The 239,559-nt window shown below is 42.3% G+C and overlaps 13 protein-coding genes across 27 annotated transcripts; 8 read left to right on the forward strand and 5 right to left on the reverse strand.

Annotated features, from left to right (window-relative positions):
• Positions 1 to 385: 385 nt before the first annotated feature.
• IPMK (inositol polyphosphate multikinase) lies at positions 386 to 32,806 on the reverse strand. Its single transcript, XM_031602514.2, has 6 exons — positions 32,539 to 32,806; positions 28,541 to 28,626; positions 13,666 to 13,762; positions 7,969 to 8,141; positions 4,342 to 4,423; positions 386 to 3,406 (listed from the first exon to the last, which is right to left on the reverse strand). The coding sequence occupies exons 1-6, from the start codon at positions 32,789 to 32,791 to the stop codon at positions 2,772 to 2,774; spliced, it is 1,326 nt and encodes a 441-aa protein (XP_031458374.1). The 5' UTR covers positions 32,792 to 32,806; the 3' UTR covers positions 386 to 2,771.
• A 7,903-nt stretch (positions 32,807 to 40,709) lies between these two features.
• On the reverse strand, positions 40,710 to 47,611 carry CISD1 (CDGSH iron sulfur domain 1). 2 transcript variants are annotated; one of them, XM_031602519.2, is made up of 3 exons: positions 47,431 to 47,611; positions 45,442 to 45,647; positions 40,710 to 40,965 (listed from the first exon to the last, which is right to left on the reverse strand). In XM_031602519.2, the coding sequence occupies exons 1-3, from the start codon at positions 47,459 to 47,461 to the stop codon at positions 40,876 to 40,878; spliced, it is 327 nt and encodes a 108-aa protein (XP_031458379.1). In that variant the 5' UTR covers positions 47,462 to 47,611; the 3' UTR covers positions 40,710 to 40,875. The 2 variants fall into 2 exon arrangements, with proteins under 2 accessions (XP_031458379.1, XP_031458380.2); XM_031602520.2 differs by lacking the exon at positions 47,431 to 47,611 and adding an exon at positions 47,229 to 47,368.
• Positions 47,612 to 47,677: 66 nt separating this feature from the next.
• UBE2D1 (ubiquitin conjugating enzyme E2 D1) lies at positions 47,678 to 62,375 on the forward strand. 4 transcript variants are annotated; one of them, XM_031602517.2, is made up of 8 exons: positions 47,807 to 47,847; positions 54,518 to 54,581; positions 54,676 to 54,707; positions 56,838 to 56,955; positions 57,433 to 57,510; positions 57,808 to 57,913; positions 59,197 to 59,290; positions 61,486 to 62,375. In XM_031602517.2, exons 4-8 carry the CDS (start codon positions 56,905 to 56,907, stop codon positions 61,529 to 61,531), a joined length of 375 nt encoding a protein of 124 aa, XP_031458377.1. In that variant the 5' UTR covers positions 47,807 to 47,847; positions 54,518 to 54,581; positions 54,676 to 54,707; positions 56,838 to 56,904; the 3' UTR covers positions 61,532 to 62,375. The 4 variants fall into 4 exon arrangements, with proteins under 4 accessions (XP_031458376.1, XP_031458378.1, XP_031458377.1 ...); XM_031602516.2 differs by lacking the exon at positions 56,838 to 56,955 and having other exon boundaries at positions 47,678 to 47,847; XM_090144729.1 differs by lacking the exons at positions 47,807 to 47,847; positions 56,838 to 56,955 and adding an exon at positions 47,920 to 48,071.
• Positions 62,376 to 63,661: 1,286 nt separating this feature from the next.
• TFAM (transcription factor A, mitochondrial) lies at positions 63,662 to 68,515 on the forward strand. Its single transcript, XM_031602512.2, has 7 exons — positions 63,662 to 63,789; positions 63,861 to 63,997; positions 64,118 to 64,188; positions 64,980 to 65,129; positions 65,609 to 65,704; positions 66,681 to 66,737; positions 67,778 to 68,515. The coding sequence occupies exons 1-7, from the start codon at positions 63,716 to 63,718 to the stop codon at positions 67,985 to 67,987; spliced, it is 795 nt and encodes a 264-aa protein (XP_031458372.2). The 5' UTR covers positions 63,662 to 63,715; the 3' UTR covers positions 67,988 to 68,515.
• A 397-nt stretch (positions 68,516 to 68,912) lies between these two features.
• DNAJC9 (DnaJ heat shock protein family (Hsp40) member C9) lies at positions 68,913 to 71,924 on the forward strand. The gene is made up of 5 exons (XM_031602513.2): positions 68,913 to 69,146; positions 69,217 to 69,357; positions 69,478 to 69,732; positions 70,491 to 70,577; positions 71,289 to 71,924. The coding sequence occupies exons 1-5, from the start codon at positions 68,967 to 68,969 to the stop codon at positions 71,406 to 71,408; spliced, it is 783 nt and encodes a 260-aa protein (XP_031458373.1). The 5' UTR covers positions 68,913 to 68,966; the 3' UTR covers positions 71,409 to 71,924.
• A 185-nt stretch (positions 71,925 to 72,109) lies between these two features.
• Positions 72,110 to 87,014, reverse strand: FAM149B1 (family with sequence similarity 149 member B1). Of its 3 annotated transcripts, XM_090144731.1 has the most exons (15): positions 86,886 to 87,014; positions 86,286 to 86,363; positions 85,780 to 85,912; positions 84,702 to 84,844; positions 82,908 to 83,027; positions 82,267 to 82,437; positions 80,751 to 80,938; positions 80,377 to 80,507; positions 79,756 to 79,809; positions 79,189 to 79,295; positions 78,018 to 78,227; positions 76,364 to 76,490; positions 75,913 to 76,038; positions 75,399 to 75,480; positions 72,110 to 74,628 (listed from the first exon to the last, which is right to left on the reverse strand). In XM_090144731.1, exons 1-15 carry the CDS (start codon positions 86,933 to 86,935, stop codon positions 74,555 to 74,557), a joined length of 1,794 nt encoding a protein of 597 aa, XP_090000857.1. In that variant the 5' UTR covers positions 86,936 to 87,014; the 3' UTR covers positions 72,110 to 74,554. The 3 variants fall into 3 exon arrangements, with proteins under 3 accessions (XP_090000857.1, XP_031458370.2, XP_090000858.1); XM_031602510.2 differs by lacking the exon at positions 79,756 to 79,809; XM_090144732.1 differs by lacking the exon at positions 86,286 to 86,363 and having other exon boundaries at positions 86,886 to 86,998.
• Positions 87,015 to 87,036: 22 nt separating this feature from the next.
• On the forward strand, positions 87,037 to 98,288 carry ECD (ecdysoneless cell cycle regulator). Its single transcript, XM_031602509.2, has 13 exons — positions 87,037 to 87,226; positions 90,478 to 90,595; positions 90,698 to 90,785; positions 91,523 to 91,704; positions 92,054 to 92,246; positions 92,777 to 92,905; positions 93,714 to 93,839; positions 94,150 to 94,235; positions 95,235 to 95,341; positions 96,002 to 96,179; positions 96,502 to 96,569; positions 96,685 to 96,905; positions 97,449 to 98,288. The coding sequence occupies exons 1-13, from the start codon at positions 87,037 to 87,039 to the stop codon at positions 97,677 to 97,679; spliced, it is 1,917 nt and encodes a 638-aa protein (XP_031458369.2). The 3' UTR covers positions 97,680 to 98,288.
• A 2,629-nt stretch (positions 98,289 to 100,917) lies between these two features.
• Positions 100,918 to 132,881, forward strand: ANXA11 (annexin A11). Of its 4 annotated transcripts, XM_031602502.2 has the most exons (17): positions 100,918 to 101,027; positions 107,563 to 107,643; positions 107,985 to 108,072; positions 120,459 to 120,519; positions 120,741 to 120,853; positions 121,947 to 122,279; positions 122,733 to 122,820; positions 123,034 to 123,128; positions 124,308 to 124,421; positions 125,112 to 125,202; positions 125,302 to 125,381; positions 125,514 to 125,570; positions 126,338 to 126,431; positions 127,087 to 127,182; positions 129,492 to 129,550; positions 130,063 to 130,185; positions 131,863 to 132,881. In XM_031602502.2, exons 3-17 carry the CDS (start codon positions 108,055 to 108,057, stop codon positions 131,920 to 131,922), a joined length of 1,482 nt encoding a protein of 493 aa, XP_031458362.2. In that variant the 5' UTR covers positions 100,918 to 101,027; positions 107,563 to 107,643; positions 107,985 to 108,054; the 3' UTR covers positions 131,923 to 132,881. The 4 variants fall into 4 exon arrangements, with proteins under 4 accessions (XP_031458362.2, XP_031458363.2, XP_090000859.1 ...); XM_090144733.1 differs by lacking the exons at positions 100,918 to 101,027; positions 107,563 to 107,643; positions 107,985 to 108,072 and adding exons at positions 113,244 to 113,283; positions 117,184 to 117,221; XM_031602503.2 differs by lacking the exons at positions 100,918 to 101,027; positions 107,563 to 107,643; positions 107,985 to 108,072 and adding an exon at positions 113,207 to 113,283.
• Positions 132,882 to 133,512: 631 nt separating this feature from the next.
• PLAC9 (placenta associated 9) lies at positions 133,513 to 143,944 on the reverse strand. Of its 2 annotated transcripts, XM_031602508.2 has the most exons (4): positions 143,733 to 143,937; positions 135,229 to 135,323; positions 134,820 to 134,940; positions 133,513 to 133,704 (listed from the first exon to the last, which is right to left on the reverse strand). In XM_031602508.2, the coding sequence occupies exons 1-4, from the start codon at positions 143,788 to 143,790 to the stop codon at positions 133,694 to 133,696; spliced, it is 285 nt and encodes a 94-aa protein (XP_031458368.1). In that variant the 5' UTR covers positions 143,791 to 143,937; the 3' UTR covers positions 133,513 to 133,693. The 2 variants fall into 2 exon arrangements, with proteins under 2 accessions (XP_031458368.1, XP_090000860.1); XM_090144734.1 differs by lacking the exon at positions 133,513 to 133,704 and having other exon boundaries at positions 134,232 to 134,940; positions 143,733 to 143,944.
• Positions 143,945 to 155,850: 11,906 nt separating this feature from the next.
• On the forward strand, positions 155,851 to 184,093 carry LOC116234791 (uncharacterized). Of its 4 annotated transcripts, none has more exons than XM_090144735.1 (12): positions 155,851 to 156,078; positions 159,636 to 159,662; positions 162,343 to 162,685; positions 165,029 to 165,145; positions 165,892 to 166,133; positions 170,418 to 170,583; positions 171,875 to 171,971; positions 172,810 to 172,885; positions 173,697 to 173,822; positions 174,962 to 175,129; positions 175,422 to 175,479; positions 183,471 to 184,092. In XM_090144735.1, the coding sequence occupies exons 1-12, from the start codon at positions 155,978 to 155,980 to the stop codon at positions 183,567 to 183,569; spliced, it is 1,620 nt and encodes a 539-aa protein (XP_090000861.1). In that variant the 5' UTR covers positions 155,851 to 155,977; the 3' UTR covers positions 183,570 to 184,092. The 4 variants fall into 4 exon arrangements, with proteins under 4 accessions (XP_090000861.1, XP_090000863.1, XP_090000862.1 ...); XM_090144736.1 differs by having other exon boundaries at positions 155,931 to 156,269; positions 183,471 to 184,093; XM_090144737.1 differs by lacking the exon at positions 159,636 to 159,662 and having other exon boundaries at positions 183,471 to 184,091.
• A 5,058-nt stretch (positions 184,094 to 189,151) lies between these two features.
• Positions 189,152 to 194,692, reverse strand: TMEM254 (transmembrane protein 254). The gene is made up of 4 exons (XM_031602501.2): positions 194,529 to 194,692; positions 194,232 to 194,335; positions 193,204 to 193,263; positions 189,152 to 190,769 (listed from the first exon to the last, which is right to left on the reverse strand). Exons 1-4 carry the CDS (start codon positions 194,625 to 194,627, stop codon positions 190,649 to 190,651), a joined length of 384 nt encoding a protein of 127 aa, XP_031458361.1. The 5' UTR covers positions 194,628 to 194,692; the 3' UTR covers positions 189,152 to 190,648.
• Positions 194,693 to 204,818: 10,126 nt separating this feature from the next.
• LOC149916979 (uncharacterized) lies at positions 204,819 to 207,728 on the forward strand. Its single transcript, XM_090144609.1, has 2 exons — positions 204,819 to 205,814; positions 205,942 to 207,728. The coding sequence occupies exons 1-2, from the start codon at positions 205,479 to 205,481 to the stop codon at positions 206,812 to 206,814; spliced, it is 1,209 nt and encodes a 402-aa protein (XP_090000735.1). The 5' UTR covers positions 204,819 to 205,478; the 3' UTR covers positions 206,815 to 207,728.
• A 348-nt stretch (positions 207,729 to 208,076) lies between these two features.
• Positions 208,077 to 230,561, forward strand: BMS1 (BMS1 ribosome biogenesis factor). Of its 2 annotated transcripts, XM_031602500.2 has the most exons (23): positions 208,077 to 208,126; positions 208,239 to 208,469; positions 209,256 to 209,446; positions 210,520 to 210,599; positions 212,164 to 212,352; positions 212,808 to 212,950; positions 214,445 to 214,566; positions 215,218 to 215,414; positions 215,836 to 215,972; positions 216,573 to 217,387; positions 218,135 to 218,236; positions 219,209 to 219,366; positions 219,890 to 219,971; positions 221,040 to 221,116; positions 222,057 to 222,236; positions 223,804 to 223,992; positions 224,595 to 224,775; positions 225,313 to 225,371; positions 226,172 to 226,294; positions 227,610 to 227,757; positions 228,650 to 228,825; positions 229,209 to 229,370; positions 230,042 to 230,561. In XM_031602500.2, exons 2-23 carry the CDS (start codon positions 208,294 to 208,296, stop codon positions 230,276 to 230,278), a joined length of 3,924 nt encoding a protein of 1,307 aa, XP_031458360.2. In that variant the 5' UTR covers positions 208,077 to 208,126; positions 208,239 to 208,293; the 3' UTR covers positions 230,279 to 230,561. The 2 variants fall into 2 exon arrangements, with proteins under 2 accessions (XP_031458360.2, XP_090000865.1); XM_090144739.1 differs by having other exon boundaries at positions 208,084 to 208,469.
• Positions 230,562 to 239,559: the final 8,998 nt, after the last annotated feature.

Below are 239,559 nucleotides of genomic sequence, written 5' to 3' on the forward strand. Positions count from 1 at the left end.
ACCACAGATGTGTCACCAGCCCTGTCCGTGTCGCAGGGACAGCAACCAAGAGGTGTCACTGGCAGGGAGAGAGCACTGTGTTTAGTGCTAAGGTTGCATTTTCCTGTTACATCTGTGAATACAGCTCCAACTGTAACTGAAAACAATCCGATCTGAGCAGATACAAGACACTACATAGACCAAATCTAAAGTGTGCAAGGACAAAGTGAATAGAACGCCGCCGTGGGCTTAAACTCACATCTGGTGCTATGCCAAAACACCTCCACAGCAAGCTTTATTTATACAACTTCCAATTAAAAATACTGTTATCTCTCAAGCTACGTTTTAAATTAACAGAAATACATCCATAATAACTAAAAAAAAAAAAAAAAAAACCCTGATAAAATTATTTTTACTTTTTTTATTCAAAATAATCTGACAGTTTAACAATATTCCAGGTGCATTACAAACACTGCCATAGTCAACACAACAATCAATACTTAAAGAGCATTCAAACACTGAAGACATTTATCTTTAACGCAGAGACAGGAGAACACGCTTACACTGAGAGCATTTAGATCACTTTCAATAACTGGCTCCTTTGAGGCAGATGTCCGATTTCTCTGGCACAAAAATGGATTCAAATCCAGTAGAGATGAATTATGGAGGAAAAAGAAAAAAAAAAATCAGGAGTAGAAATGTTTTTCCCTGTATTTTCTATTAAAGCATTGTGAGATTGCAGTTACACAGCCACTATCAGCCTGGACTGCCCTAGTGTTGACTGTTGATGGGATAAAACAACTAAACCATAATGCAGAAAGCAGCATTAAAGCCAACAAAACCACAGATTCTTTCTAGAATATGGCTAAATCAGTTCACAGAGAGTTGGGAACACATCAGATACAAGGTGCAGTGGAAATACCGTCTGGAAGAAACATTTGATCTTCCCCATATTTTCCCCTCTGCCATCACCAGAATGCACAGGAAAATGTTAACACAATCCTACTGCCCCTCCTGCAAGCATCTTCCCTGTGCTTCAAAATCATCACCTTGCTGACTGTCTTGATTCTTCCATGTATTGGCCTCTAACATTTAAAAAAATGTTACGAGTCACATTAGTTCTACACAATACCCTGTTTCTTTCCAATTAACCCAGGATCTAAAATGGAGCTTCAGCTTCAACTTCATTTAAAGCAGCGCATTTTGTTCCAAAAAAAAGAAAGAAAGAAAGAAAACAAGATGTCAAAACAAGAACTTGTAAGGACACACACACAGATGAGTGCATAGTGCAGAACATCATACAGAGAGAGCAGCAAGGCCACATGTCATGTCGAGTCCACATTTAAAAGATGCGTGTTTCCAAGGACTAAATCCATTCTAGAAAGTTTGACTTGTGGGGCTTGCTCAAAGCATTAAAATCTGTCTTTATATATGGCGTCACTTCTCCATCATCACTTTGGTACAGCTGCCTGTATGTGCACATGAGGACAGCCGTGTGCAAAGTGCAGAAAGGAGGCACGCCACCATCCCAATCTCATTCTACACAACAGCCTTAATTCTTACTTTTTCCCCGTGGGGAGGAAAAAAAAAAAAAATCAAGAAGGAAGTGGGACAGTTTTCTAATCATACAACTTGTCTGTCCGCCAACTGTGGGGAAAAAAAATAAAATGAATAAATAAATAAATGAAGATGGCTTGAGCTCAGGGCTTGTTGGGCTGCTCCAGGCTGTGCTGGCTCTTGGCAGCACACGGCCCCTCGCGGCGTTGCTCCCAGCTGGTGCTCCATGGCAGTGGAAATCTGAATTGTTTCTTGCACAAACACAAGTGGCAAACAGCTTGAGGACATCTCTGTACGCTTAGCCAAATGCTTCGTTTCTCCATTCAGTTAGTTTGCTTCTAGAAGCAATGTTTTTGGAAAAGGGCCATCAGAACAAAGGAGCATTTCCCTTAGTCGCAACATCACACACTCCATTAACAGACAGACTTTCTCTCCTAAATCAAATTAGCTCCTGGAATATCTCACATTCATTTTTTTTTTTTTCCTTCACTCTTTCTCAAAACAAAGTTTCTCTAGCAGTTGTGCAGCTTAAGCCTGTTACCACAGTTTAGTCCAGCATTTTCTTAGCACCTCACACAAATAACTCTGCAGCTTGTCTGCAATGACCATCAGCTACAAACAGCCACCAGGAGGGGAAGCAACCACAGCAGTGCTAAAAGCACAGCATTACTACCCTGCTACATCCAGAAATGCTTTCGGATACGCTGGTTCCCGGGTCAGACAACTGAATCTAAATGGCATTTCTCTCCAAGTGAAGTTAACTCCAGTTATTCCAATGTAGTAAACACAAGAGGGCAGTACTGAGGATGCCAGTCCTGTACTGTACAGTTTTCAGTCCGTTTTTTTTAAAGACCTGTTAATGGAGATATGGCTCAGTGTCAAGGCTAAGTGGGCAAACGTTATCTAAGCTCCAGTCCATATGGGAACTAACACAACCCCTGCTTATTGTACAATAGTACTGCTTGGATTTAAGCCAACCACACACACTTCACTCTGCTAATTTCCCTATCCTGCTTAATCTCAAGTATCTTCACCCTTTCACACTCCCCAGTTCACTATCATTTATTTTCCTGAGTGAGATTATAAAAAGTTAAACCCTTCTACCAAAAGTACAAAGACAAATTAGATATAGTAGAACAATACAAACCCAGTTATACAGCATTACAAGTGCAGAAATTCTTCATGTTGTTGCTCTTCTTTATCGTTGGCCCCCAGTAAAAACCATAACAAAGAATCTAGTTATCCAAAATATTTTTAAGTACTGTGATTAAATTTTTCAGACCATAAACGTAGCCCTCATCCTTTGTGTTGCTGGGAAACACGTGAGCAAAATCTATCATTCGGACTTCTACGTTTGCACTTTCCTTGATCTCTGCTGGCATGTGACAGAAAACTTTTTCCAGTTGTGGTATAACGTTCCCATTCAGATGCTCCTGTGCAAGGCAAGTGCTGCTTTTCCACACGTTGTCTTGCTCCAAGCTTTCAACTTTTAGAGAGAGCTGGCTGTGGTGCCTCTTTGAGTACGCCTTTTTGTGAAGTGCATAAAATTTGGACAAGCCTTTACTGACAGAGGCCTCAATTTTTCCATTCTCTGTAGAACTTATGACATGAATATTGTTATTATACTCCAGTATGTCTCCACCTGATAACAGTCCTTTGGGCACTCCTCTCTTCTCTGCCAACGTGACGTCGCTCAGCCGCACGCCTGGGGCCTGACTTGAGCCCTCGTAAACAAACAGCAACGAGCTTGCATAAAAGTTGAGCTGCTTTTGGCCCTCAAACCACTTCAAAATCTTTTCAATCTTCTGAATGCTGGCGGCGATCGCATCTTTTCTCAAGCAGTACCCGTTGTGGAAGAACTTTGAGATGCCTACAAGAAAACAGACGTTTTTGAGGATTATTTTCACCTCTGGAAAAGAAATCAAATGCTGTTCAACATTGTTGATGATGAAATGCTGTTGAACTCTCACTATGAAAAAAAGGCAGTGTTCAGTTTCGAGCACAATTACTAAACAAATCAGAACCAGACCAAGGAACTCAGGTACCTTCAGTACCACCTTACAGAAATACATGTGGGTGTTGGATTGTACAGGAATCCAGTGAATCAATGTACCAAACTGCAGATAAACAAGGTTCCTGCTCCCCACATCATTTGAAGCAAGCATCCCAGTCGTGTTGGGCTGGGACCTGCTGAACTCTCCAGGCATAAACAAGCTCAAGCAGCTCATTTATCATGAGCGGCAGAACTGACAAGCCAGTACCAGCTCTAAGGGCTTGTCTATCTGTCCTTCTGTCCCAGAGGCCAGTTAACGACTAGCTGGAAATATTTATCACTAAACAGCCATATGAGGGCAGCATTTTTATTTCTTCTTAGTCTTGAGCAAAGTAAGGATAGATTTCGACTGAGGAGGTCAGAGAAAAATGTATGTTTAATATTAAAGACAGCATTTATTCACAGAATGCAATCAGAGATAATACTAAGCAGATTAAAAACATAAATGCCTCTAAGGGATTTCTACCTCATGACACTATCAAACCTCAAACCTGCAAGGAAATTCTATTCTACCACAACTACTCCCTTATCAGTAATAAAAGAGATGCGATGATGAAATCTTTTTAAGACACAGCTGTTACAGCCACTGCCAACTCAACTTCGGATCAACAGGTAGTTCAAGGGATAGAGGTGACAGCCTTAGAGCCATCTAGGAGAGGAGAGAGCAGGATTTTTACCATGGGGGTATAAAACTATACTTTTACAGCAATAATAGTCAAGAGCACTACATTCTGGTACACACACTCCCTTACCATCCTTCACTGTTTCCTTCGTCAAGCTCCTCCCGTAGTGCTGGTTTTGTGTCTCATAGCTGTCAGAAGAGACATGGTAAACCTGCAGGGAACAAAAAGGCAAGTCTGTACTTCAGAGCAACCATGGTTTTCTGCAGAGCTAGGTGACACCTCTCACACAGGTGACGCTTTCTGGCCCCATCCATCCCCCTGGTAGCTGTACAGCTACTTAGTTAAGTCAGCACTGCCCTCTAGTGCTCTGCACGACACTGCTGCACATCTTGGGGTTTTAAGGTACAACTCTTAGATTTTCTGGCATCAGAAAGACACCATTATATCGGCTAAAAACAGACCTGTTTATAGCAGGAAGCATTTTGCACAGCACATGCCTTGCAAATCAGTGCTAAGACCTGAAACCATCACGTTCCTAGCAGTGTTACTACAAGCATCACATCAATCAGACTGAGCACACTCAGGAACTCACTGCTAGTGTTTTTCAGTTCTTGAAACTATAGAAACATATACTGCAACAGTAAAACAGCAAGCAATGTTGTGATGTGCCCAGGAGGGCACAGCAACACGAGGCATATCCAAAATGAGGGCCCAGGGTATGAGTGAGGTCACACGAAGTGAAGCATGGCAGCACCCAGTGCTTGCCACTCGCCTGGCAGGGAGGCAGCTCACACGGGCACAGCTTTGTCCATATCAGGAACTGCTCAAGCTTAACAACTTAATTCAAAAGTGCTTTCTGCAGAGACAAGTCTTCTCTCTACCCAAAATAATTTCCACTGGAGAGGCGTGCCAGCCAGCCACGCTGCAGTCGAAGTTGTTTATGAGAGAGCAGACAATTCCTATTGGCAGCAATAACTCTGGCAGAAGCTTTCTGCCTGGCTCTCACTCAGACCACCCAGCCCTACACAGCCCCAGTATCAAAACGCAGGCCCCAACTCCTGCTCTGCACAAACTACCAACCCCACATCGCACACATTTAACTATCTCATGAATAAGCAAGCAGTCAAGACACCCCCGGTTACCCAGGGGCCTGGCTGCAGTTCTTAAGCAGTTTTTTTCTTCACGACAACAGCACTGAAGGACAGCATATTTAAGTAATGATGAAAGTATTCCCCACATTAAGCAAAGAGCTGTCTCCTCATTCCCCTCAAAGCCTTTTCTCAGCAGCACAGAAGAAGCTGCCTGAGCCATTCCTGGAAGACCACGCAGAAACATCAATACATTCATCCCTGTGCTGAAAGCAGAGAACAGGAACCCAAGTTCAGGGTGCAGCCCCTGCTGGATCCTCACCTACCCCCCAGAAATAGGAGGAGAGAAGGCTGAGCAGCTCACAGTGTGCTAAGCTTCTTGCTGCACCGTGCTTCACTCATACCTTCACTGCTGCTCATCTGCTGCTCACCCTTCCCAAAGGGATACTTGCCTTTGAAACATTTTTTTTTTCTGTATCCCTGTTGTTGCAACTGCCTGCACTAGCCCATTTCTGTCAAAACGATGACAAGTCAAGTAACTCAAATCTGTAACCTCAGCAGCAGCCAAGAAACTATTAGACAGGAAAATCTCATTTCTTGTCCACCTGCCACAGCTCATTACGTGTTTGCTCTGCATTCATACAAGTTTCACTGCACAGCACGAGACAAAGAAAACTCTTTATGTGACCCACCAAGCAACACCTTCAAGAAAACTCCTGCATGACCCTGAACATCCTCACCAGGAGAGAACAGGGCAGCGTATGGGCTCCTCCATGTGCCTACAAGCACTCCTCTGAGTTCTCTGCATAAACTCAACTGGAATCCAGCATGTTACCATGTTCATTTTTTCTACCTGTTAGTCGTAGTGACTCTGTGTCGAGCAATCCTGGTAATTAACTAGCAAGGGAGATTCTTTTTGGACTTTCTCAATCTGCACTTGGCTTGTTTCCCCACGTGGTGTTTCTTATAACAAAAAACTAACACATTCTTGCTTGTATCTTTCTTCATCACAGTTTTTACGAGTCATGCATTAAAAAACGAAGATAACTGCATTTCTTTTCTACATTTTATTTTTGCTGGCTCTCTTTCTAGCTTTTCTGAAATAGAAACATAACAAGTAACCCCACGTATTCAAAATAATCGAGAGACTACAACTAAGATCTCTACATTCATGACTGTGCTACACCATATTGTGTCCAGCAAACACCAGCATCCCCTTACCTAGCACATGCACTGTGATGGGCAGACAGCACCTGGACAGGAAGGTTTTCACGTTACAGCCTGAATCTTGCAAAAAGAAAGCAAGCAGACAGGCAGAGAGCACCCAACAGCCAGGAGGAGGCAAGCTGAGCAAAGAAAAAGGCCTTGTTTGTCAGCACAGCCTTTGCTAAGTGCTGTGTGAGGGGAGGAGGAAACTTCTGAAATGTTTTTGGAAACTGACTTGAGCTCACAATTTGGTTCTAAATTCACATGACAAATCTCATCTAGTTAAACACGGAATGGGAAACTGCAGTGCATGGGAGAACTATCATTATAAAGAGGGCTTTAATTAGGGAATCAAATGAATTTGCTGCAAAGGGACAGACATACCAATAAATGAGCACGTTGCAAACGACAGTTACAAGCACAAACAATGTAGATGCAAGCATTTATTTTATGTGAAGACACAGAGAATGTGAAATACGCTGTTGTACAGATGTGATAAGGAAGGTTATGTAATGATATAAGCCAAATCCAAAGCTGTAATCTTCAGCCTTTACTCTCGATCTAAACTGTTGGACTGGTTTTTGACTTGACTCCCACGTTCTCTCTCATAGGCTTACATAATTACTACTCATGACCACTATAATTTATAGCTGTAAAAGCTTATCTCAAGACAGAGTTACGGCTGGGAGCCTAGGCAATTAGCTGCAAAACATTACAGAGATATTAGAATTATTTCAGACAATGGTGCAATCTGGGTGCTGTTGCTATCTGAGCGATGCAGAGCCTTATCTAAGACTTCAGCCATTTCTGTTTGCTGGTGCAGAGCTCGAGAAGCCCTGGCTGCAACTATGTGAGAACAGCAACAAACCTCATGTCACAGAATCACAGAATGGCCTGGTTGAAAAGCACCACAATGATCATCTTTCAGTGTCAAAACCGAAGTCATCCTGCATCAGTTGAGGCAGAAAAAAAATACTTCAAATGCACTGCATCAGAAATTAATTACTGACATTAACACATCCGTGTTATCGATCCATAAACATTTTGTACAGCTTTTATGTTTAAGCTTTAGAGTAGCCAAGACACAAACACTGAATCTTCATCATACTTCACATCTAAAACATGAGGAAACGTAACAGAGGTACTGTGGGCCTCTCAGGGTCCTCATCCACCTCCCAGTAACCTCATGCTGACATTTGTTCCTGAAGCATACCTGCGTCCAAGGTGTTTTCTTAGGATGCAAAGCTTTGCTCAGTGCAGAATGTAAGCAGCTATTTACAACAAAGGAGAGCAGTGTTTTCAAACTTGACAGGATGCTGGATACCACTCCCACCAACACACTCAGATAACACTTCATTTACACAGAACTCCAGGTATTGTCACAGGTAAACTAGCTGCTGTATCTGGTATTGGACAACAGGCCAGAGCACAAGCTGAATTTGAAACCAAAGCAAGTTCTCACCCTCATGCCGAGTACCAGGAAGCCAATCTCTTCCATCAGTGGGTACTTGCTGACCTGCTGCTGGATCTTCTCTGCTGAAGCATACGGATCGTAACTTTTCTGCCCTATTTTTACATCCATTATGCACGGCTTATTAAATTTACGGGTCACGTCTTCCAGTTTCAGATACATATCTGTTGGAAAAACAAAACCTTAGGTTAGCGGTGGGTCAAAGCAAAAGAAGCAGCAAAACAGCTTCTGCTGAGTTTCTGTGCAGCAGGGAGAACAGTTAAAGGAGTCGTGTGATGTCAGGGCTTGCCTCTGAACACAGCCTAAGCCACGGCCGCTGGCAGCCACAGACTCTGTTAGCATTAAATCCTAAATGCCTTCTGGTTTAGAAAATATCATTAATTAAAGTGTGCTAGCCTAGCACTCAAATTCAAATTATTGCCCGGATGAAACTCATGAGTACCTTTTATTAAGCTATTAGCATATTTTAAATCACATTAACAAGCACATACAAACAGTCGCTGCATGGCTGTTTTTGCAGTAGAGATGATGATTTCTTTTCACATGTGAGAAGGCTAGAATTCAACCCCCTGGTTGTAGGTAGCTTATTTTGTTTGTTTTATCATTTTAAAGAGAACTAACGTTTCACAGTGCCTCTCTGGAAAGGCAGAAATGCACTCATTTTTCTTCTTTCCTCCCCCATCAGAGCACACCTATTGATGAGAATGCTCCTCACACCCTAGCTGCCTCTCAACCATTTCCCCACGTCCCTTAGGTGGCTGGGGGGGCAGAATCAAAAATCCCCAATCCCTTGGAGCACCTGAAGACTTAAATCAGTGCTGAAGACCTGGTCAAACAGGTTTATGGTTTTTCTCCAACATTGGTAAGGGGTTTTCCAACATGATTTACAGTACTGATTGTCAAAGTAAAGCAGGAAAGCCAGATCCTCCAGTGACTGCATTCAATTCACAGGCAAAAAGCTTGCCAGGGCACCTCACGTGCTAAGAGAAGACAGAGCATCAACACCCTTCTTCATATCAGCTTCTGAAAGCCAGCTTTTATCACCCACAAACTTTACGGAAGCATCCATTTTTCTTTTGAGTGCTACCTATCCCATAAGCTTTTTGTTGTTGTTGTTGGGGGTTTTCTGCATTAATGAGATCTGAATACACATGAACACTATCTTCTTCTCCATTCCTTTAGAATAATCTAAAATGGGATTACAAAGAAAGCCAGAAACACTGCTGTTAAAACGTAAAGAGGGACAAAGCGCATTGATTTCACAGCTGTACAGACAGGTAACAAACCAGATGGAGTCCAGAAAAAGGGAACCAACAACGTTCCATTCCCACTCAGTAGGCAGAGGCTCCTTCTTAAGGATAATAAATGAAATTGGTGTTTATTACTTTAATAAGTTCTATTTAGAGTTTCAATTTTTACGCCATTATCATCATGATGAAACGATCCAATTCCCCAAAGCACACAAGCATCAATCTGAGAAATAAATTCCATTTAATTCCTAGATACTTCTCTGTCTATAAATGGGACTAAGCATGTTTTTAAATGTATAACCATGCTCAAAAAACTCTGTTAAATCAATATGCTATTATAAAAACCCAGCCTTGTACTAACTCACTGCCTGAGCTTACATTACTTTTCCACATCCTTAGGGCTACAGAATCAATGTATCTACAGCAAATAGCTTAGTTACAGACCAGCTCATCCATGTAACAGGTCTGTTAACTGTTACCACAGGGATACAGAGGCCAAAACAACACAGGCTTAACTTGCAGAAGCCACAGGTTGCAAACAAACACAACATTTGCTCATTAGATGCTCCTAAGGGGCCAGGAGACCAAGACCTGCCAGGGACTGCACTGTATCACCTGGACACTTCTTCTATTCCAAGTTCTAATGTGCAGGTCATGTTCAGCCAGATAGCAAAAAAGCTTTTTTCAGGCTTTGGGGAACCACTGCTGAAATGCAGGAGCGTCCATACAACCCTCTCACCTCTTCATTATTACAAGTAGAACTGTACATCATTGGTAAGCATCATCCTTCACACCTGCCCTTTTCGCTTATTGCTTGCTTTCCTGGATCCAATATACCTGTGCCATTGCTCTAAATCAATTCAGGAAACAGCAACAAAATGTAATGCAAGGTTTTCAAAACTCAGCTCTCCAAAGCACAGAGCCAGAGATACAGCATGGGATAGGGGCAGGGGATACAAAAACACCTCAAACTGGCTGCAGTCCTTCTGTTCTGACTCCAAACGTTATGCTGGGAGCTGCTCTAGACTCAAACTAAGCAAACTATAAGAAGTGGAGGTTACCACAAACGACACAAATCATCTCCATGCTGTTTCATCAATCCTCAAGTCTGTGTAAAATCCTCAGGTAGTGCAAAAACATGTTTCCATTGAGCTCCTTCCACCAAAGGCACGTGGGAAATCTTACGGGTGTTTGCTGTCAGCTCCACTTATCCAAATTCCTCTTTTTAAGTACATGGCACCAAAATTCAGCATCTCTCAAGATATTTAACTTTTTATTCCTCCTTCCATTTCAGAGCTGTTAAGCTAGAGTGTCCCCCTAAGAGCTGCTAAAAACATAATGACTATTTTTAAAAAATTAAGCACTAAAATAGCTTTGGAGCTAACACTAACCCTGGGAAATACTAATCACTTGCAAAAGCCTGGGTATTATTCAGAAATGACTTCTCTCACACATTTGTTGGGATTATAATTCAAGTGCTCATCTTTAGCTAGCTGCTAGCTCAGTTAGGATTCAGCTACATCTGCTCAGCGCACACCCCCATGCTTAAGAAGCTTTTTGTCCTGTGGGAAGGGCTTTATGAGGCCCTTGTTTGGGTTGCATTCAATATCTACAGTCAACTGACCCCAAATCTACAAGACTGTGGTACACCACAGCTTTGGACACAGTCCTACAGTACCTTGTGGAGTACTAAGGCTGAGCTAACATAAGGACAGATAGACACAGATTCAGACAGACATGGGTACTGTTGCTTCACCTCTTGTAAAGGAAGCTCACTGCTCACCTGCTCTTCAAGAATTTAAGCCCAGCTGTCCTTCCCAAGGTCTACAGCAAGCGTGCAGCTGAGCAGAGTTAACCAAAGAGCTCTTCTTCCTCACTTGTTAAAAAGAAAACTGCCTATTTTTCACGCACTTCTGTTCTTTTACATCATTATGTAGAATGCTACTAACCCAAAGAGCTTCTGAGACTCATGTATTCACCAAGAAAAATAACATTCTACTGCACAAGTGGATAAAACCCTCTGATGCAGATATGCTTTGTACCAATGAATTAAATTTCAAGCTATCCAAAAATAAGTTAAATTAAAATCCCCAGCAGAGAAAAGAATTCATAAGGATTTTGGCTTTGGGAGAAAATCCTGAAGACATATTTCAAGCATTTAAACATATCATTCCTCAGAGCTTCTCTTCCCCTCTTTCTAATTTTGCAGTGCAGAGAGGCAGGAAGATGTGGTCTGACATATTATTTACATAATTTATTACAGCCCCAAAGGAGACGAAGCAAGAGACCACCAGAATTCAGCAAGTATGCATGGCACGAAGCACTGCAGACGTCAGTACGTACGTGCAGGAGCATTCAGTCATTGCTGGAGTCAGAAGTGACAAAATAACTCCAGGCATCTGCCTTCGTTTCATAATTTACAAGGCACCTCTCAAAACATACGAATAAGCAGGAAAAAGCCTCAGCTGCTCTCAGCAACGAGAGAAAAGAAAGGTTTGATGTTGCCTGTTCTCAGCTTCGGCTGGGCAAACTACAGCCCAGCACGCAATGAGTCACAGTGAAGCTGCTTTACAAAGAATACACAGGAGCAACAAGTACACAGCAATAGCAGAATTCTCAGCAGGAGATATAAGAAGCTTAACATGCTCCTACGTATCTTTATAACAACTTCTCAACTCTTCCACTTGTTGATAAATAAATTCCAGACACCGACAGCGCCACCGAACCCAAAGCTGAAATCCAATTGCCTCTCTTCAGTTTTAGATTCACTTCAGGAAAGAGAGTATCATCCATCTCTCACTGCCTCCCATGCAGTAGCACCAGCTACATAGTCCCTCTGTAACAGCACAGTGCTTTTACAAGCTTTTATAGATACAGTATTTTGAATCACTCCTCCTTTTCTGCAGGCAGGACTGAAGTTCAGCAGAAGTAAAATAAGCAGCAATACCCTCTTGCACATTTGGGTACGTGCTCTTGCTCTGTGCCAGACAGGAAATCCTAAATGAATCTCACGAAGGCTTGATGTGACCCTTCCTAGTTTCTGATTTGCACTTAACCCCATTCAGATGGCAATTCCATCCACTCACATACATTTTCAAGCAGAACTTCCTCACATTTTCTCCTAAATGTCACTCTAAGAAAATAAATCCACCTCGCCCACAGCAGCTCCCTGCTTCATGGAATCACAGAATGGCCAGGGTTGGAAGGGTCCTCAAGGATCATGAATCTCCAACCCCCCTGCCACATGCAGGGCCACCAACCTCCACATTTAATGCTAGACCAGGCTGCCCAGGGCCCCATCCAGTCTGGCCCTGAACACCTCCAGGGATGCTTAGCCCCATGGTGCACAGTGCTAGTTAATCCCAGTGGTGACAGGTGGACGGTTGGAATAGATGATCTTAGAGGTCTTTTCCAACCTTAATGCGTCTATGATTCCCAGTGTAAACCAGGGATGTGTTGAATTGCCATATCTCAGCTAGACCACACATTTTAATATTTTCAGATCATGCCATGAGTAGAAAAACACAATTTGCAACTTGGAGGGAACACTAAGTGAGCTCCACAGCACATATAAAATTAGGATAGCTCTGGTAAGGCTATTTGAGTTCATGCCAAATATGAAATTTGTGAAGGCAAATTTGAGCCAAGAACACGTTAGGTACTAACACAGTCCTCACTGCACTTCTTTTTGCAGTATTCAGACAGTGCCTTAGGATGCCACCTTACTGCTGTCTTTGGGTAACAAGTCTATCAGGGACAGCATAAGCAAGAGAAGATAGAATTATACTGTAAAGGAGCACAGCTTCTAATTTTGGTGTGTTTGCATTTAAATAGACTTGCTGGCATCTTTTATTTCTGTATGTTCCTGAAGCTCCACTTTCCCAGTACAAGTAAGAAAGAACAGCAGAAAAAAATGTTGCTATTTTAAATACACATTGAGAATATCCATCTTTCCTTGAAGAATACCAGATACCAGGACTTTGTTCCACTCCAAGCCGCAACACAGCACGACCAGAAGCACTCTTAAGCAATCTACCTACCGAAAAAAATGTTTTTCTGTTACATGGCAAGACAATGAGAGATGCCTTATGAGATACGGCAGCAGATCCCAGTTTGAATGCTTGCCTTGGACCATCCTTTTTCTTCCCCACAGAGTCAGATTCTGGCTCTGGTGAACTGACCAGACACAAACAAGCACCAGCCCACTGTTCCAGCATGGTCCAGACCAAAGCAGCAGCTCTGGGGCCACAGTGAACAGCCGTGCCCCATCACTCTCAGCCCATAGGGACGATCCCAGAGACCAAATCCAGCCAGAGGACTGCAAACTGGAACGTGGTGTCAGAAGGAAAGAGCCTACAGAGCTTGTAACTGCCAAAAAATCAGGCTCCAAAGGATTTTTCCAGGAGGTTTAGATTAACAGATAAAATTAGAACAGTACCATTTGGTGCAGTAGGTGGTGACCAGACACCGAAGTATTTTGGCAGATGCTCTCGCAGCTCCAGAAGAACGCTGTCGCAACAGTCAGAGTCATAAACCTGAAATAAATTAGAGAAGGGGGGGCAGATAATGAGTTTATAAAGTTCGTTTTATACTTCCTGTTGTCCCATAATTACCATTTCTTACAGCCTTTGTTTCCAAAACTTCTAGGGTTTCTCTTTTGCCTTTAAGAAACAAACAAGATGAGAGTTATAGCGAGCGGAATCCTTTCTTTCAGTTTTTTAAGAGGAAAAGATGCATCAACTCTAAGAACAACTCCAATGTGCTTGCTTTCATTTGCTGTAACTTTTTATTTATTTGTTTGTTTACAATTACTGCAAGAAAAACAAGAACACGTTGGGCTTAGCAGCTGCCTTCCTGAAAGAACCGTTTTGTCACCATTCAAATGCAGCTCTGGACACTCTGTTACAGAACTACATGACTGTCACCAGCTCTCAGTGCTGTTGTTTGGAGGGTTTCAAACTCCTTCCCTGGACATTATTTTTACCCCACAGAAGGTGAGGTAACAGACACTGGGGATAGCCCACAGCAGCTCTGACTAATGTGGTTTCCAGTTGAATAGATCCGTACCCACACAAGTGCAAGCTGCAATATTATTATGGCACATAGGAGCCAACCCTTATGCTGCTCCCTCACCTCTGATGCTATCAGACCGGCGTCCCACCCTGCAGCAGTTGCACACAGCAGCCCCCAGTTCTGCTCCCACTTCAGCATTCAATGCTGAAGGGCAGTTCTAACCACTGGAAGTGTGGTTAGAACACGCTGCAAAGTCAAAAGCAATGCAAAACCAACACGAGTGCCTGAACAGAGTGCTGCAGCACTGGCTTAGCTCACTGCTTCGCAACCAAAAGTTAGTCATGGTGGGGGAATACCAGGCGGCGGAAGCTACAAGCAGTGCACATATCAATATCAGAAATCTAAGGGTTTGCATTTTGACACTTTAGGAGAGGGAAAGCCCCAAAGCTGCACTCCTGTTACCATTTTATCCCACACAGCCCCAGCCACCAGCACTGCTGCAGCGTAACTACAGGCAGAGGCTCACACAGCAGCAGAATGCTAAAATTAGGCAGTGCAGGTTAGTGCTAAAATTAGTTTTCAGCACAGAAACCTCACGCAGGGCCAATTCCAACCAGCACTGTGCTACAAACACAAGCTGCTGCAGTAAGGATGCCTCCAGGCTTTGCTGGCCCAGTGACCAGCCCCAGTCGGGGTGCTGCCATACCACCAGCACCACACAATGACCAGGCTGGCACAACCACACGTGCACTGACTTATATTGAATCATCCAACAAGACCCAACGCTTGGATTGGAGGCTCAGGGGAGACCTTATTGCTCTCTATAACTACCTGAAGGGAGGTTGTGGTGAGCTGGGGGTCAACCTCTTTGCTCGTGTAACTGGTGATAGGACTAGAGGGAATGGTTTCGAGCTGCACCAGGGGAGATTCAGGCTGGACATTAGGAAATACTGCTTTTCTGATAGAGTGGTCAGGCACTGGAATGGGCTGCACAGAGAGGTGGTGGAGTCACTGACCCTGGAGGTGTTCAAGGAATGTTTGGATGTTGTGCTGAGGGACATGGGTTAGTGAGAACTATTGGTGATAGGTGGATGGTTGGACTGGATGATCTCGGAGGTCTTTTCCAACCTTGGTGATTCTGTGACAGCCTCCTGGTGTCAGGCCCATCTCAGAGAACCTACAGAGCAGGCAAAACCTCCACAGCACACCAACACACACATTATGACACAGCACAGGCACACTATCACCACACCCTCTGACAGCCACTATCTCAAGCGCACAGGCTGTGGGTTAACACAAGCTGGTACACCGATATTCCTGCACATTAAGGCAGAAAACTTTGCTTGCCTCTGAGCTCAGCACTGCTGCTTCTTCTCAATGACATGGCACACCTTTGATAAGCCTCAGGTGCTGCCAGCAGAAGACAGTGCTGTCCCCAGGAGACCACAGTATAGCTCGCTCTTACCAGCTTGAAGAGGCAAATGAAGAAAACAATTGAGGTGAAGGGGAACAACCCCAGCCAATACCACCTTCCACAACAGCCACACTGATCCCATTTCTGGGTCAGGACTCCCAGCACAGAACCCAAAAGCAACTTCACACCGTGCTTATTTTCAGACAACATCACAAGCCCCACTTCTGCCTGCTGCTGGAGCTCAGCGTGGCAGCAGCTCAGCCAGCTGATGGGGACTGCAATGCACCCAGCACAAGTGCTCTTCCCCAAGGTGAGTTCAGATACCACCAAGACACAGCCCTGACAGGGAAACTGCACACAGATTTCAGACAGGACAAGAAAGAGGAAAGACTCCTGCTCTGAATTCCTTTTTAATTCCCTCCCCAGCAGCAGGGTTCAGTTACTAAAGACTGAGCAGACAACCAACAGTATGCTGTTGGGCGCTTCAAGCAGTAGGATATGATAAAGGATGCCAGACAACTGGGTGTAACAGCCCAAAGTCAAGGTCAAACGGGGGAAATGAGCTGCCTAAGTGCTATCTTCTAAATAACCCACCCTTAATACACCGATAGCAAGCATTTTTAAAGGAGGAAAACTCACAGTAATTATTCCTTCAGCATCATCACTTCGGCATAACAGAATGAAGTACATTACCTCTGCCTCTCAAGGAGTTATCTTGCCCCCTGAAGCACTAATAAACTCTCTTTATATGTTTGACGTAACGTACACAAAGCACTTACTTGACCTTAATATAGACCTCAATCTCAGCCAGCAATACATTTACATGTCAAACAGGAATAAGCACTCAGTTAATAAAGATCAGAGCAAGTCATTTAGCGTGGGCAAAAGCAAGGAAAACAGACCTTTCAGGAATTACAGCTGATCTTGTGCAGCAGAAAAGAACTTCTGCTGATGAGAAAGGGCCTCAGACAGCAACAAGGGGCATTTCTGCTCCCTGTACACAACCCAGCAGCAAGCTGCACATTCACATGTCATTCAGAATGACAAATGTAAGTGGATTTATGATAAAAACATCCTCAAACTACACAAGAAAAGAACCACGCATCCCAGACCCCAGAAGGTATTGCTGCTGGCAAAGCTGAGAAACTCATTGCAGGAGAAAGGCTGTCACCCATCCCAGGACAACCTTTAGAAGTGAACCACTGTACTTGTTTATATCAGCAATACTCCAACGTTACTGGAAAAGCAGCTGCTGTTTTCTGAACGTAAGAAAGCCCGTTTCTTGAGCGTACACTGATAAACATATGCTATTTGTTGCTGTACTGCACGTAACATCTTCATCCAACAGATCCAGAACTGCACAACTCTTCAACGTCAGCTCAGCCAGGGTAGGTATCCCTCCTACACAGGCTACATTCTTTCAATAGCACAAACTGGAGACATAAAATGTAATTGCCTCCGGGCTAAAAAGCAAGTAAACAGGATGCTGACATTTGGAGGGCTCACAACACGACCATTACAAATTGCTGCAGCTAGCACATAGGAAGAACGTGCCCCAGATACGTTCCATGGGGTTCAATAGTCCAATAGACACCATGAAGTCATAATTTCCAGCCACTCAGAATGTTTTAATTCCAAGGCAAATTCACCATCCCTTAACTTTTGATCCAAAGTACATTCTGTTTTGGTAAATCTGATCCAACAGATTCATCTGTTTTTTTAATGCAAGCAGGGGCTGCTTGGGAGAACGCAAATGTTCTTTTCCTTACTTAACAAAGCAGCATGACATGGGCTCTTCTTTGTTTTGCAAAGACTGCTAATCACACAACTGGCTGAGGGAGGGCAGAACCAGTGTTGAAATTCCAACAGGAAACGCCTTCTGGCTGTACAGACCTGGCTCCAAGTGCCCAGGCAGAAAGACACCACCATGACAGAAACGCAGTTTCAGCCCAATTCGCTGAACACCATAAAAGAGTTAATTTAGAAAAGATTTATTTTTAAATGTGCATTTATTTTCAAGCCATTTGAACAGAAACCATGAAACGAAAGCAGGCGTATAGGTGTGATGCAGCACCTTTTCCTCTTGCTCCCTGCCACCAGTTGTCCCAGAGCCTCAGGGTGCACACACAGCTCAGCTTCACATGCATTTTTTGAGGGGCTCCCAGACAGCAGAGCAGAAGGAGTTAATAAGTTACATGCTCAAATTAGCAAGTGTAGGACTTAGAGATGATAGTGCAGCCTTAATTCTGTCTCCCTATGTGTACGCATTAGAACACTAACTTTAATTACCTGAGTGCACGCAGCATTTCCCTTCGGACTCCTGCATCACCCACTTACACCAGGCAAGCATGAGGGCCAGAAAATTGAGGTTGAAACAGCAGCTGTTAATTGAGCAATCCTTAACTGCATGGCTTCACAACTCAAAGCTCCTGCTTATTCAAAGTAGCAGCAGCAGCACACTTTGACTTGCGTCTGCAGGATTTCTTCCCCTGCCTACCACTGGAGTTGAGCCAGCTCTGTTTATGTTCAAAAATCCTGATACCAGAATAATACCAAAAGTAAAGCGTTTACAAATGCTGCTACACTAAATGCTACTATAGTGAGTTGCATATTTTACTATTCAAAACAGAACTGCCCTATCCAATATATTATAATTATTCACAGAAGATGCCTGCAGAAAGAAAATCAGGACACAAAACAAACCAGGACATATTTAAATTTCCACAATCTGACCACGCAAATGAATTTGCAAATAAGAACAGTGTACACCCACAACAATTATATCCTTCTCCTCACATTGAAGAAAAAAAAAAGAGTTACAGACAGCCGTCGGCCACCTTAACTTCCACAAAATGAAGACTGTGAAAATGAGCTTTGAAATCTCCCCCAAAATATAGTTATTTGGTGATGTTTGTCAAGCTGGCCATTTTCTAGCAATGCCAATGAAGAATAAGTCATATTTTACCCACTTCCACATGTTTTATATAGTCAAAACTAGGCTGACCCTAGCAAGATGTGCAGCCTCGGGTACAGAATAATCTTCACAAGAAATGAAGCAAACCCTGACCTGTTTCTGAGGCTGCAGCAGAGCTTCAAACCTTCAGCAGGCAGCAGGAGCTGACAGGCAGCGGACAGGCTCAATGGCAAAGCTGAACAAACCCCACAGCAGAGCCATGATGAACAGCAGTGGATGCCACAAGCAGCAAGGTGCTCCAAATCCAGGGGAGGTGAATTGGCTGCAGACAGACTGCCTGCTCCCTTTTTCTTTCCAGTGAGCACTTCTTAGAGGCAAGGCAAGAAAGGTTACTTCCCTCTTCACCAGACAGCAAACTTGCATTTTGTCTTTCAACCCACAAGATTCCCAGGCAACAAAAGGTTAAATTAACAATAAAGCAAAATTAAATTATTTACTTTACCCCCTCACACCCTTTGCATCTGCTGCAAGCCACCAACTGAGCACAGAACTGGGCAGTGGGCATCAGGACCTTTGCAATGAGAACTGCAAAATTAGAGGCTGTGTTTCCTCACAGACCTCTTGCAACAGAACTGAGCTTCCTCCTGCCCTCCCAGGTTCAAAACTCCTTAACACAACTAGATGTTAAGTTCACCGCCTCTTGGGGAGGAGTTGCAGTCAATGAACTCGAGAGCTCTCTGAAGTCAGAGATAATTCTTCTTTCAGGACATGCCACAAAGTTTAATCCCTCAAGCACTGTAACCAGACACAGCTTTTGGTTTTATTTTTTAACATAAGCACACTCTTAAAGAAGATATCCAGAAAAGTAGAGATGGTTGTATTTGCATTAACAGCATGAACATCTGGTAAGCTTTCTAAGTAGGTCAAGAGACTCTTAAATTGAATATAGTCAAAAAATACATAGCAAAATGCATATGAAGTTCACTACTCCAAAACCAGTTCACATACAACAGAGACTGGAGCAGAATTCACACTTGGTACTCCCCACTAGAAGTGGAAATTAATAAACAAACAACAACAACAGCAGCAAACATTGCTTAGCTGATCATCTGATAAGGAAGTTTCAAATCTAACACACTAAATACTCCTCCCTCTGGGGAGGGACTTGTTACAAGGGCACGAAGCAACAGGATGAAGGGAAATGGTTTTAATCTGGAAGAGAGTAGATTTAGACTAGAAGTTAGGAAGAAATCCTTTATGTGAGGGTGGTGAAACACTGGCACAGGTTGCCCTGTGAGGCTGTGGATGTCCCCTACCTGAAAGCACTCAATGCCAGGCTGGATGGGGCTGTGAGCAACCCTGGGCTAGAAGGAGGTGGCCCTGCCTATAGCAGGAGGTTGGAACTAAATGATCTTAAAGGTCCCTTCCAACCCAAACCATTCTATGATTCTACAATCCTACTCAATGTTTGCCATTTGCCCAACAGCAGTGTAGTGATGCTGTCCTGGAGCTACTCACTGCAGCAATTCAAGCCACCAGCGGCCAGAGAAATCCTGTAAATCTTAAGGCCAGCCAGTCCCTTTGCTAATTCAGACTTCCCTTGAAGGAGGCTGGTACAAGCAGTTTCACATCTATCTTTACAGCTATTACAGCTCTGTTACTACAACACATGAAGCAGCACAACATGACTACTGCTTTGTGTATTAAGGGAAGATACTGACCTGGTGAGAAACCAAGACCTTGAGACATCCAAATGCTGCTAGGTGCAAACCAAAGCTGAAACGATGGTAGTGAGAGGGTTTGCTCCAAGATTTTTTTGGAGTAAATCCAACTACTTACTGAGTTTATCACTGGGAGTACTGAAATAAAAGTAAAATGATAGAACAGGACTAAAAGGAAAATAAGCCAGCATCACTGCCCTGTTTCTGTGAACACAACCAGGCATTACCTTTTGTTTCTGAAAAGCAGTCTGATCACACTTGAAGAGCCACGCTAGGCAGTGACAGAGAACTAGGGGTGGGAGGAACCCTAGAGCAGTTATATAGGCAAAAATTCATTTTGCATTTCAAAGAGACAGAAAGGGAAGACAAGTCCTGACAGTCGTAAGTTGGATTTCTCTTTTCTAACACTGCAAGAGGTAGCCCTCGCAAAGAGCTGACAGTAGAACTGGCCTGAAGGTGCAGCTTCACCCGACTCTAACCAAACCAGGCCTGGGCTGCCACAGCCCCAGAATCATTTTCATCCCATCCCTAGAGCATTTGGAGTCCCACACACTTCTGCCCTATGCAAAACTGGAAGTTAGAGAACCAGCCCACGTGTTCCTTTCACTCATCTGGTGGATGAGCTCATCAGCTGCTTCCCCAACCTGCAAACAAACCCCTGCTCACCACTGGCAAGAAAGGAAAGAAGCAGTGCTGCCCCTGGGACAGAACACAGCAGGAAGGGGGAGATAAAACCAAAAAAACCCAGTAATAACAGCATTTAAAAACCCCAGTAAGCCTTCCAGCATTGTCCACTGCAGTAAGGCAAAAGGAAAACAAAATCCAGGTACACGGTGAGCCAAGTAATTCACTTTGCTCTGTCTTCAAGAAGAGGGGCTCATCATAAATATTCACTGAAATATTTCATTAAGTCTGAAAAAGTTACTGCTTGCACAGCCCTCCAGCACAGCAAGAACATCATACTGCAACTTAATCCAATTTAACGTACTGTGGATATGCACATTAAAACCATACTTTGTTGCTTCATTTCCAGCCTTATCTACTCTCAGCAGAAATCTCCCTTAAAATCAGGTTGATGAGAGAACAGGACTTATTTTCCTGCTTGCTCACACTGCATGGACTGTAGACTACTTGGTCTGTTACAAACTCCACCCAGTAGTGCCTTGCTAGCATCAAATTGCAATAATGGCCTCTTACTGTCTCTCCTTATGAGTCTTTCTTAGATTTATTAAAGGGGATTGTAGATTACGGTGTGGCACACAAAGTACAAAGAGTACAGAGAACAGATGCTCAGCAGACTCTCCTAGGTTCATTTTCTACTGCAGAGCATGTCCCTCCCAGACTTGTTTTTGCTTCAGGGTCCAAAACTCACAAAAGTTTGCCACACTTAGTAATTCTTACTGTGCTGGTATAGGAGGCTATAAGCCATTTCACAGTGATCTGAAATAGAAAAAATCTGAGAGCTCATAAGACAGTGGAAGGAACTCAGCAGACTCTCTGTGCTCATCCTTCATTCCCCTTTATTTGTTGTTATCCAGAAAACAAACAAATACAAGCGGCAAGTATTTCATAATTTGGTCAGAAAGTCATTTCCTTCTCATTAGGTCAAGTGTACTGCATGTCCTTCCTCTTACTACAGTACCACTGCCCAGGCTCATGGTTTTGAGTACAGAAGAGATGGACACAGTCAAGACAGTTTCACACACTGGTTGGGAAACCTGAATTTGCTTATATCCCAACAAAACAGAAAGCCTCCAGGACAGCTTCTCAGTTGGAGATGATGCCAAGGGCAGAAAGGGAGCATATCAGAACACGTCCACTATATCTGCAAATAGCTAATTTGTAATACTCCAGTACCATCACCTCTTCTGGAGATGCAGTAGACCCAAAAGAGGCCAAGGATAACATTTCAGGATACTGAGCTTCAGCTCTGAAAGCAGTAATGAAAGGTTTGAGCAAGGCACTGTGTCCCTCAAATGCAACATTAAGAGAACTGTGCATGCTTTCTTGAAGCTTTGTCCATAGAGGACTTGCAACCTTAGCTGGAGACTTGATCACAGGATAAGGATATTTTAGTACACAATAGCTGCACTACAGCCATCATCCACTCCTTTTTCAGTCAAGAGTTATCATTTGAATCAAGACTATAAAACCAGTTAGCTGAGTTTACAAAACAGGGTAATTCATCCTGAAGCAAGGCACAGTTTCCCTCCCCGATCCCCCGTCGTCTTCTGTCACTAGCAGAGAACAGTTTACAGAACACAGGCTGCCTTATCGTGATTTGTGCTAGATAGGCTGGAAGAAGGCTGAGCATTATGAGTCAGTTCTTGCAACTCTGTGCAAAAGCTTCCAGGCCAAAACACATCTTTCAGGCTGCTGGCTTGATTTAATGCCATGGAGGGGGAGGGAAGTAGCTAGAAGTCTTCTGCACTGCCTGAAGCTGCATGAATGCTAATTAAAATTAGGCAATGCAAAAAGGGGGGAAAAAAAAGCATCAAGCTGCAATGAAGAGCTGCAGCAGGTTATTGAGAATTAAATAAAATAAGGATAAGATTATTGACAGTGGTCCGAACGGGCAAACTGCTTGCATGTTTCTCCTTCTCTGTAACCACGGGAGCACAAGGAATATTCAGGCACTTGCTAATTCTCTGACACTCACACGTTATCCTCTGCTCACAGACTCAGACTAACAGTAACAAGAGAGACAGAAAAAGCTGCACAAGCAGTATTAATTCTGCCTTGTGTCTAAGCTGTAAGAATGAGTTACTAAGTTCTTTAGAGGAAAGAGCACACAAAGACAGGTCATCACCCTATTGAAAGTTACACTATAATGCATCCAACAAAAGTTCACAATAACAATTGTGCAGGCAACCATGAAACCATGACTTCCTAGCTTTCAAGCACCCGACTCTAACATAAACCTCTGTTACACGTTGGAGTTATTTGCGTCTCTTACATCCTGGCTTTGTTTTCAAGACATGTAACAAGAGTGAAAAACAATTTCTATTATCTACAGTAGTAACTGCTTCCTTGCATTCACATTATATGACAGCAGGGCTTGAACTATGAACTTCCAGACAACTGCTAGAGCAGTTAGCAGAGTTGTCCTGAACTAGCAATGGGATGAAGATCTGTTCTCCAGAAGGGCCAGATGACTGCTGCAATTACCTCTTCCCAACTCTACATGGGGTCAATCAGCTCTCAGTTCCCAGTCACTCAGGTAGAGGTAAGGAGGCTACCAGATTGGAGTTGGGAAAAGGAGAGCCCAGCCTGCCTTTTACTCCAATCCCCCAAGATCACAGACGTGACCTCTGGGACAAGAGCATGTGAGAATTAGGGTAGGACTTGCCTTACCACAGACTTGGAAACATAGGTAATGTTATATGGAGCCATGATATGGCAACGTCACAAGCACCAGCTATGACAACTCTGACACGCAGCTGCTAGCAAAGAGGAAAAAAAAATGTTAACTGTTGGAAGTTGTCCAAGCTGCAAGAACTTTATCAGATAGGACAGTTTTCAAAAAGCAGAACAAGGGGACGAAGGTGTACATCTTGAACCCCAAGCACCCTGCAGTTATTGCAGGAGAGCAAAAGGGCACTTCAAATAAAAGTTTATGGGCACATTTATTGATCTGTTGACTATAAGATCCTAGTTTATTAGCTAGTCAGTTACCAACCTTTAAAACTTCAGCACACCACGTTCAGAACAGGTACACACGGTAACAGAGGTCTACGGCCCCATGAAGCCAATGTCAGAAATCAGAACTGAAGGAGCTATCACTTTAAATCGCCCAGCAACCTTCCCTTGTCCTGTTGCACGCAAGAAGAGAAGCTCTCCATCTCTTACTGCTAAACACAGAGCTTCTAGGAAAACGTAGCTGGGAAGCTAGCTTCAACAACTGTAAATTCTCTTCCTCAGCTTTAAATATTTGCTGTCCAAGCTCTATCCTTGTGGGCCCACAGAAGCAGCTGCCCTATTTAAAGCACGACATTCCAGCTTCCTCCCCCTCTTCATGGCACCAACAGGACAGCGGATTCTGCAGAGCTACATTCTTGATGTGACAAATGAATAAAAACCCTCTACTGAACATGATAGCTCTTAAATACTAGACGATAGTTATGTTAGCACACACTGCTCTAGGGTACAGCCTTGCACTTTGAAACAAGAGCTGTGTTCCCAGCAGAGCACAAAGGTTTCGCCTCACCCAGGGACTGTGCTGACCTCTCCCAAGCACGCTTGGTTCACAGGTCCCAACTTACCTGCCTGAAGGGATGCAGTCAGAGGGCCAACAGGCTTCTTCCCTTCCCTCTGCTAACACTGCTGAACTAAAAATCAGACTGTTTTAGCACGTACACATGCACTGGCATAAAGCAGGCTGAACTAAAATACTGAAACAGACTGAGAAGTAGCCTGCTTTTATGGATTCCTTGGTACGCACGTGTAGGCAGCCAGCACCATCACACGCTGCCTTGCAGCAATTCACTTTCTTTACTGGAAACAGGTCACCACTACATCATCTATGAGAATGAATTTTCAAGCACCACTGTGTTTCTGCTTCCACATCTGTGTGCTGCAGCCTTCTGAAACTCCTCTAAACGCAGTCCTTTGCAGCACCTTTGCCTACACCTCCTCACCAAGCAGTCTACATTAGATGGAAACAACCCATCATCGGTGCAGACACTCCTTAAAACAACTGCAACCGCTCTCTTACAATTACTTCTTGCTCATATCTACAGAAAACAAAGTATTTGGTGGCTATTCAAGGCTTAAAAAAAAAAAAATATAAAAAAATCAATCAATTCTTTGTTCGGGAAACGGAACTAAAAGACTTGCTAAAACACTTAGTGGCTATGCAGCATACTAAGTTCACACCCTCATGTACAGAAAGGGAGTTTGCAGGAACAAAAACAGATTATTATTCGATTATTATTGATACGTACAGAATTCAACACAAAGTGGACATGACCACTGGAAAAATCATGCTCCAATGATAAGTTAAGCTTACTATATTTATCAAATTATTAGCAACAGCTACAAACAGCTTATTATTCTCATTTTATCACAGGAGCAACTCGTGATAAATTTGTTATAGTCTATTTTTCCGCTCCCTCAGAACACAGAATTAATTACATATTTTTATTATAAGAGTGGCAAAGCACTGACACAGGCTGCCCAGAGAGGTGGTGTCCCTGCAGGCTGGATGAGGCTCCGAGCTCCTGATGGAGCTGTAGGTGTACCTGTTCACTGCAGGGAGTTGGACTGGATGGCCTTTCAGAATCTCTTCCAAATCTAACCATTCTATGATTCTGTGATTTCCCCATTAGCAGACAATGTTCGTATTACTGTAATAGAGGAAAAATCTGGTATATTTGATCAAAGAAGAACAGTATTTAGGTTTGCTTTTTTCTTTTTTTTTTCCCTCCTCCCTTATCTTTTTTTTAACTGCTGAACTGAAAACATACCACCAGGAAAACAGAAGGATAAATTAATGGCAGCCTGAGTAGGGATTATTAGAGATTCTCCAGTTTTCCACTCTGACAGAGACAGATTCTTCCAGTGCCATCCACTTCAGAGCAGCCTGGCATATGCATCATAGTTTCAGATCACTATTAGTATTTTGCACTACTTGCTTAAGTTTCCTGTAGCTCCAAACACTGCAGGTAGCTCATTCTGTTTGGGCTGTACCAGTGAGCACTCTGCTTTGTGCTCAGTAGACAATATCCCTCACGTGCCCAACAGGAACAAACTCCTGGTGTTCTGCTGATGCAGGCAGCATCATGCTACATGCACTGCAATGGTTCTCAATGGTTCCAGATGAGGTGGTTTGCTTTACCCACAAGTGAAGAAGGGCTTCTTTCTTGCCCAGGTAACTGACGATATCAACACAGAGAAAATAGCTAAAAGTGCTTATGAAGCCACAGGTGCAGAAATGAAAAGATAGCGTGATAAACCTGCATACAGCCAGAGGGAACCTTCTAGTGTGATGTTATCAACAGATTCAGTGTCTAGTCCTGGTGAAGTGACAGTCCGGGACTCTTCTGCATTCACATGCTTCATGGTGCAATAGATACAACTGATGAAGGCTCCAGCAGAGAAGACCTGACAAACAACCTTCAGATATACTCCAGCTCTGCCCTCCCAGAACACATTGAATTCCCTGCCCCAGCAGGCTTTAAATAATCTAGAAAGATTTAGCCCTCCAACTTGACACCTGCTTCCAGAAGATAACCTCAAGATAAGTTTACCTAGAAGCACTGTTGTTTCATTTCTGCATTGCTTCTCACTACCTTCTCTACCTGACTGCCTTGTAAACAACTCCTTGTCTCAAAGAGTGGTGAGTTTTTCCTTCCCCCATTCTCTGGAGGCTCATTAGCCTATCCCAAGGTAATAAAGTCTCTTCACAGAGCAGAAGTGCAGTGAGCTAAGTCACCAAAACGGGGCAGTCTTGCTGTTGTTCTCACTGCTTATCAGTTTAACTGATAAAAAACTTCCAACAAGTCAATTGTATTCATCCACATCTGGAAAGCACCAACACAGCGTAAGATAAATGGCTCAATAGGAGGAAAAGCCTTTCCCTCTTGACAGCAATAAGCTATTGTATCAACTCAAGTGGCTGCAGGACTGCATACCTTACATTGAAACCCACAACCTGCAGTAATCTTCATCTTGTGAGAAACATATGGATTGCTTAGGCATCTATACTTGGTTGTGATTCTAGCTTGAGAGCAAACATGAAAGCAGTTAATCACTGAGGAGCTGGAAATCCCCAAGATCTTTCTCCTGTACTTTCACCTATACAGCATATGAGCATTTTCTCCCCTTCTCCCACAGAAAAGCATCCTAGTCCACACACAAGCAATTGTGTACACACCTTTTCCTCTCCCCATCATTTTTCAAGAACTGCCAACCCTCTTTTCCAGATGGCTCACAGACAAAAAACATTCAGTGTCAAAAGTGACATGACAAGGCTCCAGAAGAGAAACTCAGTAGCATTAAGACCCGATTCCTTCCCCTCTGACAGGCTCTAGTAACGATGGTACCCTTACTTCAAGTTTTTGTCAAGGGTGTTGCTCACAGCTTGTCACTTGAGTCTAAGCAACAGGCAAGTGACAAAGCTTGTGCTGAGAGAGGTTAATGTCTAAGTCATGGTCAAGCTTACTGCTCTCACTCTCTGGCTTTAGACAGCAATAGTACTTGAGGATTCCACAGATTAGTAACCAACCTGGCACTCAGAGGCATCTGTTTAAGTCTTCTTCTACTGAAGAGTTGCCATTCAGCCTGGATTGTATAATTCTCAACCTCATCTAAATGAGAGTCACTGGGAAACCTCAGAGAAATATTTACTTTTAGGTTTAACTGGCTCCCGCTGAGCTCCTAACTAACTCAAGAGCTGCTGTTTTGTCTAACAGTCCTATCTAGGGAATTATCAACACTACTATGCAAACACACCGTTAGCTTACAGTATGTAGCTCAGCCAGTTTTATGTGAGATATTTCCACAAAACACATAACATCTTCAGTAGCTTACATCAATAACCTTCCAAAAAAAAAAAGAAAAAAAAAAACAAAACACCACAGAACAAAAAGAGGGTCTCAAGGCTCATCTTTCATCTTGCATGAAGATTTCTGCAGTTATTTGTACCTGGTAAAAAGGGATGACATACCAAGATAATAATAAAAAAACATGATAAACTAAAATGGGCAGATGGCTGGTAAGGAAACAAGACTGTAAAAACAGTTTACCTTAAAGTAAGATAACCAGCAACAGCTTTCCTGGTGTGTGCTATCCAAGATACTGATAAAGCCAACTGGAGATGAGCAACAGGCTTGGTTCACAAGGAAAATACAACAAACTGAAGTTAAAGCAGTTGGAGAATTGCTCTTTTTATTGACATTTTAAAGGAACTGGGTTTTAACACGGTGAACAGGCAATAAAGCATTAAAACCAGACTGGATGGGCAAGTAAAAGACTAGATTTTAGATGCAACCAATTCCAAGACAGTCAGCAACACGAGAAAGAAAACAATGGGATCTCGCACACCACTCCTTATTCACAGATGAAGATCACACGAGGCTTTTCAATCACTTCTTGGATATCAGGAAAACCCTGACATCCCAAGAGCAAATAAACACAGGGATATAGATTAAAGGAGAAAGTTCTAGACAGTGTAGACACTGTGACGAGACTGTCAGTGATGTACCATTCAGATATTCAGATTACACTTTCACAAAAGCAGGTGGACCCTCACCTTGTTGTAGAATTCCTGCTCTCTGGGACCTCGAGGTGGGGGCTGCAGCTGCTTCAGGACAGTCCCATCTGGATGCTGCAGTATACCTAGAAGAGAAGCATTTCCTTTAGGGACAGGTTTTAAGAGAGAGAGCTTTCATTTCTTTCAGAAATGGCAAACGCACATGAGAGACAGCCTATTTGTTCAGTTCTACTGTTTTCAGTAGAGAACAGCACAGCAGAGAAGAAATTGGCAGCTCCCACACTAAGCCCTTAGCAGAGGTTTGCTTGCATTCCTCTTTTTCTAGCCATCAGATGACTTTCCACATCTAACTCTGCTCAAGGCCAACACAGTAACAGGGAACTGACATGAAGAGTTCCACCCAAAAAAAAACATTCAGTTGACTATGGAAGATTATACAGACACTCCCTTTTTAAATAACTGATAAGTTCCTTTTCCAGCAACACTAAGAAGTTAAAGGAGCTGGTACCAAGTTGAACACGTTTCTCACAAGCTTACACTGCGTGGCCCACAGACATATTTCTATACAAGCAGCATTGAAAGAGCACTTCTACCTTAATGGAAGTAACATCCCTGTAGCACTCCACACTAGCTAGATGCTACCATTTCTACCACCCATACTTAGAACACAACATAGAAAGCTTCATCTCAGCCAGACAACCATTTTCATCACGACCCCAAAGAAGCACAACATCCTCCCCAGCCAGCCCTGGCCACTCTGCTGCTTGAGAAACTCAGTATTGGAGCCGATGGACAACACCAAAGAAAAGCAATTGCATCTCTGTGAAACGTGCTCTAAATTTCAGCATCGCCAAGCACAGGGGAAAAGGAAAATCCACTTCTGGAATAGAAATTTCCTCCTTGGATTTAACCATAGCTTTTCATAGAGTAATTTATTTTCTTTAAAAGGAAGATAAAAATACGTCAACCGTATCCAAAATAAGTTTCATCTCCAGCTTACCACTTGAGAGGAGAAGCAGAACAACAAGCCAGGCACTTTGTGCCCCCCAAAACAGTTTGCACTTGTAACAGCAATTGTTTTCACCTTCTGGAAAGCCTAATATCTGAATGGGCTCTGTTGTGCAGTCTTGCAAACAAAACAAAATCTGCAGAGCCCGAGATACTTATTGTAAAACAACCACAACGTACAGAAGTTGTTCATTAGTCGGCTAAGCCAACTGACAGACTGGTTTTAAGAATTTGTATAGAATGACACTCAAGTTGCTTGCCAAAAGCTGAGCATCATACTGTTTTTCTAGTTCTGGAAAGCATACAACACTGTCACATCTTCAAGACACAACAGCTTCACCCTGCACCCTTCCACATGTGCCAGAAAGCACTTAGCAAAGTGCACAAAGTTTCTGCATGACATGACATGTTATGAATGAATGAATTACATTCATAGCACTAAAAAAGGTTTTATAACACACCTCAAAACCTACACATTAGCACTAGTGATAAGACAAGGCAGAAAGAGCAGGCAAACATTTCTAGAAGTAGAACCCCTATACTGCCCCATTGGCAAAGAGAAGCTCGGACTCTGAAGACAAATTACTCTAAGTACTTTCCACCAGAACACTGTGCTTTGGATCCAGGTGGATGACAAGAGATCTATGTAACATGATGTTGACTCAAGTCCCGTGGTACTCTGGATTTCATGACAGGATAGAGATCCTTCCCTGCATCTGCAACAGAGACATGCTGGAAGCCAAAGATTCATGTTTCAGCACCCGCACAACATCCAAAACCTTCTCCTGATCTACAAGAGATACCACCACTTGCAGATCATGCTAACATAAGAACACCGGTTGTGGCTCCACCTGTTTTGCACATACACACTCTAAAAGGTAGCTTAACTCATCAGCTCCTGCCTCTTTCTTCCTGCCTATGGAATAAAGCCACAGCCCAAAGCCCAGTACCTTAGGTACTACAAGATCTGCTCTCTTTGGGGGAAGGCACTATTGAAAGGAAGAGAACAGCTGAGACTTTTTAAGGTGTACTTTAACAAACAAACAAAAAAGTACTGTGGATACCTTCAAGTCCTCCATATATTTGTATGTGGGGACAGTAGGGAAGTCGAGCACAGAGGACAACAGTGACACACAGGAGGAAGCCTGGCAAAAGAAGGAAGGCTCCGAGTTTCACCCAGCAAGCAGTTCAAAGATGAATGACAGGGGTACATCCTTCAAGGCACATTTGCTGTGTTTTGTAGTAACAGAGGTATCCAAATGAAGAGGAGTATTGGTTTTATATTTTTCATTTTTTAAATGCTGAAGTTTTAATGGGGTAGGAAACAGCAGAACAAAAAACTGTAGGAAGAGCAACTACAGCAGGAAAAGACAAAAAAAAAAAGTAACAGAGAAGGTACAATACACACTGGTCTCCTTACACAGACTTTCAATCATTACAGATTCCAGTGCTAACACGGCCCAGATCATTGTGGCCCTGCATGTGGCAGGGAAATTGGACATACATGATCCTTGAGGTCCCTTCCAACCTGGGCCATTCTGTGATCATCTGTGATACTCCTTACCAGTGCTATCAGTAACTACATATATCCACACATCTGGCCACTAGCTTCATAACAAAGACACTATGGGAGCAGCACTGTGGAATCATACATGACTCTGTATCTTTAGCATCTTGACTGCCTGTACTCCTACAAACATCATCTGTGAAGACGCAGAATGAGAAGATTCGGTTACAAAAATAAGAGGGTTGTCATATCACAGAGGAGCTTTGATCTTCATTAAAACATGCAACTCAAGTTCCTAAGGTGAGATCAGTGGGGGCAGTACCCCTGCAAGGAAATGTGAGCCTTGCTCTTAGATACAGGGGCTGTGGCTTTATCTGATCCATTTGAGCTGTGCCCACAGTATAGTTACCGCACCACCCAGGTGACAACAGTGATAAGAAGTGACGTGCCTAAGGTGAGTCCTTTTTGCCCGACCCCACCCCATAATCCAGAATACAATAAGCGAGGCAGATGTACAGGAACCCCTGTACCCCCTTGACATCTATTGCAGCAGAGGCAGGAGATGAGAATTACCCAGCTGTGCAAATTACTGGACATGCCTTGAACATGAGCTGCAGATAAGGGCAGCTCACGGTGCCATCAGCGCTGCAATTCCACCCACTGACAGCAAAGGGCCAGTAAGTTCAGCCCTCGGCCTGCTCAGCTGCTACAGGCAGGGTTCAGAGACAGCGTAACAGCGTGTTCCCCTTACAGCTGTTCTCAAAGGTCACCCTGGAAGCTGAATGGACATGCAGTCCACGTGTATTCCACTCCAGTGTGGCTCAAAGGCAGGAGTTATACCCGACCTGACATCGGGGAAGGGTGAGAGCACCCTTTGGCAGTGCTGGCTCTGCACCCACCGCTGCCTCTGCTGAACAGAACCTTTATCGGAAGGGCCAGCGCCTCTGAAGTCAGAACGAAAATCGAGAGCTGGTGGAAATATGCTTCAGTAAACACTGTATCATCACAGCATCTGTACCACTGTGCTGCCCTGGGTTTGCTCACAGCACCGAGTCGGTAAGCACCTCGCAAGTCGTCCCTCTCCACCTGAACTCACACACGCGTGCACAGCAGCGCTTGGAAGCAGCTCGGCTGCTCCGGACGCGCTCCGGCCCGGAGGCCGCCTGCGGCTCAGCGCCGTTTGGACGCACCTCGCAGGCCCGCAGCACGTCTCCCTTCGCTTCCACCTGTTAAGGCATCAGCTCGACGCGAGCCGAACCACGGCCGCCAGGAGCCCGCCGGCTCCGCGCTCCCGCCGTCACCGCAGAACGACCAGAAGGGCGGGGAACCGCCCCGTCCCGCCCGGATCCCCCCCTCCGGAGGCAGCAGGGCCGGCACCCCGCGGCCCGACCGCCCCGCCGCCGTTACGTAACCGCGCGCAGCACCGACCCCGGCCGCGCCGGGGATGCCGCGCCGCTCCCGGCCGCAGGTAGGCACCGCCGCGAGGAGAACGGCGGCCCGCCGCCCCCCCGGCCGCGCTCACCGCCTTTATCCTTGCCGTACATGTGCCCGGCCACCTGGTGCGACAGCGGCACGCAGCCGTTCAGCCCCCGCCGCCGGCCCCCCGCCGCCGCCGCCGCCGGCAGCACGGCCACCGCGGGGCTCGGGGCGGCGCCTCCCGCCTGCTGGGCCGCGGCCTCCTCCGCCTCGCCGCGCCCGCCGCCCGCGCAGCGCCCGCACCCGCCCTCGGGGTGCCCGGCCGCGGGCGGCGCCGGCCGCGGGGGCTCCGTGGCCATTTCCCGAGGGAGAGGCGAGCGGCTGCGGGGTCGCGGCGGCCGGGGCTCAGCGGGCGCTGCGCGTCGGGGCGCGAGCGGCGACGGCCCGCGGCTCCATCACCCCGCTGCGCTCCGCGCCGGCCGCGCCGAGCCGTGCCGCCCACCCCGGCGCTGAGGCAGCGACTGGCGGCGGCACCGCCCCGCTCCGCCCCGCGCCGCTCCGCCTCCGCCCAGAGGAGCGCCGGGGGCCGCCAGGGGTCGCCGCCGCGAGGGGAAGGCCGCGGCCCGGAGCTGCCGTGCTGCAGCCCCGCCTCAACGGCACGCCGGAGCGCGGCGAGAGCTCTGCCGTCCTGCGGTCTGTGAGCAGGAGCGCGCCGCAAAACCCTCTCTAGATCGCAGTGCTGGCGAGGTTGCCTCTCAAAGCTTGTTTTCTCTTCGCTGGGCCCACGGAGCTCCAGGCAAACCGAAGCTGGCAGATAGCATCGTGCCTCTCAAGTGGATAACGGCCTTTAAAATGGCCTGGAGAGCTCTGGGGGCTCGTCTCAGGCTCGAGGCCTGGATAAGGGTTTAATCTCCATTCTGAACGTTACCCCCGTGGATGGACGCAGCCCTGAGCCCAACGCGTTACTGAATGTCTCTCTTCACTGGGGCTTACATCAGCTCTGTTTGCCACCCTGTCATTCTTGATGTTCCTTTTTGGCGTTTGCGTCCTTTAGAAATGGTATTGAACTTTACAAATATTATGCTTGCGCTTTTGCTCCTGTGTTTAGTATTAGTAGGGCGCAGGAGTGGGAAAACAAGGCCAGAGATACAAAGCAGATACACGTCATTCCTACAGGTCTTATCCAAACTGATGTACAGGGGATCAGCACTGACATTTGAGGAAGGGCGGTGTGCTGAGCTCAGGTAGCACACACCACATCTTTCCATCCCATAGCTGGGAGACGTGGCAGGTGACCGGGAGAGCTTGCTAGGGGCCTGGGGGATCTGCTGAGGAAGTTTGACTACCAGAGGAACAGGAAGGTCAGAGTGGAAGTGAGAGTAATGAAGTAAGCTGACAGAGAGGAAGGAGGATGGAATATCAATGTGTGAAAATCAAGCTTCATCAGCCCCATGGAATGATTTGTTTCACTGTCTTCATTGGCCAAAAAAGCAAGGTCCTTTCTGATGCAACAAGACACAGGAAAGTTATGTTTCTCTCTCTCATCGCTCGGTAGCATCCAGCTTTCAAGATTAGGAGGTAGATGGCTGCAAGGGCAAGCTCCCAGCTTTGTTTCCCCAGCATCAGATTTTCTCAGGGGGATGCAAAACACCTACTGCAGCTTGGTCAGTCCTTGCCCAGAAAGAAACATACTGATGTGAAAAAAAAAGGCACAAGTGGTTTGTGTCTGACAGGAAGAACAGCCCTGGCATTGGCTGCAGCAGCTGCTGTAAAGCTCAGATGTTGACCTGAGCCTCCGGAAAGATCTTTTCCCTTGCAGTACAAGATGCTTTGGCTGATCTGGATCTCAATGCAGAGAGAAAAAACACATCTGCCATTTCACACTTCTGGTGGTGCCCATCTAACTGTGATCTACATGAGCTTCAAGTCTTAACTGGAAAAAAAAAAAAAAAAAAAAGTAGCATTAAAACATTAAAAAATTGGAATTGCAAGGCTCTTCAGAAATCTAGTCCTGAATGAATCCCTTCTGCATATCCTTAGAGCTAATAGAAGTGGACCTGGAGGGGATGAAAGAAATACAAAAGCATGAGTAATTGGAATCAGTAAACACTGACTAGTTCCTTTTTCCTGGTGTTTGCTTTAGTCAGATTTGTGCATATAGAAATCAAGTGACGTGGGACTGAGCTCACTCATTCCACCCTCACGTTTCAGCACATGGAGTTTGCTAATCTAATCTGGAAGCTTATCCTAAAATAAAACAAGTAAAACCAAGAGTACCAGAAAAGGTAAATAATGAACTTGTTCACAAAGCACAATTTGTGTAAGAGCTTGCCCTAAAAGCTGAACCTACCAGCAAGATTCCCAGGGAATCTTCTCAGCTCAAGGCTCTGCAATTGCACTCTAAGAGAAAGCAATTGCAGGAGATTGGGAATCCACCAGCAACCAAATGCATTTGGCATACAGTACGCTTAATTCTGGATTGCTCTCCTCTTTTGCTGAAGAACAGTTTTACCTCACTCGGCTGGATGAAAATGTAAATACCAATAACGTTTAGAAAACATTACACATGTACTGATTTTGCACAAGCTGCTGTGCGCTGCAAGATGGTCTGTCACTGGCAGATTGCAAAGCTCCCCCAAACTGTGTAAGGAGGAGAAGAGAATTGCTTTCTGCTGAAATAAAGTCCTTCGGAACAGCTAGTTAATAACTAACCACAAGATGCATGGTAGGTTAGTACAGGAAATAAGCTCACTCTCCGTGGAAGAGCAGGGGGACGTGAAGTAAACAGATTGGTGTCGTTGGATTTTGGCCCAAATGCTCACGCTCTACAGGCATGCTGACAGCAGGCACCGCTGGGTTTTTCGCTGGCATGGCTCACTGCCACTTGTCCTCTGTTAAGCCCAAACCACCACCCCTCTACCAGGGCCACGTATTCGTGGCGAGGTCTGATCGAGAGAAGCAAATCCTGCTGCCCGCAGAGCCACTTCCTGCAGTACGTGGCTGCAGCTTGCATAGCTTCTGGCGGCCAAAAAGATTGCAACAGAGATGACAAGGACTAAATGAATGTGCGCTCCTGATAAAAAATGTCCATCTGCGAAAGCAACGCTTGCAGACAGATGAGAGCATCTGTGGCAGTGCTTCTGTCAGCAGGAGGGCCCAGCCTGCTCGTACACATTGCTGCAGCAGTGTGGAAGTTGTAGCCATGCTGAATTTCATCTCTCTTTCATAGCAAAGCACGCCCTCCTTAAATATCTTAGGGCTTTTAATCCTTTGGTGAATTCACAGTACTTCTGTCTTTTCTGCTCTGAAATCTCAACCGTCCTTGTCTGTGGTAACTCCAAAACTCATTGCACCAACCCATTTTCTTTCCTCGCTATTGCCTCTTCACTTCGGCATCAAGTCCCACAGTAGAAGCCTCTCTCATAAATATTTTACTTGGTCGTGACTAATGCAACCTCTTAGACATTACTCTCCACCCTAGCAACCAGGTATGCCTGGGGTTTTGCAGTTTGAAAACAGAGCAGTGTTGTCATACAACAGCCTACGCTCTCCAGAGATAATACAGAAACTTCAAAAACTACTTTGACATTAATTTGCTACAGTTGTGCATTTTCTGGATCATCTTCTCTACAACCGAACTACAGCTTTAGATTTTGAGAAGTCTGTTTTGTGCTAGAAATCAACAGGTTTTCTAACATAACCTCAAAGAGTTGCAGACCAGGACTCACAGAGCTCATTTCAATAGTTTCTTTCTTCCTCAAAGTTAGATATTTGTTAGTTGACATTAGTTGTTAGACAACCCAGTGTTGGCAAAAGAACTTCCTTGTGGATCAATGTAAGATAACACACGCATGGGAAAGTAATCCAAACCAAAGCTCCTCGATGCTGAACCTGGAAATAGCTGTCACAGCCCACGAAAGAGATCCTGAAGTCACTGTTGACAGTAGTCTGAGATCATCAGCTGAGCATGGGTCAACAGCCAAAAAAAGCCAACAGAGTGTTGGGCAACATCAGAAAGAGCGCTGAGAAAGACAAAAGGCATCACTTAGCTGCTTTGTATCGCCTTGGCGTGCCACGTACCAAGTCCAACTTGTGGACTTGGTCTCTCACAGGGAATGGGAACACACCCTTGATCAATTAGTGCAGATGTTAGAATTAAACCATGATTTGTGATGAGCCTGAATTGGTGAAACATATTTTTGCTGCCTCCAACCCCAGAAAACAGCAACGACAGAGGTGTAACCTGGACATCCCAGGGCAACAAATTACACTTCCTTCTGAAATAGTGGCATTAACTCATGTCTTTAGCACTATCTCCTGATCTCACGGATTACAGGTAGCTAAAGATTACTCCTTTTGCCTTTCTAAACAAATACTTTACAAGTACAGCCTTGTATATCTATCAGGCTGTTGCGCAGATTTTACAAATGCATGATGGCATTTTACCAGTCGCGTCCTCATTTAGGATAACCTCAGTACTTGATTTAAGATGATTAACATGCCAAGAAGTTTATTTCAACTGCATCTATGTCTTGCCCTAGAGGCTAGTTACACTGCTTCCATCTGCAGTAAAACTGAACACATCTTTATTGACAATGCATTTAAAAAAAAAAAAAAAGGCACTTCTATTAAATAGTATTTTGCTTCTTAGGTTTATCTGCAAATCAACAGATTTCAACCCTTACAAAGTAATTTAACTTGCACAGATGCTGGAGCCAAGAAGGGATTGAAAGATCATGACCACGCTGTTGGAAAAGAGCAAGAGATTTAATCATTACTGAAGTGTAAGCCTGCTCTGGCCATTGTCTAGAGCAGGAGAGCCAGCTGCAATCACAGTGTTTTATCTATGTATGGTTACACTTGCCAACTATAGAAAACTATTTGAGAAAAGTTAAGATTTCACAAACAGTTCAAGAGGAGAAAACACAGTAACTAACAGACATCTGCTGAAGACATGTAACTCCTTGAGCTCCAAGAGCAAGTTCTTGGCTAACAAAACCACTCAGTCACCAAAGCTAAAAAAGAGGCCCTTCTGTAGTTTATGTTTCACTCTAATAAGAGGCATAGTGAAATGCAATACGCTGCTTTCATTTTAATTTATTGTCTATTGCTGCAGGAGTTGAAAGAAAAGCCAAATAAGTTAAGAGATGTGTGTGTTCAGAATGGGAAAAGCAGCCAGCTGACACAGTTTCTTTGCAATGCCAGTGTTTAGTTTCACATCTACGCTGTTATCCTTCCTGCTATTATAAAGTGTTCTGTTATTGGAGCAAGCAGTGGTGATGCAGCACTGATTGACATTTCAACGTCTTTGCTAGCTGTATGACACTGAAGGAAAAATCTATCTCACAGACCCCTACTTCTGCTGCTGGCTGCCCCATCAGCGCCAGAAAGAGGTCCGAATCGCTAAGGTAGCACCCAGGATTTCACCTCCAGAGCAGCGTTGCCAACGCCAAGCCCCACCGATTGAATGGCGTTCGGCTCCTCCTAGCGGAGCGGAGTGTCATTGCAATGGTGGCCTCTGAAATCCACCGAGCTTAATGGTGCTCGAATTACAACGTGCAGGAAGTACCTCATAACCTGTACCTGCCTTCTCTTGAAGAATTCTGATTCTAAAAACACTTCAGTATTTGGCCATCACACTATTTCGATAAGTCAGAATTAACTGATACTAAAATCAGTACTTGAATTTGTTTACCTTCCTAATAAACATGTTGGAAAATAATGATGTGGAGTAGAAATACGCTTTTACGTTTGGACAGAAATTCTTTGCTATTTCTAACTGTGAAAGACTGTTACCATATTTTCAAATAAGAGTTTCCATGGGATGTGAAGATGCATATTTGCAGAGCAATTGCTTGATGGTTTAATCTTGGCAAAGGTGTAACCAATAATATTCTCACGTTTTGTTGAGGAAAGCCCTGAACTGATTTCAGAGAACACTGCATCAGCCAAGCACTCAGACTATCATGAGATTATAACCTACTCTGCTGTGAAGGCAAAAAAAGAAAGTAGTACTTTGTGGTGCTCTTCAAGACTACTGGCAATTTTATTTACTCAAATTCAGGCTTCTCATTATTGTGTTCTAACAGCTCGCATATACAAGTAGCAGAAGTTTTAGGTACAGTACAGAAAACTGTATGTGCATCAAAATAAACCATAAACACTTGATGTCAACATTTTTCAATGTGACGCTTCTCCAAAACAAACTCACCAGGATGTAAATCAGCAAGGATTCTGCTTCTGCATCTTCTCCTTGCAGGAAGAGCTTCTCATGGAGCCCACTTTCCTGATGCTCAAGCACCACAAAGTGTTTTCCTGTCCAACAGCAGGAAACAGTCTTATGACTCAGAAGATCCATTAGAAATTTCAGGACTTTGTATCTTAAAACACAAATGCAGTTTTCAGTGAACTTTGATTCCTTCCAAAGAAGCCAGGCTTTACTGCTAACAGGAAGTCTCAGAAGGAAAATCCAACCCAGAACACAGGTTTATGGTTTCAGCAGCACTGGATTACAGCACTACTTACAGCACAATTTTTCCTCGGAACAAACAGCACACCTATGAGAACTCAAACATTACCTTGAGATCAAGATGAGCTCAAATGTGTGTATATGAAAAAAATACAGAAATATCCAGTGCCACATTCTAGTAATACAGAGAGAACTTGGTTTTGGATAAACCAAATATATTTGATTATTTAAGATTAAAACAATTTTCCATATGCATCAGTACTTGGGCAAGTAAAAAAAAAACACCAAAACAACAGGTACCTTTACAGTCAAGACAGGAAGAGAAAGATGGGACTAAATGTATTTGAGTGCAATTTCTTACAAGTACAGGTCTCTCAGACAGTAGTTGACCCCACTCAAGTACTCTACATGCCAACCCTTCTTCCCTTAGGTCTGTGCTGCCTACCTACTTTGCTTTCTATGCCTTCTGCCAAAGCTCAAAGTGCTCAGCTAAGACCTCAGCCTCAGAAATTCTCACACTGCGGATAAGGATTTTTTTTTTTAGTCTTAACCAGTTGTAGCAAACATAAACTTAAGAAAAATACAATTCCTATTGCCCCAATTATCTGGAAAAATCTTTACGGTTAAAATTTCAACTTCTCGAGAAGACATGTTCTCTAGCTTTGAGGTAGCCTTTCTCTCTTTTTTAAGAGCTCAATCTTACACAAGCTGCAGTTATGCTTGAGGACCAAGTTTAATACAAAACTGTCCTCTGCCATCACACTCTTTGGGTTTTGCTTTGTAGTCATTTATGTGTTGATAAATCAAAAGCTAATTAAGGAGACTTGTGGCTATTAATGCAACTGTTAGATAAGGCAGACAAGTGCCACACAAAAGGAGGACACGAGTCCTCCTTGTCTCATCCTTCCTCTTCTCCATGTTTCTACCTGCCATCAAAGCCTGTCCAAGTTTGTTCTTTTGGGTAAAATCAGCTGATCCACATGAGCAGTGAGCCCAGGAAGGCAGGAGCCATTTAAGACACATAGAGCCTAAGGCCACTTAATGAGGAAAGGTGCGCCTGCTCTCTCTGCAACAGCAGGAAGCATCTTCTGGAACCAGCCAGAGCAATGAAGAAGTGGGTAGGGTTTTACTTATTCTTTCAGCTTTTGGAATAAATCAGCATAGCCTCCCTGTCCTGTGGTCTGGGGAAGTTAGCTCCACTGTCAATGACTGCAAAGGAAACTAAGGCTTTCTAGCAGTAAAAACAACCCTGCAACCCCTCACCCGTCACTCTGAGCACTTCATATCCTTCCACTTGTTTATTGAGAAAGCTCTCACAGAGATGATCTTCCTAATCCTGCTCTCAATACAGGTCTGCAGTTCTGGTAGAACATTCATGATACCACATGGTAATAGGGTCAAGTTTCAACGCTGCTGTAAAATCAAAGGCAAAGTTGCCCGTCAGCCCTATCGTGCTATAAGCATTTTACATTGTCTGTTCCTAGTTAGCAATTTTAAACGTGTTCTTTAACAGAGCCCACACAAAACTGTAGTGTAATAGGCCAAACGTGACATCTGCAGAAAATGCAGCATAATGACAAGTTAAGCTGCATTTTGGCACCATGATTTCTTTCTTGCCACCGCAGAACTCTATCCAGACATATAACTTGCAAACTTATCAGAAACATTAAGATCTACCTTCTGAATATGACTTCTGCTGAATGGCCTCATACATTCTGTGCGTCAGTTTAGCTTCATACTCAATGAGAGGGTGCACACACATTACAGGACAAAAAATTCCAACTATGACTATTCAGTAAATTATGCACTGTAGTGATTAAAACAAGACAAGCCCCAGAAATAATAAACATGCCTGATGCATAAACTACACGGGAAATTCTTCAGTGACACGACAACGAATTTGTGGTTTCTCCCCCAATTACAAGCGAGCAGAGGATTTGTCAGACATTCATTTTGCAACTTGTACTGTCCACTCTACGCCTCCTTCCTCTTGATGATCAGAGGGCCAACATTGTCACCAGTTTCGTCGTTGTGCTGTGTGTGAGAGCCATCACACAGCGGGAACTGAAAGAGAAAGAATAAACACATATTAAGTGCATATAAAGTACACTCACAGTCACAGAATTAGGAACCTACACTGAAAGTTCATGGAACATCTTCTAATTAAATCCACTGTGACCATAGACTTGAACTTTCGCACTGGCATTTCACGTGTCCCTGAATTTTGGCTGAATACTAGTTCTGCCCATGTGAGCTCAGAGTGGACAAGAAGCTTGTTAGAAAAACAAAGCAACTCAACCCCACTGCATTTGGTATTCCAGCCTCAAGTCAGCAGAGTGAAAATGCAGGTTACAGTTGAAGGTTAACTCAGACTATGTGAAGTTACTTGCTCTCAATCTTGCCTGACACTATTTTATTAAGCCACAGCCAGAACTGAGTGCAGTTACATAAGTCAAGTGGGGAGAGGAAGAGCAATAAAATTAGATCCTAAGCTTTTTTCCTCACTCCAGTTTCTCAAGTAAAAGGACAGCTTCCCAGCTCATCTCTTACTTAAGAGAGACACTGACAGATTAGTCCTGCCACCAGACACTTAGAGTGGTGGGCCTTCTTTGCTTCATCTGACATAGCCAGCTTGTCTCACCAACACAGGAGTCCATTTGCAAAAGCTGGATTCTACATCAGGATTTTGACCTGATAATGGAAATAAAACACACTTCCTGCTGACACAGTTATTCAGCAGGGGCTTGTAAGGGTAATACTGAGTAAGTAATTCAAAGAGATGTTTGTTCCATCAACAAAACTGGAACAGCCCGGTCAGAACAAGACCCAGAGGGACTCTTTCAACCAGCTGTAACTGCCCAGGTCCTGGACTGGTCAAAACTGCTCTGCTCCCAGACAGCTCTTTTCAAATGCAGGAGCCAAAGGATATTCTGTGAAGAGAGTTACATCAGATCTCACCACTTCTCAAGGATATGTTTTCAGGGCTGTCCCCTTTCTGCAGAGGAAGCTCTAGAGACAATCACATATACCACACCAGTATTTGTACTCAGTTTCTATTGTGTTTGCTTCGGAATAGTTGGAATTAAACTTGGGCATTATTAAGCTCGTGCCCTTAGAACGTAGTTATTCCCTCACGGTAACCACCAAACCAACTCTGACATTCTGGTGATCCCAAGATTCATTGCCCAGTCATAGTCCTTGGTTAAAACTGACGCCCAATCACCCATGCTTAGCTAGAATAAGAGATTTCCTAGTAACACATAAAAGCAATATCCCTAAGACAACATACTAATGATAAAGAAACGTTCTCAGTACTAAAAATAAATGCGTGTGCCTGCAGGGTAGGGTGGAAGCAGAGGGAGCGGTGAGAGTTGTGTTTTTCCACAGTTACAAAATGTCAAAACCCATGCTATAAATGGCAGGTGAATTTTCTAAATAAAGAACCCCCAGATTTTGGAGAACAGTCACTTAAGCAGATTCACACAGGAACTTCATTGTCAAATCAGTTATTAATGACTCAGTGAGTAGGTACTGACATACACTTGGCAGAAATTAAATCCTACTTCATAGGATATTCATCAGCTTCTCACCCAAATGTTCCTGGGCCAGCTGTTTCTCCATACAACACCACAGTCTACCTGCCTTTGCAGAAGCACCTACTCAGCCTACAGCACACACATCTCACGTGCCCCAGGAAGACAGACCCATAGTCCAGCTGCAGCAACAACATCACTTGAAATTTGCAGGTGACAAATATGGTGGAAATCATCATTGTTAGCTGGCATCAAAGTGTCTTGAACAGCTACCAACTTTGACAGCTTTGCATCCTCTGGGCCAGCTGGTCTATAAGCCACTAGCTCCCAGAGGATGGAACACCAGGCACAAAAAAGCAAGCTGCATACAACACAAAGAACAATGCATTTTTTTTTTTTTTAGGGCATCTACTCGGTCACCTTCAAGTCTGAAGCTGGGCCTGACACAGCATGTTTATCCTTGTTTAAGATACAGCAGGCTAGCAACAGCGGTCAAAGCTCAAGCCCTGAGGGAATTGTGCAGCAGTCTGGACAGCTCAGTTTATTTCCCTTGACACTGAACAAGTTTGTTTCTTCCGATGTTCTGCAGCAGCTCTCAGCCTGCAGCCTGGGGACTAACACTGCTCTGGAAGACACACAGATTGCAGATAATTACAAATAAACCAATTAAGACACCCTTCCCCTCTCCTTCTCAATTAAAAAAAGCAGAAGAAAACAGATGCTCTAACTGTAGACAAATTGCTGTCTGGTTTTAAGACAAAACTCTTGCCTCTACACCGATACTTTTTAACAGAGGGTTTTTGCATCGAAGTGAACAAGCAGTGCTATGAAGCCCCTGCAAAGCACAACACTGAATTGGAAAGGGCCATTTAAAAAAAGCTACCTACCACTCACTTTGATAGGCTTCTACAACCCAAAGCAGACTTATCTGAAGGTACCACGTTTCAAATAAATACATGCTTTCCACAAAGGATCAAGTAAGCATTAGAACTTAGGCCAGCACAAACAACAACAAACTCAAGAAAACCTCCAAAAAAAAACCCACACACCACTCCTTTGAAGTACACTGTTTCAGGAAAACCAAACAAGAAAACCACACAACTGAGGATTAACTTTTTTTTTTTTTAAGCTTCCCAAAAACGCTCTCCTCATGTAGTCCAACTGTTTCTTCCCAGTACAGGAAGAAAACCATACGAAGACAGCTGGAGTGCACACACACCATCAGCACACTGAAATAACCTGTGGTACATAATGCTACAGGTTCCATTAACAGACTCGTGCCTCAGATCAGGCTTAGTCTGCTGAGACAAGTTTACACAGTCAAATAATGCACATTCTAAGAACAGACTCATTATATGATATCCCTCATCTACTTCCTTTTAGCATGAGATTAAAGCAGCCTCAGTAGGGCAGTAAGCTCGTGAACTGACAACATCCTTCAGCGCATGGCAAAATATACTCAGAGTCTGATTTCACACAAAAAAGATATTATCAGACAATAGCTAGAATAATGGCAAGAGCTGCAATGCAAACCCTACATCCAGACATCCCTTCTGTTTTCTAGAGGAGGAGGCAGTTAAGTATAAATACCAAGTGTCAAGTTACAATTTTTTTTGTCACAAGTACTGAAGGAGGTGCATACAGTATTTTGACCTGAATTAAACTTCAGTTCAGATACTACCAACTGCAAATACTTAGCACAGCTTTTTTTCTCCACCTTTCTCTTTTCTGAAGCTGTACCACTCGGAATAGCCTCCAATTCTGGCTCTCAGTTGAGATTTAACCCACACATTAGCACCTCGACTTCAAAACAGCTTTTAATTGTATGCCAGCAGTAAATAGACTACTCACTCCACTTTCTCTCATTACAGAACCCAGAACTAGCACTATCCATGTATTAAGTCGATCTCAATAGCACCAAAGGTCTCTCATCTAACTCAGATTTAAAGCTGATCTTAACAGCATTTCTGAAAGGTTAAGTGTCATGCTTAACACTGAAGTTAAGCAACTGAGGCATCTTCATATGCAACCAAATTGGATAAACCCACGTCTAGGTCAGACACTTCATTTCTCAAAAAAAAGAACCTAAAAGTGTGCCAACATAGTTTCACTGGCTTTTCCGTAGGATTGCCCACAAAACTATGGGTTGCAAGGACAAATGCTTTAAGTCCATCTGTTTAGATTCTTTAAACACTTTTGGCTACCATGACTTGCTTTTGGATTACCTCCATCACCAATGGAAACAAATTTGCTGCTGTACTCATTCATGTGGCAAAAGGCAGCTCTCTATAGCACACAGCAATGCTGCAAAATAAATGCAGGACAGGACCATGTGCACAAGCAAGGCTCTTCCCAAACCAATTTTCTATTCTCCCTGTCCACATGATTTAGTGGTGAGCTCAAGCATGTCAAGTAACTATTTGACACCAGCTCTGGTATACTAAGAGACTTCTTAATGTTTTGGTTTTCCCTACACAAACTAGTAGCAAGAAATCTTCTGACTGACAAAGTAAGCTTTCAGCTCCACAGAATCACACAGAATGGCCCTGATTGGAAGGGACCTCAAGGATCATGAATCTCCAGCCCACCGCCACATGCTGGGCCACCAACCTCCCCATTTAATACTAGACCAGGTTGCCCAGGGCCCCATCCAATCAGGCCCTCAGGCTGGGTTCTCCTTCATCTACCAAAACATCAAGAATTTTGGATAAACTTCAGTGGCAAAATGTTATCTGATACTCAAGACTGATTAGTCTATAGAGTAACTGTACTCTTCAGTGAAGCTGCTTCTTCACAGCCACGGAAACATTGTTTTCACTATTAGTGCTGATCTGAAGGGTTCACTCTGCATAAATCTGCATAGCTTTAAGGACTGAATTATTGCTACATCTCACTGCAGAATAGTCAATACGAAATGAAGCTAGATTCTACTAAATGAAGCAGTAAAGTGGTTTTACTGAAAAATGAATAAGTTTCCCAATGCTGTTGGTGCGCATGTTTCTCTTACCTTCTTAGACCTCCAGCAACGACAGTACACAGCCTTGTCTCCCAGATCTTCCATATCAAATGCATGGACTACCTTGGGGTTATCCTTCTGGATATGGAGATTCACCATTGCCTTGCAGCATTTGTCTTTAGAGAGAAATTTTTTGTAAGCTAGATACCCAACAGCAGCTGCTCCAGCAGCTAAAGAGACTGCAGCAATCCATTCAACTAGAAAAAAAAGAAGAAAAATAGACTCAGTTCGCTGACCACAATATTCTATTAAAACTCCTCCCAAGAGTAAATGTCTCCATGCTCAAGACAACACCTCTAACATTCCAAAAGATCCTTCTGTTCTCTAGGCAAAACGCAGCATTTTAGAACAGTGTTTTTTTTTTATTTTGACACACACTGAGTTAATCTGCTCTCTTCCAGTGACCAGAGCTCTCTCTCACCTCATTCCCTTCTATGTTTAACGGTGAGGATTAAAGTGGCAGGGTAGTTTGTTTGGTTTGTTTTTGGTTGGTTGCTTTTTAACTTTTTCTTAATCAGCCTGTGATATCAACACTGAAAAATACAGTGTTTCCAAGCTCAGCACACTAAGCTATAAGCTAAAAAGCCTGTTTATTGTTTCAGTTCAAAGAAGGTCACTAAAGACAAACACACAGCATCAGCAACCAAACAGATCCCTCCAGGGAACTGGTAGTGAGTAAATTTTTTATATAATGCATGCTGCAACCAGAAGAACTTAAGAGATGTTTGGCAACGGGGAAATTATTTAATTTGCAAGCACTCCACAAGAGTAAGAAAAAATCAGCTTAGATTAAAAGCCTACTGTGGTGGTATGGAAAAGAACATGGATCAAAAAAGGATTATATTTAATGGCACAAATTTAACCATGTTATGTCCTGGCTCTATGAAAGACAATCGCCATTAAAACCACCATTACCTCCCAGCTGCACTATTTTTTCCCCCTCTTATAATCTCTGAGAACTCTGGGGTTTTGCTCAATTGTTATAGTTTCCTTTTCTACAAGGACTTTTCCTATTTTTTGTGTCTCTATTGTTTTCTCTGCCTCATGCTAATATCCTAGACTTTGGCCTAACGGTTCTGGCTGCCCTAACAGCACCTGCTTTTTTTGTTTTTGGTTTTTATTCACCACTTCTGTGCGCATGTGTGTTCCTGACATGTATGAAAAGAGTCCAGTTGACTCCACAGACAAAAACATGAGACAGGACTTTAAGTTTTTGCAGATTTATATAGCTTAAGAAAACTAGAACCATCTTCCGCTGGGAGTTCTTCTTTTACCCTTCAAAACCCGTACTGCATTAGAAAGATACCAACCCAGAAGGTCTCACCGGAGCAAGAGACACCACTGCATTGGATCTAGGATAAGGAATCAAAAGCATTTGTCAGCTCTTGCTGCTTTCCAAGGGCAGCTCACCAAGGGTGTGGATATAACACTAAGTGCAACTAGTCAAACGCCTGCGTTACGATTTGGGAAAGCGGACAGGCAATTTGCTAAGTGCCTCACCAGAACAAAACGAGATACAGAGACGTTTTGAAACTCGTGCTCTCGGTAAGCAGAGCCGAGCAGCAGGGCAGCGCCCCACACGAAGGAGGCACGCAGCGGCGCCGCTCCCCACACGCACCAACCGCCCGCCCTTAGGCGGCAGCCCGCGCCCCAGCCGCCAGGCGGAGCCCCGCCCGCCGCTCCCAGCGCATCCCACAGCACGGACCAGGCCGCCGCTGCCCCACCAACACGCAGAAGCCGCGCTAATTCCCTCAACCTTACCACCTGTTGATACCCACGAGCCCTCAGAACCATGCCCTGCTCCCGCTAACACGGAAATCTTTCACGGAGCCGCCCAGCGCTTCGACCCGCGGACCGCTCTCCTCGCAGTCAACCGCTAAGGGCGCCCCGCCGCCATTTTGTCGGCAGGGTTCCGACGGGCGGGGCGCCGCCCCCTCCTCTCCCACGCAGCCCCTCAGCCCCGCGCGCGCCCGTACCCACCCCGCACGGCGCCATTCTGCCCCAGCCCCATCGCTCCCGCTCCGCAGAGGACACACGCAGTTCCGCAGCGCGCATGCGCCGCGCCCCGCCCCTTTTGAATGCCCTGAAAGGCGCGAGAGGCGGAGCGACAAAGGCTCGCGGTACGCGCGGGCGTCAAGACTGAGGAGCGGGCGGCGGAGGCAGAACGCCTCCACACCGCAAGGGGGCAGCGGTCGCCGCGTTGCCGCTCTGTTCACCGCCCACGCTACCCAGCGTGCCCCGCGGCAGGCGGACACAAAGGGCCCGGCGCCCCTCCCCGCGCTGTTGCTTCCCGTTCCGTCGGTGCGTGCGGATGCCGTTAGCCGCCCGCCCCGCCCCCCGCCGCGCTCCTCGCTGCCGTCGCCTTGCGCTCCCATGGCGCTGAAGCGGATACAGAAAGTGAGCTGGGCCGAGGGAGGCCGCCGAGCTGCCGCTGCTGTCGGGAGGGCGGTCGTGCGGTCGTCGCCGTGTGGAGGGGCGGGCTGGGTTTTGCCGGAGCGCCGCGGTCTGGCAGTAAGGGGGAGGGCGGGGGGATGTTGCAGCCGCAGGGCCCTTGCCGATACGCCATTGTATCGCGACAGATGGCAGCAGGCAGACGTGGAGTCTGTCGGGGGAAGGCGAAGGTGTGTCTCTGAGTTTCTCCGTGCGGGTAAAATGGCACCTATTGGCGGTCAGCGATGCTCGCTGTACTTGCGAGGAGCCCCAGCGGGGCTGTGAGGCTGCGGAGGGGAGCACTGCACGCAGCTGTCTATCGCTGCCACAGATACAAAGCTGGTGGTGGTGAACGAGCTGAAAAAATAGCCTTTTGTAGTCGGGAACGGGCTCTATCAAATAGCGTTGTCGTGCTGCTTGTATCTGTAGTAGTTTCCGTGGAATTAATAGGAGGCGTTACTTTCGGAGCAACCAAGGTGTCAGTGCCTGTTTTTTTTTCCCCCTCACAGTAAGCTCTGTTGTGCCCCGATGTGATGTGGGGTTTTCTTAGCTTTCTATTTTCTCGCTTGGTCTTCAAGAGCTTCTCTAGTTGTGCGTTTGGAGAAGAGGGAGATCGTTCAGAATGCCTGCTTATTTTTGTTGTGTTGGGGACAAAGCAAGTGGGAAGTCTGGGGGTGTTGTGGTGTTTTTTTATAGTAGCTTGTGCTCTTCCAAATGAGACCTTTGTACAGTTTGCTGTATTTTTTTTAACGTTTTGCCTGTTTAAATTTTCTTTCTGCTTTAATGATCTCCTTACGCCTGGAAAGCCACAACTTTCTTTAGTGAAACATATACAAGCTCTGTATTCAATAGATGTGAAATTTATCCTTGAGAGAGAGCTTTTCATATCCTGTTAGTCTTTTTACGTTGCTTTTCTGTTCTTTGAAAGTGAAGAGGTGCTGACTTCAAGGTTGTGTAAGATTTCTTGGTTATGCAATTGCTTTCATCTGAAACATGGATTGGTACTGGAGAAGGAGCTACTGAAAGTGTTGAGGTTAGATCCAAACCTGGCTGCTTCCTGCTTCTAGTTTGCTGCAGGAATGACTACTGCTGGGTTACTTCTTAGTAACTCCTCGTCACTGAGGAGAATTATTTCCAATCAGGAGTTGTAATGAGGAGAAAAAGAAAAGACCAAGTATCTTTGTGTCACTGTTGCACATGGAGCACTCCTTAAAATGCTGGAACTGGGAGAAACTCATGCTAGATTAAATGTATTTCTGTGACAATTAGCTGGTCCCATCTACCTACAGCATGTTTCAGCCTGGCCTTAAAGGTTATGGGTGGGAGGCAATAAGATATGGAGCAGAGGAAATGCTGTAAGGATTTTACAGTTCCTGGGGGAATTCTGTTGAGTTCTAAATGCTGTCAGCACAGTGGTATTGCTTGGGACCTTGTTAGTCTAGACGTATAGTGTTTGGTTAAGGGTGGGTAGTTTGAGGGTGGTTCAGACCTGTGCTTTAACACAGCTTGAGGGGCTTTGGTTGCAAGCCTGAGTGTTGGCAGTTTGGTAGTTTGCCTTGTCAGAATGATAGCGCATATGGAGGAAGCACAAATGCAGTACACGAGTATCAGTGTCCTTTCTTTGTGCACCAGGGACTGATTGGGATTTGGGACTGATATCTAAACAGTACTGCTGCCGTGGCCTGTGTTGTTTTGTGCCTTCTTTCACTGGTCTGCTTTGAGGGACTCCATGAAAGACACCCTGCGGACTTGAGGGCTGTACACTATAATGGAAGGCTGTGAAAGAACAACCCGCTGCTTGGTGGATGTTTATTGTGGATGTTAGCAATTATGTAAAAGAAAACCAATACTGTAGGTTTTAGTTGGGAGGGATATTTTCCAAATGAGTCCTTATGGTTGCTGCCTCTAGAAATGGATACGATGTGATTTTTGTGCCAAGGAGGAGGTCATTCAGGCTGCTGGGTTATGTAAGTTGTATAGGTTGGCTCTGCTTATTGGACCTATATGGAAGCATTTCTCAGAGATTCCTGCTCCGAGTTCTCGCTTTATTTACCTAATTATGAGTTTGTTATCCTGTCAGTTCTGTTACAGCTGGTGGGATGGTTTTCATCCTATGTCCTGTAACTCTGGATGCCCCTCTACTATTAATGAGCAGCTGATGTTTCCTGTGGTTAATCAAATTGTCAACTGCTTACAAAACCTGTATTCACTTGCTCTTGTTACCAGCATTAAAAGGTGGGCTTCTTCACTTAGAGATTTTGAAACCGGCAGCTTCTTCTCTGATGCATTTGAAGACTGGTTTGAAAATAGCTGTTGTTTTTCATCTTGTCAGCACAGTGCTTGATTGTTTTTCTCCTGCCACTCAGTAAGAATGGAGGCATTCCAACGTTCAGATATGCTGTTGAACTAAAAGTCTGTTTGTTTCAGTATGTGTTTCATATGTATAGATGGGCAGGACGTGCCAGCTTATATGCTTATGTTGAAAATAACTTGGCTTCTGCCTATAAACTGTTGAGCTGTGTGCTTTCTTTGGGTGGTAATAAACACACTAAGGAAACCTTTGAATCCTTAATATAAAATGTTTTCATTTGCTTCCAAAACATCACTCATGACATCACAGAATAGATTTTGCCTTACACAGTATATAAAAATAGGTTAACCCCTTTGTTACTTGAGTGAAACTTGAAGGATGTTGTGAAGAAATATTTCTTATACATTCACTTAACTTAGAAAGAAAAGAGGATCCTTCAACTTCAGTACAATCCAGGCTTTAGTTGCTTTTCTTCAGATAATTTCAATCACTATTAATATAGGAGCAGAGGTGGATGTGTGTTGTCAGTAAAAAGTACAGTGCATTTTGTGCAAGAGATGAGGAACACAGCTGAGAAACTGAAAAACCTCTGTTTTAAATAATGGTGCAGGAAAAGGCTCTGGATGTGGTTTCATATATCTTAAAGAATTAAAATAGCTTTTGGTGATGCTGCTCACAGTCTATTTCTGTCTCCTGATAGCCTGCAGGATTGTTTAGCAGTAAAAATGAGGCATATTTTTAGGACTCTTTTATTAGTACTCCTGCTTTCTGAGTATCCATAAGTACTGTGCTTAATATGTCCATCTCCCTGTTGTCAAAGAATCCTTTCCAATCTCATTCCAGTGGCTTCGGAGGAGACAATATCTAACTGTATTTAATGAGGCACATAAGTGCTTGAGCAGCTGCTGTCTCCAGCTTTACAATTCTGAAGTGTATTCTGTAATATACTTCAGCAGTGAGCCCTTGTCTGTACATTCAGACATACTTCCACCTTTTACAGTTTAACATAGTTTTACATCAGTTTAACTTATAATTTTTTGTCTCACCTTGTCTACAGATCTACTACAGTGTGTGTGGTGAGTAAAAGATGTGCATTTGGAGGCTTTGCTGTGTCCCTTTTCAGTAGCTGATGGTTAACATCTCTAACACTGTGCTGCTGTTCCCTCATTAGCAGCCCTGGTGCTGGATCCTGCTTATGTTCAGATTCTGTTACTGTTCTATAGTTTGGAGTAGTTTGTTGCACCTGTTAATTGCAGCCAGTTTGTGGCATAGAATTAGCAATATTTTATTCTAGTCATTAATTTTTTTCAGTGCTTGAGAGGATTAGATGACTTATTCTCAGCAGTGTCCTCAGCTTAGTTTTCTTCTCTATCCGAGTTGATTATGGCTCTATTGGGATAAAGCACGGCGTGCATTGGAGCTCCTGATGGATGGCTTTAAGCCATGACGTTCACTGCTGAAATTGTATTGCTTTTGTGTACTCACACAGAAGATGTTGCTCTCTTGTGTGCTGTAATTCACGGTGTTGAGTTTGCCTTTTAAAAGTAGGATCTGTACAGCTATGAGTTACAACTCCTGTTTTTAGCATGCGTACATCCAAGTCTTGAACTAGCATTTTCTATACCACTGGCTTAAAAAATATGGGTGTAGTTGAAGCCTTGGGGCAACCAGACCTTATGTAAGTCACGAAGCAGCTTTTCTACATCTATTGATTCTAGGAAACCGTCACAGCTGTTCTGGAGTTCAGCTCTGGACGCTGGCAAATTGCTCTGACTTGTAGGGAGGCAGTCAGAATTTCTCCCCCAGCATTTCCAAAAAGTGTAGGAAAGCTTGAAGCCTACCCAAGTTTTACGGCTCTCCAGATGATTTACTTGGAGTTCACAGCTTCAGCAGCATAATTAACAGTACGACACAAAACAGTTCTTAGACTCTTATCTCTACTTGATCTGAGCTGCTTTATGTGAAGTCTCAAACTGTTACACTGTCGAGTTGAACTTACCAAGTTTGATCACATTTGTATTTCTAAAGCACATTAGTGTCAGTATGTCATGTTTTAGGTGGAGAACGTGGCGTGAGTTTGATCTGGTTGTTTTTCCATAGGTATAAAAGCTTTCTTCCTATCTGAACGTGGCTTTTGCTTAACGCATTATGTTGAAGAGAGACTTCTCTTCATCCCAGTTGGGAAATAACATGATTGCATTGATGTAGATCTCATCAAGCTGTGATTAAAAAATGTTTTTGTTGTGGACAATTGTCATTGTCTTCAGCCTGAAGAAGCTGAAGTGTACATCTTTGTAGTTCCTAGCAGTTTGGAAGTACCAGTGTTGATGTGAATGAAGGAACTAGTGTGATTTTTGGGATGTGTGAAGGTCCTGATGAAAGCATCCAAGTGGTGTTGTAGAATTGTGACTCCGAGATGAGGTGCCTGCCTGGCAGCTGTGGTGGTGGGGCATGTGCACGAGGAAATGTGTGCATGTGTTTTAGAGATGTTGAATTGAACCCTTTTTCTCCATTGTTGCCTTAAAGTTAGTAGTCAGATATAATTGCTTTAAGATGGAATTTTTAGCTTGTGAGTTGTCCCTTTTGGCCACCTGTCCTGTGCAGATGACTTCCTTACTCTTGCTTTTTTCATGTAAACTCCATCTTCTCTTGTTGGACCTCGTGTTACAAGTCAGAGCAGTGGCAGGAGCTGCTCATGAAGTCTCGTGATGCCTGGAAATTTGAGACTTGTTGACTCCTTGTGCAGGCAGTGACTTGGTTACCCTTCTCTGTATGCTCCTTCATGACATTTGAATCCACAGATGAAAAAGCAGCTGCACTTGGACAGGATTCTGCTCTTGTCTCTTAGGCTGAGCCTAAGTGTGGTGCTGCTTCTGGTGCAGCTTAGGGTTTCCCCCTAGTAATGAAGCTGGGAGCTGGCAGTTCACTGTAGCTAGCCTGAGCTGTGTTAGTATAGCAAAGAACTCTGTTTTCAATCACGTAGTTGAAGGAGTGACTTAGGGAAGCTGTAACATTGCTACTTGCAGTGAAGAGGCTGAATATGCTGCTGTTCTGTCAATGTGGGGCCAAGAGTTAGCTGTCAGAAGTGTGCCTGAGTTGCAGCACTGGGCACCTGGTCCTTGGTGAATGAGCTGTCTGGAGGAGGGCACAGTGAGTCGTTCACTGGATGTTGTAAGAAGATAAATATATCCCAGCAGTTGGAATCCAGTTTTGACCCTTTACGTTGTGCGAGCTATCTGACCATAGTGCATACACTGACTTTACTTGGGTCACCTTGGTGCCTGTTAAAGCCTTGATTTGTGTTTTTGCAATAGTGTTCTTGACATATGACTTTTTGGGGGATGAAAATGCTTCCTGCTATTCCTTCAAATAAACTTGAGGGGGCATTCTCAGACTTGCTCGTGTTTGTGACTGGTTTAAATATGTATGGTCTTGGTTATTGGTTGGGTGACTAAAGAACAGGAACGTAGCATGCATCTTTTAGCTTACTGCAATGCAAGTATTTAAATAGACTGCTAAACTTACAGCAGAGCAGTTCCTAGCAGTTTGGAGTTGGAGTGAGTATGTAGCTTGTTCGTAGTGTACTAAAACTTCAGATACCAAAAGCAATATATTGAGTTAAACGAGGAAAATGAGCTACATTAATACTTAGATGAAAAACTGAGCTGCTTCTGTATGATTAAATAAAAATTCCAAATTACGTGAGGCAGTGTGAGCTTGTGTGGAAATGAAGTCAGCTGGCATAGCAAAGCTGCTCTGAGCACTTGTCTGAAATTGCAGCTTCCTTCAGGGTTTTCTGTTAGTCACTTGGAAGTAAAGCACGTAGAGAATTGCATTAAGGTACATTAAGGTGTATAGCTTGTATTTCTGTTTTTTCCCTAGTTCACTTAGCATCCTTTCATACTTGATAGGCACTCTACAGTCATTTTGTGAGCTGGTTTAACTCAGTGAATGTGCATGGATTAGGTGAATACATGAATCTTTTGTCAAATCAAAAGCTAAACGAACAGTTGGATTAGCACTTAGTTTCTATATTGAGCACTGAGTTTACAGAGAAATCCATTTCTTTATTTCTTTGTCAGTGTTTCATTAGATCCACACCTATTATGAGCTCGGTTGCAACACTACAATAATTTAAGGTATTAATCTATAATCTTCAGCTGCTAACCTACCTGGAAGAAATCTTTCCTTTATCGGAGGGCACTTCATGTTTTGACTACTTTCAAAATGTTACAGATCTACTGAATAAAAACCTTTGTGTCTTCATTTTGAAATGATGCTGCTGCATGGTGTCTGTGTGTAATTGCCTTTGTTTGTGTGTTACAGGAACTGAGTGACCTGCAGCGAGACCCCCCGGCTCACTGTTCTGCTGGACCTGTTGGAGATGACTGTAAGCTTCTCCTGGGACATTGCCATGGCTCACCTTATTTCACTTAAGAAAAAGCTTAGAAAAGCTCTCATTATTTTATCTTTTTGACTTGCAGTGTTTCATTGGCAAGCCACTATTATGGGACCTGTAAGTATAATAACTCATTCCCCCCCTGAAAAGCAGACTTGCTTTCATTTACATAATGGAAGTTTTCATTTGGGTTTCTGTTAATGTGGCAGTCTAATTCAGCTGTGCTGTGTGCTGGCTAATGATCTGGGGTGTACTTTGTTGGTTTTGGTAGTCTGGTACTAATTTCTTCTTTTAACTGATCAAAAGAAGTCTGTCTTCTGCCTGAAATTAGGGATGCTTAATCAGTCCACTGCAGTGCTTGAATTAGTTGAAAGATCTTTTCAAAGATCATTTCAATTCTGAAAGATATAGGAAGAAATAGAAACAGAAATAGAGAGAGATTCTCTGAAATTAGAAATAGTTAACATAATCCAACTCTGAAGTTGCTTACCTTAAACAAGATTGGTGGTGTTGTTCTGGGGGCTTTTACAATTTAGCAGGCAGTGTGATGTGGCTCTGCCAAAACTGGGTGGCTTTTGGGAACTCGAGGCCAGTGACTGTGAGTATTTCTGGTGTCTGTGTGAGAAAGATGTCGCTCAACCCAAAGAAAACCTCTGAAAGATGTGATTTATGATTCATGACACAAGAAAGGGCAACATAGCTTAAGAACAGAACGTTCTAAAGGAAAATGAGCAAGGGTGTGAGCAAGAAGAATGAATGAAAACATGACCTGAGAGAAGGGGTGCTTACAAATACCGTAGCAAGAAGCTGGTATTCCTGGTGTTTTTTCCTATGGACTTTGGGGTGGAAAAAAGCTTCTGTTCTGATCAAGAGCTGGGAAATTGAGACAGGACTTAAACCAGTGTGATGCAGTGGTGAAGAAAAGTGAAATTGTGACTCATCTGGGACTATTTCTGCATTTTCATCACAGTTGTTCTGAAGCAGTGGAAGATCAGTGGGTGTTTTGTCAGTGGTGGGCTGGAGCCTGTTGTGATGACACAGCAGGAGCTCTGGTGATAATGAAAAGCTTTTCTATAGATAGTAATGCTTTTGCCATAGTTCTTGAACAACCACGCTCCTTCACATACCCAGTCATTCTGCTCTTGACCTTCTGCACTATTGAAAGGTGAATGGCAGAACAGCAAAGAATATCCAAGAACATAAGGTTACAGAAACTTTGTCACTAATATCTGTTTGTCTGTCCCGAATGACCCCATTAAGGGAAATACTAGCATTTAAATTCCACCTTAAAATTATTATTCTTTTTATAATTTTTAGTTCACAATTTACTTTTCATATCTTGTATTGGAAAACATTGTCTTTGCTTCAAGTTCCTCGTGCTTCTGTAGTTTAGAATAAGAGTGAGCAGCCTTTCTCAGCCATAATTATTAGCATGTTATCCTTTGTCTCAGTAATGTAAGGAAAGAGGGGTGCACATCCATCCTGCATGTCTTCTGAGGGGTGGAGAGAAGCGTAGGACTGAAACTTATTTGGGAACTCACGTATGATGTGTGTAAATAGGATAACCTCTTCATCTGTCTGTGGGCATCATCCATTTTATATACTTTACCTACTAAACAGTGTGACCTCACTTTACCTCTGGCACTGAACTTGTCTGATCTTAGCTTATTTTAACTTTGACAAATCAAGTTAGTATGCATGCGGGCAGCCATTTCAAACCTAATTTTAGGTACAGTGAGTCTCTTCTGATGTTACTTAACGCTGGCTTCTTAATGGTACTATATATAGGTTGCCTTACATTATGACAGTCTGCATTTTGAATGCAAAAGGAGACATTTCATGGTGACCATTTGTGGTTTTACATCTTCTATTCATCTCTAGAACTTCAATTTCTGTTGACTTCTAAGGCGTGAACATGATATTTTTTTAATAAAAGCCTGCATTTGTTCCCTTAAGACAACCCACAGACTTCTCCCTCAGCTTTGCTGAGGCTGGATTCCTCTCTTGCTGTTTTGAACTTCTCAAGCAATAAGAGAGACTTTCAGATTTTCTTCTTCCCTTAATTTGAACTTGAAGCACAGCTCTCTGTCATTTAGCATTGCGACTTCTTTTCCCAACTTTTCTAGAAAATAAGAATGAAAAATCTCTTCAACAGATGACTGCAACAAAGTTATTTCTATCTATTAACTGTGTGCAGCCTGGCCGTAAACCTGTGCACATGTTCTCTAACAAAATGCATGTTCACAGATTTGTGCAGGTCACAAAGATGTTGTGTGTTTTAAAACTCCCTGATGTCATCATGATCAACTGAATTATGTTGGAAAATCCTACTCTTTGCATCTGCAAAGAGAAACCACTTCTTGAGGTGAGTATATTTGTAGCTTAATGATGGAGGAAGATCCTGAGTATAGCAGAGCGGCTGTGGCGTTGCACGGAGGCAGCATGTAGAAGACCTGCTGTGATCTTTGTGTTCCCCTCGGTGCCGTGGAGCTGAGCTCCAGCAGCACCTTGCTGCCCAGCTACTGAGGAGGGAGCTGGTTTGGAGCTGATGGACCAGCAGTTTTGTAGCTTCGGCGGTCAAACACTGCTCCCTCCTTTAGCCTCCAAGAAAAGGGCAGCACTCAGTAGCCGCATTGGGCTACTGAAGTAGTAGCCACGGCTGACTCTGCTGTAGCTTTGCTTTCCAATGGGAGCGTTCAGCATCCTCAGTATGGACTGTGTACTGGGGATAAAAAAAAAAGTTGACTGCGATATTCATTGCTTTGGGAGGTTCTCTGCCATCTGAAGAGAAGCTCCAAAATAACTGAAATGTATTAATGGCTGTTCTTTTGTTTTTTTCCAGCCCGATAGCGCGTATCAAGGGGGAGTGTTCTTTCTCACAGTACACTTTCCAACAGACTATCCTTTCAAACCCCCAAAGGTAAGTGCTTTCTCTGCAAACTGAAGCAGTTGTTAGGTCAGAGCTTTGTATCTATATCCTTGCTGTCTGGGGCTCGCTTATCTAAGTAAAAACCAGAAAGGTAAGGATAGAGTGCGTGTACATTGCATGAACAGGTAGGACTGAATCCTGAAACTGAATGGTAAAATGCACGACTTTACCATGGCTTGTGTTGGATATGGAAGATCTAATATGTCTGGAACTGAAAAGAGTGTCAAGGATTCAAAATGTAATAACCATTTTTATGTTAGTTGTAAATTTTACTTTGTTTAATTCCAGATTGCTTTTACAACAAAAATATACCATCCAAATATAAACAGTAATGGGAGTATTTGTCTTGATATCCTGAGGTCACAATGGTCACCAGCTCTGACTGTATCTAAAGGTAAGCTCAGAGATGTGCTAATGGATTTTTGACATGACACAGACTAGAGCTTTTTCCCCTGTGTTGCTGCACTGTCCTGGGGGCCGGTGGGAGCTCATTTATCCTGCGTGTTACAGAAGGGGCTAATTCTGTTGGAATCCTTGTTATGAACTATTATCTTGCACTGCCTATTTGGAGTGTCAGATTGTATCATGTATTACGTACGTAACAAGGAAATGTTCTAAAGCAAGTTGAGTGAGATGAAGTACAGTTAGTCTGAAGTGCAGCTTCTCTATTACAGCTGACTGTGCATGCAGAAGTGAGATCTGTGAACAGAGCTGTAAAACCAAACAAATTTGAATGTAAATGCGCAAAAATAGATACTGCCATGTAGAGGAGCCTCTTTGATTGCTTATTGGGTTTAAGATGGCTTTTCATTGCTTGAGTATACTTGTGTAGGCAGAGATCTTAATCACACCTTATCTTAACAAGAACTAAATTGTTCTGATTTGCATTTTTCTAAGATGAATTTTAAGATGTAGCTGTTCTCTCAGTCATCAGTCAGAGCTATATTCTAATCTTGTAGTTGAATTTTCTCAAGCTGGTACACTAGATATTTTTGGATATTGACATTATAACCTTTTTTGTAGGCTTTTTGTGTCACTTCAAAAGCTGCTTTAAGTGTGGCTGCTGTCACTGTTTTTCTCAGCCGTCTCCAAAATTCTTAGCTGTGCTCTTAATTTCTTTTTTACACTGTATAAAATGATTACCTGACCTGCTTGTGCGGAAAGTATTAGAAAAATCAAGTGTCCCTGGTGCAGTAGCAAGATTTGAAAATGGAACCATGAGTGAATAAGAATACAGTATTTCCCCAAGTGTAAGTCAGGCATATATCAAATAAGTGAAATGTTCATTGAAAGAAAATAATGGTCAGCACAGAAGTGGAGAATGATTTGCATGTTAGCCTAAGATTAATGATAATGTAAATTGCAGCCAGAAGGGCTTTCTTGGAAAAATATCTGTTCCTCAGTTGTCTGTAGTCTGTTCTGTGTTCATAGGCTAAAACATGGGAAAATAATCACTACAGAAAGCACAGGTGTGTAGATTGTGAGTTCTCTGGGCTGTTATCAGATAGTGTTAGACCTAGAGAAATGATGCTGTATAAATATTTCTGAGCAGAAGTGCTGTCTGAAATCTTCATACTCATGCATTCACTTTCTAATCTTCTTTTCTTCACTTTGTGTACTGGAATATAAAAAGGATTACAGAAACCAAGTGAACTAACTTTTGTCTCTTTTATTTAGTTTTATTGTCCATATGCTCCTTACTTTGTGATCCTAATCCAGATGATCCTTTAGTACCGGATATTGCACAGATCTACAAGTCAGACAAGGAAAAGTGAGTATAACATAGATGTATTTGTGGTACTTGCAGATGGTGGTTGGCTATGCAACCTGTCCACTTGACAAATCTCTACATAGATATCAATAGTAGAGTATTGGATATTGAAATATTGAAAAAATCTGTTAGTAAAATGACAAGCAGGAACCTGCAGGCATATGCAACCGTTAGATATTACTTTTGTTCCTATTTGCATAAAACCATCATACTGTTATCTTATGTTTATTTTTCATCACGTGAAAAGAGTATTTTTCCAACTAGGAATCATTTGTTGTTACTGTAATCTTCTGGGTATGAATCCTGTGCATGTAGTATGATGTTCAGGTATGAACGGTCAACTTAAGTTTTTGATACAATTTTATAAATGTGGGGTAGAACAGTACTTGCTTTACTTCGTGTTAAGGGTTGTTGTCACATTTGTTACATTCTACAACACCTTATGGAGAGAGAGAATCTTTACTTACTTTCTGGATCACTGTAGAACTTGAAGTTTTTGATCTTGGGAGGGTAACATGGGCAGCAGGTAACTCAAGTGCTAGATGCTTGTGGACCACAACTGACTTAAAATTGGGATGTTAGGCATCAATGTAAGCATCTGCTCTGGCATCTTCAAGCGCTGAACATTCTGTGTTTTCCACAATTCATTTTTGAGGCTTGCTGACTATTTTACTCCTATGGAGGGTTTTGAAGTGCTGTGATACGGCTAGCTGCCTGCCTGAAACCCCCAAAATCAGATAAATGATGTAAAGGTGGTTTGCAAGTCTAGGACTTTGGCACTTTTGGAGTACTGTTTCAGAGCGCTGTGTTCACTCAAAGTTGGAGTACTTGAAGTGGTGACATCTGTGGATAGCACAGATGTAGAAAAGCACCTTGCGGGAAATGTTTGATACCAATGGGTTACCTTTAGTATTGAGTTACTGAAGATCTCTTGCGGTGTATGCAAGTAGCCTATTGATTATTGCACATCTTCATAAAGATCTCAGTATTTTTCCTGTGAGGACTGGACAGAGAAGGAGTGAGGCAGAAGCTACATGGAAGTCTGTGGTCTGGTATTCTTTTCTAAAAATGAGCACTGTTAAGAGTCTGGTACTATTGAATAATGTGATCTGCTTCAGGAGTGCTTGATTCATGGCTATACTGCAAAGCAGGTTGTCTCAAGTTGAACAAGCTGTACCTCAGCTTTCACTGAACCATTTAATTCAGCCTTGTTTGTAGTACATGTGGATAGTGGGTGTTTCTCTCTGTAACTTGTAATTTTATCATTGTTATTGAAAGTGAGAGAAGGTGAAATTATTGACTGTAACTCTGTCTTTATATGCATCACCCACTAGAAATTTTGAGTATCCTGTAAGATTTGGGAAACCAAAGATAGGACTGGTTACCCTGACCACCTGAATATGGACATGTTAGCATAACTGAAAGTCCAAAGACTTGCATGATAACATTCTTAGGAACAAAAGCAGTTAGTATTAGACTTGGCATACTGATCTGGAGGATTGATTTTAAAAACAAACCACAGCATTTGCTGTAGATCGCTGAGAAAGAAGTGCTTCTAGTCTGAAGATTAGAATGTTACTAAATGCAAGGAGCAGAGGCAGAGTTAGAGACCCTCTAAAGGCACTTGGCTTTGGGAATGCTTGTCAGCTTCATGGCAAAAGGCAGAGACCCAAGACTCACAATGTAGTCCGTAGTGCTTTTCAGGATATTTTCCTTTCAAGTTCTGATATGCACATGGAAGTGCAGAATGGAGAATAATGGTAATAATCACGGAGCCTTCCATCCCCACCCTTTCCAATGCTGGTTAACTATATTGAATTCTACACAAATGTGTGAACTTCGTCAGTCTGCTGATAGCATACACATTTGGGAGTAATTGGCAACTGGTTCCACTTAATGTACAAGCAAGGGAACCAGTTGTGAAATGCAAGTTGAGTATGCACAATGATAGGTTTTTCAGTGCAAACCTGGGAGATTAGTTGTGAGTTTGAGTCTAAGTAGCTTTTATAGCTAGCCTTGAAAACCAAACATACCCGTTGTGTGCTTCTTTGCTCTTAGAAATTTTAACATGGAGTGAATGTTAAGAAGTGAAAAGCTCAGTAGTATCTGCATGAAGTAAAATGGCCATTGAGACTTTGTCCATGTCTCACTAACAGCTCTTCACTCACTGTAATCCCTTCTTTCTGCACATACAGATACAACAGACACGCAAGAGAATGGACTCAGAAATATGCAATGTAAACTTATGAAGACTTTTTCATATACCACAGAGTACTGTAAATTCTAGTTTTTTTCAAACTTAGAAGGAAATGGAGCACAGTTTACTGTTTCAACGTACCATCATGCCCCTTGAGTATTTTATTTTTCCACCCATGTAAGTGTGTTTCTGGAGCAAGGGAAGACTTCCAAAATAACCTTATGACTGTGACGAGAATATTTATCCTCTTTGTATGCTTTGCAGAAGACATATATTATGGTTTTTAAGAGTTGGACATCTGCATCTTCAGACTACAAGATCCTTAATGCAGTTGTAAAGCAGCCAAATTATTTTTGCTGGAGAAAAGTAGCTGTTTTTAAGTGATGAATACTGTATGTGTGTCTTTAAGATATATTGTCTGTTTCATAAGTGTGTTTGGATTTCATTTTGCTAGTTCACTTATATAATTTGTATTTTTAATTGTATAGACTAAATATATTTTATTTACGGTGTAAGTCATTTCATTTTAGACTGACTTTCTCGTGCACAGTATTGACAATATACAACTGCTAGTAATGAAAGTAATTGGGATATCCTGCCCTCTGGGATACTCTAAAGACTGACTGCAGATTTCTTAAAACCTAAAATGATCTTTGCACTGTAATTCTTTGTATGCTGATTATGGAGAAACACTTGGTTTTGATTCTGTTGCATACTTGACTTAATTTTATTGCAATGTGAACTAATTGCACTGCTATGTAGAAAAATATGTAACCTTTTTGTTGCGTTTCACGACTGATTTTTGACATGTGGGCAACATAACACTCAAACCTTTTACAAATCTAAATGTAGCCTTTTCCATATAAATAAAATGAATTTTCTACTATCTGTCCTGGCTGTTGTTTGTCTTTTTCAATCACAGAATCACAGAATGGCCAGGGTTGGAAGGGACCTCAAGGATCATGAATCTCCAACCCCCCTGCCACACGCAGGGCCACCAACCATTCCACCTAATGCTAGACCAGACTGTTCCACACTTGGATGCAGTATTCCAGATGGGGCCTCACAAGAGCAGAGTAGAGGGGAACAATCACCTCCCTGTCCCTGCTGGCCACCCTTCTTTTGATGGAGCCTGGGATACTATTTGCATTTTTTCAATGCATGTTTTTAAAATGCTTTCTCATGTTAGAACATGAAAATTTGAAGTGTGTGTGTTTGTCAATCAAGTTTATTGTCAAGAAGAAATCAAGCCCTGCATCAGATACTCCTTAGATCTGTGTTGCAGTAAGTTTTCATGGCTGGTTCAGCCTAATTTGCTTAGCGTGTTGTACATGCTACTTTATGTAGGATTCCAACAAGTTGACTTGTGTATTATATACATCTTTTTGGAGCAGATAACACAAGTAATTGAAATTCAGTGTGCCAGTTAAGAGGGTGTATTTGCAGTATCTAAATGTTACAGCCTTCTGGTCTTCTCTGCTTGCCTTATTTCCTGTTAGAGGTAGTTAAGCTGCACTAAGAGTGACAGTTAAGTCTCATGCTTAAAGCTTGCTTATCCATTAATTGCTACTTGAATTGCTGCGGATTGCACATGTACAAAAGCAGTGGTGCTGGAGAGGGATGTCTTGGGAAGTAGATGAACGAACAACTCCTTTCCTATCGTAGATTGCTCACAAGTATCAGCTGTAGAAACAGGATTCGTGTTTTCCTCTGTTCCTCGCTGATGAAACTAGGAGCGACTTGAGACAGCTGTCAAAACAAACAGCCTCAGATGGTGGAAGCGTATTTCACTGCGATGAATGCTGGGCGGCAGCTTTCAGGTGGGAGCTGCGGCTCTGCCTGCAGAGTCCCGCTGTCTGCACGCGTGCTGGCTCTCGGCTGTGTCTGCATAAGCAGCTGTCGTGCCGGTGTTACGTCTGCGCTGTACCAACCAACTCCGAAACGAGCTGTGCCGCTTAAAATAGCCCTGTTCACTTCGGATCGCGAACTGATGGAATGTTTCGTGTTGCTACGAAAGCAGCGCTCGCAGTGCGGGCAGACGCCGATTGGCATCGCCTTCTCGCACAGCTCGTTTCTCCCGCGTGCGGCGGCGCGCAGCCCCGAACCCGGAGCGGCTCCCGCCCGCGGGGTCACCTTGGCGCAGCCCCTCCCCTTCCGTAGGCGCTGCTGGGCGGCGCGGCCGCCGCCATCCCGTGGTGCCCCGCGGCGGCGGGCGGGCGGGCTGCGGCATGGCGGCGGCGGCGGCGCTGGCGCTGCTGGGCCGGGCTGCGGGCCTCGCCAACGGAGCGCGGCGGCTGCTCAGGTACGGCGGGACGGGGCGGGGGACGGAGGGCCGGGGCTCCGCTCGGCGCTGATTGTTGGTGTTGCGCGCAGGGGCTGCGGCGTTGGACGCGCGGCGGAGGCGGGCTGCTGGCGGGCCATGAGCTCGGCCGAGCGCCCGAAGCGGCCCCTCAGCGCCTATTTCCGCTTCCTGAGGGACAACCAGCCCGCCTTCCGCCAGCAGAACCCAGGTAGGGCGGCGAGCAGCGGGCGTACGGAGTTGGTACGGGAGAAAGGTGCTCGTGGCAGCTTTTCCTCGAGGAAAGCTGGCTGAAAACTCAGTGTTTTTTCTTCTGCTGTGTGACGTGCAGATCTGAACAGCTTGGAGCTGGTGAAGAAGCTGGCCGGTGTTTGGAGGGAGCTGCCGGCCTCGCAGAAGCAGGTCAGTGCTCGTCGGTGTGTGATGTAGCGCCTGCTGCTTTGGGCTGCTTGTCTGTTAGCACAGACATGGCTTCTCGAAGTCCGGGCTTCTCTGCTTGCCTTATTTCTTGAAAAGTTTCAAATAATGGTATAAAACATCTCCACAGACTCAGCTGTAAGTGCCAACTATAGCAAATTAGTGTTTTGCTTTGATTCCTGTTAGCAGCGAGTTCCTTTGTTGTGAGCAGCTGAATGCTCACGTCCTTTCTGAACTTGAGGCTGTTACTACAAGGTTTGTCTTCTCCTTTGTGTGTCAGAAATGGAGAGAAGGATGGTGCTGTTCCAGAGCTTGGTGCTCTGATAATAAGGCCATGATTTTATGATGCTGCTGTACTCGGTGCTGGTGGTTGTGAGAATGCGTTTGGGGACTGAAGCACTCGTGTGCTGACATGGGTCAGCATAGTGAAAAGCAATTGTTTCAATTGAGCTTCAGCTTTCCCATCATCTGTGGGAGAGTAATATTTCATTGAGCTGCATTTGATTTGCCTGATGTCAGATGCTGTGTCATCACGTTAACTAAGGTGATTAATGGGGTGCACCCAGGTTTTGAATCCATTCTTTTGAATTTGTTCTGCTGCTCAGACCTAAATGTAATATGGCAGTCTGCAAACTTAGGTTGTACAGTAGTCTGTGAACTAAACTAGTAGGCTAGAAGTGTTGGCTTCTGATATTCAAGTGCATGGATTTGAGAATACAAGGCACCGTGCTTAGCTGAATGAAAGTACACTGTTAAGGCTGATAGTTGTATTGTAGGTTTACGAGGAAGCAAGGAAGACAGACTGGCGAAAATACGAAGAGCAGTTGGCTGCATACAAAGCACAGCTAACTCCAGCCCAGGCTGCAGCTTTGAAAGAAGAAAGGAGAAAACGGCTGGCAAAAAGAAGATCCTTCAGGATAAAGAGAGTAAGTGTTTTCAAGGTAACTTGCAGCACCTCAGGCCACCATAAGAACATGTCAGGGATGGAGGAAAAAAAACCAACAGTAAGTGCAATTACATCCATAATCTGTTGTACTTTCTCTGTGACTTCCCTGTATACAAAGCATTCTCATAGCAGAAACTACCTTTTTTCCCCCTGGAAATTTGTTCATTGTGTTCAATCTTGGCTCCCACAAAGTTACCCACCTGCTCTTTGCTCTGCAAGCATACAGTATTTCACACCATAACCAAAACTGTATGAAGATAATTAAAAAAAAAAACCAACATCATTACTTTCTTGCAGAGTTGAATTTAGTAAGAGTCTTTGGTCTTCAGAACCAGACTTAGCTGAAGTAAGAATCAGTCTGTATATACTTTTTGTATGAAATATGAACGCTGATGGGAATTTTGGTTTTGTAGAAAAAGGTGTGTCGGACGGATTGAATAGCTTTTATTGTTTTTGAAGGAATTGACTGTGCTTGGAAAACCTAAAAGACCTCGAAGTGGCTTCAACATTTTTGTATCAGAAAACTTTCAGCAGAGCAAAGGACTTTCACCTACGGTAAGCAAACTAGGAAGGGTTTATTTGAATAGTACTTACCTATAGCAGCAATAGCTGTCTTAAAAAATATGGTGAGTGTAATAACCATTACATTCAGAAAATGTGTCCTGGATTCTGTTGCTTTCAAAGTAATGCTTTGAACTAACATTTCAGTATCTGAATATTCCTATGCTCAAGTGGGTTTTTTGTGTCTGTTTTGTTGGTGCTTTTTCTTTATTATTTTATTTTAACTATGGTGATCTGGCTATTCTGCTCATGGCACATCCTGTATAAACTGCTGTGTGGAGATAGAGGCTTAAAATTCTTCCTGTACTTTGTACACGTCAGAGCTAAACATTTCATGCAGCTCTACTTTGTTTTGAGCTAGAAATACATGAGTTAATCAAGTGCTTACAGTGGTCTGCTACCAATTTTGCCATGAAAAGATGGCATTTGTTTGCAGAAGCACTTTGCTATGTTAATTAATGTTTAATGAGGATGTTGATATGTTTTGCAGCAATTAATTCAGGATGGTGGAAATAGTTGAGTTCCTCAGCTTTCTTTTTACAAGACAGGTATCTCCAGTCAGCTGAGGCCCAGTTTGACAAGCATGTAGCTCGGTACTCTTAAAGTGATGGAAAATTTCCTGTGGATGTGGTTAATTCTTGTGTGGCTTTGTTTTAAATTAAGCCAATAGGAAGGATCAGAGGTAGCCGTGTTAACAAAAGTTACTTAATCTGTTAGGTCTGCCTCCTTTTGCTGTAACCTTACTAACTTTATCTATGCCAGTATCATCTGTAGAAATGTCTATAATGATGCCCAGCAAGCTGTCAAATCATGTCTTCAATTATTTACCTAAGCCAAGAGTCTGGGGTAATAAACCTTTATGACTTGACTTGCTTTTTTACACTGGTTTACACCTGGCTTTCAACTGTAACCCTCTATGATGTCTGGCATTAAAATAATGTTCATGTATTGCGTGCTCAATATTCCGCAGGCAAAGCTGAAGCAGTTATTTGAAACGTGGCAAAATCTATCCAGTTCTCAAAAGCAGGTATGTTTGTGGTTTTTAATGATACACAGTAAAAGCAATTTTGCACATAATTTTTTAACTTGATCTTGGGTACTTTTCTGCCAACTATTAAAAGTGTATTTAAATACGAATTTGCAAGTCATTATTTGAAAATATTTTGATATTAAATCTTCATATTTTTTCAAGTTTTCATAGAATCATAAAGGTTGGAAAAGACTACAGAGACCATCTAGTACAGTTGTCAGCCCACCATGCCCACTATCCTGTGTCCCTCGTGGCCACTTTTACCCTTTTCTTCAAAACTTCCAGGCACAGTGATTCCTCCATCTCCCTGAGCAGCCTGTTCCAATACCTCACCACTCTTTTTCCTAATACCCAACCAGAACTTCTCCTGGCACAACTTGAGGCCATAACTTCATGTCCTACTTTTGTTATTGGGAGCAGACCCGCACCTCATCACCACCTCCTTTCTGGTAGTTGTAGAGAGTGATAAGGTTTCCCCTGTGCCTCCTGTTCTCCAGCCCACCTCCTTTAGCTGCTCCCTGTAAGAAACGTGCTTCAGACCATTCACAGTTTCATTGCCCTTCTCTAGACACGCTCCAGGGCCACTGTCTCTCCCTTGTGAGGACCTTTCTGTCCTTTTTCCTGAATGCCCTTTTTCCACAGGGTTTTGAATGTGTACTGAAAATACGTGTGAAGTTCGTATTCTTTCTGTAGTAATAACCAACTTGTGCAGAAATGCCTATTCGTGTTCTTTACAGAAGCTTGCTCTCTCAGACTAGCACACAAATAAGATGCCTTAGTTGCCTGTAACAATACTGAATTAGCTTCCTCCTTGGGAATGACCATCTGTTGATGTTCCCCATCATTCAGTGTTAGCATTTTGTGTTTTTGTTCAAGTTGGAAGTTTTTTCAGTTTGCTGGAGGTAAAAATGGACACCTGGGATGAGTACTGCACAGTTTTTATAGTTAGTTCCCTTTCTGTCAAAGGGGAGGATGTGGCATGGCAGTTACCCAGATACAGCCCCTTAGATGACTGTAGAGATGTGTTTTTCTTTCAGCCATACCTGCAGCTTGCTCAAGATGATAAGGTTCGGTATCAAAATGAAATGAAATCATGGGAAGCAAAAATGATTGAACTTGGACGTGAAGATTTGATACGTTCCAGAGAACAGCGGCCAAAAAAGAAGACTGACACTGCCCAGGAAAGCTCCAAAGCTTCGCTGCGTGAAAGCCTGGCAAAGCTCAAGTTGAAAAAATCTGAAGAATAAAACAGTTACGTATGTAATGTCTTTATCCTGCTGTGCTAATGCTGCAGTCAGGGTTAGGGCTGAAGGTTGGAAAACTCACGGGGGGGCTGCTGGAGACATTGGAAAGGGAAGTGATGGGGAAAGAGAATTCGGTGTCTCTTGGAACTGACTTAATCATGGCAGGTGTAACCTGAGCTGTGTAACGAGAATTGGTTAATCAAGCTGTGAATGGTGGCAATCACTGACATCAGCAGAGCTCTCCTACAATGGTAGATACCAGCTAGCTTTTGTAAGAGATTTTTTTTTTTTTTTTATGAAAGCGAGAATATTCTACTATGTTACCATTTAATTCTGTAACTAGGAGCTGAAACCTGAAATACGCTGCTGTGTTTTATTCCCTCCATGGTAGTGATAGAGAAGGCGAGCATTTCAAGGCGCAGGAAATGCGACATGCTAACTTCGGGTTTGTTCTTTTTGTATGTATCAGTCTGTGTATACCACTTACATCGTGTTTCATTAAAGACCTTATGAATTTTGTACAAATATAGCTCCATCGGAGTGCTTTTCTCTGCTGGAACACCAACCCTTCTGCTTTCACATCGGTGTGAAAGCGCCCTCAGGGGGAAGGGAATGTGTGCATGTTGGCTTTAGGTGCTGTGAACACCAGTATTGTGAGGGGCTGCTGCTTCGTTTATTTTTTTCTAGGAGAATCGTGGAGAACCTGTCTTTTTAGCAGGAGGGCAACCTTTTCACCGGTTTGGGGGATTTCACGTAGGGAGCTAATTACGAGTTGGCGCGTGTATTTTGTGCACCCAGAGCCGCTCTGGGTTTCCCTCAGGAAGAGGCGGGTGCCGCTCCGGGTTACTCGGCGGGGCGGAGCAGCCGCTGAAGCGGCGCCTTGGTGAGGGAGGGGAGGAGGGAGCGCTTCCCGCCTTCAGAGCCGCCTGCCCCGCCTCGCGCATGCGCCGTGCCGCGGGGCGGTTGGCGGGCAGCGGGCGGGATGGGGCTGCTGCAGGACTGCCAGGCCGCCTTCGGCGCCGCCGACCTGTACGGCGCGCTGGGCGTCCGCCGGGAGGCTTCGCCTGAGGAGATCCGCCGCGCCTATCACCGCGCCTCGCTCCGCGTCCACCCCGACCGGGCCGAGCCCGAAGCTAAGGAGGAGGCGACGCGGCGCTTCCAGGTGAGTGCGGGCGGGCGGCTGACTGACTGACTGACCGACTGACTGACTGACTGACCGACCGGCCCCACAGATCCTGGGCAAAGCCTACGCTGTGCTGAGCGATGCGGAGCAGCGCGCTGTGTACGACGAGCAGGGCACGGTGGATGAGGAGGGCGAGGCGCTGCGGGCCGAGCGGGACTGGCAGGAATACTGGAGGCTGCTCTTCAAGAAGGTGAGCTCCGCTCCGCTGCGGGCTGACACGCTGTGTGCTTTTTGCTGCCCGCTTTTGGCTGCCCTCCCTTCGTCTCGAGAAGGAATGGCCTAACTCAGGCGTGTGCTCTCTTGGCTTCAGATCACCGTCAAAGATATTCAAGACTTTGAGAAGAATTACAAAGATTCAGAGCAGGAGCTGGCGGATATTAAATCGGCCTACGTGGATTTTGAGGGTGACATGGACAGAATAATGGAGTCGGTGCTGTGTGTGGACTATACGGATGAGCCGAGAGTGAGGAAGATCATAGAAAGAGCCATTGATGCTGGAGAACTCCCGTCCTACAAAGCTTTTGTGAAGGAGTCCAAGCAGAAAATGACGGCAAGGAAGAGGCGGGTGGGTACCAACCAGGGACCAAAAGGAAGCAGTGTGTGCTCTATCAGCTTCTCATCTCCCTTGGTGGAAGCTTAGGATGTGCATTTGCCACAGGGTTGCAGATCTGCTCGGTACCTTCCTCTTCCACACTTCATTGCCTTTATTTTCCACTTCCCTCCCCTCTCCGTAACTATTGCTTACACCGATTCCAGTCAAATGGTTGTGAGGCTTCGAGTAGTAACAGGCTACTGCTGCTCGTACCTTCTTTCTTCTATTTCAGTATTATCCACAGTAACTTAAGACAGCTGACAATGTCCCTTCATTCAGTTACAAAGCTCCAGTCAGCGGAGCTAAGAGTACATGGGGGAAATATATAATTTACATGCTTATTGATGACTGTGAAATAACAGCCTGGGCTCAATTCTTTCCAACTTTTGTTTTTGTTTTGTTTTGACGCTTTGTACCCTGCCAATAACAGTCACCTTCAACACATAGAAAATAGAATGGCTGCTAGGACAAAGTGTGGGTACAGGGAACAAGGATGGGAATGGACTTCAGGTGATGCTCAGCACTGCCAAACAGCAAGGAGCTGCCCCACTCTACCAAACTGGCTGTGATTATTCATTGGTGGCCAAACCCAACCCTGGCAATTCTGTGATTCTGTGAAACTGTGTTTCCTTTTGGCTCTTAGTGTATCAATGCAAAAGTTAAGTGTTTAGTAACTATTGTAAGATGTCCAGGTGCAAAATACTTACCTAAAGGCTTGTTTGCTACTTCAGGCTGAAAAAGAAGCTAAGGAAGCAGAAGAGAGCAGAAAAGAACTGGGCCTCGGTGATGGAGAAGATGACTTGAAAGCGCTGATTCAAGTAAGGCCTTAAGCATCCATTGAAGATAATTGTTCCTGACTTCAAATTGTGTTATCCCTGAGCATATTTACATGTAGGATCTTTGCAGCTCTGATGGTAGGGAATGCTGATTGCCTACTTAGTTAACATTCAGAGTATGGATTTTATTACCTGTATCTTTTTTTAAATGAAGTGAGTTGTTATAATATGTTCATTTTTACTTCATACACAATTCAACTCTTTAACTTTTCTAGTTTTAGGCGGTTGGACAGGAAGTGTTAATGCTTATTTCTTTCTGAGAGATTCCATAAGGATGTAAAACTTGATCAGTCTTACTATTCTGCTTTTGTGTTTTAGGCAGTGAGGGAGGAAATAGCCTGTTTAGGTTCTATTTTTCAGTCTTGCCTTTCTTAATGCCCAGTGGGCTTGAAATGGGATGTTGAAATTAAATGATTCCTCAGATTGTGTTAGAGTTTTGGGTCTAAACAAGAAATTGGTTATTTTCCTAGCTGTATTTTGTGAATTTTTCATGTCCCTCTTGACCTCTGTCTCAATACTTCACAGAAGTATAGAACCTGGAGTACAAGGTAGGCTTTGACTCGGCTGAACTCTACCTTCTGTAGCCTGTATTCACTACTGAATATATTCCAGAGTTGGAAGTAGCTATCTAACTTCATTACAATGTTCCATATTGAGCAGTAAGAAACGTTTGTTTTGTTTTTCCTCCCCCAGAGCAGAAATAAAGACCGAAAAAAGCAAATGGATGATTTTTTGGCCCAAATGGAAGCAAAATACGGGAGTAATGCTAAAAAGGGAGGAAAGAAGACTGCAGCCAAGAAAGGAAAGAAATAAAGGACTGTGTATGCTGAAGTGTCAGGTATCATTTCAGCTGGGAACACGTGGATTTAGGAGAGTTTCAGAGTGTGTGTGCATCAACTTGCTGTGACTGAGGAGCATGGTGCAGAACGCATCGCAAACAAGAAAGACAAAGCATTCTAGTGCTACTGTTTAAAATCCTTTGGGTGCTTTTTAATTAAGGTCAAACCAATTGTTGGCTAATAGTTTTGTTACAGTAAGGAAGCGCTGAGATGCCTGGGATGGCTGCCTGTTTATTCAGCCTGTGCTGAATCACGTTCAGGACTGTCAGTATTGCTGATGGTGAAACAACGTGATTCTGCACCTCTTTGCCACTTGTTCCTGTGGCTTTTGAGTTAGAAACCTTATCCTTTTGTTGTTCACACTTTTCTAACCAATCTCGTGCAGTTCTTAGAGATCTCTGCACTACAGCTCCACAGGTGTTTTTCAGAGATTCCCCAGGTTTTATAAATACTTATGAAAATAGAAGATTTAATAAATGATTTTGCAGAACTTTGTGCTATCTTGCTTTCCCCACACCCTCTATGTTATCTAATCATTCAAAACACACTGTTCATGTTGGTACTTATTTTTATTGAAGTAAATACTGCATACTTTTTTAGCAGCTGAAACGACATCTGCACTGGTAAATGTGCTGGTGTTATGGAGTTATAAGAAAGGGCCACTTATTATTTATAAACCAATCTTTCACAGTGGCATGTAAGCAGATGCCTTAAGAAAATGAGACTGCAGGAAGTATGTGAGTGACTTGGCAGTAAATCTAACACCTTCTAACATGCTGATGTGATGCAATAAACTAATAAACCCACAAAATACAGTGGCTTTGTGTGTGTGTCTAGGGCTGATGATGTCCCATGATGAGGACTTCCAAAGCCTAGCAACACACTGTTATCTCAGTGGCATCACACTCCTGCTATAGGATGAGAGGGATTACTTCTGACTCCTGCTTTAGTGTGCTCTGTGTTAGTCATCAGCTCTGTTATTTCACAAGTGCTCTTCTAAGATGTGTAAGTATACGTAACTTGGGTTTTTTTTATTATTATTTCTGCTCTTTTAAAACTGCTTTATGTAATGGTTCAGGGTATGAATTTGAAAGGTTACTTGCTGTAGCTGAAAGAAATGAGGCTGGCTTTATTTATGGATCATTCTTCAAAGGCCACATGACAAACACCTACTTTTGAGTTGAAGGTCCCTACCACTTCAGTGATAGAATTCAGCTACTATTTACTAGAGCTTCCTAAAGGGAAGCCAGAGGTAGAATGGGAAACGAGTTCCCTTTTAGCTGCTTTAAACAGTTATCCTGATTCAGAAAGAGTTCAGTAGGTCACTGTGTTGATTAACACACGGGACTTGAACGTAACTCTTGCTGTACAAAACAGATATCGAACAGTATAGACAAATCTCTCAACCATTGGTATAGAAATCAAAAGTTACCTTATGACCAGATGGCTTTCATTTCTTTAATGCCTTGTTTCCTCCCCTAGGCTACAAAATACTGAGTTATGGTACTAGAAGTCTGTTCAAGTTTGTGTAGCTTTGTACTCTTAAGCACTATGTTGGTCCCTGAGGAATGGCACTGGTTTAAAGAGGATGCTTATCTCCAGAGAGCTTGAGACAACTAAATGATACACTGCACGGCGTTCTGCTAGTCTTAACCATTAGAGAAACTGTGTTTTGAAACAGTTTAGTGATCACTGGCTGCTTTTAGGCATCCACTTACCTCTATTCTACCTTACAGAGATATTGATTGAGCCCAAAGCTGCTTTTTCCTCTGGAAATGCAAAGGAAGGAGTCAACTTTCCATTTGTAGACTTCTGCTTTGCTTTGTTTTCCATTCTTTTTGATCGGAGCATGCTTGAATCGCTGCATGCTTTGATCAAAAGAAGAACTTCAGTCTGGTTCAAAAATCATTAGTTGTTGTGTAGGTACTGCTAACACTTAGTAGATTGCATAGCTTACAGTGGAAAGTAGAGGAGCCACTTCATAAAAAAAAGAACCCTGACAAGTTGTTTCCGTTCTGAACTGTAACTTGGAAAATACTAAGAATAAGGAAACTTAGAAAAAGTGCTTTTAAATTGAATCATAAAGGATCAACTGTTTTCTTGCAGGAAAATGCAGGAATGTTATCTTCAGCTTGTCTTTACACTTGCAAGTCATCTGCTGCTTACTGCCTGGGAGCAAGACCTTCAACTAATCATTTATTTTGAAAAGTCTGTTATTCTGTGTTTTCATTTCTGTGGGAGCCACAAGGGCAGCTAAGCTGATCCCTCCACCATGTCTCTCACATGGTGCGTGTTGGGGACCTTCAGGATAGAGGGCAGAAATACCTACAGAATTGCAGTGCAAGTTTCTTGTGTCTTTGTTTGGTTTTTGGTTTTGGGAAATGGAGACTGACCTATTCTGTGAAACTACATAAAACATCTCGCCAGGAAGACAACATACTTTCTTGGAATGTTCTCTGGAACTGCTTGTAGTAAGAGTCCTTTTTGTCCCTTAAACTTTCTTCAGACACAGAACTAGGTTTATATGTAAGTATATAACACAGGAGGGTTCAGTGGTATGCTACCCTTAAAGCTGTCAGTTCCCTTAGTCTGTTTTGCTACCTTATTTTTACACATCTGTGTTAATATCTGCTGCAACTACTGCAGAATCCATAACTTGTCTACGCTGAGTTGTGGAAGCAGTATCATATACGCAGCTTCCTTCTGATAGTAAAATATTGCTTTAAGTGTATAAATAGAGCTTTATAGGTAACTTTCAAAACTACTGCTATGGAATGCCTGATTAATCTTTCATAGAGCTGATGGAAAAATCAGCAGGTCCTGCAGTAACATGAACCAGTCACAAAATAGTACTAATTAATAGAAAACAGCAGTGATTTAAAGTATTTGCTAGGTTTTCTAGGAGTTGGGTTTCACTGGAGGATAGCTTTTTGTAGTGGTAGAAAATGGAATGTGCAAGTGTATCCCTTCTAATCTTTGGCAGTTGCTTCTTTGACAATATAAAAATAAGGTTGTCCGTAAGGAAGGGTGCTTGAAGACTCTCTGTAAACAGCCCTGACGTTGCTGAGAGGTCACCTGTGACTTTTCTGGAGGTGGATGTACACTTCTTCACATGACATGTTAGAAGCCCTGTTTGTTTTTTGTGACTGATCCACTTCGACTTTGGCCTTTCACAGAACCGTGTGGCTGAAGACCTGATAAAGACATTGCAGACAACATTAAGACTTTTAGAAGTTATTGAAGCTAAGTACTTAAATGCAGCTCCTTTCACTTAATACTAAGATGGTGGGGTTTTCTTGCTTCTTATTCCAGCCATCAGTCAGTTCATTGCTAACTTAAAAACTATTTCATATAATTTGCAAGGTAATTTGCTGCTTCTTTCAGCCTGAGGCCTTAAGAGGAAAGTAATCACTTATCAAACCATGTAATCAACTGGAACCTTAAGTTTTAGATATGACTGTCCTTCCCAAAGGGGTGAAAGGTAGGACCTCTTCATTGCTGGGATCTGCTCTGTTTCTTGATCTCCTGTGATGCACTCATGTCTACAATGCTTTTATAATTTCAATTTTTTTCTGTCAATACAACAGTCATAAAACTCCTGTTTAAATACGTTGGCTGGAGGGGTGAGGGGAGGAGGAACTCCTTTCTTCAATTAAAAAGAAGTTATTTCAATTTAGTACTTTTATTAAATAAAACTCAGGCTGCCTCTCATACCATCCCTATTAGTATTAATGTAGGTCACTCAGCTGTTAAACAAGCTAGAAATCCCCTCCAGTCTCCTAATCAGCACATATGTGCTTGCTACCCCTTATCCTTTGCAGCTGCTGTTATCTTTTGCAGCTTTAATTCCATCTTTTTAAATATACATACTCTTCTTATGTGAGAAATCCTCATAACTCCATTGAGGGCCCCAAAACACAGTGGTGAAAAGCCTACTTTTCCCTTGATTTCCTGATGAGCTTACCTGAACCTGCTGATGCTCTGCTTGTCCAAGCATGATTGCCATAATCAATAACGGTGCAAGAACGACGATGCTGTGGATCTGGCTGAAAAGACAGTTCAAGATCTTTACGTTTGCATGACAAAAAGGCTAACATCAAGATTATAATGCAGCTGAAAACAACTTGATTGTACTTATTGCCTAAGAGAGCCAATTTCAAGATGCTGTGATGTTCCACATAGAGCTTTTACATGTTTAAGGAGGGTTAGATCAATTTCAGGAGAAGAAAATACACTTTTCTTATACCCTTAGACTGACTGTGGAATAATTTAAAAAGGGTTCTTAACACTTCTGAAAATTGTTCTGTTTCAAAATGGGTTTTTAGAAAGCTTTTATGTTGGTAACTGGAGAGCCAAGGATGTTGAAGTTCTACATGGAAACTAACAAACCGGATGGCGCCTATCACCTATCTGTGATAACTGCCAAAGCCCCCTAGTCAGTAATTTAGGATGAGCTATTATCATTTGCTATGCTTTACCAAAAATACGTTGGTTGTTTTAGGCCTGGAGAAATGATCAGGTAAGAAGAGCCTCTCGTGTAGGTGCTGGTGAGTATCTTCGTGCGTTGTTACACTGTGAGCTCGACTTGAGTTTCCTCGAGATTTCTGCATTAAAGAATAACAGCATTATTACTTTTCCTTATTGCAGCAGTACATTGAACTTAAGTACCCTAAGAATTAAAGCTAGTTTTCCAAGGCGAAACGTTCCACACCTACTTTTTGGGAGGAAGAAAATTCTAGCACATATTGGATTTGCAGCATTCAACTCTAGATGATGCTGTTGGTCAAAAATCATGCAACATTTTAGCGCATCTATTTCAGCTGCTGTCAGAAGATAAACAAACTGGAACTCCTGTGCTTGGTAATTTCATCAGCACTAACTACAATTTTAGCATGTCCAGTTGGAAAATCAAAGGGTTCTGCCTGTTACCGTTTGCCTCTGCGATCCTGCGGTGCTCGTGTGTTCTGCCACATCAGTGGTACCGATAGGTGGTAGGAGATGATTTCTGTTTAGCAGCAGTGGGGAGGGTGAGGTCAGCTGCTCGTGTGCACTCAGACTGCAAGGCAAAGGGAAGGATAGGAAAACAGAGTTGGTATGCTTGACAGTTACAGTATTGTAAGTTTGTTTGGCACTGTGTAGGCTAACAATGTTAAAGTAAGAGCAATAGGTGCAGAACATCTGCTGTGAAATGCTGGCTTTAGGGCTAACTGTGGAGACTGACTTTAAAAAGTGAGTTCTGCTGCAGGTGAAGTTTGGCAGAAAACTCTTTAATTTATTACTAAGATTTTCTACTTGTTAGGGTGTTTAATATTCAGCTTGTAGGTAAAAGCAAGTCTCAGAATGAATACTCTGGTGGTGGGAATATACACAGGCCAGGTGATGGATGAATTGCATACATACTGATTGGTTTTAAACTGAGCCAGGGGAGGTTTAGGTTAGATATTAGGAGGAAGTTTTTCACCCAGAGGGTGGTGAGGCACTGTTCACAGGTTGCCCAAGGAGGCTGTGGATGCCCCATCCCTGCAGGCATTCAAGGCCAGGCTGGATGTGGCTCTGGGCAGCCTGGTCTGCTGGTTGGTGACCCTGCACGTAGCAGGGGATTGGAACTGGATGAGCATTGTGGTCCTTTTCAACCCAGGCCATTCTATGGTTCTATGATGGGGAGGCCATAGTTCTATGCACACACTGACTGAAGGAAGGCTGTTCTGTAAAAATGTATTAGAAAAGTTTTGAACCACAATCAGCATTTTAAAAAAGACTTTCCTCATGCTTCCTACGTGCATTTAAACACATTTGCTAGTATGAAGGGGAGATGGTAAGATTTGCTAAATGGATGGAAGCATAAGGAAAAAGGACAGAAACATTTATGACAGACTGGAGGAACGTAGAAGCATAACTCATACTATTTAGACACTTGTTCCTGTCCATTCATGTAACAGACTAGATGAGTTTCTAGCTAAACTGATAAACTAGAAAGAAATGATGTTAGTTTATAAACTAGAAGGAAATGATTTTAGTTTGTAAAACTTGTGTATTCTACAAGTTCTGTAAAGCCTGTGTTATTTTTCTATACCTATAGTCCCTGTAAGAGACTAAACTCAGAGCATTGTGCCAAACGAAAATATATTCTGAACACAAGTGAAGGTTCACCGAGGTCAGTCAGAGTCATTTAGTTCTTTTCATGCTCCTAACAGGTTACCCAAGATGAGCACCCTGTCCATCTAGCCTGAGTAAGAACAGCAAAAGTAAGTTGCCATTAAAAGCTGTGCTTTTTTAAAGTTTATCTTGAAAATAAGCTGTAGAAAAACAAAGCTGTTGTCAAGAGAGAGAGTGGTATCTGCTCTGCTTGGACTGGACAGACTGAAGGATACGATTTTCATTCAAAACTGCATAACAGAATTAATTGAATCACATATTGTAACACAGTAAACTAACAACTTCGCTTGATAAATATAAAAAAAAATAATCAATTTTTTCTTAAATGAAAAAATTCACATTCTTTCAATTTAACTGAATGCTCCTTGTGTAAGATGGGTTCTCTAGTTGTGGTAATTTGCCATGAGAAGCTGGTTTGGAAACATACAATCGGGTTCCCCTGAAGACATCGTCCACAGAGCGCGGGGTCGCAGTGCGGGACTGACTGGTGCTGATGGGATGCAGGGTACGTGGTGGTGGGTTTCTCCTCTTGGAGTTGTGAGACAGAGGCGATGTGCTGAGCTCCAGAGGAGGACGATTTGGCCACGCTTTGTTTGAGAGGACGGAACTGGAGCCTGGGCGTTTGTCATCCAGGTCCCTAATAAAAGAATCGCAGAACAAAAGGAGATAATTTTGCCATGACTGATAACCACTTTGTCACTGCATTATTCATCTGTGTGTGATGTTAGGAATGTAGAGGTGATTTGGGGTCTTTTTCTGGTTCTCAATACCATACAGAACCACTTCTAAATTAGAAAACGATAGTAGGTAAGAAAGAAAAAAGCCTATATATAACGTGTGTATATACATGTAAATACACATACATCTATTTACTGAACTATTAACTTTTTGATTGAACATGTCAGCATGAAAGTTGTAATTCTCCATAGCATATACATAAAAATACTGCAACCAGCAGTTCTCATAGCCATAGCCAAGATGTAACAGAAGTCCATTTCTAGGAAGTGAGCAAATCAGGGTCTGCATCCCACTCTAAGCTTCAGCTTTTTTCACAACATTATAGAATCCTAGAATGGCCTGGGTTGAAAAGGACCACAGTGATATCTAGTTCCAACCCCCTGCTATGTGCAAGTTGCCAACCAGCAGACCAGGCTGCCCAGAGCCACATCCAGCCTGGCTTTGAATGCCTGCAGGGATGGGGCATCCACAACCTCCTTGGGCAGCCTGTTCCAGTGCTTCATCACCCTCTGGGTGAAAAACTTCCTCCTAATATCTAACTTAAACTTCCCCTGTCTCAGTTTAAAACCATTGCCCCTTGTCCTATTACTTTCCATCCTCGTAAACAGCCATTCTCCCTCCTGTTTATAGTTAATGCTACCAATGCCACAGCCATTTACTAGAAGGCATATCAACAGTAATTAGATATAAAGACCATACTTGAAGTATAAAATTTGATAAGGAATAATACATAAAAAAGCAAGAAAATAAATGAGAATTCATTTCACTGGGGTAAAAAATTATCTCATATTGTTTTGGATTGAATCCCTTTCACTGAGAGAGTGCTCTGCTTAAAAACAGACAGAATCTATAGCTCTTACAGAGTTTTCTCCATTACGGGCAGATTCCTTTGCTGTAAGTGGATCCCATGTATCACTATCAAGCCATTTAGGTTACGTTGAGACCCACTATTTGACCCTTGATTTACCTGAAAGATAAATTAAAAAAAAAATTACTGTTTGGCAATAACATACACCCATATTTATACATTTTGTCCTCTGTAATACTTTTGAAGGAAAGAAACCTATTTCATCCAAGAAATCCATATATATATATATATCCTCATTTACACAATTTCCTCCACCTAAGATAGCATTTCATTCTTCTTGCAAATGGTAGTGCTTAGTGTCTCAGATGCTGCTATGTCACCTTTAATAATTCCCAACTGAGCCTCTTGTTTGCACAACATGATCTTCCAACAACAGCTATAATCAGGAGTTGTACACAACTATTTTTTCCAGTGTATGTTGGCATTTATTTTATGTCAAGGACAGACCTGGACATTCCTCTCCTGCAATACAGACTGATCTTGAAAAACATGACATTCTTCCCACCATAACAACAGCAAACAGAAAAGAACAGAGCTTAAATCTCTCCAGCATACATACTTGAGGTGGTTTTCTCCTCTTTTTGCTTTTGCGGCCACATCTGGGTTTTGGGCACTACACATACAGTAACAGGAATGTGAGGAAGATGCAGGGGGTAGAAATAAAGGAGAAGTAAAAAGAAATAAAGAGTTGAATTAAAATGGAATGAACAGAGATAACACTTGGTGCTCACCACTCTAGGAGCATATAATCTAAAGCAGTCAAATTCAGAGTCTGGGGGGAGAAAAAAACAACTGTTGTACAAAGTCACCAAGATTTATTCTCTGTTTCCTCATCAGTTAACAACAGATAGGCTAGGGAGAATGGGATCTCACACTATCCTGCATCTCACAATTTAGTTCCAGCACTGTTAAGTGTAGAAAGAGCTGCATCATTAACGAACAGTCACCACATGGCATCCCAATACACATGTAAAACAGTCAACTTTAATATTAAAGAGAAAAATAAAAAACCTGCAGCTGAGGATTGCACAGAACTTCAGTGGTTAGCAAGGACAGTCAGCATCCATGCACAATCCAAACTAGTCATGCAGCTTAAGAGTTTCTGACACTCTTGAATCTTCACTTCTGTAGTACTGTATTGAGTCAAGCCTACACAAACCAGCTGGCTAGAAGTACTTACCAGATTTGATGTTACAGAGGGCATTTTAGTTTGTGGCACACGAGGTAATAGCACTGGCAGAGGATCAAACTGCTGGGGGCTTCCAGAATCTGCTTGGATTGCTTCAACTTTTATGATATTTTTCTCATCATCTTCACAAAGCAAGAGAGAATCCCTGTCAGTACAGACTACTGACACTCTTATTTGTGCACAGTACTGTGAGAGTCATCTTAAACATTAAGCTCTGTTAAATCTTTTAAAGGCACATCTTACACTTAGGAAATAACCTTTTTCAGCCCTGAAGAGATTATTCCCAAATGCATCTCTCATTGCATCCTTTCAAAAGTCAGTAACTAAAACCCCCTCTGAATCTTCAGTCTAACTGCCATCCTTACCAGAGGCTGACACTTCCCAGTGTCTGCTGATCAGTTCTTCCATGCAGCCTAGCACTTCACTCCACACATCATCAAACACAAATGTGAACACAGAATCCTTCATGCAGGAATATGGAGAGATAGGAGGAAACCCCAATTTTCGTCTACCAGAGGAGAGTCCAATTTTCCCCTCATGCAGCTCCTCCTCCCTGTAAAAACAGTGGCGTTACAAACACACAAACACACATTCTTTGTGTCCTGCATTTTTGTTTCACTTCTGCCCTATTTTCTACTGATCTGAAACAGGTCAAGGCAGCAGTTGCAAGTGACTCTTTAAAAGTCATCTCTTCCAACTCCCCTGCAATGAACAAGGGCACCCACAGCTCCATCAGGAGCTCAGAGCCTCGTCCAAACTGACCTTGAATGTCTCCAGGGATGGGGCATGCACCATCACACAGTATCACAGTTCTGTCTTCCAAGAGCTGACAGTATGATAAATAGCAATATCAAATGATTTAGTCTAACACTGAAAGAAGCAATCTTTTTCCAGTACTCCTGGAACACTTTTATACACCAGGTACATGAATTTGTAGTCCTTCCAGAATTTACTGTTGACTGAAATATGAAATGACTGAGACAATCACCTTCTCAACTACACGCCTTAGTTCCCCCATTCAGAATCACCATAAATTATATATGATAATATTTTATAACAAAGATCAAAGTTGCATTTAAAAATAAATTAGAGTTACAGTAATACTTCTTCATCACACTGTTAGTGGAAGCAATGGGAGATGACTGCTTGAAAAAGTGTACGTTCATCTGCCAAACTACCTTTTGTGAAAGGGAGAAAAAAATACTGATGTGAGCACAGTCGTTAGGGCTTTTGGATCTGTTCCTTGAATTAGTACTTACCATCAAAAAGCTAAAAATGCTGGAAAAAAATAAATATCTTCTATTTTACCAGTATTTCACAGATGCAGCAATATTGTTTGCTGCAACGAGACAAAAGGAATCCTCTTTATGCCACTCTCAATCCCTTCTTCTTAAGATAAAAATAGTGGTTCTATTTATAAGCAAGCACTGATTATTAACTTACCACTAAAAACCTGGGAAGGTACAATTGTATCCAAGATGTTTGTCTGTACACTGCAGTACAAAGCAGAAAAGCACACTGCTAGTGTATAACAAACAAGTATGAATTTGACTTAATGCAACAAATGTATAGCATTTAAATAAGACTTAAATATGCCAATATGTAGCAGGATGTTAGTTATAGCACAATGAACTTGGTATAAACCACAAACAAAAAGAGCTATTGTGAGAAATTATGTGAAATTCAGAAAAATAGAGCAAAATACATTGTTACAGAAGGTGGATAAAGAAAAATTTCCAGTGCCTTACCAAGCCCAGGCTTTTGAAAATTCTATAGAGCAAAAAGCATTTTATAAATCAATCAATAGCAAAACCAAATATATCTGTATCATAAGAAGAAAAATTCTGGGACACTGGTACTATCTTAATGCTCAAGACTTACACATCTCTGCAGTCAAAAGCTAAATATTCCTCCATTATGCCTTCAGAGACAATTACTCCATCTTCATCCTCTTCACTGTCTGGAGAACACAAGGTCGGAGACTTGGAACGGTCGGCCTTCTTGAGAACAGGAGAAACAGAAAGAGGCACCTTCTTGCCAAAAACACTAAATCTGAGCAGGTGACAGTTTTCAGAAAGCAGAAATGAAAAGAAGTTGTTATTCCACTTCCAATAGCAGCATTGAGTGAGCTGAGAAACAACACTGTAAGACCAGGTATTAGGGAGCCAGTGAATTTGTGTCCAGTTAATAAATGACTAACAATAAAACCTGCCACAATATCTGTATGTCCTTTGGAAATCAACAGTGGCAAAGGTATTTCTACTTACTGACTGGCTTGCTGTAGAGAGCAGCAAGGACAGCTGGATGCCCTTGCTATTCTGAATGTAGTTTTCTTCAGTTAAAAATGAAAAAGAAACAAACAACAACAAAAAAAACATGCTATGCTCAAAACCCAGCCTAACCAAAAAGCTAAACCAACACTCCATATATTGCTCACTGTTTAAGAAGCTGAATACTGCAGTCCACTGAAGGAAAAATCACCTTCCCACCTGGTACAGTCTGGATCAACTGCTGGTACTTACTCATTGGAGCCTTCTTCCTGTGATGGACTTACATCTGATGAACCTAAACTTGCAGAAGGTGAACTCGAATACCATTCATACCCTTCATCTTTGGGGATCACTATCTGCTTCCCCACGACCCTGCCAGGGCAAAAGCAGAAGATAAATAAATCAGAAAGTGTTTCAAGTGGGATTTTGGAAGAGTATTAGAACACGCAAAAGCAAATCTCAAAAATTCTATTGGGAAGCTATGCTATTTTCTTAGTAATAGTTAAGCATGGTTTTAGTTGTTTTCCCTACTACAGACTGCTTTGTGTCAGATAAATCTATTAAGAAAAATATCGTTGATTTTTTTCAAGCACTGCTAATAGTAAGGCTTGAATACAGACAGAACTGTTTGTGTACATGTAATGAAGATTTAAAACTTTCAAGACAGCCATAAGGACTGGTGGAGCTAGGGAGGATTTCTTAAATTATTTTTAAGCTGGATTTCAACTCTATTATACAACTTTTCCAAGAAAATTTTGCTATGTTAAGGCTAAGCCAGTTGCAAATAGCACTAAACTTCTGGCAGGGAACCAAAGGTGAGATCATGGAATCATAACCATCAAATGGTTTGGGTTGGAAGGGGACTTGGTGTCGTCTGCAAACATTCTGAGGGTGCATTTGATCCCACTGCCCATGTCACCTACAAAGATGTTAAACAACACCACTCCCAGCACCAATCCCTGAGGAACGCCACTCATCACCGGTCTCCACTTGGATGGTGAGCCATTGATCACTACTCTGTGAGTGTGATCACCCAGACAATTCCTTATCCAGTGAGTGCTCCATCCATCAGATCCATTTTTTTCCAATTTGGCAACCAGGATGTCATGTGGGACTATGTGAAATGCTTTGCACAAGCCCAGGCAGATGATGTCAGTCGCTCTACCTTTACCCACTCACATTGTAACTCCATCACAAAAGGCCACCAAGTGTGTCAGGCATGACTTGCCTTTGGTGAAGCCATGTTGGTTACCACCAATCACCTCATCTTTATTTTCCATGTGCCATAGTAGGGCCTTCAGGAGGATCTGCTCCATGATCTTGCCAGGCACAGAGGTGAGGCTGACTGGCCTGTAGTTCCCTGGATCTTCTTTTTTTCCCTTCTTGAAAATGGGGGCTGTTTCCTCATTTCCGATCAGCGGGAACTTCACCAGACTGCCATGACATTTCAAATATGATGAAGTTCCCTCAGAACGTGTGGATGGATCTCATCAGGTTTGTGCTCCTTCAGGTTCTTTAGACGGTCTTGAGCCTGATCTTCATGTACAGCAGGCAGATCTACCTTCTCCAAGCTCTCACCTTTGCTTTCTGCAGCCTGAGCAACACAGCTAGAGCCCTTGCTGGTTAAGACTGAGGCAAAGAAGTCATAGAGCACTTCAGCTTTCTCCATATCCCTTGTGACCAAGTCTCCAGTTTGCTTCCAGAGGGGGCCCACATACTCCCTGGCCTTCCTTTTATCACTGATACACCTGTAGAACTTCTTGTTCCCCTTTATGACCTTGGCTAGATTTCATTCTGTCTGGGTTTTAGCTTTCCTAACCCGATCCCTGGAACAGCTTCTTTGTAGTCCTCCCAGGTGATGCATTCCTGCTTCCACTCCACCAGCAGCATGTTTTTTAATGACAACAGCAGGCAGCCCAACAGAGCCATCTCTTTATCTGCTATATAATTACATAAAACCACCCTGCTGTTGTTTTAAAAGCAGCTGTTACCATCCCTACCTTTTGTAACTCTGTTGCTATTGACATTAATCTGTTAATGAAATACCTGAGATGAGGAAAGTTGGATGTCCACTGTTGGCATTCCTCCTGCAGTCCCTCAACGTGGACATTTTCTTTTTGTTCATAGAGTAGCTCATCGAGTTGCCTGAACATGTTCTGAACTTGCTGCGTGGCAGCCTTATCAAATTCCTAGAAAGGAAAGCCATCCATCAAAGTCCTAGTAAAAGCATTTAAAGATCATTTAAAACTTAGTTTTTTAAGTTGTAAAAGACCATCTGTTTGTTGAAAGCTTAGCAGGACTGATTTAAACAATCTTTTGTATGGAAAGACATTACATTGAAATAATCTGTCCCCTGGAGATGGTGCAGGCTGCTGTTACAACTCATGGTAGGACTTAGGCTTACGTAGACACAAAAGAAAAGCTATTAAACTGTTTTGAAATGCCTGTATTATTATATCAACTTAAATGACAGTAATTTATGTAAAATAAATCAGAACAGGAATGGTAATTCAAAGCAATATTTTTATGGAATGTATTTTAATGGAACATATCTTGTTTGCAGTGCCCAACACGTGTCTGGTCTAAAAGACTAGGAAAGTGGCATTCTCACAACAAGTTCTCATACAGGCTATTTCTTGGGTAATTTAAATCTAATCAGTTTCCATTTTCACTCCACAGAAAGCAATAACACACTTTGTTTTGGTAAACAGGAAATAAGAAAACAAAAAAGAAGTGATGGAAAAGCTTACTGCATTTTGAGTAACAAACAAATATCCAGAAATTTTCAACAAAGTGTAGTCCAATAAACTCACACCAAGTATCTGAAAGTCATCCACTCCTGTTTTGGACTCCACAACAACAGCATTTACTATGTTGTATGTACATTTACACATTAAGGGATTTGTATTTCCAAAGTTTTAGACCAGAAATGCAATAAGCCTACTGCGTTTTGATTTGAGCAAATGGAAAGATGGGGAAAAGACCAACAGGATGTTTTTTCTATCCCCAACATCACGCTTTGAGCCAGTCCTCAGCTTTATCCTGCAACGTGTTTACAGTGGTATTTCAAACATCTTCTGACTCACAGTGGTAGGTTAGTTTGGGGTGATGATGTTCTACTCACATCATAGCCCCAAGAGAAGATAGAGCTGTCCTCAGTGGAGGTGCCTGCGTAACTCGGACTAGCAGACCATGAATTCCCATCATCAGTTGGAGTAACAGAAGGGTCATCTGACTCCTTTGAGACTCCAGACGCACTGAAATGCACATGTTGGGGTGGGGGGGTGGGGAGGGAAGAAGAAAAAATACAACACGAGCCAACAACAGAGTCACAGAAAAGCAGATACAGAGGCTGCGTTCTGAAATGATACCGTTCTGTGGTGAAGCTGAAGGCTATCAACCACATGACTGCCATCAGTAAGACACAACACAAAGCTGATGGTTTTTCCCATGGTCTCACACAGAACCACAGAATGGCTCAGCTTGGAAGGCACCTCGAGGATCACGAATCTCCAACCCCCCTGCCCACATGCAGGGCCACCAACCTCCTCGTTTAATACCAGAACAGACTGCCCCATCCCACCTGGCCTTGTCTCCAGAGCAAGATCTGCCTTCTGCAGTGCCACGTACCTGGCAGTCCCTGGGCATCTCTCAGAGGCAGCTGTGACAGGGCTGGGTTCTGGCAGCGGGTGGTGCCGCACGGCGTGCCTGCAAGCAACAGCAGAGCCTCACATTGCTCCCAGCTTTACGTGTGCTCTGGTTTTTGAGGAATGCCCCCAGCTTGCATCACTGAGGGTTTTTTTTTCTGAACTCATTTATTCTTGTTTTGTTTTGTTTCTGAAGTCACTTATTCTTGTTTTTTATTCTGAGCTCATTTATTCTTGTGGGGTTTTTTTTTGTTTTTTGGTTTTTTTTGAACTCATTTATTCTTGTTAGCCTCATTCACGTTCGAATTAAGATCCCAGGACAAACTCCAGGCCGGACTCAGCATTAGAGGCCTTGGTTTGGAAACGAGCAGCATCCCGTAAGGCCAAACCCCGCAGTGACGGGCCGAGCCCCGACAGCGGCCGCGACACAGCCCTACACGGCCGCGACACAGCCGTGCCCCGCGGGCCTCGACGGGACGCGAGCGGCCTCCAGCATTTTCCAGCCCCGAGCGCGGCCGCGGCGAGCCGTGAGATCGCCCCCGCCCCGGCCCCCCCCGCGTCCCGAGCGGCGGCGGCCACTCACGGCTGCAGAGCGCCGGCGGGCACCGCTTTCCTGGCGTATCGCGAGATCATCCTCCGCCCTCCCGGGCGCCGCTCAGCGCCGCGCCGAACGGCCCGCCGCCATCACGGCGTCACGGGGAGGCGGAGCGACGCGCGCGGCTCCGCACGGCGCGATGGAGAACCGCGGGAAGGCCGCGCCGGCCGAGGACGCCGTGCGCTACCGCCTGTTCGCCGTGCCGGGGGCGGGAGGCGAGGAGCGGCTGCGGCGCTGCGCCGACGGCATCGCGGTGCGCCTGGCGCCGCTGCTGGCCGCTTACATCTGGCAGCGGCAGCGCTTCCGGCTGAGATACGTGCCGCCCTGCGGTGAGAGGGGCGAGGGGGTGGGGTGGGGTGGGTATGGAATGGGGTCGGGTGGGATGGGATGGCATGGGATGGGGTGGCATAGGATGGGATGGGATGGCATGGCGTGGGATGGGGTGGCATAGGATGGCATGGGATGCAATGACATGGGATTGGATGGGATGGGATGCAATGACATGGGATGGGATGGCATGGGATGCGATTGGATGGCATGGGATGCGATGACATGGGATGGGATGGCATGGGATGGGATGGGATGGCATGGCGTGGGATGGGATGGCATGGCGTGGGATGGGGTGGGATGGCATGGGATGTGATGGGATGGCATGGGATGGGATGGGATGACATGGGATTGGATGGTATGGCATAGGATGGGATGGGATGCAATGACATGGGATGGGATGGGATGCGATTGGATGGTGTGGGATGGCGTGGGATGCGATGACATGGGATGGGATGGGATGCGATGACATGGGATGGGATGGCATGGGATGGGATGGGATGGCACGGCGTGGGATGGGATGGCATGGGATGCGATGGCATGGCATGGCATGGCATGGCATGGCATGGGATGGCATAGGATGGGATGGGATGCAATGACACGGGATGGGATGGGATGCGATGCGATTGGATGGTGTGGGATGGCGTGGGATGCGATGACATGGGATGGGATGGGATGCGATGACATGGGATGGGGTGGGATAGGATGGGATGGGATGTGATGACATGGGGTGGGATGGCATGGCATGGGATTGGATGGCATGGGATGGGATGGTGTGGGATGCGATGACATAGGATGGGGTGGGATGGGATGGCATGGAATGGCATGGGATGGGATGGGATGACATGGGGTGGGATGGGATGAGATGCGATGACGTGCAATGGGATAGCATGGGATGGGATGGGATGACATGAGATGCGATGACCTGGGATGGGATGTGATGGGATGGGATGGTGTGGGATGGTGTGGGATGCGATGACATGGGATGCGTGGGACGGCGTGGGACGGCGTGGGACGGCGTGGGATGTGATGACATGGGATTGGATCGAATGGCATAGGATGGGATGGAATGCAATGACATGGGATGGGATGCAATGACATGGGATGGGATGGCATGGGATGCAATTGGATGGGATGCGATGGGATGCAATGACATGGGATGGGATGGCGTGGGATGCGATGACATGGGATGGGATGGGATGGGATGGGATGGGATGACATGGCATAGGATGGCATGGGATGCGATTGGATAGGTTGGGATGGCGTGTGATGCGATAGGATGGGATGGGATGGCATGCGATGCGATGGGATTGGATGGAATGGAATGGGATGGGATGGGATGACATGGGATGGGATGCAATTACATGGGATGGGATAGCATGGGATGCAATGACATGGGATGGGATGGGATGGTGTGGGATGGGATGGGATGGTGTGGGATGGGATGGGGTGGAATGCGATGGGATGCAATGACATGGGATGGGATGGGATGGGATGGGATGGGATGGGATGGGATGGGATGGGATGGGATGGGATGGGATGGGATGGTGTGGGATGCAATGACATGGGATGGGATGCAATGACATGGGATGGGATGGTGTGGGATGCAATGACGTGATGGGATGGGATGCAATTACATGGGATGGGATGGCATGGGATGCGATTGGATGGCATGGGATGGTGTGGGATGCGATGATATGGGATGGGATGTGATGGCATGGCATGGGATGGCATGGGACAGCATGGGGTGCGATGACATGGGTTGGGATGGGATGGCATAGGATGGCATGGGATGCAGTGACATGGGATGGGATGCAATGACATGGGATGGGATAGCATGGGATCTGATTGGATGGGATGAGATGGCGTGGGATGCGATTGGATGGGATGCAATGACATGGGATGGGATGGAATGGTGTGGGATGCGATGACATGGGATGGGATGGGATGGGATGGGATGGGATGGGATGGGATGGGATGGGATGGGATGGGATGGGATGGTGTGGGATGGCATAGGATGGGATGGGATGGGATGCAATGACATGGGATGGGATGGCGTGGGATGCGATTGGATGGGATGCAATGGGATGCAATGACATGAGATGGGATGGGATGGGATGGGATGGGATGGGATGGGATGGGATGGGATGGGATGGGATGGGATGGGATGGTGTGGGATGGGATGCAATGGGATGCAATGACATGGGATGGGATGGGATGGTGTGGGATGGGATGGGATGGGATGGGATGGGATGGGATGGGATGGGATGGGATGGGATGGGATGGTGTGGGATGGTGTGGGATGGTGTGGGATGGTGTGGGATGGTGTGGGATGCAATGACATGGGATGGGATGGGATGACGCGGGATGGGATGGGATGGTGTGGGATGGTGTGGGATGGGATGGCATGGGATGGGGTGGGATGGGATGGGGTGGGATGAGATGTGATGACATGGGATGCGATGACATGGGTTGGGATGGGATGGGATGCGATGGGATGACATGGGATGGGATGGCATGGGATGCGATTACATGTGATGGCATGGCATGCCATGGGATGACATGGGATGGGGCATGGCATGGCATGGGGTGGGGTGGGATGGGATAAGCTGCAGTGGGATGGGATTGACATGTGGAATCAAACTCTATAACCACAAAGCAGTTATGTTTTAATCAATGCTGCGCAGACACCAGATGCAAGGGGGATCATTCCTCCTCACTTGCAACCGTCTGGAAAAATCGTGCTACAGATATAGGGCAAACTGATCAATAGTTTTCCTGGAATTCGGATACATATTCATTACACCCATGAGAGTTTGTTAGCACACAGACCCTCCTTTCTTGTGCATGTGTAGTGGGTTGTGAGATGAAAATTTGTTGTTTTCCTTGCAAAGACTTCTGACCTTTTGTTGGGGCATCCCCCCAAACTGGTTTCTTCTTGTCCTGTGGACATCTAGTAACCTCCCTGCCAAATGTCCTCGGGCTGTTCTCAAACCCTTATCTTTATGGCCTTCATCCCCCTCACTATCCCAGACCCAGTGGTCTGCCATCTCTTCTTTTTTAACAAGCTCTACATTCTTGCTTCTATAAACTAACTATTCTCCTTCACCCCCCTTTATTCTCAGTCACTGTGAAACCTTCTTGCCTTTTTACTTTCATTTATGGGGCCCTTCTCACCTTTCGGGATGGGATGGGATGGGAGAACTGAGAGGGCTTTCCCCACCAGGAACGGTTGTGCGATTCTGTTTGGCAGGAGACACTCCGGAGCACATCGGTGGCACCACGGTGTTTGGGGACAACGTGGAGGACGAGTGGTTCATCGTGTACCTCATACGGGAGATCAGCCGTGCCTTCCCAGAGCTGGTGGCCAGGTGGGGTCCCACCTTATCCCGCAGCACCGGGCTGCACCCAGTGGGTGCCCACAGCAGCGCCCTGCCTTGTGCTGTGTACAAAACCAGCTTCTCCTTGAGCAGGATCGATGACAATGATGGGGAGTTCCTGCTGATCGAGGCGGCCGATTTCCTCCCGAAGTGGCTGAGTCCTGAGAACAGCGAGAACAGGGTGAGCACGTTGGGCACCGCTTTCCATCCCTCTCACAACTCTGGCTGCTGAAAGTTGCGCTTCTTCCTGCTGCGTCCGTCAGTGCTCACGTGTGGGAGTTTGCAGCCAATGGGTCTGCTGGAGGCTTTTCCTCAGGCACACAGCTGAAGGGAAGCTGGTATGAAGGAAACATTTGGCCAAACATGGAGATTTTCTGGGGAGACCTCACTGTGGTCTTCCAATACTTGAAGGGAGCTGGTAAACAGGAGGGGGAACAGCTGTTTACAAGGGTGGATAGTGATAGGACAATGGAGAATGGTTTTAAACTGAGACAGGGGAGGTTTAGGTTAGATATCAGGAGGAAGTTTTTCACCCAGAGGGTGGTGAGGCACTGGAACAGGTTGCCCAAGGAGGTTGTGGATGCCCCATCCCTGCAGGCATTCAAGGCCAGGCTGGATGTGGCTCTGGGCAGCCTGGTCTGCTGGTTGGTGACCCTGCACATAGCAGGGGTTGGAACTGGATGAGTATTGTGGTCCTTTTCAACCCAGGCCTTTTGTGATTCTGTGCCCAAGGCCATTGATGGGACTCTGGGCAGCCTGAGCTGCTGGAGAGGCAGCCAGCCCACAGCAGGGAGTTGGAACTTCAGGCTTTGAGGTCCTTTCCAACCTAAGCCATTCTGTGGCTCTCTGATGTACAAAACACAACTTCGCGTTGCTTGTATGACCATGCTTTTCCCACCTGATGAAAATGTTTGCCAGGTATTCTTTTACAAGGGAGAGCTGCATATCATTCCACTGTCAGAGACCGAGGAGCAGCAGTGGGAGGAGCTGCCTGCTGAAAGCCTCACCATCTCAGAAGCATTGGCACTGTTATCTGCCCATTCAGAGGAGTTCCTGGCTGCAGAACCCATTCGAAGAGCTGTGTATAAACGCATCAATGGGTAAGTGCATGGTTTCTTTGGTATTCTGTAACAGAGTGCTGATTTTGGGCTGCCTGGGGAACTTCATTGTGTTCAGTCATTTTCTGTTAGCTGCAGTAGAGCTGGTTCCCTTTTAGCTAGAAGTTTTGGTGGGGCATTGAGCAAATGGGGGACCTCTGTCCTGTGAGCTGTTGTGTTGTGTGGAGACTCTGGTGGTGGTTCACTGCTGGGATGCTACACCTACCCACGGCACGAGTCACCTTCCTTCCCATCCTTCTTCAATAATCTAATGAAAATGCCAACAGTAGTTAAAAAGGAGCGTTTGAGGCTTGCAGTGCACTGAACACAGCGTTACAATTGTGTGACACAGATATCCTGAGAAAATCCAGGCCTCTTATCACCGAGCACACTGCTACCTCCCAGCAGGCATCGTGGCAGTGCTAAAGCAGCGCCCATCATTGGTGGCTGCAGCAGTCCAGGCCTTCTACCTGAGGGATCCCACCGATCTGAGGGCATGTCGCTCTTTTCACACTTTCCCTCCAGAGGAGCGTGTGATGACCATGGTAAGTGATGCTTCTAATGTATTATTTGAGTTCCTGGTTATTTAGAGATGCTGGGAACTTAGAATATTCTTTGTAAAATCTGGAAAGTGAACTCATCTTCATCCAGAGGGTGGTGAGGCACTGGAACAGGTTGCCCAAGGAGGCTGTGGATGCCCCATCCCTGCAGGCATTCATGGCCAGGCTGGATGTGGCTCTGGGCAGCCTGGTCTGTTGGTTGGCAACCCTGCACATAGCAGGGGGTTGAAACCAGATGAATATTGTGATCCTTTTCAACCCAGACCATTCTTTGATTCTGTGATCTTAGGCACATATATATATATATCTGAAATACTATCTCAGATAAGGTCAGTGATATTGATGCTTTAAAACCAAATTTGGGTGGAACTACAGGAAAGTTGATGCCCCTACAGAGCACAGTTATATATATCTGTGTGTTATATAAGTTGTATTATTATTATATAACACATTTTATAATAGTGTTATTATATGTTGTATAAGTGAGTGTTTTTCTCTTGCTTTGGCCTTTTCAGGTTACATTCACCAAGTGTTTGTACGCGCAGCTCGTGCAGCAGAAGTTTGCCCCAGACAGGCGCAGTGGATACACGCTGCCCCCTCCATCCCACCCCCAGTACAAAGCCCACGAGCTGGGCATGAAGCTGGTAATTACTTTGTGTGGATTTTGTACTTCGACTATTTTGTTTGGTGTTTGATCCCAGGAGTGACTCTTTGCCTGTAGGTGGCCTGCTTGGACAGAGAAGCGTGAGCAAACCTGCAGTGACTTTTCTGTAAATGCAGTATTGTGGGGGACTACTTACAGAATAGAGTACTCTTGTGCTTCCACCTCTAGAAACCATTCTAATCAGGATTGAAGCCTCAAGGCTGGTACAGCACGTGGCTCTGTCCTGCTCCTCAAATTTGGCATGAGATATGTAGAACTTGCAGCACAGAGCAGACATAGGCAAGAGCTGAGATGGGAACAGGGTGGGATTTGTCTGTTGGAAATGCAGAAGGCTCAGTGTGCCTTCGGGTCTCTGCTCCAAATAGAAATCTGAGAGCAAGTTTTCTCTTCTGAAATTGCCTGTCCTGAGGCTTGTGCCTCGCTGCAGCATTTTTGTCTGAACTGCACAGCTTTGCAGTTCAGCACAGAATATAAATACACTTGAAGTATTGGTGCTTATGTGAGCAGGAGTTGGTGACTTATAGATCTCTCTTACAGTTTGCTTTTCAGCAGCTTTCCCTCTAGACAAACGTTGTATGTCAGATTGCAGTATCTTGCTCTGGAAGTTGCAATCTCTCTTCCTCCAGCAGTAATAAACCATTTTGATCTCACAATCAGCTTTGCTCTCTCCTTCCCAAATGGCAGAATTGAGTGCTCATTGACAGGGAGTTGTTGATGCAGTCATTTAGAGCTGTGCTTAAATTTGTCACATCTTGAGAATATCTTCTTGTTGCATCTCTTATTTACAGGCTCATGGCTTTGAAATTTTGTGCTCCAAATGCAGTAAAGTGTCTTCTGATCTGAAGAGAAATGAGTTCAGGGGTCCCCTGTGGGAGAGGTACCTCCGCAGCCTGAAGGAAAAAGATTATTTTAAGGTGAAGTATTGTGTCTGTGTGTATGTTTTACATGATCCAGAACAAAAAAAGACAGCACATCTTTTAGCTCTTGAACTTGTGTAAGTATTTCTAGCAGGGCACGAAATCTAATGCTTCCATCTATGGAAAATCCATGAATGTCTTCAAAGGAGGCATGTGTGGTTTGTCCCCCTTCAAAATTAATCCAGTTATTTTTGAAAATTAAAATGGCTTTGAGTAATTATTTGAAGTTGTCATTTTGCAACCTGGTTGCAAAAAGCAAGAGGAGGGAGAATTGCTTACATTCCTGCTTGTGTGCTGGATTAAACAGGGAGAAATAGAAGGCTCTGCAAAGTACCTGGAACTGTTGCGGATGGCAGAACATTACTTCCAGCAATCTGTTAATAAGCCAGAAAGGTAAGAGCTGTGTGTATTTGGTGAATACATAGCACCTGCAAGCACTGCAACTAAATTTGTGTGTTTGGTTTGGTTTTTAAGACTTTCTCAAAAAAGTCTGAAGCCGTTTTCCTTTGTGCATTAAATATAGGTGCTATGACTTTGGCATGTGAGTATTAATTCCTCCAGTATGCTCTCAATTAGTAAAAAGTTATTGCTTGAGTAACTATTTCTCTTGGTTTTGTAAAGTATTAAGCTATTCCAAGTGAATTAAGAGGTGGCTGAAAAGTGTTATTCACTTGGTTGGTTGGCTATGGTGATTGTGATAGGACAAGGGGGAATGGTTTTAAACTGAGCCAGGGAAGGTTTAGGTTAGATATTAGGAGGAAGTTTTTCACCCAGAGGGTGGTGAGGCACTGGAACAGGTTGCCCAAGGAGGCTGTGGATGCCCCATCCCTGCAGGCATTCAAGGCCAGGCTGGATGTGGCTCTGGGCAGCCTGGGCTGCTGGTTGGCGACCCTGCACATAGCAGAGGGGTTGAAAATAGATGGTGAATAACAAAAAAAAAGTAATCTGTCTCCTTTACTCAATAGGGCAACTGGCTATGAATATCTCCAAAAGATCCAGTACAAAAAAAACCAAATCATTGCAAAAATATCTGAGGATTTAGCTGTTCAAAATATCTTGGCTGTTAGTTGCTCGAAGTTCCTGTATGCATTGTTTGGGATCTGCCTATCTGAACATTTACAAAGACAAAATAAGCATTAAGAAGAAAGGAAGCAGAAGAGAAATGAGCTTTGGAGACATCAAGAAGGAATGTCACTAATTAACTGTCTTATTTTGGCTAGTACTGTCTGTACAGTATGCTGGTAGTTCCTCACAATTTGCTTATCTTTTTATTTATTTGCATGGTAGGAATAATGTGGAATTTCACTGGAAACGTGTATGGAGTGTCAGATGCCATTGGCATGGCAATGCAAACAAAAATCCAGTTCAGTAAAGTGAATTTTTTCCTTTTAGCTCTGTTGAAATGAGTCCCGGCGATGAAATCTTGACATTGCTACGGACAACAACGTTTGATGTCAAGGAGTTTGAGAGAGAAGCAACTTGTCTTCCTCCAGAGGATGGTGAGCAGGATGATGGGGGGTAGATTAGTTATTTGTGATGAGAAAGGAGCAACTGTATGATCTCTTTGCCTGCTTCTCTTGTGTCCTGTGGCTGTTAGAGTTGTTACTCACGGGCAGTCATTTCAGATTGGCAAAACCAGTTCATTTATATAAGCCACGAAGTCTGAAGTTGTTAATTTGCAAGACATGCAATCCAGTTTCTGATTTGATAGCAGTAGGTCAGGAACACCATACACACATACACCAGGTCAAGTACTTTGTGTCAGCTGTCCACCAGGCAGAAAGTTTTGATTACGTCATGAAACCAATTCCAGTACTGACAATGCAAAGCTGAACCAGTATGTGGTCCATTCTGAAGGCCTCTATGAAACAAGCATAAATTTTGTTCTAATACTTTCTGACTTGTAGCTGTTGCCAGTGTGCAGTATGGGTCACATCTCTATTTCTGCATGATTTTTTAAGCACTAAAACAAAATGTTTTCTGTTTATCTCAGCTCCTCGCCTACTTTGTACCTTGTGTTATCAAGTATCATCTTGAAAACTTAATTGTGCAAATAAAGTGAGCTACAAAATGTTAGCAGTGCTCTCAGCCATCTAAATTGGGACTTGTGGGTTAGCAGGCTGGGGCTCAAATAGAAAATACATCCTAAATTCTTTCAGATGACAGTTGGCTGGAGATTTCTCCTGATGCTCTGGATCAGATGCTGAAGGAGGCAACAGGTGAATCCCACCATTCCTCAAATGAAGAAGAGCAGAAATATGACTTGGAAGCAGTTGCTGAAAGTATGAAGGCTTTTGTGTCCAAAGTCTCAACGCATGAAGGAGCAGAAGTGCCATGGTAATGCTATTTTTTTGGTGTCGAGTGTGGAATGTGATTTCATTCACTTACAGCCCTCTCAGTGATTCTGTAATCTTTCAAATTTGGAAAGTGTCCTCTTTAGCAGAGAAGCAAACATCTGTATTAGTAGTGAATAGCTTCTAAACTGGCTCGGTGACCACTCATGCTCTGGTGTAGATAAAAGTGGTGGAGGATGCTTTATCTTCCAGAACTCCTTTGTGGGTTGTTTTGTTTTATATAGCAGTATGGCACCCAGTCCATGTCTGTGTTAGGCTTGTGCAAGCCTAGGAGCTTTGCTTACTGAAAACATTTTTTATTTCAGGTCATCTGATGAAACCAGTGTTACCTTTGATGTAGATTCTTTCACAAAAGCGTTAGACAGAATTTTAGGTGAGACTTCTTTTGTCAGAATATCTTGTGCTTATTTAGTGTCTCTGGGTTTTCTGATGATCCATGTGCACTATGCTGATTTCCTTGCTGTCTGTGCTTACATGAAAATACACAGGGGCAGATTCAGAAGAGCTGGATTCTGATGATCTGGATGAAGAGGAGGAATTTAACTTCTCAGATGAGGATGATGATGACCTAGATGCTGGAAAACAAAGGGAAGACGAGGAGGTGTCACCTAAGGAACTTATAGGCAGTCTTAAGTCATATATGGATGAAATGGACCGTGAACTGGCACAAACCAATGTTGGGAAAAGTTTTACCACTCAGAAGAAAGGGGTAAGTGTGCCTTGAATACTTGTTTGTGGCATAATCGTTTTGAGAGCTTTGTTATGAAAGAAGAAATATGCTAAAAGAAGTCATCCTGAGCAACGTGAGCAGCAGTGTTTGTCCTCTAGCCATGTGCTGATTACTAAAAACAATAATTATGTGTGCAGGCAAAATGTGCTGCAGTTGCACCACCGTGTTTTTTTGAAACCAAAACTTAACTCAGCTTTGCACGTTGATTCCAAAACTTGGTTTCACGTCCTTGCAAGCTGCAGTTTGACTTCTTGAGTTTCCATTGTGGATCACTCCTGTGGGAAACTGAGCCAAGATTCACTAACCTCTGTGTCTTTCTCTTGGAATGTCATCCGTATAATGGAAAGTTATGATTTTTAACTGGCATGAGTATTTGGTGACCACATTCCTGTCTCTCAAGGCAGATTAGAACATATTGAACTTTGTTGGTGACAGAACTGTTTGCTTTTTTTCTCTCTTTTTATTTTTCCTTTTTTGTATACGATTTGTCTTGATGAATCTTTCTCCTTGTACTTACTACAGGCAAATTCTACTAAAGCAACTACATCTCAAAATGCTGGCCTTGACTCTGAAGAGGAGGATGCTGAGTTGACACCAGTTGATGTGGATATGAACCTAGTAACTAACCTGCTCAAATCTTACAGTGCTCAGGCTGGACTGGCAGGACCCACCTCTAACATTCTACAGAGCATGGGGGTGTATTTACCTGAAAATACAGACCGTATTGGTTCTAGTGAGGATGCAGCAGAATAAGAGACTCTCTTAATTCAGAAGACGTGGCTGATTGGGAAAAGAGACACAGAAAGAGTAGCAGCATTTGGAAAAAGAGATGAGACTTGAATTTAAAGCATTTTATACACGTGCTTTGTATGGCTTTAAAGACATAAAGTGAATTTACCTGGAAATCCTGTCTTTGTCAGGATTAAGATTTCTCCAGTTACGTTTTCAGAGAACTGCAAAATGATGCTGTGACTCGAATGAAGACAAAACGTGTCTTTAAAGCTGACATTCCAATTTGCTGTATTTCTAAAATATCCTTTACCCATAGCAAAGTGCTGTCAATATCTGAGAAGTGCTGCTGCATTTGGGGGAGATAGAGGGATACCATGCTGGAGGGGCAGTGTTCTCTTGTGTGGATTTGGGAGTGCTGATTCGATTTTCATCAGAAATTTGAATGCTTTTCCAAAAGTACAAATGCTGCATTGTAACAACTTTTGATAACTGCTATAAGAATATTTTGTTTTGTTTTTTTTACTAATTAGAAGTATTTGTTGCTGAGTAATCTGATAGAATATGTAAATGGCTATATTTTTTGAATTTATTTAAAATAAAAACGGAAGCACAACTTGATTGCTGGAGCTGCTTTTTTCTTTGAAGGTATGCATAACTTCTGTAGCAAAGTGTTGAAAGTTCTTGGAGTTAAAGCATTTTCACAATGGAGCATGTTTTGGATTCTGTTGTGACTGAGCATTGGTAGTGTGCCATCAGTAGCTGTGCATGAGCTCAGTCTGAATAGTTGGGTTTCGTTGTTTAGGGAAAGTGTGACCTGGAATTGCTTTCACATAGAATGATTAATCAATTCTGGATAAGAAGATTTAGTTTTAACCAGATAAATAGGAAACAAAATAGATAATTCTTGCTTTATAGAGAGTAAGAAGGCAGATCTGCTGGATTCATTGGATTTCTGCACGTCTTTTTTATTCTTCCTTCCACTGAAATTCAAGAGCCTGCCACAATTCACACTGAATGCTAATCTGTACTCATGAATTAATCTGTACTACGGTGGGTTTTGCAATTTGTTTCTATTTGTTGTTGGGCTGGGTTATGGTTCTTTTGTTTGTATTGTAAATGAGGAATCTGTTATAAAATGCTCCAGTACAAATCAAGAACGTGGAGATTGCACACATGAGTGAATAAAATGAGTGTGAACAAGAAATGCTCAAAATGGGAAGACACAGAATCACAGAATCAAATACTTCTGGATTTGGAATCCAAAGAGGGGCTTGCGTTTTGTTCTGATGTGCTGAAGAGGTATTCATTTCTTTAGAGAAGAATCTGTGTGTGCAGGAGAGAGATCCAAAGTAAAACTTGCCAAGAAAATGCATTTTGTAGCCTTGAACTTAGAGGAAAAGAAAAAAAGAACGATTTCTGAGTTACAGGCAGCTGAGTTCAAAGAAATGAATCCCACAAATACGTATTCATATCTTAAAACAAGAAAGGGATTTAAATGTTTGTCTGATCTTGAATCCACAGTGAAATCTCCAGTGTTTCTCCAGCCGTAGGTGCTAAATTCTACTGCTATTATCCTGGAGCTCCAGGCCCAAGGACACGATGTGGAAGTAGCCCTGTGTGAACCAGTCTCAGGCAAGGCTCAGTGGCACTGAAGCAAAAATGCTCTGTGAAATCAGTCAGCAAACCAACATAGTTTCCATCACCACAAGGCTGGTTATTCCTGTTGTCACAGCTTTGATTGAACGACTTGAACTTTTAAACCAAAATAGAAAAATAAGTCAGAAATGTACCAAGATGAGAAACCTTACTGGCGTATTCCAGTTGGGTTTTGATTGTTTTTAATATTTCCCTGTCTCAGTGCATTTCTGCTGGACACCACAATGTATGTAAAAGATCATCTTTTGCTTTAGAGTGCTGATGTCCATGCCTGGTTTTAAATCTAGTAGTTTATTTGTGTTCATTTGTGGGATTTGATTGAATGACCTCACTAAAAAGCAGGGACTTCATTAGGCACGCTCAGAAAGGCACACTCATCTCTAATGATGACAGCTTGAAACATATTTTTTTCCCATTCAGATTGCATTTATATTAAATATTTTACATATTGTTTTCAGTACGTTTATTTTCTCTCTCAGATGGTCACACATGATGACTGGTATTTGTGAAAAAATTAATATAAGGAACAATAAGGGCTGAACTGACCTGGCGTTCCTGTGCGTGCTGCAGGTAATAAGCTGACTACCCTAAAACACAACAGAAAAGCTTTAGTAACTGGAAGTCAGGTGTTTCACACACTGTGTGAACTAATTTTGTGCCTGCAATGTTGGCCAAAAAAAAAAAAAAACAGAGCTTATTGGGGATTCTGGAGGGTCTCCTTTATGTGGTTTGGAGCAAAATTGTACGACAAGTTGCTGGGCTTCACTTGCATACCAGGTAATCAATATACTGCATGCACAATCTCCTCTGAAGAAGTTGCACTGAAAAAAATGTGGTTTGGCCTCAAAATTGGTGTCATTTACCCTTGTTTTTTATTTTTATACATGTACAGCATAACACACATCCTCAGAGCTCACCCCCACGGGCTGCTGTTAGTGAGGAGCTCTCACCTCCTCCGCTGTGTCAGCCAAGCAATGTTTTTAAATGAGCTTCTAACAAACCTAACAGCTTTTTTTTTTTAACAGTTTTCCTTATTTCATTCTTTATGCATTCTTCTATTCAGGTGTAGTGTTTGTTCCTCATCTTAAGCTGTGGAAGATAAAGTTTTCATTGCTCACAGCTACTGCTAATCCTATGGAGTCATAATCCTATGAGTCCATGCGTGCATTTTTCTGGCTTGAGAATGATGTTAAGACATTGAGGTACCTCTCTCCCTTTGTTTACTGACTGCTTTCCTTCAGCATCTGTCATCTTGCTTTCCTAAACTGGCCTCTTGTGTTGCAGTGAGCATTAACGATGCTAGAGGCTTCCATGGTTTCCAAAGCTATCCAAGACATCTTGTAGCACATCTGATATTGATCTAGCATATCATACAGTTAAAATCTTGACATAAAAACTGTATTGGAAATGGTAAGTCAGGGCCTGAAGAAGTGATGGAGCACCTGGTGGGAAGGAAGGACCAAACCCAAAGGAGCCCAGGTGCACGCAATGCAGCTGAGTGGCCAGAAGGGCTGGAGCCAGGATCCACCCCTTACAGACCTCATTTAAGGGCTGACAGGGGGAGGTGAGGGTGTTTTGCTGGTGTTCCCTGCTTATTTTAGGCTTTCTGAAGATAAGCAGGTCTTCTCTTTTGCTTCTGCATGTAAGACTGCTACGTTTGGGTTTGCTCTCATTTGCTGTAGCCGAAGACGTTGCCACCCTGCTATTATTGTGGTACTTTTCATCCTGTTTTAGCATTACAATAACTTAATTGGTTTTCATTTTATTTGCGTATAACTTTATTAGAACTGATAGTCCAGTATTTGCATTCACCTTTGAACTGAATGTCTTAATTCAACTAGTTACTTGATGTATTGCTTTAAGGTTTTCTGTGGTCTTTGTCATATTTTTCATATCACTATGTTAGGTTTCTGTATTGATTTATCTGATCTTCCTCACAATTTTGCCTGCTTGAACTTAAATAAGATCTTGTGCTTGGTGTGAACATCTTAATGGAAGCTGGCCGCTGAGACCATTGCTGGTTGTGTCAGGCAGTTAACAGGGAGTTATAAGAACATGGCAAATAGGCAAGTGTGAAACATGGAGTTAAATCCTGTCATAGAACCATGGAATGGTTTGGGTTGGATGCGAACCCAAAGATCATCAAATTCTCACACCTGCTGCAGGCAGGGCCACCAACCTCCACACCTAATAGTAGACCAGGCTGCCCAGGGCTCCATCCAACCTGGCCTTGAACACCTCCAGGGATGGAGTATCCACAGCCTCTCTGGGCAGCTGTTCCAGCTCCTTGCCACTCTCATTGTAAAGAACTTCTTCCTGACATTTCTTCTAACCTTTCTCTCTTTAAGCTTTAATACATTCCCCCTTGTTTTATAATGGTGTTTTAGAATCTGCCATTCTTCCTCCGTAGTTTGTTGATTTGATTTAAGTTTTAGGTGATCATCCATGCTACTGTTACGTCTGTAATCTGAACTGCATTTTTTTCATTGTATTTAGGCTATTGTATTACCTTTATCATGCTGTTCTCCTGCTGTGCTCTCCAGCCAGTTTATTCCAAGCTTCAGTAACATGCCATTATAGAGCTTTCGTTCTACTTACAGTGAATAAGATGACAAGAAAAAAGAAAGGGGAAAAAAACTCTCAAGCGGTGTTTGGATTTCAGGCCAAGGATGAGCTCTTGAATGAAGGACAGATGAAAGGTTTGATCAGTATGGAAGTCTGTTACTGTCTTGGACTGGGATGTCCAATTGTGAGACAAAAGCTTTGCGAGGAATTAGACATACCTTACATGCAGGATAGTATTTGAACTGCTTCATCCCACCGTGATCAAATGGTTGTGAGTGGAGGGTTAGTAATGAAATCACTGATACAGATTTTGAGTTAACCTTTAGCTTGAAGATACAAAAGGGAGAACACTTCACCACAAGGACAGTGACAGGCTGATGGTTCTTCTTGCCAGCAATTTAATCATATGGCCAAACTTACAAACAGCTCAAGGGGAAAATATCCCTGCTGTGAGGAAATCAACCTATTCTTTAAGCAAAGTTTCTATAGGGAAAAACTGAGATGAGTAATAAGATCTGGGTGTTTATGATCGCTAGGATCCAACTACCATTTCAAGGAATGGTTTGTAACCAGCAGAAATTGAGGTGAGAAGGTTGTTATGAATGTGGTTTACATGGTCATTATAAACATATGCTAACGTGACATTGTATTCAGAATGAGATCTGAGTTGTAAAATTAAAAGCTACTTGGGGAAAAAAAAAAACAACTTTTAAGTATGGAAATATAGTCTGTGTTCATATGTGTTAGCAACATTTTTCATTACATGAAATGGGGAATGGGTGCCTGCGTGCCTATTAGTCTGACCCTGGTATACAAGCCCAAACAGTGAATTTTAATGGTAATAATAATTAGTAACATGAAGGAAGATGAGATAACATGGTGTGGGCTGGACTGAACTTGTCTAAAATTTTGAAAGATTAAAAGGTGACGTCAATATAGTTTTGAGTTCTTAAAGCTGTTTTGCTATGGAGAAGTCTAATGCTGAGTCTGGAAACTTTGTTTCCCATTGAAGTTGAGGGATGTGAATGTTAAATTCACAACTTGGTCTCCATTATTGTAATAAGGACATTTCCACTTGCAGTCTTGAAGTGAAGTACTCAGCATAGACCCAGGTGTGTCTAAAAAATAAATGGTAAAAATACATATGCACAAATCAGTGATATTAATAACTCAAATATTTCATCTAATAAGGGAGGATATGATAAAAGCTATTTGCTTGAGATAATTGCCTGTCAAAAAGCAGGACCTAAATATCACTGAAGGTCTAAGGAGATAGGCAGACTAAATTAAATTGAGCAAAAGGAAACTTAGATGGAGTGTAATCAATTCTTAATGAAGCTTCAGTGGTTTTGTTTCCTAGTCGATTGGTACCATATCGTTCCCTTTGGTAATTCAGACCAAAGAACTCTCATTTGCTGTAGAGAGCAGTTTGACATTTTCAAGGTGTCATACAGTATGATCTAATAAGCTTTTTCTCATCGCTAATTTTATGTTGTGGTATATTCATCTGATGATTTAGAAAATGGAAAATAGAATTGCAAACAAGATTAATACTTGGGTTGAATTTGGGTTTGACATCTGTGGAGCATAGAATCTTAGAATGGACTGGGTTGAAAAGGACCACGATGACCATCTGGTTTCAACCCCCTGCTATGTGCAGGGTCACCAACCAGCAGACCAGGCTGCCCAGAGCCACATCCAGCCTGGCTACAGCATGTTTCCAGTCTTGGCTGGGCTGTCCTGTTGTGTTCACCATGTAGTCTGGATTTGGTGCCTTCTGACTTCAATTTGTTTATGCTGATGATAGATGTGCTGTGTGGTCAACATTTTCCTAGCAACAATGCCATTGTATGTAGCTACTATGAAACACACCTCTGCTGCTGCAGATATTTACAAGGACAGGCTCTTGTTCCTCACTGGCAAAAATGCATAGCTAATGGTGGTGACTGTTTTGGAAAAAATGGTGTTCTGTAGCTGAGAACTTCCTTTATGAAAGAGTGTCATTGTGTTCTTTGTTATTGTTTCTTTGGAAATAAATAGGAAGAAGCCTATGTCAACACATCATTGTATTTACAACTCAGTCAATTTACAGCTCACCTGTTCTCATGTGCTTGTGTACATCCACCTAGGACAGAACATAGATGGCACTATGTGCTCAGAAACAGAGAACTGTGTATGTACATGTATTTATCTAGGATGAGAGCAGAGAAGAAGAGAAAAGCATGTAATAATCAGGGTGTTGTCAAAACATTGCCTGCTAAGTATTTATCAGTTATGATTATTTCCAAGAAGCCATGGGTGTATGCTCCATCCCTGGAGGTGTTGAAGGCTAGGCTGGATGGGGCCCTGGGCAGCCTGGTCTAGTATTACATATGAAGGTTGGTGGCCCTGCCTGTAGAAGGGGGGTTGGAGATTCACGATCCTTGAGGTCCCTTCCAACCCATTCTGTGATTGACAGATGAACAGTGACATCTGAGGGCCAACGGACTTGAGGAGGTACTCTGTTTTCTCCTGGGGTAAAGCAGCATAAATTATCCCCTGGCTTAGAGCAGGACGTGTGCATTACCTGAGTTGAGAAGTGTCATGATTCTTCATGTCAGTTCTTCCAGTGATCAGAATACAAAAGGTGTTTTAATGTGTGAAAGGCAAATACAGGTCTGAAAGATCTGTCTTGAAGGCTAGTTGATAGTTCTGATTGTTTGTGAAGCAATTAAAATCCTGGTAATGTGCTGGAGATTTACATCCACTGGCTACTGAGCTTCCAATTTTAACTGCAGCATATTTTATCCTTGTTCAGAGCTCACAGAAAAATGGCTCAGTTCAGTAGGTGCAATTAGGTAAGGGTTAATTGTCATAATGTGGACTAGCAAGCAAGACTGACGTAATCTATACGAATTCCCTGCTTTAAGTCCTTGTCAAAAATTTCTCAAGCCCTTCAGTGCTGCACAGAAAAGAAGACTGTGTAGATATGCAATATTCTCATTCTACTCCTTCGTATGTTCTTACATGCTTTTAATATGTTAAAAATGCTTTTCTTGACATTCTTGGTGGTGAAGGTAAACCAGCCACCCCTCCTGAAGCTATTAAATACTTAAAGGAATTAAGCCTCTACATTGTATTCTTGTTAAGCTTCTAAATAGCAATACAGTTTCTTAGGTTGTTTTATATTGCCCCTACACCTGCTGATTCATTGTGCTGAACTTCCATCAGTGTGTGTCAATATCTGTCATGGATGTGAAGGGAGCCACAAAAGAGATGCACTTTTAAAAGAATGGTGCTGTCTTCCTGCATTTACAGAGTAGAAAATAAGCTGTCACAATTCTCTTGTTTGAATAATTTGACTCAGGTTTCCAGTTAGATTATATGAATACCACACAATGCTGATGGAGGTCGGTGCAATGAAAATGTGGCAGCAATTATTTTGTCTATAAATTAAAAATCAACTTCTCCTTCCCCTCAAGTATTTGGATATCACTGTCTCAGATGGAACTGAATCATCAGCACAGTGTCGTGTTTCATTTCAATAGAAGGATTAAATGTCTTTTGTGCTATTTCCTATATTTTCAAATGCCAGTAAAACACAAAAGTTCAATGCAGAAATTGTCAGGCAGGTTTACATTGGATTGAAGATAGTCAGCAAGTGGGAAGGTTTGGGAAGAATTTTTTATTCTAGTGTGTATAGTTTTACTTTGATAAACTTGGTAGTGAAGAAATTGCTGTATATTTTCGGTTAAGTTTTGCATAGAACTATTTGTTGTCATACTCAGGTCTGGTGTAATGGTGAAGTTAATGTCCAAGGAAGGCAAAACTGTCAAGAGTAAGTAGATAAAATTAATTATCTTGTATTGATTTCAATGGTTGTGTAAATGGCTTTTTGGGTGCTTGATTCTATGGATTGTAGTTGATTTAAGTATCTCCAGAAAGGTCTTCAATAAAGCCTCTGGGATAGAAAAAATACTCAAAACCACCAACAGTTAATTGTGATTCATTGCAGGTCTACTGAGAAAGTGAGTAAATTCATTTATTTCTCCATCCATTGTGGAAGAGAATATTGTCTTGCCACAGTGTTTTCTGTGCATATATTGTGAGTTTTGTGATGAGGACATATGAACATATGAGGACAGAAATGTTACTACTTATCTTAGTGCACCTTCAGTTACTATGTTTGTAGAATCACAGTTATGTGCATGTCAAATGTATTAGCTATTTAATTTTCCTGACTTATTTGAAAATCCTCTAATTCTTTTTTTTTCCTGTGTAATATATACCAATACACAGTAAATTTCAAGTAGTAGTTTTATGAATTGGACTTCAATGGCTGTCTCTTCAACTAATATTGTCCTGAGCATGACTTAAATGTCATTTGTTTAAATGGGTGAGTTATCTTAAATTGTTTTCTACTTAAAACTTCTTTATAGATTGAGCCACTATAACAATCTGAATAAATACCAGTGGTGAATTCAGTATTCAAATTGGAGATTTAAAAGTTCCTTATCCTGTAGAGTATCACAATGAGAACGTGTTTTGAAATCACAAATATGTCACTTAATGCAGAGCCTTGGGGTTTTCTGTAATGGCACAGTTTTGCTTGATGCCTGGTGGTGTCATTCAGTGAGAGCTTCTATCCGGGTCACTTAGTACTGTGTGCCTAGGAGGCAGTTTCAGTCAAGCAGGGAAGGAACTTGCTGACTGAATCACAGAATGGCCAGGGTTGGAAGGGACCTCAAGGATCATGAAGCTCCAACCCCCCTGCCACATGCAGGGCCACCAACCTCCCCATTTAATACCAGACCAGGCTGCCCATCCAACCTGGCCTTGAACACCTCCAGGGATGGATGGGGCATCCACAGCCTCTCTGGGCAGCTGTTCCAGCACCTCACCACTCTCTCAGTAAAGAACTTCCCCCTGACATCCAACCTCAATCTTCCCTCCTTCAACTTCAAACCATTTCCCCTTGTCCTGCAGTTATCTACCCTTTCAAAGAGTTGATTCCCCTCCTGTTTGTAGGCTCCCTTTAGGTACTGAAATGCTGCAATGAAGTCACCCTGCAGCCTTCTTTTCTCTAGGCTGAACAAGCCCAGCTCCCTCAGCCTGTCTTCATAGGGGAGGTGCTCCATGATAGGAGCATTACCTTAAAAAAAGCTTAGGAAGGTTTGTTTGGTGTATCTTGACTATTTGACACAAATGATGCCTGTGGGCATTAGGTTCAATGGTCAGAGGGTCTGACATGGTGCACAAGTATCACTTTTTGACCACTGTTTGAACTGTGTGCTTTAGTGGTTTGGGGAATGGATGAGAAGAAGGATGGTTCAGTGTGGTGCATCCTAACAATGGGTGAAGAGAGAAGAGCAGAAGATACGAGAGGGAGTTCATGTCTGGAGAACAGCACAGTACAGGCGAAAGGCTGTGGGTGAATGGCCTGACAGGAGGAGCTGTAAGGTGTCAGAGCAAGAAACAGTGCTAAGCAGAATTTCATCCTCTTCAGGATTTTCATCCTAATAGAGGAAGCAAAGAAAATGAGGAGCAGGTAAGCATGGATTGTTGTAAACAGCATGGAAGAATAGGACAGGAGGCAAATGGATATAAGAGTTAATGTTTCCTAAATTTCCTAAACCATGTGGTCAGTTAGGAGGATAAAATGTCTCTGGCATGACTTCATGAAACATCAACTTTCTTCCTGTAGGTTGAAGATACAAATCTTTAAGTCTCTGGAATTCTGGAGCATGGTGTCTGTGAAGATGGTCAAGTTTTTGATGTCACTGGGGTAGGTACTTGTAATAGCTTATAGTCAGTCAAAATGGAAGTCAGAAAAGAAGCCTTTTATTTACTGTTTTAATCTGCATTTTTTTATTATGACAAATCGTGAAGAAATTGGTAGCACATAAGTAACAGAAAAGGCACTGCAAGACTCATCTATTTAAAGTAAATTGAAGATCAGTAGTAAATAGCAAGAGTCTAACACAGCCAAAAGGGAACCATAGCTGTTATAAGCATTGCAGCTAACCTCTGGCAGCTTAGTACAAATTATGAATTGGCCTTATGAAGCCAATAATGGATTACAGGGAGTGCTAGAAAAACTGACTTTGCTCTTGTTTGACCTCTCAGAAATGGTTCTGCCAGGAAAATATCCTTCAACTGAAGATGCAAAAGCAATGTTTTGAAATGTGCTGTTGAAATGTTGTATAACAGTTGGGTGAGTTTTTTCAACTTCCTGTGTATTTACCAGAGAACCTTTCTTCCAAAAGGAGGAAGTCCTCTGCTCAACTACTGACCTTATTTGATTACTCTCGATGTTGCTGAGTGTCAGACTGCTTGAGTTGCTTCATTTTTCATTTCCTATGGACTGTGGGGGAAAAAAAGGTGGGTATCTGTCTTTACATTATAAGAAGTTCCACCCAGAAACTTTGTGGGGCTGGAAAGTCATTTATAATAATCAAGAGTCCAATGTGTGAATGTAACTTGCCTCAGCCTACAGTAGGGGATAAATGGCTGATCTACAACCTGTTTGGATGGGTTTCACAGTCTCCCAGTTGAATTACATTCAGAAGTGCTTAATTATACCAGCAAAAATATATTTGTTTTCCCATACTGGGAGCTTAAGCTGTGCAGATGTAGGTGGGGTGTGCATGCTGGGTGGTGTGAACTCCTCCAGTTATCCAATTCTATTGGATTAATTCTACTTGGAGCTGCTCTGAATTAAATGTTCATTGGAGCTATGACTTGATTTTTGTAGAATATGCAGTCCTAAGGAGAACATATAAATAAACTGCATAAAAAGCAGCAATGGGAGGTTAATGAGCAGCTATCAGGAGAAAAATCTCAACTGCAGATGGCTGAACTACTTAGTGCTATGAAAGTGCATTGCAAGGTATCAGCCCAGCAAAGCAAGCCAGGTTATGTGTACCAAGCTGTAAAACACAGCTATCCAATTTTAATGCTTTACAAGTTTAATGACATGTATATTAATCTGTTACTCCCTGGGGAAACTACTTTTTTCAAGACTTCATTCTGCTTCCTGTGAAATATAATACTTTATGTATAAAAGCACACTTAGAACTCCGTAACTTGCATTGCCTGGATGTTTGATTAGCTTTTATCCTAATGAATTAGGATAGAATTAACTAAGGTATAAGGTGATAGTCCTGGAGATCAAAGCTCAGGGCATGATTATTTTAGGGAAAAGAAAAATATATGCAAGAAAATAGTTTCAGCAACAATTCTGCATGCTGAAGACCTACATGGATCTATGGCAGATGCCCTTTGGTAACTTGGAGTCCAGACACTTGCTTGCCAATTGTGGTTCAGTTTTTGGATGGCTATGATGTTGAATTCCTCACCTTATCTTAAGTCATGCTATATACTAAACCACCTGTATTTCTGACCAGGGTCATTAATGACTCGTTAAACATTGCTGGTGTTAATATGTTGAGCGAATGAAGTTAGACTGTAGAAATGATTTTATTGGAGCTTGGCTCCAAGAAATTGATTTTTAAGCAGTAATTTTTGTTTTAGGAGTATAACAGACTAGAGGTAACAGTGGCTCTTAAACATGATCAAACCTAAGGTGCTAATGCCTAAAAAGCACTTGCAGGAGACTGACCAGGAGAAAAGGAATAAATGCATGTGATGCTGTTTTGTGGAGCTGAGGTTCATCTGAAGGCCCAGCTGTAAGGGAGGAAAACAGTTAAATAAAGAGTTAAAGCTGCATGCTTTAGCAACCGTGTGTAGAAAAGCTAAGTTTAAAACCAAGGAATGCCTAGGAGAAATAATAAAACTGAAGAATAAAAATGATTACTCAATTGTTCAGGTGCATATGTTCCTCTTGTTGGCTAAAATACAGTGGAAGTATCTGATTGACTGTCTTTCCAGAATCTCCATTAGCTAAGAGAACCTTACAGAAGCAAGCTCTGAACACGTGTGAAATATTACTTAAGGTCTAAAATCAATGTAGGCTAAATGTATATTCTTTTTCCAAGGACTTTATCTTCAACAAGCTCACAGAGGAAGCCTGTGGGCAACCTGGTTCTCTCAAGTTCCAAGCTGGCATTCCCCAAATCATACCATAGGCTGGCTGGTTTCAAGTTCCTATGCTGCCTGACATAGACAGTTTAAAAAACAACAACAACAAAAAACTTGCAGGGATCTTATGTTATGTTTTCTGCTTGCTTTTAGTTTGCAATCTGTCTTGTATCTAATCTTAGTATTTTCACCAATGGATTATTCTGGTGATGGAAATACAGTGCTGGGAAATGGAAATAGGAAGGAAGAAGACAGCATCTGTTGGAACCAGGGGTGAGGATGCTGTACAGCTGTTAACATAGCAGTTTCCATCACTCCATCCTGATTTGTGTGCTGGTATGGCACAAATCCACTTGGAAAGATATGAGGTTGCAATTCAAATTTGTTAGAAGTAATTAGAAAATGCAGTGTTTGCAGGAAACGCTGTTGTGATTTTTTTTTTTTGTGGGTTCTCCTTCAATGACTTCCCAATTTTAACTGGTACATACTTAATATCAGCACAATGTCACAATGAAGTATGGCTGTGCTTGAGATAATAGGAAAAACCCCACCTGCCCTGATACCAAGGATTGTAGGCCCCATTTCCTGCTGTCTGACCCTGGTTGTAATGTCATTATCCAAAGACAACTTGTTTGAAATCCTGATAGAGTGTGCCAATATGAGTAAAGGTAAGACTCTGTTCAAGTGGTGTGTGGTATACAAGAGCTCTATCCTATCTAAATACTAGTTTAAAGTTAAGGTTTCCTTCTGAGATGACTGAAATCCAGACTTAAGAGTTACATATGTGCACGTATGCTATTTGGCATGTTTCTGCATACTTTTTTAGTTGCAAACTCTTGGGTAAAACTGCTGCAGTTACTTTCTGCTTCAGATATACAGTCAGTCAAACTATGAAGAAATAATTACTTCACTGGTACGTTTCCTTAATGTGCTTTTGATACAAAAAGAAGTCAGAAATCTAGAGAATTAATAGGAATTTATAATAGGAATTAATAGCACAACTCTCTCAATTGTTTGAGCCAATCACCTATGAAGGGCAAAGTAGAATTTAAAGGAAGAAATAGTGGGCTGAGGAATTAGAGCAATAAGTTACTGGAGCTAGATCTCGATGCTTGCATGCAATACAAGAGAATGATATTAATATTTTATGCCCTTTACAAATTCACAAATGGCTTCCAATATACTAGATAGCTCTAATGTGTGTCATGTAATTGCAACCATCTGGTTTTACAGAAAATGTTCCTTTAAAGATGGTGTTATGCAACTTAGTTTTTTATTGATATAACATGCACTATGGTATCTTTTCCTATTGTTGACAAGTACATTTGCTGCCCATTACAGCTTTGGCAGGAAGAGGAACCCACTCCAGCCAAAGTTCCCAAAGAGCCTGAACTGAGGTTATCATTGCTGTGGAAAAGTTTCCAGAAATGAAACGTTAAGCAAACGCCTCATTCCCTGTCTGAAAATGGCAGCTAAGGAGGTTTCCACACAATGGTTTCCTTGTCAGAAAAAATATTCCATATGCTGCTGCAGCTAACTCAGTTTTCTGTTGACGAATGTAGCATCAAAGATGTGGAACTGAGAGCCACAGAAGCAGGATAAATAGAGGGATTCATAGAAGCGAGCCATAACCTAAACTGTACTTTAAATCTATGGAACATGCAATCAATTTTAACATGAGCACAGCCAGCTCTGGAACAAATACGGGCCTGGTTGCAGTAGTACAAGTTTCCTGATAAATCCTTTCTAGCCTAGGCATGATGCCCGAGGGGCTTTTTACCAACAGAAAATAACAGCACTGAAATTGTAGGAATGTTTTTCCAAATTAATCTTGAAGAAATGACCCTGTGTAGATGTCCTTGTGCCCTCATCTGTTGGGAGTTAGCTACTCCTTGTAATGAATTTCAGTCAAAATGACTCATTAACAAAACTCGTGTTAAAGCTAACCTGTCCCCTTTTGGGTGGGGAGATGAGGTATGAGAGCACGGTTTTGACTGCCATTGTAGTTTATAGACTGGAGAAATGGAGCTATCACAGAACAACTCAGGTAAGGGGTGATTTCTCAAGTCTTCTGTTCAGTCTGCCTTCCATGCTTTGCTATGGAAATGCTTTGACTGCTGTTCCCATCCATAAAACAGGACACAGGCTTAAGAAGACTGAACACATCCATCAAGATAAGTTCTAAATCGAATGGACTTGTATAAAACATGCATCTGAGGGAACCCAGGCTCAAAAAGGAGGTTCTGTGACCCGTGCATAAATATCTGAGATGCAGAGAAGTCTATGCCCTACTGGCGTTGTATAACACTGTGATTCAGAGGAAAGTGTTATCTTGATGAGTATCTTGGCAAAAAAAAGGAAAAAAAAATGCAAAAAGCTAGGTTTTCTATTTATTTTTCCTTTTTACTTTGTTTTGTCTCTCTAAGTGCTTCCATGTGAGTGATTGACTCATGTTTAAAGAATGCATGTAGGAAAAAAACCAAAAACATTTGTGTTGAAGGGTTTATCTGGTACTGCCTGTACCAGTAAACGTCAATGTGGGAAGTCTTCCATCTCAAAACCTCTCATAGGACTTTACCGAAGGAAATGTTCATTATACACAACAAGACAGTTCTGTGTTTTTCTCCCACCTTTCTTGCAAGTGTGTTTGATGGCATTTTCATACAGCTGGGAAACTGTGTTTTGAGTGGGGCTGTTTTGCAGATGTTCTCTGGCAAAAAGCACAGCAGTCTAACCCTACCATGGAGTAGAAGTTGCCATGCTACGTTGGAAATGGGCTGGAAAGCAGCAGTAGGCATGACAGGGTAGCATGGTTAGCTTGTGGTTGGATGTGATCTTAAAGGTTTTTTCCACCCTGTGCAGTTGTACGGTTCTCTTCTGACCTAATATGCTTTCCAAAGCAGGTGAAGGGCTGCTAATAAGAAGGGATTTCGGCAGGTTTAAACTGTGAAGTCTGTGCTGTTTACAAATTTGAGTCAATGCGTGCAGCTTCCTCAGTTGGGTTTGGCAGCCGGGCGGAGCCGTGCGCTGTCTATGAAGCAGACTTTCCACTGGAAACAGCTTTTCGTTACGCCCGTTTGCCGGCTCTCACAACCTTGTTCTTGAGTCAGAAGCTGCTGGGCTTCCCCAGTAAACGTTTCACGTCGTAAACACCCCGTGCTAGCCTTCCTGAAACGCGGAAGGCTGGAAGACGTGCTAGCAGCCCTGAGGCTGCACCCCCACACGGCTTTCGCAGGGCGGTCGGAGCCAGGCGCCGCAGGAATGGCCGCGGCTTGGAACCGAACGAGCCCCGCCCGGCCTCGGCTGCGGGCGGAGCTGTCGCGGTGCCGCCTCCCGCCGTCCTCTGTCACCGCCTCACAGCGCGACCGGGCGGCGGCCGAACGCGGTAGGAGCGGCTCCGGGCCGGGGGGCAGCGGGGCGAACGTCCCTGGGAGGCGGGTGGGGGGTCGGGGGGCTGACGGTGCGCACGGGGCGGTGAGCGCCGGCTGCCGCCTGGCTGCTGGTTTCGCTGTCGCAGTCGCACCTGTGTGCTTGACGTGCGTGTCCTTGGTGCGTATTGAGCTCGTGGTGCGGAGGAAACTAAGGTGGCACTTGTGCGAGAACTCGTTATCTGCTTTATTTTCTTTCCTTTTTTTTTTTTTATTTTTTTTTAACCAGCTTCCTGCAGGCTGCTTGCGACGTACTTCCCTTTTTCTGGCCCTGTACGTTCTTGGAATGTCTTAGAATGGGAGCTGTTATAATTTAATCGTCTGTGAGGCAGAACAGAAGCGTGTCAGTGCTCGAAAAGAAGATACTGGGTAGTGCTGTATTGCCAGCATAGTCAACTTAGTGCCTAAATACATATATATGTATTGAAAACTGTAGCATTACAAAGCTCAAAATACGTGCCATGCTCTGTAAGATAAAGACGAGTTGAGGAGCTGCTCTGCTTCTAGGCCTACAACTGATAGTGCTTGCTAGACCTTCAGCAGAAGGTGAAGCATCCAGAGGGTCTGTGCAGTGACACTGCATTGATCTGAGCTGGTGCCGTGTGATAAGAATAGGGAAGGAAGTTAAAGGCGAGGTGAAAGAGTGGATGCTTCAGTGATGGTGACAGAAATAGCAGGGCTTTGAGTAAATCGATAGTTTCATTTAAGTTTAGCCAAGGGTCTGTGCAGTCACCCATGGAAACGTGTGTGAAACGTGTCTGACGGCTTCAAATCGTAGTTCAAGGCTTACCTTGAGTGAAGTATGCAGCTGGGTACCAGGGTCGATGTTGTTTCTTTGGTGTTTGTTTTTGCTTACACTTATGTTGCCCTTTGTGACACAGATTCTTGTTGGATATCGCTTTTGTTTGTATTATATGAGCTCATGGTGGGGGTGGGAAGGAGGCTGGTTAGCTGGATGTGGAAACTTTTTTTTGGGCTGCTTTTGTAGAAGGCAGCAAAAGAACGTTTTGTAAACATGCAGCCTTCTGGCTTTTTTTACGCTGAAGTCAGAGGATCATTGTTGCTGTGTGGCGAAGCAGAGGTGGTCCCTTTCCTACTGCTACTTATTGGACAGCAGCTTTATTTGAAAGATCCAAATTTAGATGGGGAGAAGATGCAAACTTGATGTCCCCAGGGTGCTCAGAGGCAACTGGGGGCTGTCAGGATAGCAATGTTTTGTCCTCATCCTGAGCAGCACAAGCGTTACTGTGTCTGCAGTTGGTGTGGATGTGAATTTCCTTCAGGCAGTTCCCTGGCTGGTGAGAATGTAATGCAGTTCTTCCTGTGGGTGGTAGATAAGTAAACCAAATATTTTCATTGTACCTGTTCTGTTGTTGCTCGCAGTTAGCTCTTAGATTTTATCAATTCGCTACAAGATCTTGATAGGAAGGTACATCGAGATAAGAATTTGGGGCAAATATTGAGTGGGACAGAGTGGAGATGTGGTGAGATGGTTTCAGAAGTCACTTCTATGAAGTGCCTGTGCTAAGCAGGCAGTCTGTTCTGCCTGTGCTTGTGAGCTGGTTTGTGTGAAGTGTGTGAAGCTGAACCTGTACTGCTCAGCTGTCCCACATGTGAGCCTGGGCCAGTGCTAATCTTTGCATCATAGAAACACAAGGCCTTCCTTTTCAATCTGTTTTCGGAAACAAAAAAATCCCTACTACGTGGCTGACCGTGGCACAGCCTTTGTGCTGTCTAATCATTACCAGCATCTTTTCTAAGAATGAAGAAGCAGGCAGAAGGCCTGCCCAGGCACTGCTTCCTGGTCTTTGTGCATTGGCTATTTGAGCTAGCCTTGTTTCCTCTACTGCACAGTGAACTCTTTTGAGCATGCTTGGAAAATGTCACTGCTCTGTCCCTCTGTTCAGACTTTGTCTTGGCTTTTGGTGGGAGTGAGCTCTGGCCCACGGTGGGAGAAGTGGACCTCTAGAGACTTTAGGATCCCAAAGAGTCTTAAGCATGGCCAACAAAATTAATGCCATGTTAAAAATCCGAACTAACTTGAGATTCTGACAAGGCCTAGGTAGGTGCTAGTTCTTACTGCATGTATGTATATCTGATAAATGGTTCTTTGTATGTTCAGCCAATACCTGCATGAATAGATGTTCACAGTGATAAATTAGGCCTCTAATTTGCATTCCTAAAGGCATCAACGTATGTAGTGATTAAAAAAGGATGCTGGAGATGGAACTTAGCTCTGGCAAGTTCCTTGAACTTGGATGCTTAAGTTGCCTGAAGAAGACAGTGCTAATATCCCTTTTTATTGTTACTGGAGAGAGCAGCTTTACACTTGGGCAATGGGTTACGTTCAATAAACAGGGCACCTGTATTCCCTGCAACTCCTTACTGTTTGCCTTGAGCCGTGGTTTGAAAATAGTTTTCTGTTAGCTGGGATAAATATATGTTATGAAGCTGTAAGTACTAAAGTTTGCTGATTCCACACAGACTTGAAGACCGCAATCTTGCTTTCTTTGACTTCACTTCTACGGTTGTTGTGAAATACTCACCCTTCTGGCTTATTACACTGACGAGTAGTGAATTTCCCAGCATTTCTGGACAGCTGTAAGTCTTGAATGCTTAGAAAGCGTAACAGTGGTCACCTTTAAGAAAAACACGATGCATTTGCCAACTTGTATTTTTCTGCTTTCCCACTGTGGAACCCTACAGCCAGCAGCCTGGGGCAGTGCATGGGCACTTGGTATGCAGCACAGGGCTCCTGTGCAGCTTTAACAAAGCTTCCTGCAGTTCTGATAAGCATCCTTGTCTTCATGGAGTTATCCCCTTTAGAGCTCTGTGGTGTTGTTTGGCTTCTTTTGCAGCCTGGGCAGAGGTGCATGTGGGAAGTGCTGGCAGAAGGCAGAATGGAAAGCTCAAGTTCTGTTGCCTTGAAGGCTGTGAGCATTGGGCAGCAGGCTGCTGTAGCAGGGTCTGTCCCAGCACAGCAGATGGGTGGCAGGAGATGAGCAGCTGGGTGTTTTTTCTGGTAACTATGGTGTACTGAGTGCTGCCCTGTCACTTCAGTTGTGTAGGATTCCCCACAGAGGGTGCTTTGTGAAATGGATTAATTACTGTCTACCTGTTCTGCTTTTCACGGAAGATGCAGAAATTTGTCTTTTGTGGCAGAACTTAAAATAGATTGATATAAATCCTTGAGGCATTAGTCAGCTGAGAACATAATTTGGGCTATTTATAGCCTGGCTGTTCTTGCAACAAGTGATTTTATACAGCAGATTGACTTGTAGTAGAACCTCATTCTTTATTTTGTACATGATTGGACTCACTGCATGGTAAGTCTTGCAGAGAGAGCATTGGAGAGAAGTGCTACAGAATGAAGAACTTGGTTTAGGACAGAGAAGGAGGCCAGAATAAAGCTGATGTCCCGATACAGTCATTGCTGTACCTGGATCTCAAGAGCCCATACAGCTTTGTCAGTTTCTTTGGGCTTTGTTGTCTTGAGTATGTTTGTCAGTGATACGTTTCTCTTCTTTCTATTTTTGCCTTTCCTTGAGTTTTGGCTGATGTGAACTCAGCTACATCGAATGTTGTTGGGAGGGGAACAGATGCTGTTAAGCTCATTTGTTTTAACAGTTTAGGATTGACAGGAAAGCTAGTCAAGAAGTCACATACGCAGAAGGCTTTAAAGAAAACCACATTGCAGAGCTCTTCGTTTCACAGGGTGTGTAATTTTATACCTGGTATTGGAGAGAGTAGCTTCTATGCTGCATTGGGATAAATAAGTCAAAAATAAATCTTGCTTAGCCTGGTACAATAGCAGGTAGCTGATAGGATGCTGACTGCGACTTGTCCTTGTCCTGCAGGAGCACAGCTGACCTGTGATGAAAATCTGCAGCACACTGTAAGGAGACAAATGCTGTTCTGATCTCTGATGGTGAAATCAGCAGTCTTGGAGCAGGCTCTGCTTTCTGCAGAGAGGAGTTGTGTAATGTATAGCTTTAGGCAGCCTTTTATTACTGCATGCTAGCAATTCACCAGGAAGAGGAGTGAAGGCCAAGGAGTTAATTGATTCAGTGTTCCCTGGAAAGCAGTCATAATGAAATACTTTGAACAGACAAAGGTGGTGATATTTTCATAATTTTTGCCTTCACATTGTTGGAACATGGTATTGTTGGAGGCTAAATACTGAACAGCAGCCACTAAACCAAGTGCAGGGTCTTCATTTCAAGTTATTAGGAGTTTACCTCAAGGGTGAGCACGGAGGGTGAGGAGAGGACCTTAGCAGTGTCTGTTCTATATTTAATTCAAGGCACTCCCTGTTTCTGTTTGCTTTTTTTTTCCCCCTCTCACGCACTGCTGTTTTTATGGCTGAGCAAACACAGACCTCAGTGTTCCTGTATCCTCCCACACAGTATTTGTGTATCAGGGTGGTGGACTCCTGTATCCTCTCTTCTATGGCCTTTTATTGTCAGCAAGCAAGCGTCCCTCTTACAGCTTTATGAAGACGTAGCAGAATGAAAGTTGGGGAGGGGGGCTTGGAAGATGAGAAAGAGACAAGGTTGTGGGAGTGGTTGGGGAATTGAATGTAGAAGGGTAAATATTTGAGTTAGAGAAATGCCAGCAGGGCTTGATGAAGTGGTGATGGTGGAGGTTTTTGAGCATGAGAAGTTGCTGTGTTTGTGGATCTGGTTTGCCTGGAATTGAACCGGTGTGGAAGAAATTCCCTGTGAAAAGGCTTGGATGAATACAGCATTCAAAGAAGCAAGTGGAACTTCTTTATATATATAGTAACATTTTTTTCAGATTGCTAATGAAGTTTGCCATTAGTCATCAACCTCAGCTTTAATTGCTAAAAGGCTCTTTTCATTATTATTATTTTTTTAATCAGAAGGGAACATTCCACATAGGATTAAAAGCATGCAAGCAACCCTTCTAGGACAAAAAGCTCCCATTCTTCTCTGCCCTTCACCAAAAAAAAAAAAAGAAAAACAAACCCTTCCTGTGTTTAAATTTTACCTAGAGCTGTATTGAAAAGCATCTTGTTATCATTATTGTATATATACAATAAAAAAAAACAGGCAAGCAATCCCCTCATGATTACTCATGAACTGAGGGGGGGCTTCAATGCTGTATTAATTGGCATGTCCAAGATACAGATTTTGTGACTAATAAGCATTATGCTTTTAGGAATCTGACTTGGCTGTGTGCCTTTTGGTTTGGGGTTGTGGTTTTGTTTTTGGTTTCTTGTTTGGTTTTTGCGTTTTTTTTTTTGAGTGATATGAGTAGTAACTTTTTGCTTATTATTATTTTACTACCACGTCTATGTTTACCCTCTTTTCATTATAGCAAGAGTTATATCACCTTCTAAGCAGTGGAAATGCATTGGACTAGGTGTTAAAGTAGAAAACCTTTGTTAGCTGTTTAGGATTCTTGGTTTTCTTCTTTGTCTTTCTTGGTGTTTGTGTCCTTCAGAGGTATGTGTAGCCAGGAAAGAGGCACCTGCCAGTTCTGCTTCGTTCAGGAGCTGCTGGGGGGAAAAGGCAGCAGAATCTCAGCCTGCTGTGGTCCTTGAATAGGTCAGATTTTGTTACACCAAGTAAATTAATAACATAGCAAGGATGCGGAGCTTTCTGCTAGCCATGGTCTGGCAGCACTGGTGCCCGTGGGTCCCTGTGCTGCATCAGTCTGATCCTGAAGGATGGATCCATGGTATAAAGCCATGTTGGAACGGTGCCTTAATAGCTTTAGCCCATATGGGACAAGCTTAGGGAAGGACCCTATGTGGAGCAGAGGCAGAGTGACCATTGAGGAACAGTGGAGACTGAGCATTAGGGACTGACTGCAGCCCCCATCCCCCTGCACTACTCAGGGGCACAATGTAGAAGAGGATGGATAGGAGGAAGGTGGGTTCAAGTAGATTTTTAGTTTCTTACTGCTCTCATCTGTTAGATATAGGCAGTGAATTATTAAGCTCCCTATGCTGGGTCTTGTTTGCCTGTGATGGTAACTAGTGAGGGATCTTCCTGTCTTTGTCTCTGCCCATGAGCTTTATTCATCACTATTTCCCCCCTGTTCTTTTGAGTGTGAAACCACCATTCATAAGGTAGGATTTCAGGATAGCCTTAATTCAGTGTCTGTTCAACTTTCATGCAGGGTTTTGCTGGGATGATGGTAGTTCTGACAACTGACCCAAGGAGCAAAAATATGTGCTTTAATGTCCAATTCTGTAGCATATTTAATTCCTGATTATACACTTGTGTGGGAGGTATCACAGTCTGCTATTGAAAGCAGATTTAAGTGATTGTACTCAGCATGGTGGGAGGTGTTTGAAATGCAGCTACTTAAATCTAGTGGGAAAGAGAAGGAAAAACCTTTGAATTTGATCAAAATGCTCTCGTAAAGGAAGAGGCTAAGAACTATAAAGGAATAGACAAAACAAGTGATGCACAGTGCAGTTACTCATCACGCACTGACCAATGCAGAGCCAGTCTCCAAGCAGTGGCACTTCTTAACACTCCAAATCTATTTTGGACTGTAGTGGCCTCGTACATTTCTGTACGTTCTGACAGAAGCACTATCAACTTGTAGAGTTCCAATTAGTTGTAATGATCTCCTTTTGGTACACCCTCTATGATGGTGCTATTAGCATGAAGTGTGTCCTTTCAGCTTCGTGCTCTGACCTTGTACTTCTGTAGATGTTTCCATTTCAATCACCTCCTACGCCTCTCATAAAATTAGTCATTCGAAGATGCAACTTGGTTGTCAACTGATGTTTCTACTTTTGATTAACAAAACTGTTCTGTGTAGGTTGCAGACTTGGTGATGCTTCAGTAGTGCAGTAACGTTCGTGAGTGATGCGTCCTTAACAACTTAATAGACAAAATGAGGAGTAAATATTAACTGACATGACTAAGAGGAGTAGTCTGAGGAGAGACTGTATAGCTGGTTAAATATCTGAATACATTCACTGGTCCAAAAAAAGAAGTGGGAAGTGCTTTCCCTAAAAAAGCCTCTGCAACTTGTCTGGTTTTAATCCAGATTTTATCGACTGGCTATTGCAAACATCCTGCCTGTTAATTTCATGTGGTATAATTAGCAAAGTGCTGCAGAAAATGACTGTGTCACATCTGCTTTTCAGGTCTTGGCAATGAGTTACCCAGGCTATCCCCCAGCAGGTGGATATCCACCAGCACCCCCAGGTAAGTCATCAGATGAAGTAACTGTTAAGTGTCTGATGGTCCTAACAAGTGGAAAGGTGGAATAAATGAAGCTTGAGGCTGTAGGGCTTTCTGGACACTGAGGCTTTCTGTGGTTTCTTGCTAAGTTCAGTTGGGAGTTTACACTGTTGTTTTATCTTGGCTGATAAACAGGCTTTAGAAGATGTAGTGTCTCGTTTCAGTACAGTTGTGTTTGCTTGCAGGTGGCAGTCCTTGGGGTGGTGCTGCCTATCCACCTTCAAATCCACCTCCAATTGGTCTAGAAAACGTGGCTGGCTATGCCAATCAGTTCAACCCAGGCTACATGGCTGGAATGGTGAGTCTGCTTTCATTCAATGCATCTTACCTTGACTTCTTTAAGTGCAAAGTTGTGGTTCTGGTACTGTAGACAAATCGTTTACAGCAGGTTTATTTTGTGCCTTTGTCTAACCTTTTGTTTAAATGCTGATCACTCAGTATCATTTGTTGAAGTAAATGGTTACCACAAGCTATTCCTTATGTTAGAAAGGCAGAATCTATAGATCAATTTTGACTGAAGAGCCTAACTTCAAAAGCCAAGGACATAAAACTTGACTTTGCCATGCAGATGAGTGGGGGCACGTGATTAATACTGAGTGTCAATTGTTAAGACATTCATATTGGCAAACACAGCTCAGGTTTAGCTTATTACCTGCCTTTTTTTCCAGTTGAAAAAGGAGCAAGGTTCTGTAATTGAGGCAAGTGATTCATCTCTGAAGAAAGCATAGGATCAGCTCTGCTAATATTTAACAGCTGGCAATAAAAAACCTTTACACTGACTGAAGAAAATGCAGACATTTCCTATGTGACTTTTTTTTTTTGCTTAGGGTGTAAATGAGTTATGTTTCTAACTATTTAGGCTCCAGAAATCTGCTATAAAACATGAGGAGTTCACAGCATGCAAAGACATTTGCATCATTGATAACTTTGGTAGCAGTTAAATGAATTCAGCTGTCAGGACGAGCAACAAAATTACCTAGAGTGCTCATAGCAGTATCCTCAGCTACTGGTTTCTGGGAGCATTGCAATCATCAAATGTCAGTTCTTCTGGTCTTTTTTATAAGGGAAAGATGATGCTGTTTGTGGAGTTAATTAACAACGTGGCAGTTTATGCAGATGTCTTTCCTAATGCAGTCTTAACTCTTGTTACTTAAAACTCTTGTTACTTTAAACTACTAATGCATGCATTTCTCGTGTTAAACACCCAGGGGTTGCTTGCAGTAAATACTTTATGTGAATAATGCTACAGTCGTGTTAGCATAGCCATGCAGAGAAGAATTGGCTTTGTGTTTCTGGGAGGGTGTGGGGAGGTGAACACATTGTGTTAATAATACTATTGAAATGTAGCTAATTGAACACCTTCTTTCTTCGTTTGTTGGCTGTCATTGCAGGCATCCAATATGGCAGGGATGTTTGGAGGGTCAAATGTACCACAAGGCATATATCCTTCAGCACCTGGGGGTTATCCACCAGTACCTCCAGGTGGCTTTGGACAGCCTCCATCAGGACAGCAGCCCTCTTATGGGGGGTATCCTCCACCTGGAGGAAACGTACCAGGCCAGCCCACACTGCCTCCTGGTCAGCAGCCTATGGGATTACCAGGACAACCACCAGCAACTTACCCAGGGCAGCAACCCATGCCGAGTTATCCACCAGTCCCAGCTGTGAATCCATCTGTGCCCTCTTTTCCAGGACCTACAGGGCCTACAGTCTCTCCTGGAGCAGTAAGAGCATTCAGTGCTTTGGTTTTAAAATGTGACTGCATGTGTTTTTCTACCTTTTCTTTCTGTGTCTAAAAATGAAAAGGGAGTCATAAGGAGAATTTTGACTAAAGCAGTAGATAGAAGCAATGTAGGCATTTACGACTTCAAATATATGCTATTATACTGCATTTATCAGAGAAGAAATGGAAGACAAATTCAAATTCAATGAATTTTGTTTTTTCTAACAAAGTATTTACAGCTAGATGTACAGTTTAATCAAACCTTAATTGACTGTGCATTTTATTGTAATACAGTATAGAAACATTTTATCATAATAAGGTATAGAAACAAACAGTTCAGGTTATGTTGTCTGCCTTGATTTTTAAAGAAAAAAACAAGTATTTTTTTCCTAACTAGCAGAATGCAATCTTTTCTGATTAATACTAATATACGGCTCAACTTTTATGATTTTAGTATGGAAACAGAGGCACAATCACTGATGCAGCAGGATTTGACCCTCTGAAGGATGCAGAAGTCTTGAGGAAGGCCATGAAGGGATTGGGTGAGCAGTCTGTGAATTTGATATTTAATTCAAGTAGAATTGCAGCTTTGTTTCAATACTGCCTTTCACCATTGTTAACATACTTACTAAGTAGGCTGGTTCACACATTCTTGTACTTGGTAATCAGAAGAATTATTGAAAGTGAATGTAGATGAAAACGACGTGGTGAATTTGGTATTTGCTAGTTGTTGTGGTGTTTGTGTGCACGTACAGGAACTGATGAGCAGGCTATTATAGATTGCCTTGGAAGTCGTTCAAACAAGCAGCGGCAGCAGATCATCCTCTCCTTCAAGACAGCTTATGGAAAGGTAAATACATCATGAGAGAAGAAAGAAGAATAAGGGCCTACGTAGAAGGGACCTTGGAGATCATGCAGTTCCAACCCTTGGCTCTGTGCGGCAGGCAGGGTTGTCAGCCACTAAATCAGGCACTAGACCAGGTTGCCCAGGTCCCCATCCAGTCTGGGATTGGATGTCTCCAAGGATGGGGCATCCACAGTCTCTCTGGGCAGCATGTTCCAGTGCCTCACCAGCCTCTCAGTGAAAAATTGCTTCCTCACATCTAATCTAAATCTCCCCTTTTTTTATTTTAAAGCATTTCCCTTTGTCTTATCACTATCAGACAGTGTAAAAAGTCAGTCTCCCTCCCTTTTATAAGCTCCCTTCAAGTACTGGAAGACAACAAGGAGTTCTACCTGGAGCTTTCTGTTCTCCAGGCTGAACAGACCCAGCTCCCTCTGCCTTACTTTACTGGAGGAGTACTCCAGCCCTCTGAACATCTTCATGGCCCATATCTGGAGCTATTCAACAGCTGCCTGTCTTTCTTGTACTGGGGGCCCCAGGCCTGGATGCACTGCTCCAAGTGGGGCCTCACAAGGGTGGAGCAGAGGGGGACAATCACCTCCCTCTCCCTGCTGGCCATTCCTCTTTTGATGCAGCCCAGAATACATGTGGCATTCCAGGATGCAAGCACACATTGCTGGCTCACGTCCAGCTTTTTGTCCATCGGGATTCCCAAGTCCTCCTCTGCAAGGCTGCTCTCAATGAATTATTCTCCCAGTCTGTGGACATGTCTTGCACTTGGTCTTGTTGAACTTCCTCATGTGTTAAGTGTGTTAAGGTCCCTTTGGATGGCATCCCTTCCCCTTTTTGTATCAGCTGCATGATGTGATTCTCAATCAGGAGACTGAGAGGTTGCTTAAGGGGAAGATGATTCACAAGTCTTTTGCTTTTTTATTTACTCTGGATTTCAGTGCAGTTTCAGATGAGTTATATAGAGCCGTTTCTCTCTTAAGTAGTTACTTTGGCCCTTCTGTACAGTCTACTTCATTTGACCTTAATTAAATATGTATGTTAGTTATTGCTACTTAATGTTGTTAAGTGGAGGAACTTTACTTTGGAGATATATTATTGATGCTTGCACGTGAAGAATTCTAATTGAAGTCCAGAATTTGTTTATATTCATCACCTCTTTTTAATTCTCTTTAGGATTTGATCAAGGATCTCAAATCTGAACTATCAGGTAACTTTGAGAAGACAATCTTAGCAATGATGAAGACACCCATCATGTTTGATGCTTATGAAATCAAGGAAGCTATAAAGGTTTGTGTAGGATAAACAGCTTTATATTTGGGAACATTTGGGAATATACTGAGGGAATATTTGAGCTGATCAGATTTGTGGCAGAAATTTTAAAGCTCTGTATGTCCTCTCAGTTCAGATATTCAGCTCGCTCCTCACTCCATTTCTTGGAGGTTTAAGATAGTAAAATTGAGAATTTTTATTTACTGTTACATAAATAAAAAATGAAAAGAGCATTTAATAGGCTTGTGTTGTAACAAAGATTTACTAATAAATGGAAAAAATGTCAGAGGCCCAGTTCTGTTGAACTTTGCAGTTAATTTATTGCATAGTCTTTAGTAAGCCCCTGTGGTAACGCTCTTCTCAGCCAGTTACTGCATGGAGCACCTTCGTTTCTTGGTTTTTGCTTTGAGGTGTGGAGCTGACAGCACTTCTCAACTCAGTGACTTTACACTCATCACTCAAAAATAGCTCTAAAACCTGATTTAATTAAGATTTGGAGCAGGGTGTACCTTTTGGTTTTGTTTACTTTCAAACTACATGCTTTGGGTTTTTCTGTGTCAGTGTACTATTCTGAATTGTATTTATTGTCTTCATATGTGTATTCTTCCTTTATTCTTTTCTACATTATTTTGTATTAGCTGGTGCAAGAGTGTGTTTTCTCTTACAGTTGGCTGTTGTGGGTTTTTTGGTGTTTTTTTTTTTTTTTAGGGCATTGGCACAGATGAAAATTGTCTGATTGAAATCTTAGCTTCTCGCAGTAATGAGCATATTCAGGAACTCAACAGGGTCTATAAAGCAGGTTAGATTTGTTACATTTTTTTTCCTTAATCACTGACTGACATAAATTTGGAAAATGAGCAGAGGTGTACGACTGTTCATCATTGTGTGTCCCTTACAGAATTTAAGAAAACTCTGGAGGACGCAATAAGAAGTGACACATCTGGACACTTTCAGAGGCTTTTAATTTCACTTGCTCAGGTACTTCCTTGCAGAGCTTTTGGGGACTTGGGTGCTTGTGTGTGTAATGTCTGTTGTTGTTGTTTGCTCTTTAAAAAAAAAAAAAAAAGAAAAGCCCACCAGAAAAACTTCTGTATCTTCAAATTCTTTCAGGGAAACAGAGATGAAAGTACAAATGTTGACATGTCTCTTGTCCAAAAAGACGTACAGGTCAGTAAGTAATTCTTCATCATTTGTAAGTATGGTCAGTTCAATATACTGACATGTGGTCTCTTTGACTTAGTTTTGGATGTGGGGTGACTCTTTCAGTAGCAGTGCTTTCAGTAGGTGGGAGGGTTATGAAGGGGTGTAACAGCATTAGAGCCTTGAGGCTCCATTTCAGAGAGGAGGCTCTAGGGAATGAAGCCCCACTTCCTGTTGGCTTGGTTGTATTTGCGTTGCTTTTTAAATCTCTTGCTTTTCCAGTTGGTGTGTCACTCCATTGTGCTGCTGCTAGTCATTGAAGGAACTCTGGATTTTTGTATCAAGTAGGGCAGTTGAACCTAATAACTCTTGCACCTGCTACTTTGTGTGTGTTATGTTTCACCACACAGCAAACAGAAAGCCACAGATATTTCAGGAATATACTGTCACACAAATAATAATGCAGTTAGCTTACAATACAGTTTGACAGAAGATATATGAGTGTCTCAAAACATGCCAAGAGGTACAGAAATAAAGGTAGACTCAAGTGCTCCTAGGAAGAAGAATTTCAGCTGCTTTCTAAATGTTTTTCCTTGGCTATTCAGAGCTCACGTGTTTTAAACACCAGTTTTGGGATTAGTTACTGTTTATTGATTGCTTCTGTTTTCCAGTGGTACTTAAACCTTGAAATGACTGTAAAGGAAGAGAAGCTGTAAGGAAAACGATTTGTAACTCATTTTTTCATCCTGATAGCTTTTCTAATTCATAATATGTGCATTCTCTTCTGAGTTTAGGAGCTATATGCAGCTGGTGAGAACCGCCTAGGAACTGATGAATCCAAATTCAATGCAATCCTGTGTGCGAGAAGCAGGGCCCACCTCAGAGCAGGTAATGGTACCCAGACCTCTACATAAACATTACATTGATTCTGTTGTTTGTAATGATAAAAATGTACAACACTGCCCTCTGCCTGTGTTTTGCTGTCGGTAAAATGGGAGTAATGATAACTCAGGGGAAAGCGAGGTGAGTTTTCTGTTGAAGAAAAGGGTACGCAGGAGCTGTGCATCATGATCATCTCTCTTAAATGTCAGAGCTGGTAGAGGTCATATTTGTTCAAATTTTACTCTGATAAAAGGATTGGGATTGAGTTTTCAATTCACCATGCTTTTGTGTATGCAAGACACTTGGCAGTCCTCCTTCTTTCCCTTTTTCTTGCTGGTGTGTTAGCTTAATCTAGAGTGGTGAGGGCAGCTGGGCGTTTTATTGACACACAAGGCTTTCCTAGGAGAATTTCAACTATTCCCCTTACAGGGATTTCTTGCTTTAGCCTTTGGAAAACAAGCACAAGACTAGACAATCTAGGAGGAGCATGGTGAAGTTTAAATGGAACAAAATGTTTAAAATCCTCTTTGAAATTTCAGAACTTCTATGAGCGTGCTTTAGCACCAAGTTGAGAATTGTTTTCAAAATAAAGCACTACACCATGCACCAGTGCCATCTCTTTGTGAGACTGATTCCTGAAGCCTTTCTTCTCTCTTGACAGTTTTCAGTGAGTACCAGAGGATGTGTAACCGGGACATTGAGAAAAGTATCTGTCGTGAAATGTCTGGAGACCTGGAAAAAGGCATGCTGGCAGTAGGTATGTGACATCTGTGAAAAGCAGGCCACTTAATTCACCTCAAAATGGCTGGTGAGGCTTTTGCTTCAGGCAAGCTGCTTCATTTCAATCTCGCGTGCTAAATTTTCATTGTTAAAATGGGGAGAGATAATTAACAGCTTTACTTGGCTTCGTTTTAAGAAGTGATTAAATGTTCTACCAACCACCGTGAGAATGAGAACAGAATATTTGGGACAGCTTTGGAAATAAAGCAGAAAGCATTATGATTGTCTACCTCTAACTTGTTTTTATTAGAGACAAAACTTAAATTTGGTTCCCCTATTTCCTTTGCATGCTTGTTTATAAGAGTTTCTGGTACTTCTGAAGGGCAAAGCTCTACCTCAGATTTCCCTTCTATCCTTTGTAAGGTAGCCAGTCATTGGTTTCCACTAAGGGCTATGACAAGCCCTTGAGTCCTTGTGCAGCAGTTTTATTTAGGGTGGATTATTCTAAACAAAATCACACAGCTCTTTTTCTTTTGTTTTGTCTCTGTCTCTTAGATGAAGTTACTTCTTTACATTTCCATTTATTTTTCTGTGTATTATTTTGTATTTACTGTGATATCTACTTGTGTTTCTTTAAGTTTTCTTTTTTTTGCTTTTTTTTAGTTATGGTAGTGATAAGGAAAGGAATGTACCTAGGGGAAAATGAGAAACAAACAAACTATAACAACAAAACACAGCTTATTCTACTGCTGTTGAAATAAACAAGGGCATATGTCACTGGGAGTAAGATAAGAGAAAACATTGGCTCAGCTGCAACAAAGCTGTGCGTTTTTCATGGCAGTTTCCAACAATCTTGCAAAATAGAGATGATTTTGTACAACTTCCCTCTTTTACTTCTGTGTTAAGCATGTGTGAACTATATAACCATTTATCTCATGCTACTTGACTAAACTGCCCCTTTTTTTTAATGGCACGGTTGTTTTTTATGACCCAGGCTGAGCCTAGCTCTGTTGATGAGTTACATTTGCAGACCTTATCCAAGATTCTGAACCTGTCACCTCAGAAGGTATTAATGTTAGAAAACCAAACTTGAAGTATTGTTTGTTAGCAGAAGACCAGCTCAGTAAAGAAATTTAACTGTAAGAGTTAGTAAGTCATTTGATCTCATGAAGCTTTGCAGTCAGGTGGCAGATCTTCCTTGTGGATGCAGATGGAGATTTGGGACTGTAACTTTCAAAGAAGTCAGTAACCTTTAGAGGATAAACTTTCATTAATATCCACCAAATAACTTTATTGAATGAACTTTTGTTTTATTTAGGGGTGTTTGTATGTATATATAGATGTATATATACATGTATATGTGTATCTGGCATCATTTGTTCTTTTAATCTTGTTTTCCAGAAAAAAAAAAAGGTTTTCTAATTGAAAATATTCCATTTTGCTTTTCTTAAAGCTTTCTGGATTGTACAACTGGTAATTCACAGTGACATCTTCCAACATCTTAGTGTGTTTGTGTTGTTTTAACAACAATCAAGAAACATGCATTTCACTTGTCATTTGTTTCTGAAATGTTGTACATATCTGACAACTGTGTGTGTTAAACTGTTCTCTCTCATCTACATTTTCCTGTTCAGAAAAGTACTTTTTTCCTATATAGAATGTGTATTGCTGTGAAATATGTATTTAGGTTTATCCTTATTGTTCTGTCTTGCTTTGATGCTTTTTGTGCTGTCAAATAGAAGCTGGTTATGGTTTGTTTTTTCTGTACAGTTTGCCACAGATTGCATGATGGTTTACCCAACGTAGGATCAGTGTAGAGATGGTAGTTTTAGTGAGCGATGAATAGATAAATATAAAAATAATTGGGTTCTTTAAGATGTCTAATGAACAAGAAAAATGATCATTTGTAAATAAGCACTTCAAGGATTTCTCAAGAGTCCTTGTGGATTTTGTGGCTAAAGAAATGGATATCTAGCTGTGAGTGAAGGGTGCAGTTCCTATCATTATACGGCTTCCTATCGTAGAGCAACTCACCCCAACTGAGAGTAGGTCTTGAATTTGCCATGCCTTGCAGATGTAAGGCCTGGAACTTGATAAATTCAGGAAAGGCTAGGAACACTTAACTCGGTTCTCCTTCAAGCCTCCTTCACCATTCCCTACTTTGCTTTCAGAGGCAAGAGTCTGGTTGCTAGAGGTAAAAGGGTACAAACTTGTTTCGGTGACTTAATGAAGGCGTGCAAACTGCATCATATTGTCTATGTAAAATTAAAGCATGGGACTGAGCTTGAAAAAAGATGACATTTGGATAGGAATACGTGACTTCAGTAATACTGTTTCTGTTTGCAGTTAAATGCCTCAAGAACACGCCAGCTTTCTTTGCGGAGAGGCTGAGGAATGCTATGAAGGTAAGTGCCTATGACAAGATGTATAAACATAGCAAGTTTTTTTAAATGATTATACTGTTCATTGGAATGCATACTTCAACCACCTTGGAAAGAATTAATAGTAATTAAAAGATAACTATTGAGCTGGAGGTATGAATTTTTTTCAATGAACACAAGGCTTAAGATTTAGTATTATGAAAGGCTGGAAAAACCTACTTTACTTGATCCACTTAGCCAAATGTATATAAGCATGCCACAAATATCTTCTTTTATTATGGAGATTTCTTCCCTTCATAAAGCAACTTATGTGCTTAGGACTTGATTGGTTTAAGTAAGGAGGGCTAGCTGAAGTGCACTACCAGTACACTTGATTTATTAATGTATAAACTAAAATCCAACTAAGCTCATTGATGGCAGTGAGGTTTTCCTAGTAAAGTGCTGGCATTTTATGAGCTGGTTATCTCTTTTGATTCATGCCAAATCATCCACAATTTCCACACATTATTAATGTATGCCATTGTTGTTTATTTCAGGGAGCAGGAACAAAAGACAGAACTCTGATTCGAATCATGGTGTCGCGCAGTGAGGTCGACCTTCTGGACATACGTGCAGAATACAAGAGGATGTACGGCAAATCCCTCTATGCAGACATCACTGTAAGTCTTAGAGCTTTAGTTTGCCCATTTCATTTGCCTGAGGATGCCTATGGGGGCTTAGGAAGCTTCATTCACCATGTAATGAAGGTGTCAAATCTTAAGTCCCTACTTCTACTGGTTTTTTTTGACATGGGGATGCAGCTTAGTGGCGCTCACAAGGAAACCTAGGAAGATAGTGAAGGATCCTGTGTGCACCAGCAAGTCTTGGCTATTCTGTAAGCAGCTATATAGTCTTTTTGGCCATAAGCCACCAAAGTTCAACTAGCAGAAGCTTTTTACAAATCAGTAACTCTCAGATGAAGATGGCACTTGTCACAATATTACATGAAATTTTACACATCAGGAATAGGAACAGATAATTCCCATTTACTTGGCTGAACTTGATCATTTCGCTAAGTGTGGGCGTAGGTGTAAACCCTGCCTCTTCTGTAGAGGCAGTAACTGAAAGTAGAGTTCAAAACAGTTTTAAAGTAACTCCTTAATTCTTCTGTCATTGTCTGTAAGCACGCAGCAGTTCTTTCAGCACGTGCATTAAGTAAAATGCTTCATATTTTGCAGATTGTATTTTGTGTAGGGTTTATTCTGAAGCATCTCTTTCTCACTACAAATTTTTATCCAGAAAAAGGTTTTCAGGGATAATACACTAGCTGAAACTGCCTTGTGGAAAGGGTTGACAAACCTCATCAACCAAGTGTAGTTAATGAGCAGCTCCCAGGAAATGCTTTTTAGTCGTAAAAACACCAGGTGACATTTATCTAGCAGAGCTAGCTGAATGGTGATCATATCATCATAGAATGGCCTGGGTTGAAAAGGACCACAATGCTCATTTGGTTTCAATCCCCTGCAATGTGCAGGGTCGCCAACCAGCAGACCAGGCTGCCCAGAGCCACATCCAGCCTGGCCTTGAATGCCTGCAGGGATGGGGCATCCACAGCCTCCTTGGGCAACCTGTTCCAGTGCCTCACCACCCTCTGGGTGAAAAACTTCCTCCTGATATCTAACCTAACCCTCCCCTGGCTCAGTTTAGAACAACTTCCTTGTGTCCTTTCACTATCCACCCTTGTAAACAGCTGTTCTCCTCCTGTTTGCTGATGTTCATTAGATCTTTTCCACACTTTGCCATGTACCTTCACTGTGGTTTTTGCTGTCTCCAAATCGAACAGGTGTTATTTGACTGAGGTAGGAGATAGATTTCTTTATTCCAGGGCATCACTTTGAACATTCAAACATAACAAAGAGTAAACTTTCCCTTGCTGGTTCTTGGAAAAACCATGCTGAGTCCAGGGAAAAAGGTCTTCAGCAATTTATGTTGCTATTTCTGTCTTTTGGCCAACAGATAAGAAACTACAACTTCTCACTGAAGGTTTTTGCAGAACTTTTCCAGAATGTGCAATTGACCCTGTATACGAAATTCAGTTACCTAAAGAAATATATTCCCTTACTGATGTTTTCCATTCCATAAAGGAAAGAGCATATTTCACTGTTTCATTGTTTTTTCTAATAAGAAGTGAACACCTGCTTTCTTTCTTTCAGCCCTGCCTTCATTTCCTTTAGTTATTAGCTTGGCATTTAAGACATTTAAACTTAATTTTCTTTCTTCCTTCCCCTTCCAACACCCACGTCCCCAAAAAGCAGGATGCAAGCCTTCAACTTTTCTTTTTCTGGGTTTATTTCCAGGGGGATACTTCAGGAGACTACCGGAAAATCCTACTCAAGTTGTGTGGCGGAAATGACTAAATGGAACACTGAGCTTTCACTTAACCAAAAAAACAGAGAGAGGAGAAAAAAAAAAGAAAAAGGCAGCTGCTGTTTTCATGGTTTTGCTTTAAAGCATCTTTTTTCCTAAAAGTAAATATGTTATGGGCTGTCTCTCTTAAAGCAAATTGCTAGATTAAAAAAAAGCAAAAAAAAACGCACACAGAAATCAAGCTTATGTGCCATCTGCTTAAGGTCCTTTATATTACCTTCTACAGTTGAAGAATGAGAGGTTATTTTTCAGCTTGCTTTATTCATCAGAAATAATGATTGTTTTCTGGAGTGAAAATCATAATTGTATGATTTAAGGCTTTATTTTGTACAAATATCACGTGCCACTTTATTGCTGTTTTTATATATATTGTAAACAGAGGTGCTTTCATACTTACACCTCACATTTTTGTGTCCAGCTAAGACTGTTTTAAAGAGGTTTTGTTGAGTTTTGTTTTCTTTACTTGGCTGCATGTTTCTAAGTTGTGTTCCACGTTGCTTTTTCACCAGGGCAGCTGTCACAAGGCAATAGCGATGTTGATATGAGGAGAAGTTCTTCAGTTAATGTCTTTCAGGTTTTGGATTGTGCCTTAAATATCTAAATATATCTAGGACAAGATTATAAAATTAAAGCTGCCTATCTTCTAACTCTTGGAAAACTCTGCTTTTTGTTGTTCGTGTTGATGACATCTTTGCCATTCTCAAAATGGGAATGTAGAAATGTTAAAAAAGAAAAACACCTAAATTGAAGAGGCATAGAGATAGGTTAGTTAAAAGGGATGGCTTATTAATCAACAATGTGCAAAATTCTCTGCTTGCTGCACACATGATATGTAAAGGCCAGATAGGTCTTTTTTACCTAGAAGAAGTTGTGTTGCTGTTTGTCATGGAAGAACTCAGATGTTTTGAATGTATGTTTAAAACCATAAACAGATTTTGAAAAAATGGAACAGTATCATTATTTAGTGGGGAAAAATGCTTGTGTGAGATAAACAGGTAAATAGATAGGGACTTAAAACATTTATCTTCTTTTAAAGTATATGCTTTTTCTTTTTGAAACCTTTTGGTTCCCCTGTCTGTACTCCTTTGCATGTTTCAATGATGCTTTTGTCCTAAGGTATTTCTTTTTCCTCCTCCATTAAATGGGATAGATGTTGGAATGAATTTGAGGTTGCATTGTCACTACAGCAAGGCAGGTAAAGAGTGTAAATCTAGCAGAAAAATCTAGCAGGCTGTGCAACCTATCTACAAGATTTGACATGGATTTGCAACAAGGACTCTTACTGCAGTCAGTGACAGCAATGTGACCAAAGCCAGACCATGCCACATGTCTGTTTTTGTCAGACAATCTAATTATCTCAAGAGGAAATTGCAGCTGAAAGTATCTTCAACTATTTGCACTCACAGGGAGGACTCAGTTCCTTTCCAGGGAAGGAAGGTCTTTGTGAATTATGGGAGGTTTGTTAGCTGCATTTTGCTCTGGCACCCTGTCTGATCTTATTTTCTTACTGAGAATGCTGTACTTGAAATGCACTTTTAAGTATGGCCACTGAAAGATGTAAAATACAAAGCTTTGAAATGGTATCTAAAAGCAAATAACTTTTTATTGAAAAGCAAAAGAACACAGAATGAGAAGTACTTTCAGGATTGTACATCTCTGCTCAAGTTCTGGAAACACCAGGGAACTTTTTAAATGAACAAATTTGCAACTGTTCATAACAGCCATCCTGTTACATTCAGCTGTCTTCAGTCTCTGCTGTGCTCAGCTGGCATCTGTATAAAGAAGATGTGATGTAGTTATTCTTGGTTACGAGGTCGGGATCAATTTTTCTGGATAAGCACGATTTAAAACTTGGTAACTGTTACTTCACAGAGAGGACAATTCTCTATTTGATTCATCAAAGCACAGAAGGAAGGTGCTAGAGCTCTGCAATTCTTGAACTGGGTGGTAGTCAGTGCAACCTAAATTTGAGCAGTACTTACTGTAGGAGTGTTGCAACTAGGCAGAGGTTGACTTGGGATTTCCATTTTAAATTTACTGTTACTCTTCACCAGGATTCTTTCTTAAATGATCATTGCAGGGACATAGGTTAATTCTTATCTGTTAACTGCCCCTTACAGAGGTTTGGACATAGGTTTAAATGTTAGTTTCTCGAGCAGTTATGGTGACTGTTTCTGTACAGCCAACAGCAAGAAGAACTAAAACATACCTTGTACTGCTGTCTGCTTTCAGCTCACATCGTATCACTGAAGTGCACTACAATATGTGAGTATATATACATGCAGCAATAACAAAAACTGACCTCATAACAGTAGCTGGGTGTTGCTCATGCCTTTCCAGCAGAGGTTTACTCTCTGCCAGCAGTGTCTCTTGCCTTTTAAATGAACTATCGATGGGCATAGATTGAAGAGAACAGAGTGCTGTCTAGCATTTCTAGTGCTGGGGAAACTACAGACATCATTGCAGAGGTTCACTGTCCTTGGATCACATATACATTGTCTTTTACTTGAGTCTCTTTTGCTGCACTGGTTCTTGTTTTACCTACTTTTACAGTGGTGAGGAAATGGAGCTTTTGACTTTGCAGCAGCGTTACTCAGATGGGCCATTTCAAACTGAATTGGACAATGCTAATATCCTCAGTTGATCAGCCTTTCTGTGTATCTCCTATATCTAGCTCCATGCCTGGTTTGTTCACTTATTTTGCTCCCCTCTCTTTAGTGATGGTTGTGACATTGTCCAGAACTGAACCCTGTATTTAAACTGATGCCTTCACTGCACTGAACTGAATGAATGAGTTATTTCTCATCTGATGTGGAAAGAAGATGGCATTTGGAATAGCACACGCAACCTTCTTGTTGGTTTAGCTTATATCCCACTAAATACTTACCATCAAAAATGTCTATCAGTGGGGTTCCTCCGGCGATGGGGAGGTCTGATGTTGTCTCACTGATGATATTGAGGAGTGATTTGACTTCTGATTCTAGATGCTCCACAGTTTTTATTACCTTCTAATGGAGAAAAAAAGGATAACAAATGTAGAGGGGGGCAGTCAAGTGGTCAAATGGAAGGAATTGTGTACCACATGTGTTAGTTCAAGAGGTCTTGCTATCCCATACTACTAACAGCTGATTTTGTTCTTCATTGCAATTTAATGTGTTCTTCATGTTACACTGGCCTCTAGTGGCACAAGTATTAGAAATCTGTTTGGCAAGGCTTAAAATACAGCATTTATAATGCAACATTTTTTTTAGTCTAGAGGTTTAGTGTATTCCAGGAACCAGTGCTGCAGCTCTTACCTCTTCAATAATATCTAAGCGTTCGTGCATTGTATCGTGTTCATGGCACCAGCTTCCCAAACTTCCAGGTAACAGACTGGTAGGGTCTGCAGCAGCTGGAAAAAACAGCCACAGTTAAATTAACAGGAGCTTTCTGGTGGTAACGTTTACCTTTCTGACTTCTGAAATTGTATTTGGTGTGCTCAAGAGCATTCTTTATTAAACAGAGCCTGTCTTGTCCTAGGTGGAAATAACTCAGTTACATACAGATATACCCAGCTGTTGTGAATGTTTCCTGGCAGCATACAGATTGTCGAAGTTGTTTGGAGCAAGCTGTTTTCTTCTGATTGTTTGCTATTTATTTACTGTATTTGTGTTTATTTCACAAAGCCTTTTGTTTTCTCTCTATGTAGGGCAACCTTACTGTTTACTCTAGCTCAGATGTGTCTCTACAAGTATAAAACTTAAGTGTTGGAAAGATCTGCCTTAGGTATAATAGAATCTTATCATAGAATGGCCTGGGTTGAAAAGGAACACAATGACCATCTGGTTCCAACCCCCTGCTATGTGCAGGGTTGCCAACCAGCAGACCAGGCTGCCCAGAGCCACATCCAGCCTGGCCTTGAGTGCCTGCAGGGATGGGGCATCCACAGCCTCCTTGGGCAACCTTTATCAGTTCATCTTATCAGTTCATCTTGGACTCTCATCAGAAGCAACTAGCATGGTAAAGCTTTGAAGAGCAGCTGAGTTTGTCTACTTAGACCCTGAATGGATGCAAGCTGGTAATTCCATTGTGCCAGTAATGTGTGTAACCATCTAATTTTGAAATGGGAAGAGAAATGGGGAAAATGTGTCCAGCTAGTGCCATTTGTTGGCCAAGTCACTCATGATGGTATTATATACAAAATCACTCATCTGTTAGTTACCTCTGTTTACCTCTCAGTACACGTGAGCTCTTTGGACATCTCATTCTGCTGGCTGTACTCCATGTAAGAGCAGTATCTGCTGATGTCTGTGCTCGAGTGGAGCCAATTATTTTTCCATGACTTTTGCACAGTAATCTTTGGGTTTTAATACATATATGTAGAGCAGTAACTATTTAAAAACCTGCTACATCGATAGCATATCTGGTTTTATTAATGTTAAGTCTTATTCTTATTTGAGACCTTCAGAGGCTGTAATATTGAGGAAGCAGCAGTAATTTACCACCATTTGATTGTGATGGAGAAAACCAGAGCACCATGTGAGCTTGTGTTATAATGTGTGCTTAAAGGCATAGGAGGAGCAACTATTACTGTTTCCAATAGTGTTGTGTGAGAGCAGTAATTGGAACCTGGTGCAGTGCTTTATATCAAATCTGTGCCATGGATTTAGGTGTTAACGTGGCATAAACTTGTTAGTAAGGGTTGTAGCAGTTTGATGGTATCAGAGATGTGCTGTGAGCTGGAATGGAATCCTTGAGGGCAGGGAGGAGGAGAGGAATAAAACGTGACCTAATGTACTAGATGTGCTGTTATTTAAAAATTGCTTTGGCACAGTTTTAGACTATGTTTGGATGCGTTTGATTTGTAGGCTTTGTTGGGTTGGGTTCTTGTGGTGGGATCCTACCACGAGGTGGTGCTGTGAGGACAGGATCCTACAGATTTACTCGGCCCGTTTAGTGCTTACCAAGACTTGAAATATGGCAGCTATGTAGAAGACAGCTGCTTCACGGTCGTTGTTGGTATTTGGGGAATGTTATTACTTTCTCATTTAGTAGTCAGGTTGAACCATACTCCAAAAAATTCGGCTTATTTACGTGGTTTTTTTCGATCATGTTGCCAGAGCAACGTGGAAATGCTGAATTGTTGTGTCAGAAATGGAGGCTACAAAGCAATGGCCAGTCTTTCTCTACAAACCTTTTCTGCTCCAACAATAGCAACGAGATAAGCTCTATCTTAATGTCAGATATAAATAGAATTTCCACCTTTCCAGTATTCCCAGCTCTCTGTCTGTGTCACGCCTGATTCAGCATCTGCTGAGCTGCTGCCCATCATGTCAGAGGGAAGGCCCTGAGTCACGAGGTGGAGTTGGAAGGCTGTGGGCCTCCCTTGGGTGACAGCCAGCACCTGTTGTAAGTGTTTGTTTGTGGAGTTTTGGCCAGCCATAGGCTACGTGCCAGGCTTGTTGAGTTTTGTGCATTTCCTAGAAATGGGAAATGCAGGAGAGCTAATGCTGGCTAGTTCAAGTCAGCGTTGGCCACTTGTCTTTCTCTGGTTGTGCATCTTGTATCACGCTGGTCCATAGAAGACTCTGAGTTCTGCCTTTGGAACAGCAGAAGTAACTGTTTGTCCTGTCTAAATCAGTCTGATCCAGAGGCTCTGACCTTCCCAACCTGTGTAATGCCACAGTGAACACATCTGCTGGTGCTCTGCAGAGGCTCTTTTCAACTTTTTCCTGACACAGGACCTTAAATTCTCTAAGGATCCCTTCAATCAAACACGATGTGATGAGGTCCTGCTCAGAATGCCACTTCAGTCATTACTTCATCTTATCTCTTCTGTGTTAAATATGTTTCTTCTCTGCACAAACCACATTATTTTGCATGGGCTGACTGCCACTGTGAGTGTGCACAGATAAGTAGGTGAGGCATAAGGATGACTGACTTAATACTGCCTTGTATATGTGTGCACAGCTAAAGGTAGAAGCTGAATTGCAGGTCTCAGTAGCATTCTGTTCTTTGGGATGGTTGGTGCTTTTTTTTGATGCAGAATGAGACAGCTTTCTTGCAGTGCGGATGCATTGCCAATTTATAGACTGCAGTGGGTTCATTGGAGGGGGAGGAAGTGTCTCATCCAGCCTTATAGACCTAGAGCCACAGGGCTGATGCTGTAACTAAAAAAGTTGACAAATGGTCCAGGCTTACGTGTCTCATAATCTGATACCTCTTGTTAGTGAGTGACAAGAGTTAGGAGAGAGTCTGTTTTAAAAGCAAAATGGTTTTAGTTCCCAGGTTTCATGGCCTGGGTTCTGTGACCCAGAAGAAATGCTGTCAGACAGGGCCTGTGCCTCTGTGCCTGGTTAGCAGCTTTCTCACCACAGCAGAAATGCTCTCCTGCTTGTGGTGCCCTTACCACCACACCAGAATGGGACACTGCAGGAAGGGACAATGGGTCAGGCAGACAGTGCTCTGGTCACTGGAATTCCTTGCCTTCTGCTATTTGCAGAGCTTGGGCTTGAGGCTTTGGCTGCTGGAGACCTGGTTATTTTGATAGCCCACAGCCTTTGTCTCTGGGATGGACTGTTCACAGAACACGTCCAGTTCCTTGTGCATAAATATGACATATGTGAGTCATTAGGCTGACCCATACTTTTATTATGGCAAGGATTAAACTCTTAATTTATTTACACTGCCAATCATCTAGAAATTCTGACTTTCTGTTTTGTACGTTTTGTCTTCCATGTCAGGCTGGTAGTACCATAAAAGCAGTGTGGTTCTACTGCCCTGTGCTGTGGTACTGTCAGAAACCAGTAGAAGGAGCAGAGAAACAGAATTGGAGTGAGATTTAAGGATGCCAGCAGACAAAAGAAGTGCTTCTGTGTGAGAAGTTTAAGCAGGACCCTCTCATAAACGAGAAGCTTGCTGTTGGGTTTAAGGATGTACAGTGGTTGTGACATTGCCTTTTCTACATGTGAACTTCTTCACATGATCTTGACATGCCAGTATCTGAATTATATATATATATACATACATCTGCTCTCACACTAAGTATAAAAGTGAATATAAAATTGCTCGATAGCTTTTAAAAAGTATATTAATCAATATAGATATATACCTAGTGTGTGCTCACATATAATATGTAGGCATAAGTAAATGTGCACCTCATAGTGAAGTTGGTGTCAGAAGTCAGAGGGTAATGTTAACTTGCACTTTACCAATAAAAGTTCTACAACATAGCATTTCTGGTCCCAGACCATTAGTTGTACATGTCAGCAAACTCTCTTGTCCACATACCTGTGTCACAAAGGCATCTGATAGGAGAAAAAAGTGTTTTCAATTAAAGCATCACAGAATTGCAAGCTGGAACACACAAATTCAGTTAAAACACGTTTTTAAGACAATGAATTGAAAGTACCATCTGCATTGCTTGTATTCTTTATAAGGATAATTCTCAAAGATACGAGTCAAACAAAAGTTACAGACTAGCTGTAGAAAATACTGGGTTGGGTTCTTTGGGGGTTGGGTTCTTTGGGCTGTGTTACAAAGAAGGTTGAGCTAAGTGACCATAACGTTTAAAATGCTGGTTTTGAATTGATAAAAAAGACCTTTTTGTGCATCGTTCTGTAACCATTGTGGTTTTGAGAATTGACTGAGAGTTCATGTTGTGCTCAGCAGGGATGGTGAGGTAAAGCAAAGCAGACCACGGGCTGAATGAAAGACAAGTGAGACCGAAAAGGAACCAGATGGCTCATAAAGCCTGAAATCATGTGATGAAAGTGAATAAAAAGGAACGTTTTTAGCTATTGAAGGAGACATGCTCCTGTTTATATTACTTTAGGTTTAGCAGTACCATTTTATTCCTGTGGTATATAGCAAGAAGTGATGTGATAGCTCCTACTGAGAAAACAAAACTGGTAGTAATGGATTTGTGTTGCAACAGGAAAAAAAAACATCATCACTTGAGTCCATTTGGTGACCCCTTCCCAGCTCATCTGAGAAGAGCATGATGGATGTCCAAAGGCTTTTGCCAATCGCTGCTTAAATTGCTTATTATCTAAATATACTGTTGGACTTAACGTTAAAGCACAAACGTAAGCTCGAAGTGTTAGCTCAAGAAATTGCACAGTTTGCAAGTTAAATTCAGCTGCTTTTGCAAGTGAGTACAGAAAAGTCTATCAGTATTATCAGTAATAGCAATATTAATGCTTTCAGAACTAGGTCAATCTTAAGCCGAGATTGCTAGTCATGTTTGGTTTGGTGGGGCTGTTCTTGAAAACATCAACCTTAGTTGCCAGTTATGTCAACCCTCCAATCTCCTTTGGATTTACGCACACCTGAGTTTTGTATATGTTTATATAAAGGAAGGAAGATGAGAATAAAATGTTCCTCTCTTGGTTTGAAATGTATTTCCAACATGCTGATCTTGAGCAAGCAGCCAGGGAACCTTGTCTCGTGCTTGCTTTTGCAATGGCAAATGGCTGTGAGAAATCAGAGGGAAAAGAAAGATGGGCTATGTAGCTTGCAGGTAAGTTGCTCTTATTCATTCTGCAAGTTAGGAGAGGATATTCTGATGTTTTGGGCTCCAAACTCATGTTTCCCTTTGTGACATATTTATTTCTAGATGTATATGTATTAGGTTTTGAAACGAAGGCTAAGTCTTAGGATAATTACAGCTAGTAGCTATAAGAGAGATAGTTGTGTATGCAGAAGAAAATGAGCCATTTCAGGAAGAGGAGGAAGCATGTTGTGGCATATCTAAGAATGTAAGTTATGTAGAATGGGTGAGCTTAATCTGGCTTTGAGAATGGAGGAGGTCAGAGAGGTGAGTATTTGATGTCGCCCATAAATTTGGAGATGACCACTGGTATCTGGGGATAAGGAGTTGTGAGGATGTGGCTTTTGGGCTGTGTTTAACTGCAGTCATGGGGAGCAGGGTGTGAGGTGAGTCTGTGACTTATTAGTCAACTCTGTGGCTGTGTAGCTTGCATGTGAGTAAGTTTTGGCTGTAGAAAGAAATATTTTAGTACAGGAAAGACAATCTTTTCAGTATTTTCCTAATAGTGAAAAAATTCTAGGAACTTGACTGAAGATGTGTTTTCCTCTGACAGGCATTTCGTGTGTACTGCAACCACTCAGGAAGTGATGTATGATATATACACACACACACACACTACATCCCATGTATTCATGGAGTGACCCACAACTGCCTCACTCAGAACAGATCAGATGAATTTAGAAGTACAGCTTATGCAAGGGAACAGCAGAGTCCTGTATTTCCAGACCCCTGACTTTCCTGCAGTTTGAGAATAGCCTTTGCTTTACCCACAGAGGTTACAAACTCCAGATAAGTCAATAATAGAACATAGGGGTTTTACAAATGGGTTAAATGTGTTAGGGCTTGCTCCTAAGCAGAATCCTTATTTCAGGTGTCTTGTGTTCATAAGAAACACCCTTACAAACTTCCATTCTTCTTTGTTGAAGTTCAAAGATGAGTGTTTGCAAAGACTTCTCTTGAACTGGGGACAGTAATGACTGTAGGCTTCTGTAAGAGAAGGAAATACCTATTATGTGGGGTGTAGTTGAAACTACTGTTGGCTTATTAGTAGAAAATCATGACTCAGGCTGGTTTCAGATAGTACCTCTCATGAGTTTTACAGTGGATTTAATTAAACCATTTTCAAGTTCAATCTTCTGGGAGCAAAATACTGCTTTATGAGAATGCAAGCAGTTGATTTCATGCAAAAATAGGCAGTTCTGAAGGTTTGGTTGTGTTGTATTTTTCTCTCTTCAGTTTCTAAACAGTACCCTGCCTCTGATTGCTGAATATCACCTTTATAGTTGCCCATTCACTCCAAGACCTCATGAGTCTACCCTGCCTTAGGTGTAGCATGTGGATATCAGAAGATCCTCAGTATTCTGAAAAGTCATTCTGTGTTAGCTTTGAGGGGAAAAAAGCACTCCTTTAAGCATGATTTGCCTTTTCTTGCATTTAAAACCAGATGAACCACAACGTGCAGTATTGAGCAGCAGTGGTTCCACTCAGGCTCTCCTGTTGCTCTGTTCTCAGTAGCATGCTCAGTATTTGGATATGCTCATCTAACTGGAGCACATCACGGGGCCCAGCCTGCTTACCCAATTGCCTGATAATTGTTTACCTGAGGATTCCAGGTCATAAACACATAGGAGACATTGTGCTGTTGGGGTGTCGCACCCTCAGAACAATTTGCCCAGAGCTTTTTGTAGGAATGGCATTGCATTTAAATGGGGCAGGTACTGAATTGGCCCAGTGCACGTGGCTATATTGAATGCTGTTTTAGCAGCAGCACCATCTCACAAACTAACCCAGCAATAGCAGCAAGGAATGAAAAGCTGCAGACATCAGGTGGGAGCCTGTAATGAATCCAACTGGATGCCCACATCAACCTCTCACCTTGAGCTGCTTGAAAGCTGACCCTGTGAACGTGAAATTGTTCCTGTTAATGGCTGAATAAAAACATAAGCTCTACTCTGTCCAACCCCAAACCATTTTTAAGAGGAACTGTTGCTAAACAAAATAGGAAAAAACAATGGATGAATCACGGGGGTGGAGTGGTCAGGGGAAGGATCTGTAAGAAAATGAGGAGTTGTGTTCCTCATCTCAAAGGTAGAAAAGGGAGAGTAGGAATGACTTTTCCAAAGTCCTTCAGCCAGCCAAGATATGTACCTGGCTGTGATAGGCACAAACTCAAACCCTTCCTCAGCTTGACTTGAAGAAATGAGCCAGTATGGACCAGGAATTCTCTCTTTACAAAAAAGTATTTCTTGCTGCCTCCCTGTGGCAAGAGCTGTTCTGAGACTGAGGCTCTTTGTTTCCTTATTCTTTTTCTTATAGATGATATACTTAGAGAGTGAATAAACAAAAACAGTTTTCCTGCAGTACTCGTGGGGTGAAAAGTAGTCAGAGTGCCCTTGCTACAACTGATAATTCATCACAGATAAACATTGTAAAGCCAGTTGTGTGGGAGGGAGATGGCAAGAAAGAGTGTGTGGGATTTGGGGGCAGAGGGGACAAAACAGTTTTTTGGAAAATGTTTTGAATGTAATGGAAACTCACTGCCCTGCCACGAAATACAAACACTGTGTGTTGTCAAGCAGTCGGAGCAGAGGGAGAGTGATGCTGGGCCTCAGCTAGCGGAAAACACATAATGCAAACAGGCTGTGAAGCCAGGTTTGTGGTAGCACGGGGACTATAAATCCTGGGGCTAGCTGAACAGAATAGCTTTCAGTCATACCATCAGCTGAAATGCTATTACAAGTTTGGTTAGCACCAGCCCTGACTTAGATGCCAGTTTATCAGCTGTTGTGTGTTTGTTTCTTCCTCCCAAGGTATTTGAAGAAGGAACTGTGAGCCTCAAGAATCTCAAAAAGTAATGCAAAGCAGAAGAGACAAAAATGCAGTATTGTTAACAGCACATCTAAAAAGGAGGTTTTGAGTACAGGAAAATCTGTCTCTGTTCACCTTGAACGAGGAGGATTCACGTATGTGTTGTTACTGTTCCAGTTCAGTAATGATGGAGTTGCAGGGAGCTGGGTGCAGCCCATGTCAGCTTCTGAAAAGACACTGATTGTGTATATCCTTGCTCCCCTGAGATCTCTAAGAAAGCCATGTGCCTCTAGGACAGATTCAATAGCACAGAAGTAGAGATTCTCCTCTGCAGCAGACACACACCTGTGATGCCTTCATATGAAACCCATAAAGAAGCAATTCTTTATCTCCCCCACCTGCCCCCATGCAAAGACTTAAACCGTGCTGCGGTTTCTGCTTTTCATGCTTGGAGTCACTCACCAAAGAGCTCCTGTTCCTGCAGGACTCCAGCAAACACCAGCACCCAGATGAACAGCATGGTCCCACGCTCTGCTCTAGTCCTGGTGCAGAGCACAGCAAGCTCCCTCCCAGGCTGTGCATAGACTGCTCCGTCTGTCTGTCCAGCAGTTCGTGCTGAGGTTTAGCCAGAGCTAGGAGGAAATATGCCCAGGCTGAGCCAAGATTCTGAAGCTGTGCTTTTTTTTTTTTTTTTTCTCTTTCCTCCCTTTAAAAAACACCCTTCCAGCTCCACAAAAAGTCCAGTTATCCAGGCAGGCTGGCAGAGCTCCAAGCTCCCCAAAGTTTTTTTTTTTTTTACCCTGTATTTATTTATGCAGCCTACAACTGGAATGTGCTGGAAAACTCTGAATTCTGTAAGTACAGCAAGAGGGGCAAGAAAAGGAGGAGAAAAGAGAGGGGTGCGGGATGTTTCTTTCCCTGTAGGATTATGTCTAGGGTGTGGAAAGCAAAGGACGGTGGAAAAGATGGTATCATTAGACTTATGCAAAAACAGGGTTCTCATGTTATCTGTTTTTAAGACTGCAGAAAAATGTCTTTTGGGAGGGCAGAAGTTCTGCTGGACTGAGTGCAGCAGCCTTGTGTTGGTGATGCCTTGCCTTTGGAAAGCAAAAAAGGCTCCTCGGAGCTCTTCCCAGTTTGGAAGGTGTTTGAAATAAGTTAGATGTGATAACACCATGCGTAAAAATAGCTCTGCCAATGGCATTCTGACTGCGTGCTTGATTTCCAGCAGGTCTGAGTTAAATGTTTATCTTCAGAGCTTATGGGTGTCGATTGGATAAGTGTCTGCGTAGAACACGAGGAGGTAAGTCTCCAGCCCTGAGTCTGCTGCAGGTTCCTGGCACAACCTTGGTCACGTCCCTCCCAGCTTGCAGGTCTTTTGTTTCCTACCTTTGAAGGAAAATTAATAATCCTTCTAACCCAACTTAAGAAATAACAACAACAACAAAAAATGTTTGCCAAGCATTTTGTGTTGCCTGTGTAAAAAAAAACAACAAAAACTCACACAAATTCTTACGTTTTTATCAAGGAGTAGTTATTACAGAGCAAGTTAGGAATGCATTGCAAAGCTCTTGTACAACTAAGGCTGCACATGCTGCTGTACAAAGGCTATGACTGCTGAAATCAGAGGTTGTCTGTGCTGAGGCTACAGGGGAAGTGGAAGCAAAGTCAACAGACTGAGGATGTGCAAATGCTGTGCCGGTGAGTTCTTTACCACCAGGATGTTGACCTGCAGGAATGAGAGCCCTGTACTACTTCGGAGGGAGAAGCCTCGGGAGCAGGATAAGGCTTAGGAATAGTTGGTTTCTTTTTTCTGAGTATGTTTGCCTGGACCTTTGTCCTTCCACTAAGTGCCTTTCTCAAGCAGAATCTCCCTTGTGTTCTCTTTCTAAGGGAGCCAGTTGGTGGATGCTTTTCTGCTGTACTTTACAATATACTATTAAAAAGCAGTGAATATTCATTGAATTGCTTTTTTCCTCTACACCAGAAAAGCTATAAAAATATATTAAAAGTGCTGTTGTGGACCACCACTGGGGAGGTCGCTCAGCCTCTTACTGCACATTTCCTGGAGATTCTGAATGACTTCATCTCAGGTTCATGAAACAGCTACGTTCTTTCAAGGCAGTTCCTTCTTATTTGCAAAATTATGTTTCACTACAGTGAGATCTGATACCCACAGAGAAGTAAACAAAACAGTGAGGATTTTCTCTAGTATGGTACTCCAGAGGTTGTTTCTATAGGGAGAGAAGTTCATTTGGCATGAGGGAAACACAGCCAAAAGAAATACCTATGGCAATTAAGATTTTGGTTTTCAGTAGGGCTACCTGTCTAAAGCATTTTGGTGATCTTGGATAATTGCCTAAGTTGATTACTGTTGCTGGTAAGCACTCAGAATGAAGTTGGAGATGAACAACTCTTAATCAGCACCGTGAATTAGGAAATATTCGAGGTGCGTGTCAGAAATCACTAAACTGCAAAGCAGATTGTTCAGTGCAAGGCAGAAGATCTGGGTGTAGTGGAGAGTATGTGATATGTATAAACCTATTTGTCTTCTGGAAAGTTAGTCAGTCACTGATTACCATCAGAGAAAGCATTCTTCAGCATATTCATCTTGGAAATGTCCATATATGAGAATATAATGAGATCATATGAATATAGGTTTGCACAAAATCCAGCTGTTGAGATGTTCCCAAGACACCAGCAGCCAAAGAAAGCATACCAGTGAACAGGGATGGGAATTTCTGCCAGCAGGCAATCTGGCAAAAGGGAGAGCAAACACAAGGTTTGAGTCTATTTTGGGAACGTTGGGTTTTTTTTGTGTTGTTTTTCTTTTTTTGTTTTCTTACAGCCTTTCTGCATCTCTTTTTTGGATGAACCAAAGGCTTGGCAAAAGCGAGATAGTAGATCATAGCGATACAACTGAGTGCATAGAGAGGAGAAACAGAATAAACAAAGGCCATGTGTCAGCAGAGGACGTGTGTGCCATGAGAAGGAAGATAATATCATTCTTGGGCATGAAATCCTGCAGCATGGGCTGGTGGAGGAGTATGGCTGAGCGTAAACTTGGCAAAGGTTGAACTGCAGTCCCTCATGACTGTAAGTGAAACAGAGAGAGAATTAAATGGAGATTGTTTCTAGGAACAAAAATACAGTCTAAGACCCATTCATGTAGGGAAAAGAAAGTGCCTTACATGCAGAGAGGAAAACGGAAGAGAATGATCTCTGTCCTGGATTTAGCACAGAGGGACAATGAAATCGAGGTGAGGTTACTGTGGATGTTCCCTTGGGAGAAGATGCTTACCCACCAGAGTCTGTGGAGATTTCTCATATGTTAATTTATTAGCAGCCAACTACTTGTGACCTGAAGTTTTCACCACTTGTAGGCTGCTGAATCCCTATTGTAAAATGAGGCTTGGTTCATGATTATGCTCGAAGAGGTGAATTATTTTCACCCTCTTAATTAACTCAGTTCTTGACTGCTGAGTTGAAGCAGTAATTGAATGTGTGCAGAAGCAGAGCTCATTGCCTGGAGAGACTGATTTCCAAAGAACAGATACGCAGCTTGTCAGCTGCTTCCAGGGGAATTAGCTTTGCAATGAGTGCATCATTTGGTGAGCAAATGGAAGGTATCCTGGAGTGGTGATGTCAGCAGAATGAAACAGTCGTTGCCACTTGCAGCTTTCAATTGTGGTAACCCAGCACCACATCCCCAGCAGAATGCCCTCAGCCTCCTCATCTCTGTTGCTCTGGGAGCAGTCTCCATTGGTGCTGCAGGTCTTGTGGGCTGTTGCCTTCTTTCCCAGCACAGCCCCCTCTTCAATCTGTTAGATAACAACTTGAATTAGTGGTTACTACCTTCAAGGAACGTCAAAGAGTGCAGTGTTCTCTTGTCATTGTCATAAAGGCACAGTCTTAGGTTTCATTAAAAAAAAATAAAAAAGCAAACCCATGCAGTATTACGAGGTGCTGATGAGATCAGTTGTACCCTGCTTGGAGAAGGTTAACAAATGTGTGTCATGGAATAGAGCACTCTGCTCCAGCCTTCTCCAAAACAATACATTTTGTACCGTGCCTAAGGCCAGCAGTGAGTCAGCTTCTCTCTGGAGGCAATTCCCTTGTGTCATCTTGGTGCCAGCACGCTAAGCTGGGTTCTATTTGCCAGCATTAGGTAAGCAACCGATGGGTTCAGGCTGTCATGCATCTGTGACTTCAGCTTCCTGAGCAATCATCTGCAAGAAATCTGAATCACAAGACTGAAGGTGGGTTGCATGGGGTGTTGGTGAGTGGTGCCTTACTGGTAGTTTTGTGTTGTTAACCAGCTGTTAGATCCTTTCATTTCCCAGATCTCACTGATGTTAATGAGCCCTACTGTGCCACAGGAACACCTATGGAACAAGCTGTGTGACATGCCTGCTCTTTCTAAAGAAAATACAGCTTCATCCTGAGCAAGCTGTTTTAACTTTATCCTTGGGTAAACTAGCGAATGTGAAATGGACCCTTGACTCCTAACTATGTTGCACATATGGGGCTCTGGTGATGCATACTGCTTTTTTATTATTTATTACCGCATCCTTTTGCTGTTGCAACTTTACATCCACCCATTTGAGTCACATTAAAAAATGTGAAATAATTCGGGACTCCACAGCAAATAACACTCTAGATAATAACACTCATGGGGGAAGGACTTGATTGTTTTCAAATTGGGATGACTCAGCTGGTGACTTTAGCAGGCCAGTGTTGCACACCCCACTAAGTAAAGGAAATAATGGCTTGAAACTGGACCAACGTTTTCACTCTGTGAAGGAGTCATTAATACCTGAGAAGCTATTCATCTGCTGACTGGCATCTTGCTGAGCACGGCTCATGAGAAAAGGCAGTGAAACAGAGGTCTGTGTTACTTAATGTCTGCGTACCTTTCTCCATTAGAGAACTCATCAGCCGTGCATATGAAGCCCTTGAATACAGGCAGTATTTACCATATGAGCTAGCTGTGAGGCACAGATGTTTAATGAAACAGAAACAGCTGGGAATAAATCCGTTTCAGATCAATAGTCAGCCTGTTCCCATTTTTGCCTTAATTACTGCGAGATCGTGGATAGATTCTAAAGAAACTATGATCTGCCAGAGAAGCCAAGCCAATCTCTTTACTGTCACTCCCCTGGAGATTTATAGTACATGTATTACTTTGCAGCTGATGTAGTTAAAATCCCAGGTTAAGGCTCCTTTTGAAATGAATGTGGGTTAGGAAATAAGATACTGTAGCAGGATGTTAGTAGACCTTGTCCCATCTTTAACTGCAATTCTTCTTCAGGCATGCTTCCGACACTTTGTCCAAGGCAGAGAATGAGTAAGAATATGGAATGATTTTTTTTTTTTTCTGTCCTGCTGTGTGGTGGATTCTGTTCAGCAAGAATTTGTACAGTGAGCTGTTACTGCATGGGGCCAGCATCTTGCCTCTTTAATTCCAGCTGCTAAACGTCGTTAGGAGACAATGTGAATACTTACATAATGTTGCTATTTAACAAGAGAATTTGTTGTAGTTGCTAGAGGGAGATTTTGTAATCATGAACAGGAAGAGAAGTGCCCAGAAAACAATTTCTATTAAATGCTCATCCAGGGCATGAAAAACCTTGTGAGACTATGGACAAATAGATTAACAAGATTAGCATTCACCGCAAGCTGTAGAGTCAGGGCATTAACTCATGCTTGTGGAAAACAGATGTGAACTCTGGATTCCTGTCTTCCAACCTTTGTTTTGAATATTTTTCTAATGAAATCCTTGAAGGGCGATCAGTTCCGTATGTTTTTGGGGGAGGGCAATAATGGTTACACCTGTTACTGGTTTGCTGCATCTGCACGGGTATTCTGGTTAGTGCTAAGGACAAAATTAAGAACAAAAATTATCACCTGAAACTTGGTCCTTACAGGAAACCAGCATAGCACTGATGCTGTTTCTAATGCCAGATTTTAGGATGCCCTATCTTGCTTTGAGAGATCAGTTGAATGCAGATCTATTAAAATATCTGCAACAGTGCACTGTCTGGATGTAATAGAATGTATAGTTTTGCTTTTAAGTAACCTACTCCATTTAAACAAACTTACTTAATTCTTATCCACCACCAGAACTCACTAGAAGAGTAACAGAAGTGTTGTTTCTTAGTTCCCATACTCATCTCTGCCTTTTTAAGAGGATGTTTTTCACCCAGAGGGCGGTGAGGCACTGGAACAGGTTGCCCAAGGAGGCTGTGGATGCCCCATCCCTGCAGGCATTCAAGGATGGATGTGGCTCTGGGCAGCCTGGTCTGCTGGTTGGCGACCCTGCACACAGCAGGGGGGTTGAAACTTCATGGTCGTTGTGGTCCTTTTCAACCCAGGCCATTCTATGATGATATGATTTTGTACTTTTATGTAAGCGCTTCCTGGCTTTTCCTGCTTGGGTATTGCTTTTCACCATCTATAGCAGTGACTGCCTTAAGCTTCTTCTAATTAATGCTGAGAAAAGAGAGGAAGCAGCAGATTAGTGGATAAAATACTTGAGAAGGGAATGGAGGGTTTGTTGCTCATGTTTACGGAATAAGAAGCATCGGAAGTGAGGACAGAGGAGTCATGTGAGTCATCGGGACTCTATAAATAATTTCAAAGCAATCTGTTCTCTATAGACTTCATCATCAGGGAGGTAAATGACAAGAAGCTGATAAGGCAGGTGGTTTTGAATTGAGAAGAGCTGACACTGGTCTAGGGAGCAGAAAGCGGTTTGCTTAAGTTGGTGAAGAGGTGCTATGCTGAGAGCAGGAAAGGATGGGGCCAGGATGGGGCGGAGGGCAGGAAGGAGCTGAGCGTGCTGCCCGGTGGCAGTGAGGCAGCCTGCAGTGGCAGAGCCCTGCTTGTCTGTCCAGGTTGCCTCGTGCTGCTCCGGGAGCTGCTCTTCTCAATCCTTCTGCCCCCATCTTCTGCTCAGCTTTTGATTTCTCTTGATCTTCCCACAATTGCACTCAACGAAGCTGAGTTGTGGGCTGGATGAGCTGATTCTGAGCACAGCGTGAGCTGCAACCTAGAGCTTAGTGATTTAATTAGACACGGCGGGAGGAGAGGGAAGAGGATTTAGATCAATGAGAGTCTGGGCTAAAGAAGCTGGCTCTAGGCTGTTATGTACTTGACCTTGGGATTACTTATGCTAACCAGCAGGCAAAGGAGTTGAGCCCATCCCAGGAGCAGCATTGCAGTGAAACGTTTATCGCCTTGGCAGAGGCGTGTATTCTTTACTGCAGTTGCATGTCCAATGTGTCAAAAACCTTTGAAGGCCTTTTGAGCCTTTGAAAGCATCATAGAGGAGGTATCTATAGACTGGTAGATTTGAACCTTTTTGAGTAATTCTCTAATCAAACAACTTTGTTTCAGGTCACATCCACTTGTCTTTTAAATGCTTGGGGATTTCTGTAACCGTACGTGAAACTAATGACTATAGTAAAGCCTTCCAGTCATACGGTGCTGCTGTTCTGTTTTACTGCTCTCTGAAATGGTAGAACGTGTTCCACTATTTGCCATGCCTGTGCTCTGCATGGGCAAACTGGTACCTCAGCTCAGGGCTCACGGTGTGTGTTTTCAGCTGGTGCCTCTTCCAGCAATGCGAACAGATAGTCTGTCCCACATCAGAACCTTGCACAGAGCTCACCCAGACTGTTCTTTAGACTCACACACTACAAACCTGTTCCTTGAATTGACAGCTGTCCTTTTTCTCAGCCCCTATAAAATATGCCCTATTGGAAATTCTTTGAATTTTCTGTATATCCACACTGATTTTCATAGCAGTTTATCACCACATTCCTGTTGCACCAACGCATTGCCTAGTCATAAATTGTATTTCTGTTTTGTGTTGCTACTCTGAACAACTTTTTCGCGTTTCTTTTTGGCACAAGTGTAGACTGTCTCCACCCTTTTTCCTTCTGTATCAGACCAAGTTCTGCAGTGAGCTCTCCCCTTGGACAGACTATCGTGTCCCACCCACTGAGGTTGGAAATGTTATTCATTTTATTTACTGTGGGGGGAAAAACTTGGCTAACCCTTCAAGACTATCTTTCAAGTCCTGTAATTCAACGAAGTCTTTATTGACTGTGCTAATAGCTATTTCTCCTTGTGCTCTCCAAACTGACTTCTCTCTGGTTTCAAGAGAATGAGGCACTGTTTTCCATTTCCAAACTGGCCAAATAGTCTGTAGTTCAAATCAAATCTTCTACCATCAATGCAAAAGGCAGAGAAGTCAGTTCCAGTCTATCCTGGGGCAGATACTTAGTTGCTTATAATTTTTTGGTTAGCCTTCTGATCAATACTTCTAAATCTGAACAGTTATTGGGCCATTCCTTAGACATCTGCCCATTTTCCATGTGTTTCAGTCTGCAAGTAGTGATCATCTTGATCCTATTTGAGACAAAAAATAAAATGAAAGTAAACCACTTCATTCCAGTAGCTAAGAGGCATTTGAGTTAAGGCTAAGATTATGTATCAGAAGTTAGCAGGATCAGGGAAATCGCTATGGGTGTATAGCACCTTCCTGGAAATCACTAATGCCTTGGCCAACTAGTTCAAAGCCATATCATGATAGAATGTGCTTTGTGATGTAGATATATTAATCAGCATGGCACATAAAAGGTAGAATTTCCTCCCAGTGACTGAATGCTCTTGGTGGCAGTGGGAAGAAGGCTGTGACATCCTATTGCCATGACTTTCATTATTGCCATGACTTTCATTATTGCCATGACTTTCATTATTGCCATGACTTTCATTATTGCCATGACTTTCATTATTGCCATGACGTTCATCCTATTGCCATGACGTTAGCATCCACCACATTAGCTGTAAAGCCCCCCTGACAGCTGCAGTCTGAAAAGGCAATGAAATCAAGAAGGAGCTGTGAAGTCCATCATTACATTTTTGTAACTGCTGCTGAGCCATCGATTGCTTTGGTTCACATCTCTTAAGCTTTGAATCAAATAGTGTAAAATCTGTACTTGAGGTGATCTTTTGCTAAATATGCCTTTAGATATGTGTTTGTTAACTTAGCAGAAACATTGCCCTTCAGCTATATTTGTAACTGCCTTGATACAGAAGGACAAAATTAGTAAACTCTCCATTCTGGACAACCTACTTTTCTTCCCCGCTTACTGTAGAATTGCACATAGATTTTTTTGCATTCTGTTAAAGAAACAAACAAAATCAAATACTGAATCTGCTTATATATATACAAGGGTAAATTTCAGCCCTTCAGGGTGCAGAGAACTATGGACTAGAATCTTCAAAGTTCAGTAGAAATTAGTCTCGAGAATTAGGCATCTCCTTTCCAACAATACATGAACACCTGAGGTTTGTCTTTTGCTTGATTTCTGCTTACAATTCTTTACTGAGTGTTTGCCTTTCGCTATTTGCTGGTGCTTTAGAAGTTAAGATCAAATCCTGTCTAAAAAGACCTAAAGAATATTAAGATGTAGGCAGATGGATGTTTCTCTCTATGAACAGCTTCATGAAAAAATATTTCTATAGCAATTTTCAAAGAAGTAACCAAATATTTCACTTGTCTAGCTCACAGTGCTCAGCGGTACACTGGAAAGAAACCATCCTCCATGCTGTTGCCCTCACCCAGGAGGTAGTGGTGTTACAGCTGAGGGTAACTCATACTGCGTTTGATCGAAGACTGGGATTCTTTAAGGAAGTCCAGAAGAACTTATTAGGAAGATTCAGGCTTTATTTTTCATTTTATAAATCTTAGGATTTAAGATCCTGGCCATTGCCAAGTAAAGCTTAATTTAAAAACGTTTTCTTTGATATAAATGAATGAAATCTTACATTTTAATGTAACTTGAATTTTTAATAAACAGGAAAAAAAAAGGCAAGGTTAAGCAGTAAATCTGATTTTGGGTGGTCTTTAGTGTCGATTCCAAGGCATACTGAACCAATGGTGTTCTGATTTGAGACTGTGCTCCTGAATAATGTCATTGACAGAGGTATTGCCTTCTGCTGGGGACGTCTGGGTTTTAGGCAGCAGCAGGTATGGTAATGCTTGATTATAATTGCGTTGGTAAAGACAAATTAAATAAGTAGGAATTTCCTAGTGAAATATATTAGGAAGAGGAAAACCAGATTAAATTTCTAGATTAGGGCTGCTGAGGTATTGAGAGTTTTGAAACAACAAAAAGAGGCGTCCTGCTTAGATAAAGCACAGAGATGCTCAGAATGCACTGTCTGTTCAGGGCGACAAAACCCTGCTGTGTGAGAAAGGGAAAGTGAGACGGTATCTACAGCCATCATCTCTGTGCACAAAGATAATGAAGGTAAGTACGTAAAGTGGCAGACAAAGCTTAAGGATCTTGTAAGGACAATGAAGTTTGACAGGCAAGAATGAGAAGAAGACGCATCTAATAATAGTGTATTTAACCGTTTATCTCTCATTAAGGAAATAAGCAGCTCAGAAAATGGTCATAGTTAACTTACAGCAATTAGCACGATGCACAGTCAGCATTTCCAGCACATGCTTAGGTAAGGATTTTGAGAGGATGCTTGACGTGGGCCTAAATCCACAGCAGAAGTTTCCATGTACCCTTTTCCCCCCCTGAGCTGTGTGTTTGGTAGTATTTTTGGAGGATGCTGATTCAGTGCTTCACGTACTTCCATCCTGAAAAATCCTTGGTGCGTTGTTTCCCCAACTGCTTGACCAGATTGTTCTTAAAGTACCTTTAACATGCTTGCTTGGTTTGCAAGTGCCAATCACAGGTCTGGGCCTCATTTGGTAGGGAGATGAATTTGTGTAGTCTCAAGGATTAGGTAGTGTACGGGTTTATTACTTCTGACTCTATAAATGTGATGCATTGCTCTTTCTGACTCCATTCTTCTAGTAGTTAAAAATGGTAAAATAAGCCTCTGTTCAGGTTTTGTGGTAAGTTTTGTTCACGTGCATTTTGTGTTCGTCATTCTCCAGCAAAAATACTTGAGCAGTGCCTGGAACAGTAACTCTCTCATGTGTTTTTCCTGAAGAAATTCTAACCACTAACATACAGTGTTGGACTTGACCCCTTTTTTTGTTTTTATGCAAGTTATTGTGTTCCTCACTGCATGAGTCCACTTGTGCAAGAGCAGGAAGGGAAGTGTGCCCCTTCCCATAAAGGTACGTAATGCACTTAAGTGTCAAGGCTGGGGTATGGGCTTGCCTTAAGCAGGACATGAAGAAGGTAACATGTACCCACCTGCAAGTGTATTATTGTGCAAGAGGGAAAAAGGCAGAAGAAAAGGTGATGCCTCCTTGCAGCTGTAAATGCTAGGAAGGGCCATACTGTGGAGCTTCAGATGTTAATGTTTCTCTATCACATGAATACAGATTTTTAGTATCTCCCTACTCAGCTTCTTCAAAATCTGTGTTTGATCTGCGTAGTCTGTTGGTAGGAGGACCTTCTAATACATCAGTCAGGACTCCCAGTCAGCTAGGTATTGCGTTTTTACTGCTATATGTTCCTTTTCCTCTCCACCATTTCACTTCAGATGTGCATTGAGTGAAGTGGCAACTCCACCCACAGTCTCTCTTTGCTTCAAGGCACCAACGAGGCCATCCCAACCTTGAGTCTTAGAGCTGACTGCCCTTTTGTCTCCTCGCTTCTGGCAGCAGCACGCTGCAGGGTTATGGACATGTGCACCATAAGCAGCTCCACAGATTGCACATCCACCACTGGAAAGCAAAGGGCCAAAGCTTTGAGGATGAGAGACTCACGAAGAAGTGGTGAATCTAGAGCTTTTTCTGTATTGCAGTCCAAAGAGTATGGACCTGTCTGCCATACCTATGTAGGGAAGGCTCCAGCAACATGGCTCAGAGCTTTCTAGAGCTCCTATAGACTATTAAATCATTTATAATGACTCTTCCCTATAAAGCAATTCATTATATTGGTCAGAGTATTCTGTGGAGGGGGTTAGGTCACATCTTGGGTTAGATAACAATATGCTAGCTCTTCATCTTAGACATGAAAGTTTTGTATGCTATAAGCAGAAAGCAGAGAAGGTACCAAGGGACCCCAACACCTGAGAAATGATGCCTGGCCAGTCCCCAAGCAGCCTGTGTACAAGGGGTTGTATTCCAAAGGAGGAGAACTGCAGAAGGACTCCCATCCCCATCCTGTTACACAGCCATCTCGCGTTTGGAAATCCCTCACCACCTTTGGTAACATCCCCATAGGGTAACGAAGAATGGATTTATATAACTGACTTGAGTCTTTATTCCAGAGATGATCTTTTCCTTTCTGTCCATCTGCATGAGCTGGCCCAAATGAAGACCCAAAGGAAGTGGCCAGTCTCCTCTTTCCTCAGTCACAAGAAGAAGCTGGGCCTTCCTTGCTACTTGTGTCGACCCTAGTGCATGTTGTTAACAGATCTGGGCAGTAAGCCCAGATCATGCTCTGCAGCTCAGCAGTAAGTAAGTAAAGCTTCAAGTGTCCTGCTAACAGAATGTCACCCAGCATAATCCAGGCCCTGACTCAAATTGACAAGGACAGGTTGGCCTCCGAAATAATCTCTTTAAATAGCAGCAGCCGTGTCTCAAAGTCACTTCCCCTCCCCCATTCCCACCGGATTGCTGCTCCCAATGCTCTTCCCACCCGGGCAGAGCAGGGCTGGCAGTGCCCGCAGGCAAGTGTGTCCCTCTTGCTGTGCTTTGCTTCAAGGCACCCGGAATTACAATGAATTTTGCAGCACAGTTGATCTACTCCAGGGTGTTAAAAAACAGAACTCCCAGGGACCGCTACAGGGAAGATGAAGACTACGATCCTTTCTGGCAAAGGTTGGAGAGTGTTGCTGTCTGACTTAGAACTAGAGCTCCTTTTTTCCTGCGGGGCCCTTGGTCAGCCCTTCGGGTCCACCCAGGGTCAGACTTGTGGACATGACCTCCCCTGGATCCCTCCTGCCTCCTTACTGTGTCATAGTTGGAGTTTTGCTTCGCCTCGTTGTTTATTTAGTCGCTGTGCTGTATAGGTAATGATCTCTATTTTCCTTTCTTAAAAGAAAAAAAAAAGATGGTTGGTAATTTTCCAGTGTCTCCCGGGGTTCTGTGGCTGTGAGGTGCTCCTGGAGTCATCCACTGCATGCAGTGGAGCTGTACTTGAAGCTGATGCTCAGATCTGTGACTTCTCTGTGAGCACTGCGTTAGGAAAATCCTATCGATTGCCCAAAATTTACCTTGGGACAGGTCATATAACATTCTGCTGTGATAGACATTATGTACTTAACTTTCTTCCAGTGCTTATAATCTGTATTGCTGTGTTCAGCCAAGGGGGGAATTTAGGAAGTGTCCATAGCCACTGCATGGCACTGACCATGGGGCTGCACCTCTGTGACGCAGCCGTGTTGGCACAAACTCATTCTTAACCTTTTCCCTAGTTTTCTCCCCCTGCTTTATTATCTGGACACTGCTAGCAAGATGTGATGTTCCCAGATGTTGCATAAAAAGAGGCAGTGGAACAGGCTGCCCAGAGAGGTTGTGGATGCCCCGTCCCTGGAGGTGTTCAAGGCCAGGCTGGATGGGGCCGTGGGCAGCCTAAATGTGGAGGTTGATGGCCCTGCATGTGGCCTCAAGGATTCATAATCCTTGAGGTCCCTTCCAACCCTGGCCATTCTGTGATTTCTGTGATAATGTCCCACTTTCTGTTGCAGAAGTGAGTAATGTTAAAAGCATATTTTTCCAATAAACGTAAGCCCCTATCGAACAGACAGCTTGAGAGAAAAGACACCAAAAGGGATGAGAAGTTCCCACTCTTACACCTGAAGAGTGTCCAAAGTCACACAGCACGTCTGCAGTGAACTGAGAATCTTCAACCAGTCACTTCATCACAGAACTGTTATTTTCCTTTCATTACATTTATGTCATCCATTCTGTAGTACGGGTGAATTATGAAATGCGTTAATCACAAGAGAACACCTGAATTCAGAATAGATTTAGCTTCAAGAGGAAGAGTCAAGTTCTGTAAGAGTTTTAACTGTCAAGTTGTGTGCAGAGTTCTGTGCTGACCATCTGACCTTCACAACATGAGAGTTCTCTGCAAGAAAAGTCTGTATGAGGGACACTTGGGAGGTCTTGGAGGGGTGACCTTCTGAGTTCCTCTTGCTTTCAGGTTATTTTTTCTCATGTTATCATTTTTGCAGCTGGCACCTACTTGCTGGTGCCAGTAACAAGCATAGACATTATAGTAATGGGTACAGAAGAATGGGGATGAATTCATCAATGAATGCAGATACATTGCTGGGCTCCAGCTGCAGTTTTTCTGAATTGCTGAAACTGAAGGTGTATTTTTTAAATGGTAATAACAAGGCCTAATTATTCTCTGCATGGGCATCAGCTTCGTTTGGACTCATTGTAAAACCACATAATTTTGTCAAACTGCTGCACAGGGCAAGGGAGTTATCAGTGCTTGCAGTGGGCTCGGTTTCAAGGCTTGGTTGTTTTGTACCTGTGTGTGGTGGATGGCCACATGTGCATACATCCTCTAGCATTTGTGTCATGCAGGCTAAGCCATGATCTCCTCATCTTTAAGACACTCTAATAAGCAGCCCTGCTATGAACTTCCTGCGACAGTCTTAGGCGAGTCACACTGTCTGTCTATGCCCCACTTTGTATCATCAAAGGTGAGCTCCTATTCACTGATTTTGTATTTCTGTTTAGGGAAGGATATTAGTGAGATCTGCGTGATTTGGTAACCTTTGTATGACATTTGGCTATCTAAAGCCATTTTTTCTTCTTCCATCTTTCCTCTTTCATCAAGACCAACTTGAGTAGGCTGCTGCAAGGGGATGGAAAATAGGTAATCTTTGAGATCCTGTTCAACCCAGGCCATTCTGTGTTTCTGTGGTTCTGTGACTTAAGAACAGCTGCATTTGGTTGTGTTTGGGGAAAAACAAAAAACTCATAGACAAGCAAACAAATGTACTGGGAATGTCAATGAGAATTGTGCAAAAGCAGGAGAGCTCACAGGGATTATATTGCCAAAATGAGTTGAGATGGAACGGGAAGGTTTAGAAAGGGATGGCAATAAATCAGGAATGTTTCAGAGGGGTGTGGAAGTCTGAGGCAGAGGAGAAAGAGGTGGGGGAGTGTGAAGATGGTGGTAGCGTATAGATATGAACACAGGGGAAACCTCTTCCCCAAAATGGCATTAAAAAGAATGAAATAAAAAAGAAATCCATGTATAGGTTACGTGTCCATGTATGTATGTCTGTCTGCGTGTTATGTTGGGTTGCAGGTCTATCCCGATTCAGTGGGATGGTTTGATGTGGCACTCAGGCTTCTGATCAGTCTGCTGATCAGTCTGACTGATGTACTGGAGTTTGAAATTCTTCTCATGGCGTAGAGCTTTAAGGATGCTAAAATACAACCTAGAACTTCTGCTGTGCTGTCAGCCCCTCCTCACAGTGAGTCTGTATAGTGAATGCAGGTGACAAAAACTGCTGTGGAAATCACTGGGTTTTCAGTGAGGATGCTCTTTTCTGCCTAAAAATGCACTGTCGTGACACATGCTGCTAAACATGCCAACGCTGCTGTAGGTGTGTCAGATATCACAATGCTGACCACTGGGTCCAAGCAAGAGGCCATCTGGCTGTATATTCTCTGTAGTGGTGACCGTAATGACAGCCTGGAGACAAGAATAAGATGCTCAGAAATGGCACTTTCTCTCATTTTCTCTTGTGGAGTCTGCCAAACAAGTGCTTAGGGTCTTCCTGGGCCACGGACAGCTTCTTGAACAATGTATGTAACTGTCACTGTTAGACTGACCTCCGTATAACTGCACTGTATTTTCAGGAACCCATTTAGATAAGTGCCCCTCATAGCATCCTGTGGCAATGCGTTTGACTTGTTTGATCTGTTCCCACAGGGAACCAGAAGAACTCGATCTGTGTGTGCTTCATCTGAGCAGGACTTCTAATGGTCCTGTCATCACAGCATAGCTGCACGGGTCTTCATTTCTCCCTGTAACGAAGACGACTGTTGTAGTGTTGGTTATAGCACTGCTATATCTTGGTGCTACATCTTCCAAACATTATTTTTGTTGCTTTTAATAATTCATTGTTGGATGAATATTACTATTTTTCCAAGCTTGTTTTCCCCAGTGCTGTGTGACTTGATGAGAAAATATCAGCGTATTCAAGACAGCAGCCTAGAAATAGAGCTCCATTCTGGGTTGTTGTGTTTTATCTCTGTAGGAATACATTTCAGCACAGACAGTCTTTGTATTGGCTTTGAGACTTTAAACTGCTTAAAGCTGTCTGCTGATAAATATGATAATTCTTCCAGTCCCTTAATGATTTGTGGAATGTCTGCATATGGATCTTCTCTTTTGTTTTTTGCAGTTATGCTGAGCAGCTGTTCCTGAAAAAGTAGGTTTATAAATTGTTGGGTTTTTTTTCCATGTTTACTTTTCCTAATCACTTTAAAGGTAAAATGGCATGTTCTCTAACCATGTCACAAAACTTTCCAGCTGAATATTTGCTTTATGCTGGAGGTAAACAGACTTTCTCATGAAAACTTTCCTAAACAAACTCCAAAAAAGGAGAAGCAATTCATTTGAAAGGAGCAATGTTTTCAAGCGCCAGGGTTTGTATTTACATTGACTCTGGACTTTCATCTGTTGGGCATGACCACTGGACAAGGAGCTGTGTTCTGGCTGTGCATGGGAAGGCATGGGTTGGTGTTTGCATGTCATTGCATGGCAATTTGCATGGCATTGGCTGCTCTTGTGAAGGAAGTGAATACTGAGGTGGCTTTTGCAAAGCTCGTGGGCTGTGTTGGAGTAGATAGATATATCTAACCCAACAGGGTATTGGTTGCTTGTTTGTGATCAATTGTCATAACTAAAACAGCTGCTTCCCTTGTAGGTTTGAAAGCAGATGTGTTCACCCAGATGGGTTCAGTGGTGGAACTGTCATTCACCAATGTAACTAAAAAGTATAGACATAGAAGGAGAAAAAATATTAATCCGAAGAAAATAGGATAAAATGACAAAGTTCCTTTCTTAACGAGGCTGCTGACCTTTGAGATGCAAACAGATGATTGTTTCCATATGATGTGCTGAGATGTTAATGTTTCAGATGTGCTTTAAAACTGTCTCAAGCTTGAAAAGATTATACATTTTTAACATTTGACTTTTTTTTTTAATGGTTATAAGAGATTGTCTTCATTAGGGACGTTGGCAGATGCTCACAAGAGCTCTGCTGCAAAATCTTCTTTTGTTCTGCTAAAAAAAAAAAAAAAGGGAAATCTCAGAATAGGACCAGATTTTTTTTTTTTAATATTGACTGATAGGAAAGCATTTGATGGCACTAGAATGGGGGGATGTTAATCTGTAATTTTCTAGCAGAACCCTGGTTTACCAATGGACTTTTGCCTATTTTTTTAATAGACTTTTTGTAGTTCATTGCAGCAGGCACTGGGAGAAAGTGAGAGCGTATTTCTTATTTCAAATTCCAGTCAGTAAAAAAAAATCACCTAGAAAAATCATAGGTTTTTGCTCAAGTTATATTTTCTGTTTGTATTTCACTCTATGCTTAAACCCATATATATATGGGTATATATATATATATGGGTATATATATGGGTATAATATCATTCATTGCTAATGCTTGCTAAACACTTTAGATAACATGATTAGAGAATTAAAAGTAAGATAAATATGTTCTATTCTTTTTGGAGTGGTAATCTGCTACTGTGTAGAAAAGGGTTTGACTTCTTTGGGGGCGTTACGGATGGCAGATATGAGCTCCTAGCAGAGGTGTGGTCCCTTACATCACAACAGTTGTTTATGCAATAGTCCCATTTGGTTTCCAGACCGTGGGCAGTGCCATAAGAAGTTCACAAGGAGCCAGTTTGATCTGATTCTCGTATCTGCATTAAGCTCACTAACGTGCACGAGGCCTAACACAGCAACTCAAACGTCCTTACTAAATGTTCCAACTCCTTAATCCCCAAACGAGAAGAAATGAGCAGCAAAGCATAGAATAGATCTACTTGATACGCTATTTAATTTGCAGACACAATGTCTGCTCTTTGGATATATCAGCTTTAAGATATCTCTTGGGACAATGTTGTAAATCACGAAGTCAACATAAATTTCAACTGTATAAATGATCTGTTTGTATGTTTTAGAAAATAAGCATTGATACGGGACATTTTGGAGAGAGAAGATTTAAGAATGACTGATGCCACTAGTGTAGTACTTGAGTCAAATATTACAGAATCAGAATCACGGAAACGCCAAGGTTGGAAAAAAAGATCATCCAGTCCAACCATCCACCTACCACCAGTAGTTCTCACTGAAAAGAGCCCCTTATGCTGCTCTTATTGTTACGTGAACTCCTCAATGGGACCAACTGGAGGTGTAATAGGAAGCAGAGCTTCAGGCATAGCTTATGGGAACACACAGAAAATAGACCATTAAAAGTAGGACAATTGCTCAAAAAGCAGCTGTTTCTAAATATATTTCAAGTTCTTTTATGAACTTATTACAATGCACATTGCTGCTCTAGAATTAGGATAACGTTTGCTTTGACCCATTCTGCTGATGAATGACTGCATAGCTTAAATTGAAATTACTTTGCAAAACTGGTAAATGTTTTTTGTCTATGGCCTATGGTCTACCTCTGACATAATTTACCATGCTTATTTTTTAGAAAATAATCTCTTCCAAGAGATTCTTCTCTTTCTACTTTATGTAGAGAGACTTATACTATCTGCACAGTTATATCCGCAGGCCAGGTATGCTATCAGCTCTTTTCCAAAGACCAAGTATTTTCTGCCTGCCCATTCAGTGAGCATGATATTTTTCCTATTTAGTTGGCTATGACACAGTTTGTCTGCATGTCAAGTCACCTGTGCCTTTAGTAAAAACTGACTGGTCACAGTAGCTTTCAATCCATCTACAAGATAGTTAAGAAGATGTTAATAATTTAGTCTGCTAATCTGAAGCTTGCAAAGAGCAACTGAGATGTGCAGTTGATTGAAGAGTAACTTAAATGCTAAATTCAAGCCTTTAATCATCTAAGCTTTCCTATTTGTTTCCAGGGATGACAGTAAAATAAAGAAACAAGATGCTCCAGCACTTTGTGATCTTCGCCTTTGTAAGGATGGGCCAATAAGAAATGGACACATTGGGCAGAGGCCACCCCCAATCAACCCTGAAAGACTGAAAGATTTCGTTGAGGAGGATTACCTCAATGGGGACGTGAAGACGTGGGAAATGAAGATAGTCAGCCGTAATGAGGAGTTACTTAGAGATGCCCTTTCCCTCGTCCCTCAGACAAGCAGCAGGACCAGCCTGTCCAGCCACAACAAACTGATTCGATTCGAAGACATTAGTGCAGCAGCTTTCAAAATCCAGTCCGGTGTTCAGAAAACCCCTTGCATGGTAGGGGATTCTTATGGCTTTAGATTCTCTTAATAGTGCTTTCATTTTTTTTTAATAGAAGTTGGTCAGAAATGAATGAAGAGTGTTTGCTGTAGCAGATAGATTGGTGTAAGATGACTTGAGTTCATATTAGTTGCTGTGAACTGTCAGTAATCATTTTCTACTTACCTGTTTGTGCTAACTGCAAAGTGTAATCCTCCAAGATTGCAGTGACCTGTAAACAAAGGATAAACCACATTAGGCACAGACTTAATGCAATGTGGTATTATTTTAATCATCTAAAATTTAATCAGCTCCTGGTGAAAAACTCTTGCTACTGGGAGTCCCTGTGTTAGTGTCAGGGTAAGGAGTCATGTGAGAGGGTCTGTTTTAGAAAAAGCCCACACATCTGGGAAGTGTGAAGGATCAGGTATTGCTTCCTGGCCTGGCAAGCCTGGGAAGGCTGGAGCTCTGCATTGTGACCAGGTGGTTCTGCCACGTGCCTCTTCAAGAAAACAAAAGGGCATTGAGAAACACACACATGGGAACGCTCTCATTGTAGATGCAGAAGCATTTGTTCAAGCCTAAGAGAGGTGTAGTGACTTCACCTATTGGATTCAAGATGTCTTTCTGCTGTTGGGAGCTCCTCAGGAAGGTGGCTGTAGGCACTGTTTGGCTGATCTCCTTTTTTTCCTGCTGTGGGGAAGGAGAGTCTTTGCTAAGTGGCAGCTGAGCAGAGCAGCCCCAAGTCACTCTGCAGGGATGTCTTCCTGGGCACACCACTGGCCTCAGCAGCTGTCACTTGTCTTTCTGGCCTGCGTGGAAAAGGGAACGTGATGTGTGAGCCCCTATCTGGGGCTGGCAGTCTGTGGGTGCAGGTCAGTTGGGTCTGCAGTTCACAACACTGATGGTGCCTGATCCAGAGGTATCATAATGATTTTCAGTAGGTTTTTTTGTTGTTTTTGGTTTGGCTCAGTTCCCTGATTAAGGGTAGTCTTGGCCACATGCTCACTGCAGGACTCATTTACACCCCCTGCTTGGATGGGTCCGACCAACAGCTCACAAGCAGTGGGATCTGTACCTCAGTCCTAACTCCCAGGCCACCTAATTGCTCCCTAAGCATGGCTCCTGCTCTACACACAGTGTGAGAAAAGGAGTGTGAACCGTGGAGCCCATCTTCTGTCCCTGCAGAGGCATCTGTGTGATGTGGAGCTCCTCATACACTGACAGTGCTCCTACTCACAGGCAGTGAAGTTCTCTTGGGCCGATTCACAGTTGCTTTCAGGCAGCTCTGCCCCTTAACTTAAACACCTTAAATAGAACTCCTGAGTGGGAGGTAAGAGCCACTTTCAGAGCTCATTTTGCATAAAGAAGCAAGTTTGACTAGAACTCACTCAATTAACTGAACAGACAAACCCTTTGCATCCTGGTTCCTAAACTCCAGGCAGTACCATGAGTGAAGCATCCTCCTGGATCCTCGTGTAGCAGTCTGCCTGATGCTGAGACATGGCATGATGCATGGTCATAACAGGTGTTACAGAGCTCTAAGTAAAGGGAAGCAAGGGTTGAGAATTGAATTGGACATTAATTTGGGTCCTGAGATAGGAGCTTCTGTGTTGTTTTGTGTTGGTTTTATGGATGCCAAGCAGAAGCTAACACTGTGCTGTGTTGTACCTCAGGCTTGGTACCTGTGGTCCCTAGATAAGGCAAGGTTACAAAAGGGAAAAGTTAGAGGGTGGGTCAGTGAGTCTTACAAGGTCACACATTGGGTCGCTACAGGTGAGTACAGATGGACACCTCCATTGATAGAAATAACTGTTGTATTTATGTCACGTAAAAAAGCCCATTAAAAAAAAGCAGAAAAAGATAACTTGAAGAGTTAAAATGTTGGCTATCAACACTTAAAAAAAAGACATATCTGAAGTATACCACTTCTGTGAGTAATGTGCATTTTAAATGTAGGAAGCAGCAATTGCACAAAGTCACAGGATTCGTCTCCTCAAATCCTTTTTCCTTACTGTAGAATCCAAGATGCTCTAAAAAACAGAAACAGTAGAACTGGTGAGATCCAGTAAAGCAGCATTTCATGTCCAGTGCTCTCCTGTTTTGCTTAAGCAGTCCCTATAATTTAGGGTGTTTAGGTTAGGAACTGCTATCCTCTTAGTTTCCAAAGCAATTTCCTTCAACTCTGCAGCCTGATTTTCACAGGGAGAACCAAGTGGGAGCTCCTAGCCTAGCACAGGATTTTGTGAATTCACTTTTTGGACATCCTGCACAGCAGTCATATACCTGCCTCAATGGGGCATCCAAGGTTCTTCTTATTTTCAGGTCCATCACCACAATAATCATATTTCTGTTCCCCAGTACTCCAGGCTATCCAAGCTGTATGGAGTTGACATCTACCTAAAGAAAGAGTTCCTCCAGTACACGGGATCAGTGAAGGAACGTGGCGTGCTTTATCTTCTGTCATCACTGCCTCAGGTATAACAAAAGTGTCATAAAGTGGTATAAAAATAAATAGATTTGTTCTGTTTCACAGCAATCAAACACAATTCAACTTTACCTGTGGTGCTTCTCGACTTTTGCACCACTGGTTTAAACAACATAGATACGTCTGCAAATCATAGAATCATAAAATGGCCTGCGTTGAAAAGGACCACAATGACCATCTGGTTTCAACCCCCTGCTATGTGCAGGGTGGCCAACCAGCAGACCAGGCTGCCCAGAGCCACATCCAGCCTGGCCTTGAATGCCTGCAGGGATGGGGCATCCACAGCCTCCTTGGGCAACCTGTTCCAGTGCCTCACCACCCTCTGGGTGAATGCCTTACTTATGCATAGCCAATCCACTGGTGAAGTGCTTAAAATGTTTGACAGAATAATTGGCAAAGTGCAACCTTCTGTTTTCCTGTGACGTTTAGTGGGATTGCTTATAGGTGTACGTGTTCTGATACACTGAAACCACCAGATTTGAAGTGACGACGAAATCAAGTGGATGATGAGAAGGATCTCAACCCAGGAACAGGGACTGATCTTATGCTGTCTTAGTTCTGTGTCTTAAAATCACCTCAGGTGTGTGTACTGTTCCATAATACCGTAAGATTATTAGACAGCAGAGGAAAAGAGAACTTCTAATAGAAAAATCTCAGACCACTAGGCTGATCAAGAAATATATGAGACAAGTTGGTGACACTGCATAATGTGCATTAAATTTTTCTCTGTTTTTAGGATCAGCAAAGGAAGGGAGTGATTGTGGCTTCAGATGGGAACTTTTCCATGGCTGTCGCTTACCATGCCTCAGAGCTTCGTATCCCAGTGTTTGTCATCATGTCAACCAGCACTTCCCCTGCCAGAGTGAAAATGTGCCGTGAGTACGGTGCCATGGTTATATCCTATGGCACTACAGCTAAGGACTCCCAGATGCATGCAAGAAGGCTGGCACAGGAAAATGGTTATCTCTACCTGGAAGAGTAAGTGGGAAATCAGCTTGTTTAGAAAGACCATAGCACATTAGATTAAAAAAAAAGTGGTTTGATTAGTTGTCAGTAACTTAACATTTGCTCATATATCATCAGAAGGCTCCTATAACTGAGGTACTTATATTTTCTAAGATGCAAACAGTAAATCTTTCTGTAACACTTTGGAATGGAAACCAAAATGAGGTGCCTTCCATTTTCCCAAGGTTACGGAAACTTCCTGATCAGGAACTTCATGGGATGAATATATGGATAAATCTTGTGTGTTTGTGTATATATTTATATTTATATAAAATTACAGGTGTATGTTAAATCTTTATGAAACATGTCAATGCGCACTGAGCCTTGTGTCTGTTTTTGGTCTCTCTCTCAGGAGTAAGGTGGGTTAAAGTTAACCTTAAACACAACGGGTTTGGGAGTGTAGGGTAGAGCAAGAGATTAATGCTGCAGAACATCTTGTGTGACTTGACAAATCTGTTTTTTCCTTGAAAGAAACTCATTAGGAGGCTGCTTAAAGTAGCTAAAGATGACTATAAGTCGAAGTAGTTAATTATAAAAAGGAGTTTGTGAGCTATTTGAAGTCATGCAATAAGCCAGGTCTAATAAAAATGCAGTTAGAACAAGAGGTAGAATTATTTAGAACTGGTTCAGCGTCCCTTTTCTTCCTTTTCTCTTTGCAATCTCTTCTGCCTTTGCTTTCAGTTTTCTTTCTTCTAAGCTTTTTTGAAGTAAGATCATTGAAAGGGCAGAGGGGTGGATCCCTATCGTGACACAGCTCCCTCTGATGCCCTGAGCTGCAGTCTCACACCCAGGCCATCGCTGCCTTTGTGTAGGCTGCAAGGCTTTGTCCACCACTGTGAGTTCATACAGCTGCTGCAGTGAGAGCCTGCTCCCTTGGGCTGTTAGCCCTACTGCAACAAACACAGTGATAATGGGTGATACTGCTGGGAAAGAGGAGGATTCCAGAATGAACAAGATGTAGAGAGTCCTTAATTCTTTCCTAACTGGTTCATTGGGAAAGCAATATGAAGAACTGTACTCTACAGCTGCACAGTGAGCTCTGCTGGCAGCTGGAGATCACAGGGCTGGTTGGTGTGCATCAGCTGTTGCCATGGGCACAGCCTTTCCTCGGACTGAGACTTGCAAGGAAGGTACCCTAGACTCCACTGAATTTTAAAACCAGTCATGTCGTTCTTGAGAAACCACAGCTTTCCATAATCTTGTGATTTCCAAATTCCTGACAGATGTTTTTCAATCAGTGCATTGAAAAACTCCCAGCTGGCTTGCATCAGCTATTGCATTTGCACATAATAGGTAATTGTTGTATTGTAATTTCGTGTTTAATCTTCACCTCCTACCCAAATAATTATTTGTGTTATGTAAGGGCAATATTTTCTGGGCACGTGCAATTCCAGGGACAGTATGTGTAAATCATCTGGCATTGATGAGTTCTAAATGACATTATGATTGATAATGTCAAAACACTGATTTATTCTGTTTCAAGTAGTAAGAAGTAGCTATCCAATCTATCACTATGTTTAATTAAAACATTTCTCTTCGCAGATGAGTTTTTTCACAATCTGAAGGGAAAAAAAAATAATAACCTTGAAAGATAGCAACAACAACAAAAAAACATAACAACCTTGGAGTTGTGAGCCACATTTTGTTAGGAATAGACTGGGAGCATTTTCCCAGAGAGACAAGTGCATGTATGGATAGAAGTCATCTTCAGTGTTTCTGCCACATATTCACCACCACTTGCCAAAGCTGCCTGTAAAAGACCAGCCATCCTTCTGCTTTAGGATGGAAGTTCTGAAATGAAATTTTATTTTACTTTAATTGTAGTTTGCCTAGCATCCCCAGCAACATTAGCCTTTGATACCTAAAAAATCACAGTAATGCTTTTCCACATACTAAAAGCATTCCCACACAAGGCAAGCTGGTGGGTTTGTTTTCTTTATTTATTGCTCACTGAATATAGGAGAGAAAAAAAAAATGTAAGTAAGAAGTGAATACTGAAAACAACTACAACCATCCAGGACCCTGTCCTCTTCTAGGGTAAGCAGATGAGATCCAAGAGATGCAATGTATTTATTGATCAGGCTTGTTGCAATACCGCTGGGATAGAGAAAAGTGCCTTTGTGGATTCTCTCATCTCCTTAACCAGCAGTTCCTCCTTTCCTTTCTGAAGCAGGCATTACGTGCCTCTCTTAAGTCTCACCTGTGCACGTAATGTCCTGTAGTTGGGTGTGTCCATGTCAGTTCATCCCATTTCTTGAGTGCAATTAAAATGCAGTGTTATGAAAATGAGCATGCAGCTGTTGAATTAGGAGAGGGAATTTTTCATCCAGTTGTAACTTCCTGTAAAATTCCAGGAAGGAAATGTGATTTTCCAAGATGGAATTCGGTCATGAAGTCTACATAATTGCTGCTCAGGTAACACAGGATTTCCAGTTTCTGTAGGTGCTCAGTCAGGGCCTTACTATAACTATAATCCAAAGATTGCCAATAAATCACAGAGTACCTTTGGGATGATGTGAGAATGATTGATTTGTGAGATATTAGGGTGCCACAGTGAATTACGCACCTTCCTTCCTTGGGAGTCCAATTTTTTTCTCATGTGATTCCTTATCCAAATACCAATCGGATCTCCTAGCTCCCTTCTGGTTTGGTTAGCCTACCTCTCTAAGGAGGGCAGCAGGTAGTTTTGGAGACCTTCATCAGAACCTGCTAACTACCAAGTCAGAATTTCATTGTCAATCTGCAGCCTGGCAGCCTATTTTGATTATTGATATGTTTCGTGTTTCAGATGGCAAAGGGCCAGATTTCTAGCTGTCACTCACAAATACACGTTTGAATATATCGTCTTTGAAATTATCTGCTCTTCTTCATTGCCTTTCCTTCAATGTGATACTAAAAGAGCAAGTTATCAATCACAGTGCAAATAAAAACACCCATTTTATTACAAGAAACTTAAGGCTGAACTGGTATTCTAATTAGATATTAGTAAAAAACCCATGATCATCTGAACCACCCACGTCTAATCAATCTTTATGTACAAAACACTCTCCTTTGGAAACAGTTTTTAGTTAGAGCAGTTCTGCTTGTAAATCAAGTATTCCATATCTTAATTCATCTTTGCAAGTCCCCAGAATTGCAGGGACAACTGCAATCTTATTTGTGAATAAGTTCTGAATCTTATTGGTGAATAACCCAGAAAAGAAGTAAATAAATCAGGAGGCAATAATATTTACAAAAATTTTGTTACGTATAGAAAAGAGTAAGAGAGCTCCTTAAGTATTTTGATAAACACAATAAATTCAAGAGTTCAGTTGCTGGTTCCTCTGTAATTTCTTGACTCTGTCCTATATCATCCTACATTTTCAGCATTGCCAACATCTAAATGAAGTCCAAAACATCTTTTTAGAAACAGATCCAAGTAAATCATATGTCTGCACAGTGGACATTTTTTCAGTGTTTTGGCTCTGTCTGTCCTTATTCTGCTCATTAAATTACCTTTGTGTGGAAGTGTTTTGCTTGTGAGAGTTTTGGCAGACAAATGCATTGCTTATCTTTTCATTAGCTATTCCAGAGCAATGGGAAAGCATCAGATACTGGCCCTGGTCTGTGAAAAGACTGAATTCTGGAGCAGTCTGGTATCTGCAAAAAAACAACTGCTTGAATTTCATAACAATTCCCATTTATAATGGATGTGCACTTCTACTTAAAAGAGAAAAAGAACTTCTTTTCAGACTTTGCTTTTAGTTTTGGCCACAACATTCAGAATTCATAAAACTTAAGAAACGATGACGATAGAAAAATGATTTATCTCTTTACCAGCTCTGTAAATCCCTGATACTGATAACAACAGAGAGATGGGCTCTTCAGCCTAAATGCTATTTGGAAAGCCTACCCAGGGCCAGACTGTGCTACACATTCTGTTTACTGTTGGAATTGTAGGACCCATTCCTATGTGATAACTAGCACCCCTACTAGGCCCAGATGCAGAGATTCAGGTGACTTGAAGCACTTGCTGACCTGGCTATACCTACAGCACTTGTGCCTGTTTTTTGTAGGGTTTTCCTTTGTCATCAATTTATGTTTTTTTCCCCCCACATTTTGATTTTGCTCCTCTCTCAATGACACAACACATCCATCTGGTAGAGAACATGACTCTTCACAAAGCGTGTTACAACCACATCAACTCCTGGCTTCACTGTGCGTTTCCTCGGATGCTTTTCCTACATCCCTGCTGATCTGTGCCTTTCCTTCCCACAGGGAGGACAGTGCTGTGTACCTGTCGGGCCTGGGCACCATGGGGCTGGAGATGTACGAGCAGGTGCCCAAGCTGGATGCAGTGATTTTCCCTGCAGGAGGCCACTGCGGCTTGCTGGCGGGCTCTGCTGCTGCACTAAAGCACCTCAACCCACGTATTTCTGTCATTGTAAGTTTGCTCTCGCTTAGCAAGAGTTGCATTTTTGGTAGCTTTTGCCAGATTTTTATTTCCAAAGGCACTGGAATATAGTGATCTGCTGGCATGGACTGCCTATGCTGGGGATGGGTGCTCCCTGTGGCCATGGCCTTTCCCTGCAAGATGGGCCTGAGAGTCTTGCAGCCACCTGCCTTCTGGCTGGATTTAAGATATTTCAGAAGGTTCTTCCAAAGCACACGGAATCCAGTTCTGTGTTTTGGATTGATCTCTTACTGGAAAAGTTGGACCCTTAGGATACCACAGTTCAAAGTGCTCAAGAGGAATGTAAAGGAGGAAGGAGGAAGTTTGTCACTCTAAGGAGGACATTTGTCACTCATTAGGGTGGTGAAGCAGGTTGCCCAAGGAGGCTGTGGATGCCCCATCCCTGCAGGCATTCAAGGCCAGGCTGGATGTGGCTCTGGGCAGCCTGGGATGGTGGTTGGTGACCTGCACATAGCAGGGGGTTGGAACCAGATGGTCATTGTGGTCCTTTTCAACCCAGGCCATCCTATGATTCTAAAGATCCATAATGTAGCATTGCTGTCCTGATTATGACAGTGCTGTGGACTTACATCTAGGAAGTTCTGCTGCTGTAATTTATGGATGTATTTGACATTGTGGATTAATGGAATCTCCATTTGTAGAAGGTGACAGTAATTAATTTAATCATCAGGCTTTTCAACGTATTCTTTTCAAACATATTTTTTTCACCTACTTCAAAAGTGATGAGGAATGAGATAAAAAGGTAGGATAAAAAAATGAGGAGCTTTATACTAATCACGAAATGGATATTTCACAGCTGTGAAATAACATGCTCAATCAATATTTATTTTCCAATCAACATTTTCTGTGAAGGATTTCTTAAAATACTGAAACCAATTCCACCCCCTGCTCACCTTTACTCCTCAGTATCCATGCATCATCCCGTGCATGGCAACGAGATTGACTTTCACATTATCATCATCTGTGTCTTTTGTTCTTATCGAAAAACGAAATGCTTAGGAAGATGAAAAGCTTTTTGAATTTTGTACTCAATTTCAATTCAGTCTGAAATTTCTATGGAAATTTGTTCTAAAAATATTTCCCATCCCTTTTTAAATTTAAACTACATAGAAAAGCGAATGTACATTTAGAATATGAGTGAATTTCAAATTGCAATAGTGCTGATTCTAAGAAGAAATGTGGCATAGATTTTTTGGAGTTGACTTTGACAGTGGCTTCTGTCATAACTTGAACACTAAAAAATGCTGTTTGCCTTCTCCAGGGGGTTGAATCTGAAAGCTTTCCTGTATTGCAGCAGTCCCTGAAGGCTGGCCACCCAGCTGAAGACCAGGCTTGCAACAACCATCACTTTTATGGAGGTGAGAAAATGGGTTCTTCTTTTGGATGTGAAATAAAGGCTAAAATTGATTTCACCGACCTCATCATGGTCTTTTCCAACTGAATCACTTTAAATATAATTAAATAAAACCTTTTCTGAAGAGTCAGAATTCAGTTCATGCTGTAAAAGCAGCTTCTGACATACCTTTCTGAGGTGCAGTACTTCTTCTTTTTTGCAGTATCCGAAATGTTTGGGGAACACTTTACAAATATGAGAGTGTTTATCTGACTGCTGTGCTCACACACAATGCCTGAGCCAATGAAGACAATGGGGAAGCTCTTGTGTAAAAGACTAATTTATAAATAAGCCAGAAAGATCTGGTACCTCAATATTTAGACTAGCAAAGCTGCTTTCAGAATAACAGTGTTTATAAACAATTCAGTTGCTTCCGTATAATTTGCATAAGAAACACTCAGGTCTTAAGCAAATTAAGCATATCCTGTTTACCTGATGTTCAAATCCCCCAAAGCTGTAGGTTAAATGGAGGGTTTATAACCAAATCACATAACTCGGGAAGTTCTGCCTGTCCTTGTGCTCCTTTGCTGGCTGTCCTGATGTGGCTGCAAACCCAGTACTGCTCTGAGTGGTTCTTCTCTGATTGAGGACTCACTGTGCACTGAGGAGGTTTTCATAACGTGGTCCCAAATGGCAAAATCTTCCTGGGAGGTGTCTGTCAAATATAAATATCAAGCAACCTGAGATCGTCGAATAGCAATGTGCTGCGCTCATCAAGGAAATAAAACAATGTCTGGACTCTAAAATATGTTAAACTTTTCTAGAGCAGCCAGCTTCATATTTTTGTATTTTAAAATTTGCAGATGTGAGCGGACTTTGCTTTGGCAGCAACTCTTTGCAGCTGACTGGGAAGCTTGTGGATAAGGTTGTTGCTGTGAGGTAGGTGAAGAAAAAAAGTGAAATAGATAATATTATGGGAGCATTGCTGCATATGACAAATATGCTGTTGCTGACACCAGAGATAGCGAGCCTGATTTCATGTATCCGACCCCTTTGGCCAAAACTCTTTGCTTGTTGCTAATCTCTTGTGCTCTGGGTGTAGAACTTGTTCTTCATAGAATCTTAGAATGGCCTGGGTTGAAAAGGACCACAATGATCACCTGGTTCCAACCCCCTGCTATGTGCAGGGTCACCAGCCAGCAGCCCAGGCTGCCCAGAGCCACATCCAGCCTGGCCTTGAATGCCTCCAGGGATGGGGCATCCACAGCCTCCTTGGGCAACCTGTGAACAGTGTTTCACCACCCTCTGGGTGAAAACCTTCTGTGTTCTTGTTGCATTTTGCACCAATTGAAAGCAGCCTTTGGCAGAACTCTCCCCAATCTTTGCCAAGTTTGAAGACTGCATTTACTTACTGGGATATAGTTAGCATAATGGATCTAGTAAAAAATATATATATATATGTATCTCCCTGACCTTTAATAATTATTATGTCTATGTTTATTTTTATGTATTTATATTAATCGTATAAACAACAATAATTATTTATTTATTGTTAATAATAATAATAAAAATAATCATAGTTAATAATAAGACTCTCCACTCATTTCCAGCAACGCAGCTTGCTATAACACTGCAGTGAGATCATTATGTTCTCAGCAGGGCTAAAGGAATCCCTTGATTCATTTCTTGGTTGCTATTTGTTTTATCTGTTTTGTTTTGTTTCGTTTTAACATCACTTTTTGCCCCTCAGCGAGGAGGACGTCCTCATTTCAATGCTGAGATTGCTGGAGTATGAGCGAGCCACAGTTGATGCAGAAGGGGCCATTGGACTTGCAGCACTGGTTGCTGGGAAGCTGCCTGAGTTGAAGGGTAAAAGGTACAGCAGTTATTGCAAACAGGGCTTCATAGGGAGCTGAGTGCTGTCATGATGGGAAATGGAGGAGTGATCATTGCTGGCCTTGAGCAGCCAGTGCTCTCATCTCATACACCTACTTCAGGCTGAAGATACTATTCATGGGTCATAAGACTGTGCTGAACAAGACAGATGTCGGTCTGGACACCAGACAAATCACTTTCCTATATTCTCAAAATGATGGGGAAAAAGGCAGTTGTGTACAGCTCCAGTTTGGCTTGTCAACTTGTTTCTTTTTCTCATCCCACTTATGGAAGTCAATGGTTTGCAGTGGGTCTTTGCCATGAGAGTAAGCGAGCCAGGCTGTCATCTGCAGTCACTGGGTGACACCTGCCTTCCAGCCCCAGGAACTCCTGCCCAGACGGTCACTGGGATTATTACCCTTGTGCTCAGCATTAAGTAAACCTCCTTCCTTACATCTAAGCTTCAGCACTTAGGACTTAAGCAGCTTGAGGCCCCAACTCAGGGTGTAGTCTGCAGTGTGTTTAAATGTACGTACACTCAAGACAAGATAAAATTTCCATTGCACAGAATGATGTGTTGAAATACCACTGAGGCAGTTTCCCAGAAAAGGCTGACAGGGTCTGACAACAAAGTTCAATTCAGCACAGCTGAAATAAGAGGGAAAGTGCACAGGACTGGCTCTGCAGGTTATCACATAACCATGTGGCTCTCCACTTGCCCTTCAAACATTTCTCTATTCATTTTGCAAGTTTGAGATGAATTTAATTAATGCTTACAGAAAGCGTAGACCATGCACGACATCTAACTGTTAAGAATCTGAGACTCTCTTTGCAAGTGAAAATGCTGTTGCATTTTTTAAATTTGAAATAGATCTAGAATCGTCCATCTAATTACTGCTAACAGAAATAAATCAACAAAGACATTGTGAAATAAAAGTGGTTTCAGACAGTAGGGCTCCAAAGGGTCCTGTACCCCGTGCACAGCTGACACAGAGGGCTGAGCCCCACTGAAATGCAATATAAGTTTATGAAAGAGTGGTCCCTGCAGATGCTCAGCTGACGTTGAATTCAGTGTCTGTGATTTATGACTCTTCAGCAGAGAAAAGCTAATAGAGAATCCTGTTTTCTCTCCTCTTTCAGAGTGGCAATTGCTATATGCAGTGGAAATGTGGACTTACATTTACTGCAGCAATGCATTGCTCGTGCCCTGGCCCTTGAGAGCAGAGTGTGCAGGTTTTCCCTGGTGCTTTCTGACTGCCCAGCAGATGTTTCAAAGCTACTGGAGGTTTTGGCTCGGGAGGAAGCAAGGTAAATCAGACTGATAGAAGTGAAATGGAGCACAAAGGATCGTGTTTCTAAATGTACTCTGGAGGCAAGAGTACAGGTTACTAATTAATCCGTGTTTTCTGTGTTACATTTCAGAAAAAGTAAAATACTTCATTTTTTTTCCTATGTAAAATAACCTCTGGAGCATGGAATAAGTGCCTAACTCAAAAAGCTGCAAAAACAGCTGCTGTCCAAACACAAAAATAATTTTGTAATAACAAAAGTTTGCTGTTATCTGTAACTTATCGCTTACCTTATCCCTTATTTCATCTAGAGTTTTGGATATCAGACAAGAACGCACATTTGTGACATCTGAGCTCTTCAGTGTTGAGGTAAGATGACGTGGAATTCCAGGCCCTCTTGCAGTGCTGACATCCCCTTGCTTATTCTGGTATCTAGATACCAGAGAAGCCCAACATAGTGTGCACAGTGACTTTCAGAGCAGTGTAATTGATAATTTCACCTTATACAGCTTCACCAAATGCTCAGCACACACAGGCATACTACCAGACCTGTTTTACCTGCTATTGCAACACAGCCAGTGAAATACTCAATGCAAACCCTCATTACTTAAATAGTTTTGTGCCGGAAGTGATGAGCAAGCTGCAGCACACATCTAGAACAGGAAGAGCCAGCTGTGTAGTCTGGCTGTAATTACCAAACATCAGTTGGCCATGCAGCAACTTAGAGAGCACCCTTACTCTGAAGGAATCCACGTTTTCAACCAGGGCATCAGTTTTGTACCTTAACCTCAAAGAGAACAGAACAGAAGTCTTTATTCCTTTGCTGAGTATTTGATATGATAATGGGGAGGAGGTGTTATCAATTAATGTTATCTCTTAAAAGGATTGTTCACTTCATGACATATCTCTTATTTCAACTGGTTTAGCAAACCAACCAAAGGTGTGGTTCCACTGGTTTCATGCTGCCAACCAAGGCTAATCTGACTTAGTTTGTGAAATCACGGGTGGAAGTTTGGAAACTTTGCTAAACTGGCCTATAATGGAATTCAGTAATGTTATTTGGTAAGAACATTCTTCCGTTTTTCACTTGTAAATCTAAAATAATCAAATTTCCTAGCTAGAGGAAGGACACGATGAGTCTTGTATTGGGTATGAATTCATCTGAATGTCAAAACCTGCTCGGTATTTTCCCTTATGGATGTAAAGAATAAGCTGAATAAATAAGATCCAGTTAAAGATAAAAGGAGTAGGCTGACAAAGGAATATAGAAAACCAAAGAATAGACAATTATAGTGAAGGATTGCAATGAAGATATTACCAGCTTTCTGAGATGTCTGAGGCTAAATCAGCATTATTTTGTGTTGTGCCACGAAGATAGGCCTGCTCCCTGGTTGCTGTAATATGACACTGCACGGGGTAGAAAAATCTCTTTGACTCCTTTCTGCTTCTATCAGAATCTGCAGTAAATACAGTCTGTGAATGAGAAAAGCGCTTGCAATATTTTCATCTGCATTTCAAACACGGTGTGTTTTCACTGGCTTTCCACTTCAAGCATCTGATGGTGCTGTACTTCGAGAAGGTTAGAGGGAGGAACTCGTGTCCCTGAGTAATTTAATTGGATTTTGGATTTGCGTGATGGCTTTTAACCAGTCTGGGGGAGGCTATTGGGTAATGAGATATGAAGTACAAGTGCTCATCCAGATTTATAGAGCTCCATGGCTGTGCAGGTAGTTCTGTCTGGTGGGACCCAGTGAATGGCAGAGCTTTTATTTGAAAACTAAAACAAGGTATTCTACAAAGGTAGAATATTTAAGAATATTTAATCTACCTTTAACCATTTAAATGAATTTGCTCTAAGCTGGAATATAAGAACGCGTGTATTTTCATACTAAAGCTAAGGGAAGTTTTGCTTGTTTCTTTTATTGCTTGTAAGAACCAAGGCCCCATACCAGCAATGCCTTTTGAGCACTGGCTTCTAAAGCAGACCCACACAGAATTTTGAATAATAATAATAATAAAAAACCATTAAATTAAGCATGCATTTAAATCTGGATCAGAAACCAGAATCATTGTGTGTTGCACTAGTGGTATTAATAAGAAAGGCTTTATAGTTACATCCACTCTACCTTTAATACACACTTGAAACTGTGGATATAGATTGTGTTTGACAAAGCAGTGCAGAAGTGTACTGGCTTATATGAAACACTAGATCAATGCTGTCAGGATTGCCATCTCTGTATGTAATCATCCGAACGGGTTTATCCCTTCATTTCCAAAGGAAGGAAACTTGGCTTCAAAGTCAGGGATATTTCTGGAAAAATGCCTTGATGGGTGAGTGTTTATTCACCTGGTGTGGGCTGTGGGAAGATCTGTGCTTGAAGTAGTCATGACTTTCTAAAAGGAAGCTTTGTGTTCAAACTACATTTTTTTTGGCTTTTGGAATATTTCACTAGCAAAACTAAGGGATATTAAAAAAAAATTTTAAAAAAATTAAAAAAAAAAAAAAAAGAAGAAGAAGAAGGAGAGAAAGATGAAACAAGAAGAAACAAATCTTTCCATGTCTGTTTTATGGTCACACCAGTGTTCAGCCAATGCTTAACGAAGTGCTGTGAGCAATGAGATTGGCAGGTCGCTTTCTTTGGAAGACCATGGGATTTTCTTTTGGATACTGACTCTTTCCATCCCTATTTGATATTTTCTTAGCCTGTGGCTTATGCTAGATTTCTGTCTTGCAGAGGACTACACCCTAATTTACCTGAGCAGAACGAAAATGGCTTCCAAGGTCCCAACACTGAAACAGACAGGAAGCTCTCAGCAAATCTACAAATAAATTCTTTAGGCTTTTACAACTATTGATGCAATTTAGATGGATGGGAATATGGAAGCACTAACACAGATGAGAGACAAGGAATAAAGTCATCTAACATCACCAGCTAACTGGAAGTAGAGATCTAATGGCTTACCCATTTGGTGGAAGGAAATCACAGCTTGTCTCTGTGAAACCAGTCTTTATTAGTAACGTCTCTCACATCCAGTGTGGGAAAACACATTGTTTAAATAAATGCTTCCATCTGTAAACCATTTCATAGCAATAACATCTCATTATATCACTAACTTAAGAGTCAATGAGCAAAATTTATAAGTGACTTGATAAGGTGAGGTACACTTTTGTTATGAAACCATGCAAGGCTCTGCTATAGATTATTAGTTGACTTGCTTAATGAGCGTCTCGTATTTGAGCTCAGGCAACTCATCTGAAAAAAAAAATGCTGTAAGCTCATCACGTTTCTAGGAAAGTCTTCTCCTCACCATTGTGACCAGCATGTACACAGGAGAGCTTCTGGAATGGAGCAACAAGAGCCTGCCAGGTTGTGAGGTGCTTCAGCAGCCTTGCATAGAAGCAGCCACTGTGGAGCAATGCAGTTTTCCCTCTGCCCCCCAAGTCCTGCTTGAAGTTAAGGGATTGTCTGGCCTCTTCCCAACTCTGGTTTTAAATAACTCGGAAGAGACCAGTCATAAAAAGAACATCCATCACATCTTTCTCTGACTGCAACAATATATGAGTTCATAAGTCCAATGTTGCTTTTTCTTTATGATAACATTACACATTTTCCCAGTGGTGCTCCATTTCCTGGCTCAGTTTGTGCAGTGTAATATCTGCTTTATGCATAGTTTTTTCCCCTCGGGCCTTTTAGTCATTTAATTATTTTGGGCTGTTCAGATCAATTTGAGTAAGTCCCTTTAGGCCAACCTGCATTTTGCAAAGGAGCAGAGTAGAGCACTTTGGACTGGAGTCCCTGGATGCCAACATATTCCATGTTTTTGGCCTTTTGAGAGAGTAAAGCCGAGCACACAGCTATTCAGCTATGAGAAGGATGCCATAGAGCATTTCCTGCATGACTTTGGGCAAGTCACTTCCTTGTTTCAGTTCTCCATTTACAAAATGGAGACATATGGAATGGTAAGTCTGACAGTAAGTGTCTTCTGAGGTCCTCCAGAAGTATTCAGCCCTTTTGTTTAGTGGCATTCCAAAGCACAACGCATTAGAGAATGTCTTACTGTGATTTTAAAAATTAGAAACTCAGTCTGAGGAAGCCAAGAGTAGACCTGCTTGATTACTGTCTGACTTGTTCAATGCTGAGATGACTTGTTGATGCTAGTGCTAGCAGGCCCAAGCACAAGTGTATGACAAAGGTAAGGGCTCAAGTTGCACACCCCACCTGTTATGCTTTCTCAAGCCTTGCACTGCACCAACAAGAAGTTACTGGCAGCTGATAATCACTTCATAAATAGAGGTATTGCTGCCAAATATTTTTCAATGTGCAGTAATCTCCAGTAGGAGTTCACTGAATAATTGAGAAAATTATTCAGTTTTTGATGACCTTAATAGAAATGTAAAGCCCTGCTTTATTTATAGAACTGAAACCAGCGTAAGTAAGTGAAGTTACCATTTGCAGCTCCAGTGATTTGCCTACACACCATTTACACTTTCACTAAGAATGGCGTATCATGAATAATATGTCACATGAATTGCCCAGGACTAACACCTTAGAGTAATGTGAATATCCTTTCTAGAATGAAAGCAATGGGATACCGAGTTGTAGTAAGTCAGGAACATAAAGAACTTTAGCTATTGCTAAGATTGCTTTAGCTATCTTTGCCCCGAGCACAGAAATGCACGAAAGCCATATATTTTGACTCAGCACAGAATCATAGAATGGCCTGGGTTGAAAAGGACCACAGTGACCATCTAGTTCCAACCCCCTGCTATGTGCAGGTCGCCAACCAGCAGACCAGGCTGCCCAGAGCCACATCCAGCCTGGCCTTGAATGCCTGCAGGGATGGAGCATCCACAGCCTCCTTGGGCAACCTGTTCCAGTGCCTCACCACCCTCTGTGTGAAAAGCTTCCTCCTAATATCCAACCTAAGCCTCCCCTGGCTCAGTTTAAAACCATTCCCCCTTGTCCTATCACTATCCACCCATGTAAACAGTCAACAATGCTGCTCACGTTTCCTGTATTCTGCAGTGTTGTCTTGCTGTGACTACTCTACTTCCACACAACATGCAGATATCAGCCATCCGGGAGTTGATGGGCACCCCAAAATAATTCTGAACATCTTGGAAAACCTGATCTACAAGGCAGAGTGCCCACATGAAGGACTGGGAATTCAGTTACATAGTGTAGAACTTTGCAAGTTTCCTCCTTCTGCAAAGTTACGAACTTTACTGTATTTGCGATTGAATTACTTCAAATTAATTTATATTTTAATTTTTGGATATGGTTGGTGTTGTGCAGAGTAATAAGTATTGATCAGTCTTTACCTTTTCCCACTCTCTGGCTCACTACCTCAAATATTTCTAATTATCTTCTCTAATTGTTAAATTAAACACACAAGACCCCTCGTGTCTTCCATTATTCATAGGCTTGCTGTAAGAAAAACCAGGCTAGCTAAATCCTTAGGCTGGAGTCAATCTTTACATTACCTGCCACAGAGTAGAACTCTAATTGCAGTAAAGGATCCATCTAGATGGTTGTTTTAAGTCTCTACTTTTAACAGCCCTTTTATTTCTTAGTTCAGCAGGACTGCAATCTGCTAGAAGAAAAAAAATCCATAAAATGAACTGGATTATTCTCTTTAATACACAAAAGAAAATTCCTACACAAGTATTGTCCTGCAGTCACTGAGAGCTCAGCTGGATCAAAAGCCTGTGTCTACTACTTACATTTTTGAAACGGATTTCAAGTCATAGTAGTCCAGACAAGTTTTCCATAGTTGTTGTGGATTATCTTGCCTGCAGTATGAGAAACATCAGGCAGTAGGTTAAATAAGGCCATTTTGCAGCACTTACTCATAGCTCATCAGTAGGCTGGTAACCTCCTGTAGCTAGCAACACCTAGGTGAGTACATACCCTAAACTAATGAGAGGATTCCTCTCACACCTACCCATGAGTATGAGGATTGCCCTGCTGGGCATTCATGTAAATTATCCTTCCCATGTTAAGTGAAGAGCAAGGAGCTCTGTGAATGTAAAATTCCAGTGTAAATTGGCATAATCCACAGAGGAAAAGCAAATTCCCATACTCCACGTACTTGCCTTCCTTGTTGCTTAGCTCTGTAGCTGTTATAAAGTGATCACCTCTTTGCTCCTGCTGTGAGCAGATGTCCTCTCTTCCTTTATTAGGCACATGTAAAAGGTCAGGTGAATACCTGGAGTTGTTTGGTGGAGGTCTTACATTTACAATAGACTACACCAACTTCGATAGCCATTACCATTTGTTGGATGCTGTTCATACACAGAACAAAAAGACATTATTTATCCAAAATATTTATAAGAAATCTGGCGCCAGTCTTTCCAACTCTTTCTGGTTTCAGTCATCAGCAGAAAATAAGACAGAGAGAAGGAGAATTAGCGTGATCAGTCATGTGATTTTTCCCATGTTTTCTCCTAAGGCAGAGCAACTGTCTTCTGCCAAATAATCAGAGCTAAACCTCACAAGTTCAGACTGGTTCCTAGCACAACAGTTTATTTGCTCAGGACAAAACAAGCAGGACGGCTGAGATTGGAGGTTGTTTTTATTATTATTATTATTTACCGTGTTCTTGGTTGCAAAGCTTTAGGAATTCTTTATGAAACATGGAGTGGATAATGAGTAGTTGGAACTTCAGTGCCAAGATATCCCTTAGATCCTTGTTCAAGTTACAGTGTTCTCTCTTCTTCCCACATTATTAATCCTGTCCTCAGTGATTGTCCTTTTACTGAGACAAAATCCCACTTTTTTCAGTGCAGACACAAATTAGCATCTTTTTTGTTCCAAAGAATCACTCACAAGCACACACAAAGGAACAGAACTATGTTCAGAAAAAGAAGGTAAGAATTACAGAAACACTATGGTTTATTTCATGTTAGATCTTTTAGACTGAATTTCCCAATTAGCTGAGCTCACAGCTGTTTCTCATTCAATAGTCTTCCTTTATTGATTGTTATTTTAAACTCATTCCAGGAAACATAAATTCACAGATTTCCTATTTAGAAGTGTTCTCATAAACACATGTGAGTTGAGACAATTTTACGTGTTGCCTTGTTGCTTTTGTAAAGGGTACGGTTGTGACAGGAACATTATACATGGCATCTGCCTCTAGCAGTTTGCCTTGAAGTTACCATGACTAGTGCTGCTTCTGTTCTCTGTAGATTGGCCTTGCTGGTTGTCACACTGCGACTCTTCTTGCATCCCTTCCTTGCTAGGTTTCCATTATTCTGAGGTCTTTTTCCATGTGGCACTTCTGGCATCAGTGATAATGGCAGCAGGGTTGGAGGTGGCTTGAGTTATTCACCTAGGATGCTCATTCTGCATCTTCATGTTGGTGCTTCACCTGTGATAGAGCCCAGATTTTAGACTGACACAATAGGAAAGTGAGCGCGTAGAAAAAGAGATCAAAAGGGTCAAAGAAGAATTGAAAAAAATGGTGTTGAAGTTACTGTCTTCAGTGGTTGTGTGACAGGATTGTCACTGTGGAGGAAAGAGAAGAAAAGGGACCCATCAAGTTCTAGTTTACCTGGGTTTAGTTTGACTTAACGGCTGAGCAACTGTAACAGTGAACTAGAAGTGATGCAGTGAGCAAGCAAAGAAAATGAGAATGAAATCAGAGGGTGGTGAGGCAGTGGAACAGGTTGCCCAAGGAGGCTGTGGATGCCCCATCCCTGCAGGCATTCAAGGCCAGGCTGGATGTGGCTCTGGGCAGCCTGGTCTGCTGGTTGGAGACCCTGCACATAGCAGGGGGTTGGAACTAGATGAGCACTGTGGTCCTTTTCAACCCAGGCCATTTTGTGATCCTATGAAACAGTAGCAAGATGTGTGATTAGAGGAAAGCAGCCAAAATGCTGCAGGGATGAATAATTTGGGAATGAGTTTATGAGAGAAGATGAGGAGAATATAAGAGGTGTGAAAAACAAAGGTGCTGGAACAAATGTTGCCCAGAAATGTTGCGATAAGGGAAGCAAGCATCAGAGGTGGAGCAGCAGTATCAGGTACCTGCTCCAGGGAATGGAGAAGTTGTTAATGGAGGCCTCAGGGAGACCAAGAGTACAAAAGTATTTGTCCGGCAGCCAGCAGAGGATCAGTCTCTCTTCTTCTATCTTGGAAGACAACAGAGTAAGGCTACTGAAAGGTTTTGAAATCACAGATCAGAACTTGAGTCCCAGAGTTTCTATAACGTCAGTTTTCTCACATGTATGGATAGGAAATGCAAAGTCCAGAGTTTCTATCTGCTTTCCCAAGTGCATTTTAGGACTTAGCTGGAAACGCCTTTGTCTGAGAATGCTGCCATGCCATCAGGAATGCTCTTAATTCCTTTTCCAGGTCACCTGCACCGTGGAGACCAGAGACAAGATCCACACAGCCCAGCTGAGGAACGCACTGCTGGAACGCTACCCCACAGCCGCGTGGACGGAGCGATGACGAGACGGGGCTGACGCCCTTGGACAAGTATTTTGTGGAGCACTAATCTTGAGGCATTCGGAACAAATATTACCTTTCGAGGCTGAACGCTTAGCAAATAGCTTCAGGATATTTATTTCCTGCTCAAAACGTAGCACGTGTCCTTGGAAATGGAGTTTAATTTGGAATTTTAGCTTAGCTAAAGGCCACCTCGTAGTTTCTGCTAGTGTTGGAATTCTCAGCTGGCTCACTGTTTTTTTATTAGAATGTAGAATCCTATGGCATCCAGTAAATAAACAGGAGAAGGCATTTTTCTTGATATTTGAATGTAGGCTCTTCAATGGTCTTTGGATACTGATGCCACTATCAGAGCAATGTAGCTCCTTCTGCTGGATCTTCCTATATCACTAGTACCATCTTTTCTATTTCCAAGCCAGAAGCAGTTCTTCATTTGCTGAATCTGCTTCAGGGAGGACATAAGTGGGAGTGTGAATGTATTTAAGTTTGCATAAGAACTCTGCTGTCATGAAAAAATACTGTGCTAATAAAATGCAATATAAAGAAACTCTTGAAAGATAAAAGCCAATATTGTACTTTTTCCTTATTTATAAGGATTCAGAACACGTTGCAAAAGTTTTTAAAAAATGAAAAAAGAAAAAATTCTGAATATAATTAGACCACATGTGCAAAAAACAAGTTCTCACCCCTGCTTCTGGGGACTCAGTGTAAAAGCTAGCCATAAGATTGCAACGATTTATTATAAGAAGGGGTCTCTCCACCCTTTTGAGTTTTCTAATTAGAATCCCACTTATCATCTTATTCTGCCTAAAGCAGACTTGATCCTTCTCACCCGACAGATTAAGTGCAATGTTAAAGAGTGAAATATATTTAAAGACCACACGTTACTAAGGAAAGGCAGCTTAGGGAGTGAAGGAAGCCCAAGTCTTAGGCAAGTGGCTAATGCAATTAAGAAAGAACACATTGACCTAAATAGCATTTTCATTGCTGGAGACGAAGACCTACTCACACGGTAACATAACGGGATGGCAAGAGATGTAAGAGAAATTCACTGGAATGCCTTTCTCCAAGTGTGTGTACAACAGCCACCTTTCTGCTCACGTCTAAGGAATTACAGATTATTTGTCCTTTTTTGTTGTGGCTCATAAAGGAGTGGAAATGGGGCAGAGGCTGATGGATAAATAAAAGAAGTTCACTGCTTTGGTGTGTTTTTGGAAGGACCATGTTGACTTGTATATGTAACTAAGAAATTATTGATACTCCATTATGGTCCTTTTCAACCCAGGCCATTTTATAATTCTGTTTTCTTTGCCTTCTTGTTTTGGCCACAGTGTGAGAGAGAGACAACTCCTTGTTTTCAGTCACAAGAATTTAAGAAATTTGTATAGAAACACACAATGACAGAATATATATTGCGTACTGTTGTTATCACTGAAGCAGGTTATGGATCACTTCACCAAAGAGCAGAGACTTGGGGAGATAGAATCACTAGAAATGAGAGTCAAATTACCCTTTCATCTCCTTTGGGAAACCTCTCGGAAAATTGTGAGGATGTTTTAGGTATCTATACAAGAAGAAATTCAGGCCCAACAGTGGCCAACAGCTTTTGCTGTCTGAATTCTTGGTTTGTTGTCATGCATTATCCTGGATTTTACTTTTCTAGAAACTCAGAGTATTAGTGATTTCATTTCTAATCAGAGGTAACTGCATTTAGACAATATTCACTTAACTGGGATGAGAGAGGTAAGAGATTCAACAACCAAAAGTGAGTGCATTGAGAATTGCTGCATGGTCTCAAAACTTAGCTTTGGAAAAAAAAAAAAAATTGAAAGCAATATCTGTAAGTTATTTGACACGCCACATATGACATACACTGTTTGTTTGGTTGGTTTTTTTATTGTATTAGGTAAGACCATAAATTGTAACATATTCTTCAGCATAAAACTCGTTAAGATAATGATACCAGAAGTGATCTCCATTCTGTACTGCTGTTATGCAGGTCCATCTGGTTTCTTAGGTGAATCAGATTTTAGAGATACTCTCATAAATACTGCAAACTTAACTAAACCAGGCCTTCTGTTGTAGGACGTAGCAAATTCTACTAGATAGAATGCACGTTCTTATTTCCAACGGAGGGGAATGCCTTGACCTGGTTAATTCTGCTGCAGCTAAGCTGCTTAATGCTGGGAGCAGCTCTGTGATGCAGGATTTGTTAAGGCCAGCAGCAGAACTTCTTCCAAGGACTGAAACAAACAAGGTGTGTCTTCTCTTGGAAATCTCTCTTCTCACATGGATTCCTACTTTCCTCAGCCAAGGCATCTTAGCTCTGCATCAACATCTAAAACTTTGCCAGTAATGTTCACATAGCATCAGGAACCATTGCACCATGTGTCCTCACAAGCTGTCCCTCGCATTCAACCTGCTTTTGGAAGATTTGGGGACACGTTCCACCTTCTCATTCCAAAATGCAGTGTGTATTTGACATGCTGCGTCAAACTTTTGCTAGATCCAAAGGTAGGTGTGTGCTTTAGTGATCAGAAAACAAAACATAAGGCTCCTGGATTGGGCTTAAATTACTGTCAGTCATTTCTTTGATGGCCTTGGCTTCTTTAGTCACCTTCATTTGCCATGAGTTTAACTGTAAATGGATTGGCATGTATGGGATATTGAAGTCTGCAGGATTTATTCTACTACTGACCTTAACTTTCATATGTTCCTAACTTTTTATCCCAGTGGAGGGCAAATTCTACTGAATGTCACACATTCCTGGGCTGATGCATTTCCCTTTGGTCAAATGCATGGCACTAAAAAATATTGCCAGTGATTGGAAGCATCCTAACAAAACATGAATGTTTTGAAGTAATTCAGTATTAAGCATATATAATAAGATCCCTAAGCCCAACTCACCCCTGTCTCTTTAAAAAAGAGCTGAGGGCAGGGCAGAGGTGAATCAAGCACACCTGAGTGCATCCACAGAAAGGATATGAGGGGCTCGCCCTGCCCAGAGGAAGAAAAAGAGAGTTCTGGTCATGTTGTGGATTTTTTTTTTTTTTTTGCAACTATGCTTCTGGACATTGTGGAGGTGAGTGTTAGTTTTCCTGTTTTGTTTTTCTTTTGATGTCTGGTCCTTAGGATGCCTGGAGCATCTTTAAAATGAGATTTTAACCTGTGTTGTTTTTTAAATCATTAAGTTGGTGTCTCTGGCTATTTCCCCAAGAGGCACCTAAGAGGCTTTTCTTAAAGAGAGGTCTGTAAGAACTCTGAGAAAAGATACAACCATATTTCTTTCACCTCTCCCTTCCTTGCCTGCAGTCATTCACATGCTGCAATTATGTTTGGTGCCACGCTCTGTGCTTTCATACAGTGGCAGTTTGTGCCAAGTTATGCCTCTCCTCTGATGACCAACATTAAAGGAAATGTTGAGGGCTTTTTTTTTTAATCCCCTTTAATAAAACAAACCATGATGGTCTCTTGATTGGTTGATAGAGGTCTGAACAAACGCTCTGCTGACAAGGTGAACTGAATGCATGGGCTTGTGGCATGTGCCATAGTCTTGAGTCTTGAAATAAGCTGAGTTATTTACACGCCAAGAAAAACCTGCTGTTTACAACAGCAGTGTAATCAAGAAGTGTGAACGGATGTTCCCTTCTCATTATTTACACATGAGGTATAAATACAGAAGGAACATATAATTTGAATTCTCTTTTATGAAAACATCTCTGCATTAGTTACGTCTTTCTTTGAGAATCTTAAAAGTATGAAAGCCTTAAAATCAGTGAGTTAATGCTGTCTAGAACAGTGTGTCTTTGAAATCTTCTGTACGTCTGTTGAGTGTCTGCCACCCCTTCCTCTCCAGAGCACACCGCAGTGCCCACAGGCAGCAGGTGGTAACACTTCTAAGATGCTGATTATAGCAGGCAAACTTCCTGCAGACTCTACAGCAGGTTGCTCCCCCAGTTGCAACAGGTCTGTGTTGCCATTTGGGAAACCAGCTATCCATTCCCAGGCAAATTAAATGTGTTTAATAAACAACCACTTAGTGATTTACGAAGTTGCCTCCCATTGTCTTTAGAAGAATCTAGGTCAGAGTGAAAGAGAAGCAAACCAAGACAACCTGCTGTGATTTTGAGGCTTTAGTTTTTTGTAACCTCCTTGCAAAAATGAATTACGACCCCAAAGACTTGAGAAAAAGTTCTTGTAAACAAATGGGAAACATCTCGTTGTCTTCTGTTTGGATTTAAGAAAGGTTCTGAGATGGTCCCTCATTGCTCATGTTGCAGTTCCTGACCTAGAATCATCAGCAGAATGAGATTCTGAGCAGTGATTTCTTAAGTATACTGACCTAGAAGTGACTCTGTAACAAGTATATGGCACTCGTGTCCATCTGCTTCCATGAATTATGTTTTGAAGGTGAAAAAAGGATCTGGGTAGTTGCTTTGAATTGTGTTCTAAGCTTAAGTTACTAAGCAATCCCAGCATAAGACAACTGTTAGAAGTGATGTTTGTTAATATTTGTATATATGATATTTTTAATGTACAAATAACTCATTTTAGCAAATGCCTACAAATAGCAGGTACTGTTCTTTCTTCCTTTCTTCTTTATATTATTAGCATAAGTATACATATCTTCACACTAGTTTTCATAGGAGGGATTTTTTCTTATGGTTTCCATTTGAAATGGATGGTTCAACTCCATTTACTTGTATTCAGCAGTATTATCCGTCTGCTTGGCAGAAATATCCATCCTGAAAACCTTCCATAATGTCAGCTTAGCTTTCTTGGTGGTTTACCCTTTTATTTTTAGTGGTGCTCTTGAACTGTAAAAGCCCTTCTGTAAGCTTCATATGGTTTTCTTTTTGGTAGGAAGTAACACTTCGAGACATTACAGTGAAGCACTAACATCTGCAAGTGTTTTCTTCTGGAGGGCTGGATGTGTTGACTGCAGATGTGGCAGTCTGACCTCTGTGCTGCTGTTAAGAAAATAAGGATACATTTCATACTTTTCTGTTGCTTTCCCCATTTTTTCTTTTATAGAGAGGGTATTTGGATTGCAGTGGAAAAAACTACTCTAGATGATCAAGATCATACTTAATCGGGATGGTCTGGAGAAATGCTTCTCTCTGGTCATCAGCTGATGCTGTTGTTTTGCTGAAAATTTGTTCCAGCTTGGAAATTAAGGCAGATGTCTATTGACTGCCTATTTTATAGCTTGCCTTGAGTTGAGAAACCTTTTCCTGATCTCCCTCTAAAAAGAAGCTCTTCTAATTGAATGGAGTCCAAAGTAGGCTGCTAACTGCTCAAAGATGTGATCACTTGAAATTCCAGAACCCACCTGAAAGGATCTGACAGCTGGCAACACAAGTGCTTGCTCTGCAGGCTGCTGCTGGCAGGGCAAGGTAACAGACTAGTCCTGACTTGGTAGCTTCACTGATGGAAAGTGAATAGTGGGAAACAAAGACAAAGCTGCCTGTTAAGAAAAAGCTGATGCTGTGTGTTCCAAGGATCGATATTAGTGTAAAGATAATGACTAGTTACATGAAATTCACACATCTATTTCCAGGATAAAATATAAAGAAAATTAACTTTTTTTTTTTTTCAATCTTTATTAAAGGATCACAGAGTAAGATTAAGAAGTTAAACAGGAAAACCTAGCCCAGGTTCTTGATATTCCTGTGGTTTTCTAACCACTAAGCATACTTCCTACTTATCTATAAACTGTTAGTGGTATCAGTTGGGTATTGGTCAAAAAAAAAAAGGAAAAAAGCCACTCCACCATTTAAAGCTCCTTCTTTCTCTATGCTTTTAGTACTAGCTAAAAAGCAAAAACCTCAAGTGCCTGTATTTAGTTAGACTTCTGTATCAGATATGTTATAGTACAGCACAGTCCATACATACTACACAAGTATATACTTGCTCATTACTGCCTCAAGGAGCTTTTATTTTGAGCAAAGGCCTGTGTTCTCCTATTCACTAGAGCAGTAGCATCATGGGTGGTGTGGTTAAAAACCTCTCCCCAAATCATAAATATTTTAAATAGTAATTATTTCTGAAAGTGGTAAAAACGAGAAAAGCTAATTCTGATTAATTCCTGAGAGGTGTAAAACAGATAATCAGATAAAAAGGCTCAATTAGACATACAGAAAATAGTCTGGGGGATGCTTAGGGTGGTCTACAAACAAAACATTTCAGAACCTGAACATCTGGCAGATGGGTTGAGTGCTGACTTGTTACGCTTAGTTTTCATGTGACAGCCTACAAGACTTTGTTTTTGGAATGTTATGTTTTTATTCTTGGATAATAAATTAGTTCTCAAAAAAGTTACAGGATTCTCTCTATGCTCTATAGTATATACTACATTAACTCAGAGATTAAAACCTACACTTGAAAGATGAGGTCATGCTGCATGAAACTTAAGGCACGTGTATTAAACCAAGTTGAAGTGTTTTATGTATCCCAGGTCATCAATGCACCTCAACCTGAACTCAGTCTTTTAAAAGACTTGGTCTTTTTGATGTGCCTGCAGCAATACAGTAGTCTGTCCTTTGTTAAAGGGAGTAAGTTGACAAAACAAATAACACAGACCAGGCTCTAACAAACATAGAAAAACTAGTAAAAAGTCCTGTAGAAAACCTGGAGGAACAACTTAGATCCTGCCACAAAACAGGTGCAAGTTGCTTCGTGGCCATAAATAATAATTTCTTTTGTAGAAGAAAAATTCTCCCCATGAAAAGGTCACCTATGAACCATTACTAACTACTGTCAGGTCCTTTTCTCACCAATGACAATTGGAGTATTCACTCTATCTCAAACAGTGCAAGGCTGCAACCTTTGGCTCTTGCGTAACAGAATTAAACTTAGGCAGTGCCCAAGATTGACAGGCTGAATTTCTAACAAACCATCCACAGCGCCTTTTGAATTACAGCTGAGCTGCTTCTTTAGTAAGAGAGTGTTACTTTGGTAGAAGGGCACTGCATCATGTAGTAGGAATGTAACTTAGCTAATTACAGCTTCTAAACGTGTGAGGTTGTTTTTTCTGAAAAATAAGGATGAAGTATGTGAGAAGAGACTTCTGTCACAGGCTTCTAGTAGTATTTCTTGACTGGAGGCTTGTAAGACACCAGGAGACCGAAGGAAGCATACCCAAATAGAAGTGTCTGAATGAACCAGTGGAACTGAACTGCTGGGTCAGTGATGCCTTTAGATCTGTAACATGAACAAAAGCGTAAGATGAATCAAAAAGCTTAGTCATGCAGACTACACTGTGATAATTAAAAAGGTACTTAACCTTGATACTTCAGACTTGATTAGAATGTTTAATCTCAGATTAGTTTCCAACTGAAACTTATTTCCTAAAAGGCAGCACTGGTGCTTTGGATTTTGGTGTCTTATAAGCTGTCAACAGAACAAACTTACAGAGGTTTTGTGCATACAACTTCCTCAGTAATATATAACCTGCAACTTCACTCTGTGCTGTTTGAAGCTGCAACCTTACGTAATTCAAGGATCAATAAATAAGACAAGCTTAATGCAAATCTACCTTTGCTCTTCACCACAAGTCTGTGTGTACCTTCTTGCTGACTACAGACTCTGAAGGTAGTCTGTACACTAGCAAGGCAAAGCAGCCTGAGAATTGCTCAGGTGTGACTGTGCAATACAGGGTGGCAGAGCACTGCTGCCTGAATTTGTGGCTAGAAAAAGAAAGCAGAGGGGGCTCAAGATGCTTGACTTAGGTCAATTAGTTTAAAGTTAGCATATGCAAATCTTTTCTTTCTTACAGAAAGAGGTCTAGTAATGCTATAAAGAACCTGTCTGCAAGCTGACTTATGCTCCACTAAGTACATTAGGGATGTGAAGCAACAGTAACTTCAGCCCACAGTACTTACACTGTCAAGCTTTTTACCTCTTAAAAACTGAATCACATTCACCTTAGTAAAGATAATCGTCTTTCTCAGGAATGCCACACTTCTTGCATTTTAGTGTTGTTGGGAAATATTTTCAGAGCAGCAAAAATATGAAAGCTGAAACAACTGATTTCACATTTCTAGAGAATTATGTCAAGCATAAGCATATTTTAACTTATGAATTTTAGAAGGGAGCTCCCTCTACTGACTTTTGCTGCAAGCATTCATCTGTTGTATCTACAGAGAGAAAGTTAATGTGCAGTTAATACTGATTAACACAACACTTGTTGATTTTTTTCTTAAACGTTTTCTTACCAGCTGTAGGAAAACTTGTATAATCCTAAATGCAGTGTTTCCAAATGAGTCCAGAAACTGAAAAACTGGGTTTCAAGAACTTTACCTTTTTAGATATAAAGCTAACTTACTTGAAGAGACTGTATGAAGAAACAGAGGCCAACACTCAATGAAAGTACCACTAATAATTAATGAATTTATACCTCCTTTCTCTCCAGTTCTTCCTAGTGTCTCCTTTGTGATGTTCATGTGTAGATATTAGTATCTCTTTGATCAGTAAATAGTGTTTAGTGCTAATAGGAAAGTACAACTTCTTAGTTATGCACAGAAGCATGCCTCAACAGAAGGTGGGCAAACAATCCATGCTTTCTTATGGTCTTCAACATTCATCTGCAGAAACTTATTTGTTTGCAATACATCCACTTGGTATGCTCAACAGGAATGAAACTGCCTCACTCTTAATTTAACCTTAAGCCAATATATGCAAAAGCTTTCTGCAGAACCAGAGTTCAAGCTTGAATTGAAAGTTATAGCTTAAAACCAAAGTTTCCTAAATAGGTAATCATTAGGTATCATTCTGAAGGCAGAAAATATGCTTGAGAGCCACTTGAAATAGCTATCAATGGAATAAAATTGCTTTGCTTCCAAGAGATGTTATCTGAGAAGCTAGAGACAGATAGAGCCTTAATTAAATTAAGTTGAAAAAGTTGTAATTTTCACAATGGCAAATTAATCTGACATCTCCTCTGTGGAGTGGGAAGAATCAACACAAAATATGAGCAGGAAAACTAATATCTGTATTCTTCTGAATTAGAAACAACATGAAAAGGAATAGAAGAACTCCCAAATGATTTGTTATCCTAACTTAAGACTTGGTTGGCATTAGAATCTGATTGGTGAGTATTTTCTTTCACAGACCTGCATATATAACAAGATCTTAGGCAATTCCAAATGGAGATATCCAAGTGCATTTTCACAATACAGATGCAATCTATTTCAACAGGTAACTAAGAGGCAGAATTCTGATGAGGTAAGACCTGATTAAACACCTACCTATTTTTCCCCCTGCTATGTGAAGTGCTGTTATCCAGCATCTGAACCAACAATGAATAAGAACCTGCCTATTACACAAAGAGTAATTGTCAAAAAAAAAACAACACAATTGCACAGGACAGTGTGTTTGGCTGCAGCCAGATGAGCTTTGGCAGACTTTGCTGCCTGTTTGCCAAGGTGCCACATTATTAATTTTTGCTATGCAGTACAGCAGTAACCTCCTGTGGAGGACAGCAAAGTATCAGTCCAGCATGAACTTGACCAGCACCCTTAGAACTAATATTACTCCTGCCAACCACCAAAATCAGCTCATAATTTAAGTCACTTGTACCACAAATCCTTTCCTTTCCAGAGAATTTAAGATAAGAAGTAGGGGGAGATCAACTTACTGGCATAATTTGATACCATACAAGGCTTCTACTATGTGAATCAACCAGGATACGTAGAACCTAATAAAAAGAAAACAGATATAAGTCTTCACTCTAATGTTAAAAAAAAATTTAAGATCTATTATGCAAAGGGTGTCAAACTGTAACCATAGCAATGTTGCTACACTTTAAGTCAGAAAGGAAGGCACTGCTTATCTTAGAGGAGGAAAAAAACCACTGTCTTAAAAGAACCTAAAGCCCAGGAAGCTAGAAAGTATAATGGAAACTCATACAGTACACCTGAACTTGCCATTTTGAGTATCCACTGCACGTTTCCATACGTTTCAGTGCTTGGTTAAGCTTACTGAATGCAGTAGTTTAATTACAGTTAAATGTGCAAAACCTATCCTTTGACCTACAGAAGTAATCTTAGTGATCAGAAGTAATTTTAGTGTTAGGGAAGCTTCTAAGGGTACAGTTCTATGCATATAGGTATAGTTCAACTGTGTGTACAGATAGAGAATACAGAATGTGACAATGATTTAAGCCTGACCTGAAAGTTTTCATGAAAAGGATATCCAATAGGGATTGATTCAGTACCTTGCTAAAGCATAGGATGCTTTGAGCAAAAACTAAGGCCATTTTCTACATGAAATACTTAATAAATAAGAAACAAATAAGGCAGGCAGAGGATTCCCATAATAAACAGACAACATAGAAAAGTGTTGGGCTATAGAAAAGTGTTTTCCAGCTCTTAAAATGAAAGGATTAGACTACCTGAGCAACAAACCAGCAAAATAACAGCAAGTCTAAGTTTAAATAGGAACCAGTAGTCTCTAAAAGTATTATCTGCATGCTTTCCTTTCCTGGCATACCAGCAGAGATGCACAGCTGTAAGCTGAGTTCTTATCGTTCCAGCCTGCCTCATGCCCTGCAATACCTCTTACCCCACAGCCTCGGCTGCAGTGGGCCTGGCAGCACAGTAATTAACAGCTAGGTTACAGAACAGCTCGTTAACGAGGACAGGCAGGCAGGCGGATGGCACTCACCCGTAGCACACCCACTTGTGGTAGTTGTCCACTAAATAACGAAGGAAGTTACCAAACAGTCCCAAATAGCTGTAAGGGATGGTGGAAGGTGACAGCGTTACCCACTGCGGAGACAAAAGCGGTGTTATTAACATTAAGGTCACCTTGGGGGCCGCTGTTTCGCCCCCCCCCCCCCCCTCCCCTCACGGCCGCGGCTCCGCCAGCAGCCGAACCGACACGGGTCGATGACGGCTGGGATGACCGCCGCTCCGCCGTCATCCTAATCGCAGCGCTCCCCCGTGTGCCCGCCGTCCTTACGCCCAGCAGGATCATGCCGAGGATGATGCCGATCATCCAGATGAGCCGCGAGCGCTGGAAGTGGCAGCTGCCATCGCGCACCCGCTCCGCACCCGTCATCCCGCCGTCCAGCGCGGGGCCGCCGGCCGCCGCCGGAGGTAAACAGCCAAGCGGGGGGGGGGCGGAGCGGCCGCGCTGCCGCGTCATTTCCTGCCGCTCGGCCTCCTCATGCCGGCTGCTGAGCGCGCGGCGCCCCCTGGCGGCAACAGCCGGCCGCTGCGGGCCGTGGTCGCGGAGGGAAGCGGCGCGGCGGGCAGCGCGGGCGGGTGGCGGCACCTCCGGGACACGGCGCAGGGCAGCGGACCTCGGCTCGCTTGCCTACGGGGTTCCAGAGGCCTGGTGTGGTGATTGGCGACCCTGCCAATCTAGATAGCTAGATGAAGCTAGATGATCGTTGTGGTCCTTTTCAAGCCAAGCCGTTCTGTGATAAAGCACACTGGGATCCATGCTATATATTAAATCCGGTGTTTTAACAACTGCCTGGCTTTTTATACACCGTTTCCCCTTTATTTTGGAGACAGGTTTTGAAGGCAAAAGACTGATGATCTGATTTGTCTTTATGGCTGTTTCGTAGCATTTGCTAGAGTGTGCCAGACAGCTGGGTTTTGGAGTCCGGCTGTTTTATTCCATCATATTTTGGCCACAGATTTCTATGTATGCTTTCATATTTAGCTACCTTCCCAACCCCAGTGCTGGAAGTGTTAATTGTCAGTGAATTGCATTTATTGGCAAACACAGAATCACAGAATGACCTGGGTTGAAAAGGACCACAATGCTCATCCAGTTCCAACCCCCTGCTATGTGCAGGTCGCCAACCAGCAGACCAGGCTGCCCAGAGCCACATCCAGCCTGGCCTTGAATGCCTGCAGGGATGGGGCATCCACAGCCTCCTTGGGCAACCTGTTCCAGTGCCTCACCACCCTCTGGCTGAAAAACTTCTTCCTAATATCCAACCTAAACCTGCCCTGGCTCAGTTTAAAACCATTCCCCCTTGTCCTATCACTATCCACCCTCATGAACATTTGTACCCCCTCCTGTTTATGTGCCCCCCTCAAGTACTGAATTAGAAAGTGAAGATGCAAACAGCACTATGTGAAGTAAGGAAAAATGGTGAACCAACTCGCTTTGCCAAGCTTAGAGGAAACAAAGTTGTTTCTGCCTGCTTTGCTTCACCAGCCCTGATTTTTTAGATTGCTGGTGCTTCCTCTAACCCATGTTACACAATGATGGAACGAGATCTGGCAGCTCAGCATCATGCAGCTCACTCACCTCACACAGCTAGCGCACGCTTTGTAGCACGTGTCTGTGTGATGCATCAAAACAGCTTCCTGTGCTGGAGCACATGGAGATGCTGGTAACTAACAATCAGCTATGATGAGGCTCTATAGGCATTCAGAGGTGAGCAATATAGCTTTACTCTGTGTCAGGCTACGTAGATTGCTCACTGAAACTGTTTTCACAGAATCCTAGAATCACAGGAGGGCCCGGGTTGGAAGGGACCTCAAGGATCATGAATCTCCAATCCCCCTGCCACATGCAGGGCCACCAACCTCCACATTTAATACCAGCCCAGGCTGCCCAGGGCCCCATCCAACCTGGCCTTGAACACCTCCAGAGATGGACGGGGCATCCACAGCCTCTCTGGGCAGCTGTTCCAGCACCTCACCGCTCTCATAGGAAAGAACTTCCCCCTGGTATCAAACCTCAATCTTCCCTCCCTCAACTTCAAACCATTTCCCCTTGTCCTGCAGTTACCTACCCTTTCAAAGAGTTGATTCCCTTCCTGTTTGTAGGCTCCATTTAGATATTGAAATGCTGCAATGAGCTCACCTTCTTTTCTCCAGGCTGAACAAGCCCAGCTCCCTCAGCCTGTCTTTGTAGGGGAGGTGCTCCAGTCCCCTGATCATCGAATGATCACAGAATGATTATAGAATCATTAGGGTTGGAAAGACAACTATTTCATAGTAGTTAAGGTCATAAAAAAGAGAGAGAAAGCAAAATCTTAAAAACAAGTTAGGGGGAAAAAAGTGTGCTCTCTCATAGTTGTATACAAACTTTTCTCTTTCACTTGCACAGGATGGTTACTAAGGGAAGCATGAGGATGATGGCAGAATGATTGTCCTGGATATCTCAAAAACAGAGGTACTGCTTTTTTTAGAAAAGTAATATTGTGAGTTTTGGTTTTTTTCCCTGCTGAAATTATGTCTGGAGGGTCCTGACATCTCTGCAGTGACTGGGCATGTAGCTGAAATGGGTCAGTTCTGCTAAAAACAATAAAATGGAGTAGTGCATTCTTTCTTACTAATCCCCAAGATGTATCTGGCTCATTTCACACACTGTTTATAGCAGCATATCACTTTCTTAGATTTTCAAAATGCTGGCATTTTTGTTGTATCTAATACTGGAGAAAACTTGTCGTTCTCCCCCACCCCCCAGTTTAGAAACGTTTGCTATCTCTAACTTAGAGATATTGACTATCTCACTTTCATCGGGAAGTACAAAGGGTATTTGCCAGGTAGTCTGCCTCTTTTGTTTTGTGTTCTGGTAGATGCCGGAGGAGAGTAGATAGAGACATGTTGGCTCTTCTGTGTCTTTTAAAATTCTTCCCAAAAGGAAGAAAAAAGAAAAAAGGAAAAGAAAGGGGGGTGGTGGTGGTGGTTACTCTAATCCTGACCAACATTTATTGCGTGAGTCACTGGAGTCAGGGATGTGACTGTGTAAACAGCTGCTTTCTGTATTAGTGAGGATTATGGTACTGGGATCCTTTTTAGGAAGTTACTTGGGAATGAAATGCAGCCAACTTTAAAATGATTTTGAAGCTTGTATAAAAGAGATGGGATGCAGTCAGTGGAAGTTACCTAAGGAGATGAAACTGTCAATAAAAGATACAGTGCTGTAATGAAGCTACTGGAAGCAACGTCTGATTGCTAATTTAACCAGTTAACCAGTTAACATACAACTTTGCTCCTCTGTCATTTTTAATTTTTAGTGGCGTATTGAACATTATGTGACTGTAAATTCTAGAACTAAAGAATCTAAGGAATTATACAGTCCTTAAAATATTGCCTCTTGCTGTTTGTCAAGCCTGGTAGCTTCACAGATAATGGCCAACTTTTGTACCACATTCACGTACTTAAAAATAACTTTTGAAGAATGATGAGAAATACACAAGGAGAAACAATGAGCTGCAGTGATTTTTGCTGGTTGTGATTCTTTGTGTCTTGCAAGTAATTACACGCCTCCCTGACGTACCCCTATTCTGTGTGTGCTTGATAAAACTAGGTCTCTTCTGTTGTATTTTGAATATAATCAGGAGCATAATGCAAGTCTTGGAAATTGCTGGCTGTAAATGCTCCAGCCTACTTCTTTAGTCTTTGCAGAGATTAAGAACTGAGTATTACTTTTAAGCTGCATTTGGTTTGTGCATTTTAGAGGTCAGTTGACATCGAGTTCTGTGTGCCCATCCTAATGCTTTCACTGTGGTTTTTGTTATTAAAAAGAAACAGACTTCTTTATCATGACGTGCTCCAGCCAACATCCAACACTGCATTAATAAGCCTTTCTAAACAGCCAGCAAAAGCTCACCAGTTTGAAATGCAAGTTGCAAAAACAGCTTCAGTGTTGATCACAGGTGTGCATTTTACAGATCTGCAGTTGCTTCTGTTGGTGTCTGTTGGAAGTCAATAACTTTATTCCTACTAAAATACTTTGCAAACAGTTCTGATGGATTTCTTTCATGATGTGACGTAGCTTTGAAATGTGGAGTAGTAACAAGTGGCATCCGTTTGAAAGCTCAGTTTATGAAGTTGGAATTTATCTTACAAGTGTTTGATGGGATTCCTTTAGGTTAGGTTTATGCTGAAGTATTTGTCAGGAATTTGTAAAAGTATATGAGGAAAAAGAGCATTTCACACCCTTTTGACTGACTAATAATACTGAACCTACCTTGCCAGGATAAATGATATGTGACCAGGAAGCCCTTCTCAAGTTGTTTATGTTGGAAAGAACATGGCCAGTTTAAACTATTCAAAAAGTGGGCTGTGGGTGCACACCAGCATCCTGCAGTATTACACACTGAGCTATTAAAACAGGACATAGCAGTAAATCTCCAACGAACCACCAGCATTCTGATGCCCTGTTCTGCCCCTTAACCACCTGACGACAGCGATGGAGTATTTTAATACAGACTAGTTGGTAGCTGGTATCACTGCTTCTTCCTTTCATGAGGAATTCCTGTCTTTTTATTTCTATTTCCGACTTTGAAAGCCACAGCCTTTGTCTGCCAAGTTCTTCATGTGTGTGGTGGTAAATGAGGGCGTGCAGTGTTAGGAAAAGGGAAGTTTTCCAATTTGTGTGTTACTCTTGAGGGTCTGCTGAGCCCAGCTAATGCATTTTTAACGTGTTTCTCAGTTAATGAAAACATCATGTCAGTTGACTGTTTTCTAGCTACATTTTTTATTTTTTTCTTTGTGCCCCTCTTGAGAGGGAAAAACTGGCTGCAGTACAAGAATCCAACACAGATCTAGCAGAGATCTGGGGTCACTAGCATATGGGTGAGGTGGGTGGGAAGCACCTCACATGGGTGGGGATGGTGTTTGGGAGATGAGAAGGAATAGGGCTGACAAGGGAACTTAGATGATAGTTCTTTGAGCAGGGAGGAGAAGACTGCAGACAGCTTGTCTCCAGGCCCAGCAGACTAGCCTTAAGGCCACATTCACTCGTCTTTAGGTGACTAGTTATCATAATCAAGCTTGGCAGACTATGATGTAGTATTCCTATAGCATCGTGTGGGCTTGCTTGTATTCTGTCAACACACATACACAGAAAAAGATATAGTCCCTGTCCCAAAGCATCTGCAGTTCAGAGCTCTGACCCTCTTAAGATACAGTGAGTCCACAAAGTGCTTCTGGAGCAGATCAGTCTCAAGGCTTCTGCTGGTTACACAGATGGTGAGGAGCCTGCTGGAGCCTCCCTTACAAAGGGGAAGGAGACAGGGATGGAGATGATCAGGAAGAGATTGCAGTGAAGTAATACAGGCTGTGAACCTGACCCTGATGGGTGCAAAGACTTCTGCATTTAAATGAAATGGTACTTATCTGGGTGGTGCTGGGGCAAGTGATGGCCTGCCAGATGGACCTGTGCCTGGCAATGCTCTGAAGGTCTGGTTTGGATTTGGGAAGGATATTATGCACAATTTTTTTGTTGCTGTTTATCGAGGCAGAATTTTAGTGAATTCATTTGCAGCTGCAGAGGTTACTATGAGGTTTTTCCAATCAAAGAAGAACAAGGTCTGTGATGATCTAAGCATTTGGCTTCTTGCAAGTAGGAATCGGGCAGCCCATCCTGCACTGCTGAGCAGTGAGAATGCTATCAGTAATAGTAAAACAAAACGAACAACAACAACAAAATCCCCACAAATGTTAAGAGTTACTAGTTACTGGCAAAGCAATGGAGAAAAACAAATTTAAATCTTAATATTTAAAACACCATGATTTATCTGTACCTTAAACGAAAGGGCAGCGTGAATGAACAAAGGTGTGGGGTGAGTAATGATGGATCAAATACAGTGAGTGAGGTGGGATTTTTCAGTGTGGAAAAGTGAGTGGTGAAAGGAGAGAGTCACTGGAGTTGATGAAATAGTGGGCAGCAACCACAGGAAGCAGTGAGTGGCTTTCCAAGTTCTTGTACAGGAGGCAGCAGACAACAAATGATTCTAGTGGGTAACGCATTAAGAACAAATGAAAGTGTTATTTCGTGTAACATGAAGTTAATCTGTGGGATGAAAATGACAAAGTATGGGGTAAAAGTACCATTATATAGCTGAGCGTGCTGGTTATGTGTACCTGCAGTCCCCAACCAAGTATCCATTTCTGGCTGTTGCTGAAAAGTTCAATGCCGTAGACCTGTATTTGGTCTCTGAAGGGTGACTCTAGATCTCAGATACTTACAGTCCATCCTATGAACTATTTTAAGGATGAAATATAAGAAAAACTTAACTGTGAGATTATTCCAAAGCCTTGAAACTGGCTTAATGCTTTTTCACCTTGAAATCTATCCATTTTAATGAGAACTGTGTCAGAGCAAGGCCTTCATACTTCATATTGTTCTCTGCAGTATTGTTTTCCTCCACTTCAGAGTTCATTTCAGGTAGGAAGAGAGATGAGAACAAGACTCTGATGTAAGGTGTTTGCAATAGGGAAGAGCTCCATGTTGCAGGTGACAGCTCTCTTAAGAGCTGGTTCTGAACTGCATGGGGAACAAATGCCTCTTGCAAAGGAAATGTTATCACAAAACTTGGGGGTCAGTGATAGGACAAGAGGCAACGGCCTCAAATAGTGCCAAGGGAGGCTCAGGTTGGATATTAGGAAAAACTTCTGGAATAGGCTGCCCAAGGACATGGGGGAGTCATCATTCCTGGAGGTGTTCAAGAATTGTGTGGATGTGGTACTAAGGAACCTGGTTTAGTGGGCAATATTGGTGGTAGGTGGGCTGCTGGACTAGATGATTGTAGAGGTCTTTTCCAATCTTATTGATTCTATGATTCTTGTATGATTTCACCTTTTTTGGCTTGAGGTGCAAAATGTGTCTCCACCCTGTTTGCCTTGGTCCATTGTGGAAGTGCACATCTGGCCACTGAACTGTTTTCAAAACAAGAGATGCCACTGTGAGCACACTGTACCCTGCAGAGCAGGCAAAAAAACAAGCATTTCCTGGCTGCTTGTGTTCCTTGGGATGTTCTTAGGCATGTTTTCTATGACAGCATAGCACAGAGGGAAATCTCTGTAGAAGAGAATTCACGTTATTCTGCTGAATTCCACAGCATTTGGACATGACATCTCTGTTTTTCTCCAAGGTTGTTTTGTAGTGTTTTTATTTCAGTGATGTAAGGGCTGTCTTTCACTGCCAAGCCCATAATTAAAGTGGTGTTGACTTGTAAGTAATGGGCTGCAAAAGGTGTACCAGAAGATAATTAAAGATGCACTCTAGATAAGGGGGCATGAACATTCTTTTTATGAGGTGTTAATGTCTGAAGACCAACTAGTGAAATTGATCTTGCCTCCATCGGGATGAAAGATCTGGTTAAACATCAATAACACTGCGCTGCCCTAGAAAATGTTTGATGTAGGGATTTCTAGAGGTCTGTGCTTGAGCACAGACTCCCCAGGCAGGCGCCTGGTGGCAGAGCAATGCAGCACTGGGTGATTTGCCATCCCATCCATGCTAACGTGATTCTTTGCATATCCTAACGTTGGGGATGCTCGGGAGGGAGAGAGGAGAGGAGCTTCTGGTGCCCTGATCTGGATTAAGATAGATGCAAACCTTTTTCAGAGCCATTTTAACGAGTGCTTTTCTAACAATAACTTTGCTGCCTCTCTTAAATGTCCACTACATATGTTTTTTTCCCTTTTTTTTTTTTTCTTTCTTCCTGCGTTTTCAGCATATGTAATTTTAATTTTTCTGTAGATGCACTTACATCACGCCCCTGACTTAAAGGCACACTGGCAGAAGAAAGACAAAGTTTACACTTTTGGACCTTATTGAAATCTGCAGCAAAATTCCATGGATTTTGGTGGGAACCTGAAGCCAACCTGTGATATGAAGAGATATTTTTTTGTTAAGCATACTGCTTTCAGTATTTCTGATAGATTTTTTTTTTCTTCTCCACATTTCTCCCACACATTGGATGACTTAGATTATTACTGATGCACAACAGCTGAGGGAACACAGTCAGCAAGGGCAGGTCAGTGCCTGGATCTAGGTGTGACCAAGCTGCTGCTGTAGCAGAAGTTAGCTCTTAGGTTAGGCCAAGTCCAAATGCCTCAGCAGAAGAGCAGCAGAGGAGGGGGAGGACAAGATTGCCATCTTGTTTTCCTGGAATCTCACTTAAAAACAAACCCACAATCTAAGTCTCTATCAATTAGCATTGCAAAGAAAATCTCTCGAAATGAAGGGTGTAAAGAGGCTGCCTGGCAGAACGCCTGAAACAATAACTCCAGGAAGTGTGAACTGCTCTCTCCATAGCCAGAGGATGTTAACAAAAGCCTGTCTATTTGACCTAGCCAGCAGTGATGGACACTCGCTATTAGCAAGCAGTGCAAGTCGCTGCAAGCCCCAGAGCTTCTCCTCTGCTGACTCCTTCCTTATCTCTTCTGAGCAGGCTGTGTCTGTAAGGCGTGTATGTGCGTGCTGGGGGGGTTTTCCTCTCCCTCTGGGACCAGTATTGGGGGCTGCCTGCAGGGTCGGTTTTATATTGCAGTCATTCCCATGACATGATGTTTTCATATTTTTTTTCTGCCATGAAAACTGGAAAGTTGCACAGGAAAAAAAAAAAAAATGACAGCTTTTTATTATTTTTTTTCTTTTTCTAGCCTTCCTCACGGTACCACTTTCCCTGTGGCCACACTGAATGAATTAGCTCTGTAACCTGCTGATGGGTTTCCTGGACCCAGCTTGTTGTGGACTCGATGGATTATTAATGTATTGTATTAATGATGCAGAGATGGAAAGGCCATATGCAATTTCGTGCTTTCTTGGGTCAATTAAAATCAGGGCTCCCCAACGCTGCTTTCTTTCTGTGCCTATGCATCCCTCATCTCGTGCTGGTGCCAAGAACTAACCTGGCCAGCAAACAATCACTTTTTAGAGGGAGCAGCTCTGTGAATTGGCTCAATTTGTACTACGTTGGAGCTGGCACATGCAGGTCTGTGTATGAAGTCATTCGTGGGCTTAAATGAAAGCAGAATTGAATACTATGTGATGAGAATGAGGAGCAGCTAAAGCTGGATTTGCTGTGGTCATCGACAAAACTGTGCCATTAAGCTCTGTAAATTTTGCTTATTGTGTCTGAACCTTAATCGACTTTTCCTTACATATGTATCTGAATAACAGAAGCAAATTAAAGCTTACCAGCACACCTCGACCCGTACCTAGAGCTGATGAACCATTTGCTACCTGTCTGCTCTTTCCCTTTCTCTTATGTGAAAATGCTTGGATGTATACAAATTGTATCGCTTACATGGAAAGGAAAATCTCTTAACCATCCTGAAACTCTGAGGGAGAAAAGAATTTTTGCAGGATGTATCTGAGCTGTGATAGCCCAGACTGATGAGAGTGATGTGGTAGAAGAATGGGAAAGAGTAGTGAGAAATAGTTTCAGGCTGTTGCTCCCAGATATTCTGGATTACATGCTGCTGTCATCCTTCTGAAATTCTCACTGCCATCATATGCATTTCTGCTGGAATATGCTATTTAAATGCTTTTTAATTCAGATGTCCCTAAATTTAAATTCTTTAATGTTTATATTGATAATATTGCAAAGCAGCTTCTGAGAGCATTTACCTTGCCTTATGGGACAGAGCTGCTGAAAAAATGCAGCCTCTGGAATAGCAGACTTGTGGAGGCTGGAAGTCATGTCTGTCTGCAACAGCATTTCTTTTTATTGTGAATTTGTGTGGTGGAATTTGGAACATTAAAACCCTTGTCCTGCTCACCCAGAAATGTCTGCTTGGATCACAGACACAGCGGTCCCTGTAGAATGCAGATATCTAATAGTGTGCAGACTTTGTTCTTGGGCCCTTAAGTTTCACAGCAAGATGGAACATGTTCCAAGGCTGCATATGACTAGAGATGTGCTGAGACAAAAGACACATGAAGTAATGATGATGTTGTTCTTGAACACCTTCAGTGATAGCTTCTAATGGCCTAATCTGACAAATTATTACATTAACTAATTGATTTGTTGCTGTTCTAATCGTGTTTTAACTTCTAATCCCTTTTGGCATTGCAGCCATTGCTCCCTGTAAGTCGTTATGTCACTCTTGGCTCCATAAAAGAATATTCCTGGCCTGCCTTTTGAATTAATACTTTTGAATTAATCGGTCACAATCTCACCTTGGACTGAAACACAGAGCTTTCTTGTTCTGTACATGATTCAGTGAGTAGAGCTGTCTGGAGGAGAAGAATGATCAAACAAAGGTGATCAGGGGACAGGGGCACCTCCACTACAAAGACAGGCTGAGGGAGCTGGGCTTGTTCAGCCTGGAGAAAAGAAGGCTGCGGGGTGACCTCATTGCAGCCTTCCAGTACCTAAAGGGAGCCTACAAACAGGAGGGGAATCAACTCTTGGAAAGGGTAGATAACAGCAGGACAAGGGGAAATGGTTTGAAGTTGAGGGAGGGAAGATTGAAGTTGGATGTCGGGGAGAAGTTCTTTTCTATGAGAGCAGTGAGGTGCTGGAACAGCTGCCCAGAGAGGCTGTGGATGCCCCGTCCATCCCTGGAGGTGTTCAAGGCCAGGTTGGATGGGGCCCTGGGCAGCCTGGGCTGGTATTTAATGGGGAGGTTGGTGGCTTTGCTTGTAGCAGGGGGATTGGAGATTCATGATCCTTGAGGTCCCTTCCAACCTGGGCCATTTTGTGATTCTGTGATTGTGTGAGAGAAGCTGGGGGAGGCGTCAGTGTTTTACAGTGGGTTTTGGTGCAGTGGGTTTGCAGTATCTGGACAAGGCACCAGCATTTTGCTCATCCCACTAAAGTCAAGGAGAAATCTCCCACTACTGGGAATAGGACCTGTAACCTGGTTACAACAGGTCCTGCAACAGTGCACGGTGGTTTCCCTTCTGGAGAAGGGGTGACATGGACATATATGAGTCACCTGTATTCCTTAGCCTGGAAGGATCCCAGCGCCCAGAGGAACCCTGCTTTTTCCAGCTTTGGTGCCAGCCTGCCCGAGAGCAGAGGCGGCCTTTCAGAAGGCCGAAACGGTCTAAAGAGCCGCCCTCATTAAATTATTGACCCTCCATTTGAATTAAAAAATCGCCGGGTGGTTTGGTGGCGGCGGCGGGCGCTTCACCGTGAGACGCCTTGGCTCCTCCAGCGGGGCGAGACCTCCCCGTGTGTATTTTGGTGATGGGATGACAATGGAGGTGTGGGAGACAGCCGTGAGTCACCCTGCCCTATCGGCGGGGCAGGCCCGGGCGGGTGGGGGTCGCCGAGAGCCGGGCGGAGGGCTCATAAGGCGAGGAGCGGCCGCTGCCGTCGCAGCCCTGATGGAGCCCCGCAGCATCCCGGCAGGCGATGCCCCGCCGCGCCGCGCCGCCCCGCGGGAGGGCGGCCGGAGGAAGCGCACGTCGTTCAGCAAGGCGCAGCTGGAGCTGCTGGTGCGCACCTTCGAAAAGCAGCCGTACCCCGGCATCGCACTGCGCGAACAGCTCTCCGGCCTCACCGACATCCCCGAGTCGAGGATCCAGGTGAGAGCGGCGGTCGGCTGCAGCCCAGCGGGCGTCTTTTGGGCTGTCAGCGCGTTTTGACGGGACCGAGTCAAAGCGCGTTGACCGGCAGCAGAGACGTCGTGTTTAACTCCGCTTCCTCTCGCAGGTCTGGTTTCAGAACAGGAGGGCCAGGCAGCTGAACCGCAAGAAGAGCGAAGGCGTGCGACCCCCGCAGCCGGCGGCAGCCAAGGAGGAGCGCGGGCACTGCGGCGGGGGCATCGGCACCGAGCGAGCCCTGCAGCCCGGGGGCAACCAGAGCTGCTCCGGCCAGCCGCTGCCCTGGTCAGGGCCACAGTACGCGAGGCTCGATAGTCATTGGAGGAGCTGTGGAGTCCCCGCTCAGAGCCCGTCTCACTTCGGCCTGGACTATATGGGAAAAGGGGAGCAGTTCGGTGCGGGAACCGTAGGCAGCGCCCCTCAGCACTCGCTCCCTGTGCAGCAAGCGCAGGACTACCCGTACCTGAAGACATCTTTCCCTGAAAACTACTATGCAGATGTCTTCCAGCCATGTACAGAAGATTACCTATGTCTAGCAGCTAAAGAGAACACATATAGCAAGCCTGTCTTAAGCTACTTAAATGTTGACCAAGGTCTGGTCAATGAGACCTACTCATATACCAAACCTAACACCTCTCCTTTTAGTAACAGCTCCATTCCGAGCTGTGGTGAGGGAGAGTCTATGCTTGAGCTGAAGCAGATGAGGCACAGCTCTCCTCATTTTGCAGCTAGCGAGGCAAGCCCTCCTGCAAAACACGAAGGGAGATACCAGGGGATGTGTGCTGCTCCAGAGCCATCGTACGGACAGCAGCTGCTGGGGACAGTGAGTGACTATGACCCTCACTGGCTGGGTATGAGAAATGAAATTTTGGGAAATGGGTTAGACTCACTATTCGAGCAAAATGGGGAGCAGGGTGGGCCTCAAAGTTACCTTTTTGCTTTGGGTGGCCAGAATTCAGCCTGTCATTTGGGTCACACATGAAACCATGACAGCGAGGCTGCTTGATGGAAAAATCATCTTTTACTGTGTTCGATTGGCAGTGTTGTCCCAAAGTGGTTAGAGGTTCTGCAGGTGGAAGGATGGAGCGCTTGCTGTGAGCTTCATGCTCTGTCTGGAAGGAAAAGGAAGATGAGGAAAGCCAGCGAGGTGCACAAGAAGTGCACCTGTGGAAGATGTGTTGCCTGTCCCTCTCCTGTCCTGCTGGGATTGTCACCAACCAGCATTCCTGTGAGCATTTGGCTTTCAGTAGCTTCACATTAACCTGTGTTTACAGACAGATACCTCAGTACCTGAGATACCTCAGTACCTCAATACCAAAGACTTTGTCTTCTGCTGCTCAGACTGCGTTGGATTCTACCAGGAGGCTTGGGACTGTGGAATTGGTTTTGTAGTCTTGCTGCACGAGATTTTGTATCTGGGTGTGAATTCACTTTCTTTAACGTAAGAAGTGTGTAGAAAACAGGCCTCTAGTGGACAAAGCATGAATGCAAGATGGTCTGAGCATGGGAAATGCAGCCTCGGTGGCGGCAGGCTGGCTCACTGGGTGTATTTGTGTTTTAGGTGTGCTCCTGATAAAGGATACCCTGGTGTCTTTTTAGGTATTTAATGTATAGTATTTCCATTTAAAAATGTCCAGATTTAAAGCCTTTTAGAAGGCTTTCTTTCTGTTGTATAATTTTTTTTTTTCAGATTGTTTGCTAATATTTTAAAGGAATTGTGTTGATCTAATTTAAGTAAAAACAAACAAACATAAACCAACTCCAAGCAATTTTCAGTTTATCACAGGAAGGTATACATGTATGTGTAGGTATATGTATATTACATACACCTAGATTCTAACACGTACACTGCTAACTGCTTTTATGTAGAATGAAATAAATATAATAAAATGAAACTTAAACACGGATCGTTATTTTATTAATGAAAAGGACCACAATGACCACCTGGTTCCAACCCCCTGCTGTGTGCAGGGTCGCCAACCAGCAGACCAGGCTGCCCAAAGCCACATCCAGCCTGGCCTTGAATGCCTGCAGGGATGGGGCATCCACAGCCTCCTTGGGCAACCTGTTCCGTTGCTACGGGCACTGTGAGCAGGACAGTCTCACCTCTACGCACACGAGGCGAGGAAAAAAAGACCCCTAAGGAACAGGGCACTGCGGCGCACCAGCCGGGAGGCGGCGGTGTGCCGGTCAAAGCGCTCCGCCGCGGCGCGTCCCCCGGAACTCCGGAACGCCGGGTGCGGCCGCTTGTTTCCGGGGGAGGCTGCAAAGCTTGCAACCCACGCGGCGTGCAGGTGGGTGCTGCGGCTGCTGGGCCGGGGCAGCGCGGTGCGGGACCCGCTGTGCCGTACGGGGCTGCCTTACACCCGCGTTCACTGCCTTGTATCCTCTGTCTGTTGTGCGTAGTCATACGGGAGCCTTCTATGCTACGCTGATTGTAGACGGCTGCTGAAGGAGTAAGATGGAGGAAAAGGAGAAGAAGAAGCACCGTGCCAAGCACAGCGGGCCGAAAGCAGAGAAAAAAAGGAAACGGCATCTCAATGATCTGGGAATTGGAGAGGAGGAGGATGCTCGGAAGAGAAACCCCAAAGCCTTCACAGTGCAGTCTGCCGTGCGGATGGCCAGAACGTTCCATAGGTGAGCAGCAGGAATTAGGTACAAAGCATGCAGTTCCGTTGGCCGAACAGGTTACAGGGAGAGCGGTGAGGTGCTGCGACAGCTGCCCAGGGAGGCTGTGGATGCCCCATCCCTGGAGGTTTTGAAGGCCAGGTTAGATGGGGCCCTGGGCAGCCTGGTCTGTTATTAAATGAGGGGGTTGGTAGCCCTGCATGTGGCAGGGGGGTTGGAGATTTATGATCCCTGAGGTCCCTTTCAACCCGGCCCATTCTGTGATTCTGTGAAGGTCTGGCACAGCTGCCAGGAGCTGTGAGTGCCCCATCCCTGGAAGCAGTCAAGGGCAGCTTGGATGGGGCTCTTCACTCCTGCTCTTGTGAATGGCAACCAGCCCACAGTAGGGGGTTGAAACAAGTGGGCTATAAGGTCTCTCCCAACCCTATGTGATTCCATCACAGTACATGTTGGCTGGTGTTTCCTTATTGTTTTGCATATAAATATACGTAGTGTAATTTTCATAAATAGGCTCATAGAGCTTTCATCATTTGCAGGGCTGTGTTGTAATTTGTGTGTGTGTCGGTAGTGTACTGCATCCTGCATGTGTGTTACATATGTGTGTATGCTAGGCCTACTTGGAAAAAATAAAAGTCTGTAGAGCTTCTTCGGCTTGGTCTGAGTTCCTTGTTTAAGGTATCAACCAGGCACTTGGTGAGCCTTCGTGTCTGAATGTTTGCAGATGCTGAAAATATTCTAAAAGGACAGTTATGACTTTTTAATTTCTTCTTGTTTTCATTTTAAATTTCTTCTCAGAACTCAGGATTTGAAGACTAAAAAACATCACATTCCTGTGGTCGACCGTACTCCTTTGGAGCCTCCTCCAGTGGTGGTGGTTGTAGTTGGCCCTCCTAAGGTTGGGAAGAGCACCTTAATAAAATGTCTCATTAAGAACTTCACGAGACAAAAATTGGTTGAAATCCGGGGCCCTGTTACTATTGTTTCAGGTGAGAACAAAGATATGAGAAATGGAAATGCCTGTTTTACACTCCATTGTTGTCTTGCTTTTAGAACTAGGATGTGTTTGTGTTTTCCTGGTTCTTGGTCATGTTGAAGAAGTCATTTGGCTGTGTTATCAGGCACACTTATTAACTGTAAAAGAATCTTTAGATTTCAGCTTTTGTTCTTCTAAACTTGTTCCTTTGTTTGTTGTGTTTTCAGTCCCAACTTCCACTTGGCCATTGCCTTTTTACTTTTCTTGCATATGGCCATTTGGGTCATTGAGCTTCTAGGAGGAGCCCAACCCACAGCATTTGAAGACAAAATTTGTAAGGGAAATCTTGCTTGGACCCAGACAGTTGTGTCTGGTGTTGGTAGACTCTTGAGAGGTTTAAATTAATAAATGTGCTTTTTGTTAGGAATAATTTGCAAATATGGAAAAGAAAAAAATAGGATGGGAAAAATGTGCTAAATTGGATTTTTTTATTTGGCCTACTGAAATTCGGGAATTGAACTTTGCAGTTGATAACATGAAGGAGAAGAAGAACTATAGTAACTTTTAGGCACAGTTGTCCTTCTTGTTTTCTGATGTGTTGTGAGTAAGTTCAGGTTAGTCAAACTGAACAGTGGGTACTTTGTTCTAATTCAGATGCATGTTAAGAAATCTCTTAATATCTACTTTGTGTTTATAACTATTACTGTATTTTTTGAGAAGCTGCAGCAGAATGTTTTGTCAGAAGAGATCAAGAAGTAGGTAGTAAAATAAAGTCCTTGGGAATTAATTCTGGTATATGAAAGATAGAAGTAAAGCAGAGGTTTCCTTCAAAATACAGTTTGTCTTTGGTTGATATGTTGTTTTTGGAAAAGGCAGAACAACTTCTTGGAAACCATGTGCTCAGCCTGGTAATTTTAAATCAAGAGGTTAACATTTCAGAGAATTGCAAGCATTTGAAAACAAGTACTTTTACAATTGCACATAGTTGGCAGTCCACTTGCTAGACTGCAGGAGTATAACCCAAAAAGAAATCAGTGGAGCAATTCCTTTGCTTCCTCTTTGAGTTTCTGCTCCTTTTGTTTTCAGGTAAGAAACGCAGGCTGACTATTATTGAATGTGGATGTGATGTTAATACAATGATTGACCTGGCTAAAGTTGCTGATCTGGTAAGTTACAAATAGCATATACAATTCATTATAATCTAGTATAATTCATGTTGAAAGTACTTCTTCCTGGAAGTACTAAAAGTAGACTGCACAAGTAGTCTGTTTTCTGTGCCCATTGCTGTCCGAGGCAATGCTGTCCTGGGCTTCCAGAATAACAGATATAAGCCCTACAATGAACCTGATATTCTCTAACAACCTCCAGGAGTTTCCTTAACTGGTGGGAGTGGGAAGATGGCATTTGGGTGTAGGATGGTTTGGGAGGATGAAGGGAAATTACACAACACTATTGTGAATAGAACTGGTAAACTATTAGCATAAGACTTGATAACAAGGCAAAATATTGAAGTGACTTTTTATTTTGGGATGTGGTCAAACTGTGTAAAATCTGAAAATGGTATTCAGCTCAGTAAGTTTTCAGTTAGTGCATAAAGTGGAAATACGAGTTGGTTTTGTTTGATATACTTTGCTGTTTCTGTCCTTGAAGGTTACTGTGTAGTAATAGGATTGATTTCAGTGAAATGTGGTCTCTGTTTTTAAATTTGTTCAATTTGTTTATGAAGTCTTCTTTGTCTTGAGAGTCTAATACGCAATCCATGAAACTATTAGCAATTCTACTTTGTGTGTGGATTTAGAATAGAACGTTTATGATTGATTTGGGCTTCGGATCCTTCGCTGAGTGTTAATTATAGAATCACAGAATGTCCTGGGTTGAAAAGGACCACAATGCTCATCTAGTTCCAACCCCCTGCTATGTGCAGGGTCGCCAACCAGCAGACCAGGCTGCCCAGAGCCAGCTAAACTAAAATGCATGCAGTAATCCAGGATCCTGACCTACCTGCATGCTTCCTTCTCAGTGAAGTAAGATGTGTTAAAAATACTAAAATCTATTGGTATATAGATGTGATGTTGAAGATGCCAAATGCACTGAATGATGCTGAGAATCTGTTTGGTTTTACTGCTAGGAGGCTGAGTTTACATCATTACTCACAGGTCTTTGTCATCATTTGCCGTGCATTTGAAGTTCTTCATCACCGAGGACCCAGCAGATCTTAATTTCAACTTTCATGCCATCATTGAGTGCTATTTTCCTTTATCAGTGTATTTTAGTGATACACAACAATAGTTGTAATGTGTGAAGAAAGCTTGTTTGCCTCACTTTACCAAAGGAAGCAAACAACCTTGAGGCACAAATGTGTCTTAGACTGAGATAAACCAATAGAGTATGTGACAAATTACACACAGTGATCCTGCTAACATTGGAGGGTGCTCAATTTTTCATTTTTATAATTCACCAAGTAAGTGCCTGTTCAGGCCTTAGCGTGTTATTCTATATTGTTGTATTCTTTGCAATTCTATTGAGAGAATGCGTGAATGTGATCTATGTAAAGGAGATTGATTGACTGGAAAATTAGATTTGATTTCCTAAGTGGTACTGACTTCTGAAGTATGCTGTAATTAAAAAGCCAAAGTTGATTTTTAGGCTATTTGAAAATAAGAAACATAAGTTTTTGGTTTCTGAGAAGCTTGTGGCTTTAAAGGCTTATCTGAGATGTTGTGTTCTCAGGTTCTGATGCTCATTGATGCCAGCTTTGGATTTGAGATGGAAACGTTTGAATTCCTGAACATTTGTCAGGTACATGGTTTTCCCAAAATTATGGGAATTCTTACCCACCTGGATACATTCAAGAACAACAAACAATTAAAGAAGACAAAAAAGAGGTTAAAGCACAGATTCTGGACTGAAGTATATCCGGTATGGCATCCCACATTTCTGCATATTTTGCATTATAGTACGTTAATTAAGTCTGTGGCAATACTTAAATATTTATTGCATTCATAAAACCTTTTGACTATTACTATCAATGGACAGTTTTGTTATTTTATCATATAACACAGTCTTTGTTAAAGACTCTCTCTGTCTGAGCTTGCCTCGCTACTAAAGATGTGGTACTAGTAAAAAGGTCTGTTACATGGGTTATAGAGACAAACTAAATCTTTACAACAGATTTTCTGACTGTGAATGGTTTTGCACTAAGATGTAGGGGAGCGTTTTCATGTTGAAGTGTGCTGATGAGTTTGAACTTGAGGAATCAGTTGTAAATTGCAGTTTACAGTTATGATTTATGAAATAGAATTGCTTTAGGTTTTTCCAGTTTCGCAAGTATTGCATTGATGTTTAATGTTCTCATATCTTTTTAATATGTTTAGGGTGCTAAGCTGTTTTATCTGTCTGGGATGGTTCATGGAGAATATCAAAAGCAGGAAATTCACAACCTGGGGCGTTTCATCTCTGTTATGAAATTCCGACCGCTTACTTGGCAAACGTCTCACCCATATGTCCTTGCAGACAGGTATGTGCCTCTCTGTTCCTCAGTATGAACATAGAAAACATCTTAAGTGTTTAAAAAGCTAGAAATAGCTGAGCATCTGTGAACACAAAACATAGAGAAAAAGAGAAAAAAATAATGGTAGTCTTTCAGTAACATTGTTTTAGGTTACTATACCTGTTAGAGAACATAGGCCGCCTCCAGACAGGCTGCAGATGTGGGCCCATGAGAACATAATGAGGTTCAACAAGGCCAAGTGCAAGGTGTTGCACTTGAGCCCTGGCAATCCCAGGTATTTATACAGACTAGGCAAAGAACTCCTTGAGAGCAGCCCTGTGGAGAAGGACTTGAGGGTCCTGGTGGATGAGAAGCTGGACATGAGCCAGCAGTGTGTGCCTGCAGCCTGGAAGGCCAACTGTGTTCTGGGCTGCATTAAAAAGGGGTGGCCAGCAGGGAAAGGGAGGTGATTGCCCCCCTCTACTCTGCTCTTGTGAGGCCCCATCTGCAGCGCTGCGTCCAGGCCTGGGGCCCCCAGCACAGGAAGGATGTGGAGCTCTTGGAGCGGGTCCAGAGGAGGGCACTGAGATGGTCAGAGGGCTGGAGCACCTCTCCTGTGAGGAAAGGTTGAGGGAACGGGGCTTGTTTAGCTTGGAGAAGAGAAGGCTTTGGGGAGACCTCACTGTGGCCTTCCAGTACTTGAAGGAAGCGTATAAACAGGAGGAGGAATGGCTGTTTACAAGGGTGGATAGTGATAGGACAAGGAGGAATGGTTTTCAGCTGAGCCAGGGGAGGTTTAGGTTAGATATTAGGAGGAAGTTTTTCACCCAGAGGGTGGTGAGGCACTGTTCACAGGTTGCCCAAGGAGGCTGTGGATGCCCCATCCCTGGAGGCATTCAAGGCCAGACTGGATGTGGCTCTGGGCAGCCTGGTCTGCTGGTTGGTGACCTGCACATAGCAGGGGCTTGGAACCAGGTGGTCACTGAGGTCATTCTATGATTCTTCATGGCTGGTTGTTTGTGTCCCCTTCTTTGTGCAGTGCAGAAGGTGGATGTGGAAGGGATTTCCATCTGATTGCCCTGAAAACAGCCAGTCCTTCTTTCTTCCCTTCCCTCTGGTAGTTCTTGTGTCGCTTACTAACATTATTAAAGAAAAGAAGGTATTTCATGTCTGAAGGGAATGCATCTTTCAGCTGTCTTATGGTGGTAACCTGTTTTCACCCTGATGACAAAATTGATTTGAGGAGTGTTTAGTGTGGATAGCATATAAATAATTGAAGTGTTAAGAAAGAGGTACGTGTTTCATGAAATGTCAGTTAATCTTCTGGAGGTCTGTACATCTGTGTTCAACAACAAGTTTTAACATACAGCTGTTTCATATTATTGACTATTTTGATTTTTAGAGCCTGCAGAGCGTGACTCAGCGCTGCTGTGATTGTGTTCCTATAAATTCCTTTTTTTTATTAGGGCTGTTGGATGATCTGACTTCTTTCTTTTTTTTTTTTTTTTTAATGTTTGGTAGAATGGAAGACTTGACAAACCCAGAAGATGTACGAATCAATCCCAAATGTGACAGGAAGATATCACTTTATGGCTACTTAAGAGGAGCATATCTGAAAAACAAAAGCCAAATTCATATACCAGGTAATTTATTGTATTCCTAAAACTGTGTTTGTGCTGATCTGTGTTGCTGTTGGTATTTTAATAGTGGTTTGATCTGTATCTTTAAACAGTGAATTGCAAAATTGATTTTTCACCTTTTCAAAATCATGTTAAGCTTTTGGAAATGATTTTTTGTAATACGTATTTATTTGAAGGCATATACTTGTAAATAGCTTTGCTTTTCAATTCTGCAGTTTTCTTGCAGTGTTAAACACAGCATCTGAAGATCTTCAGTGATGTTTCACTTTTCGAGATGCTTGAAGTGTAAAACATGCCAGTGACAAGTAAATTTGACTTACATAAAATCTTTCATACTCCTTGGATAAATTCATTATTTTAAGCACATGATTTAAAAGCTTAATTTCAAAGATTTTAATATCAAATACACAGAAAAGTGATTTAATAGTTCCCCTCATTAAATGCAATCAGGCATGCCCAGGGCTGTGTGTTGGTGAACTTGAGTGTTCTCCTCTAAGTTCATTGCTTTAACAGCAGAAACAGATGTTTGGTACAGAGGTGATGAATTGCTGAATGGTACAACATACTTTTTTTACTCTCTTTATGATGAATTGCACACATCTTAGAATTAAAACTCGATGAAAATCTTATTTGTCCTTTTGCCTGTCTCTCTAGGTGTAGGGGACTTCACTGTGAGTGATGTGAGTTTCCTACCAGACCCTTGTGCTCTACCTGAGCAGCAGAAGAAGCGTTCTTTAAGTGAGAAAGAAAAACTAATCTATGCCCCTCTCTCAGGAGTTGGGGGTATTGTATATGATAAGGATGCTGTTTATATTGACCTTGGAGGAAGCCATGCTCATGAAAATGAAGAGGTAAAAGAGCTATGTTATTGATTTCAATTCTTGTATCTTAAAAAATGTAGTCTTCTCCTTTAAAGTCAAAATAAGTATTTCATAATAAGCTTCTGAGAAATAATCCCTGTATATTAGTTTTCTTTTTCTTCCCAAATGGCTTCTCTGTGTAAAACTGTGCAAAACATTTGAAGGATGAGTTGATAAGTATTTCAAGTTAGTTTCAGAAGTTTTGTTTGTTAATTCTTGAGAAGCTTCTGGTGCTAGAATATTATCATTCTTATTTTGCAAAGTAGGGCGATTGCAGGAAAGGATGATGATGATGATTTTTACAAATGCATGTTTCTATTGGTTTTGTTGGATCAGAGGTTTTATTAACCACTGTTCACTGGATGTTTGTTTATTCATCTTAACTGAAATGTAAAAAACTTGGGCTTTTCAGGAGGAAGTGAGACCAAATCATGAGCTGGTTCAGAGCCTCATCTCCACTCACTCAGCCATAGATACTAAGATGGCGTCAAGCAAGGTTTCTCTCTTCATGGACTCCAGACCATTAGGTTCAGAAGATGTAGGACAAGAGTAAGTTTCGAATTCTGAGCAATGTTTGAACAATATTTACTTCCATCCTTCCAGCAAGGTTTAAAATTGAGCTCAGGAACGACATTCAGTGTCTGATTTTAGGTTCTAATTTAGGATGGTTTCTCAGTTATGTACAGTTAGCAGAGTGGCTGGTTACTTAGTTCTTTTTGTTAGACTATTTAAGCCAGATACCAATTGTTCTTAGCTCAAATTATGTTCTAAGAATGTTTTATAAGCAGTATAGTTCTACCACCCAGAATTTCCTGGATGATTCAGTTGTAAGTGGTGCATTTCTTTTTGGAGTTTTAGAGAATGGTAGTCATAATCCTCAGTGAAATGCATTGTTTAGCCTATATTTATACCACGGCAAATGAAATTTCATGGAGTTATTTGCATCTTCAATTTGCAGTGAACTTGAACTAAAAGGCTTTTCTTACTTCACGAAGTCTGTTACCTTTTCAGTGTTTTCCATAATTTCTCTCTAGTTTTGATGTTCCTTCCACAGAAATGTTTTAAATTATTGACGTGAAACCAAATTGTTTTGCTAATATTTCTGTGCACTTCACTGTCTTCCCCCAAACGTGATCTTTGGAAAAACAGGATTGTGATGCCAAAAGAAGAGAGGCAGATTGATTTGAAGACTGGAAGAGTACGTCGGAAAGCTTTATTTGATGAAGAAGAAAAGAAAGATGATGATGATGCAGTTAGTGATGAGGAAGATGAGCAAGAAGAAGAAGCAATGTCTGAGGATGGAAGTGATGGTGATGATGAAGATGATGCAGAGGAAGAAAGTGATGAAGAGCTCTTGGAGGCAGAGATGGCTCCTGCGAGTGCCAAGCGTCTCAAAACAGAAGTGGCTCAAGAAGAAACTGTGAGTGAACTGCCAGCATTTGCTGATAGTGAGGATGATCTTGAGATGAGTTCTGAAGAAGAGGGAAAAACTGCCTCTGAAGAAAACGAGACTGAGGAAGATGATGATGATGATGATGAAGAACAAAGGACATATGGAAATGACAGCTCAGATAGTGAATTTGAAGCTGGCAGCGAAGGAATTGTGGAATCTGAGCAAAATGGGCTAGTGAATGAAGATAAAGAAACCAGATCTCAATTGTTGGTTCGCAGTTTGAAAAAAAAATCATTGCTCACAACAGATTCGGGAAATTGCACAGCAGAAGAGGCATCAGAGTCTGAGGTTGAATCCCTCAGTGAGGGAGATGATGAAGAAAAATCACATGATGAATTAGAAGCTGAAGTATCAGATAGGAAGGGATTTCAGCACCCTCAGCCAAAGAAAACTGATAGGACTAGGCAAGCTGAACCTGAAGCTATAGAAGCTGAAGATGATGAGGTTGAAAATCTGCTGAGAGAAGAAGAGGAGTATGAAGAAAAAACAGATTTTTCTGCTGACACTGCAGGTAGATTGTAAATGTTGTAATTTTTTTCTATGCCCATTTTGCATTGAATTCATTTTTAATTATTAAAGGATATTATAACGTGCAAGTATTATATGTATTTGAGTTGTATAATATTATATAATTGTTGGGTGGCAAACTTCACCTTTGGAAACCTGATACTATTTACTTTCAAGCCTTGCATTTGTCGTTTAGTATGCAGATTTAATTGTAATCTTTTGGGGTCTGTGTGTAACAGAATTCAAGGTGCGTTATTTCATTTAGAGTAAACTGTTCTTGGAGGAACATGACTAAAATGTTTTAATTATTGACCAAGCATTTGATTAAGTTGCTCATAAGAAGTGTTGGAATTGGCCATCCTCAGACACACTCAAATTACCTGAATGCTGTCATAGGCAGCCTGCTGTTGGTGACCTTGCTTGAGCCAGCAGAGCTGGAGAAGTTAACTTCCAGAGCTTCAGCTTCAGCCATTCTGTGATTCTTTGAGCAAGGGAATGTATAATTCCATATTTGAAAATAGTAAAATCTATTATCGTTGCTAATAATCTCTTACCTTTATCCTTCTCAAGTTAGGATTCATTAAGGAAACAAAATCAGAGCTCCAGCTTGTTAGCCACAATTTGTTTCTGTGTGTATATGGAGTGTAAAAAACTGATCAAATGTGTATTGAGGTCATGTTCTTACTTGAATAGGTTATGTAGTTCCTGAGTTTTGCTCGTTTTTGAAGATGGATGCTAATTTTTCTTTCAGGTGCACTTAAATGGAAAGAAGATCTCACACAGAAGGCAGCTCAGGCCTTTCTAAGACAACAGCAGGCAACCCCAAATCTTCGTAAGCTTGTATATGGAACAGGTACAAATTTGTTATGTCTTAATTTATGGTGTGTTTTTAGCTAATAGCAAGTTTGCAAGTCTGAAACTTTGAGCTGCTTTAGTGAGAGTCTTGAGGAGAATTAATTGAATTTCCTAATTGCCAATACTCACTTGCTTTTGTAATAAAGGCAGTTGTTAGTTTTCAAAAAAAAAAAAATCCTGAGCTTGTTTGGGAGACTACTGTTATCTGTTGTATGGTGTAACTATTTTCCCCTAAATATCTGAATTTTGCTCATTTTTATAATAGTATAGTAGCAATTGCCAAAATCCATTTTGGTAATTTATGTGTTTCATGAAATACTGTTTTATTTTTATTTTATTTTTTTGCAGTTTTCATTACTTTCTTTCTCACAGTGAGAGTAGAATATTGTTATAGATGTGTGTCAGTGTTATCATGTCTGTGCATTATCACATCAAAGGTGTTTGTTGAGGAAAAAAAAAAAAGAAGGCTTAGAAGGAAGATAGGACATATTACAAAAAGAAAACAATCTTATTTCATTTGCAGCTTTTCCACTATTTATCTGAATGTACAAACCTCATCATGCAGAACTTACATAGAATACACTGAGTATTTGTCTTCTTTAAAACTTTCACAGTGCAGAAGTGAAAAGATTCAGTAGTAGATTCTCAAGTCCAGTGTTCTTGATTTACTAACTAGTCCAGTGTTGTATCTACTTATGGTATTTAATGAACACTGTTTGCTTAATGGGCAGTGTTGTTTGAGATAATTCCAGGTAGGCAAGTAGGATCTGCAGGTTTTTCAAAGGACTGTATAGAGTTTTGTATTAAATTGTATGTTTCATTGTGGAATGGCTGCTCAACTGAAACTGCTAGAATATAGTATGTCAGGCTGCTTCTACTGCAGATACTGTGAAGCATAAGGCAGGAGAGGGGTTGTTGACAAATGTAATTCATGTCCTGTGGGGAAGTAATCACAGTTGGTTTCATTTAGCTGTCGAGGATGAAGACAGTGAAGGTGAGGATGCAGGTGATGAACTTGGAGGTCTGTTCCACGTCAGCCGTCCAGATAAAGAATCCAAACTGAAGGCTAATGGTCTTGACTGCTCTAAATTTCTGGTGGAAAAGCCTCAAGACTGGGACTTAGAAGAGGTAATTCAGTCAAATATTTGCATTTGCAAATGCTGTACTTGTTATGTCCTGACTGTATTTCCAAAAGCTTCACTAAGTTACTATGGAGAAGTGTCACTGAAACAGACCTATGTAAGCTACAGTCATTGTTACATCTTCTGCTACTTAAGGTCACGAGGAATATTTACTAGCCAAAAGGTTCAATGGGGAGTTAGAATAAGTCTGTTGAATGCTCACCTCTCAACTGTCCTAGTGGATTGTAATTTCCTGCTTACACAGAAGTAGAAGGCATGAGTGCAAATCTATACATAGAGGCTTCATTAGTGTAACGACCTTCAGGCAAAGTTTGAGGTGGCTTCTTGTTCCTGCTTTTGGCTGGGGAATTCTGTAGTTTTGGTAATGTTGCCTTGATTTAGATCTGTGTGTGCAAGTATCAAATTATCCCTGAATTTGGAAGATGGTTGAGGAGTGAGGAATGAATAATTGAGTGCTTGTGTTGATGAGAAGCTTTAACTGTACAAGTCAACAACACTTTATTTTGCAGGTTATGAGCAGTATTAGAGATTGCTTTGTTACAGGAAAGTGGGAAGAAGATAAAGATGCAGCAAAGTTGTTGGAAGAAGATGGTATGTGTTAGACTTTTTAAGAAGAATATATCAATGTATATAGAAGTTTTAGGAATTACTCCACAGTTATGTATTTAGAATGTCCTGCAATAACTAATACTTGCACAGTTGTTTTCCAACTGTAAGATACTGCAGTGTTACACAGTTGTTAAAGCATTTAAACGTTGCTGTAAAAAATATGCAAGTAGAATTTCTCGTGTCAACTTTGCAATATATGTATTAATTTATCTACTTAGACATAGAATCATAGAATGGTTTGGGTTGGAAGGGACCTTTAAGATCATGTAGTTCCAACCTCCTGCAATAGGCAGGGACACCTCTCACTAGACCAGGTTGCTCACAGCCCCATCCAGCCTGGCCTAGAATGCTTCCACATCCTTTTCTGGGCAACCTTTTCCAGTGTTTCACCACCCTCAAAGTAAAGAATTGCTTCCTATATGTGTTTTATTTACACCTATATGTATTTTATTGTTTTCAGTAGTGTGGGTAGAGATGAGCAGAAATATATTTTTTTATGGAAAGACAAACTGGTCATTTGCATTTGGCTGAAAAGTGAGATCTTTTGAAGGGCTTTATGTCTGGGAAAAATTAGAAAATTTGAATAATGTGGCTGTGTCTTTTGTATAAATTGATTGAGGTTTGATTGATAGATTTATTTAAGCATTTTTTAATCTTTAAAGATGTCTGCTATATTTAAATTTTTAATCAGTTTTTTTTTTTTGTGAATGAAGAAGCTCAATTGCTCTGATGATGCCTTGTGCTGTTAGTCTTAACACAACAGAAATGCTCTTCCTTAACTTAATTTTGTGAGGCAATGTGTGTGGTCATTTGGAGTGATTTAATTATGTTATATTTGTGTATTCAAAATCATGAAGTTGAGATACTGAAAGGGAAAAGGGGGATCCAGTGAACTTCAACTGAGAATATAGAGAAGACAACAGACATATAAAACTGATGATAGAAAGGAAATAAGTTTGGGCTGAAACTAATCTATAAAGTAGTACTAAGAAATACACAATACTGAAAATGAGAATAACAGAATAGTAACTGTCAAATGTTTTGTTGCAGAAGAGTTGTATGGAGATTTTGAAGATCTTGAAACAGGTGTTGTGCACAAAGGAAGGCCTGGTGCAGAAGGAGATGAGGTATGACCTCTATCTTTGTTCTGGAGTAGCACATATGTATTTCTGATCAAGTGATAGGCATCTCATGTCATAAATTTCATTTCTGTGATTTGGTACGAAATCAATAGGAGTGAGGAAGGTAAGACACATGACTTTGGAACCTGTAAGTATCTAGAGTAGCATATATTTTTAGTCTCAAATTCAGATGTTGTTTAAAATTAATTAGGCAAGACAATGCACCTCATTGTTAAACTGTAGATGTCAGGATCTGGAGTTACAAGAAAAATATGTTAAAACCAAGTGTGATTGTAACTGTTCATACCATGTCATCTGATGTTGAAGATGATAGAGCTCTGTGTTAACACAGTGAGCAGTGGAAACTTAGATTCCTCATGTCTACGTAAGAGGTTGATGGAAGCACTTCACAGCCAAGACTTGGATATTTTCTAAGAACAGAGCTGTAGTCTTCAACATTTCTTTACACTGAACAACTTGACTTTTTACATTTGGTTACAGAATTGGAGTAACGGTGGCATTTGGGAAGTGTTCAAACAGTTTATGAACCAACTTAGGCCTTTCTAGCCTCTGCCTTGCAGAGCAGAATTACCTAAAGTTAATTACTTGATTTCCTTTTTAACTTTGTGTGCCTGTTTTAGGTGTAAAATAGTAGGCCAATCTTAGTATCTGTTCCCTGATATAAAAAAATAAATGTGAAGTCAAGAAGTGTATTTATTGAAAAGGAATACAATTAGATGATGGAATGTTGTGGTTATTACTGAAGTAGCATCTTTTTCTATGAATGACTTAAGAAGTATTCCCATTTTAGATAAAAATGACTAAGTGTCTGATCACTTGAATGGTGACAAAATATTCTGTAGTGATACATATTAAAAATGTAAATCAGAATGGCTGATTTCCAGTGAACACTTTTATATATATTTGTGAAATTATCACTGATCAGGCTGAAAATGAAGAAGAGAATGATGGAAACAAGTCCAAAGCAGAAGCTGAGGAGGAGGAAGCAAAAAAGGAGCGCCTGGATAAGAAACGGAAACTGAAAGAGATGTTTGATGCAGAGTATGATGAAGGGGATGGCACGTACTTTGATGATCTTAAAGAAGAAATGCATAAGCAAGCCCAGGTACAAGCTCTTAATTTATCATATTATCTGACTGTGTGTCTTCAGAAATACCCAACAGTGTTTGCCCAAAGGTCTTTTCTGGAGACACGCATGAGAAACCCAACAACTGAAAGCTTGATTGAAATGGACATCAGTTTATGATGTTATAATTCACTGAAGAGGTAAAGCTTAGATGATATATCTTAACCTATTCAGAAGTTTTTAGTGATTTTTATCATTTACTGGTAGAGTAGCATGGAAGGTTTTAAAAAAGCAAAACAATAAAATATGAGAGAGGAGTCCTGGTCTGCTCTCTGGAAGACATCAAGGCATCCTTCTGTGTGGAAAAAAGTCCTTCTCATATTAACTTGTATCACATTTTTCTGGTGTTTTTGGGGTGGTTTTTGCATTGTTAAAATAGGAGATTAAGCTCTGTGTGGTGATTTCTTCCCCAAACTGTCTAGTTATTTTGAGGAAAAATAATTGATGATGATTCCTATATTTGTTTAGTAGGACTCTTCAGCATAACTACATCTAAAATTCTGGATGCTGATTTTGTTCCAGGCCTCTAAACTTAAAAATGGCTTATTTCTTTGGCTGGCTTGGACTAATACTGCCTTAGGCTACCAGTAATTTCACTTTGTGCTCTTATGACAAAACCTTGTCCCAGATTGTTATTAAATTCAATGCTACCTTCTTGTATTAATCTCTATCATAAATGGTCATGGCATACTGATATGCTTACTACCAACACTTAAAATGTGAACAAGTACATTGCAGTAAAGGATTATGAGATGATTTACAGTTGTTTCACTAGCAGTCTGTTACAGAAACACATGCCAGCAGTCAGCTGTGCCCCAACAGCAGGATGGAAGGGCAAGTATCTCAAACTGGGGATGTGTAAACACTGCTTGAAAAGTAAGCTTGGACCACAAGATTTGTTCCACATCTCACTACCTTGAAAAATGAGATCAATTTGCTTAAATATGACATCATGCATCACAGGTAGCTGAACATCAGGACATAGAGTAGGAATGTAAAGGGTAAAGCTTATCTTATTCATAAGGAAATCTTGTTAAATATTTACATATCTGCATTTATATGCCACAGAAGAGTTTTAGAAGACCCTTTTGAGGATACAGAGTACTTGAGGACACAGAAATATTTTTAAGCTGCTGAGTAAGACAGGAGCCCAATCTCCTCACAGTGACACCTAAAGATCAGGATGTTAACTTTAAAATGTAATTGGGTTCCTACATCAGAAATGTTCTTTTGACATGTGTGTCTTTAAAATCCAAAGTCACCCCTATGAAAGATATATCAGAAATGACTCAGTCATTTAGTTCTCTGGGGCACTGTCTTTCATGCAGACTAACAGCCCCTCCTGGGATTTCAAATTGGAAGAATTTCATGGTGGCAGAGATCTCACTCTGAATAAAGAGTCACAAAACCTCTTGGATCTTTCTCAAAAGATTTATATAAATCTTAGCATGTTTTAAATAGAACTGACACCTCACGAACAAGTTGTTAATAATTGAATTTTGTAAAACGTGATGACTTTCTCCTTGACTTTCTCCTTGTTGCGTAGCTTAATAAAACTGAATTTGAAGACCAAGATGATGAGACCAGAGTGCAGTATGAGGGCTTTCGGCCTGGGATGTACGTTCGAATAGAGATTGAGAACATCCCATGTGAATTTGTCCTCAATTTTGACCCCCATTATCCCATTATCCTGGGTGGTTTAGGCAACAGTGAAGGAAATGTTGGATATGTACAGGTATGTAGCCAAAGCTGTGAGTGCATTTCATTTCATTACAGCTGTGCTTCAGTGTGTTTGGAGTTGCTCTTCATTTTCTCCTTATTAAGAATATGATAACCAGAGAAAGGTATTCCTCTTTATCTTTTGAATAGTGGAATTGCTTTTGATACAGTTAACTTTACGTTAACAGATACTGGATTTTTAAAGACTTAGTTGGATAACTGGAAGAAAAACAGGTGATTGTTATTTCATGTTCATAATGTTGTTCTGCAGAGATGTCTCAGGACTACTGTACAGTGGTACTGTGATCATTAGATTGCAAGCATGAGTTGTACTCCAAGGTTTATGTTCTACAGATAGGTGGCTAGAGGAAAGTTAGTAGCTTATATATATTTGATTTGGTTTTTTTAACTATTTACATACAAATGTGATTTTGAACAGTGAGAGACTGATCAGCTCTAGTCAACCTAATGTCCAGTGATTCTGAATAAAGCTTTTTGAGTAAGAACATTCTAGTGTAGATGGAAGTTGCTTTCAATCATTCTTGAAAACTAAGGCTTGAATTTCAAAATTGATGCGATTATCCTGTTAGAGCATTGTTCATCTTCTCTTCCAATTAGTTGCGCCTGAAGAAGCACCGATGGTACAAGAAGATACTTAAGACACGTGATCCTTTAATCCTCTCATTAGGGTGGAGGCGATTTCAGACTATTCCAATGTTCTACATTGAAGATCACAATGGGCGTCACAGGCTACTGAAGTACACACCACAGCATATGCATTGTGGAGCAACTTTCTGGGGTGAGGGAATTCTGGAGTTGTTATCCTGAATCACTTCATCGTTATCAAATACTCAAGCTTCATGGGATATGTCAGGAAACACAGCTGGAAGCGTTGAGGATGATCAATTTTTTAAAAGCTGTGCCCTCTGTGGAATATAAAATAACAAATAGTATGGTAAAACAGGCAGTTGCTAATAGAAAGAGAAGGGTGGGTGAATTATTTGGCTTTTAATCAAATGATGAATGTTCTGCTTGGTTGTATCGTATCAAGGAGAAACTTTGTCTGGCTTTGTCTATAGAGAAAGCAAGCACTTGTGTGCATATGGACCCGAACCTGCAAATGCTTTTGTGCATGATAATAAATGAACGTGCAAGTAATTGCCATAACTTTAGTAGGCCTGTTTATGTGAGTACTGGGCTGAGTGCTGTATTTAACCTTTCTTTGGTTTCAGTCATTGATATTATACACCAAGAATTTCTCAGCTTTCTGAACTTCAAGTAGAAGCTGTTACACGTTATGTAGTGAAGCCCATCATAATTGTTCAATTTTCCTTAGGGCCCATCACTCCTCAGGGAACAGGATTTTTGGCGGTCCAGTCTGTCAGTGGCACAACAGTAAGTTCGTTACAACAAAAAGTTAATTACTGTCTTCCAAAGTCTTAAGTGTATATAACATGTAGATCTGAGGAGGAAAGTTATACGTTGTAAATCAGTGATACCGTAGGGCCTGTGAAATGAGATGGACTTCATCTTCTGAGAGATGTATTGTGATGAGAAATGAAACTAGATCCAAATTTTTTTTTTTCCCCTGCTACACTGAAAATGACAAACACTGCATTACTATTTTCCATGGAAAGGTTAATACCTACTTATTTTTTTTAGGTATGTCAGTATTTAGATAATTTCTGAAACGTTTTTACGTGATGAGATTATAATATTCCTGATGGAAAAACTTTGGGAATCTCTGTTGTTAGAACCCGTGCTGTTGCACAGTTTCATCCTTGTTACAAGTATTAGGTTGTTCTCATCATGTGTCCACAGCTTAATAGTGACTTTCTGCAGTGCACTGCTCTTCTCCTTTGAGACTCCAGTAATGTTCTGTTTCATAAAGAGAATACAGTAAGGTAGATAACAAGGACATCTAAATTGCTTCCAAGTCAATTAGAATGGCAGCTCTGAAAATCTCATTAGCGAGTGGTAGAGATGTTCCATCAGTAGTACCTTAACTTGTCTGTGCAAAGTCAGTTTGTATTTTTCATGCTGCAGTACTCCTGTAAGGGTTAGAAATTCACAACTCCAGCTCTAAAAAACTGTGTATTTGTATCAGTAGAATGGTTTCTTTGCTATTTGGTAAATGTGTGATATATTGCTCTGTGTTAAATGTGATTCATAATCCTATTTTTGCTCTGTTTCAGCCTGATTTCCGGATAGCTGCCACAGGAGTTGTGCTTGATTTAGATAAATCCATAACTGTTGTGAAGAAATTAAAGCTAACTGGCTTTCCATTCAAAATTTTTAAGAACACTTCTTTTATTAAGGTAGGTATGCATGTATGTGCTGTAAAGCTATGCAGCAATGTCAGGAAGGAATGCAGCTTGGGAATACATGCATTGTCCTGAGGCAGTTCTCCATGATCACTGCTTAATGTCTCTTAAGGTGCTATCCAATGAATATAAATTATTACTGTTAACCAGACAAGAGTTCTGAAATAGTTTCCTTGCTCGCACTCAGTATGATTTTAATTTTACTCTTGAAAATTATTTTTATTTTCTTCCTCAAACTCATTAGTTGGCATCTCATAGGGAGAGACAATTCTGAAGAATGTGAACTTAGCCCCAGTGTCATCCAGTCAGTTTGACCCCACTGAATTTCAGCTCTGTGATGAAAGATTATTGCTAGCAGTGCTTTAGAACTTTACAGTTACAGTTACAGAACAGTTTGCCACAAAAACTGTTGCAGAAGAGAATTTTCACAGATCTTCCAGCTGTCCTTAGTTGGACTCTGAGGAAGAGATGAGGTTGTTCTGCATTAGGGGCAGGAAGCAGCTAAGCACTGATTCTAACAGCCAGACACCAGAGTATTTGTGTGAAACACACTGTGTGTTTGGATTTCCTTGTGGTTTACGAATGGAGCAGCCTACTTGCTTTAAGGTATGCAGTTTTTCAGCAAATGACTTTTGATGAGAACAGGGATTTGAGAAATTCTCTCAAATAGTTTGAGTTTTAAATGTATATTTTTGAATGCAGATAAGCTGATATATGACTCCAAAAGTAGATTAGTTGAGGGAACTGGGCTTTTTGAGCTTGGAAAAGAGAAGGCTCTGGGGAGACCTCATTGTGGCCCTCCATTACTTGAAGGGAATGTATAAACAGGAGGGGGAACGGCTGTTTAAGAGGGTAGACAGTGATAGAACAAGGGGGAATGGTTTTAAACTGAGCCAGGGGAGGTTTAGGTTGGATATTAGGAAGAAGTTTTTCACCCAGAGGGTGGTGAGGCACTGGAACAGGTTGCCCAAGGAGGCTGTGGATGCCCCATCCCTGCAGGCATTCAAGGCCAGGCTGGATGTGGCTCTGGGCAGCCTGGTCTGCTGGTTGGTGACCCTGCACATAGCAGGGGGTTGGAACCAGGTGGTCATTGTGGTCCTTTTCAACTCAGGCCATTCTATGATTACTTCTAGTAACTTCAAGTTAGTTCAGTAGGTTTTTGATATGGTCAGCACTTGGAATATAGAGTATTCCGTCCTTTGTATTTCTTAATCAGATGATTGTGGGGATTACTGTGTTTTTGTGGCTGACATACATCACACAAATAAACTTAGCATCTTGACTAATGCTGCGTAATTCACGTTTTCAGGGAATGTTTAACTCTCAGTTGGAAGTGGCTAAATTTGAAGGTGCAGCAATTCGTACCGTGAGTGGTATCCGAGGACAGATTAAAAAAGCCCTTCGAGCTCCAGCTGGTGCTTTTAGGGCAACATTTGAAGACAAGTTGCTGATGAGTGGTGAGTTACACTTTCCTGAGATTGATAAGGGGCTGTTATCACATGACTTTCATCCTACTTCACTTATTGAAAAGCAGCATCTTAGTTTCTGGAATCTGATAATTGAGGTGTGATTTCAAAGAGCGTGAAATCTGCTGAGATGCAGAATGAAATAATAAAAAAAGAAGCACCTTCATGTTGTATTTCTTTCAGTTATACTTGGAAGTCATACAGTACACAGATGAAAAGGCTTGGCCTGGAGATGTATTTCTCTGAAACGTTTTGAAATGTTTTACTTCGCTTATGAATGTGAAAATGCATTTAGTGATAAAAGTGCTAGGAGAACATTTTCTTCTGAGAAGTCCAGAGTGTGGCATTGTAGGTTCTTTTCCTCTAATATCTGTGGGAAATGATGCTAGGAATATGAGTTAGTGTTCTGCAATGTTTATGGAGTGTCAGTATGATGCTGAGAACATGATGTAGTGTTAATCTGGGCTTATTTGACATTTATTTTCCTAAACACAGTAAAATTATAGATAGTGCAAAACCAGAACGGTTTAAATCTTTTATAAAAATATGTAAACAATAGGCAAATTGTCTTTTATTGGTCACAGTATAGGCACAGATACTTAAATGTGAACTCCTGTGCAAGTCTTCAATAGGAAGAACTGATAGAGTGGTATTAATGTGGCTGTTCTTCAGGACTATATAATCTTTGTGACTGCTTCAGATTTTACAGAACCAAGTGGTGCAAGTAGTTACATTGCCTTTGCCTGAAGTTGAGCAGATTTTGGTAGATATCAAACACAATACTAGTACATGATCTACATGTTAGTTGTCTGTTTCTATTTGTGTAGCGTGGTTGTGATGAACTGTGTTGTGAGAGCCAAGTGATGTTTTTCTTTTCTTTCAGACATTGTCTTTGTGAGGACTTGGTATCCTGTGTCTATCCCCAGATTTTATAACCCTGTAACATCACTGCTGAAGCCAGCAGGTGAGAAAGATAGTTGGAAGGGAATGAGGACAACAGGCCAGCTGAGGCATGAGCGAGGCATCAAACTGAAACAAAACAAAGATTCCCTCTATAAGGTATATTTGATATATGAGTTCTTTTATGTTTTTTTTTGTTTTCAAAACAGTGATCACACTCTCATTTGCCCCGTGGCCTAGACCTGTGCAAACAGAGCAGGGCAAACACACGTTCATTTCATATTTTAATATTAATAATTTGGCATTTTTATCCACAGATATACAGTCTTTCCTGGCATGTGAGAGGACTTTGTGTACCAATTTGAGTTTATAAAGTAGTCTGAATAGAAAAGTAGGGCTGAAGTTTTCATGTACAGTTTTCATTTTACAGGTGCAAGAATGTGGATAATCTTCCCCTCCTTTCCCCCTCCCAATGGTAGGAAATCAGATGAAAGCTTTCTAAGGTCATGACTTTTATGCGTGTTCTGTATCCATTCTTTTAGCCTATTGTGAGGGAGAAAAGGCATTTCAATAAGCTCCACATTCCTAAAGCACTGCAGAAAGCTCTGCCATTTAAGAACAAACCTAAGAATCTTGAGAAGAAGGGCAAGACTCCAAAAGATCAGTGGAGACCAGCTGTTATCAGAGAGCCTCATGAAAAGAAGGTAATTATCACTTAGCCTGAAACAACGATTCCCTACTGGAAAGTGTGTTGCTTAGACCATTTCTAACTATTGTTTTAGCACTACACTACTAAAGATATACATGCTTCTAGTGAAAAATTGTCCTGCAATTTGTTTTGTTTCTGTTTAACATGTGGCACATGTATGGAAATGGCTCTGAGTAGACAGTATTTATTTATTAAACTAGTAGGTCACCTGATTTAACTTCTGTCCTTGTCACAGTGCTTTCAAAGTATTTTGAATGGATATAGTCCTCTCACAGTTGGGCAATTCAAGTTGACAGCTGCAGTCTTTTATTTGTCATGTCACATGCTATATTATAGGTGAAATTTGAAGTGAATTCTCTACTTTGAAAATGAAGGATTGCAGCATGCTTACAACTTCAGTATAAAAGTTCTAGACAATTAATCAATTAAGCAGAGATTTCTAAACAGTGTCAAATCAAAATGAGAGTTCACAAAAATTAAGTATTTGATTAACTCCCCAACAAGATGGATAATTATACCGTTTTAGAAACTGGGGAACAGGTATAAAAAATGTTAGGAATTGGCCCTGAATCTCTGATTCAGCATGTAGCTGTCTGCTGAGGTTAAACTGTTTCTTGCTACAAAACTCAACTGTCTGTATATTGATTTTCTTGCTTTCTGTTGTAGATATCGGCCCTTCTCAATGCTTTGAGTACAGTGAATAATTACAAGATAAAGAAAGCCAAAGCAAAACATCGGCAGCAGATTAAGGAGTATGTTAAAGTTAAGCAGAAGGAGGAGGAACAGAAATTAAAGAGACAAAAGGAGGCTAAGAAGAAAATTTATCGAATACTGGGACAAAGGGAGAAAAAGAGGCAGAAGTCAAGCTTGAAAGGATCTAGCGAGGGAGCCAAGAGTGTGTAAAATTGTATCAGATTTTGGGGCAAATGAGAAAATAGGATGGCTGTGCAATTTACTCTTGGAACAACAACAACAACAAAAACATCAGACTACACTGAATGTGCTTCCAGGAGAGGAAAAATGCGAATGTGACCTTTTTCAAGCTATTGAATACATTTGGAAATGTATATAACTAAGGCAGTGAACTATGAATTGTGATTTTTCTATATGATATTCTGGAGGACTTTGTATTTCAGTATATTTCTACCCATACTGCATATTTGTCCAGCCAATAAAGTATTTTATTTCCAAGTTTCTGGATATTCTTTGTAAGTGTTTCGTCATAGTTGCAGTTTCTATGTGAAAGGATGAACTCGTGTAGCTGAGTGTCTCTGAATGTGTTTCTGTGTTGACCATTGCTTAAATTTTGCCCTTAGCAAGTCTGTTAGTAAAAGGCATGAGGGTCAGCTGTTTCTGGGCAGGGGTCGTGCAATTTCTGGCTAAGCAGTGTTAGACATTTCCTGAATGCTGGCAACTACTGTAATGTAGGCACAAACAGCGTTACTTTCTTCTTTGAGAAATGTCTTTCCCTGTCTTGGTTTGTTGTTAGACTTTCTTAAGATGTGTGGAGGGAAGAGGTAGAAGAGACGAAGTTTCAGTTGTGTTAACTGATGGTTGAAGTCTTGGAAGCTTTGAACAACCATTTTTTGTAGTGGAATGTTTTTGTTAGGCTGTCCGTGACATCATGTGAAATGTCTGTTTAATACTGCAAACAGGAAGCAGCTCAGATAAAAATCAGTAATTTCTTGGTCTCTTTCCTAAATGAGTTCACTCTTTATCAGTAAGGCAAAATTCATTATTATTGCATTGTGGCAAAATTTCCTATCTCTGATGGGAGATTCCCCGTGGGTTCCCTCATACAAAAGCTTTCTGTTGAGTGAGTTTGTAGACTTCTATGCCAACATTTAGCATTCAGGATTACCTTAATGAATTTCATAATGTTCTGTGTACTCTTAACACTGACATTCTAATGCATCCATTTTTGCCTATGTGATACTTGGCTGAAACCAGCCTCACATGAATTCACTGCTATTTTTTTCTGTTGTTTTTACCTGTAAGGTTCACCTGAGGTCACGTGAATCTGAGAGCATGATTTATTCTGTGATATTGAAGATGATCTGATGGATAAACAACTGCTGCTCTGTTGTTGGTGTAGAACAGGGTAGTCTCTTATGACTTTATTCTTTTGTTCTGCAGCGTTGTTTCCAGTCATTCTTTGCTAGGTTGGGTCACTTGTGTTTCTCTTTGACCCCTCCTCTTTCCATGTCTTTGTGACACCAAGCTCAGATGTGAGATAGCTGGTGTGCCTCACCAGCGTGTGCACACTGCTGGCCTGCAGCAATTTACAGAGTCCAGCCCTATTATGGCAAATAGAAATTAATAGACCTTGGCTGAGCTTTGGTTTGCTGGTGGTGAGCAGTTTTCAAGGTTTTTGTTGGTGTCTGTGTGGAAAAAAAGTTGGCTATAGCCATCTAAACTTCCTGTATTTAGGTTTAAAAACAAGCAAACAAAAAAAGAGGGCACCTTCCTACCAGGAGAAGTATTTATTGAGTGAGCAGCTGTCCTCAAGGCTGCATACTGAGCAAGGGCACTTCTCTTCCATCTGCAAAGTTCTGCTGCAGTGGAAGTGGCTCTGCTAAAAAAGATTGCAAGACATTTCCATTTCTTACAGAGCCAATTTTTTGGAAATTTATAGGAGAAAACAGTTTTAGTAAGCATCACAGCATTCTGTCCCTGCTTTGGACTTGAGGAGGCCCAAAACTGCCAAGGTTTTATGGTGATAGAGAGCTTGGCCAGGGTCCAGTACATTTGCTAATTGTACCTGGGCCATGATTTACAATGCTCTGGATAAGGTCACTATAAATCCCCTACTGTGGTATGAGGGAAGCAGTGTGCAACATATAGATTACAGTCGTTGCTGTATTTGTCTGACTGTCTACCTGTTAGGAAAAAGATGAAAAAAAACCTATATTTACCACTACTGGACAGCTGGTGGAGTACAGCAAGAAAGCTCACGTTATCAGAGAGCATCGCTGGCAGGTGGCAGAAAGAGGAGCTGAACTGGGCTTATCTCAGGTAAACCCAGTCAGCACTGCGGGAAGTACAACTAATTAGCAGTCTTGCTTGTGATTGTCCTATGCACAGTTGAATAACCCATAGCAAAACCAGCCTTTTGTACGACGACTTCCATGTTATTAAAAAAAAAAAAATCCAATAGAACGCATCACACAGGTCTTGTGGGTGGGTAATGCAAAATGAACTGAATCCTGAGGTACTTTTACCTAGGAGGTGATGCTAATGGTCAGTTTTCAGTAATTAAGAAGGGGTGAGGTGCAAGAGGGTGTTGGGGCTTCCTGCATACAGGGCTGTGCGTGCAAATGGTCTGCAAAGGCCAATGTTGCAGCTTGTCTAGGGGCTGGCTTTCTGAATAACACCATTCCTTGGAAGCCTGAACAGATGAATGTTTCTCCTCGGCAACATGGACTCGTTTTTCAACAGTTAGGCCTGATTCTGCCTCACTTTTTGTCTCTTCAGTCTGTTTTCAGGATGAAATAGGTGACTCGTAGTGGAGCAGATGAGGCTCCACGTCCTGCCCCAGCAGCTGGCTGTTGTGGGGATGGCTGGTGAATGCCCACCCCAGCAGTTTTTGAGGTGTCTGTCCCCATCCCCAGGCTCTGGTTGCTCCCCCTGCTTTTGAGGCTGACCCACACACATTAAAGGGTCACCACCTTCTTCACTCACGCTGAAAAACTTCTCTGTGACTGGCTGAAGAGGTGGGTTAAAATATGTGTGCGTGCAGCTGGCCTTACGGAAGGAGGTAGGAATCATTCCAGCTGAGTAGCTTTGAGAGATTCAGTTTAAATCGTTTGCTATTTCAAAATGGAATTACAGGTTTGTAATGACTTAAAAATAAAAGCCCCGCTCACGTTGTATTGCAAACTAAGTTAATTAATGCGGTACTGTGGCACAGTTATTAGATTCAATTGAAATAATTAAAATAACTACGTTAGACTGTCAAAATACTTCTGTTCTGCATATAATGGCTTGATGTTACTTGCGTGTACAAAGCCACGGCCAGCTGTGACATCACTGCTCAAACCAGGCTGTGTCCACACTGGGGGATGGAGCTGCAAATGAAGGTCCTGTTTTTCACACATCTCAAGCCCACAGCTCTGAGTCAATTTGTGAACATCCCCACGTGTCCATTGCTTCTTCATATCAGGACATTAACTTGTTCTTTGCCAAAAACAAGCTGCTTTCAAGAAGTTTCAGAGCTCTGTAGCACTGATGCAAACTAATGCAATTAGACATATTAGACACTGGTTTCTCTGCAGCCAATTTTAAACAATTTTAAACGTGCTGTAGCTTTAAAGGTCGCTGTTGATGGAGCCTCAGATTCACAAACACCGAGCTTAATTTGTTGCCTATTTTAATGTATTGTCCTGAAGTTATTGGGTTTTGAGAACATAGAATCTATTAAGAAGCTTAATAGAGCAGCTCATTCCAATTATAAGAAATGTACTGGTGGAGAAAATGGAAGTGCGTGGAAGATCAATGTATTAAGCAGTTGCCTGAACGAAGGAAACAGAGGAAATAGATTTAAATTAATTCTCTTTAGTCCAAAGATATTTGCTTCTACATTTGCTTTTAGTTCTAAAAATGCTGGTTGCTTATATCGTAATGAATAAAGCATTTCTATGCTGATAATGCAAACTCAGATAATGATATCCACAATGTTTTCCTTCATTTTTGGGTATATTTGGATTTATTTTCTTTGCTATTTTTTTTTTTTTTTTTCACTTTACTTTGGGTTGTTTTTTCTTGTTTTGGAGGTTCCTGAATTTCTTCACTAGAAGACTGTTGAACAGAGAACTTGGCAGTAAGATAACTTAGTGAACCCAAGGCTGGTCATCTATGAAGATTCAGTCTGGACAGGCTGTTTCTTCAGCTTTGAATTGCCAAATGCCAGATTTCCTCAGGTTTCAGACTGTTGCTTAAGGACATGGACATTTGGAAAGTAATCCAAAGTTAATATTGCTTATTTTTCCCTTCATCAGCGGAGTCTGAAGTTGGAGAGAGGGGATGCAGGTACTTCTAATACACAATCAATTCTCTGCTCCAGTTTTCGGTTTGTGAACTAATTTGGCAAATGCTAATGGAAAAGTAGAGATGGAGACAAAGATTTCCCAATATTTTTTCATGCAGGAGAAAACTAGAGCCTGATTGTAAGCAAAGCAAAGTAAATAATGGCTAACTCAAAACTGAACTCAAGTACAAGTATACTGTATACTTGCACTAGGTTTTCAGTTTGAATTTCTGCAATATTGGAATTCTTTTTTTTTTTTCCTGCAAAGATTTAGCATTTTTTCATAGTATTTTGTGTGTGCTGTCTCAGAAATTAGCAAGAGAGGCTGAAATTCTTACTAAATTGCAGTCTTCTAGAGGTTCAGAGGTCTTCAGATCATGGAATAGCTTCTAGGACACATTGTTCATCTCAGACATCAATCAACGCAGGGAAAGAGATGAATGATTGAGAATCTTGACAGATGATTCCATGATCTGACACTGGTCATAGCTTGAAAAGAAAGATTGGGATCTTCATTCCTGAAAATATGAAAAACTTGACTTTGATGGGATTGCTTTTGTGATTTAAATTAAAAACACATTTTTTTGAGGAAATAGAACTAATTTTCAGCTTACTGGAATGCTTGCATTTAAAAAGTATATTGTCCAATTTTTTTTTTCTGCTTGTTTATCTGTTTCCAGTACTTGAAGTTTAAGTAATTAATAGAACATCTATTTGTCAATAAGGTGTTAATTCCAGTGCTGTATAAAGCAATTTAATTCATTTGGATTTACAAAACTTTTTTTTTTTTTTTTTTTTTTTTTTACAAAGTTCGTTACAAAAAAGCTCTTCAGGAAACAAACAGATCATGAGTTCAGTCCTCCCCCTATGATTCTCCATCTGTCTAGATTATATCTGTTCAAAATAAAAAATAACCTTTGCTCACATCCAGGAAGCAACAGCCCTTCAAAAATTACTCCCAGAGCTGAGCTGCATATGCTTTTGGGGTAGTTTTATATTCTATAAGGTGTCCTTTCTGGCAACAAAGTGGTGAAAACATATGTGAACATGTTAGGAAGATTCCCATAACAGTTTCGTTTTGCATAATCCATTTACAAATATGGGATGCTGTGCTGCTATTGGCCTCGCTTGTTTGTTGCCTTTGGTTCAGAGAGGGGGGGAGAAATCCCTGAGGACGGGTATGGAGTGTTTTGAGAGCAGCAAAGCGTGTGCTCCGTGACAGCCAGCATGGCTTCACCAGAGGAAGGTCATGCCTGACCAATCTGGTGGCCTTTTATGATGGAGTGACGGCATCAGTGGACAAGGGAAAGGCGACCGATGTCATTTACCTGGACTTGAGCAAGGCCTTTGACATGGTCCCCCACCACATCCTTCTCTCCAAACTGGAGGGATGTGGATTTGATGGGTGGACCACTCGATGGATAAGAAACTGGTTGAAAGGCCGCAGACAGAGGGTGGTCATCAATGGCTCCATGTCCAGGTGGAGGCCGGTAACGAGCGGCGTCCCCCAGGGGTCTGTCTTGGGACCGGTGCTCTGTAACATCTTTATCAATGACATCGATGACGGAATCGAGTGCACCCTCAGCAAGTTTGCTGACGACACCAAGCTGAGTGGTGTGGTTGACACGGTTGAAGGAAGGGATGCCATTCAGAGGGACCTCGAGAGGCTAGAAAGGTGGGCCCGGGTGAACCTGATGAGGTTCAACACGGCAAAGTGCAGAGTTTTGCACTTGGGCCGGAGGAATCCCAGGCATTCCTACAGACTGGAAGGAGCGGTCCTTGAGAGCAGCCCTGTGGAGAAGGACCTGGGGGTCTTGGTAGACGAAAAACTTAACATGAGCCAGCAGTATGCCCTTGTGGCTCGGAAGGCAAATGGGATCCTGGTCTCCATCAGAAGAGGGGTGGCCAGCAGGGACAGGGAAGTGATTGTTCCCCTCTACTCTGCTCTTGTGAGGCCCCATCTGGAATACTGCGTCCAGGTCTGGAGCCCCCAGTACAAGAAAGACAGGGAGCTGTTGGAGAGGGTCCAGCGGAGGGCCACAAAGATGATCAGGGGACTGGAGCACCTCCCCTATGAGGACAGGCTGAGGGAGCTGGGCTTGTTCAGCCTGGAGAAAAGAAGGCTGCGGGGTGACCTCATTGCAGCCTTTCAGTACCTAAAGGGAGCCTACAAAGAGGAGGGGAATCAACTCTTTGAAAGGGTGAGTGACAGCAGGACAAGGGGAAATGGTTTTAAGCTGAGGGAAGGGAGATTTAGGTTGGACGTCAGGGGGAAATTCTTTATGGAGAGAGTGGTGAGGTGCTGGAACAGCTGCCCAGGGAGGTTGTGGATGCCCCGTCCCTGGAGGTGTTCAAGGCCAGATTGGATGGGGCCCTGGGCAGCCTGGTCTAGCATTAGGTGGAATGGTTGGTGGCCCTGCGTGTGGCAGGGGGGTTGGAGATTCATTATCCTTGAGGTCCCTTCCAACCCTGGCAATTCTGTGATTCACCGTGTGCAGCCAGTGTTCAGGTCTGGCAGGGCCAGAACTCATGTAAAAGCACATGTAGAATATTCTGTTAGAATGCTGTGTCTGTAAGTCATACAGCACGATGAAAAAGTAGGCAGTAGTGTAGTGTTGCCTGAATGCTAGCAGCTGGAAGAAAACAGAGAAGCAAAGCAACCAGGTATGTCTCAACAACTAGAAGTTTTAGAAGAGAGTTACTGTGAAATACAGGTTCTGAGTAAACATATTCTTGAGTCCTGATGAAAGCAGCTCAGGTCTGGGTACTGTTGTGCTCCTGACAGTGATATTGGCTCCTTCAGCTCTCCTGTGTGCTGGAAATCACCTGCAAGCAGTGCATGTCCTGTGCAAAGGAATTTCTGCCACTGGGTTTTGACTAACAGGGCACATTTTGTATAGGAGAAGAAGAAAAAAAGCAAGCAAACAAGCACACCCAAGAGACTGAAGACAATGAAATATTAAAATAGGGCTGCACAGCTTAGCTTAGTGCAATTGGTTATGCTGTTTCCTTTCATAAAAGGAAAGAAAAGAGATAACAGAAGAAACCCTTACTTTCTAATAGATGACCTGCACTCGTAATCATAAAATCATAGCATGGTCTGGGTTGAAAAAGACAACAAAGATCATTTAGCTTCAACCCCCTTGCCATGGATAGGGTAGCCAACCACTAGACCGGCTGCCTTTTCCCTTAAAAAGACCCCCAAAAGCCTCTAGGAGCCATTAGTACCTTATTAAAAAAGATTTTATATCATAGTTATTAAAATAGGGCAAAACAATTAACAAGAATTAGGAATGATGGCTTGCAACAGGCACCTGCAGTCTTCTGATTGTATGGGTGGAAAAACAATTAACTCCTCATTCAAGCTCAGCAGGGGAAACTGCAGTATTACACAGGGGGAAGAAAGGCTTGATTTAGGACGTGTGGCTGCATTGGGAGGTGAAATGTAAGGAGGGCTAAAGGCCAGACCTTAGAGAATTATAGCTGCTTTGGGAGAGATTACCAAAGGACCCACTTTTTTTCATGAGGAATGTGTTTTAATCTTGTCTACTTGAGTTTTTCTCTCTGTATGTTTCATGCTGGTATTTATCAATGCACACAGATCTGTTTGCATCATTACAGCTCCCTCTCACCTTGCTTATGCCTGCACAACACAGGAGTACAGGGCAGGTGGTGCTGTTTGGCTCCATCTCTGCAGGCAAACAGATAGTAACAAAGCTGAGGCACTGATATGCAGTGGGTGATAGCTGGTCGCTGTTGGAAGGACAGCATGAATTAAGGCCATCACTGACCCACACGTGGCATTGTCACATCATAACGACAGATGGAGAAAGCGTAAATCCTCAGGCAGTGAGGGCAAGCCTTGTCCTAAGCAGATGTAGTTCTATGGGTAGAATGGCTGGAAAGTCCCATGGTGGTTTATGTACTCTGTACGGCATGCTCCGAAATCTGGAAGCTCTATCTTCTCTTGCTTTGAAGCCAACAACACTCAAAGCTAATTCCTTCTTCTTTGCCCTTGCCATTGACCTCATTTACAGAGATGAAAGAAGTGAAAACAATTAGCTCACCGGGAAATTCTATTATGTAGAAGGGAGGTGGACGTTTGATCAATACTTGGGGGTTACGGTCTCAGCTGGAAGGGCAGATTTTTGTCTCTCAGATGGAGCGATGCCCATTAGTCTCAGACGGCTTTGCAAGTAAGAACAATTGGGATCCAATCTTTTGCTCCTGGAAAACTGAAAGACACCACTTTAATCATCTCAAGTAGTGAACTGAAATAGATACTAAACCTAATTCATCATATAGTTATAGAGGGGAGAAGGTCTTGTTAGGGAAATGTGCTCTTCATTTAACTCTGACTCATTGGTTAAAGCAGAACTCGCCCAGCATCTTACTCCCCTAGCCCAGAAGTGACTTCTCTGGGACTGTGTTGCAAAAGCACTTATCTTGCTCCATTCACACCCATAATACACGCTCTGAAAACCTTCCTTGCTCTTTCACCTCACTGACATTGAACACGCATCCAAGCTTCGGGCTGGCTTGTACACTGGGTGCACACCTACAGTATGCTATGTTGAGGATGGTCTCTGCCATTGGGGTTTCAGCTGCAGCTCCAAAGCAGCCTGTCTGGTAAATTGGAGAGGTGAAGCAGATCTGCCTGTTCTGGAATTTTAATGTCCTCATTGAGGCAAATGACCATATATTATGAGAGGCAAGGATAAGTGGACTTTCGCCTCTGAAACTACTGTTCCAGTAGATTGGAAGCAGGTTGGTTTTTTTCCTAATGAATATAGAAAGGTATTAGTTTACCTCACTTAAAGTTTGTTATTATGAAGTGGCAGAGATGTCAATGTTTGGGAGCTCAAGGTTTAATTTCTAGTGAGTGAGGTGTTGCTAAGCTTTAGAAAAGTATAGCTAATTTTCTGTAAACCTCCGATTATAAACTGTTAAAGGTAGGGAATTCTTGCACCTCTGTGACGCTCTCTAACATTCACTTACTTTTTCCATGCTACTAGTTGGCTTTTGGAAAGGACAATTTGCCAAAACCAGTGAAGAGATGAGTGTGGTTAGCATCCTATGTTCCTTCCAGACATAGTTGACGTGGAAAGTTAATACATTTTGCATTTTTATTCTGCTTGCACTCTGAGAGTCTCAACAT

This window comes from Phasianus colchicus, chromosome 8, assembly GCF_987193195.1.
Source record: "Phasianus colchicus chromosome 8, bPhaCol1.hap1.1, whole genome shotgun sequence".
Taxonomy (NCBI): Eukaryota; Metazoa; Chordata; class Aves; order Galliformes; family Phasianidae; genus Phasianus; species Phasianus colchicus.

What these genes read in the sequence shown, in the direction of transcription:
- IPMK (XM_031602514.2), bottom strand. Translation starts at nt 32,791, where the DNA reads ATGGCCACGGAGCCCCCGCGGCCGGCGCCGCCCGCGGCCGGGCACCCC. An exon ending in TCCTGGTACTCGGCATGAGG is followed by an intron (nt 4,424 to 7,968) that starts GTGAGAACTTGC and finishes TGTTCCCTGCAG; the next exon opens with GTTTACCATGTCTCTTCTGA. An exon ending in GAAGGAAACAGTGAAGGATG is followed by an intron (nt 3,407 to 4,341) that starts GTAAGGGAGTGT and finishes GTTTTCTTGTAG; the next exon opens with GCATCTCAAAGTTCTTCCAC.
- CISD1 (XM_031602519.2), bottom strand. Translation starts at nt 47,461, where the DNA reads ATGGGGCTGGGGCAGAATGGCGCCGTGCGGG. An exon ending in GCAGAATGGCGCCGTGCGGG is followed by an intron (nt 45,648 to 47,430) that starts GTGGGTACGGGC and finishes TTTTTTTTCTAG; the next exon opens with TTGAATGGATTGCTGCAGTC. An exon ending in GTTGCTGGAGGTCTAAGAAG is followed by an intron (nt 40,966 to 45,441) that starts GTAAGAGAAACA and finishes TTTCTCTTTCAG; the next exon opens with TTCCCGCTGTGTGATGGCTC.
- UBE2D1 (XM_090144729.1), top strand. Translation starts at nt 47,982, where the DNA reads ATGTTGCAGCCGCAGGGCCCTTGCCGATACGCCATTGTATCGCGACAG. An exon ending in TCTGTCGGGGGAAGGCGAAG is followed by an intron (nt 48,072 to 54,517) that starts GTGTGTCTCTGA and finishes TGTGTGTTACAG; the next exon opens with GAACTGAGTGACCTGCAGCG. An exon ending in AAGCCACTATTATGGGACCT is followed by an intron (nt 54,708 to 57,432) that starts GTAAGTATAATA and finishes GTTTTTTTCCAG; the next exon opens with CCCGATAGCGCGTATCAAGG.
- TFAM (XM_031602512.2), top strand. Translation starts at nt 63,716, where the DNA reads ATGGCGGCGGCGGCGGCGCTGGCGCTGCTGGGCCGGGCTGCGGGCCTC. An exon ending in TGCCGGCCTCGCAGAAGCAG is followed by an intron (nt 64,189 to 64,979) that starts GTCAGTGCTCGT and finishes GTTGTATTGTAG; the next exon opens with GTTTACGAGGAAGCAAGGAA. An exon ending in GATCCTTCAGGATAAAGAGA is followed by an intron (nt 65,130 to 65,608) that starts GTAAGTGTTTTC and finishes TTGTTTTTGAAG; the next exon opens with GAATTGACTGTGCTTGGAAA.
- DNAJC9 (XM_031602513.2), top strand. Translation starts at nt 68,967, where the DNA reads ATGGGGCTGCTGCAGGACTGCCAGGCCGCCTTCGGCGCCGCCGACCTG. An exon ending in TGACGGCAAGGAAGAGGCGG is followed by an intron (nt 69,733 to 70,490) that starts GTGGGTACCAAC and finishes TTGCTACTTCAG; the next exon opens with GCTGAAAAAGAAGCTAAGGA. An exon ending in ACTTGAAAGCGCTGATTCAA is followed by an intron (nt 70,578 to 71,288) that starts GTAAGGCCTTAA and finishes TTCCTCCCCCAG; the next exon opens with AGCAGAAATAAAGACCGAAA.
- FAM149B1 (XM_090144731.1), bottom strand. Translation starts at nt 86,935, where the DNA reads ATGATCTCGCGATACGCCAGGAAAGCGGTGCCCGCCGGCGCTCTGCAG. An exon ending in GCTTTTGACTGCAGAGATGT is followed by an intron (nt 80,939 to 82,266) that starts GTAAGTCTTGAG and finishes CTGTTTTTACAG; the next exon opens with GGAGGAGGAGCTGCATGAGG. An exon ending in CTGGGAAGTGTCAGCCTCTG is followed by an intron (nt 80,508 to 80,750) that starts GTAAGGATGGCA and finishes TGCTTTGTGAAG; the next exon opens with ATGATGAGAAAAATATCATA.
- ECD (XM_031602509.2), top strand. Translation starts at nt 87,037, where the DNA reads ATGGAGAACCGCGGGAAGGCCGCGCCGGCCGAGGACGCCGTGCGCTAC. An exon ending in CTGAGAACAGCGAGAACAGG is followed by an intron (nt 90,786 to 91,522) that starts GTGAGCACGTTG and finishes AATGTTTGCCAG; the next exon opens with GTATTCTTTTACAAGGGAGA. An exon ending in AGCGTTAGACAGAATTTTAG is followed by an intron (nt 96,570 to 96,684) that starts GTGAGACTTCTT and finishes GAAAATACACAG; the next exon opens with GGGCAGATTCAGAAGAGCTG.
- ANXA11 (XM_031602502.2), top strand. An exon ending in AAATCAAGGAAGCTATAAAG is followed by an intron (nt 124,422 to 125,111) that starts GTTTGTGTAGGA and finishes TTTTTTTTTTAG; the next exon opens with GGCATTGGCACAGATGAAAA. An exon ending in CCCTCTATGCAGACATCACT is followed by an intron (nt 130,186 to 131,862) that starts GTAAGTCTTAGA and finishes GTTTATTTCCAG; the next exon opens with GGGGATACTTCAGGAGACTA.
- PLAC9 (XM_090144734.1), bottom strand. Translation starts at nt 143,790, where the DNA reads ATGCTGTTCATCTGGGTGCTGGTGTTTGCTGGAGTCCTGCAGGAACAG. An exon ending in GCAGGAACAGGAGCTCTTTG is followed by an intron (nt 135,324 to 143,732) that starts GTGAGTGACTCC and finishes TGTTTTTTCCAG; the next exon opens with CTGCTGCAGACCCTACCAGT. An exon ending in GCTTAGATATTATTGAAGAG is followed by an intron (nt 134,941 to 135,228) that starts GTAAGAGCTGCA and finishes TTTCTCCATTAG; the next exon opens with AAGGTAATAAAAACTGTGGA.
- LOC116234791 (XM_090144735.1), top strand. Translation starts at nt 155,978, where the DNA reads ATGAATTTTGCAGCACAGTTGATCTACTCCAGGGTGTTAAAAAACAGA. An exon ending in TTCTGTCATCACTGCCTCAG is followed by an intron (nt 165,146 to 165,891) that starts GTATAACAAAAG and finishes CTCTGTTTTTAG; the next exon opens with GATCAGCAAAGGAAGGGAGT. An exon ending in GATAAGGTTGTTGCTGTGAG is followed by an intron (nt 172,886 to 173,696) that starts GTAGGTGAAGAA and finishes TTTGCCCCTCAG; the next exon opens with CGAGGAGGACGTCCTCATTT.
- TMEM254 (XM_031602501.2), bottom strand. Translation starts at nt 194,627, where the DNA reads ATGACGGGTGCGGAGCGGGTGCGCGATGGCAGCTGCCACTTCCAGCGC. An exon ending in TCGGCATGATCCTGCTGGGC is followed by an intron (nt 194,336 to 194,528) that starts GTAAGGACGGCG and finishes TTGTCTCCGCAG; the next exon opens with TGGGTAACGCTGTCACCTTC. An exon ending in TATGGTATCAAATTATGCCA is followed by an intron (nt 190,770 to 193,203) that starts GTAAGTTGATCT and finishes TTCATGTTACAG; the next exon opens with ATCTAAAGGCATCACTGACC.
- LOC149916979 (XM_090144609.1), top strand. Translation starts at nt 205,479, where the DNA reads ATGACAATGGAGGTGTGGGAGACAGCCGTGAGTCACCCTGCCCTATCG. An exon ending in TCCCCGAGTCGAGGATCCAG is followed by an intron (nt 205,815 to 205,941) that starts GTGAGAGCGGCG and finishes TTCCTCTCGCAG; the next exon opens with GTCTGGTTTCAGAACAGGAG.
- BMS1 (XM_031602500.2), top strand. Translation starts at nt 208,294, where the DNA reads ATGGAGGAAAAGGAGAAGAAGAAGCACCGTGCCAAGCACAGCGGGCCG. An exon ending in AAGCCAAATTCATATACCAG is followed by an intron (nt 214,567 to 215,217) that starts GTAATTTATTGT and finishes CTGTCTCTCTAG; the next exon opens with GTGTAGGGGACTTCACTGTG. An exon ending in ATGCTCATGAAAATGAAGAG is followed by an intron (nt 215,415 to 215,835) that starts GTAAAAGAGCTA and finishes TGGGCTTTTCAG; the next exon opens with GAGGAAGTGAGACCAAATCA.